Raw genomic sequence first — 288,358 nt, forward strand, 5'->3', positions numbered from 1 at the left:
ATGACTATTTAGTTAGCTCCTATCTTAAAGATATTAGTCTAACCCCTTTTCAGTATCCACCACTTGGTCTTGCCTATTGCAAGCCGTTATGGAGACACAACTAACAATAATGGAAAAAGCAAGCTCATATATAATATGACGCATGTAGTCTACACTAGGTATCTTTCCTGACTACAGTTAATTTCCATTGCTGTTAAATACAGTTCATGCCCAGTAAGACAGAAGATACTCAACACTTTTCTGAATCAAAGGAACAGAAAAGGGAAAGAAATGGATTACCTGTAGGAGTCCTACTTAATTTGATTTTCTCACATTATCTTTGCTTTGCTGTAGATATGTAAATGAATTAAGATTTGAAAAATCATTTAGAATTAAGAGCAATTGCATCTGTGCCTTGAGGGAAGAATAGGCCCCTACTATTTACAATAGATTCATTAACAATGTGCACAATACAGATCTTTAATTGCATTAGGTCCTGATGAGAGTCTGTGTCACCATTTCTCACAGTGTTTACATTTTTTTCTTCAGATGACAATTTTATGGTGTGCTTAGGTGTGCATTATGTGCTTGTGGGAGGACATTTCAGGCTCAGGAGGACATTCTCTCCTGTCATATCTGTATTCTTCAAACTAGAATATAGAGGACATTCACTTTCTACTTCTCACCTGCCCTGCCCTGTCGGAATATTCACACTTGCGAGGTGGGCCCTCAGGATCCCCATATAATGCATGGAGTGACCTAATTACAAAAAAAAAAAAAAAGAAAAAAAAAAAAGAAAAAAAAAGGAGGGGAAAAAAAAGGGATTTCTACAAGCCAGGAAGTCACAGGGACAGTGCCCTAGCACAAAATGCCAACAAGAAGGACAGTGCTTTGCCTCATTTTCTCAACCACTGAGGTACCTTCTGCCAGTTAGTACTCATGGTCATATCTTTTTACTGGAGCTAGAAATCTAAGCTATGCCTATATAAAGACAGCGATACTGCTGCTTCCTAAATGCTCAAGTAGGTCAGAATATTAGCAGACTGAGATATAAGCCTTTATGCTTACTGAGATGTGTCTCTTCCATTGAAACGCTTCCACTTTCTAAAAAATATTTAAATATTCATTGAGCCAAGGAGAATGTGGAAATGACTCTGTAGCCAATGAAGCAGCATACTTTGTTGGAAGACTGTCATTCTGCTCCCTGCATCAGTGAATATCTAAGTATAACATAATCCCTGTGCTGTTTACCAATTGTTTTTTTCACAGCTGAACTTTTATTACAATTAAACAACTTTCTTTTTCTCATTTACAACCCAAATGGACCATCCCAGGCCTTTTCCATTTATTCCTGGTAAGTATAAAACTCATCAGGATTGCTTGCACTACTCAGTGACTTTCCAGAATAAGAAACACAGAACAAGCTATTTCTAAGACAAAACCAAATTTTATCAGTTATTTTTACAGAATAATTTTCCAGATGTTATGAAGACCACAATCCTAGACTAAACACCTAAAGAAAGTACAAATAACATCAATCACTTTTTCAAAGTGATATTATTTTACTCTGCCCAAGTACCATAGTAAGTGGCAAAATATTCATTGATAGCAATGAGGTTCGGATTCCCATCCTCTCCCTTCAATTTGTGTGAGGTGAGAATTTTTTCCTTGAAAACATTCAGGAATTAATTTTGTCTTGCTTCAGATACAGAACCAAAACACATCACTAAAACTTGAGGCAGAAATACATTTTTTCTGGAAAAAAGTAAAAGTGGAATGAGCCATATGTGACCAACGCTACAGTGATTTGATGTTAAAATAGTTTGATCTCAGTGGCAGTTTTGCCTAGGTAAGGCAAGAAGTATGTAAGATTGTGTTTTGTATCTGTTAATCTCTTATCATATATTTTAATTTTGGGTTTAGATATTTTCCTTGTCTCTTCTATTATCTTCTTCTTTCTCAAAGCTTTTCATATGTCTATAAAATAAAATACTTGTGTTTGTCATTTCATATAGCCATCAACACCTGAAAGAAGAAACTTTTGTGCATCTTGTGTAGACATGTATCATAAAAGGGAAAAGGGGTACTGTCTTGGCAATTCAGCACCTTCAAAATCTACTGTTTGTCCTGTGTGAAGAAACTCATGATTGTTTGACTTCCTGCGAGAGGTTTTGGGGACTGAAGCAGCAATGATACAGCCTGCTACATTCTGGGCTCCAGACCCAAGAGGATTGTTGTTGGTTGTGTTACCGTGAAAGGCTGAAATCAAAGACTCAATAGTCTAGGGACTATTAAGTAGGTATTCTTTATTGCAGCGCTGGACACGCAGGGAATATCTCCTCCTATTGTGTGTTCGGTCAGGTTAATTGCATAGCTTATATACAAGCTCTACATACATATTCATCAGATTTCCGGGAACTCATTATACATATTCACCAGATTTCTGGGAACTCATTATCATATTCAAATGTCTCTTGCGCATGTCTGTTTATGTCTCCGGGTGGTCGTCAGGGGTCTCTGGATGAAGGATATACTCTTCCTCACTGTGTCCGCTGGCTGACCTCTGCTTTTGCGCATACTCAGTTCTGGGATCATGTATATCATGTCCTTCAAGGGTAGTCTGTTTTGGTTGAGGCGCTTGTTTTGAAATTTCTTTATCTTTATGGTTTCGCGCAACTGTTTTCTCTAAGGTCAAACTGTCCTAGTGACATTATTTAGGAGCCTCTTATCTTAGAGCCTTCCTGACTTCCCCAAAACAGTAAAAATCCAGTTTGGTTTAGTTACAACAATTCTAGTAAGTGGAAAATTTTACATTTACAGGTATCAGTTGAGATGAGGTTTGAAGATGTTCTTCTCTGCAAAATATTCCAAAGGGGATTATTGTTGGCTGAGATAAACCTGGAGATGCTCTCTACAAAAGACTTCTCCAACATGACTTGACAAATGTCTTAAAGTTTCAAAAGCTAATAGTCTAAAAACATTGAAATGAATTATTACCAAAGCACGAAATTTCAATTATTTGGGTCACTGATGGTTTTTGTGACATCTAAATCATTCAAGAGTAGTGATTTTACAGGAACAAAAATTTGATGACAGGAATATAAAATAATATTCCTGATGAGTAAATATAAAATAGCCCTGATAGGAAGAGGTATTTAATTCAACAGTGTGTTTGACTGATGTTATTACTTAACAGATGCACAGTTTCTGGAACACAAATTGCTGGTAGAAAGTCAACAAACAAAAAGAATTAAACTGCTTCTCTGTTTCTGAAGAATAAATATGATGTAAAATAGTATTAAAGCAGGCAGCTTTCAAGACCTTTAATTGCTTTGAATGTTGTAAGCAATAAATACAAAACACATAAAAAGATCATATACAATGTCTAGTCCACTTGCAGCAGTCATTCCCACAAGATATCATTAAGGCCAAAATTCAGGCTTTAAGAAAAGATTAAAGGTTTATATAGCTGGTAATAAAAATGTTAGAAGAAAGAGGGGAGGGCAAGAGGGTGAGACATAGATTTTCAAGGGAACTTATAGAAGTGTTTAATTCCCACCAAAATCCAAGCTCCAGGTTTATATTTGTTTTATACAGATAGACGTTAAAACTATGAAAACCCTTACAAAAAATGGAAATTAAACACCCTTGAAATCAAATGACATTTTGGCATGGTGTAAAATGCATGAGTAATCTACAGCATAAGGTCACTTCAAGCATGTATGAAAACAGAATGAAGCTGAATCGGAGCTGCTACCTGTGAAACACCAAGAAAACCAACTAGGGTGAAATAATTTCCATTAATTTTTTTTTATTTCTTATCAGCTCTATTCACAATTAATAATTTGAGTTGATCTAGAGGGTAGTTTCATCTGTTTCTACATTTGTAGATAAGATATACAAAGATTCATAGGAAAAAAATTCCTCTGATTAGGCAGAAAAAATGGACTTGAATTTGTTGCTAAACTGCTCACACTTGTGAACAGTAAACTGCTCACATTTGAACTTTGAAGTATAAATATGTACTCATAATTACATTCTTAGTAATTCATTTTTATCAAATCTGACATCAATCAGATCTGAAACATGGAACTCATTGATATATGACACGAAGGGAGGGAAGGAGGGAGGGCAATTAAGTCCTCAATAATGAAGCTGAAGACTAGGAAGAAATGAAAATCCTTGTGGTCATATTTGACCTAAGATTGAAAATTACTGACAGGTTTATACTTGGACCTTTATGTTGCATAGAAAAATTAGGCCTCTAGAGAAGAATCGTAAGGTAAATACTAATGTGCAGGAACACTTTTCTGGGAAATTTAGTTAACAAATCATTCCAACATCATTTTTGCAAAACAGGTACCGTTACCTGCTTTGGGTTTTTTGCAGTGAAGTTAGCAACAGTGAATTGGAATCGAACAGGCTGAAGCTCTTCACCATGATTGACAAATCCAGTATAAAAACAGGAATATTGTCCTATTCTCTTTCCCAAATTTGTTCTCTGTTTCAGAGAAACAAGCCTTGTGATTAGAATTTTTCAGATGTTTTCTAAGATCACAAAAAGAAGGCAAATTCACACTGATTTTCATGTTGCTCCATGTATGTGTGGTTTTTATGTCTGTTTATCAGGATTTGTGACCTCCATCCTGCATTTGTAGCCATTGTGAATATATGAAAATTCACCCATTGACCCAGTTAGAGGGTTAGAGCCTATATGAGGATCATCAATGACATTTTCAAGAGGTCTGAAGAAGAGGTGCTCAGACCTGGAAATGGGCATTTATCCAGTAACACAGTTAAGCGCACAATAATGTGTAAGTACATTCCACTGCAATTGATGTAACTATGTATATGACGTAAATAAAATACATACTTAAATTCTTTGCTGGATCATAAAGTTCAGCTGAAAAATGATCAATTTCAATACCTTACACTGACCTTGTGGCACCACTATTTCTGTTGCTTCATGGTAATTAAAAATGTTATGTGTTGTCATGAAAAACACATTGTCCATAGGTAAGTCTTTTAGGTCACTCTCAGTATAAGAAGTATTGTATTTGCATATACCCATTGCAATTTGAGAGAGAAAATCACATTTTTATGACCCTGAAAAAGGCAAACAAAAAGGATGTAAAAGTTTAGTCAGGATCACCTCCAGTTATAGAGATTATCCTTTTCAACACTTTCAAATTAAAAGGAACCATGTTTTAAATCATCCTGTCATCCTTGTGGTATTAATACAGATTTAGCTACCCAGGGTGCTTTTTTTATTAGTGCTTTCAAATTTCCCTTTGATTTGAGGAGCAACACAAATATTTCCTCATTCACCATTCTTTCCATTCCTTAGATGTTGGAAGGTTTATTCCTGTCTTAAGTATCTTTGAAGAGACATTCTCTTCAAAATCAGAAAAGAAGCAGCCTAGAAGAACAAGCAAGCTTTGACAAACAAAGGAAATTTTCCTTTTTACTACCTATTTGATAAGCATTTCATGCAATGCTTCTATGTGTTTCACTTTTTTTGTCCTACTGTGTGAACATTATTCCCTCAGTTAAAAATAACATCATGTTCACTTGGCTCACCACTTCTGTGTTAGGTGTGGCTTGTACTATCATTCAACCCAAAAATTAACAAGCCCTGTCGCAAGCTCAGGAAAGTGTGCTCACTGCTCTTGAGCAAAGACTGAGATCACTGTCTTGAAATTACAGAAAACGTGATCCTGAGGAAGAAAAAAGCAGAACACTGAAGCCTTGGCTTTACACATATGAGTAGTCTAAATGACTTCTGAGGTTTTGGTGGATTGGGTAACCGTTCCCAGTTTCACTGCCTCTGCGATCAGAAGGCTTAGATCTTCTGACGTATCATATACCACAAAGCCAATGAAGCTTACCCAATGACTCCTGCACGAGGCATGAAATATCAGGCCTTGAGTGAGGAATACAAGTTTACATCCTTTTACTGCAACTGTTAGAAAATATAGACCTGACTTCCAGCCTAAACTTATATCGTTTAGACTTCACCCTCTAGAGATGCCATTTCTTGGTATGTTAGAAAGCCATGAATTATTAGACAATTCTTTCTGATCACTTTGACTGTTATTTCAGATAAATACAAAAGAGCTTCTTAACACTTTCCAGAATTCAAAAGTTTCTGTAACTGTTCATCATGTGCACACCAAAATTGATGCTACATTTTAGTCACAGATACAGCAGTTCATGATGGAATCACAGAAGTGGGACTTCATACAAAGAAGGATTTTAGCACATGCCTGAAAGGTTTTTAAAGAAGTATTGAACCAATAAATGAGGGCTGTAATGTCTCAAGGTGTGTTTTTCTCTACCATGATAAATTGTAATGTGGTCTGGCAAGATTTACGAAAACTGAATCTGCAAGTCATTCATATGTAAATACAAACTCACATGCATACTTGTATAATGTTAAATTTGGCTTACAGAAATGACCATGAAATTAGAGGTTAGCAAAGTGAATTAATTTTTTAAGTGAGAATGAATGTTCCCAAATAATCCTCTGTATTTGTCCAGCACTAGTCATTACTGCCCAATTTTGATTCAGCAGTAGATTGCATCTTGATGCAGTATTATCCTGTTCAACTCAAATCTTAGTTATGCAGTTTTGCTTCTTTGCTTTGTTACAAAGAAGTATTTGATTATGTCATATAACCTGAAGAAAGAAATGCTTTTTTCTATTTTAAATATTGGAGAAGAAAGTAACTCCTCAGTTACACTGTTGCAGATGTCCCAGGTGGATTTGTGTTGTGTTTTGTTTTGCTCCCCACTTCTACCTTTTAGTCAACAATGCTTCATTCGGAAAAAGCTTGTCTCCCTTTTATATGTGTCATTGCAGTGGAATGAGGCATTAAAACAACCTATATCAGGCTCACTTTTGGGATTTATTTTTACTTATCAAAGTATCTTGTTATTTTAATATACAGTTTAGCTTTTTAAGCATTAGTCAGTTTCTGCATATATTCATAAGGAAACAGAGATTGCTCAAAAATGCTAACAGGACTAAGGACAAAATTTAATTTTCCAACAAGCTGAAAATTTTGGAGAAGTTGTGAAATTTCTTTTTGTGGTGAAGACAGAGTAAGAGGAGAGCTGGGAGGGGTGAGCAAAGCGTGACGGAACAGAGGGAGGCCATGGGAAAAGCATAGGGGAAAGGTTTTTCTCTCTTTTCTTATCTTTCTTTTCTTCCCTTGCTTGGTTATGCTTTCCTCTTGGCCAAGCAGCCCACCTCCTCTTTTTCTGGCAGCCCTTTCTCTCCTTGTACAACTCTGTGCAACACTGATGGAGGGCAGGCAGGAAAAGACTCAGTCAAACTAACTCCAACTTAGGGGAACAGAGGGGACAGGGCCGTAGAGGCAAGAAGCGGTGCCAGGCTGTCAGGTCCAGGACACTCATTCTGGAGCACAGCTGCCTACCTCTGCTGGGACAGGAAGAAGCAGGGACAGAAACTGCAGCTGATGTCAGGGACAGCTCCACCTTTCCTCCCTACTTCTGCTTCCTCTCCTGAAGCAAGAGCGGCACAGCCACAAGTCTGGAGGCAGGCAGGGGACTTAGCATCCACACTGTTATTCTACTTCCTTACCTCACCTCAGAGTTAAACCACAGTGGTAAGAAGTGACATTTCTGCCACATGCTCATGCTCTGCAAGGGATGAAGGAACTTCTGTCTCAATTTCAAATAATATGGGATTATTCTTTGCATTTGATCGGTACTTTTGGCTTTCCAGTGCATATACTATATTGACTTTTATTTATCCCTAAGTAAAATCTGTTGTTGTCACTGTTGGAGGAAGAACACTGGGCTAGATAGACCTTTAGTTTCGTCTAATAGAGCATTTATCATGTTCTTATTTTCTTCTCACTAGAAATTTTAAAAAATGACAAATTTCCTGGTTAACATGGTAATCAGGGAGAAATGCGTACCCTTCAAACACACTTGTACTACTTAGAAAAATGTCATGCTCAAAGATAGGGAACAAACTACGATAAAAAAAGAGTAAAATTAGCAATCACAAAAAATGATTTACACAAATGCCAACCTATTCCCACTACCACATTTTAACCGTATGATCTATGTTCATAGTCATCTCTGGTCTCTGATGCAGGAATATAATGACTGAGAAAACACACTAAGTAAAGTAAGAATCATAGAATCATAGAATGGTTTGGGTTGGAAGGGATCTTAAAGATCATCTAGTTCCAACCCCCCTGCCATGGGCAGGGACACCTTCCGCTAGACCAGGTTGCTCAAAGCCCCATCCAACCTGGCCTTGAACACTTCCAGGGATGGGGCACCCACAGCCTCTCTGAGCAACCTGTTCCAGTGCCTCACCACCCACCCTCACAGTGAAGAACTTCTTCCTTACATCTAATCTAAATCTACCCTCTTTCAGTTTAAAGCCATTACCCCTTGTCCTATCGCTACACACCCTTGTGAAAAGTCCCCCTCCAGCTTTCTTGTAGGCCCCCTTCAGGTACTGGCAGGCTGCTATAAGGTCTCCCCAGAGCCTTCTCTTCTCCAGGCTGAACAACCCCAACTCTCTCAGCCTGTCTTCATAGGAGAGGTGCTCCAGCCCTCTGATCAGCTTCGTGGCCCTCCTCTGGACTCGCTCCAACAGGTCCATGTGCTTCTTATGTTGGGGGCCCCAGAGCTGAACGCGGTACTCCACGTGGGGTCTCACGAGAGTGGAGTAGAGGGGCAGAGTCACCTCCCTCGACCTGCTGGTCACGCTTCTTTTGATGCAGCCCAGGACACAGTTGGCTTTCTGGGCTGCAAACGCACATTGCCGGGTCATGTTGAGCTTCTTGTCAACCAGCACCCCCGAGTCCTTCTCCGCAAGGCTGCTCTCAATCCACTCATCACCCGGCCTGTATTTGTGCTTGGGATTGCCCTGACCCATGTGCAGGACCTTGCAATTGGCTTTGTAGGACTTCATGGGGTTCGCACGGGCCCACTGCCCGTCAAGCCTGTCAAGGTCCCTCTGGATGGCATCCCTTCCCTCCAGCGTGTCGACAATCCCACTGTCCATGTCCCTGACAAAGACATTAAATGGCGCCGGTCCCAATACTGACCCCTGAGGAACGCCACTCATCACTGCTCTCCACTCAGAAATCGAGCCATTGACCGCAACTCTCTGAGTGCGACCATCCAGCCAATTCCTTGTCCACCGCGTGGTCCATCCATCAAATCCATGTCTCTCCCATTTAGAGACAAGGATGACGTGCGGGACAGTGTCAAATGCTTTGCACAAGTCCAGGTAGATGACGTCAGTTGCTCTTCCCTTATCCACCAATGCTGTAACCCTGTCGTAGAAGGCCACCAAATTTGTCAGGCACGATTTGCCCTTAGTGAAGCCATGTTGGCTGTCACCAATCACCTCCTTATTTTCCATGTGCCTTAGCATAGTTTCCAGGAGGATCTGCTCCATGATCTTGCCAGGCACAGAGGTGAGACTGACTGTCCTGTGGTTCCCCGGGTCTTTCTTTTTTCCCTTTTTAAAAATGGGGGTTATGTTTCCCCTTTTCCAGTCAGTGGGAACTTCACCGGACTGCCATGACTTCTCAACTACAATGGATAGTAGCTTCGCCATTTCATCCGCCAGTTCCCTCAGGACCCGCAGATGCATCTCATCAGGTCCCATGGACTTGTGCACCTTCAGGTTCCTTAGGTGGTCTCGAACCCGATCTTCTCCTACGGTGGGCGGTTCTTCATTCTCCCAGTCCCTGCCTTTGCCTTCTGCGACTTGGGCGGTGTGGCCGGAGCACTTGCCGGTGAAGACTGAGGCAAAAAAGTCATTGAGTACCTTGGCCTTCTCCATGTCCCAGGTAACCGAGTCTCCTGTTTCCTTCTGGAGAGGGTCCACATTTTCCCTAGTCTTCCTTTTATCACCAACGTACCTATAGAAGCTCTTCTTGTTGCCCTTGACATCCCTGGCCAGATTTAATTCTATCAGGGTTTTAGCTTTCCTAACCTGGTCCCTGGCTGCTCAGACAATTTCTCTGTATTCCTCCCAGGCTACCTGTCCTTGCTTCCACCCTCTGTAGGCTTCCTTTTTGTGTTTGAGTTTGTTCAGGAGCTCATTGTTCATCCATGCAGGCCTCCTGGCGTTTTTGCCTGACTTCTTCTTTGTTGGGATGCATTGCTCCTGAGCTTGGAGGAGGTGATCCTTGAATATTAACCAGCTTTCTTGGTCCCTTCTTCCCTCCAGGGCTTTATCCCATGGTACTCTACCAAGCAGATCCCTGAAGCGGCCAAAGTCTGCTCTCCTGAAGTCCAGGGGAGTGAGCTTGCTATGCGCCCTCCTCGCTGCCCTAAGGATCTTGAATTCCACCATTTCGTGGTCACTGCAGCCAAGGCTGCCCTTGACCTTCACATTCCCCACCAGCCTCTCCTTGTTGGTGAGAGCAAGGTCCAGCATAGCACCTCTCCTCGTTGGCTCCTCTGTCACTTGGAGAAGGAAATTATCATCAATGCATTCCAGGAACCTCCTGGATTGCTTATGCCCTGCTGTGTTGTCCCTCCAACAGATATCGGGGTGAGCACCAGGGCTTGTGAACGTGAGGCTGGTCCTATCTGTCTATAGAGGGCCTCATCCGCTCAGTCTTCCTGGTTGGGTGGCCTGTAGCAGACCGCCACTGTAATGTCACCTGTCCCTGCCCTTCCTTTAATCCTGACCCATGAGCTCTAGGTCAGCTCCTCATCCATCCCCAGGTGGAGCTCCATGCACTCCAGCTGGTCATTGACACAGAGGGCAACACCTCCTCCTTGTCTCCCCTGCCTGTCCATTCCAACACTCCAGTCATAGGAGCCATCCCACCGTGTCTCTATGATGCCAATAAGGTCATAGCCCTGCAGGTGTGAAGGACGTCAATAGCAAACCCTAAACTAGAATTAGCACACTTCAAGACATCAGTCCCCAAAAGAACATTTCCTAACCAGCAGTGACATAACATGTAGGTTTTATCTGAACCTTCCCCATTTTTCATTATTATTCTCAGCTGTGAACATGAGAACTAGATAAAGTATTCCAATAGCAGTCATGGCAGCAACACACACAAATATAAACTTCTTGTACTTACTTTATCTAGACATACTGATACCACATTAGTCCCAGGAAAACCTGGAAGTCTCAGTTCAGTGTCTCCTGCCTGGAAAGTTCTGCTCACATTCCTGTTCTTTATGAATTCCTTTCTATTTGGTAATAATAAAATATTTCATTTAGTTATGCCAGCTAACGAAGGATCCAGATGGTTTCATATCAGGGACCTGTCTTTGTTATTATTACTTCGCGAACTTCTGTATCACTTCCAACTTCATCAGCTATGATTTGGTGTGCCTCTTCCAAGCCATGGGTATTAAATAGCACGTAGGCCAAGGAGTAATTACTTTGTGTCCTCTCTAGAAATACAGCACCTCAGTTTGTGGTGGTTTTTTCAGACCTATTACCTTGCTATTTAATGTGTGCTACATTGATTTTGTGTTATTCTTCTCTCTAAATTAAAATGTTGTGAGGCAAAAGTTAATACCTTATGGAAATGTAACATTGATCCTGCTGTCTTCTTTAAGCAAACCCATAATCTTCCAAAACAGGGTATCTAGCTTCTCACTTCATAGCGGGTTAGTATGTATAGCTATCACAAATTTTTCAACCACAACTCTTTTCTGTTAATCCTTATGGATTCTATATAATACCTTCCTTTAACTTTTCAGTTACTATGTCCAGAAGCAGGCATCTAGTTTCTACTAGGGTTGGTTCTGGCATACCTTCCTCCCAAATTCAAAATAGGTATAGTTATTGAATATTTTAGCTTTATGTATGTTATTACTGACATTTTTCTATTTCCATTCAGTGCTATATTATAGTAGTATTATACTATACTAGTACTACTGTGAAAATTCTTTACTCTTAACCAGTTTCTCAAAGATCTATCTTTGAGTTTTTCTTCCTTCCTTTATCCATTTTCTATCATCTAGTTCTTTTCTATTCTATTCAATGCTATATTTTTCCTTTTTTCTCTTGGTTTGTTATGAATTTTCTTCCATTTCTACTGTTAACCAATATATAGTTTAAAAAATATGAGTGTTGTCAACTTTTTCCTTTTATATGGTAAAATGGTTTTAATGTGATTCCCAAAAGTCATTTACATTTTCCTCTTCAGTATATTTTCTCTATATTATTTAGCTCATAGTTCTTTTTTATAATGAAATCATACCTAATATAACATTTTCCTATGCCTTGGGCAGCCCCTTTTGACTGATGAACACGTAATCTATAATTTTTAGAAATTCTAGCAATATTTAACTATTGGTAAACTTTCTAGCAAGCCTCTCAGATTGAAGTCCCGTATGATAACATAGGTGTTTTTTCTAAACATAACAAGTATGTCCTTAGGGAGCCAATCATCTTCTTTCAGCCTCACTCAGAAAGAGGCCTTTTTCATAAAATGTCACCTGATTTTGTTTTCATCCACTTACATAGACCATTATCACTGATGCTAACATTCTAGTCATATGAATCACACCATCAAGCTTCATTAATGTCAGATTTGTCAAATATGTTCTCATAAATGAGTAACTTCTCAGGCTTTGGATTATAGTCAACCCAAGAATTCCACTGATGAATTATGGTTCCAGTTCATATAATCGCTCTGTATAAGAAGGCCCTGGGCAGTAATATTTCGCCACCCCTTTTTGATACGGTTTAAACAATGTTTTAAAGTCTTCCAATGTGATAATGGACTTCCCACTGGGCTTGCCCAGTACTCTGAGCCCAGGACTCCCCCTTTCTCTCTGTTGCCCTGAAGCCATATGTCATTTTGAGACTGCCAGTTATATTAGCCCCCCCTTTTTTTTTTTTGCTATACTGCCTACACAACTCAATACTAAAACAAGCATCAGAAACTGTGCTAAGGGGATGTAAGCAGACTCTTAAAACCGTATTTACTTCAGTCCATTTTGTCCAAAAGTACCTTTCCTTGCTTTCATGTTTGTTTTGAAGCCTAAAGTTTAACCTTTTCATGCTGTAGACTATACATTCATTTTCACAGGCCAAAACAGTCTATTAGCAGCTTATTTTTACCTTTCTGGATTGATCCAACCACATAGACATTTGCTTAGCAGTTGCACTCTATCCTGTAAAGTTTGTGAAATCAGAATGACAGTTTTCAACCAGAGCAGAAGAGAATTCAATGAACCAATTAAATCATCCTGAGCACAGATATTCATTTGATAAACTGTTGACTATGACAATAAGTGGGCACAATGATTATTTTTTGTGTACCTTGCCAGGCTATCTTATGAACTTAATCATAAAGCCTCAAATAATGAAATAGTATGTCCTTTTCTTTTTATCTAGCCATTTATATATGGTATAATAATTATCAATGTACTCATAACAATAATTAAACTAAATACAAATTTGCCAACCCTATTAAATTTATAAGTAGCCATTTTCCACAGGATGATGGTGGAACTTCTACTGATTGCCTACTTGCTCAACACTGAATTCTATCACCTCTTTTAGCTAAGTAATATTACAAGAGATTTGTTCATGCTTAAGGCATGGAGAATACTCCTGATGCAATATCACCATTTAAAATGTCAGCTGTAAATGTCTTTGGTGATAATATAGTTCTAACATTCGGTCTTCTGTAGCATCAGTGATCTGTAAAAGGGATGACTTGACATCATGGCCTGCTGGGAAAAGCGGGGTCTAGATTACTAAGTCACCAACTTTTACTTTTCTTTTACCAGAATTTCCCAGTCAATGTCTGCTCTAAATAAAAAATGCTGCCTCTTAAACATTCTTTACCAAATTATGGAAACAGTTTGTGGAGGAAAAAAAAGCCTCCAAAGCTGTAAAAAAAGAAAACTTACTGAATAGCTAATAAGATACAGACAACATGTACATTAGAGCCCGACGTTGCAGTAATATGGATCAGAATAGAAAATGGTTTCCAGGAGCACAGAACGCTGCTAGCCACCATTGCCAGAGAAGATATGTACGTCTCATGATACCTGCAAAAAGAAACATGGATTTGAAATAACCCATAATAAATGAATCACAAAACACACAAACAGAAATCACTGCTCTTCTTACTGCCGAGCATAGCACCAATGGTCAAATTTTAACAAGCCAGGCCTTGATCCACCAAGATCCTTTCAAATTTTGATTAAACATGACCATTGTTTAACTGGTGTCATCTTTAACTACATTTTTTTTTTTATGTCGGAGGACATGATTGTGTGAGCTTAATTGGATTTCTGTGGCTAAAAAGAAATTTTGTATAATGGTGAAAAAAAGTTTGCTTTTTCATATCATGTCTATCAACTGCTCTCATTTGGAGAGGATAAAAGGTGAAATAGAACAAGCTCTTCCCATCAGTAAATGGCAGTCAGGTTATGTGACAGGTTGTCAGAGCTGACAGGATCCCACAGTTCTTCATAATATAAAAATAGAGAATTGTCTGTCTTCATCAAATTAGTAGGGAACTTCTGCTCTCTATGATGGGATTGTACTTTTTCTGCCAAGATAGGGGAATTTTAGAGAACCCCTGGAGAAGAAGTCAGAGAAGCTTACTATAAGTACCCATCATCAATAAAGAACCACACTATCTTCATTTGCTCTCTCTTTTAAACAAAAACACACACAAATAACTACCAAATTCCCAGTCCTTCTAGACAGCTGGATTGTAATAACTGAAATTCACATCCAATCAATGCAAATGTTGTTAGGCCGTGTGTTCCTTTTTGTCTGTTCTAGCTGACTGGATTGCTGAGTTAGTGCACAGAAAAGCAATGTACTTTGGTTTGCTTTCAAGGACCATGGATTACCAAGCGACAGAGTCATTAAAACAATTCCTAAGGAGAGAAAATACAATTGACATTAACATTAGTCTTGGAAAAAAAACATCAAATTAATTTGACCAGAGGCACTGACTACATATATTTTTAAAAATCATTAAGACTAGTTCTTGGCCTATTTAAAAATCAGCCAGACAGGAAAGAAGACAAGAAAAGAAAAGGTATGTGTGGATAATGGAATGCAGAAAAAGACACACTGTGTCTGGTAGAGAGTGAATCTATGGAACGGTAGTCCTATCTATATGGGGGCCAAATATAAAGTGAAGGGAAAGAATGGCAATTTCAACTATTCTGCAGAGGGGGACTAAAATTAAAGACATTTTATAGGACGGAAGGAGAAAACAATTCTACTGTGTATGAAGGAAGGAAATACATGAGAGGTTTGTATCAGACTGTCCATGATCCTATCTTACAGGGTTATCTTTATACAAAAGTGCAGCAACATGCACAAATACAGGTTCAATAAATCATTTCAGATTTCAAATCTATTATTTGCCCACCTGTTTTGTTTGATCCCATGAAGGTCTATACAATTTCCTTATTGGCCTTGCTGATGAATTTACCATAGTCCGTTACTTAAGAGCATCGCTACTAGTAGTATGTTTAGTGTCAGAAAAATAAAGAGACTATCCTTATGTCAACCCTTATGGGATTCTGATGGTACAGCCATCATAAGGAAATAGAAACAATTGCTATCTGCAATTAAAATGAGAGACACGGACAATCACTAAAAATAATATTTTTTAAATGGTACCTTTCTCTTCCAGTAACTTAATAGCCAAGATCATACAGGGGATAATTCAAGGTTTGAAGACAATTTTCTGTTGAATAAAAAGATAAGAATGAAATATTGCATATGGCCAGATAATAAAAATGTCTGTGGAAACAAATTATCCACCAATAATCCAATTACTTCTTGCTTGCAGAACTTCAATCTGTTAATTATCTCCATTCATTCTGAGTCACTTCTCCATTACTGAGATTCATTAAAGGTCCATTCAGATCTCTGAAACTATTTAACATCTTTTGTGTCCAAAAAAGTACAGCATCATCAAGCTTTCAGACCTCAAAGGTAGGGTTATGTCCTTGGATATATTTATGTATTTTGCATTGCAGTCAAATAAATTGGAACACAATAACTGATCCACCATGTTTTTCCTGTTTTATCACTATTTAAAAGATTCTTTATGTATTCTTATGATTTCTGATATCAGCTGGAGATTAGCAGCAGTTTGATGCCTGTCTACCTAAATACCTGAAAAAAATCAAATCTAGTATCCACATGCAATCAGAGCTTTTTGCTTTTATTACATTGGCTCCTCAACATGGTTCAGTACCTACTGAGAACAGTTCAGTTTTCACACTAAATATTTTTTGAGAATGTGTATCCACACAACTATTTAAAGATTTAGATTTGAGAGGAAGCGTTCTAACAGACACTCAGTATGAAAACTGGACTTCTAAGACTACAAATCACCATTAGGACTTAAACACAATGCAAAATTTAGCCATCCTGACGTTCACAGGAACAGTAGGATCTTTATTACAACACAACAATTAGAAGCAACAATTAGGCATAAAAGAAATAAAAACTTCATTCCCCCAAAATAGCAAACTGAGCAGCTTTGTAGGAAATATTAAGGTTTGGGAGGTGCCCAGGTCTGTCGTGTCAAAGGTACTGAGAATCCTCAACTGACACTAGAAGAAGATGCTATCTCTACTTGGGATTCACAAAAGCTGAAACAAAATTAGTCCTTCTGACTTTGATTAGAGCAGCAGAAACAAATGTCCTTCCTTTGTTTAATATTTAACACGGTCATCAGGGATGAGGAAAATCAGGGTATTTATATAGCAATAGATATGTAGCATATATGTGTATATCATACATGCATTTTATTATCAAAGTATGCATTAATCCTTTTTCTGTGTTTCTGAAGCATATGCAAATCAATGTATCTTTCAAGGTGGCTCTAGTTACTAAATACTCTGAATTAAGTGTGGAAACTTGTCACCAGTGAATGCATATTAACTCAAAATTGTTCATCTTAAACAGGCAAGCACTGAAAAGAACCCCTCATCACCCAATTGTTGGCATGGTTTTCTGAGAAGTGCGATGTTATAGTCAAATTTCTCTCAGTACAGAAAGACAGATCTGAAATTCATTTGTTCATAACCCACATGACTATTCTAACCACTTGGATGTATATTGCATGAAAAGGTGGATATCGACTTTCATCTTCATCTGCGTGTTCTGAAGACACTCCTTTTGAGAAGGTAGACTCAGTAAAATCCCTTTAATATCTTAGCTCCTCACTGAAGCCAAAAAACTTCTACCACATAGACATGAAGAAACTTTATTCACAAAGTACTCTGCAATCACGAAAATGTCTCTGTACATTTTAATAGTTAACATCTTCATATACTCTATCATTTATACACCTCGAATTGTGCAGACAATATAACCTACTCTGCGTTAGATACTAAGAATAATGGTAATACTGATATTTTCTAACAAAGTAACTTAGAAAACAATGGTGTAGGCAAAACAGACTTCTTCAGTACTGAATAATTCTGTTACATCCAAGCCTTTAAAAGCCCTGACCCTGATATTCCAGAGATGCCTGGATGTTTTTTAGCTAACTTATTTCACCTACTCTAGGCTGTATTTGAAATAAAGCAAGCTGAATGGCCATACTTTGTATCTTACTAAAACATATCACAGTGTGTTACAGGTTAAATGAAGCCAAAACAACTAAGACAAGTTTTGCTTTTAGGACACTGCAGAAATGTGGAATTTCTCTTTTTTGCCAGTTTGCCTGCTTTATCTTAACTGACACCAGGTAAGTGGCTCCACAATGCCCTCTGTACTTAGGTGTGAACTTTCAGGTAAGGCCCTGTTTACAATCCTTGTTTTAAGAGATTGCTAGATTGTTTTAAGAGATTGCTAGATTGTTTGAATAGGTGAATAGATGTGGAAGCTCACTGAACTTTTTACTGCTATCAGGAGCTCAAAGAGAAACATGTCAGTGTGAATTTTGACTTTATTAACAAAAAGACATTTAGAAGAAGGTTTCCAGTTGTGCATTCAGTACTACATTGCATGACTTTTCCAAGATCACTATTGAAGGTTTTAGAATTGGTACTTTAGATTCATCAAATATTCATTCTGCTAGAGGAATATTATTTTCTCCCTATTTTCATGTCAATTTAAATATCGGGAAAAATATTTGTTTGGCTGTTTGGAGATTACAGCCTTTTTTCCAACAGACAAGAAGAACAATATAAGTAACAGCAGTTGAAACACCCCATTCTTAATACTCCTCATCAACATTACTGTAGCCTATACAGGACAATATTTGTGACTTCCTCCCACTTCCAGGAGAATAACCAGATTTACACAGACATCATGGAAACAGAATTTGGCCACCAAATCTTTAGGACCAATGAGTGTGAAAGACAAAACATTCAGTATGACTAGCAGACCACAAATTGCATTTGTAGCCTTAAGAAAAAAACTCAACTATAATTACTAAAGAACTAAACTAAAAGAACAGACCCCTTCTTCCCCAAATATTCTTCTACTTACCAATTGAAGAAGACATTTGGTCTGCAACCTTTGGAACATATTGAAAAACCCCATATGCTTCCAGTAGGTGTTTTTACATCTTCACAGAATTAATCTCCCTTAATGCACAAAGCTACTGATTACCTCTGACACTGATTTCCACTAGAACCTGAAAAAACATCCAACCAAATACAGACTCAGTCTTTCCTGCAATGATGTCACATAAAATGCTGGAGAGTTATAAAAAGAATTTAACCACCCCAGAGATACAGTCACACTGCATTGACAGCCACAAACATGCCTTTAGAGGACTCTCTTGTTCTATTAAGTTAGGAGGCACAGCTTACATTTTTCACTCACACTACGGTTCAACAGATATGATAATGGATCCTATTCCAGTGTTGATGAAAAACCTCTAACACGCCAAGGGTGTCTTACAGTTTTGGTTGCATAACAGGCAGCTACGAGCTGTTAGTGTGAGCTATACAGGATAACATCATGGAGTTAGATGACTTACTTTAAAAATTAAATTTTTTTATGTGTAAGAAATACTTCCTTAATATTGAGGAACTGCTAATACTAAGATGGAAAACTGTTTAGTGGGGCAAATACATTATATTGATATGAGAACAATCTTTTAATCTTAGCTCCTTGAAAAGGATATAATTTCCAATAGCTGATCAAATCAAATCTATTTCAAGATATATTAGTCAGTCTTCTTGGAAGCCTATAATTAGTGAGCCATTAGTTGGGTCATCATATTCATATGCAAAATCTGATGCCAAATAGTTTGTATTTCTTACATTTACTTTTTTCCTAAGTCATGCTAGGGAACATGAAACGAAATAAAGCGGTGTATGTGAAATAAAAGGCTCACTAAAGCTTCAGCTCACTATTTTCAGTGCCAAGAGACAAAAACACAGAGGGTGTCATTTCCAAATGGACATGTGTATATCTATTTAGGAAGAATGACATGAATTCACAGGTGGCAGCATCAGCCAATAAAACATAGGAAGAAAACCCTATTTATCCTCTTCCAATTCTACCACAGTCCCAAATTCTGTGAACCATCCACTTCAATGTGCACAGCTAATAGATGCAGAACAGAGATCTGATATCAAAGTCACTGCAGGTTAAAGGGTGGTAATTAGCTCTGAGGTAAGCATAAAAAGAGATGGCAATGCAAGGTGTGTAAGGAGAGTTATTGTCGATAAAGGGCCAATGTGAATTTCTTTAAGCCCTATAACCTCAAAGAATGTCAGTCTGAACTTTCTTCATTTATGCTGTTGTCTTTGATAAATCCAGTGAGGAAGCCTGACAGCCTTATACCAAGTTGCTGGGCTGAAGCTGTCCAGTAAAGACAGCACAAATGAAAAAAGAAAGCAAAGTAAAAAATCCAAATAAAGAATGATGAGTTCCTCAACTTTATGTTAAAAAATATCTCTGGGAATCAATCAAAAGTTGAATGTTCAGTGTTAAATCCCTGCCAGACCATATTATCCTTGTGAATTTATTATTAAGAGCACAGCACCAAAGGCATGCACACATCTACTAGTAAATATTACAAAAGATTAAAGGACTCTGCTATTATCATTATAACTTGTAAACTTATGGGGAATTGGCTATTTAATAAACTGCTAGGCCCATATCAGTTAAAATCATTCATATGTGCATTCTTAACCTAGGGTAGATCAGCAACCTCTGCCTGTGCTCAGTTTCAAAGGTCCATGGTCCTTCAAGTTCCACTTCTGAGCATGCAGAGAAAGGCTCCGAGCTAAGGAGCTCACACCTAAGTCTAGAAAGGTCACATCTACTTAACTTAGCAAATGCCCTCCCCTCATCATGCCAGAGAAATGTTTGACCTCACTGGCACAGGTCAAACCCCCCTCAGAGAATGTGTTAAGGCTTGTTCCTAGGTAGCACTTTGCATGCAGAAACATTATTTTGGGAACAACAAGAAAGTTTAAGAATGTATACAAGATGAGCCATGCCACTTGACTCAGGGCCAGCAAACACTTTCTGGACTAAGCTCAAGAAAAGCCTTCAAATCTAGAGCCTAGTGATTAAGATTTTCTTCTAGAAGACAGATTTTAGCCCTGTTAGGCTAAGAGAGTAACTGAATTTTGACCTCTTTTTGTCTGACAATTGTTGCAATGACTATTATAATAAGAAAGGAAAGAGAACATCACCACCACCTACAATTGGAGAGATTAACTTGTTCCTGGCTATAAATGGTTCCTGACTGTACACCAGGAGTAACATTTCCCTGCAATTGCAAATTCCTCAGCTCTGGGGTGCAAGGAAAAGGGGAGGTAGGATCCTAGACACATCCACCTTTGAATAGGTTCAAAGGGTTATGAGGCATCTTGCTCAAAGTTGAGTTTTAGTATCAGTATATACAGAGGCACTTAATTCTCTCCATGTACTGTACTGAGAGTGGAGGCATATTTCTACCCTTGGACTCCAAAAAATCCCTAGGAGAGAGTAGGCCTGAGTGCTGCTTTACTAAGAGTCTAGTCCAAAGTATCGCAAGTGCATAGAATCTTTACTAAATACTGAGTTAGCTTTGAATTTGATTGTGTAGGAATTCAAATTCATTCAAACTCATTCAAATTCACTCATTTTGCAGCCAGTATAATTCTTTTGTAAAAAAGTTGTAAAATGTATAGCTGTAACAGGGGAAAAAGAATAACATACTTTGAGGTTTTAATTAATATTAGTCTAATCTTGGAGAGTAGCAGATATGTATTCATTTTAGATTTATAAAAGGCACAGACTGGACACAGTGACATAATTTACTTAACTGAAAAACAAAATTAGCGTAAAGATCACTCCAAGCCTTGTGCTCTCACTTTGTTACCTCTGGTACAGGAAGAAGATGGAAATGATATATAAGATTTACACCATGTATTGAATGTGAGGATTAACACACTCGGGCTTCCTTGGACCAACTAGAAAAGCTAATTCCAGTGTTAGTGACTCTAAAGCAGGATACGTATCAATTTCCATGTACTTTCTCAGGATTAACTCACAGATTTATTCTGTTGCTATGTAGGAAAGAAGCAAATAAATTATGCTTCAGTGAAACTGGGCTGGCATAAGCAAAACATGAGCAAGAGCCAGAACACACCGTGTTTGCCACTTGCAATTCAAGACTACAGGCCCTCAAACTTTGCAGTCCATGGAATATCTTTCTGCATTATCTGTATCTCTGCATTAGCTGTCTCTAGAGATGCTTATAACTGTGATATATGAGCTCATAAGGTGGCTGCCTCACATCCTGTGCAGTTTAGGATCAGTGGAAATGTTGTATAAAGCAGACAGCAAGAATTTGGCAGTCAGTCACCTGCATGTGAATAATTTTTAAGATGAGGGTCAGAGGTGTAAAGTAGAACAAAGTTATTAGATCATATTCTCCAACTTAGTGAGTTCTCGTCCCTGTAACCTTCAGCCCTCAGATTGTTGAACTGCATGAAGAGCAGTGCTCCTATAAGGCAAAACAAAATCTTTTAATACAAATACAATACATGCAGGTTATTTCAGTGTAACTAAATTTAACACAACAGGGCATGTTGGCAAACACAGAGCACCAGCTGTCAGCACTCAGAGCTTACATGGTTATTCTTTGTTCAGTTAATTATCTAGGTTGGTTCATTGCTATATTGCAGTCTAATTATAGTAGAAGTTATATGATCACTTCTTTCAGTGATCATTTGGCTCTATGGATCAAATCTTACTTTCAAAAGCAAAGTTGTCTCATTTGTATAAATTTGGAGCTTTAGGTTACAGAGATGAGCACTGGGACTAATCTCATTTTCATTCATAATTTTAATGGCAGAAGTTTGGGGTTTTTTACTCTTAAGACTATCACTTAGTCTCAGGTAAACAATATTACATGTGGTAGAAGTGCAAATTACACCTTAGACTGCCTCCTAGAGCTTTGAATGCTCTGAAATACTTAGGTTCTGGGAAGAGAGAGATTTTGTAATTTCTTTTTTGAGTGTAGGATCTATGTAGCTCTACACACAGCAATCACAAAAGGGAGAGCCTCAAAAACTTGGCTAAGAGTTTGTTCACAACTGGCATCGTATGTAACAGGCTCTTGAAATTTGATAGGGATCAGAAAGTTTTGACTCAATAGGCTCAAATGTCGTTTTGTGTTATCAATAGGCAAGTCAACCCACACAGCCCATTCTTCTGTTGCTACTGAGAAGCGATAGAAATTTCATAAGAGACTCTACTAATGAAGCAAGATAATAACAAGTGTTACTTCTGAATAAAAAACAAGTTCTTACAAGTCAGTTGTATCCATATGCTTTGTATGGAGAATCCTGTCATACATGTTGATCACGTGGAACCATTAAACTGAAAGACACAGATTTGTCTTAGATTGTTTGGGCTTTAAGGAATTACTTTGCAGCTTCAGATTTCTGCCATTTTGTACGGATTTCAAAACAGTACTGATTATGTTATTTAGTCCGGGAAGTACTGGGAAGTAAAATAAACGGGAATATACTGCATCACCACTTTAAAGAAAAGTACTTACAGGGCATTTTCTAAAAGAATTATGGAAATCTGAATGTTCAACAGAGAGGTTACTGCTTGCATCTGGTTTTGCACATGCAAAGAAATGCTACTGAGGCATCATGAAAGCTTGTGTTTGTCCTTAATAATCTAAGAAAAGGCTTTACTCCATACACTTGTACTGAACTTCTCTCTAATGTGGCACTGCACCACACATCAAGTTTTTATCTCTTCGATTCATAATATAAAAGTCCATTTATAGCACAGAATAATGGGCATATTTTATTTCCAATTAAGATTACTCATCTGTTCACACCCACCAAGATTTCTACTGTGCTTTTAATTTATCATTGCTTACTTTAATACACTCAGTTTAATCACAGTAGCACCAGGAATCAGATCATTATAACCAGAGCTGTACTGAACTAATTTAATCTTCTTGGGGGGAAAAAAAAGAGAGTGTGAGTGAACATTTTAGATTCAAAGTACTTGGGCTTTTCTTTTTACAACATTACTTACCATCTCCCTTTTTATTTCAAAACTGCTTAAAACAATGAGGCTGACATACCAGTTTGACTACCCTGACTCAACAAAAATGTTAACTCTCCATCCAGAACCATAGAACATTGAGACAGATATTACAAAGAGAAAGAGTTGATTTGATGTAGCACTAATCAACAACAACAACAAAAAGAACGTAAAGGCAGTGCCCTTTTAAATCTCAGCTCAGGACTAAAGTTTGTTAAAATTCCTTAGAATGGTCATATTTTATTTCACACTTTTGCACATTTCAAAAGCACCATAGAAATTTTCCAGTGTCTGTGTACTTCTGTGCAAGAGAGACCCAGATTAGGGAATACAGAAGATCAGCACTGAGGTGTTCTGACAAAGCTGCCTCAGAAGTATAGGAAAGTTATTTTAGAAACTGCTCCAAGCCAAGATCAAAATGCTATGTTGAAATAGTAGAGAACTACAGATAAGAATTACTACTGCTTGTGATATACAGGGGAGGTGAAGGAGTGTGAGTCCTGACATTGCAAATACAGGAAAGGTTAGAACTGCAGTGAATCACACTAACAGCTGAAGGATCCTCTCTCACAATCTTCTGCTACAAAGGCATTTCCAGGACTGAAATGTCATGGTTGAAATATAACATTCTAGAAGTAAACACTATTTAGGGTTAAAACATTGCTGCTTGTTCAATTAGCTCCAAATCTTTCACTCGAGGAAACAGAGGGCACAGGCTTGTTTTCTTGGTAAGAGTTATTTTGCACCATATAGTACAGACTTATTCATACTGGCTGCAAATGCTAGAGGCTTTTTCAGCTCTACAATGCAGCAATGCAGCTCACCAATGGAAGTTTTTAAAGCTAGTAAATATATTTATGTTTGTCACTAGAGAAAAACATTGTCACTGTTGCATACAGGTAGTTGAACTTATTTTATTTTCTAAGTGTGTACTTTTAAACTCAAGTTGACATCAATATGTAGTCACTTGCCAAGCTTCCTTATGAAGCAGTTAGTCAGCAAGAACTTCAATCGGTAGAGAAGCAAGAAGTCCCAAAGGTCATTTTCCAAAGTGAATGTTTTAGGATGTGAATACCTGCTGGCCTATGAGTTGCTCTGTTTATTGTCATGAAAAACACCTTAACTGTCTAGAGTGTTTCAGGGAAGTTCCAGGCAAGGAGCACAGAGCAGGGAAATGCTACTATACTGACACTTGACTCTGTCTGTAGCCCCTTCAAACTGCAGCCAGCATAAACAAACACAACTTTCAGGATCTGAGACTAACCAGAGTAAAAATAACCACTGAAGAACAGAAAGGTCATTGTAAGCTGGGATGGGATGATATGTAGATCGCCAGCAGTAGTGAAACTGTTTGTGAAACCTTAATACCAATACCAGCTTTACATACATACATACATTTCTGTTGAAGAAGATCCTAGCAAAGAAAGAAAGAAGGTGAAGGACCAACATGCATCAGTAACATGTCTCAAAGGCACAGAAATAAAATTTCAGGAAGTGTTTCAAGCCAACAACAAAATCCAATGTTAGAAGAGGAGTAGAATACAGTAAAAGCTAAGGTATGCCACAAGATATAGAAATGTCTATCCTTAAATACTTTCAGAAGCCAGAGATAAAGCAACGTGCACAACACTGCAGCTCATGTCAGGAAATAAGATACAAGTGCACGTAAGCAATTTTCATTAGAAGGAACTGCTCTTTTTCTTACAGGCTTTGTGGCACTAGTTGCTTGCTATACATCAGTTTGTTGCTGTACTGGCAATGAGGCTTTTCCTATCAAGCCCAGTCAGCCTTCATTACTTATGGTAATGAGTGACTTAGTTCTTTCGTTTGTCTCTTCTTCATTTCAGATGCTACTGTATAGGAACTGATATGCTTCTTTCTGTAAAGCAACTGTAATTTTCAGCCCAGCTTGAAACATTTTTTCTTGTTCATCTGAAATAGATGAAATTAATCTTAATTTTTTTCTTGCAGGTACTCTACAAATAGGAATCTATTTACAGGTAAAAGGTATTGTAGGAATATTGACACACAAATCTGTCACCCCTACAAATAGTTATCACTAGCGATATACAAAATATCCATATCAGTCCTCAGATTATTTGTGTATAGATATTGGACGATTCCAGGGAACCCTACACCAGATATGCAAGTGAATGCGCTTTCAGATATTTTGTAAAAATATGCCCACCTTTTTAGCAAATGCATGTTAGGAGAGATTTTTTAACCTTCTTTCCTACAAGGAAAGTAGAGCCATCACGGTCTTTTGTATCTTCTATACACTGCAAGGGTTGAATAGTATCTTCCTGCACTCCAAGACCACCATTATTCTTACAAAGGAGCTGAGACATGAAGCCTTCAGAGATACTGTGGAAAGGGAAATCCTACCCAAGTACCACAGGAAAGACCTGTTCTAGAGAAAAAATAAATGGGATAGGGAAACAAATTATGGTTCATAAAGAGATACCCAAGATTGTAGAAATCAAAGGACTTTGGAAGGAAGAAAAAGAGCTAGAAAATAGCAAGAATGTTAGTTGCATGAATTTGAATAATTAAATTCAAGACAATTCAGCATTCTACAGTAAATTGATCCTTCTAAACTAATTCCGCTTGAAGTTGGAGCACACTGGTAAGCAGAAGGAAGTTATGGGAATCGGGGCGGGGGGTGTCAGTTCAATGCTGAATAGTGTTACGAATAAAGAGAACTTGATTCTGCAGAATTGTCAATCTGGTCTTTTCACACAACATTAAATTAATTAAATAATGAGACCAAAGCATTTCTCTGCCTGAATTACTCCATTTTTCCCTGAAAGTGATAGAATATAATTATGCTCACATATGTAAGAGGCTCCTGTAAAAAGCAAAATCTATTAATCAGTTAATCAGGCCACACTTCAATGGAACCTTTAATGCCGTGCATCCAGGGGTGCTTCACCAAAAGGCAAATTAGAAACTCAATTAATTATGAATTATTTTAATAAATCACTTGTAAACCTGGATTTAAAGGAACTATACATTTGCCAACATAGCAAATAAACATGGGTATGGGAACCCCAAAGCTAGGATGAAATGCAGCTCAAAATATCACAAATAGATAAGACTAAAGATTGATTTAATCTGAATCTAGAAAAAATTTGAAACCTACTGAATTTTGAAGATCCTAATAGAAATCTAACCCTGCAGGTCAAAGAGGAGTAAGTATAACATACTAACTATGCAAACTTCCTAGTGGTTACCAGCATGCTAGATACATTCTAAATGTCAAAACTTACAATAAGATAAACAAAAATTGGGTTTAATGAATCTGAAAAAGAAAAGCTTACTATAGGATTGAAGCTAAGTAGGTCACTTCATATGTGCTGTGATATGAACACAGATTGAAGTCAGGTACAGGAGTGAACATCAAAAAAACCCTACATTTTCCATTTCAGGTACCTAAAAACTGTGGCATATTGGCATACTCAAAACGTGAAGTTGCTGCAGTGCCACATTACTGTGCAGGACCAATGCAGAGGTTTTAATGGTGCCTACAGAATTAATAACAATTTGTTTTTATATAAACATACTGTATTGTCTTTATTGTCATTTAAAGAATCGTTTTTAGGTTTTCTATTGCTTAAATACTTACAGCTTACTAGGAGCTTTGTTCAGCTTATATGAAGGGAAAAGAGAATTTGTAAACTGCAGTCTCCCTAATTCCCTGAACTACTCAGAGATCTGCACAGTCAAAGCAATAAAATGTCGTACAATATCATTGCTTATATGAGAAAGGAAAGAATTTTTCTATGCATGGTACTTGGGTATCATTAGCTTTCTGTCTTTTGGTTATATTGGCACCCCTGGCAGCATACAGTTTCACTCCTGTCAGCCCTGCTTCTACCTCTCAATGACTTCTCACCCTTTCCAAGGAAGTGAGCACTTACTAATGACTCTGACATCTTCCCATTGCTCTACTTTGTCTGATAAGCAGGTGAAAGCCTTCCCGGGCATGTGACCAGACTTTCAGAAAACAGAAAAGGATAACTCAGGAGATATAACACCATCTTTGATGGGGAAACATGTAGAATGCAGAAGCAAGGGAGAAGAGCAGAAGCTGGGACAACTTAATATTTAGCTGGATGTCCAGGCATAGAGCCCTCTGTGAATACTTCTCATCCAAAAAGTTTTCAAGTGGAAAATTCTTACAACAGTTAATATGAAAATATCAGTCTGTCATCTTCTTTGTAAACTGTAGACTCAAGTGAAAAATCATATATTGCCCCACAATTGTTCCATTGTTTCTGGAGAATAGTTTCCCCAAATGGATTTTATTTTTCTGGCTATGCAGTTTTATAGCATGATATACTACTGTGCTCAACAGAAAGATTTCAAGTAATTACCAAAGTAGTTTTCTTATTGTAGTAAGTCTGCTACCCCTGGGTTGCATGTGAAACATATTTACCCTTTCTACTTGTATTCATCTGATATATTTTGGTTTTTATTGAGTACCTTACCAAAGATACTTAAACTCCACTTTCCTTGTTCTTTAGATTTTTATCACCAAAATTGCTCTGGGAATACAAAGTGGAAAAATTGAGTGATTTATGACCAAAAATCAGAAATGAGTAGCAGGCTTTGTTGAAACAAACAGCAATTGTAGAATTCATGGTATATTGGTGCCAACCTGTGATAGAATTGTATTGCTGGAACAATTCAAGAACTCAAGGGTAGGAAGAGAAAAGGGAAAATGCTATAGAGTGTAGAAAGAAAACAGATTTGGGGAAATCAGAAAGCAAACTATATTTGGAATTTATCTTACCCAGCTGGAAGAGGCTAAGGAAGAATCTGTCTAAGAAGTCCTGAGGATTTCCATAGCCTCATTTACAGGGCCATTAAAGGTTTAATTTACCTCAGGCAATGCTTTTTATAATTGGAAATAGGAAAAAGGCACTGATGTTTTAAATTTATCTCACTGCTTTGCACTCATCAAAGGTGGTATTACATCTCCTGAGTCCTTTGCACGATACAAATGCAACCATTTTCACAGACTCTTTTTCAGAAACATACATGTATTTCTGGTTCTTACCTGGGGATATGAAAGATATGAGGATGCATGATAAGAAATGTGAATGCAAAGCTGGGTTTCATGTAAATGTGAGTCTAGCCTCAAAATCTGTAGTAAGAGTGGTCATCCACCGTTCTATGCATTCAAACCTAGAGCTAACGCTTATAAGAAGAACCAGACTTCATAACATATATGTTATATCAAAGCACAAAGACATTCAACAGTACTGCCCAAAACCAAGAGCTAGTCAAGTTTGCTCTTTTGAAGGCCAGTTCTGCCAAAGTTTCAACACCTGATAAACAAAGCATCCCTAATGGAAGATGTAAAAACTCTCTGACCTCCCATCCATCTACTGTGAATTCTCTAATTTACTGTTCTCAGCCTGTTCTAGTTCATAAATTACATAATCAGTAGCTGCTAAACTGCAGTTCTAATAAGTCGCCAGTGCTTGTAGCAAATTTTGTGCCAGGCTTTACATAATTTTGTGACATTCAGTAGTTTTATTATTTATCATTAGTATTCATTTATTAGTAGTAGTATTTATTCCACCTTAGTCATGTAGTCACAAGATATTGTTTAAGTCAAAGACAATTATAGGAGCACAAAAGCAGTTCATAGTTTTATATACAGTTCTGTATATAAACAGATGCCTTTCCACCACAACATTGATCTTAAAGGTCTGTGTTCAGCTGTTGTCTAGAAGCACCCACAATCCTTCGGCCTTTAATTTCCCATCACTGAGGTCCCCAGACACTGAGACCTATATCCATGCTAGAACGCTCAACAGAGCCAGGACACTGGAACATGATCATCTGGCAAAACGTTTTCTGAGAACGTTTTCTCATGCACTTTTTAGCCCAGCTAACACTCTCCCAAACAAGTGGTCATCAAGCTTTTTTGGTCCCTCCTGCTGAAGCTGTTCCAGGGATGAATGGGGTAATTAAAATTTCACCGCCCAACTGAGACTCAGCAAATGAGAGCTGATGAATGTGTGGGCCTACACCTGAGGAACAGGGAACTCTCATCGGAGTGGGAAGGTCTGAACTTCTTACTTTGATCAATATTTATTATAAAATAGTTTGATAGCTTTTTGAGAAAGGGCAGGAATTTGTCTGCTGTTGGGACCAATATGCTAACTAATAGGCCAGGGAAAATAGCAATACCGAAACACAGATTCACAAGTGCCATGTCTATACTGTGGGTCTTGGAACCATACAAACACTAAGATCACTTCACTATTGTTAACAGCTAACGAATTTTTTCATATCGCCTTATGTCTCTGCTGAAGGTTGCCTACCTGCAGCTGAGTGTCTAGCACTCTGCAGTTTGTCTCTTTCAGAAAGTAATCTGCCGGTATTATCTCTATGCAGCAGTAAAGACATCTTTCTCCCACAGCAAACAGTAATAATGTTGCAACATTACTATTTTCACTAGAACTGAAAATAAAATATGACTTAGATAAAAGTAAAAATTACAGATTTTCATTTTTTCATCCATTAAATAGCTGAAATTACTTTGAAGCAGTTTATAGTATTATTATTCTCTCTTGACCCAAATCCACAGACTCATGTCACAAAAGTGGCCACAGACTGAAAAATACATAAAAAGTGAGGTGATTCTGCTTGTTTGTTTCTGCTGCATTTCACATTTTGTCTCATACTATAATAGTAAATACCATATATACATTTTCTTCACACCAATAATGATAGATTTTTTAAAAAGCCATTTTAGAATTAGGAGATGTTAAAAACGTTCAGAAATTATACACAGTGATAATAATACTTCTAGATGGAAGAACAAACAAGCAGCTCGGTCCTGCGATGTATTTCTACTAAATCCAGTAATTTGAAGAGTCCCTTTGACACCCATTGAAATCAGTATACATTGGCAAAGGTAGCACAATGAAAGAATGCTTAAGTGGTCTAAGATCATACTTAATTAGCTTTTTACTTTACTATAGGATTAAAAAGAATAATTTTGTTGCATATATGCATATTTACCTGAGCAAACTGGAAAGTACTTCTTTCTACCATTAACCTTGACAAGGTTGGCAAATGGTCACATATCCTTATCTCTGCAGAAAATGGGAAATTAAAGCTGTAGAAACATCTTAAGTCTTCAAATAAGACTGCAGAAAATATGAATATTTCAAAATTTTTAAAAAAGTTTTTCCTTATTTCAATACTACAGGATTAGGCTGTGGTACTCATTGCCAATGGGAAGCTCTGAGGTCAAGAATATAAGACAGGCTGAAGGTTTCTAAGAAAGTCAGTTATCCTGGATTATAAGAATCAACTCTTAAAAATTTGAAAGGAATATTAAACTTCAGGATAATCTCTGATTCAGCAAATCTCCAACTACTAAAAACAAAGACAAGAATGGACATGGATGTCTTACAGCTTTATCTGAAACATTAGATATTGGACATTATTGGATTTTTTTGACATTACACATGCACGCGCACACACACTCACACAAATAGAACTTGGGTCTGGTTCAGCACAGAACATCTTTTTTTTCTTTTTACCTGAAATGAAAAAAGTTTTTTACATTCACTTTAAATAGCAGTGGAAGAGAATTTGAGACTATATACAAGCAAAATAGGAATAGAATGACTAGGACTGTTCTATAAAGTATATTTTTTTATTTTCTGTAGTTCTATTTTTCCTATACTTTGTGAGACACATATGCTTGCTGCAAACATGGAAATTGAAATTAAGTATAGTTAAAATAATAGGCACTTAAAATAGCTCTTGGAAGGGAAAAAGATATAAAAAAGTAGCAATACCAGATTACTGAAGCAAGAGAGATGGATTCAGGATTGGCTCTTAACTACTTTCTTTCTAATTCAGTGCAATCTACTTGGATTCTTTTCAAAGTTGTGACTAAAGATGTATCTTGTTACAGACTTGCTTACAAATAAGCACCTATACTGTCTTCTGATGAGAAGTACACTTTGTTATTAAACTTTTGGCTTAACTGTCTATAATAAACAATGATTATGATAGGTTGATTTCTGGATGCCTAATCATTTTGAAAGCACTTGAATTTCAGAGTTCTGAAATGTCTGTTTATCTCTTCTATAACTTCTGAAACTGGAAACTGAAAAATACTATCCACTTTAGAGAAGTGCCTGCCCTGAATAGTGATTTCCACATCAGTACTCCATTGTAAAACACAAAGATTTCTAATTTCAATTCATTACATTAAAAAAGTTGTTTAACACCAGGTAGTAATAAAATAATTTCATAACTCTTAACTTACTTAAAATGCAAAAAATATGATCTATAGATACAGAAGTACATGTGCAAAATTGAAAGTAAAACTTTAGACATTTTTCTTAGATACCTACTACTTTCTGTGACCTTTTCTTTTAAGCAGAACATGAGACTAGAAGGGTGGTGCTAAAATAAATTGATTTTGGTGGTTTTTTTAAACATCTTGAAATCCTGAGAGAAGTTGATAAAGAAAACAAAGAGCCTTTTCATGCCCTATGATTTTTTTTTTTTTTTTAATGTGTAGATGTTTCCTCCTTAGTTCTAGAGTTGCTGATGTCGCTGTGAGGAACTGGAAGAAACTGCAAGAAGTAGGCAATGGACAGACTGAGCCACTCCTGGGTGGCCAGCTGAGCTCTTATCTGTGAATGAAGGATGAGGGTTCTTGATAAAATATACGATCTACTATTTTAGGAAGAGTAACCTCAAAAAAACATTTTCCTCCAAATTTCTAGCCTGTTGTCATAATTATTTTAATATTAAAACCAGATTATATTAGGCCTCTTGAATCCATTAATTTTAGTCTCCTACTTTTTTTTTTTTTTCCAAATCAAGCATAATTAATAGTTCTAAAGCAAAATAGTGTTAAAGTTTTGACTGGTATTAAGGTATTAAAGGTATCAAATATTCACTAATGCTCTGATATTCTTTATTGCTTTATTTCTGGAAAGATTAAAGTAACTTTTTTTCTTTTTCTACTAGAGATATATTTTCCTTTTCTAGTGTCAGACAAAAAGCAATGGTCTAACCTGTCATACATTAGCTTACAGATCAATTAACTCCTATCCCTGCATGTGAGAGAGTCATTGGAATTTACATTCAAACTGATATCTAACAGTGGCAAGCAGCAGCTTTCACTTCAGATTTCCCTCTATGAATAATATTAGCCATCAGCTAATGTCTCCGAACATTAAGTATGTCTGCAATAAGTTAGAAACATGCACACACATGCACATACGCACCTATGTGCTGAGACAGGGGAAAACATTGCTTAGATAGTTTTAGGAGGCTAAAGGAACAAATTGCACTTTTCTCCCTTTACAAGTTAAGTTGTAAACATCAGCTAACTTCTACTTGGCAAGAAGAGCCTCAGAAGGTGACTTCAAAATGACATATAGAATAGCACTGTGTAGAGGACACCAAAGGGGACAGAAATAATGAATAAACATCTCCAAAAGTCACTTGAAACAAATACATTTTAAGTGTAGCTAATATATGATATGTGTTAGAATCACACTACCAAATGAATAGGTAGCAATGAATAGAAAATCATGCTTGAAGCCATCTACTGTGCATTACCTCACTCAGTGTAAGGTCATTGCTCTAGAAAATAATCAGGAAAAAATTTTTTTGGTCAGTCAAAAGGCATTTTGATTTTCTTACTTCTAAGGCACTGCTTATAAGCAAAGCAAACAAAGATTAGCAAAACACAGTCAGTAGGTACTTCCTTACTCAGAAACAACAGATAGCCTAAAGTGTAATGCTGCTGCATAATTGCCATCATTTCCTTCATGTGCTTCAAGAATTTTATTTCCTCTCATTCAACTGTGGAAATTGTTCATCTTGCTTGTCACAGAAATTAAGTGAGTTCAGTGCTTGGCCTTAGAAAGTGCTTGGAAGTACAAGGATTAATACAAATGGAAATTACGAGTATACTCTAGTAGTTATACCTGAAATACAGAAACAAATTTCCTTGTCCATGGTACCTTCAAACCAGATACCTTTCCCTAAAGGCAAAAATTAATATTTACAATAAATAGTGCCTATAATTCTGTGACAAGAATATTTTTTTTTTATTCCACCTCCACTTTATGTGTGTGGAAAAAAAATTCCTTCAGAAGGGCATAACTAGTATAAAATCAATGAACTATAAAGCTGAATTCGTTTTTGTAGTTTATCACTGAATGTGAGGACACAGGTTCACAGTCTGTTCTTTATTTTGCAGGCATGAAGTCCTTGACAATAAACAAGAAATTCTTAGAGATTGCTCAACTCTTAAGAAATATATCAGTTTGTAAGACTAGTCTGACTTCAATATTCACTAAATGTCAAAGGCAATTTTGTGATTTTTTTTAATTGCTAAAAAACCACAACTTTCTAATGGGAAATAACTCAATCATTGTACAAGACTCCATTACCATTTTAGGGCAAATCATATCTAATCCTTTGGCTAACTGATATTTTTCCAACTTTTAGTTAACTGAAGTTGTCATTCTGATATGTGTTCTGCCCCACTAGAAGCAAAATAATGAAATTTTCAAAAGTCGTCCTAATAGAATGGTAAAATGAAAGGAGGAAGAAACAGGCAATGTACTTTAACTATCCATGGTAAAAAAGTGAGGTAAAAGTGAGGAAGGATCTCTCCAACCAGGGCTATTACAAAGCTTGTTTTTCAGGAATTTGATCTTATGGTGCAGATTTTCCAGAAGGAAAAAAAAAAAAAAAAGGAAATGCATAGCCAAAAAAAAGTGCTTTTGACTAACAATGATAATGAAGATTTATGAAAACCAGAACGTTTTGAAATCAGTAGTAAAAAAATCAGTTGATTACTTAATGCCATTTAATTCAATTAACTTTTACATAATTAATTTTTCACTGATTTAAGATGTATTGAAATTGAGTAAGTGACTCTGAAACACATTTTGCTCTTGACTATGCTGGTATAAATCAAGATCAACTTTAGAGAAGTCAGCATCAAATTTATGAAGTTGTTACTAAGAGCAGAATCCTTTACATTTGCTGCCATCATTCCCCATTTAATGTTTTGATGTCATTTACATGCAGACCTGAGACGCTAGGAAGATATTCATCACCCTCTTTTTATTATTACATATTTAATTACCTTTGCTGAGAGTTCCAGATGAGTATTATGGACAGTACATGGTTGAATTAAAGTTCTTTATAATGAGATGGAAATGTTTAAGCCCCTAAAAAGTTTAATGTCATCTATCATTTATTGTCAACATACATGACACATTTAAGTTCAATCATATTATTATCCAGTTTATACATAGCTTTCAGTATCTTTGTGAATTCTGAACAAATCCTTTACTGCTCTGTGAGGCTGCAAGCAATCTGGTACAAATGTTTATGGAAAAAACATATTCACAAGGAAATTTATGTAAAGTTCTGTGAAGTTCAAGACTGTCCTTATCCTCTAAGGTATGAAGATGGAAAATTGAGGGTCTGTGTGGGGTCATTTAACTTGGGCTCCTCCTTTGACAGACGACTTCCTTGTGGGTTCTCATTCATAAGTAATTTAAGCTCTACCTTTAAATCAGCTATATTGTTTTCTCTGCTTCTCCTTTCCAAACCTCATTCCAGCCTCCTTGTGGGCTAAGTTCACTTCTAGCCAGTTTATCTCCATTTATTGAGTGAAATTGTCCTTAAGCGTAAACAACTTTCTTCATCTCTGATGTTTATCTTCTGAGACATTCATAGTGAGCAATCATGTCCCCTCTCAGCCTTAGTTTTATTAGGTTAAACATCATGCTCTTCTAGTCCATAAAACAGGCTCTCTGTTCTCTTGATCATTTTATTCACTCTTGTCTTTACCTGCTCTTCTTTGAATTTAGCAGTCACAGACACATGCTCTGGATGCGCTCTTATTAGTGATTTGTACAGTGATATCAATACTTCTCTGCTGGTTCTGAAACTACTTTGCCTGCTACAGTCTGAAATCATATGTGATTTTTCGATAGCTGCTTCACCTTGACAGGTTACAGTCTTTTCTAACTACATTCCCCCATGTTGGAATACACTTTGTGGAACAACCTAATCTGACTATGATTAAAAAGTAATAGGTCTGAAGCTGTATTAGCATGTGTTTAAACAACTTGCCTAATATATGAAACTGTTAAGCAGCTTCTTTTTAGCAGAAAAATAACGTACCTAAATAATTTTGTTTAATTATCGCTGTCTGAGAAAAACAATGCATGCTCAGCAAATTTGGCACAGCATGCAGTGTCCAGCCTCAGACAAAACTTAGAGTGGATTTGCTTTATGATTTTTTAAAAAAATATTTTACAATATTGCTTTTGTCAGTATGGTTTCAGCACTTCTGTTAGCTACAATGCTTTGGATCAAAGTACTGCAACACTTTTTAATAATGACCTGTTATCTTTAAAGGAAGCTTGGGAAACTCATGTTGATTTTCATTGTCTCAAGTATTGTTCATGTCAGAAGATTTTTTATCACTCAAAAATCTATTTAAAACCTTGTGTTAATGTCCCACTGTGTGTGATCTTGTTAGGGCTCTCAGGCTATGCTGGCAAGAGGAGCAGACTGTAGAGCAAAACAGTTGGTGCAAGGACTCAGCATCCACAGTGACATTACAAATGGAGTTTACTTTGGACAGACTCTAGCCTTGTCTCAGGGACTGAGCATCCATCAGCAGCTGGAGTTACTAGTTTCTTCCTGGAGAACATCTTTTGATTGAATTTACTCTGAAATTGGGACTGACTGAGAGACTGTCTTCAAAATCACATTTATGATCCAAATTGAAATGACAGGGTAGACACATACTTAAGCTAAGTCTGTATTGGAGATCTCCACATAACAAAGACACTATCTACTTTTAGTTACAGGGTTAGATATAAAGGAATGTCCAGATTGCAGTGCCCAACAAAGTGATGAATAAGTTGTTATAGAGGAAGTGTAAAACCTTGCAGCCAGTTGCAGTGACACCTTGCAGCCATGACATTCTACCCTCTAAGAACACATTATTATCAGTTATCTTCAGTACAGAATGATAAAATATATATCAACAGCCAAAGAAGGAGCACACAGGGTTTATTCACAATACATTTGAGGCTGAAATTTCAGCTGGAATTTTGCCTACCTTCCTAAGGTAAATGAAATTGTGACAGCTAAGGAGTTGGGCCTAACATCTGAGTCAATCATACCTGCAATGGCTTAGGACATAGATAACAAAATCCAAATCCTTCCTAGGCAGGAATTGTATGTATCTTCTTCACAATGTCAGGCATGCTATTGGTTTTTAGTGATGTAAGTCCTTTGGTTTCCAACAACAATTGTTCCCACCTTACGTGTAGTTTCAAAATGCAATATATTAGGATACCTTAGAAAGACAAGCACATACTCCAAAAGAGCACAACATGCTGAAAAATACATGCTACTCTTGGGTCAGCTTTAATATTGTGCTGTCATAGGGGTTAATGGGCAAACAAGAATGACTTCAATGAGCTGCATAGGAAAACTTACTGTTTCTTTTCCACAGCACAAGCCCCAGTGAAACTTTGATGATGAATAGTGATTGGCACCAATAACTATTAGTTAAAGCATCTGCCGTATGTACTGCAGAAACACTTGTACGACCTTCTTTGAATTGATTAATGATACCACTGACTCAAACAGCTCAGGATCTATATTCTTTTGCCTTACATTTGCAGAAGAAAACAGACCTTCCTAGGGAGCCATAAAGCAGGCAAGCCACAAGACAGGCTTCCCCTTACAAAGAACTTAGTTAATTTAAATCTGGAGTGAAAGTAAGGTTAATTATCACTGTGCCAGCATTTTGTTTATGTGTAGTTACACAAACAGATTGTGGTGTTTAATTGCAGTATACCTAATTTATTAAAAGATTATATAATAGAGGAACATGGAAGTTTTCTAAGTTTTTCATAGAATGGTTCTTATCTCTGGACAGACTGTCTTAGGTATAGATTCATATATACATATTTGTGTGTGTGTATAATTATAGTGTGTGTGTATATATATATGCACACACACGTCTGTGTTCACAATGTAGAGGAACTCACCATAATCTTTTTTTTACCTTATTTCCGCTTGAATTAAGAATATGTGCTGCCTAGTCACTGACTTACTCTCCAGTTCATTTCACCTCCCAAACCTCAATTTGTCTGTCTGTAAAACTATATTGCAGATAGACATTGTCTGTCCATAACAACTTACAGAGCACTTGAGATCTATTTTAGAATCTATGTATTACTACCTATAAAACTCAGTACCTACATTTGGGGACATGCTTTTGGGGGAGGAAAGATTTACAAAATTAGACTGATGCATCTACTGTAATAAAAACATAACTGAGTAGTGAAATGGCAGATTGTTACAGCCTCCTAGTTTTAACACCTATTAAGAACAACCTCTGATGAATGCCAGAAAACACAGTGCAAAATATTAAGCAGCCTCCTGCCACATGAAGCCTGAGTACGGGGACGCTGATTATTAGTGGGCTCAAGCAGCTGAAGGAAATGATATTTTTCATAGTGTTGGCAAAACCAAAGTACTTTAAGCCACTGTGTTACTATAGAATGAGTTCACAGACTTCCAATTATACTGCAAATTATCACTGTTGTTATCCCTGTGATAACTCTCAAGACTGACTGAAAGATGCTAGCTATAAAAGGAATGTTTGGTTACTATAATGATTAACACCAGGAAGGTAGATAATTTGACATCAAGGAGCAGGCAGTAGAGTTATTTTTGTTACAGGGTGAACTCAGTACTCTGGAGAATGGTGTCTAGTGCAGAGGGACTTCAAAATTCTGACATGAGTGCTTTAAAAGCAAATAAAGAAGGAGCAAATGCATAATGCATTTTAAAAGGTACTTACATGTTAAACAGTGGCAGTATATTATTCTGAGACAGAGCTTTGAATTTATAAATTCTTTGGATTTATATATTTTTAAAGCCTTTTGATCTTTTTATAATTAAAGCAATGCAGCCTAAATGCACATAATAGAAAGTGGCAGAACATGCCAACACACCTTTGGGAACACGATTGTGTGCTACTTCTTGCAGATTTGTTTAGTCTCAGAAAATTAATGCTAACATTGATAAGCAGCACTCATCATAAATTCAGGTCAGATAGTACTTCTTTGCCTCATTTGGAGAGTAAAAATCATTTCAAAGACTTACTGTGCTGTGCTCAGAGGCTTGAGTAACACCCAGGGCCCTCAGACAGTTGCCAACAGGGTTTCATCAACGGAACATCAAATTAAGCTTTATTTTAATGCTAATTTACATGTGTACATGAAGTTGTGGTGAGAAATGAGTACAGTTTCACTTGATGCTTTGGTATCTGTAAATAACAAATGGGTTTGTTTCTTGACAGCAGGATTGGTGACTTTTTTTTTAAATTTATCTTCCTTTAGAAATCAGGTGGAAAAAAACGTATAAATCTCTTATTTGTTTTCAGCTCTATAAGAAGCAGAGCACATCTTTCAAGATGAATAAGTTTTGAATCACAAATGGATTTGACTGGGTAAACTCCAGGGACTTGTAACAAGATACAGAGCATTTCACTCCTATGACATCAGTTTGAAATTAGCCCAGGTGAACAGAGAGCAGGAGTCATTTTCATCTAATGTCTGTTCAGCAGCCTAAACAAAATGAGTTGCTGGGGTTTAGTGCATGCATCTCCTTGGGGCCACACAGCCACTTTATAGAAACCAACATTAATTAGTAGTCAGCCTGAATTATGAATATGCACTGACAAACTAGCAGTAGTATGCAAAGTAATCCACATGGGGAAGGAACTACTCTAACTAAACATACACAGTAACAGACTCCAAAGGATCTGCTGCTATTCAGGAGAAAAATCTTGATGTCAGCATTGGTAGTTCTTTGAAATCATCACCTCAAAGCATGCAGCTCAACAGCAATCAGAAAGGCAAACAGATGTTCAGAGTTACTAGGAAATACACAGAAAAAACAGGAAGCACCGTTGTTCCACTGTATGCATCCATGTTAGATCCACACCTGGAATATTACTTTCTTTTTCATTGCCTCATCTTAAGAATACTGGAGATCTAGAACAGTTCTTAGAAAAGTTCCTAGAAAAGACACAGGAACAATGATGATCTGAAGTATGGCACTGATTGAAAACGGATAAAGATTAATTAGACAATTCTTCAGTTTGGAGGAGGGTCAATGAAGAAGATATATGAAAAACTAGCGAAATTATGAATGGTATGAAGAAGGGGAATTGGCATGTTTATTCATTTTTTCCACATAAGAGAAAAACTAGGAGGCATTAAATGAAATTATTAGGCAACAGGTAGAAAATGAACAGATGTACTTTTTCACATTATACGTAATTAAATTACTGAACACATTACCACAGGATGTTACAAAATCCAAATGTGTTTAGAAAGTGGTTAGAGAGGTTCATGGAAGAAAGGCCCATGAAGGATAATTAACACAATGCAGTTGCAACCTCTGGTGCTGGGATGCCCAAACTGTGGATTACAAGTAGCTTAGAATATAAGCTTGGGGGAAGCATTTTTCTATGCTACGATTATTTTTCTGTTTTTCAACAATATTTTTCTCCCAGGCATTTACTGTTAGCTGTGCCAAGAGAGGCTACTAGGTTAAATGGTATGGCCATTTCTACAACGGTCTAAAAAGTCCTACTTGCCTATTGTTTTTGTGAATATTTTCAAAGCAAACAACCAATTGTTTATTGTGGCAAATGTATTTTAAAAGTATCCAGCATCTGATCAAACTAAGCATAGGAAGTAAATTATTCTCCAAGGGCAAAATACCTCTTAGAGGGTTTTTTTGTTGACTGGGGTGTGGGCACTAAATGCAGCTGCTTTTTTATCATTAATTCAAAAGTGCTATGATAATTGGATCTCTAAATATGCACACTGAGAAATATTTGGTGAATTTATTAGAGCAATAACGTCAAATTCAGGGGAAAAAAATCTGTTTAATACTTAAAAAAAAAGGAAAACAATGTTCAGCATCTTTGTACTTTATACAAAAAGTATGTGCTTCAAATTTAACTTTCTGAATGCTGGTATTTTATAGAATCCTAAAGAATTTAAAGGCTCATTTCAAATTATCTCCTGTAGCATCCAGTATACTGTAATTTAGAAATGGATATGAAGTTCTATTCACACTGAGATTGTCCTGTTCTTGGTATAAATGGGAATTGTGTATTATAATGTTTTTTTCTTACACTGCATTTTCAAAATGAGTGTTGTTTCCCACATTTGTTATAGAGGAAGTTGCCATTTTCTGACTCTGTGGAACCAGCTATGTACATACACATTATATATTCCTTCTGTACTTACTTTCCCTGTACTTTTTAGTTTCTCAGTATAATAAAACCCCAACAGTTAATTTTATTTCTTTGTGTGCTCTTGCACGTAAGTCTATCATATATAAGCATCTAGCATTTTTTTCTTTTAGATCAATAGGTTGTGTTTTCAAACAGTTTTCGAGCATCTGACATAAAAATGTCTGCATTTTGCTTGGAAGCAAGCAAATAGTCCACGAAAAGGACATCTTAATAAGAGTTGCATATGGGTCAAGACAATGGCTGCAGGAGCAACCAGGACCAGTTTTGTAATTCAATCGATTCTCCAGCACCCTTCGGCCTGAAAGCCATAGACATTCATATATATCACCTGCGTATTTGCTCAAAATCTTAACAAATATAAAATAACAGTTCACACTGCACTGTCATATCCAGATGAATATTTAACTTTCTATATCCAGAATTTTCAAAGGAAAAGAAGAAAAAAATACAGCAGTTTTACATGAAAGCACAAGTAAAAGCAATAGAACTTGTCATTATTGTAGTAATCAAATTTGAATGTCTGGTTCGTTATCACACATAATGGATGGAAGATTTTTTTAACTGTTATTTCTGTTTAATTTGCAGTAATGTTATGCATCATAAGAAAGATTTTTGAACCTGATCTCTGAACTCATCAGACACTGGGAGCTGTTCATCAAGGTTATTAAAATATTTTTTTTAAATACATTCCTGGTTAAATTCTAAGCTAACATAGAGCTTTTAAATCTCCTAGCTGTCAAGAAACAAAGGACCTTAACCATATTTATGAAAGCCCAGAAAAAATAGAGAATCCATACCAAACTGAAGACTCTTTCCATAACAATGGGAAGCCACTGACAACTGACAAAAAACAGTTTGAGACTGTTCCCAAAGATCTCTTCCACACTGGGTACTGAAGTCCTAGCTCAAGGGAAGGAGGTAGAAACCTTATGCTGACGCTGAATAGCTTAATGAACAAATACCAACACATTAGAGAATAGTGAAACAGTACTATTCCTTCTAAATCATGCACATAGCTTCAATTAGATTCCCAAACAGCTACTGAGATTAAATTGTTTTAGAAAATGATAAGCTATACTTGGAAATCTTGCGCAATCATCAAGGAAAAAGATCCAATTAGCTTGACTACAGTGTGAAACTTAACTTCTACAGAAATGCTCTTTTAAATTCCAGTCACCAGAGGCTGCAGATCTTAGAAAAGAGAATGCAGATATTAATGATGTGAAGATGACAGATAATCCAAACCCACAGACAGTGAGCATTGAGACTATGAAGACTGGACAAGAAAAGGGCAAAAAAAGACACAAGGCTGTGTGGAAAGTTTTTTGACTAAGGAATATTCTACAATCACTGCTTCCCCATTTGTGGACATGTTATCTCTCTCCAGCAAATATATCCATACTTGGCAACAAATCCCATTCTGTAATTACTTGCATTCAATAAAATCATATTTCACTTTTGATAGGATAAACTTTTCTGGGCCTTCTATTATGATTATATTTATCTAGCAGACTAGCTGAATAATTCACATAAATAATGCACCTTCTTTTCTCTCTTTTCTCTTCCTTTGCCTTTTGTGAGACAAAAATCTCACCTCATAGATTTTAAGAAATTATGAAGATAGCAAAATGAAATAAATAAAAATGTCAGAGTTCCCCTCAACATATCCCCCCTTGCTGGGGTGCAAGGACAGTGCAGCTCTGGTTTTGGGACCCCCTTCTGAAAATGAACAATGCAGCCCAACATCTGCACGTGTGACTATGGAACAGGAAAACAGGTTGCATCAGTATGCGAGTCTTTCTATATTTCTGTATTTTTTTGCCTTTGGTTAATTAAGTTCTCCTTTGAATGTCTGACTAAAGCAAGATAATCTCTACTTTGCAAAGATTAACCCCATTAATACCAATTAACACATAACAAAGAAGGCTTTTAATGTTTTACAGCGGCAGGCTAAGGAGGATGGTACAGAGGAGGATTAGAGGGCATCACTTGTACCTTTAGTTTATGACATCTCATTAAATAATTTATAATAACTGTCAAACATTTTATATTGAAGAAGTTGTAAATGTTTAAGCAGTAAGATCCATTAATTACAGTGGAGAAGAGAAATTTCTTTCATACTGTTTAATACGTGGGAAAAGCGGAAAAAGACAGGTAGGGCTGAGGTCCTAAGGAAAGCAAAGACTCAAAGATAGTACCTCCAGCATGTGGAGATGCTGGTCACTCTCCCGCTACCGTGAAAAACAGTAATAACAAGTCATATCTTGCACTTATAGCAAAGGAAAGCAAGTCAGGACCGTATTCAAGCAGCAGCTACATCACCTGGGACAGGCACTGCACTTGGCCATTGTTTCAAGTGTTTTGCATGCACCCTCATCTTCCACTGATAACACTGTCACACTAGTGCCATACCAGGTCCCTGCTGGGTCAAACTGTCCTATGATAAAGATGCTTATAATACAGCTACTCTTATGAATAGGAGAATAAGTCATCCTGATACAACTTTGTAGACATCAGACTAAAGAATTTCCCTAGAAAGCCACACTTGGAATCAAAGGAGTACATACTGAAATCTACCTTTGTTTCCTTGTTTCTAGAAAAAAAAAAACCCTCACAAACAAAACACACCCCACCCCTCCTTGAAAGCATTCCAAGTTCAATGGAGAAATTATCTTTTTTCTGACTATGGATAATGACTGTACTGGCTCAGTTTCTTCTTTGCATTTAACTCTCATTCTCCTGAAGAAAATCTCTGACCAATGTCAGTGAATTAATAAGTTTTGCAGAATTAGAACTTCAAGTATGTTATATTTTTCATTTAAACTAACAAGTGTATTTTTTTAATAAAATTAGGATTTTATTTTCAATTTAAAATAATTACATTCTTCCTAGCATTCAAATCAATTCTTTCAAACATTTACTTAACTGAGAATAGGGTCCTCCTGTGCCAGGGATCTCTACAACAATAATAAGGAAGAACCCCTGTCCTGAGGCTTTTACAAGGGACATCAGAAAAGCAGATGTTAAAAAGAAACATTGTTATCCTACATTTACAGAATTAATTTATGAATAGGAAATTTTTTTTTTTTTCTCCAAACAGTGCCGTAACTGTTTCCCTCTCCCCTTTCTAATCGGTGTGCTTAAACACTCATAGGAAAATAATTTTATTTGACATATTAACATCAGAATTTATTTTATAAGCAACCACTGAATTACTAGTTTGGGGTTTTTTTTCCCTTTCAGACACAGAAGTCAGAAATGTTTGAATGGATGAAGGCATACTGAAGTCCTTGGAAAATATGTTTAATATTTCTAGTGCAGACATAAACTGTAAAAGGAATTTTCTTCCTCTGTACAAGATGCTACCTTTAAAAGGCATGAAAAAAATAGATCCTTGCATATTTGATAAGAGCCAATTAATCTCCAGTCAAATGCTCTGTTCCCTTCTTCTGCTTTGCCACCCTCCCCTTCTGCTGATATTTTGTTCTTCTTCTAAAGACCTGAGAATATATTGGGCATAGAAGCTGCCACTCTGGTGAGTTCACGAAAGGAGATGCTAGTGTCAGACCACAAAACACCCACAGTTATTGCATTTCAGTAACCATATTGATCTTACAGAGCTACCTATATAAATACAGCGACCTATATAAAGCTGCTTTGCTGAACTGACACTGTTACTGCCGTGTATTGACTCGGAGCCCTCCTGCTCCCCTACATCCTTCCTGCTTGTTGCTAGGTAACCAGAAGGATTTTGTAAGCCAGCCCAAAACTGGCTTTTGGGTTTGGGCATGAACTTCTGTAATTTGTTAACTAGCAAATACAGAAATCATAATTCATTAACTGATGGCAAAATTACATCTCAAGGGTGTGTGTCTGTGTGTATGTGTGCATTGCTGTCTGCGGAAGCAGTTTTTTCATCAGAAGAAAGCCATGGTGTCTTTTCCATATTGCATTATCTCCTATCTGAACATTATGTACCTTCTCAGAATTTCAAGAAGCCATTATGAACAATGTGCTATTCAATAGCTCGTATGTCAAACATGCTTTAAAACTTCAGATGTACTGACAGAACACAGATAAGTACATATGTTTGTGTATATATGTTCATCATACTTAATACCTCAAAGTATTGTGAAAATACAGAAATAATGCATGTGTATGTAATTTTTCACTTCTAGCAGGATTCAGCAGCACCTTTGAGAAAAGAAAAAGAGAAAATATGTCCACATGTTTAAGGACATCAACCTCCCACAACAAATTTGGTCGCAGCATATTTTTGCCTTCATGATACAACCACAAAGAGTTATAATGGTAAAGTCAAAGTTTATTAATCTCTGTACCATTCTTTCTATAGTTATAGAAAGGAATATTTTATACCAATTCAATTACTCAGTTGGAGGAGGTATACATGCTTCATGATCATCATCTTCTCCTTCCTTTCCACAGAAGTACTCTCTTCAAAACTAATTTCTGACTTTCCTACTACAGCACTTGCCATTGAACTTTCTAATTCACAGCATCTGAGAGCCTGGAGACCCTTGTCTCTGTCCCAGTCTTCCATGCTCTACTTCAGGCATTTCTTTAAAAAGGTACCTTTTCCAAAAGACTTATAGCCCAAGGTTACCCCCTCTCTCTCCCAGAGAAACATTAGGAAATCATACAATGGTGCAAATCAGACAGCTGCCTGCAAATCACAGAATTTCTAAGAGGTGTGCTAACATAACACTGTTCACTTAGTCACCTGGCTTTCATTACATCCCATCACTTCATCACTAAAACATCACATCTCTTCATAAGAAATTCCCTTTGACTCCATTAGACTTTTTTTCTCTGCTCACTGAGAAGACCAGTAGTGACAGAATTCTTCCAATCCACAAACCTGGATTCAACACATGGCACAATCAGGAACCAGGCAAAAAAAAGAATATGATGCTCCTCCCGAGTTCTCCATATTATTTGTACCACACAAATAGTAATGATGCCAAACAATATGTAAGTGCTATGTAAGTCCCGTGCTTAGGATTACGTTTGCCTCCTAGCTGTTGAAGATACTATGAACAGCTAAAATAACATTCTCGTACAACTGACAACAGCAAACATTTTCAAACCCCAGAAATCTAATCGCACGTGATTTAGCAGAAGAGCCTAATATTGAACATATTGTGTTTTAAAAATGGCATGGCATGTATGATTTTGTTGACCCTACCATCTTGCAGTCTTCAACGTCTTTAAATTAAAATCAGGAACAGAATTCTCCATTTACCTAAGAAAACAAACAAACCAACCAAAAAAATCCTCTACATTTTTTGGTATCTCCTACCCTCGACTGTCATTTGAATTGTTTCTCTGTGCTTTAGATATGACCCTGAGTTGCAAATTCTGGTCTGGGAAGGATGTAAACTATGCACTGTCTGGATGACTGCAGTTGCCAAGGGGATCATGATGCAGAGTTCTCTTACGCTGGAGGTGTATAATTGCAGGTACTCAGAATAGACATGAATGTCTATCTAGCTTTTGATGATGCTCCATGATCTGCTTTATTATTTCATAGAAAAAGAGGAACAGAGCAAAATTTAAAATTAAAATGTACCATGGAGAAAGAGTAGATGGTAATTTATCTAGTGTCACATATGAGATATTTGGATTAGATTCTCAAGTAGTGTAGCTCCTGTGAAGTCAGTAGACAACTCAGACATTCTGAGAATCTGCACACAGAAATCTGCATCACCATCAAAATATCAAATAGAGACCAACAGCATAACATTTAGAAAGTTCTTGTGCCGAAACGTAAGTGCCCGCTGCTTCTTTGTGTGCAGACTAGGTCATCATACGGTATTGCCTGTGGCTTCAGCACAAACCACCAAGTACTGCACAAAACTTCAGTGATCCCCAAGGGAAGGTTTTGCCCAAGTGGCAATGTGAAGAGCAACGTAAATATGGAAAGTATGATTTATTTATGCAACACAGTGCTCTGGTGTCTGGGATTCACACCAGCACAGGTGTTTCTAGCTCCAGTACAGAAACTGCAGAAACCTGTCAAGAGGTTTTGAGAAGCACTGTGTCAACATGGTGATTTCACTTAATTGTAATTTGAGTTTCAATTGAAAGTTTTCCTTTAATTGAAGAAAAACTGATCCAAACAATACGTCACTGATTCTTGTTTCCAGAAAATCCATGAAGTAATGTGAATGAATGTAAGCACCACCCCAGGTTCTTCCAAGACATATCATGAGAAAGACACCAAATATTACACAGTTACTCATTTGGATCAGCTGAAAAAAAGCCTGCATCTCTTTGAGCACAATCTCTATGTTATTCCCCTTAACAGATTTCTGGAGTGAAAGCACTAATCATTATATTTAAACCATACATCATGTGTGATGCATGAACATTGCTATGTCCATGTACTTAGATGGATGTATCCTGGAGGTGGAATTCACCATTATATACTGTAAGATAGCTAAGTGGTAAATTTCACATAAAATACTGACGAAAGTCACTGCTCTTAAATGATAACATAATTCTTAGAGAACAGAAATCGCCTCCAAGACTAAGTTTACTAAATCAAAAGAAAGCAGCATTTTATTTGCATGGTAAAAAATTGTAAAACCTACAAAATGGTGAAAACCTACTATAGTCAACAAAAAACTTCCAGCAAGTTCCAGTAAACCATCCACAGTACCTGTCATAGTTAGGAGTCAAGACTGAAAAATACTGCATACTCAATTACATTTTCTGAAAATGTATTTATGTGAGGGACAATATTTTGCATTTCACATTAAGGGTTAAGTCTGAATAATATGTTCCTTTAAATTGAAGGCACTTACTAGTAGAATTGTGCAGAAGAAAATAATAGGATTTGATTTAATGACTTCTGATAGGAAAAGCTTGAAAATAGTTCAGTGGATTGTTCAAAGTTGGATACTTATTTGGAGCTCTGTGGAAGTGACTTTAAATAGTAGCAGAATTTGCCATCAAAATTAAATACCCTAGGAAGACAATTTCATATGCCTTTTTTCACTCTTTTCTGGTGTTGGCTCCACTGCAAAACTGTAAGAAAAATTAAATTCCATTGACAAGAAAGAAATTAAACAAAAACAAGTAAAAAATAAGCAAAACAAGCATACCACTAAAAATTCCTGATAAGCTTTAAAAGAGTCAACATGGGATGAATTTTGCATGGGGCTTAATGTCTTCCTTTATGATATGTGAAAGTGTTAGCACATCCCTCAGCATGATTCAGCTCTCTCATCAAGCCATTAAAATATATAAATATCTATTTAATTGCTTCTCTAATGATATTTGAAGGTACTTGCTATCTCCCAAGAGTATGCTTTTAAAAATAACAAATAAATAAATAAGCCCAAGCTGTTTTTTTTTTCATTTACACATAAAAGTTTGAGCTCACTTAGTGATAAAGGCCTACAGATTTGACCCAAGAGCCTTAGAAGCTTATTAAATGGAAACTGTTCTCCAGTGCACATGCTGCATATGAGAAGAATGATGTTGATAAGACTGTATTCAGTTTCATTGAAGACATTTATGAATGCAATTTCTCACACACGTCTACATACTCACACTTAGCCTCCTCCCAAAGGGGCTCAATCATCAACCTCAAATCAAATAAACATATATGACAATAAACTTCATCTGTATGGGTGCTCTTCATAGTGGTGTTCTTCATTAAAAATCTCTAATATTAATAATTTTACTCAGAAACTGACAACTGAGAACAAACATCTTACATTTTGACAAAAGTTTGTAAAGTCCAGTATTCTGAGAGGCAAATTTATATTGGCAATGAAAATCACCCCATAATTTATCTTCATTATGAAGCCAAACTTCCTAATAAGTTATCTGATGTATTATATTAAACCAAAAAGTAATATTTTTAGACCTGCTGTTCTAGTTTTAATGAGCTATATACAAGGTACCTCTCTCCTCTGGAGATCCTTGACTTTCATGATCCTTTTATGCCTCTCCATGTTTCGGTTGCTTGCTTCTTGGAAGAAGTGGGACCACTGACATGGTTTTATGCTGTTGGACCTCATCACCTTCTCTATGATTCTACCCATCCTCTCCCATATCCTAACTTCATACATCAGAGAATGGAGTTAGCAAATTGCATACTATTTAGGAATTAATTATTTGCTTGAGTACTTTTTCACCCTAGCTCCTTTTCAAAGCTAGGCTAACAATCTGCCCATATTAACCATCCGAATGCAGCAGTCCTAGCAGGGCTTTGTTCCATTTGGTTGTTGTTTCCTGTTCCATTTGGTTGTTACTTCCCGATGTTATGTTGTTCTCCTATTTAACATCATATCCTTATTTGTTCTCATGTACATATCAGAAACTGTGCTCTGCAGTGAACTTTCTAATTTGGGCAACTCTAATCATAAACACTTCAAGCTATATTAGCTTCAGGAAACTAAAGATGCACAGGGGCAAAAGCAGGAAAAAAAAAAATGTATGAACAGCCTAACAGACATTTGAGAGTGGGATGCGGGGGGAGGGGGCAGAAAAGTTGATAATTGTAAGGAAACCAAAAGCTTTGTTGCAGATCAAAGGTGTGTGCTATGTGGAACCACTCTCTTTCTCTTCGGTAATTCCTTATTAGTAGGGAATATTTTTAAATGAAAAAATTGAAGTATGGGAGACCAAGCTGTAACCTATTTTCTGCAAAGGGTGGGAATTTTAATTTTTAGCTTTAAAAAATCCATCCCCACACCCCCCAATAAAATTTATTATATACCTTTAAGATCAATTATTTTGATTCATTGGAGGTAGCATCCCCATGACAAGTTGAACATTTGTAACCCTCCTGTAGACTAAGCAACACCTGTGGAATTGCACAACAGCCCTCTTCACAGACCTGGTCTGGCACTACTCCCCTTCAAACTCCAACTGCAAACTCATTGCAGCACTGGGAGGAAAAGTAAATTGAATGCTTTTACAAAGATTAGGGAGAACCGTTTCCGATATACAAGGCATGCATAACTAATATAGTTCTTATATCTTGCTATCTGGACTACAAAGTCACCCTGGCTTTATTACTGGAAGTCATCGTACATCCGTTACAAAAGAAAAGGTATAACACGCTTACGTATTCAAATAAATGTACAGATTTAATTTACTGGATTTCATTCAGAGGTGAATGTGGCTCTTCACAGCACAATTCAGTTACGGAATAATTTAGCTCTTTTTGATTACAAAGATTCTCTGATGGGTGAGCTATGCTCTTTCTTCTACATTGCAACTAGATTGATTCATTGGCAAATAGGTGCAATTTAATCACTTCTAGACTATATGGTCTACAGCACAGAAGAGGGTTCATAATCTTAGAAGTCTGAATGTATTTTAAGTGCTAACTATTCAGAAGTGAGATTTCAAGTCTCTTGGGTACTGCCTCACAATTCCTGTTTGTATCCTCAAATAATTATCATCCCAAATGTACTTAAAACAAGCTCAATCTCTTTCTTTATCTACTCTTTGTGACAGCCATTGCATTGAGGAATGCAACATAATTGTGTTATTTCAGGCAATAAAACGGTCATCCCCCCAGAAAAATAATCAAGCAATTTAAAATGTGGTCATGGTTGCCTGAGCAGCCAGACTCTGATTTCAAAAGACCTAACTACATAACCCTGAGTAAGTATTGCTTTTTAAAGGAAAATCATCCTGCAAAACAAATATTACTTGGGGGTGAGGGGAGAAGGTATGCAGCATTGATTTTTTTTGCAAGCATCTTGTCTACTCTCTGGATGTAATAACATGAGAAATTCCTAAAGCAAATTCTAGGAATTGTAGGAAACTTCAGAGTTTTGCTTCCCATGCACACATATACAATTTTCTGTCTCCTTTTCACATACACACACAACTTTTTTTTTTTTTTTTTTTTTAAATCTAAGACCTCAAGCTGTGGACTTTTTTGTTAATTTACTATGATACTGTGAGAAGTACACGAAGCAGTTAATAAATCCTACAGACAAGAAAGCAGTTGGAGAAGGCTGGAAGACAGATGATAGTTATATCAAGAAGAGCATGTTCTTCATAGCATAAAACTTATTTATATAGACTTCACAGCCAGGCCTGAGGCACTGAATCCAAACGAAATTGATTGATGTCACATATATCAGCCATCAAGTTAGAATATGCAACTTCATCTACTAAGTAATTAAGGTTCTTTGGTTCAGACTTGACTTAGTCTTCTTAAAAGTGTTTAAGCCAGAGCCAGCTGTAGCAGTAACAGGTGATAACATTTGAATCTGGACTCTTTTAAATGAAGTATCACTATCCTATCAGGTAGCACAATTCTATTGAGTTTTTTAGAACATACAACCCATAAGAGAAAGGAGGAAGGTGTAGATCTCTTCCTTCTCCTTCACTAATTTCCTTTTGACCATCAAATCTAATTTCCTGCAGGCCTTCACTCTGTGGAGAACCATATTTTCCAGCTTCCTAAGACGTGCACCCCACTCCACTCCAGGACCTGCTCTTCCTCTCCTTCCTCCCTTAGCCAAAGGATCTGCTCTCTCAGTATTCCCCACCTGGCACCATTTCTGCCTCAGGACACGCAGAGCTTCATTTGACCTCATGAACAGCACCTGTGGCTCTAAGTGGAAAGAAAAGGAAAATCAGAACACCATCCGTGTGTCTGTTTATCTGCCTGCCCATCTTCACATCCACTTAGTCATCATTGCCAGAGCTAGGAGCCTTGGTCAGGGGACCCCAATTCTGATGAGAGAAATGGGGCAGAAGGCAAAAACAACCTGACCCAGCATTGCAGGATTGGGCAACAACCAATGAAACAAAACCCCCCAGGATCTCAAACAGGCACTGAACAGCTTTGGTATTGTTAGATATCATGTACCTCAAAACTGTGATTCTATTAAAGTACAAATGCATTGTCCAGCACCAAACAATAAACCAGCATGAACAGCACGATTACATCAGATTTGTGGTTAATGAGATCATCTATCCCAGTATGCCCACTGCCTGCAGCACAGTGACAGCTCTCTCCTTTGCATCATACCAACCGCATGACTTGCTCTCAAACCCTTTTATAATCTGTTCTCTGTAGCTGGCTCCAAGCTAAGGCTTTCTCCTCATATTTTACAGTTGTAATGAAGGCCCCTTTTCTCACAGTTCAGTAACCACAGACCTCTGACAACTGCTCAGTCTCCTTCATGGACTGGGATGTTTTTTCATTAAAAGGCTTTGTTCATTAAAAAAATAATTATATCAGAATACTCTAAGTCAACAACCCCCCCAAAATCCCCAGAATGCATAACTACAATGAAAATAAGGTTCCCTCAGATATTTCATAAAACCACATGAAATTTTTCATTTCTCCTTAAAAAGAAATACTGTGAAAGTAAGTCCTATTCTTCCCCACAGAACTTTGTCATTGTCATTTCTGTCTTAACTCACATGGACAATGACAACAACAAAACCATACTTGCGTATATGTTATTTTTCTAGACTATTACTGGTGAAAAAAAAGTATTTTTTAATCATACAACCCATTTCTCCCAACTTAAGAGTCAGAACACTGGTGCAAATACTTTGTTAGTGACTTTTAATCTGTTCCAAAATTATTTTTCTGTGATGACATTGTGCTGAAACTTTTATACTTTGCCTTAGGAAAATAATTTTGAGAGCTAGACAAACTTGTGGCACCTCAGAGAGCATCACTATCCCCCAGATTTTTCCCTGGGTTTGTGTTTTTTTTTTTTCTTTTTTCAGTGAAACAAGGAGATACAGAATATACCTTCTCCCCCCGCCCCAGGAAATGAACAACAGTGCCCATACTAGAACACAAAAAGTCAAATTTTCCACTGGTATCCACATTAGATTTTTGTCATAAATTGGTAGAGACAATAAAGGATCTTAGTGTTTTCATACATAAGTTTGCCTCATTATACTTCCTTGACATTAGAATTATTTGCTAGTAGTAGCAATGTGACAAGGTTAAACATCAGGCAAAGAAATACTTGAACACTTAAGCTATGCTGGTTATGTGAGATTTACTCAGTGACTCTACCTTCTAATAATTATTTATTATTAAATTAAGTATTTTTTAAGATTTTAAATTTGTATACTCTTCATAATCACACATACTCTTCAGTGTTTATACTGTTCTTTTATCCTTAGCCTTTCTATTTTGGAAAAAAAGGAAGCATACAGTTTCTTGTTAGCTCTGCTCTTCAGTTCTCATAAACTTGAAGAATGCGGCAACGTTTGGGTTGCTAACATTGGTAAAAGAGTACATCTTTGCATTTGAATGCTAAAGTTAGGAAATATTTGTTTTGCTTCTGTGTTCTTTATTAATTGACAGCACTGAATTTTAAAAATACTGATTCTACAGAATACTGCTGTTATGTGCTATCTTACAGCACACTGATGAGGAAGCAAGTTGCTTGAATAAATTTATTACAGAAATGTATTCAACCTTGATTAAAGGAGTTGGACACTAGGCATTCAAAGAATTGTGTTCAGCCTTGAAGAGTAAACCAGAATAATAAACAATAAAAACACCTTTTTGATCACATGATTTATCAGTGATGAGATCTTGGAGATTTAGTGCCAAGAATAAAGACGCAGGCTTGGATATTAAGCCTTCCAACTATTTCTTAGAAAAAAACATTAATGTTAATGCAATAATAATCATACATTGTAGGACACATATCATATATACTAGGGCCCAGAAGGAAGTACGCAAAGCATTCACACAGTGAAAGAGAAGAAAGATTACGTTCTACCTGTGACACAATGTAATTTAACTGATCTTTGTCCCAGATGATTGCTCCATTATAAGATAGATATCATGCTTCACTAATGGGAACCAAAGGCAGCCTGAAGTTTGAGATGAATATAACAAGACCACTCCCCACACTGGGATCAAAGATGATGAATTTTTTAAACACAAAAGCCAGAGACTTTTAAATATAGATACTAAAATAGTTCATTTTCTAAATAGATGAAAGCAAACAGAATTGAAACCAGAATTATTTATAAATCAATCTCCCTTCCCTTGTTCACTGTGCCCTTCACTCAACTCACTGCTAGCTGCGAACTCTGCGGCACCTCTGAGTTCCTAGCAAATTGCTTTTTCCATCACAGAAGGGCAAAGCTCAGTGGTACATCCCTGCAGGGTCTCAACCAGCTCGTTTCTATTCCCATCCACGGGCTGCCAGAGCCTCCCCTCCCCGAACGTGCCCAGCTGCGTGCTGGGGAAAAGCCCTTGCCCTGGCCGCGGAAGCTCCCCCTACCCCAGGCGCTCACCGCACTCACACATTGGGAAGAAACAACCCAGACGACACCTCTTATCGCAACTTCCCTCCTCTAACAGATAATAAGGAGGGGCATTGTGAATAAGTGTTTGTAAACTGCCTGAAAGACCCTCATGGAAAGATATAGTGAAGCAGTAAATGACAGCAATTCCCCTTTACCCCCATCAGCATGAATATCCACTCTGTTTACAGAGAGTTAACTCCTAGTTCTTTAATGTGTTGTTTCCTTTCCATAAGGGCTTTTTGCCCTTTAGTTGAATCAATCTTCCTGAAGATGGAACACTTTACAGTCCATATTTAAGATAAGGTTGAAATAGATAAAGCTGAATGTGCTCCTAAAAGGAAAAAACCCACAACAATCTGCAAAATCTTACTTACTCAAGAGAAGCCCTTCTCTGGGAGGAAGATGGGAAGCCTTTTCCTACAGCTTTCCCCAGGTGAAATGTATCCCCCCAGCTCTGTGTCTCTTCTGATTGTTTCATGCATCTGTGCCTGTACCTTTCCTGCATCCCTTCACTTTCTTCCTAGAGGATGGAAAATGCTGTTTGTTTTGCCCTTTCTCCCAAAGCTAATGTTTGAGAAAGCTACAAGAGAAACAAGGAGTGTGTTGCATTATTTGGTCACATCTCACACCATCTGAATGTGCTGTCACTGGCCTTGGCAGTGCTGTCATAGATGTGCAACAGGCACAAAACATGACATACCCATCAAGTAACACCATAAAATCATGTATTTGTTTTACTTGGAGATCATGACTTGTTGACCCTTCCATTTGAAATTCTCAAAGAGAAGCAGTGAATGCTTGAGAAACACAAATGAAAAAAAAAGTCCAACCTCAGCAAGAAAAGCAACAGCAGTAATGACCAGCATTCACACTGCTTTTTGTGTTTGTGTTTCCCAACACATTCTGCAAATGGAGAAACTGCTTCAAAAAGTCATATAAAGAGTCTTTTACATGGTGATTACATAGACCAGTGGCAAAACCAGAATTACTAGAGAGACATTCACTTTCTCCCACTTTCAGACATGTAAACTAGAGTATTCTGAATTGCCTGGTGGAGAGTTTTACTTTTTTCCCATTTATACCTAAGGAAACATAGTTTCCTGTCATATAGCAGATCCTCCAGACTCACTGCATTGTATGCATGTGGTCGACTCTTACCTCAGGGATAGCAGGCCCCTGTCCACACCAGAACTTCTACCTTTGGTGAAAGCTTTTTGTGTCTTACTTTCCTCCTCTGCCACGCGTGCCAGTGGGCAGCTAGCCACCCAACAAGAAATGCACTGCATCTCCACTGTATCTGCACTGCTTTCCAGAGCAGACCTGCTGAAAAGCATCAGAGCCACAAGACAGTGTATGTATATATCTCTCTATATCTCTCTGTGTGTGTGTGTGTGTGTATACAATAGAGGAAAGAATGGAATTTATATTTGTTTTTAATCTTTTGTATCTTGGCTGATCTATTTCTTCTAATAGTTTTTTTCTCGGGGTCTTTACACAAATATCATCTGGATTCATGTAAGTCCTGGAAGCAAAATCACCAACTTCTTTCTTCTTGCCATTACTTGTGCCATTCCTTGGAAACACCCTGAGAAATGAAATGGAATAAAGAGAATTAATCTTATCAATTAGGATTGCAGAGAAACATGACTGTTGGAAGTTTCTGTAAGGGATGGACAGATAACAGTTTATATCTGAACAACAGACACATAGTGGTGACTCATTTAGTTTTGCATAACTCACCCTCCAAAGACAGGCTCTTAGCTATCAAACACTTTGCAGCTGCACTAGGATAGAGCACTTGATGGAAACTCGAATGAAGATACAGACAGCTAACCACAAGGCCAAACTCAGGAAGAAGAGATATTATAATTATTACCCTATGATGAATATACTGTGGTCTATTTGCAATGTGTCTGATAGAGTTTGTATCTTAGAGTAAATGTTCTTATAGAGAACTGTTTTTGTCACAGAAGACTGGTCGCAAGAGAGCAGATATGGAAACCGAACACTTAGACACTTCCGGTGCACCCTTAAAGTCAAAGCTGAAACACTGTTGCAGCGAAGCAATGTGAAGGACTTGGTTCTCTGCCCAACAGTTCTCTTAGAACTTAAATAACATTTTAAAAGGACAAAATAATTTCCCCTACTGAACCACTATAGCGGCACATGTCAGATCACAACTTTAAAATTAAACTAGAGCAACAGACCACTACCAGTGTATTAGATGCCACAAATTTGCACAACTGTAAAACTTTGGCATCGTTCCTAGTAATGTGCTTCCATAACTGTGCTATCAGTACTTAACAGTCATTTTAAAAAGGACTTATAATTAACTCTGGTCAGCAGAAGAAAAATCCATTTATAAACAGGCTGATCCAATCCTTCAGTGATGTTGACTGAATGCCAGTCTTGCGGCACCTTCATCAACCATGCATGAAATATGATTGCAGAAATCTAAACCACCAATAGGTTTCAGAAATTTTAAATAAAAAAACCAGCTTACTAAAAATATCAGCCTCCTTTTTTACTAAGATTGTCAAACTTTAGAGGAGAGAGTATTCTTCTATTCAGAGATACCATGTTCCCATGTTAAGATATACACAAGAGATGAATTACGTCACACTAGTCAGGCTGTTTTGCCGATTTTCTGCAACCAAACCCCAATTGCCACAGAAGCCTGAAAAGTTTGAGTTTACAGTGTTTTGCTGTTAAGCCTTGAAACAAGTGCTGGACAGTCATACTCTTCCACACTTCCATTTAATAGCAACACTTTGTGTTTGTGTGGAGGAAAGATGCCTAATGACTTTGCAAACTGACTCTCAACTAGACACAAAGAGTGATACAACCAAATAATGCTAGGAGGGTAGTGAATGAGAGCAAATACTGCCATGAAGTTAGGGAGGATACATAGCAGGGCAATGCAGACTTAGATCCTACAACCGTGTATCATGGAGAAAATATATAATTAAAAAAGACTCAGCTTTTGTGAAAATTTGTTGAGTGAAAACGGAAGGTACAGAAAAAAGCTGAAATTGTAAATAGAGACAAGGAAAAAGGCTTCTAATCTGAAACATAATAAAATCCATAGAAAATTTATTTTACCAGTGGAGGAAAAAAAGCCTATCCAAAACCTAAAGAATCATGAAAAAATTATAAGAAGGACTTATTTGGGCTTCTTACCCTTTTGTGACAGCAAATTAGAATGAAATTAAGAAAATAGTAAGGACATATAAATCTTGCTCTCTCACAAACTTTATTGTAGAGTCAAGTTTTCTATCTTACTGTTTCATCTCCTTAACTTATATTTGTTTATAAAGGCTAGAAAAAGCAACTTAAAAAAAAAAGCAAAAGCATACTACCAAATTACAGGTGTTTCACAAGGTATCTTTCTTTTTTTCCAAAATTCTAATACCAGTTGTATTAGCCAGCCAAAAATGTTATCCCCACTTGAGGGGAGAAAGGGGGAGAAAATGTACAAATAAACATCTTCTTAGTTCCTAATTAAAAATACTGTATTACTGAAAATCCCAGAGAATAGAAATGGAAAGTTCTACTAAATTAAACATTTCACTGCTACCATCCTTGTCCACTCTATGCATTTTAGTGCTTCTTCCAGATTCATTTTAAGGGCCCAATTTTAAAAGCAGCAGAGGTTAATGTTAAAATGATATTTACATGCAGAAATTGCCAATTGGGTGCTCCCAGAATGCAAATTTCTACTTTTTCTCTTGGGAAAATATTTTCTACTCATAAAGTATGAATGGTTTTTTTTCAGAATTCCAACTTAAATCTTTTGCTACAGTAATCTCTTAGTGTCTTAGCACAGTATCATAACATTATAAATAGTGCTCTGAGACTGTTTTGACCCATACAAGTCTAAAGACTGTTGGTTTTATAACTTTTAAAATAATCCCTCAGACAGTTTCCAATGTGATTTATTTAGAATGCATTCATCAATGTTTTTAACTATTATCCAGCTATACCAGGAAACAAAATGCATGAAGTGAGAAGAAAAGGAGGGGATGAAAGGAGAGAATAGCTTCTCACTCCTTTTCAACTTTGTTCTTCGTTGTAATATTTTTTTTTTCTCTCCCTGTAACACTTTGTTATCTTCTCAGGACTCTTCTCTCCCCATTACCACTGCATTTTATTTTGTTCTTCCTTGCCTGGTTCAGCTCTTTATTACTTCATTGTTGTGTCAGGTGGGCAAAGCTTCCCTTTCAGTACAGAACTGATTACTTCCCCACAGGAGTGTCAGAAATCAGCAGGGAGTTGAAAAGATAAACAAACACCCAGAGCCAATGTTTCTCCAGGTAGAAACAAGAGGTGACAATATTTCCAACAATAATTACTCATATCCATTCTGATGGAAACACTGCTGACACAGGCAATAGAATTCATAAAAAAAAAATTAGCAGAACAAAATAATCTCTGTCATGGAAGTCTTAGCAAAAGCCACGGAACTTGTCAGTGCCTCTGCTTTGTTTAGTCTGATAAGGCCTTGATGACTTTGCTGAGTCAAATAGAGTAACTGTTCTTAAAAAAAAAAAAAGGGGGGGACGGACAGAAATGCTGTTTGTTTAGGCATTTGCTTTCTAGGAATCTGAGAGCATTGTTATTTATTGTCTTGTTTTTTAAGTGTAGTTCTATACATTTGGAATCCTTTTATAGTCTGAATATCCAAAGACATTGATATTTTTTCTCCAACTCTTTAGAATTTGATCAAATACTTCTTCACAAAGAAAGGTATGTTCCAACAGGAAAAAAAAAAAAAGGCTATTTCAGCCTGAAAGATAGTTAATTAATACACGGCAGGTGATCAACAACCCTAATCTCATATACAATATTAAAAAACATATAAATGATTTATGAAACTGCCTTGCAGTATGAAATAGGAAGTAGTTGTTTAGGAGTTAGTGGACTTAAACACCTAGTACCCAGATCTGCAGAGGCTCTGCTTAGTAACACAACACTGACCTGTCTTCTGTCCCATTGACCACTGGAATTCAGTCCCAAGACAGGCTGGAGAGATGGGTGCTTCAAGAAGACAGTTTCAGAAAATGATAATTGAGCAGCTAGACAGAAATGGCAAGCCAAGAAAGACATGAAAAAGGAAGACCTGCTTGATATCATGTGGGTACTGTCAAAAACAGAACTCAGATTTCCACCTCCTTGCTCAGACAGCTAACTGTCCTTTTGAGGAATTAAATGAGCAAATTAAATCAAATTGAATAACGTGTTACAGAATTAAATTAGTCGTAGGGGTTGGATTAATTCTGCAGTCCACTAACTCCAGTTCTGCTTTACTAGATTCTCTCTCAGCTTATTTATTCCATCTTTCTCTTTTTTATACATTTCTTCTTTTATTTCTTTAATCTCACCTGTAGAATCACTTTTTAAATAACACACATATACAGACACATGTGTGCATGCATAGCATTCCAAGATGTAGTTTCTCTTTTTAAATTGGGGGGGGAGGGAGGGGGAGCGTAATTTAGTTGCGTTTAACTGAGCTATTGTGAAAGGAACAGAAGTACTTTTCAAGTCAACAGAACTCAAAATTTTTTACTAAAATAAAATACAACTGCAATTTATATTTTAAATTTGATGAAAATATAATCCATGCAAAACCATCTTCTCCAAACTAGGATATGAATCATATATTGCTATTGTAGTAGAGGATCAAAGAAATTAAGGAATCTTTCACTGCACAAGCCATTTCAAGTAGACTGAAAAAAGCACCAGAGAGTTTTAAATATGAACCTCCAATGGGTGGAGTTTGGATGACTTAGCAGAGAATTCCCTTGCATGTTCTGTCTGGGAAACTGTTCCAGAGCTGAAAGCCCAGATTACATCATACATGTACTGCAAAATTTAAGAAGAAAACAGAAAACTATGGATAGGGCAGCCAGAATCCTTGCACAAGCCGGATGATACATAGAAAAGCAATTCAAATTTTTGAGTTTGCAAATTGTTTTGTTAGAAAAGATGTAAAGATTATCTGGGGTGTATGACTCCCACTTCTTGCTTTCTTGCATTCATTACATCTTACTGTTACTTTCAAGTCCAATAATGTTCTAATTTCTTCTGTTTTTTTTACTAAGGTTTCCTATTTTTACATAAGATTTGGTTTTCAAAGTTCTCAAAAATGACAGACTTTATTTTCCTCTTTCTTATGTTACAAAAGACAGCCATAAAATCATCTGATGATGTAATCATTTCAGTGTCTCCTCCTCATTCCAAAATTCCATACCTCACTGGAGTTTTTCTCTTATGAAAGTCAGTCAGGGTTCACTGATTCAGCCCTTTAGAGAGCACTCCGATTAAGAGTCTAGGTGTAAGTTATAAACGTATGAAAGCAAGTAATAAAAACAAGACAAATTAAACACAATACTTTGTTTAACAGATCTTGCCTAAGAAAACCATGACTCACTCTTATTGAAGTAAATAGCATGTAACTATTGAAGTACAGATCTCATCTGTCTTAATAGAGTTAATACTGAAAAAACTTTCCCAGACTCCTTCAAACCAGCATTAGCATTTTGTCAAAATATGACTGCCATTTGTGTAAAACACTGTATATCTGTGACTTTCTTTATTCTTCAAGTTTTCAATTGTTTAGTGTGCACTGTCTTAAAACCTACTTGTGATTAAATGTGATAAACAAAAAAAATAATTCCCTCATTTCTAGTCATACACTGCATATCTGAAGCTGAGCTATTACACCCTGATTACTTCTGCATCTATGCTCTTAAGTGGGGAGCAGCCAATGAAGTTGTTCCCAATCCAAAGCTCTTCTTCCCTGCTGTGCTCTTCCAGCTGCAAATCACACACAGCCACAGTGTTTCCATGGGGCACCACTACAAAGTGAGGCTGGAGGGCCAACAGAAATTGCCGATTTACTGGGTAGGTTTCCTAGAATCTTCCCAAGCCCATCCGCTGCTCATGAACCCTTGCTATTTCAGTAGTGATGGCTCTAGGTTAGTCTGCTACAATGCTAATATATAATACCATCTCCATAATAAAATGTCCCACACTACCTTCAGACTAACTGTAGATTGAATTTTAGATGCAAGTTTGAAATGAGATTTTTTTTGGCAACACCTGCACAAATGAGAAAAAGATACATTAAACAGTTCTACTAAGAAAAACAGAAACCCACAGACTGAAGTCTAATTCTTGTTGTATCTTGAAGATAAGGATAAATTATTTCTTCATTTATTTCTTTTGGTATGAAATTGCAAGGTAGCTCCTAACATTTCCTAGACCTTCACCGCCTGGACTTAGCAAAAAAGTGAAAATTTCAAAAATGCTGTACTTAACTCACATAAAAAATGTAATATAAACTTCGGAGAAGGGCGAATAGGTTGAAAAGATTTTCCATTCTCCTCATTGAAAAGACTACAGTAATGGTCATATCTGACATATAAAAGCTTATAACAGCTGTTATGAAATATTTTCACAAGACTATGAAGCTAGTACAACTAAGTACAATATTAATTTAGTTATCTTTTCTCTAATGCTGTGATCAACCTATAATGCCATCAGTGGGGACAGGGAATCTTGAAACCATTACATATAATTTTTAATGCATTAGAACGTTTTAGCAAAAAATACAATTACTGTAATAATTTTCATACATTTTGCCCTTTTCAAAGTAAAATAAAATGTCCATCTTGTATGGTGAATTGAATGAAACTCACTTGCTTTGCTTTTCACATGTTATTTCTGCATATGGCAAGATTTATAAGACTTGATGACAATTCCAGAAGGAAAATGGCTTGCACTTCATATTTGTACAGGACAGCAGGCAAACATCTTCAAACTCCATCAAATGAACTGAAGAATAATTCATCCTTTCTCATGAGCCCACTAGAAAGTGATAGCTCATAATCAAGATCACAAATTTTTTTTGCACAATTATTTTACATCATATACCATCTACAAAGTGGTCACCTGCAAGAGAAATTTCATTACAGCTTTCTATCAGTTGTGCTCTGCCATATAGGAGACCCAGGCTTCATTCTTAACATTGTAGTCTCTGGAGTAGTAATAGGCTGCATTGGCATGTGATTTGAACAGCAAAACAAGAGAGCACAGCACTCCTCTCACTTTATTGCAGAGCTCAGTTTATAATTTAAACTGTGATGTTCTCTAAGTCTGGTATTTAATTAATCTGCAAAAGTACTGGGTGTTTTATAGAAGTAGGAAGGAGTCAGAAATAATCTCTGTGCTTCCAAGAAGGATAGGAAAGATGCTGGGAAAATCATAACTAATATGGGTTCCATGTAACACAAATACTCACCCAACCAAACACACCAAAATGCTTTTTTTTTTATTATGAGCAAGCAGGAATATCTAATTTTTTTGATTAGCCAATAAAACCAGATTAACACTCAGTAAGAATGTATATATTGTTTAAAACAATCACTGATATTATTTTGTATTACTCCAAAGAGGAATAAAGATTGTCACTGACCCAGTGTCCCACCTGGCAAGAGCTATACCTTTTTTCTTTTAAGGCCTCCTATGCATAACCTTTAGGAGTTAGTAAAAACTACCTGTTTATAAAACCCTGGTGACCATAAGTGCTTTCACAAATACTGGTTAGAGAGTAGCAATAATTTTTTAACATAAACCCGTTGATTACAGATGGCCCAGATTTAGGTTTCCTGGAAAGAATTTTTTCAATTTTCAGATAAGCATTGGTCATGGACACAATGTTACTAGCCAGAAGGGCAAAGTACAAATAGCAATGTGTAATTGCAGTGTTTCTGTACAGACTCTATCACAATGCTTAAAAGAAATCACCAATTAAATGCTCTAATGCACTTTGAAGAAATAGGCAAAGCTAGGAATCACAACTGCAACATTTTACATTCAGGTCCATCTTTGTCCTCTATTAAAATTCCCTTTGAGTAGATATTATTTTTCATGTAGTACATCAAAGGATAATGTCTTGCCAAATGTTTCTTTGAGATTATTATAGAACTTTGGATTTCATTCTGTATTATGCTTATCAGACTCCTTGCAGGGTGTGATTCATCGTCACCTATCTCCACTGTGTCCTCTTTAAATCAGGCCTTCTTACTATAATAATCACTTGCAACCTTGAGAACTGTGCATCCAACAAGAGATATTTACCCCCTCAACCTAGCAGAAATTCCTTCTTAAATTTACAGAATAGAAGTATACTGCTCAGGAGGGTCTTCATCCCCCATGCTATTGCATACTAGAAAGCTCCAAAGAGATTTTGATAAGAACTAAGAAAATTATTTACCTGGCACAGGATCCTGAAAACTCACAGTATGGGTGGTTAAGGAAGAAAATAGGTGAAAAGACATTCAGAGATGATATATATGATTCTTTTTCCTAATCTAAATCATCTTAAAATGCTTCTATTCAGTTGCCAATGCATAAAGTAGTTTAATTTGGCAGAACTTTTACTTGGAAGAACACAGTGTCCTGAAGCTGGTTTCTTATGCAAGGCCTTCCTTTTAGTTTTCAGCTTGCAAGGTATACATCATTCCTATACCAATAAGCTAAATCCAGAGAATGTATATAAATACAAAGGAAAAGGGTGTACGTGTCCTATTGGTAAATGAGTCTGAGTTTAAATTAATGTAAACTGGTTACTCTACAGGGAGTCTAATTGTCATGCAAATTACAATAACCTATGCTCTCCTCTGATTTGGTTGACTTTGCTCTTTCCATTTTTTTAAACCATAATCCTCGGATTTATTCCTGTGAGTTACTCCGTTAACAGCATTTTGATTTCATTTTGCATATAGGGATACAGCTCTGATTATAGGTATTATAGATAGCTAAACATATTTCATATTTATGTCTAGGAGTCCCAGAACAACTGAACTGGAAACCACTAGCTTTGATATAAAGATGAATTTTCTTATTGACAGTTATAAATAACAAAAAACAGAACAAACTTTTCAGCTTTGTCTAATAAATTCAGTGATAACTGAAACTCCTTGCAGAACTTTTCCTGGCATTGTGAAATACATCTTGCAATATAATAGAGATAATTGAAAACACCATTAGAAGGAATGATCTTAATCTTGCGTTGAAAGTCAAACACCCTTTTTTGCCAGTATGCTGCTTACATAAACTAAAATGAAAACTATGCTATTCTTCAGTAATGATCCAAAATGGTTTAATTATTCTCTTTAAAATGATTTTGTTTTGGACCATCACAGCAGAATATCGTAAGAATTTTAACAAACTTTTGATGTTTAAAGCCACACTAAAAATGAGCTATATCCAAGTACAGAAAAAAACAATATTTTATTTATAATCTTAGTTTAGTGTTTGAACTACAAATTCTGGTTCTAGAAAAGATCATGGGTTTTATAGGTTTTCACAAGTAAATTAATTTCTTGGGGTTTGTTTTTGTTTTTTACTTTTTCTTCCATTTTTTCACAGAACGGTGCTTTCGGTAAACACAGAGCAATTCATTACAAGGAAAAAAAAGTTTTGCTTGTTTGTTTTCTCACTTGTAAAGTTGCTGTTATTATTCCACTCTCTATTAAATAATTTCAAAAAGGGCATGAGAAAACAAAAGAAAAAAAGAGAAAAATTGACAAAATAGACCGAATGTCACCACTAGAATTCACCATAAAAATTCCCAAAATGTAACAGAATTCTTATAAAATTTCCTAGACCAGTTCTTTTAGGGAATCAAGATCTCCTATGAAAAATATGGCAAATGGGAATCAGGGTAGGCTGGGGAGGAAAAAGGGAATGAGGAGGGTAAATAAGTGCAGCAAAAACAGGTTCTGAGGAATAAACATAATTTTGTCTGCTTTAGATCACAATAGAATTTTTAATAAATAAATTTCTTTTTCTTTGTAAAGACACTTTTTTGAAACAGTAGATTTAGCCCAGTCATTTGTGTCATTTGTTTTATAAATCTTTTGTTGTCCCCACCCCCACCCCATAATGTCATGAATGTTTTAGATTTGAGTCTCTTGTACATTGTCTTTTGAGTTCATTCGGATCAATAACGGTTCATGCACTGAACTGTGTATTGAATTTATTGTGTTAACTGTTGTTGTGTGGTTGAAAGGAGACTTATAAGAGTTATAGTGATTTAGGTGCTCATGCTCTATTGCTGGCATGGGCAAATGACTCTCTATGGGTGTGTCACCTGTAAGCTCATCATCCACATTAATGATCTCTACAGTCCGTGTTGGAGCATGATGGTTCTGCCGGTGATGCTGTTTCCTCATTTTGTAGAAAATTACCAGCATCACAGCAGCCATGAGAGTGATAGCCACAAAACAACCAATTATGATTTTAGTAGTCTTCATAACCTCATCTATTCCCGGGATCCCGTTGTTTGCGTCCGTCACAGGAATGGTGAACGTTTTTTCTGTTGATCTTGTGCTCTGTGGAGTGAGTGAGGTTGTCATGTTAGTGGTCTCCCAGTTGGTAACTGGTGTGGGCCCAACCTGCTCTGTGGTCTGTGCCTCATCCTGAGAAGGTTCCACAGTCTCTACTGTGACGGTAGAAAAGTACGTGTAACCAGGGTTATCCAGGGCAGTCACATTCAGTGTGGCAGAAGCTGTGGTATTCCCAACAGAGTTACTCACCATGCATGTATACAAACCCGTGTCTTGCACAGTTACCTTTGTAAAATTTAATGTGCCATCACTGAGCACAGCAATCCGAACTCTGTATGCCCCATGCGTCATAACAGATCCATTTGGAGTAATCCAAGATACAGAGGTCAGGGAGGTTGATGCCCGGCATTTCATCTCTGCAGCCATGCCTTCTGTGACATTGAGGTCTGCTGGTGGCTCCACTATGACTGGAGCATAACACGTGAAGTAATTCAGGTCCAGCTCACCAATGTACCTTCCTTTTAAACTGGGAGGTGTGTGGCAACGGGCACAGCATGCAGTATTGGAGGGTGCCTTGTCTTTAATCCACCAGCTGAGCCAAAGGATATCACAGTTGCAGTTCCAAGGATTGTGATGCAAGTGGATCCTTTCTAGGCGGAGTGGTGTGAACAGGTCATGAGGCAGTAGTGTTAGATTGTTGTGTGCCAGATTGATCTCTACAAGTGACTGAAGGTTATCAAAAGCATTCCTTTCTATCACTTGAATCTGGGACTGTATCATCCACAATTTCTGAAGATGCATTAACCCTTGGAAAGAACCTGGCCGGATGGCAGTCAGGTGATTCCCAGAAAGATCTAACTCATCCAGTTTTACAAGTGGAGTGAGGTTAGGAATCTCTCGAAGATTGCACATGGCAAGGTTCAAATACCTCAAGTTGGACAGACCTTCAAAGGCACCTTCTGAGATGTATGAAAGCCTTTTCAGTTCCCCCAAATCCAACCTCCGGAGAGAAGGGATTCTGTTAAAAGCATAAGAAGGGATGCTCTCAATGGGGTTGTTTCTCAGCCACAGTTCCTTCAGTTTTGACAGGTATACAAAAGCCCCATTTGGGATAGTGGTCAGACGATTGTCGAAGAGTTCCAAAGTGTTGAGATTGGCCAGACCATTGAAAGCCCCTATTTCAATTGTTCTGATGTGATTCCTGCTGAGCTGCAGGATTTCTAGGTGCCTCAGATGCTTGAAGCTATTAACTTTAATGATTTGGATCTGGTTCTCATGGAGATTGAGTAAACGGGTGTTGGTGGAGATGCCGTCTGGCACGTCTCTCAGATTTTTCCGTACACAAATCACTTTACTGAACTGGTTGCTGCAGGAGCAGACAGAAGGGCAAGTTTGAGCCCTCACTAGGCCAGCCACCACAAGAAGCTGAAGAGCCAACAGCACCACAAGCAGGGGGTCAAATAGGGCCCTGTTAAACCTAGGACCTATCATTATCTGCTGTGGATGTAAGGTCATCTTGTTCAACATTCATAATTTATTTGGTGTTGGTCCTTCTGGAGTTTGAATAGCCTGAAAGAAAGAAAGAAGGGAGAAGGAGAACATTAAATTAATCTCAAATATTTAAGTGTGCTCTCTAAACAAAGACTTCTCAAGTCCTTTCAGTCAACTCTGCCAATTTCATGAAACTCTGTAGCAAGAATAACTATAGAAATTATAATATTTTGTTTCCTGTACAGCTATGTATGTCAGCTGTAATTGGCAATGAGATAAGAAAAAGCCAGACACTAGCTTTTCCTGCTTATTCCAATGTATAATGCATGTAGCTGGATGGCAGATAACAAGTTCAACCACAGTGGATACCTAAAAGAAATGTTCTAACTCAGGGGGAGAGTTGAAAGAAGTGACAAGGGCCTCAAAAGGCAAAAATGAGTAAGATAGGAATCATCAGAATATTCAAGGTGCTAACCTTCTTGGCACGTTATAAGACAAGACAACAGATAATATGAAGAGCAAGTGGAGACTCCTGTTTTGTATGGGTGAAAATCTTTGTCTATACAACTGTGATTCCTGCATCAGAGTTTAACTAGAAGTAAAGCCTTTAATACTGAATGTAACAGGTCATGCAAATGTCAGGGCAAGATCTTGCCTATTTCAAATAATAATAAAAAAAAGAATACCAAAGAAACATGCTGAGCATCAATTCTTCCCTACCGTTAAACAGCATCATCCAATTTCATGATATTTCCTCCTCAATTCTTTTGTTTGGCACCAGAAGCAGAGAAACATTCATTAGTAAATGTGTGCTGAACACAGAAATAAGAATAGCCATTTAAATGCTGAAAAATATCTCTGTAGCTTCAGGTTGGCAGTTTCATTGACACCTCTAAAAAAATCCTACAGATCTTACAGTAAGGGGAAAAAAGACCTTTACACTACAAATGATCATTACCATTTTAAGAATTTCAGTACTGATTCGTTTGTGGTAGTTCTTAAAGCCCCCAGCACTCAGTTCATTTGCAATCTGCTGCTCAGTACAAGGTCCCTCTGTTGTAGAGATTAATGAAATTTCCTATAAATCAGCCAAAAGTGAAGTCTTATAAATTACAGCAAGCTTAAAGCATATTTATAACCTAGAGAACCCAGATGCATAATACATGTATTCAGTAAAACAAAATACTATAAGGCAACAGTTTTCCACTCCAGGCTCCAAATTATTTAATTTTGTGTAAAAAAAGCTATATTTCTTAAAAAAAAAAATACAGAAAAAAAATATAGTAACTTGTGTCTCACAGCAGTTCATTTAATGAAAGACTTTTTTTCTAATTATATATTCAATGTGTTTTTGAGAATTCATTTCTGCATTTTTTAAAAACTTGTTATAATGGTTCAGAGCTAGCAAGTGTTCTCATCTCACGTTTAATAATTTACTGCAGAGAAAGCCAATATAATGGTTAAAAACCTGTGAATGGGAATTGGAAAGTCTGGCCTGTATCTGTTTGTTTGATCTGCTCTGTAAGTGCTATTTATAAAACATCATTCTTGTTATGAAAGATTCATGAAACTAATGTGTTTTGCAACCTTGAGCAAGTCACTCAACTTCTCTCTCTGTGGCTTACACTTCTGTCTGACTCTGGAGAACCCTGTGGCTGTACTGTTAGATGTTACCGCTCCCACCTCTCCATTCCTTCCTTCTGCCAACAACTGTACTTCTGAACATCGGCTTCACGGGCTTAGGATAATGTACTAGACTAGATGAGGGGTGGCTGCTGTACACACCTTCCTTTTTACTGCAGGCTTACAAGGTCACTTATCTCTTCAGAGGTGCTGAACACAATATACAGCGAAACAGTCTCAAACTAATCACTAAAATTCAAGTTCCCTTACATCAAAAATCCAACTGTAGTAAAACTATCTGCAAAAAGGGGGTGAAAAGGACCTGGTTCCCATCTTTCTTACACTGTCATGAAGAAGAATCTGCCCATTGTGGTAAAAAGAATTATATTAATGAGTTTAATATCAATTTCAGACTCCTTAGTTAAGATCTGTGATCCATGAATTTTGCTGTTGAATAGTAATTAACCATCTTCTGTGATAGCTAATGCGATTGTATTAGCATTTTTGTTTGTCACTAGTTGTTTTTTTTATTCAGTAGATTTGTCTTTTCTTTCCTTTCTCATTTTTTAATTTCTTCTAAAACTTATCCCCTAAGGACTTGGCCTGAATAATGAATTCCATTAACAAGTAATAAAACAGATACAGAAACACACCAAACCAATTATCTTACCCTTGCACTGGTGCAATGTTATTGTCTTCACTGGAACCGAGATGAGAACTTAGCCCACTACGTCCAGCTTCAGAGCTACCAGTTATCCTTGTATGGCTGGCGTGGCACTGGGAGCACCTGTGGCTTGAGATACAGGAATCTTCTGTGTTCTATCTGAGCCTCACTCACTATTAAAGGACAGCTTTGCAAGATGCCATATGGTTTCTCTACCTTTCTTTTTGCTACTTTCCACTCTCATTCCCATATCCTAGATACCCTGAAGGACCAGGAAAACTACTGGATTTGTAGAACAAGAAAGTATAGAAAAAATAAGAAAAGTCATGAGAGAGCAAATGCCCTCCACATCCAGTCAGTGTATGCATAAACTCCCTTCAGTTGCTTCTTTGTCAGCCTCCATAAAGCTGATGATGCCAAACCATGCTGCAAGCACTCCAAGGCACTTCCCTCCTTTTCCGACTTCTTGCACCTGATGGTATCTCCCACCGTTCCCTTCACCTATATTCAGCAAATCTTCCCTTTCCATCACTACACATATGCTCCATGGGTAAAAAAAAATTTTACTTGAATAAAAAAAAAAAATTTACTTGAATACAGTACTTCATTATAACAAATAAATTATCCAGTTATGAGACTGATTAGCAAAACTTGTTCAACCCAAATCAAAATGTTTCCATGTCTCAGTTGCAAAAAGATTTTTAGAAGAAATGCTTTTGTTTTATCTTTTTAAAATAAATTCCCTATATTTCTTCCATTTTTGGTTATTGACTCAAACAATGAATCAGTCACATAGAACAGCTCTTTCCTTGTGCTGAAGGCCAAAATTGCCCATGGCTTTTATGTTTACCTTTTTCCCCAGTCCTGCGCTAGGGATTTCTCAATCAAACATATGCCTCAGAACTATGACCTGTCAAAGACCCTCAGGGAATTCTGCAATGCTCAGGTTTCTGCAAAATTCAAATCTGTGTATACTTCAAATACAAGCTTAGTCACTGACTACTTATTAGCTGCTCTGAGTCTATAATTTTGAAGACAGGATCACCAGTTTGTGAGATGTGGATGGAAAGTTCTTTCATATGTGTTGGTGTGTTCGATTTTTCTGTGTCTAAGCTGTATCTTGTTTAATATATAAGTACAGAAGATCTATATTGCCATTTCTCTGGAATGTTTTCTGGGAGGCAGTGAGGCAATCTTAGCTTTTGTAGCCACCATTTGATTTAACTTTGGATTTATTTACATTACTAAACTTTTTTCCCTCTTCTTTGGTAATACAGGAAGCAAAATGTGGTATTTAGTATAAGATGACACTAACTGGACTTGGTGCTGCTGAAGTACAGGGGAGCTGATGATTCAAAAAAGCCGCCATGACCTGCAGAAAATATGCTAGGCAATGCCTTGCAAGTCCTCACTTCCAACCGGTGAGCTTTGCGTAAGGCTAACATACTGCAGTGAGATTCCTAGTGGCAGTAGGAATGTATTAAAAAGGTCCTTTCTTTTATACTGGTGGTTTTCCACAGCTCAGAGCTTAAGTATTCAGGAAGTCTTGGTGCAGTCATTTCACATCAGGGTAATTTTAAATCATAAATACCCTGGAAATACCCTGGAAAAAAATTAGCCAGCACAAAAACACAGTGGAAAATTCATTTAAAGCCTTGAAGAACATTATGGAAATATTTTAATGGAGCTTTACGTAAAGACTCATCTGGAACTCTGTACTAGAGTAATTTGCTATTCAATATCTGTCTATTATGCTAGAGACACATGAAGGTTTAGCTTTATAAATCCACACATGGAACACAGACCATCAACCAGCTTCTGTAGTCTTTGTTGACAACTCTTTGTCTTCTAAACGATTTTTTTTCCTTCATTTTTCTAGTACCAAAATATGAACTCTATGGTCAATTCAATAACACTAGTGCCCTCTGCTGTATAGATTTAAAGTCTAGTTTAAAATGCTAAGAATTTCCTTACTGTACAGTCAGTTCCCCAGACACCGTACAATTATTAAATGTGTTTCCAAACATGACCTTAAGTCTGTCTGTGGCATTGCTCTAATTAACAAAGTGTATATAATCTGTCATTTTAATACAGTAATGTATATTCTCTTTATGGCCATGGAGACATACATATACATATATGGAGAGTTATTTGTTTTGTTTTCTATTTCCACAGAACTAAAAAAATCTTTTTTCAAATTGACATTTGATATGCATGTTCTCCTCTCTATAGCTTATCTGATACTTAGTCTCTCTATGTACTACACATTTTCCTTTGAGCGAAAAGCATTGCCCTCTTAAGATCCAATGCAGAAGATGAAGCAAGGAATGACAAAGCTAATCTACCCCTGCAGATATGCACAGTGCAGCTTTCCTTAGGGACAGCTCGAAGGATGCAGTAGTTATGCTATTGAAAGGTAACTTTGCCAAACGTGTATGCAGAGATGTCTTCCTTATGGGCATTGTAATGAAACCTGCAATTCTTTTTTCTATTTTTTTTGTAATTAGGTCTTAGGTCTGATGTGCTTTGATCTCTCTTTGTTATTTTAGCAGGAGAAAGTGACTATACTCACTCTGATCTCTGAAGGATTTTCCTGTAATGGTGGGCTTTGATTGCAAAAGAGAACTTCTACACCATTCCCAAAAATCTGCCTAATGAGGTATAGCAGGTGGCAAAGATATTTTCCCAAGCTCCAGTGACCCTTAGCTGGATCACTGGCAGTTTAGTTGCTGTTGGCAACTCATACTTAGCTTTCTATCTAGTCTGTGGGTCTATGAATAACTGTCTCAGCAGTGGAGCAGTGCAAAGGCCATGGCTTTATCCCAATATATGGTTTATGATAGAGTATTATCTAACACACTTCGGTTGGTGCTGTACATCCGCCATTAAAAAATGAGATGTGATGCTACATGTCACTGCATTGAAAATATAGACAGAATTGATCAGATATCAGGAGATTAAACTATCACAGTAAAATTAAATCATCACAAGTACATCACAGTTAAATCTCGACTAAAGCACAGTTAAATCATCACAACTCTCCCTCGGCCATGTGCCAGAAAATTTCAGGATGAGGAGCATTCAGATGACTTTTTACAACTTTTTTCAAGTTGATGAATATGTGGATGCATTCAGAAAATGCACCTTTGCTTCGCTTTATATAGCACAGTTACGTATGCTGTACATCACACCCTTTTAAAGAGGGTTTTGAGAGAAAAAACCTTTGCAAAGATATCTGCATTTTTTAGTAAACAAGCCACTCCACAGTTGCAAATTAAATGGCAGATTTCCAAACATATGAAGAGGAGCTAGGTATGTCAAGCAGCTAGTTATGCTGGGAAGTTTCTTCCGGTAATATCAGCACCAGAGAATTGAAAATAGTTTCTGTATGGAACAGAGCATGGAGTACAACAATAAAAATAGGTCTAAATCCCAGGATAACCTTATGCAGAAGTGACTCTTTTGACTCTCTTTTCAGGAACTCTGAATGCTTTCAGGGCCTGAGACTGATCCCCTTTTGGCAGCAATGCCAGCAGAGGAAGCCAAGCGAATTTTAGTGTAGATACCAAGAGACAAGCACACAATATGTTTTAGCTCCACAAAATACTGACAACACATGAGGGTAAATCCTCGTCCCAGAACAGAGACTGAACTGTGGGCAGGGAGCTCCACTGGGGTCAGAAATCCTCTACCAACATCTGCTCTGCAAATGCTCCTTCAGCCTCAGATGCGTGTCCCCATATGGCTGTGAAGGGTTGGGATGATGGAACCACATTGCTAGGGATTCACTCACCATACCTTCCCACTCCCCTCCCTGCCTTTTTTGTCCTGAAATTCCTTTCCACCCGGCTGAACCCCCGAGGACTAGAGCTTTCAGTTCAAGAGAAGTACAAACACTTTGCATGCTGTTCCCTGCCTATATACAGCACAATGACACCATTCTTTTTCTCCACTGAATGTCTTTGCCACCAACAAAGGAACACATGCTATGTTCTTAATAGAGCATTACAATAATCATCATGCAAAATCATTAAACTGGGTTACAGTAGATCTCATATCTTTCTCTTCCTAATCTTATTTTTCTCATGGATCAGCTCCTGTCTGAGGTGTTTGGGTTTTTTTAAACAGACTGTTGTAGAGTGAAAACCCATCACTACAACTACGTAGCTGTGTATCTTTTCCTCCATTCTTAAAAATCACTTTTCCCTTTTCACTGCTATAGGACTTTAAAAATCTCAACAACAGTTTAGGGAGCCATTGCAATAATGCCTAAAAACCTGGGAGGTTTCAAAGCCCAGCAGCTTTTATCTATTTGGTTTTTATTTTATTTTTAGTTAAATACAGTGGAGGCCAAAGAGGGCTAGATAGGCAGCCCTGCAATGCAAACTGATTACTCATGAGGCCAGATAAATCAAAACACTTACAATGCAAATTATTCTCCTCTTTGCATGTTTCACTGCTTCACTCCGGGACATAGTCAGGATTTTCTATGGCCCCTTGAAGCACATAAGTGCAGGAGGCAGAGTGGATATTGCTGTACCACAGATACTTCCTGGTTCTCTTCTGCAAGCCTTTTAAGACTCAGCTGAATCACTAAGACACTGACCTGAAAGACCTAAATGTGATTGGACACATTCAATCCTCCTGAATCACCATTGATTTCAGGGGAGTTCAATCAAGGATGAGTTTGACCCAGTCTGCCTTTTTCTTCTTTTCTTTCATTTTGTTATACAGAAAACAGCTTTATTTCACACCCCTCATTTTCCAGCATGATTTCACGTTTCCTCTCTCATGTCTTCCTATGGTTTAAAATTTTCTCCTTAACTTCAGGTAACAGAAATGAACATGAAATAGACATTTTAAAAATAAGAATTTTAGTGTGCCGTGGTCCAGGCAAAAATATTTGTATTTTAACTGGAAATTAAGAGATTTCACAGTGTTTTAAACTAAATCAGTCTGGTATGTCCCTTTATTTATAAATATTCTTTTACTCTCAAGTGTTGTTTGCACTTTGTATCCTCAGTACAACTCATAACATTTGATAATTTTGTAGGAAAATAATAGGAAACATCAGACAATATGTAATGTATATTTCTTTAGGACATACTTATTTTTATTGAGAGGAATTATTTGACTTCTTTATTGACCTTTCCCTGGATGTCACCCAAAGGGAAAAGAGGACAAAACAGTCCTAATCTCTCTGTTCAGACTGCTCACATTTGTATGAATAGGAGCAATCTATGAACTATTCATGATGAACTAACTTAAGTTCTTTCATAAAAGCCACCACAATACAGCTTGGTACTAGTCCACCCAGAAACATTCCAGAAATTTAATTGGAATTAACTTTTAAAGTGGGTTAATTATATTGCATTAAGTCTTTGTGTAGACACTCTTATTTAGAATTTAATTTAAGCTAAATTGAATCAAGGCCACTGTAATTTCAATTAGGAGTGTCCATAAAAGAATGTAATGTAGTTTAGCTAGTCCCTTTTCAAAGTTAATTTGGATTCATTTTCTTGAGACCCCATGTAGACATTAGCAACTTTTGTTCTATATTGTCTTGGGCTCGACTCAAACCAATTACATAAAGGTAAAAAGGTTTTCTACCTCATCACTGATCCCTTGGGTTATTCAAGTCTCATTTTGCTCTTCTCGCTTCACTAATTCAGTTGATAAAACATAGTTTCTCTGAACCTATTTTGTTTGTTTCATCTTCCATATTTTTTTGGACAGATATTTATGTAGAGGGAAACAGACAACTGTAGAGAAGAAATTTTGCAATAGCCCTGATAACAAAATTCTCTTAATTACAGCAGCATGTCACTACATCTCATGTGCCTACCACGATATAAGGGGAAGTCATACAAGCACCTTCAGGATTTCACTATCTTATGCCAGAAATACCTCAGTGAGCAACAATTAAACTGTAGTATATCTGTAACTATTGAAAGGATGCTTTCTTAATCCCTTTTTGCTTTATTATCAAAGCAAAATCACAGATCCACATTCAGAAGGCATCTGTGAACCACAACAAAATTAGTATACAAACAACCCTTAAAAAAATTATATGATGTTCTAAAGCACTGCTCCAAAACAATGCAATGTTCACTCCTGTCACACTGTGGTCATTATTTTGAAACACTAATATTTCTTTGTTTTTAGCAGACTAGTAGTGATTTAAGACAACATCTATTTAAAGGTATTACAGTGATACTTCATTTCAAACAAACTAGTTCTGGGCTTGTAGAATATTAACAATTTTTTTACATGGAAGCATGAAATTGTGTAAATTAACATTCTTTTCAGCAACATACTACAGGATTTCAAACTAGCAAGCAAAAATCTGCATGTGAAGTATATGAAATATTAAAATGTTGTGTCTTTTAAAAGATGCAAAGGCAAAAAACTGCAAGGCTGACGGAATCCAAGATGTTAGCCCCAATTCCTTCCAAAATTTTCTCCCTACTCACAAACTATAAAAACAGATGTAGGAAATGTCAGATCAGAACACCACATTGTTTAAGAATGCATATACAAACGTAGCCGGTACAATGAAGAGCAACAAAAAAAAATTGGCAATCAGAGTATATACTTGCCCTTAAGAAAGTTTCATGCTAATCTTAGAAAATTGGAGCCTAGTTTTTAAAGCCCAAAACATCCTTTCCTAAATTACAATATGTGCATTTGTCTACTGAATGTGCTAATGCTGAATATTCTTGTTACCCATACACATCATCCTTTGAGCCTTGCTCAAAGGTCCTCTTGACCTCAGTAGGTAATATAAACTAGAAGACGGAAATATTTTAGTTTGATGAACATATAATGCAGTTGTGGATCAGTAGTAGTTTCTATGCTTTGGCAACAGAGATGCTCTGGTAAAATCTGAAGTAATTTACAAAGATTTTAAGATTATTTTGAGATTAGCAATTCAGAGGATTGTCCATTTCAGTGGCATAAAAAATCAAGTTTGTGCCTTAACAAGTGCAGTTTTTCCAAATGCATTTTCTAATATGTAAAACAGAGGAGACTGAGGGATGAAAGGGAATTATATTAAAGCAGCCATGCAAAATCTGCACCAGTGCTTTTTGGGATATGAATTAAAATAGGTATCTGCCTAAATATTTCTATGCCATAATGCTGTGTCAAGAAAGGTGTCTTCCTTTTTTAAGATCTGAATTATTTGATGTTGAGTGGAAGAAGTGCTTGATAGGTATTTCATAACCTTGGTAACTATAGGCTGTACTGCTAGTATGCATTATTCTAAAATACCTTCTGGGAGAAACATATCCAGCTAATAACACATTAAAGTAGTAGAGTCCATTTTGCATCATTGCATTTGTAGTGGCTAACTGAGTCCAAATTACTCCCTCATTCTGTTAATAAACAAAGAAAGAGAAAAAAAGACATGAGATAAAAAGTTAAGGCGGCAAATAGCCTCGAGTCTGGCAAACGATGGTTAAACTTCTTGTCCTTGGTAACTATGGAAACCTCTTAAGGTAAGAGTGGAACACAGGCATTTTGTGGTCTGCAATTTACAAGCTGTTTATTTAATTATGAAGGAATTTGAAACTGTTAGGGGCAATGCAATTATCATACTGTGATAGTGTTTTGAGAGAAAAAATAGGTACAGAGAAATATAAGAAGTTAATTTTTTTGAAAACTACTTGTTTTAGGACTTCTATGAAACTGCAGCACATTGTTTTTTACTGAGATTTGTGATTTTTTTTTTTTTTCCCAAAAGGATGTGTGGAGCCAAAATTAGTAATATGACATTTTGCCATAATACGCCTCAGTAGATTCATAGTAATTATGTCCATTCTAAGCCTCATGAACAAAACCAAGGTCAGGATGTATTTCAATTAAACCCTAGGTGTTACCAAAGTGCAGCACAGCCAGAATAGCAAGCACATTATTACCAGATCTATCACTGCTGGGCAATGAATAGGTCACAGGTGTTCTTGCATACAGTATTCGTACACCTTTAAATATTACAAGTGGGAAAATGTTTCGATTCAATTTAGGAGGCAGCTAGTGAAATAAAATTAAGAGTGAAACTATGTGATGACTCAGGGGGACTATAACAACTACTTACAAGTATTTTCCTGGATCTGAACAACAAACTTTGACCTGATACTTCTGTTGTTGGGAGTTGCATGAATGTAGGGGCCCCAGGGCCCTTTGCATACAATGGGAGTTTTGGCAACAATCCATCCTTGACTGAATCGCCTTAACAAGACATCAAATATAAACACATCCTCACAAGGCCTCTGGAAAGGAGATAGGTAATATTATTCTAGTTTATGGCTCAAGAAACAGGTAATAATGGATTAAATCAGTTGTCAAAATTTAGCACGTGTCTACACGATACTTTGCAAACATGAGCTTCACACTCCATGCTGACTAGATGCAATGCTTGTTGCTCCAAACGATAGCCATGTAGCAACCGTTAGTTTGTTGCTGACCCCAAGCTAATGTGCATCACAGCACTGCTCCAGCCTGGTCCTAAGAGCACAAAGACAGAGTCTGCATCTGAGCGAAGCATGGATCAATCTTGCTCACAGTAGTCCACAAGAGTCCAAGTGGATATGCTATAATGAAAGGTGTCAGCAGTAGAGGCAAGACAGGGACCCAGAACTCCTGAATCACATTTCCACCAGAATGTGGACTTTATGTACATACTAAAGGGTGTGATCATCAAGTTTTAAAAGATGAACATGCCATGACATTTAAAACTAAATTTGATTAAATGTTAGAAAATGTTCTGTCCTATTCTACAGATTCTTGTATTACTCTTCTTATCATAGTATTTGTACACCTTCCAGAAATGCATTAAATATCCTAAATTTGTCATTTCATCTGCGTATTCTTTCTCTCATTCCTTCTCCTACAGGACTGTATTCAGATGCTTTTCTGGTTTGGTAGGTATTATCAAGTATCTGCCACAAGATGTTGATATTATAGATGTCAAGTTTGAAGAAATACATTGTGAGTTTGAAATTAGAATTTATGATGTTTGCTATGCTATTCCTTCTTGAAACTCATGGGACATCTCATGAGAAGTGTTCCTCTCTTCTACCCAGATAACAGGCCACAGACACCGGTATGTGTCACCTGGGACCCAGTTCAATCCTTCCTACAATGGGAATGGGCAGGGACTCCCGGGGACCTACTGTCACCTTTTCCCTGTGAACTGTTCTCAAAGCTTCCTCTTGGGAAGGCTCTCCAATATATGTGCTATGATCTTCTGATCCTTGGCCACAGGAAAGCTTTCATATAAGCCTCATGTCAGACAGGGTCTTTGCAAGCCCTGAACTTATTTTTAAATATAAATGTTTAAAGCAACCTGAAAGAAAATTCCTGCCATAGAACTGTACAAGTGGCAAAATGTGACATTTCAAATTCATTATCATTTGGGGCTATCCAACTAGGAAGATGCAAATCACTTGAAAAAGAACAAAAATTCACATTCAGGGAACTATCCTCACTAGCTGAAGAAGGAAAGGAAGACGGTAATAGTTAAGAGGTTCATAACTGTTTCACATGCAACTAGGCAAAGTATCTTCTGGCACCACTGTACCAGTCCAGGATAACATGAACTCCACCTTTCCCATTTGCAATAATCGTATCCTCTCAAGTGTCAGTCCTTCTGCCACAAACATCTGTTTCTGACCTAGTAAAGGACTGATGATGTTTCATGGGCCACAGTACTTTTGAAAGATAGTATGCTCCAAAATCAGTTTCACTCTAAAGTGACTAATTAATTACTAATGTTTTAGTTACTAAATTTCAATGGTAAGTGCATTAACCCCCGAATATGTTTGTATAAAGCATAGTCATAGGGTCACACATGTATATATAAGACTACATTTGAGTTTTACTTTAACAGGTAAAAACTATCCTTTCCCTTGACAGCTTAGTCAAGCATTAGAAGCAAAACCAGAGACATAACTAAGTCAAATTTTATAACTGAGTCATCCACTTTGAACATTGCAAACAAAAATAATTATGTATTTTTACTTTAACCTGCTTTAATTTTTTTCAAATGTTAAAATAATTCTGAAGTAATTTGTTAATACTGGAGCATTCTGTTTCTATATGTGCTGAAAGGAGGCACTAGCACAATCCCGTATCATCCATCCCAATGTGTTTTCCTGAGGTATCCAAAACATAGTGCATATCTTCACAGACTATATGGACTGATTCAAGAACTGATAATGTAGATCTGCCTGAAAAAGTTATCATTGACAAATGTCGTGGTTTAACCCCAGCCAGCAACTAAGCACCATGCAGGCGCTTGCTCACTCCCCCCCAGTGGGGTGGGGGAGAGAATCAGAAGAGTAAAAGTGAAAAAACTCATGGGTTGAGATAAAGACAGTTTAATAGGTAAAGCAAAAGCCGCGTACACTAGCAAAGCCAAACAAGGAATTTATTCGCTACTCCCCATTGGCAGGCAGGTGTTCAGCCATCTCCAGGAAAGCAGGGCTTCATCACGCATAACAGTTACTTGGGAAGACAAATGCCATAACTCTGAACGTCCCCCCTTCCTTGTTCTTCCCCCAGCTTTATACGCTGAGCATGATGTCATATGGTATGGAATATCCCTTTGGTCAGTTGGGGTCAGCTGTCCCAGCTGTGTCCCCTCCCAACTTCCTGTGCACCCCCAGCCTACTCACTGGTGGGGTGGTGTGAGAAGCAGCAAAGGCCTTGACTCTGTGTAAGCACTGCTCAGCAGTAACTGAAACATGCCTGTATTAGCACCACCGTTTCCAGCACAAATCCAAAACATAATCCCATACTAGCTACTGTGAAGAGAATTAAGTCTATCCCAGCCAAAACCAGCACAACAAAGAAACCTTGAATGCAGCTTGGTGAAAATCAAAGGCTCAAAAGGAGTTTGCGAGAAATAGTGGTAAATTATATGAGTTATTCCCTTTCTGTCCAGACCGTCTATAAATCATAGAATCACGGAATCATAGAATGGTTTGGGTTGGAAGGGATCTTAAAGATCACCTAGTTCCAACCCCCCTGCCATGGGCAGGGACACCTTCCGCTAGACCAGGTTGCTCAAAGCCCCATCCAACCTGGCCTTGAACTCTTCCAGGGATGGGGCACCCACAGCCTCTCTGGGCAACCTGTTCCAGTGCCTCACCACCCACCCTCACAGTGAAGAACTTCTTCCTTACATCTAATCTAAATCTACCCTCTTTCACTTTAAAGCCATTACCCCTTGTCCTATCGCTACACACCCTTGTGAAAAGTCCCCCTCCAGCTTTCTTGTAGGCCCCCTTCAGGTAATGGCAGGCTGCTATAAGGTCTCCCCAGAGCCTTCTCTTCTCCAGGCTGAACAACCCCAACTCTCTCAGCCTGTCTTCATAGGAGAGGTGCTCCAGCCCTCTGATCAACTTCGTGGCCCTCCTCTGGGCTCACTCCAACAGGTCCATGTGCTTCTTATGTTGGGGGCCCCAGAGCTGAACGCGGTACTCCACGTGGGGTCTCACGAGAGCGGAGTAGAGGGGCAGAGTCACCTCCCTCGACCTGCTGGTCACGCTTCTTTTGATGCAGCCCAGGACACAGTTGGCTTTCTGGGCTGCAAACGCACATTGCCGGGTCATGTTGAGCTTCTCGTCAACCAGCACCCCCGAGTCCTTCTCCGCAGGGCTGCTCTCAATCCACTCATCACCCGGCCTGTATTTGTGCTTGGGATTGCCCTGACCTATGTGCAGGACCTTGCAATTGGCTTTGTAGGACTTCATGGGGTTCGCACGGGCCCACTGCCCGTCAAGCCTGTCAAGGTCCCTCTGGATGGCATCCCTTCCCTCCAGCATGTCGACAATCCCACTGTCCATGTCCCTGACAAAGACATTAAATGGCGCCGGTCCCAATACTGACCCCTGAGGAACGCCACTCATCACTGCTCTCCACTCAGAAATCGAGCCATTGACCGCAACTCCCTGAGTGCGACCATCCAGCCAATTCCTTGTCCACCGAGTGGTCCATCCGTCAAATCCATGTCTCTCCCATTTAGAGACAAGGATGACGTGCGGGACAGTGTCAAATGCTTTGCACAAGTCCAGGTAGATGACGTCAGTTGCTCTTCCCTTATCCACCAATGCTGTAACCCTGTCGTAGAAGGCCACCAAATTTGTCAGGCACGATTTGCCCTTAGTGAAGCCATGTTGGCTGTCACCAATCACCTCCTTATTTTCCATGTGCCTTAGCATAGTTTCCAGGAGGATCTGCTCCATGATCTTGCCAGGCACAGAGGTGAGACTGACTGTCCTGTGGTTCCCCGGGTCTTTCTTTTTTCCCTTTTTAAAAATGGGGGTTATGTTTCCCCTTTTCCAGTCAGTGGGAACTTCACCGGACTGCCATGACTTCTCAAATACAATGGATAGTAGCTTCGCCATTTCATCCGCCAGTTCCCTCAGGACCCGCAGATGCATCTCATCAGGTCCCATGGACTTGTGCACCTTCAGGTTCCTTAGGTGGTCTCGAACCCGATCTTCTCCTACGGTGGGCGGTTCTTCATTCTCCCAGTCCCTGCCTTTGCCTTCTGCGACTTGGGCGGTGTGGCCGGAGCACTTGCCGGTGAAGACTGAGGCAAAAAAGTCATTGAGTACCTTGGCCTTCTCCATGTCCCAGGTAACCGAGTCTCCTGTTTCCTTCTGGAGAGGGTCCACATTTTCCCTAGTCTTCCTTTTATCACCAACGTACCTATAGAAGCTCTTCTTGTTGCCCTTGACATCCCTGGCCAGATTTAATTCTATCAGGGTTTTAGCTTTCCTAACCTGGTCCCTGGCTGCTCAGACAATTTCTCTGTATTCCTCCCAGGCTACCTGTCCTTGCTTCCACCCTCTGTAGGCTTCCTTTTTGTGTTTGAGTTTGTTCAGGAGCTCATTGTTCATCCATGCAGGCCTCCTGACGTTTTTGCCTGACTTCTTCTTTGTTGGGATGCATTGCTCCTGAGCTTGGAGGAGGTGATCCTTGAATATTAACCAGCTTTCTTGGTCCCTTCTTCCCTCCAGGGCTTTATCCCATGGTACTCTACCAAGCAGATCCCTGAAGCGGCCAAAGTCTGCTCTCCTGAAGTCCAGGGGAGTGAGCTTGCTATGCGCCCTCCTCGCTGCCCTAAGGATCTTGAATTCCACCATTTCGTGGTCACTGCAGCCAAGGCTGCCCTTGACCTTCACATTCCCCACCAGCCTCTCCTTGTTGGTGAGAGCAAGGTCCAGCCTAGCACCTCTCCTCGTTGGCTCCTCTGTCACTTGGAGAAGGAAATTATCATCAATGCATTCCAGGAACCTCCTGGATTGCTTATGCCCTGCTGTGTTGTCCCTCCAACAGATATTGGGGTGGTTGAAGCATGAGCACCAGGGCTTGTGAACGTGAGGCTGGTCCTATCTGTCTATAGAGGGCCTCATCCACTCAGTCTTCCTGGTTGGGTGGCCTGTAGCAGACTGCCACTATAATGTCACCTGTCCCTGCCCTTCCTTTAATCCTGACCCATGAGCTCTAGGTCAGCTCCTCATCCATCCCCAGGTGGAGCTCCATGCACTCCAGCTGGTCATTGACACAGAGGGCAACACCTCCTCCTTGTCTCTCCCGCCTGTCCTTCCTAAAGAGCCTATATACTTCCTTTCCAACAGTCCAGTCATAGGAACCATCCCACCACACCTCCATGATGCCAATAAGGTCATAGCCCTACAGGGGTGTGTACAACTCTAACTCCTCCTGTTTATTCCCCATGCTATGTGTGTTTGCATAGAGACATTTAAGTTGGGCCCCCAGTGAAGGTGATCTACTGGCTGGAGTAGATGGAATTCCTCTGTGCTGCTCTTCAGGTGCTCTCCTGCTGACCTGTGATCCCTCTCCAGGCTCTGGGCATCTATGGCTCGCGTTGGCATCAAACTGGTAGGAGTGGGATGGATTGAAGTTCCCCTCCCCCAGCAACTTTAGTTTAAAGCCCTCTTCACCAGCTTGGCAAGCCTATGACCGAAGATGCAAGAATCATAAATGATAAAGACAGAGAAGACGTTATCTCTCTGAAACTTTTCACTGCAATAAGCCTTACAGAGAAAAATAAGTTACTTCATATTTTCACATAGACCTGGTTTTTAAATTGATGAATATACTTTTATGTGATGGAATACCTTCTCTATGTAGGCTGTTTATAGCCTGCTTATTGAAATCACTGGCCAAATTCAAAGTATTATTACATTAGTATGAAATTCATATCAAATCCAGGAAAGCTGGCATATACTTCTTTAGTAAATGATCATTTTCACTGAAGTGCTCTTTATCTGCTTCAACAGGATACCATGTCCAGTATCAGCAGTGCCGCCTGCTTGTTCAGCTCTTCAGACGCTGAAGTTCTATGTTCATGTTCCCACCACAGACTTCCATTTTTAACTAGATCCATGAGAGAAAATCATGGGTAAAAATTGACTCCTACAGAAACCAATGGGAGTTTTGTCTTTGATTTCAGTGGAGTCAGGACTCCATCTCATATGTCAATAAGAATTTGCTATACAGAGCCAACTGCAGATTATTGCTGATGTAAGCACTAGGGCTTTGATGCCATTCTTTTAGGATACTTTTCAGGGAGAGGGAAATTTATTTTTCATTTAATTAAAACTGTCACATAACATAAAAGGAAAAGTAGTAACGGAGACAGCCCAAAAGACAGAATTCATGTATGTGAAAGCATGCTATGAAACAAAAGTAATGTAGTATTTTAAAATGTCAAGATACTAACATATTGGATTCTTAAAAGATTCCAAGAAATTACTCTGCTACTTTAAAAATCTATAGCAAGAGAGTGAATCCAAGGTTCAAAACAAATTTGAAAATTACCTGTCGAAAGTAGAATAAATTTGATAGCTGTTGTTATTCAAGGATATAAATATGCCCGTTTGCAGTAAAGCTTTCCATTACTATGCCGACTTGTATAGCAATACAAATATATTTATCGCAGACAGCAGTGATACCACCTATTATTAAGGATGTACATCTGCCATTGCGAAAGGCTGTTTTCAGTTTCTTACAACTTTGTGAAATTTTAACCATTTACAGATGAAATGTTCCATGCTAGGGATATACCTATAGTATAGTCACTGAAAGTTGTACAGACACACTCAGCACAGGTTTAAAGCAGCTGTCACACCTTATGGCAACAAACAGTTACAAAAAAAAGGAGAACATTACTGATAAAAGCCCAAGTACTGAATTCAGGTTGGTTTTTTTTTCATTCTGTACATTGAAAGACACAGAGTTACTATGGGAAAAATATGATCTAGTCATATAGTTAAAGATAGTATCAAAACACAAAGCAACCAATGAAGCTTGCATTCAAATACATGTATCTATACATGTATAGGTATACTTAATACACTTTGTAAAATATAGTTCAACACTATTTCTAAAAAACTTATTTGTTTCCTATCAGGAAAATACTTTCTGAATTTTTAAATTCTAACTATTGCTCCAGCCTAAGCACATTAAAAATATAGTTGAATGACAAAAGTGTTAAAGTGTCCAGATCTCTCTGGCTGAGAACTATTTCCTGGATTCTTATCTACACTCTCTAATCCAGAATGATGCATGAGGAAAAGTACATTAAATATTTTCAGGCAGTTGTTAACAGGGGGACCATGCAAGCACTTCAAGTGGACAAATACATTGATAACGCAGACCTCCCATGAAGTATGCATCTGAAGACTTTTGGCATCATCAGGCACTCTCTTACCAGAGTATTTCACACCAGTTCCATGTGGTCGTGGGCTGCTAAGAACAACGATAAGTTTAAGTGCTAATGTTGCAGTTAAATACAGACGCTGTATAGCATATGTATCACCAGCACTGCTCTGCCTTACAGACCTACATCACATAGTGGACTGTTTAGTCTGGAAGATTACATAATTAATTGTAGAGTAGATTTTGCTATTTGCCTGATATTTCTAGCTATATCCACTTGTGCAAGCATGCCTAATGACAGCTATTACTAAGTAATTGGCTGTGAATGTCTGCCCTTGATCTGCAAGAATGATTTTAAAACCTGCGTTCAAGTATCTTGGGAAAAACACCTTCATTTCTTTACTCATATTGCTGTCCATATGCTCAATACTGAAGAAAGCTCAGGAAGTGACAAGATGTAATAACAGCAGCTAGAACCAGTGAAGACTACAGGAAATTATGTCTCACATTCTTCACACAGAAGCACAGAGATCTCCCTTACTAGACCTGATTTCTGGACTGGGATCTAAATCTCAGAAGGCTTTCATGGAAGACAGGAGAGCTGCTGGGTATCAGAGATAAGGAGCATGCACAGATTTAAGGACTTCCTCTATTAGAGGAAGCCATAGATCTAACCCTAAACTATCACTATCAGAGAGGGGATGACGGAAAAAACAAATTTTTTTATATGTGAACTCCTCTATGGCTCGGGGGGGGAGGGGGGGGGGAAATTATATACATAGCACATTCCTGTGGCTTCTTTTCTTTATAATTCTTTCCATTCCAGAAGTCTGAAGGCAATCTTTTTCTCTGTAACTCTACAGAAATTGGCTGAATTTAGTCTAGTTCTCAGATGGGATAAACTGGCATTGTTCCATTCAAGTCAATGAAACCAGAATGATTTTTATTCCAGCTGAAGTTTGTGATCCTTGTTGCCCTCTAAACTAGACTGATTCATTCTTGAGGAATATCAGGAGGTTCAGATAGCCAATTGCTATGAAAATGCAGCTTTTATAAAATAGACTTCAAATGGTAAAGATAAGACAAATGCTTTTGTTTTAACTGTGTAATAAAGATCTCTCTTCTGATTGCTGAAATGCTGAAAGAATGGTAATAGTACATTAAGAATGGATTTAGTTTTAGTTCTTAAAAAATAAACTTTCCCTTTTCTAAATAAGTTATCTCCTTTCTTTTTCTCTTTTTTCTTCCTTAGTACCATGAAATATAGGGTTGCAATGGTAGCTATGAAATAAAGACAGCAGACATACTCCACAATGAATGAAGAGAGATCCTTATCTCCAACCTTTCTAATGCGTTATGTCTGGTGTAAATGGGATTTAGGAGGTTTTACATTGACTAATAGATGGTAATAGCTTACAGTTATATACTGACTTTTATCTAGAAGATTCCGTGTGAGCTTTAAATCCTACATTAACAAATGACATATATATATATCAGAATTATCTTATTCTCCACTGAAATTAGTTATTTCTGGAGAGAAACATAGTAGGTTTTTTATAGTTTACCATGTTATATCAAGAAATACTGAAGACTGCTATCTTCAAATGAAATTGAAGGCAAACTTTAGAAATGTGGGGTATATATCTATGCTTAAATTTGACATACAACAACAATTAGGATAAACTTCCCTACTGTTTTGGAAAGTGCATTTTCGAAAGAAGGCTTGACTCCAAGTGGAGTGGATTTCTCATTCACTTGTATCATGTTAGAGAACAGTATTTCTGTCAGAACAGCACTGCTGTAGGATTAGCTTGGAAGAACAATCTGCTTTTACAGAACTGCTAAAATAGCTTCTTGCAACTTCCTGTCTTGTTCAGCAGATACAACAGATCTTTTTCAGGGCAGACAGAAAGCTAGGTATCCAATGTGAGCAGACTAGTACTCCACATCCTTTAGTCAACAGTAACATATGCATACTGATAATCTGTCTATTGGTATTTGCAGAAGCATGTGCTAGACAGTCTCTCTTATCCCTGACATTTGTCTTGAGTGATCCAGGGCATCAGACACTACTTGGGAAAGAGTTAGCCATGAATTATCTTACCTCTTCTTAAAAGTGAAGACAAATACTGCAGGAGAGTAGCCATCATTTGGTGGGATCTATAAACATTCAGTATCTGCTCTTTAGACTGCCTTCAGCAACTGCTGCTTCGTTTCTTACTTAAAACAGGTAACAAATTAATGCTTAGTGGCAAATACTGGGATTTAAAGTTCTCTCTATAGGTAACCACAAGAATAAGAGAGCAAAGCTGTATTAAAATCTTAGCATAATTCTTTACAGCTGTTTAAGGGGGGAGAGTTTTCTGCTGCTCCACAAAGCAGCCCAGCAATGTAACCTGCAGGACTGCAGTATACTGCAGTCAGCAAAACAGGCTTAATAGTTTCTCCTTAATGTATAAAAGTAGCATAGCAAGACACCTTTCAATTTAATTAAGGGTCTGCCAGGAACTTACAAACTTCATTTTTCCTTCTTAAAGAGTACTAAATCCTCCTTTTAAAATTTCTTTTACCTGCAGTCTGGTGTCCAAGTTGTCAGCAATTTTTTTTTTCCTTAAGTATAGTACAAATTGCTAAGTCATTTCAAAATTATATAGCAGCAAAAAGAACAGATTTTTTCTTTTAATGGTTTGGGGTGCTTTTCTTCTCACTAGGATCCCTCACATTTATACTAAATACAGCTTCATTTTTCAAAATGAAATTTAACAAGCAGTACTTAAGAGTGAGAAAGGCACTTACTAGACCATACTCAATTGCTCTTCACTGTTATTCTTTATCTCCTAATTTTTACTGAAAGGCAAAGTAAGAACATACTAGGGAGTGAGAGGAATAATTTCATTAGTGATTGCTGAACAGACAATGCAGACACAGCAGACAGTACACCTGGAAGTTGGTACAGGGCTACTACTGTCCTCTTCTTGAAATTGTGATTCTCAGACTATTGATTCAAGGATTTTGAACACGGGTTTGCTGCACCTTCCTTGCAGACTGCAAGGAATAATGTCTGATTCCATTTGCAACAAAAACACTTCCACTTAATTTCTCTCTATATATTGTGGATGCAAGGTCTATAGCTGAACACATACTCCAAAGGGATCGCTACTGATTAGTATGAACTAGCAAATGTATCCCACGGAGCAGCCTTGTGAAGACCTTGTGCCTTATGAAGGTCATTGGCCATGCCACTCTGCCCATTACATGGTGGCGCAATCATCAATAACACGAATAAAATTCAAAAATCCAGACTTCATACTTCAACTAAAGTGACCTGACTCTTCGTCCTCCTGAGAAAAAAGTTCTCTTTTCTGAACGCATGCTGAATTTGGTATCTTGGAATGTTCTTTTAATGGGAAGTTTCCATTTTAATTCAGTGCATAAAGATCAGGTCAGTCAACACAAAATTACAGTTATGGATGCTGAGCCAGTGTTCTATAGCATGAAGAATGCCTGTAGAAAGTCCTGACTGTGCTGTAATAGTGTTTACTGTCTAAAATTCACAGGCCAGATCCACAGCTTGTATAAATCAGCGTAGCTTCACTGGCACAGAATCTGGCTCACGGCATCCATTTAGATAGTTTCTCAAACTCCTGACCCTGCATTTTTATCCAAGTGCTGGTAACAGACAACTGAGAGTGAATGGACTTACACTGAAGAAAAACAACAGCAACAAAAAAGGATACCACCTCTCTTTGTTCATTGTTAATGAACAAGAATGAAGATTAGTTTTTTAATATGTCTGGTAATTAGTTAATTATATTCTTATGAAAACCATATTTAATGCAGTATTTTTCAAAAATGTTTCAACTTAATCAACAGCAGGGTCAAAAAAATACCCTACAACTTTTTGTGTCTCTTTCCTTTACAATTTGTGTCTCTTTCCTTTACAATGACTATTGGATTTCTGTGAAAAGAAATAAACAAAAGGATGTTTCTAGGAGGTGTGGATGATGGTTATAAGGAATTCAGTGTTTGATAAGCATAAGAGTCTTCTCTCCAGAATGAAGACATTAAAGGGTGCAGAGTATAAGTATTTAAATTCCATTTTTTACTCCTCTCCTGATGAATTATGACTTGCCAAAGTCATACCGTAATTAACAAATTCAGGATCAGTACTCAAAGGTCCCAAGTTCAAGCTTTCTTTTTTTTTTTTTTGTCTAAACAATGTTGTCTTCTTGATAGTATTAAGTCCACCTTAGGTTTACTTTCATGATCAGGTACTAAATAATCGGTTGTTTTGAACTGTAGAAATCAAATGAATCACTTTATCTCCCCTATTTGCCCAGTCAGCTCACTCAAGGATAACTCATGTGCCTTTGACCAATGAAGTGATTAAGAGGATTTGAAAAAGGAAATTGTGATGATTGCTTCTACATGTTTCTATTATATTGCTGTTTGCCACTTGTCCCTTCAGGCAAATGCCATACCCCTTACCAGTATCACATTCTCTCATGCAATATGCAGAAATCTCGCCTTTCTGTTTAAAGTTACAGATCTATCTTAAACACGAGTTAACAACATATATTGGAGAAGATCACAGCCTTCCATTATTTTAAATGTTTGATCTTAATGAGGCCTTACAGCACTGCAACTGAGTTAGAACAAAGTTTTTAAAACTATCAGGACTGTATTAGAAAACAGTACCCGTAATCTTTGATGTTTGATTCCTTTCTTACTCATACAAAGACAAGTATGAGCTAATAGAATTTTTCTTGTTACTCAAAGCAGCTGGTTGCAAAATCTGGACACTGCAAAAAGGCTTTGCCAAGAGATTGCACTTCAAAAATTTTTCTATAGCTGATTGAAGACCTGAAGTTTATTGTCCAAAATACATTTAAAAGTGCAATTTTGATATAGTTTACAGTATAACTCAAAATGTCGGAGTAGGAAGAAAACTATTCACGCTCGCTTAATACTGTAGAATCCTAGGTTTTCTGGACATGAAAATGGTGATTGTCCAAATGTCCCGGTTTTGGCTGGGATAGAGTTAATTATCTTCTTAGTAGCTGATACAGTGCTGTGTTTTGGATTTAGTGTGAGAATGATGTTGATACCACTCTGATGTTTTACTTGTTGCTAAGTAGCGCTTATCTTAAGTTAGTTAAGGATTGTTCAGTTTCCCATGCTCTGCCAGCAAGCAGGTGTGCAAGAAGCTGGGAGGGAGCATAGCCGGGGCAGCTGACCCGAACTAGCCAAAGGGATATTCCATACCATGGAGCGTCACGCCCAGTATATAAACAGGGGGAAGTTGGCTGGGAGGGGCGGATCGCTGCTCTGGCATCAGTCATCGGGTGGTGAGCAATTGCATTGTGCATCACTGGGGTTTTTTGTTTTGTTTTGTTTTTTCTTTTTTCTTTTCCTTTTTTTTTCCCCTCTTCTTTTTTTTGTTATATTCCTTTTCATTACTATTATTACTGTTACTATATTTCATTATTATTATTGTTAGCATTAAATTTTACTTTAGTTATTAAACCATTCTTATCTCAACCCATGAGTTTTACCTTCTTTCCCGATTCTGCTCCCCATCCCACTGGGAGCAGGGCAGGGGGGGGAGTGAGAAAGCGGCTGCATGGTGGTTAGCTGCTAACTGCCATTAAACCACCACACCAAACAAGCCAGTCTTTTGGGGATTTTTTTTTCCCCTATACTTGCCTACATGTAGTATCAGATACCTGTTGTACCTGAGCAATGCTAAAGATCAATCTTCACAAGTTAAACTTAAACATGTTATGGAAAAGCAGAATTAAAACTTGGCTTTTGTAAGCAGTTTAGGGATTATTTACCCTATCACTTGTTCACTCACAGCAAAGCTGAGTGGCATGTGCAACATTTGCTGTTAGTTGCAACTCTTAGGTGAAGACAATAGTCCTGTGACACAGCTAATGGAGTTATTCCTGTAATACACGTAGCAGAACTTTTGTGCTGCAATACTGAAGATTATAAATTTACACCCTCCTGCTGAAAGATGCTGGGGAGGTCATTACTCAGTCTGAGCTGAAGCTGATTTGATCTTGAAACTCAGCAGAGTAGCTTCCTGACTTAAGATCATAGAGTTATATAGTCTTTCTCAATAAAGGGTCAGATTAAAAAAAAAAAAAAAAAAAAAAAGCAGCTCATCTCAGTTAATTACTACAGCCATATCTGGCTCATTAGTGCTATTGACTCATGTGGTGTGAAAAAACAACTGAAAACGTTGCACCCCAGAAAACTAAAGATGAAAAATGCTCTTTTGTAATTATGAATGAAAGAGAATCATTGATTTATGGTTAATTATTCCTTTGACCATCTGATATATCTATAACTTAAGGGGTAAAAAGTTACACAACGCAAAAAACATAGAGCTTGCCAGAAAAAAATAATTTTCATTTAATTAGAAGCCGTATTTTCTTTTTAAGTTGCCTTCTTTTTATTATTTTTTTTATTTTTTCTTCATCTCCTCCTCCCTTCCAAAACCACTGCCAATAGCATTTACTGAACAATAGCCTGTTATGCAATACACTGAAATGTACGCAGTGGTTTTGATGATAATAAACTATTCAGAAGCCTGGAAATACTTTTTGCAGAGCTTGGGGATAAAAATCTAAAGAATTTAATTTCTGCAGACTTTACAAGAGAGTTTTATCCATCCTACAAGGTAACCCCAAACCATTATCTAAAAGAAATCATTTTTAATTAGGTTCTGAGGAGGAAATGCTGGCCTTAGTAAAATCATTAGAAAAACACTTTCTTTCCACAAAAGGTTTATTATACCCTGTATATTTTTAGAAGAAAAGTAATGCAGTCCTGTTCAATTTTCACAAGATCTCTATTCTTTTCATCCCTGTTAAAAGCTGTATCCTGATCCTCTCTCACTTGTGTATTTTCTTGTGGGTCAGTTACAGATAAGCATAGATACTTGGAGACTTAAAGGACTGAAGCCAGCATACTTCACGATAATCAAATCTTTAATTCCTGAAGTAGGAGTAAGGTATTCACCTAGTTTTGAGGATTTGAGCCAGAGCTCTCTTTGTGGCTTGTTATTGCATTGTTGTAATTTTCCTGGAGTTTTAAAAGCCTTTTTATATTGGGTTCAGTTGAGTAATATATAGATCACCTATTTCTAAGTTAGAAAGAGAACCATGTTGTGATGTCCTCTATCCCTAATTTAGTCTCATCCCTTTTTAAGTTCTTACTAGTGCTGCACTCCAGACAGAAATAACAAAAATTATGGAGCTGAGAAAGTGCAGAATTATAGTGTGCAATGGAAGTTTACACAGAGGGTCTGAAACCATTACCAATCCTTTGAGACAGTCCTGAGAGACTAGGATTCAACAACTTGAATATTGTGCCATGCAACTGAAAGGTAATTTCTTCTGGGGAGAGATAATGAAATGGGAAGATGAGTGTCTTTGTTACCATTTTCTATTTCATAGAATAATCATGCCTTAAAGCTACTAAGACCAGTTCCTCAGATATTTGTTTGCAGTGTGGGGTTCCAGACAAACAACACTTAACAAATGTTATTTCAACCTGCCAAGGATGTTAGCCCAACTGACTATCTATTCTGTTGTTAGTTGAGAGATAAATACATATATGTATAAACATACAAAGCATACATATTTCACAGACACACATGCTTAAAAAAGAGATAGGGACTGGAATTAAGGTCTCAAAAGAGGAAATCAACTCACTTAACTACTGACTTAGCCTAGCCTAGCCTTGTTTGAGGGTAGCCACATGATCCATTAATTTGAACTCTAATTATGCTCTACTACTAAGCACAAACGCAGGGAACTGCATGTACCCAAGGAGACATTTCAAAGAGCTTTCCTCTGTGGAACATCTGCAATACCTATTTTTAAATCAGGACCCAAGACTTTGCCTTCATTGAAATGAATCTAATCTCTGCACAGTGAACCAAAAGAGCATACTCTTAATTAGTGGTGTCTGTATTGAGCCAGACACAAACATGAGACAATTCCATTCCAGTCCCCAGAATCAATCAAAATCTCCTTCAAATATGTCTTGTGGAACTGGCAAATATATTTTCCTATGTGATTAAGAAATTCACATTTTAAAAAAAGAAGTTGCTAGCTCAATGTTTTAATTACAGTAGCTGAAGAAATTTTTGAGTTCTAATTCATCCTTTGGACTGAACAGCATTGGGAAACAAGTCTACCAAAAAAGGAACAAAGATCTGTATAGTCTATCTAAAATTGACCCTGACTTTTCTAAGATTGAATCACTTGGAAAATCTTTCTTTGTTGAAGACCTGTTTCTTTTAAAAAACAGTTCTTCTGACATAATTGATATCCCTATATCCACAAAATACTATAGGTTCTGGATTTAGTGTTTCATCTGAAAAGATATCCAGCAGTGTAACAAAGATGTACAGCTTACTGCAGCTGGGATTCTGCATGTACTAAGACAACCTCCTGAAACACTGCATCATAAAAGATTTCATCTAAAAATCTGTCACCCATGGTTTTGGTCCTTCTGAAACCTTGAAAATCAAGTTACATTAAACACAGAACATTTTAGTCTTATTATCACCACCAGCATATACAATTCAATCAAAATTATCACAGCCAATAAAAATCAGCAAAGATCACTGGTTTTAAAATTACATGATCACTAGAACATGGAAATCACTATCAGTTTCTAAGAACAGCTGTAGATGGACAGTGCTTTTATAACTCATTAAAGGTATCTTAATTTCTACATCCTTATCAGGGTTCCACCATTTTAACAAATTGCTGCTTCAGAGGAGCTTTATCTGAACACACAGTGTTCCATACCAGTGGACCTGCAATCAGCAATAAAATATAATGAAACAATGTTAACAGCATAGTGTGCTAGCTTGAGCAGCATGTAATTCAATGAGCTTTGTTAGTTTGGCCAGGACAATTCCAACCTGTCTGTAAATTCAGATAGAAAGATAGAAAAGACGTTTTTCACCAAGTCTAAGTTGCACATGACCTCTCTGGCTCTCACCATGGTTTTTTCCCAGACCAATGAAAGACAGTCTGTCATTATTACTGAAGTGTTCCTAAGTCTAAGTCCAGACACAGAAGGGACTCATGGCTCTATGGTCTATAGTAGAAGTAGCTGTGCTTTCATTTCATAGGCACACAGAGCCAGTAAAATAAACCCTTTTCTTCTGCCACACACAATTCTGCAGTTACTTCGTTAGATGCTTTCAGCTTCATTTGAAACATCAGGTATTGCTCATTGCTTAAAGGAAGATACTGGACTTCATGGTTGTGTGACCAGATCCAATATGGTAAAACCTCTCCTTTTAGGCAGCAGACTGCTAGAGCTCTCTATCTAACCGCAGCTGCTGCCTTAGTGATCACACTGCACGCAATGGCGTGTCTGCTGGGGGCAATTTATGGATATGCACTGCAGGCAAAGGAGGCTGGGCAGCTGGGGGCAGAGCAGCCAGGGTGTGGAAACACTGTGGATGGCTGGCAGTCCCTGCCGGGCTGCACCGCAGAAAAAAATGAGAGAGAGAGCTGCTGACAGCCCACAGACTGGATGATCAGTTTCTTTCTGAAATGAGGAAAGTAAAACAACACTCAGCAGTGATGAAAAGAAGTAAAAGAGCAGCCCTGAACTATCACTTCTCTCAGTGTTGCAGGGACTGGCTCCACGCCCAAGGCAAAATTACATCTAAACTCTCACAGGCAGCTGAGCAGCTGAGAGAGAAATGCTGGAGTGTGCAGGGACTATCTGAGTGAAGTTCCCATTTCTACTTGATCCTAAAAACAGCTGAAGATTCCAACCCCAGGACTCAGCCTAAATGTTATAAATGTATATTTTTTGCAGTCTTGTGCAGCCAAATGTAGTGTTGTTAAGTGATGCAGGAGTGCCCCTATAGGAGACTTAAAACTCCTTATTCAGGAAAGTTGCAGCTCATAGAAACAGTTCCCCAGTGCTATGCTCTCACATCTGTGCTCCACTAAAACCAAGGAACCTCTATAAGCACTGACTCTCTCTCCAAAAAAGCAGCTGGTCTCTGCTATTCACCACTAAGAGGTACCACCAGGGGTAGAGACTTACCTAGATTTAAATGTGGGGGTCAGGAGGTGTTTGTTGGTATTGTGAACATCTGAAGTGGCTTAAACACACAACTTTACTGAACTGAATTAGAAGGCTACAAAACTCTGCGTCTCCAAGCAGGCATTGATATATGTAATTAGATTAATTTAAAAGAAAACTCCCTTACGCACAGGTTATTTTATAACTGCCATCTGTGCAGGAATCCTATACTTTCCACTGAAGCACTCTGTACTGCCCATTCTCAGGGATGGGAAAATGGATGAGAATAATCCCTAGGCTGAGCTAGTAAGGCAGTTCTTCAACTGTCTTCCCGTATATGAGGGAACATATGAGTGAAGCTACAGATCAGCTAGCGCCAGGACAGACAGATATTTCATTTTTTAAGATGATGAACAACAGATAACATTGCCAGCTGTCTAAAGCCATGTTGTTAGCTGTTCTTTATGCTGAGTTAGGGTCACTGTCTGTAAGATTAGCTTGTCTGAGTATAATCAACATACTGTACTCAACTCTTGCCAGGGAAAAGAGAGCTGGTTTTGTTTCCTCTCATTTCAACTTTAATTTTCTCTTCTTAATCTGAGTTTTAAAGGGTCTCACAGAAGCGTCAACTCTGTATTTCTTGATGATGGAATTTCATTAGTCTAAGGTGACATTTTAGGTTTCGTTTTAATCATTTCTAGTGTTATTGCTTCCTGCAGGGAAGGATTCTTTTAAATCGACGACATATTGCTGTGCACAGTGGAGACCTCCCTTGGCAGGATAAGAGAGAAAAATCACATCCTGATAGCTATTCATACCCCAAAAGTGGGCAGAGTAACAAGGAATAAAGCAGTCAGAGAAACTCTGAGCGTGGTCATCTTTTGCAAAAAGAGTAATTAGATGACAAGACATGTTCTAAAGTTGTTGAGGAAAACCTTCTGGCGTACAGAAGCAATTCCAGCTCCTGTGACTGTAGTCAAAAAATAAATCTACAGCATTTCCTTTTGCACCAAGCTTAAAAATAAGTATGTATATGCATATAGATAAAGCATGTGTGAATACATTGCAACTTTATTTGCATGGGCAATATCCTTCAAATAGAGCCAGAAATATTCAGCAAAATATGATACATAAGAATTGTAGAAAACTATAACAAAATTCTCTAGACCACAGCTGTCAAAGTCTGGCTCTATATTTTCTAAGTTACCTAGCATTTCTACAAATTTACACCCTAGCTAGCTGATTTCATTAAAATCAATGCCCAGCCCCCAAATGCTATTCTATTAATTGTTCTAAAGAAATTTAACCCTTAGAATGCAAGCTCAACTGCCTGAACACAGCATGCTCAAAATTTAAAGTTATGTTTTATTGATGGTGCATATAAATAGGATTTAAGCATTCAAAAATTTAGTAAGATATAGAAATGAATGACAAAACTATTTTTGTATCTGCTAATTCCCTTTATTTTGAGCTCAGATAAAGGTAAACCATTTTTTTAATCACTTGCTTTCATAAATCTCTCTAGAGCTTAAGATCTCAGTTTAAAAATATGGCTTTTCCTATGTACAAACAAAAATTATTTTTTGTTTATTAGACAGATCATGAAGAACGATGTCAATCTTAATAATGAGATTATCAAAGCCATTGGACATATATTTAAATTTTACATTGTTTAGCTATTTATATTTTCCATTAAAGAAAGGAATATTACAAGAATGTACTGTCAACAGAAAATTTAATTTAAATCCAAGAGATTATTTGTCTGTTTTCCACCTTTTCTTCTTTATATTTTAACATTTTCCTGCAGTGCTATGATCACAAATAACAGCATTGTGTTGGCACAGGAACTGCAGAAACAAAACCTGATTGGTGTTTATTCATTGTCCAAGCTGAAGAAAGTGCAGAGTGCAAAGAGCACATGCATTAGCTATAAAAATTCTGTCAGCTTTAATAATTTACGTTATTATTAGTAACACTGTGTGAGCAGGCATGTTTCCCAGGATTCTCTATATACAAGGCAGAATCCAAAATTCATGCCTTTCCTGTGGTTAGGCTTTATTATTGCACGAAAAATAACAAAATAGCTTAACATTTAAAAATATGAATGTTTCTATCTAGACCTCCTCAAACTTAGCTGCTGGTAGTTTTCCTGCCTCAGGATGCCTTAATCTTTCCTCTTCAACAGAGCCATTCCTACTTCCTTTATATTTAGGTCATGATAATAAGTTACCTGCCTTGGTGAGTAATTGTGCTGCTATTGACAATTCTTATGATTTTATAATGAGATATTATTTTTAAGTGTCAAATTGTATTACTGTCCTGCAGTCAGTCACGATGCTTTCTGTACTTTGAAATGACTACTGGCCACATTTCTATACTGGGATTTGCTGCAGAAGCAGCTACAGTCTATGTGTAAATATCCACTGCTTTTTGCTGTTTTTAATAAAATAAAGCCAGGCTTCCCTGAGAGTTAATGGCCACCTCCTAGATTTGATTTTATGCTTAGTGGGCTGAATAATAAGACTGGTCAGGAATTTTACAAGACTTTTTTTTCACAAAATCCTTGGCAATAAAACAAATTTGTCAGGGCTTCCAGTGGAGTAAGAAGCCCAGAAAGCATGTCAGCCTTATTTGGAGACAATATCTAAGACCATCCTTCTGCCTGCTGCAGACTGAGGGACCTGGTGGCCCTGGAGCACATTCCTTTGAAACTCTGTAAGTCTGGCTTAAGCTGATTCTCCAAGACGTTCTTTGCACCAAGGCTTATATAAGAAGGAATGCTGGTTTCCTCAGCAGCTCAAGAATCTTAATTTTTTTTTTTTCCCTCACTTCAGCTTGCTTGAAACAATAACTCAGACTTCCTAGGTCACATGGAATTTGTAAAGTTCATTCTGCAATTAATATTTTTTTGCTCTTATTTTTTATTTGTGCAGTAATGAGTCTCAGCATCCAGCCAGTTTTACTGCATAAAGGGATAGGCACATGTAGGAAGAATGGGATAGTCTGCAGGAGGTTGAGGATAATGCAGATAAATGCATTCCGTAATGCAGAGGAAAAGCTGTGCAGAGAAGGACTGTGAAGTTATAATGGATAACTCTATGAAAACAATTTTATAGCAGTCAAAAGAGCACACTAACATCATGAATTATTAGGGAAAGAACAGAAAACAAAAACATCGCCATTCCCTCTTTAAATGCTTGATATTCCTACTTACTGAACACTGTGCCACATTTTAGAAAGGATATAGTGCAACTGAAGAAAGTTTACAGAACAGTAGCTGACGTGATGAAAGACATGGAACAGATTCTATATGGGACATGACAAAATGGACTAGAATTCTGTAAAAGAAACAAAGGAGGACAAAATAAGAGAAGTCTATAAAACAACATATGAAACAACACATGATATAGAAACAATGAATAGGAATTGACCAGTTTTTGCTGCTTCTCTCTATACAAGCATTACAAAGTATAAAGTGAATGTATCAGGACACAAAAGGAAAGACTTCTTCAGAAAGCATGTAGTTAAACAAATGGATGCTGGACAAGTATTTGGAAGAGCAATCCAATAAGAGTTACTAAATATAAATTCACTTCAGGCTCAGAAATTCATCTGAGCTGAAAACAGTCAGAGACTGAAGAGTACCTAGCTAGGGAAGAAGGATAAACAGTTGACTAGCTCTAGCTCTTTGGTGTGTTCATATAATTCCTTCTGGAAACAGAATACCGGCACAGAGAATCTTGTGGTGATACTGAACCTGTATCACCATCCTTATGTTAAGAGGTATTCATCATGATAAAAGCAGTTACCTGGCTGACCTTGCAACAAAAACTGAAGAGACAAGTTAGTAGAATGAAAAAATATTAAGAGTACCAAAAAAATAACATCCCAAAGAAGTCTCAAGTTGAAAATACTGGAGAATAAATCAATAAATTATTATTATGCTTTTGTTCCTTTCCTATATTCCTTCCTACATATCTACTCTGTGCTACTACAGGAAAAAGATACTGAGCTACATGGATCTATGGTGTGACTTAGAAAGATCATTCTTATGTTCCTGTTGTTAAGAAATGACGTCAGAGACCAGAAATATTAGCAAAATCATACATTATAGGGAACATGTTGATAAGATCTTCCAAAGGACTAATCTTCCTAAGTGAGAGACCTCCTACTGAAATGAAAAAGGAGCTAGCACAGCGATATGAGAAGAAAATGGAAAGAGCAAATACAAAACTGACTTTGTTCAATATGAGGAGATTTACCTTTTTGATTTTGCATTTTTGCATGAATTTGGGACTTAAATCTGAAAACAACTGCGTGACTAAAGCACAAAAAGAAAATGGAGAACACATCCCACGAAGTGTGAATAAAGTTCAAGGCAGAACTATTAAAGATTTAACGTTGATGGTGGTGGAGTTAAGAGAACATAATTAGCCCTGTTCTAACTGGATTGGTATCTGCATACTGAGTGGGATGTTTTAAAGTTGCTGGTACCAGCTAGTTACGTGAATAATTTCCTTTTAACAAATCTAGTATCTTTTTTTTTTTAATAAACCCACATCTCAAGAAATCTCTCTTAATTCAAGCAGTGTAGAAGGATTTGTTGAGTCAGTGGAGATGTTTTCCAATAACAGAGCAAAATAATAAACAATCCTACAGGTGGTCTAGGAGCCTGAAAGAAAAACTCTATCGAGTATCTCCAGTGGAACTCTACCAGGCAATATACCATTCACTACTGTAGTACAAACAAAATATCTAAGTAATAATAGGATTCCGCATTATTCACCATTAGGGCGGACAGAAATAATTTATTTTCCTGTTGTTGAACAGCTTACATCCTATCAATGCTACACAGTAAAATAAGAAGACAAATAGAAAACAGTGGATTTCTTTCTCCACAAAACATGTTTCAAAGTTAACCTTCATGACAAGAAAACACAATGAACAGAAATATTTGACATGAGAGTGTTATAGAGACATATATTCAAACACATGTATACATATGCATCTGTGCATGGTTTGCACACATACAAATCCTTGTTTCTCATTCCCACTCTTTCTGGACTAAGTTTCCACCTGTTAAATCACTTTAAACAGCTGAAAAAATGTTTCCTTTCATCCTTGTTTATGTATTCAGCCAAAGTTTAGATGCCAGAAGGGCAAGTATCTCAGTGTTTGAATCTTTGATTTAGTGACTGTAGCTATTAAAAATTGGACATGTTAATTGCCACTGCAACTTATTTTGCATTAAATAATAATTCTTTACTTATACCCCAAGATTCAATATAGGGGAACACCCTCTAGATTGCCTAACAGCTGAAATTGCAGAGCACATATACAGAAGCAGAGCAAAACCTAAAGGTAGAGAGATAAGCCAGCCCCTCAAAATAGCTTACATTTTCTTTTTTTCTAGTATTAATTTTTATTGCATGGCGTAATGTGGCCTTCTCATAATCTCACAAGCCAAGATGAACCTTGACCCATCCTTGTTCCCAATTCCACTAATTCAACAAGGTTGGGGCAATTTCTGATTGTCTGAAGGGGAACTTCCACTTATTTCCATCCCAACGTTTCAGAATTTTTCTAGTAAATGTTTTCTAGTAAGTGGTCATGGTTTTTTCTCTTGATTTTGTTTTTTACCTACTGCTATTCATTAGAGACTTAGGAGCATTTTACAACAGTACCACATAGGCACTAAACAACGTTAAATTTCCACTCAGCATTAGCCTAACTCTGGTGCTACAGAAATCAATGAAGTGGGAGCAAAGACAATTCAACATCAAATGCTTTCAAATATCTCTTTCCTATTCATCATAGACCTAGATATAAAGAAATGATAACTCAATTGAAAACCTTAGAGTTTACATCCACTGAACTCTATGTCTTCTATGTTTTAGAGTTCAAAGTGTTTTTAGATTTATGCTGCAGTCACATAGGCATTTTTGTGCACTCACACCTTAATTACATTGGTTTCTCCCCTTTTCTTTCTAGAGGAGCTGTCACTAAGATTAAAATTGTTGTTCAAAGCATATCTAAGCAAGAAGGTGACTTTAGGGTTCATTACCTAATTGATCAAACAACCTGCTAATTAAATGTATCTGGGCCTAATCAAAGTAGAGACATAATGCAGAAACACAGTGAAACTGTCAGCTAAGTGCATGAGACTCAAACCATCAAGGCGACTGGAGCTCATTATGTTGCTTAATTACATTAAAGCTAAGATTTTTAAAGGAACCTAGCAGAGAGAATTGGCTGTGTATCTTACATTGCCCTGGATATGTAAGACCATTGTTTGGGAGTGCCTGCATCTTAGCAATAAGCTCTGTTTCACATGACTGCTCTTGCCAAGCTTCCTCAGCTCCTGCAGTCTTGACTCAGCACATATGAGGCTAGTGTAAAGTCTGGGCTGAATTATCTAAGTGAATGGTCTTCTTCATGGTTCCGTAGTCAAAGTCAGACATATAGATCTGGTATATCTCTAGTGTTCAATAAAAACCCCTGTTTCTATTGTTTAAAAGCAATGAGCTGCAACAAGGTATATGCAAAACTGCCTTATGCTCTCTCTTAACTCTACAGCCAGTAGCATTATCTTTTTCATTAAAGCCTATCCCCATTCTGGAAACACAGGCAAGCAGCTGACTAATCTCTATGCATCTGCTAATGTCTATGACTCATCTAAAAAGAAAAGAAGATAGGGGTGAAGCTACTGTATTCCTCACATGAACAGAACTTTTTCCATACTCACATGATAAGACAAAGACAGTGACTGTATCATTTGAAAACAGATTTAACAGTCTATGATTGATACCATGGGTTGGAGCCAGAGGTAATATATGCTTAGGTCTATCTGAGCAATAACAAGTTGGTCTTACCAATTCAAGACTAATCTATTCAGTCAAGGATAATATATACTTTGCACTCAAATGTTTCTTATGCAAAGGTGAACTACGTTATTTTTCATTACAGTTATTACATATATTGCAGTAACATCTGGAAATCCAAAGTCTTATTCATATGGTAATGCTGAAAGAATCCTATCCCAAAATTGACCTTAAAAGTGAGGACAGATGCAAGACAATTTGTTTAATGCCATGCAATAAATCAGGAGCACAACTATGACCCAAAGTCACTGGCACCAGTCTTCTGCTCTAACTTGTGGGCAAAACTCCAGTTGTTTAATGACGTGGACAAAAACTCTAAGGCATGGCTCTGTCTGGTGTCATTCCTGGTTAGTGACCAACTGTACATTGCCACAGTGTAGATTGCCCTGGAGCTCAGCATGGTTTCCCCCTTATTTTATACAGTGGCATCTCCAAAATGGAAGAAATTAGCCGCTAATGCTGTCACACACAGTTTGCCACATATCCGCTAGCTGGTTGAGTGTTTTCAAACTTCTGATTACTATGAAAGATATGTAGCAACAACCTCCAACAGAAGCAAATATCTTCTGTCAGAGAGGTGATTTGCAGCCATTTGTCTGGGTACAGTAGAGATCTCCAGTAATAATTCATATGGAAGTATTTCCATAAGTGAAAGTAGGATGGATCTCACACTGTGCCTCTTAAACAGAAAACTGAAATAGATAATATGGTTTTATAAATTTGAACTAAATAAAAGTATGTTCCAAAGTAAAGATCTAATGAAATTCACTTCAATGCGAATAGAATAGGAGGTAAGAATAGGAAGACAGAAAAAGTAAAAGCCTATGTTTTCACACAGACTTTGCAGTCAAGCCAGACCTCAGAGACTCTACCTTTATGTTCTCAAACATGGTAATTGTTCCTTATGGGAAACATGAGCTGGTTTTAAAACAACTTCCTTCTGAGATTGGTTCAACATATTTACTACCAGCTCCCCAAACATGACCGACATACTCTGATTTGAATCTCAACCATTGTGGGAATATCTAGCCACTGGATCTGAGTCTCCTGTCAAATTCAGTGTCATTTCATATGCTCCAAAGGCTGTTACAGCAACAGAAATTATAATGTAACTCCTTTAATGGAAAACATTTCAGCATTCAACAAAAATTTCCACAGAAAGTTCATGTGTACACCAGGAAGAAAGCGAGCATGTATAGTAATATACGGTTCTGTAAGTATATGAACTAAAATATGAAATTCCAGTTATGTTATCAAAGAAATTTCGTATCTGACTTGCAGTTTTCAGAGGCAACAGACCATTAATCATCAGTGCTACCCAATTCACAGCAGTCCTTTCAGTTCTTTAGTTTTACTTTTGAGTTATTTTTACAAGGAAATGAACTGAATGACTTTATCTAAAGTTAAAAAATGAAAACAAAACATATCTTAACAAGTATGTGTAAAAAAACTTAAAAAAAAATCTTGCAGCCTTTCTCTAGGTAATATAAGCCTAGCAAAAAGAAGCATTAGTTCAGAGACAGAAGTTGCCTATTGCTCCAAAAGTTTAGCTAGCAATTTCAGAATCTACTGGATGGAGTCAAGGACACAGATTTCAAGACGGAGCTTCATCTGGTAAATCTGTAAAGCTCTAAAGTATTAAGACTGGCAGAAGCTGAGGCGCCTTACCCAGATTTAGCCAAAAGACCCTATGAGAATTTTTCTTTACTGCACAACTAGGGCAGTTAAGGAAAATTCAAGGAATTGGAAGGGCAAGTAAAATAGGCAACAGCAGTAACATTAAGAGTCATGCAGTCGTCTTCATCCCATAGAGCCTGAACTACTTCTTTAGCAAGAACAATGGCTTCACTTTCTAAAGTTTTGCTATATATAAATGAGACAGAGGAAGCATCGCTGTTTTTCTGTCTTCACCAGTGTTGCCCTTTAGGCAACTGCCAATTTTGCTCGTTCCAGAAGCCCTTTTTGCAGTGTTGAAAATCTCAAGAGCTCATTAGAAAGAAGCCTGAGAGAAAAATATTTTTCCTCATTTTGATGACAAGGGATTGCCATTTTGGGGTTTCCATCTCCCTAGAGGTTTTTCGAATTGCATTTTATATCTTTCTCTCCAGAGGTTTTGCAAGAGAAAGACATTTATATCCTTGAGTACTCCGTAAATATACTATTTACATGTTATCTAATGTAGAGTGAGACAGTTTAAACAAAAAAGAGTTAGTATAGACACAAGGGTGGCAACTAGCAATGATGAAGCCTGAGCAGCTTTACTGAAGCCAACGGTTTACCAAAAAAAATCATTGCTCACAAAAGTTAAAAAGGATTTTTGATTTGACTTTGTCTAGACTTTCAAAAACATGCAGGAAATCAAGGAGGCAGGAACAGAAGACTTGTCCCTTGCTCCCACTCTGTGCTTTTGCCAGAACGTAACCTTCCTTCCTGTCACAAAAACAGACATCCAGCCCCCAAATTCCTACTTTATTAGATTTTACAGCAATCAAGTGAGCGCAGGTATTTATTGCATTAACATGGCAAGTGTCTAGCAGCCTGTTGCTCTTTGTAAATACACAGAAAGAGTACAAATACAGGAGCAAAGCAGTCTCCCTTATGCTCTTCTACTGAAATGTTGGCACTGCAGCAAAACATTAACAGTCATATTTAAAAACATATCGGGGACATTACGAAGGAAAAAAACAACAGGAGTTCCTGTAGGTTGGAAATATAACTTATAGGGTGGAAATAACACATTGTGTCTTGAAAATTAAGTACTTGGATGTTCTTTGGAAAAGGTTCATTGCCTCTCCTGTTTCTAGCCAAAGGGGAACTGAAGCAGGGAAAGGTGGGATGCCTTGGCACAGGCACATCAGTGGCAGAGCAGAGAGAAGAATTCAGATCTCTGACTTCCAGCTCACTATTTCCTCCACACCAGATGCATTATCTACTAAAGAGGGAGTGGCTTCACCCAGATCAGTCAGTAATTGGTCTTGTCTTAATCCAGCAATCTGCATTTTACATTTTTTCACAGTTCTAACAAACACAGTGCAAGGTGCCCAGCCAAATGAGAACACTGTTTTCTCTCCTTTCGAAAAGCAAATGATCCTTGCATGATTTGCAGTTACTGTATTAATTATGAAAACATCTATTTACTTACGATTTTTCTAAACCACTCTAAAAGTAAAACCATTTAAACGTTGATTCAGTTTCAGTGCCCAAGAGAACTGCCCCCAAGGAATCCCAGACACTGAATTGCTTGAAAATGCCCTTGTAAATTAGCAAACATTGCACAAACACTGCTGGCAAATTCAATCATTTCTGTGTCATGCTGCATTGTTATCTCCTCCTCACTTAGAGCTGAAGTTCATTCTTCCTCAATTCCATGTAGGCTAGTGAGATGATACGAATGACTTTGCTTAAGTGGCACTGACTCTATTAATATTTAACTACAGAGAATAATAAAAACAGAGCAAAAAGGCCTAGGAATTAAAATACCACTTGCATGGCATTTCCTCATGCTCGCTATTTTTTCAATATCTGTTACCTCTTCAACAGTATTTTTCCATTAAAAAAAAAATCCTTTGTACAGTAATTGTGTTTAATGTAGAGCTATTAGAAGAAAGAAAAGATCAGGGTTCAGGCTACAGTAAATCTAATCTCTTGAACCCTATGGGCTTTCACAGAATTAACCAGGGCCAGGATTTTCAAAACAGATCCCTATGCCTAGGCCCAGTCATCGGCACCCATTACAGATGTTGCTATATCAGCCCTTTCAGAAATAAGAGCCTTGACAGATCTTAAATAAAATTAAATGAATCTCTTATCTATTCTTTCATTGTTTGCTTCCCAAAATTACAGGAAACTGAGAAAAATATTCAAAACTGTAATATCACATATTTTCTTTCAACAACAAAGGTAACAACAGGATGTGAAACTATTGTGTGAACCTCATGTCAAAAATAGATAATTATATTCCTACTATAAACCTGCATTACACCTGGAAGCAGCCATTTGTGAGTTTAAACTATATAGCAAAAGGATAAAAAATTAGATTTGAAAATTTATTCTCATCTTTTATAAAATGTTTCTTAAATTTTAGACTTCGTGACTTCATAATTATTTTGATCACGATATAAACTTATCTCAGTGATTAATATGATTATGTAAGTAAATATTTAAATGCCTGAGGTACTACTATAAGTTAAATATAAATATAGAAAAAAGGCTGTGTTTGTATTTTTTTTTCCGTTTTCAAGATTAGGAGACAGTTTCTAATTTTATAAAGATATACTACTACACAGCTTTTCATTAGAGCAGGGTTAAAAATGTTAACTCTCAGTGGAGCAGTGAGGATTTAATTAAAGTTTGCAAATGCTATGTTTCCAATATTTGTAAAGGAGTGTGAAAGATATGCAGAGTAATTCTTACTATAGTATTACAAGTGTTATTCTCTGACAGTCTATTAATATTTTCCCCATTTTATTCCCTAAACTCAAATAATTCTAATATTGTTCTCAGACATATTACAAACTTTCTGCCTCTTCTGTTCTTTTAGTTTCATAAACTCACAGCAATTGGTGATGTCTATATTTGTACAGATAAGTAAATGTTCTATAATTTTGGAGCAATCCTTTCTCGACTGATAAGTAGAAATGATTAAGCAACAGTTGGGTAGAGAACTATAGCTTCAGTTGGCTGCCCCTCCTACAGCTAATATTTCAGCCTTAATGAAGTTAATCTTACATTAGATATAATGGTGCCAGGCAAAATGTGAATGATGCCAATAACTTGTGCAATTTTCTGAAAAGCCACTTCAGCTCTTAAATTGTCCTACTTCTTCATTCTTGTGATCAGGATAATGGAATAATTTGAAATTAAGGCAAGCTAAAAGTATAAATAAGATATAAATAAAATGGAGTATTTTGCTGTAACACAGGAGGAGGATGCCATTCCTGGGTCCTGATCGTACAAGTACTTAATACAGCCATGTTTTTACTTATATACGAGATTTATTTACATTGTGAGGCTAGATTCTTGTCACATACAAAACTGGAGTAGATTTTAGTATAGGAAGGAAATTGAAATCAATAATTTGCTCGAGAAATGGGCCCACGTGAACCTCATGAAGTCCAACAAGGCCAAGTGCAAGGTCCTACACCTGGGTCAGGGCAACCCCTGGTATCAATACAGGCTGGGGGATGAAGGGATTGAGAGCAGCCTTGCGGAGAAGGACTTGGGAGTACTGGTGGATGAAAAGCTAGACATGAGCCAACAATGTGCTCTCACAGCCCAGAAGGCCAACTGTGTCCTGGGCTGCATCAAAAGAAGCGTGACCAGCGGGTCAAAGGAGGTGATTCTGCCCCTCTATTCCGCTCTCATGAGACCCCACGTGGAGTACCGTGTTCAGCTCTGGAGTCCTCAGCACAGGAAAGACATGGACCTGTTGGAGCAGGTCCAGAGGAGGGCCACAAAGATGATCAGAGGGCTGGAGCACCTCTCCTATGAAGACAGGCTGAGAGAGTTGGGGTTGTTCAGCCTCGAGAAGAGAAGGCTCTGGGGAGACCTTATTGAGGCCTTTCAATACTTAAAGTGGGTTTATAAGAAAGGTGGGGACAAACTTTTTAGCAAGGCCTGTTGCGATAGGACAAGGGGTAATGGTTTTAAACTAAAAGAGAGTAGATTCAGACTAGATATAAGGAAGAAATTTTTTATGATGAGGGTGGTGAAACACTGGAACATGTTGCCCAGAGGGGTGGTAGATGCCTCATCCCTGGAAACATTCAAGGTCAGGTTGGACGGGGCTCTGAGCAACCTGATTTAGTTGAAGATGTCCCTGCTCATTGCAGGGGGGTTGGACTAGATGACCTTTACAGGTGCCTTCCAACCCAACCTATTCGATGATACTACAAATTCTTCACTTATGACAATTAAGTAACCTGTAACCTTCAGCAGAACAGGAATGATGCTTTCAAATTCAGTAACCTGTTGAAAACCAGATTACATCAGTCTAAAACTACAATTACAATTGGATTTAAATGTTCTTCAGTAGTTCCTGTCACAATTTTGTATTCTGCACTGTTATACAGTTTCCCTAGATTTAGTTGTGTTTTGGAAACAATGGCACACATACAGCACTTGTATGGTACAGGGTTTTTTCTCCCCACCAAAAAGCATGAAGCTAAGGTCAAAAAGTAAGTTGCGATTTTGGTACCTGCTTTGAAATATTCCATGGTACCGAAAAATATTAATAATACTTCACATGTTTTGGCCCATTTAAGACTCTCACTCCAGGAAGTATGCCTCACCTATAAACAGTATATTTTCACTGCATGCTTCTAAACTGCAGACAAGGTTGAAAGGAAAATAATCTACATTTTTCAAGAGGCTTGTTTTATAATTAAGGACTCCGGTGGTTCATATGGAACATGAATAATGAATCTTTAAATTTCTCTTTGATACATGTATGCACAAGAAACAATTGTTACTTAGGGGTAGAACTGAGATGTGAAATAACTTAGTTATGACCCACAAAATGAAGCACTATGTGTGGGGAGAATAAAACAAAACGGAAGTCCCAAATTCATATGATATTGGGCCGAAACCCAGGAAATTAAATTAATTTATTGCTATGACTACTACATATTTATAAAACACCTTACAAACGAGAACTTCAAAGGATTTTTCAAAGGATTCATTAATTAGATCACAATAATCCACTGAATTAAGTATTATGGTATTCATTTTAAAGACCATTAAACTTAGCCATGGACAGCTTAAGTGACATATCCAAGAGTGTATAATATAAAACAGTGGTAAAAGAAAAACTTGGGCATTTTAGTTCTCTTGAAAACTAAGAGCTGAGACTTCAACTTTCTTTTATGAAGAATATAGTAAGGAAAAATCTATGTTCTATGCACGGAGGAGGGATTTTGACCATCACAGATTTAAATGAAAGTGCAGCAAAGAAGCAAAACTCAGTGAGGAGCAATGAGCAGACGGAGCCTGGAAAACATGGAGAGTAAATAACAAGTTTTATCTGTGAAGTGTGATTTAGTTATTAACTGAGACAAGAGCCTAATGTGAACTGGAGGTGGCATAGAATCATTACAGGAAATTACATGCAATATTGGGATTATTTTGATAGTAGACATTTGCTAGATACCTACCTGATCAGAAGAGGCAAAATGAGGTGGAGATGATAATTGAAATGCAAAACAGGCAGATGAAAAGATGACATAGGTTGGAATCAATGGGAGGTTTCAACAGCTGCCCAGGCAAGTGCTGGAATCTATTAAATTGGATTAGAAAATGTCACCAGTGCAGCAGCCAGTCATATTCAGTTTATAGTAGTTTGGCACAGTGGAGAGGTCATGTTTCATTAGGATTAGTCCTGTTTCCTTTTAACATAGTTCCTGGAACATCATGCAAGAAGCGATATAGTTCCAATTTTCACAACTTGTCAGGCTTCTTGTATGCACCACTGTCATTTTAAACACTTGTCTACAGCATATATTTTTGCTGTAGCTATGCTTGCAGCAATGTAATTGCATCTCCCACACTGCATATATCACATAAGCAAGCAGTTAAAATTTTAAAATTCCAAATGTCTGAACCTAGATTATCACAGAGCTGTTTAAGAAACAGCATAGATGCTTATCTTGTTTTCTTATACTTGCAGTCTTTCCCATTCTATTCAATTCTGAATATTCACCATTGATCACTTGCTGCTTACTGTCCATATAAGTCTGGTCACCATCTTCATAGTTCCTTTTCAGAACCCTACACTTTCTGAAGACATACATTAAAGCAGGCTACCATTAAGCCACCAATACCAAATCAAGCAGTCTGCATATTAGTTTTTCTTCTTTCATGCAAAAGAAAAAAGTAAAATACAGTATTTTTAATATTACCTCTTATTTTCTCATCATTTGTCTTATTGGTTTTAGCTCCCTCATGGCCAGCTCTTTGCATGTGAGAGTCATGAATAAAGCAGCTGTACTGATTAACTTGTCAATTAAGCACACGTCCAGGTGCTTTATGAGCTCAGCGTGTAATAGGCACTATGACAAGAGAGAATGAAATGCATATGGTAAGATTATTTCAAAACAAATTTCTACAATCTTGGTTTCAAAATGCAGCCAATATTTCCTCTTACATACACATTATGCCAAATATCTGAGCCTTCAGATGCAAAAAATTATGGAATGCAGCACTAATCTAGAGGCCTGAATTTTGGAAAGCACTGATCAACCAAAAGCCTCATAACTTGAAACTGAACATAAGAATACTTAGACCCTCACAGTATCAGATGTTCTTATTACTTGAAGTGGTACAATGAGACTCCTGTGAATGCTCTGGGGCTCATAAAAATTAACTAGTTAATGGAATGGCACATGAACTGTTGTCCAAAGATGAGGTATGTGTTGGAGTGGTACAATGCCCTGCAGGAGTTGACTTTGGTCTAAGGTTTAATCTTTCTGTCTGATTTGCTTAGGGTTTTCTCCTGTTCCCTCAAAGTTGTATCTGAACACCTTCCACATCATATGGATTGTAATAGCAGAAATTAATTGTCAAATTAATTTGCTATTTGAACATATTATGTGACTGAACACACTGACAAAAAAGAAATCAGGAAGTAAAACATAAGAGAAGAAAAATCCCTCCTGTTCTCCAGAAAGGTGAAGGCAAATACTGCATGACTGAGCCAGCCATTTAACAGCTTATATGAAATAATAGTCGTATCATGTAAGTATCAAATTTTACCTTGCTACAAACTTGAAAAAAAATCAGTGAATATACCTCATTTTATTTCATCATACCAAGCCCACACTCTGATATTCAAGGATGTCTTGCAGCACTGGAAACAGCTTAGAATTTCTGATGGGAATCATTTACTGTGATAAGCAGTAACAGCAAGAACATTTGAGATGGAGCTAGTTTGGGATCAGCTTGAGAGAGATGCTGAGAAAGAATTTAAACATGCATTTCAGGTCTATATCCCTCAGTGGGTTTGACCCACTGTTCCCCAAATATGTGACATCTCAGGAAACAAGATGATTTTAATGAGATGGAACAGCTGTTCCCCAGGACAATAGTACTCTACAGAATAACCTGTGTGTGAAGTAAATTTTCAGTGGTTGTTTACCAATTAATAACTTACAGCACTATATTTAAGTACACTGATGTAAAAATGTATGGACAGCACAAGGCCATGCAGATCTCAAATACTCAGAGTAATAGCCAAATGTAATAATTAATTATTCATTTAAAACTCTGAGATTAGCAAAATTAATCACACAGTGCAGAAAGACTTCCTAAGCAGATAAGAAAAATTATATAGGGAAAGGGGATGAGGCTGCACTGCCATTAGCTGCTCTCTGTGATAGCTCATTAGGTTAGCTTTTATCAAAGGAGTCAAACCTAAGTATGTGTGTGTAGTAGCTGAAACATAAAAAGCAAGCAGGAAGCTCCTGCTGGGAACATAGGGAGAAGAGCTCTCAGATTTCTCTGGATGAGGTTAGAGAAATGTTTGGGGATATGTTCCCCTGTGGAGTTCAATAGCAAAGTAACCATTAAACAGCCAAAAGCATGGCACCAGCAAGGGAGAAAGGCAAAAGGCAAAAAGCCTGTACAGCAGCAGATGTACTGTGCTAGCAACAAAAACTACAGCACTGGATCTAATGGTCATTACTGGTGTGTTGCCATCTCACTGAGGTAGATTAGCAAAGCATTAAAAGTGAACACAGGCCCAAAGTGAGGACCAGGGACATTCTGTTGATGATATCCACAATTCTTAAAATAAAGCTAGAAAATTTGTCTGTCTCTGTATGACTGCAAGGGAAGAGAATGGAAGAAAACTTTTCTGTTGCTGGCCAGTGTAAGTAATAAAAGTTAAAAAAAAAAAAAAAAAAAGAGGAGAAACTGCAGTCTTGTTTGTCCACCTATGGGGAAGAATACCCATGCCTTGTAACTAACAGGATCACAAACTCTACATTGGAAAGCCAGCCCAACATCTTCCTTTCTGCACCTTACATCATCCCCACCAAAAATAGAATCCCTGACAAGTCACAATGCTTACAGTGGAACAGGAACCAGCTCCTCCTATAGCAACACTGGTTTGGCATAATTTTATAAAACACCTATCTCTGTCAGTAAAACAGACTGCAAATATCAACTAAGAGCAAATACTAGGTAAGAAGGTGCCATCTTTATGTCATCCTTTGTCATCCCTCAGCCCTGAGGTTCTGTCCAATCGGATCTTACATCCTGGGCTTCCATCTACTGTTTTCTTGTGCCTAGTTAACTTGAACTGCTTAACAAGCTTTATGCATGGCTTCACATTCCTGCCATAAATCTCCTAGTAATATCAATACTGCATGTTGCATTTCTCCTAAGAATGATGGTGTTCCAAAAGAGACGAGAAGAGTCATAAGAGATGAGCATATGACACATTTTATTTACAGAAAGGTGGCATCTGTGACCAGGAAGGGCACTAGATTAGTACTGTTTTCTCTAACTGTGTGTCATAAATCCCTTGGAGGTCATGCAAAGGTTAAAAAAAGAGAGCTATCAGTGAGCAACAGCTCAGTTCCTGCAGGGCTGGGAAATAAGAGGGATTACTATTACTTACTCCAATTTTTACACTTCCCAGAAAACTTCAAGTTACCTTTAATTGCTGGAAACAGTTCAGCTCCTTCAAAATGAGGAAGTCAATAAGCACAGTTGTTTTTCACTCTCTTATCCTGGAGGGACTGGTTAATACTGACTGGCAGAGATCACTCAAAACCAGATGAGCTGAAAGGGCCTTTAACTTTCAGAAAGTGGGCTAAATCTAATCATTAAAATAAAAGATCTTGGGAGAGATGACAAGGAAAATAGACCATTGTTCCACAGCCATTTCTCCTGGCAACTATGTCTTTCTCGGGAAGCTCCTGCTTCCTGTATCCTCAGCCACGTGTTTCCATCCCCTGAACTCGTGATCAGTTGTGCTGATGCAATGCCACTCACTGCACAGATCTCCGGGGAACCAGGTTATAACTCCCAGGTTAATAACAAGCCTCCCTGTAAAGGCAGAATATTTTTAAAATAGATCAGTAATCTATCTGTTTCATCATGCAACCCCATAAACAGTCGTAGGGGCAAACAACAGGGACAGAATCAAGCAGAATGAGCTGCTGAATCACTGCCTCAGGACAGAGTGGGAATAGAGCTAGGGGACACAAGGACAAGGACCAATTACTAACTAGAACACCAATCTGGAAGACAGAATGACAGAGGGTGTCAGGAAACCACTGTATATATCTGGGGTAGAGAAAGACAGGGTGAGTCAGCAACAAGAGAAACAAAAAAACCCATGATTTGATGCAAATGAAATCAATGACACGTTGGCAGAATTGTTTCCAAGAAGGATGTTTTTCAGTGTTTTCCATGAGGTCTTTAGCAGAACCAAATATGATGAGGCTATTGAAGCTTGCAAGGACAGAACTACAAGACCGAGCGAATACAGAAGTATTGATTAAACGCAGAGGGAGGAGAGTAAGAGTACATCAAAGGAGACCAGAAAAATCTCTTCAGAGTTGAGGGAGGAAAAAATTGGAAAGTTAATCAATTCTCCTTTTAACTTATATAAACAATACCAAGTTAAAACAAACAAACGAAAAAGTCATATTATAAATGCATACCTATTTCTTTTGGAGAGAAACTAAAAGAGTGTAAAATATGAAAATGGCAGCACAAGTCAGGGCTTCTGGAGTACTTAGTCCTTAACATCCCTCCTCTTTATACTACCTACTGCCAGAGAAAAAAAAAAGGTCTAGGGAAGCACCCTGCTTTCTCAGATGCACTGCTGAGCTCAACTCGACAGTCTGCTTCCCCTCTATGTACAGATCTCCAGCTGTTTTTACTGGGAGTTCTGAGTACTCACTGACAGAGTTTAAACTTCCTAATAACAGCAGGAAAAAAAATGTATATGTATTACATCTAAAACACATTGCCCTCAAAAAAATGTAACTCCTTTCAGTTGCAGAGACAAGCATTCAAAAAATATCCCAGATTTTCTTTGTCTGCAGTTCCTTTTTTAAGTCATCCAGTGCAATAAATGAGGCAAGGTCTAAATGGATGGTGAATATAAGGGAAAAAATGACTAAAACATGATTGTGCACTTGAAGATAGCATCATAATGTTTATGTAGATGTATACAGTATAACCATTCCATCCCTCCCACACTTTACTGGAAATAAAAAAGATTTTCTACAATAGCAATCCTTACATATGAACTACATTCATTTTGAAGAGGGGAAAAGAAGGAGGTGAAGAAGTATGGTAAATTTCTATTTCAGTGAGGCTTGTCTAAGAAAATGAAGAAAGTAAAAAGTAGAAGTATCAATGGATTGTGTGTGCACACTTTTATCACAATTGTCATAGGAGTAACACAGTAAAAATCATAAAAAATATGATTAAAATATGAATAAACTCATAAAGCTAAGAAGTTCCAAATTAATTTGCCATTGATAAGTTTTACAGCCCTCACAAATTTAGTTTCATTTTAATACTCATTATAATCAATATAGGTATGTATAGAGAAGTATAAGGGTCGACACAGTTGTCTACATATCCTGATCAATATAATTTCTTACATGCACTAATTTCATAGGCATGACTAGGGAATACACAGCCTCTTCGAGTGGAGAACATAATGTATAATAATGAGACGGAATTTGTCCTTTTCATCTGCAGGGCACTAGAGATAACTGGCATTCTTGGTATGACAGTGTGGCAGGCATGATTCTGAGCGCCATATGTCAACGGCTCTGTAACCTCCCTCTGAATTGAAGTAATTTAACTCTTTTTTTCCAAATAAACCTTAACTATTATATCCAACAAATAGCTCTTCTGCATTCTAAGTCAGTCCTTCCTCTCTTTCATATCAATTGTTTCCAACACTTCGGAAGTTTATGTTTTATCTGTAATAATGTGTAAATCATCAAAATACATACATACAATTTAATCAACACTAAAGAAGTTTCTGTCCAAGCTAGTATGAAAACGAAACAAAAATTCAAGCATATATATCGTCATGTAGCTGAATGGACAGACAACCTATTGCCAAGGCAAAGCTCCAACACTCCTCTTGAAAGTCAGAGTGCGCCTTTCCATCAGAATTAAGAGGTTTCAGATCAGGCTATATTTACAAAAGTGCTTTGTTTTCAGAAAATGTTCATTTTTTCCTATTCTCCTTGTTTGCTCTATGATGTCTCCAGAGCAGGAGTAACAAATGACTGAAAAACACACCGAAATCTGCTTCTGAGACTAAAAATGGAGGCTATATCCTTCATTATGAAGATGTTAATAAAATTTTCTCATCTGGATGATCCCTAATTTAGTTCTTACATGTTCCTTGATTATAGCTTCTTGTGTCAACAATTTTTTGTGTGCCTAACTTGAAAATAGAGGAATGAATAATGTGGTACCCTATGAGAACCTAGAATACTGTATCTTTTTTTCAGGAATTCATTTCTAAGCATGATGGAATAAAGACTCCCTGTTATTTCACTCTGCAGACAGCATAGCTTATAGTTTCAATTTCAAAATTCACCGAATTCCACATTAGACTCTCCTACAGGAAATTCTTTGTTCACACTTGGCTCAGGAAAATCTGAAACTTTGGCAAGTAAGATAAGTAATGTCTAATATTCCTCCTTCACCACATCCATAAATGAAGAAAGCTGAAGAAAACATTCAGTAAACTGGAACTGAAAATGCATGCCAGTAAGTTCAAGAAAAGCACTCCTAAATAGATTAGGTTTACATTTCCCACACATCAGATTAAATCCCGTGAAAATCAGATTTCAATTTTCACCTTCTAAAACTTTATTCATATTGTGCTTTTAATCAAACAGAAATAGGAAATAAAATGATAAATTACAACTATTGTAAATGGCTGTATGTCTGTTTTATTCAGATTTTCTTAGCAATCTTCAGCTGTTATTTGAATCTCATCAGCCTGTTAACTGGGCCAGTGCAAAGGTCATTAGAAAAACATTTCTGGTGGCATTCTATCTGAAACAGAACCATTAGAAGAAAAAAAGCCTGGGAATATCACAGAACAAAATAGCGAGGAAGACAGATTTCCCAAACATGGACTTAAGGAAAGGTGCAAGCTATTATTTGATCTTGGATTAATATTCAAGAGGTTCTTCAGCTAGCACCGCCTGATCACCTGACTCTGATATAGTAGAGTATGACAGGTACAGCAATGGTACCATTTCTTTGACACAAATTCCTAAACCCAGCATACACTTTCTACTTTTTTGCTGTTATTCATGTTAATTAGAATTTTGATTTAAGCAAGTGAATAATCATTGATTTCACTCTGCAACCATGCAGGATGCATAAAGTTTATATGCAGCTTTAATTTGTTATTGCTAACACAGATCAATCCAATTTGGTGTGCAAGCTTCATTTTTCACTTTTTTTCTTCTTGGACCATGATACTTTTTTCTTTTTGAAACTTCATTTTTAAGCAACTACCAACTCAGTATTAAATTACAATTTCTACTAAAAGAACACTTCTTTTTCATGCTGGTAATTTTAAATTCAACTTTTAGCTGCAGTAAAGGAATGGATTACAGTGGCTCTCAGGTCTGTCACTAGTGGATGTTTGCCAACATTACCCATTATTGTGGAACTCAGCAACTAGTTGCAATGCTTAATATATACTTAGAAGAGCCCAGGACAGGGGAAATAGGAAGATCTGTTGCTTACAGCTGAAAACATACAGGCTGTGCAGTGCCAAAACTTTAGTATTCCTAGCAAAACTAAATAGGGATACTTGTGCAACTGGACAATATTGTCTACTTTAGCTATTAACCCTTTGCTATAAAAAGTGCTACTTTATCTTTAAGGAGGTGTACAGGACTGAAGAGAGGACCATCACTACCTCTCTATATTTAACTCCCATGATTAAAGCAGCTTTTCTCTGTTTAGACACGTTGGGGTGATTTTCAATTGTAGTATCTTGAATCCTCAGAGAGTTATAAAGATATGTGATAATGAATTTAAATAGACTAAGTGGTGCTTTCTGTGGGGGAAAAGGCTCAGATTTCCAGATCAAAGACAGTAGGAAAGAGGTTCTAACCCCTAACTTAATGCTTCATCTCTGTGCCTCAGCTTCTTTGTAAAAATGGACTAATGATCAAACAACAGGAGTTGCAAAGATAGGCAAATGACCTACTCACTTTCAGAATCTAGTGCTTCTAAATATGAAGTCTTGCTAAAGAAACCCATTTCTGAGTGCAATACTCAGAGAAGTTGAGCACTTTTGTGCTGCTTGGTTATTTAATACATTAGCCAGTGTGCTGCCATTTTCATTATGAAGTACTGTATTTTTAAGTACTGGTCAGAGGCTCACTGTGTTCAGAGAGGCATCTCTTGTTACTTTATGCATCTAAAGGAGTTAATGACTGTGAAGTGGTCAAATACTCTTGTAATCAGCCCAGTTAAAAAAAAATATAAAATCATAGTTATAAATCAAGAGGATTAAATAAAGATATTGCTTCCCTCATTGCAGCACCTGAATGATGCTGAGCTCTCTTTTATTCTGTGCTCATATAGCTCTTTTCATAAACTATCACAGGCACTGCCATAATATAACAATGTTAGAAAACTATTGGAAATAATATTATGACAATATATAATAGCCTACTTGGCCAATATAAAATAATGCTTTAATATATTAGAAATGTATTCATAGTTTAGCTTTAGTTCACCTATGTTAGCTACTACGTTTTATGTTGTATAAAATCAGCCTTGTTTGTATTGCTCACTTGCTTTATAGAAAAAATGCAGGGATTATCCCCAAAATAATTTTATTTTACTTTAAGTCAGTTTAAATATCTGTATGACTGAAATGAACAACGACTTACTGGATTAAAGTAATCTTCAGCCTAAAGAGGCACAGCATATCCAGGTCTGCCTGGTGATGTGGGCTGTCTCTCTGCCATCTGCTTCTAAGCAGGAGGAACGGAGGACTGTTCTGCCAGAGGGAATTCCTTCCCAAAGGCTGATATTTGGCAGCCACTGTCCCCATACTGATGCTTAAGAGCAGTAGGAAGCATTCTCAGCACCTGTGTTTCAAGGTGCAGCTCCTTTTCCACTCCCTGCATACATATTCTTCTGACTTTTTACCTCTAGCCATGTAGACAGCCCTACTGTTTCACTGTGATGCATCTTGCTCCCCAACACAAGACAAGCTTAAAAATAAAAGAGAAAGATATACCTAGCAAAACTTGAGATTAAGGTTTTACATAGTGCAAGCAAACAGAGCATTGCAAGCAAAAAATAAAAAAACCATAAAATATTGTTCTAATCTATGCTTACAACTATGTTTCATTCACATCCCTCATGCAAATTTCTTTCAGTGTGCTCTTGCTCAAAGGCCACATAGTCATGAATTCCGCCCCTTCCCTCCACTTCATGAAACTCCACAAGAATATCTTCCATCTCCAGCTACTCTGATACGGGTTTAAATGCCCTGGGGAGTTCTAGTTGCAGTCAGACACCTTGTGTATGTAACTTGTTTTCACTTTGCTTTTTTAATAATCATATTGCCTAATCCAGGCTGTTAATTTGGTAATCTTCAGTTCTTGTTACAGATTTCAATATCTTCGTGATAAATATTATATCAGACATTGGATATAAACAAAAGCTGCTATGCATCTGATCTCTGGTATAACAACTTCTCACAGAGACCTCACCTTCTACAACAGGTACAAATGTCACATCAATAAAAAGTGATCTGCTTGATGCATCTGAGAGTAAATTCTTTCCCTCCCCTTTACCCTCCTTTAACATGGTTTCTTTTGTCAGAAGACATTTCAAGTAGTTTGGAGCTGAATTTCTGTTATCTATCAATTATATGTTGCCAAATCAACAGCTAATCCTTTGCAATTCCCCAAGATGTCAAGGGAATTAAGGAATAAAAACTTACTATTTGGTATTCAGATCAACTTTTCTCCCACCAGTTTTATTCTACTGTAGTCAAAGCAAAATTTCCACTAAAATAAGTGTTAAAAATTGCAGGACAGGATCCTGGAACAGTACAGGAACTAGAACATTCAGAGGAAGGTGCCTGAACATTCAGTCTTACAAGGAGTAAATATCCCTAACTGTTCTCCTTCAATATCAGATGACCAGTTTTCTGCCACCTATCATAACAGAACTTGAGGAATTAAATGGGAAATCGGGAAGAGGAGCATAATTGGTAAGAAATTAAATAATAATGGAGAAATAACAATAGAAAACAAAAGTGGCAGATGAACAAAAATCAACCCTAGAGAGAGGAAGAAAAGAAACAAGTAAATTGAGACACTGAATCACTGGCATCCTGACACACTAAAGGGGCCAGCTTTTCTACCAGTTTTTAACGAAGGAGGAATTTCACACAGTAAGTTTAAACAAAGAGAATACAGCACTTTTCCCCACAAAACATACCAAATTTATTATATACATCGTTATCAGCTGTGGAGAGAGCAATGTATATGGCATTGAGTAATGCATGTGAAGGCTACCTGATATCTCTTTCATATTTGATTTCTCAGATCATTTCAGAGATCCAATGGTCTATTCTTGTCACAGTCTTTAGTCTTTTGAGAAATATTGAAGGAATTGCTGCTAAGTTCTCCTGTCTCCATTTGTCTCTTGAGGGTTATTGACTTTGGTTGTGTCTAAGGGTTCTTTCTTCTAAGATAAAACCCTAGAGGTCTCTTGGTGAAAAGGAAAAAAAAAAAAAGAAAAAGACTGAACAGAAGCTTCCTAGTTTTCATTTATAGATATAAAGAATACGAAAAATGACTTAGTTGAGCATTCCCTTTGCCTGCTAGCAATGGGCACTGCCTACACAGTTTTGCATTACCTCATCAAGTAACGGACCAATGTTATCTCTGATCCTCTTTTTGCTGTTAACGTATTTTTGGTGTCCTTCACAGTGCTGGCCAGCTTGAACTCTAATCAAGCTTTGGCTGCACAAATTTTCTCCCTGCAGTGGCAAACAGCATCTCTGTAGTCCTCCCATGTCACTTGTCCTTGCTTCCAATGTCCATACACTTTCCTTTTCTGCCTAAGTTCTAGAAGAAGAACCCTGCTCAGCCAAGCTGGCCTTCTGCCCCGCTTGCTTGACTTCCAACACTTTGGAATTGCCTGCTCCTGCACTCTTAAGAGATGGCTCTTAAAAAGTGACCAGCATTCATGGACCCCAATACCTTCAAAAGCAGATTCCCAGGGGACCTTACTAACTAGTTCTTTCAGCAGCCTGAAGTCTGCTCTCCCCATATACAGGATTGAAGTTTTTCTCCTATCACCAATGATTTGAAACTCAGCTACTGCATGGTTACCGTGACCAAGACAGCCACCAATCACCACTTCGCCCACGAGTCCCTCTCTGTTTACAAACAACAAATCTAGGAGGGCACCTTTCCTAGTTGGCTCCCTTAGTACTTGCACCAAGAAATTATCTTCAATGTGCTTCAGAAATTTCCTGGACCTGTTTGTGTAAACTATGATATTCCCAGTTGATGTCTGGGAAGTTAAAATCACCCATAAAGACAAGGGCAGTTGATCTAGAGATCAACTTGATCAATTCCTTGTAGAATAATTCACTGAAGTCATCGTCTTCCCTGAGTGGTCAATAGCAGACTCCCACAACATCCACTTTATTTGCTTTCCCCTTCATCCTTACCCAGAGGCTCTCAACCATGTCATCGCCAACTGTAAGCACCATACAATCCACCCCCTCCCTTACGTACAGTACTACCACCCACCTCATCTGCCCCGCCTGTCCCTCCTGAAGAGCCTATAACCATCCTTCACGGCACATCAGTCACAGGACTCATCCCACCAGGTTTCGCTTATGCCAATGATGTCGTAGCTCTGGGACTGGGCCAAAGCTTCTAGCTCCTCTTGTTTATTCCTCATGCCGCACGTATTAGTATAAAGACATTTCAAACATGCTCCAGTGTACTCAGCACATCATGGAGCAGACTGAAGGACCTTGCTAACACACTGTCCCTCAAACGTTGGTGTGCCACCCCCAGGCTTATCTCTAGCAAGCCTGGTTTTATCCCTTTCCCCCTTCAAATCCAGTTTAAAGCTCTGTCAATGAGCCCTGCTAACTCTTGTGTAAAGATCCTTTTCCCCCTTTGAGAAAGGATTATCACAAAAGCATCAACAAAGGAACATTACAGAACTTCCATGAGAGTCTACCCATTTTATAGGTAGAAAAATGCACCTAAGAAGACACCTGAAACACAGCTAGGGACTGATGCCAGATCTTCTGGATCTTGGATCAGTTCCAACCCTAAGCAAGCTATTCTTGTCTTTTGTTTACAGTAAATCACCTAAAACCAATTGGTGCAATTTTTTGTAAAGACTACTGGACCCTCATTAACAAAAAGCCATGTTAATTCATTTCTTCTACATAACAGAAAACCAAATTAGGTCTGGAGAACCTAGGTTGATTTCTAGAACCTAGAATTGATCAGCAACAACTTTGAGTGGAAGTTTTGAAAAGCAGATTATAAACTGAAAACTATCACCATTTATGTAAATGCAGGAGGCAAGACCTATGCTTACTCTCACTTTCCTGTATCAAACCTTTCTTCTATCACAACTGCATTTATAACTTCTCCCAGGTAATAAAGTAGTTTCTGTTCTTTCCAGAGGGGAAGGCTTTAGAGTCTCTACCGCTGCTACAGGTTATACAAAGACGTAACTCTCAGTAATGTTATGAATGCGATGAGTGCAGATTGGCCTGTTTTCTGGCAGCTGCCAAGCCTGGTGAAGCATGGAAGCAATTTGTGAATTGCAGCAGTGGAATCTCTGAATGGTTTTAATTAATGAATGCCAGGGAGCTGGAGGGAGCTCACCAGCAACAAAAAGGAAGGTATTTCCCAGAGACATTTGAAAGCCTAACCTAGTACTCAACCAACCAAAACATCTATACTCCTGAGCAAAGAAAAAAGCTTTCCTAATTAAATGATGTTTTGTGCTTTTTTGGTGTCTCATGAGATGTGCGAATAGATCCCTATGAAAACTTTTTCATCAAAAATCCCATTTTATTTTCCACCAGTGTGATTTTCCATTGTTAATATTCTTACAGTCTGCATATATTGAGGCACATTAATAAATGAAAGCAGCAAGTCAGCCTGTCAGATATTTCATAAAGTACCATGGGAAATGATTGGTTTAGGATGAGTGGACAAAATCTGTTTGTTCAGCAAACTTAATTTTAGCTCGGGTCCAATGAATGTGTGCGTAATATGGACATACTGAAAGTTAACTGGGCTCAGAAATACACCATATAGCTGAGCTTTTGGGAGAGCAGAGAAACTTAATGTTCTGGTACTTCATGGCTCAACTCTGCATCTTAACATGAAGAAGCATTACAGTTATGCTGAGGGATGACAGATCTTTAGTTTGCACATTCTCTTGGTCTTCTGAAATGCTAGCAATAAAAATATCCCTAGTTAAGGCTTCAGGGGAGAAAGAGAGTCTCCACAAACACAATAGTTAAGCCAGGAAGGTGAGATTGAAATAAGCCAACCAAATAAGACTATGTACAGTTAAAAATAAAGCCATTAACTCTCCCTGTGAAACAACATTTTATTATGCTAAATTGTTATATGGCTGATAAGATGGCATTTTCATGAGTTTTAAGTCTTATAAGGAATTTTTTGGAAAGTTACTGTAAACTTGTGATTTGTATTCTCTAACAGGACCTGTAAGATATGAAGAAGACAAGAAAACTCCTGTAAGATATAGCCTCCAAATTCTCTCTCACACAGGGAAGGGAGTTGAAACTCAGTGCGGTTTAAGAAACTCTTGAAAGATCTTCAGGAGACTGTGTATGAACACTCAGACAGCATCAAAGGTATGTGCTCCCATTCCCTACCAGTTTTCTGCCTTGCATTCCAGCCATGATGTCCCTGGAGCCTGAAAAGCTGACTGCATAACAATATCCTAGCATGAATTACCTTTTCAGTAGGTTTACCATCTTGGGAGGTGATGCTTCTCCTCATTTCCCAAACTACCCCTGGACCTTCTCATCCTACTAGCCCATTGGAGACTGTTCCATAGAGCTGCCTGGACCCCCCCACAGCATCCACCCTGTGGAAGAAACAAATATTGAAAAACTGTGATGCAGCAATTAAATCTTCTAGAGACATAATTTGAAGACATTGGGAGAGCATAACTAAAGTAGCCTAAACATGATACAGAGGTGTCATTACACTATCTGAGAAGATAGGGGAGTTGTAGGATTATAGTATCCCCTCAATGTACTTGTATGTATAATACAGCTGCTGTTAATTTCAAGAAGACTTTAAGACACAAATATAAGCAGAGGTTTCAAAGGCAGCAATTAGTCAATAATGTGATCACCTAATCTTGCATATGAAAACCTTGCCTATTGGAGATGCCTGTATTTTCGCATGCTTAGCAGTAATAGGAAGGTGTTTGTTACTACTATATTTCTGTAATGAGTAGCTTCATCATATGTCATACAGGCTATGGTGGTAGAAATTAGGTCTTTCCCTGTCATTAGCAACAGTGAAACACAGACACCTCTTGAGAGCAAGGTATACCTTCCAGCATTGGAAACTTCCTTCATTTAGTCTTACATGCACATTGTGGTAAAAATGAAAATTGGACAAAAGTTTAAAAATTAATTACTCTGCTAAATCATTTTCAAGTTACAGCCTGGATATACTGCACCAAATTCCTGTTTCAGTCAATGAATAAATAAACATTAGAAATAATAATCATATATATAATTTCATAGCTTGAAAACACTGATAGGAATGAGATATAAAACAGGCCTTTTATTTAAAATCTTTTAAAAACATTGCTCATTTACTAAATAAAAATAAATTCTACTGTCTCTTGTTTATGACAAAGGACAATTGAGTAAATGGTGACTCCAGATAACCCATAAGTCACTGATTCTGTTTTTCAAAGATCTGCCTGCTTTCTATTCCTTTGGCCTTGGCTGCCTAGCAACCTCCACAGAGCTTTCTTAGTCTATACTAATTCTGGAGAGTTTTCATTTATATATTTATTTATGAGAATGTCTATAAGGAGGATACAGAAACAAAGAGCTGTTTGTTCCTTCAAACACTGGACTCCAAACATGTCACCTCAGTGTCTCATTGAAGGACACAGTCCTTGGTTTTGCAAAGAGGGGTACGTACCTCCTTGAAATTGCTTGGGAACTAAGCACATCCCACTTTCCATGAGACAAAAGCTGAGTCTCTGTAGGAAACTCCTGCTGTAATAGGCACTGATATTTCTTGCCCTCCCTGTTGGTTTGATTCTTTGACAAGCTTTTTCCCCCTGAAATGCTAGGTGTTTATCTAAGGTTCCTGTTTCCATGCAGCTTGGAGCTTTTACTTAACATGAAGATAGAGTTTGTGCTGCCGTACTGGGTCACCAGCAATTCCTGCATCATCCAAGCACTGGAGGGAAATGGAGATTAAAACTGATCTCCTGCTGTGTCTATGACTCAAAGCAGGACAGCTTGGAAGTTATGGATGGGACTACCTATTATAATAAGTAGTTTGAAACTGGATATGGACTGTCATTCCCTGAAGCAGTCATCAGCTTTTCGTGGAAGAGCCTATTTCCTCAGGGTTTTTTTCCTTTATTATTAGTGCAAAATTGAGGATGCCACAAAAAATATCCCTACACTACATAAAAAAATATTTATTTTCTTGCCAATTCTATTCAAACAGCACTTTGCAAATACTTTATGCCCTGATCAACACAGCCCTGTCCTCCAATCAGAAAAAAAAAAAAGAGAACGAGATGGTTAAAGATGTGTCCTCCAATCTTCCAAATGATGTGGTAAAGGCATGTCAAGTGTTCATAGCTTGCAGTCACATAGCAGTGATGTGGGTTTTGTGTCTCACTACTTCTGACCCCTGAACTCATACGGCATTTCCATTTATTTCTGGATCAAACCGAAGCCTGAAACATAACAAACTGATGTGTCTTGAGACATAGCAATATGCCTTGGTCCATTACATTTCTTTCTGATTAAGATGATCTGTAGCTGTGTTTTGTCATTAAGGAACATACAGAGAATCTGTGACAGAACATGAACCTGAAACCAGATCTCTTAACGTCCACTTTCTGTTTCTTACCAACAGAGCTATATACATAGAGATAAGGTTGTTTTAAACATGACAATAATTGTAGGATTATGGAAGCATTTGTAAATCTTGGTGTTTACATATACTTAGGCATCAAGATTCATTTACCCCAAACTTAATAGTATATATAATGAAATAAGTATATTTAAAAAAAAAAATCTCCTTAATATTGTAACAGGAAACAAAAAATATATTGGATGGTATATCAGTGTCCAATGAAATAAAATATAAGCAACAACATGAATGATAGAAAATTATTCAAAAATATGCTGCTGGTTAAAAGAGTTTCATTTTTCAGAGGTACTTATGAACAGTGAAAACATGCATGGAAACTGAAATGTGCAAAATGATTCATTAAACAAGAGGAAGAAAGTTCCTGGGAGTAAACAGAGATCTGGGATCTCTTTTTCTATTCATGGACTCACTATAAACAGTTTTCTAAGTTGCTTTACCTCTGTCATTCTATGCAATGGCAGGTTTGTAGTTCCCAGCAAATCTCTGAATTTGTACTCCTGAGAGTTATCGTTATACAAATAAATTCCAAGTATAATCCAAAATTAAGTAGTTGCTTATTGAGAAGCAGTTTCCCCATATATATGTTCATTTTTCACAGAGTATCATTATTAAAGCAAAAATTGAGTATGTGGTGTTTCCCTCCCTTGCAAAGTATGATCATGATTTCATATGCTCTTCAATGTTAAGCCAAACTTTCTGAAAATAAACCTAAGGAAAAGTACCAGAAGCAGGCTTACATGTCTGTTTTCTCATTTACTTTTGTGAGAAGACTGGTTTTAGTAAGTTCAAGAACATGTAAATCGACAACAGAAGAGAAAGAATTCTTTTCATGCATTTTTATAAAAAATTGTTATAATAGGTTTTCCTACAGAATGAATAAAATGGGAATTGTGCCAAAGCAGCTATCAAAGGAAATCCTTTGGAAACGAGCAAAAACTAGAGAAAATGAAGTCTCTTGAGATATATGGAAAAATAAGTGGCAAGCAGTCTCATCCTAAATTTCAAAGACTATAATTAGGTACTAAATCTACTACATTTACACTGGAAAATCTCACCTGCCATGCACTTATGCTTACAAAAGAAGAGGTATACCAAAAAGACTGATTTTGGCCATCTTCCTCCCTTCCTCTGTTCCTCAAAAGAAAAGAGAGATATGCAAAATGGCCTAGTTTTCTGGATAGGGACTACAACAAAATGAAATGTTAAGGAAGGTTTGGACAAAGGATGTTATGAGGAAAATGAAGTTTTAGTAGGAAAAAGATGAAAGGAACATTGTTGTTAATATAAAAGTATAAACTTTGCTTGAATAACTCACCAAGGAGAATTGCAAGAAATCTTTTGAAAACAATCAATAATATTAATCCTATGCTCAGCTCCTCATTTCAAGTGCACTGATTTTACTTCAGACTTATGCCAGTAACTGATCAAAATTTGGTCTAAAAACTTTAAATATTTTCTAAAAATTTATTATGGTAATAAGTAACACAAACTCATTGAAGTTATAATCAGGCTTTAGCAATTGTTCTCAAATCAGTTTTTTTTTATAAATTGCAAAGGGGTGAAAAAAGTTGCAGTAAAAGGAAGACTTATTAAAAAAAAAAAATAAACACAGTAGCATGTGCCACCATGATGACATAGTACATAAAACAAATAAGCAGAAGAGAACAAACAGCTACACAGTTCCTGCTATTTTTAATAAATATCACTAACAGGGTAGTATTCAACTGCCAAAAGAAAAGAGGTTATTTTAGATACTGTATGTCACTATGCCTGGCCCTGAGTTGCCATTCCAGAAGAGCACGGGTTTCTTGTAGATCCTATGTCTTATCTGCCTGCTCCTGTGGAAGTCTTGGATACCCTAGGACATGTGAAATAGCATTAGATGTTTTTATTTATGAATCCAAATCACTTGCAAACTGTTAGTAAAAATGTGTGTGAGCTCTGGGTATTTACATGTTAGGTAACAAGTAAGGGTAAAGTTAATAAAACAGGAAAATCGCAGTGTGCTATGTCCACATAAGACTTTCAACAGTCCCAGAGGGTACAGAGAAAAAATGCTACTCCAGACAGTTTCTTAAACAAAGAAAGATATCTTTGTACATATTCTGCACTGCCAGTAAATATGAACAGGTTAAGTTAAATCTCTGAATAACTGCTGACTCACTGTGCAGTAAAACTAGCTACCGGTGTTTTCTTGGTGATTTGAAAAGGCATTCTTGCCAGTTTTCATTCCCTTCAGTTGTTGACATATTCTGCTATTTCGGAGCCCTATTTTCTTTTATATGTTTATCAGAATAGAACTTTTTTACACTAAGGAATTGGCCAAACCTCCATAAACCTTGATTATTTATTGCAAGATCATAACTACGTTTTTTCCTGATCTTTAGCTTAGTAAAATCCTGAGTAAGGATGATTCTCCTGCATGAGACCTATAATTTGTGTGTATACTGCACTTCTCATTTTTCTCCTTTCAAGAATGCCAGGTGGAAACAAAACAAAGAATAGTTGCATTTCTGGTATGCTAATATTTTTATACTTCTGCATTTGAGTTAAGCAGATAGAGATTAGGTAATTCTGCATGGCTATATCTCCAAAACAGGGTGAGTTAAGGTATAAATACCTATTTCTAAAATTATATTCTCAGCTTTTCTATGTGATCCACTACAGCAAAGAAATTCACTCATATATTATTGATTGGAAATGTTTTTGTACATCTAATCAATAAACTAGTTAATCCATGTTGTATCAATCTTCTAGACTATTTGTCTTGTTCAGCCTAACTAATACAAAGCTGTGAGTGATTAATTTCAGAGCAACAGTACAGTGTGAAAAACAGGTCTAGTGTCTTTTTAATGTGAGTGTCTGTGTGTGTGTTTATAAACACAAAATGTCATTAAAAATAGTTCCCCCTGCCAATATTCCCCCCATTTTATGATCAGTTCTATTCACTACTAATAAGAGTCTCCAGATACTCGTCTGAAAAATGGCTGTTTAATTTATTTTTTACTGTGAAAGATTTGACCTGGTTTGTTCATCTATAAATACACATTTTTGTGCTGTAGACACAAATATGCATTTGTGTTAGCTTTCATCCCTGCTGTGTTTGCACAACACAGTGTGACATTCACAAACAGAAAGAAAAGAGATTGAAGTGAAGAACATTTGATAGTGTTGCCTAGCATTTTAAATACAGCAAAATAAAGAAATTAGTGCCAACTTCATCAACTGCTAAATTCAGTGTGGCTGAAATGAAACAGAGAGTGGGCCAGAGAGAAAAAAGTGAGTCTGAGGTGAAAAACTAACTCATGTTATCTACAAAGCAATAGGATGAGTGCTACTGAATTCTACTGAACTCTTAGTTTTAGACTTAGATTTTCCCTCCATACTAGGGAGGGAATCTGATATACTTTCAGATAGCAATATCTGAACTATATCTGATATAGTTTCAGCTTAGCAATAATTATAAGGAATTTTGTCATACCATAATGTAGGATTATCAAAGGAGTAAGCAAGGATCATTATCTCTACAAAAAAGAAGATGATAGTCTTAAAAGACTGAGAGCTACAGAAAAATTCAGAAAGCAATTTTGAGTTCCAGAGCCCTATTTTAATCACAGAAAGACACAAGTCATTTTTTTGAAAAATATCTAAAAAAAGTTGGGTTTTCTTTTCAAAACTAAACTAAAATTCTATTAATTCTATTAATAATTATTATTAATTATTATCATAAAGTGAATTATTCCTACTTTCTATGAAATACTATTCCTCTGCTGGTTTATATGTTACTTATCTCATCATTTTAGGAATCTTTTACCTACTTAATGCCCAGTCCCTAGAGTTTTCAATTATTAATTTGAAGTGAATTTATGAAAATCAGCTTCAAAAACAAAGCACAGAAGCCAACAGCTTGAAGGGAGCTACAGGATGTCCCTGATCACTAGTTCATGTGGACATTTCCTAGTCACAATGCATTTCCCAAGTCAGAGAGTTTCCAAATACAGAGAGTTTCAAATATATTAATAATGGAAAGGACCTGCCCCATTATTTAATCTATTTTCTGCCCTTTGTATCCTCAAAGTATTGCAAAAGAAGGTAACATCACTTGCTGGTGTTACACATGGGAAAAAAATTCTTCCCTGAGGTATCAAAAAGAAAGATTGTCAAAGATGCCTGCTTTTTAGCTGACAGATTTCCTTCAGAAGGATATGAAGGATATGATTTGTCTTATACTAATGAAGAAAATGATTTGTCTTATACTATATGTGCATAGCTACACATCATTGTTATACCTGGGAGAATGATTCCAGGAAAGGGAAGTCTTCTCAGAAATTCACATGATCGCATAGTCTTAAAGCAAGGGGATAGTGACAAACTGCATTCAATAGGTACTGCAGAGAAATAACTAAATATTCATGCATTTGCCAACTCAAAATAAACAGTGGAGCCCTCTTTATCAAGAATAATACAACTTCAGTTGATAGCTTACTGTTTAACTTAATGAATCATTTGGCCATCCAGGAATTACATGATAATCATTTTTCTGGACAAAAGATTCATTGTGAAATTAACAGGAGAGGTAAACTAGAACTCAGATAGTTATATTCTGGAAGTAAATATGGCTTCACTTATCTGGTGGAACTACTGTGTGGGACACCTCTTGAGTAATTCCAGTTCCACCTAACAGAGGAGTGATACTCATACCACAACTGTACATCTCATTATAAAACACACATCTACACAGTCATTATGATATGAATTCTTGCTAAACTGATCAAATGATTGCCATAGAGCAACACACAAAATAGTTTACTTTTAAGACATTACACATATTGTCCAGCAGTCATGCATGAAGCATATTGTTTTCTGAATTTGTAAATTTGTGGCAAAATACACATTTTAAGAAGAATATTAATGAAGTGTTAAGCTATACTTAGTAATATCAATCTCAGATAGCAAAATCCTCAGATATTCGTTTTGAATAAGATCTGTATTGGGTCTAATAGAACTAAAATATCATTTTCAACCTATAGCAATTTACCATACTATCAACACATCATCATATGTGATACAAAAAATGCTCTCCTTATGAAATGTGCACAATGTTGAATTCATAGATCATATAAAGGTATATATGACTTGGATTTCAAAGGAGGTTTTATATACTATTTGCTAAACCAGAGCTTGTTGCCTTTTTCTAATAAACAAGCAAGTAAGAAAATACAAGAGTGTGCTAAGTAAAAGCACTGATAAGAATGTCAACAGTGTCTCACCAGCTATTTGCATGTATTACATCTAAACTAATTTCTAAGTTTATGTGAAAAGAGGTGAATATAAGGTGGAGACTGACAAGCAGGGACTGATGCACAACTGATATTCCCTACAACATATTGAGTAGAAATCTCTGAAGCTTGCAATACTGGGAGGTGCAATGCACTGTTACCTGCAAAAGAACAGGGAACAATCCTGAAATTGTTATTGAAAACTGAAAAAAAACCCCACACAACAATCAGTGTGGAGCCATTAGAGATTAAAGATCAAAAGATTTTCACTGAGTGCTATTGCAACAGTGTAGTCTACTAGTATACAGCAAAGCAGTTAAAAATATCAGTTGCTTTCCTATCTGTAAATTGTTCATAAAATAATGACTTATTTGCCTACTAAAAATGATGTTTTCTATAACTTTCCAAAAATAAATATAACTAAAAATAATGAAAACCTATACATTGATAAATTGATTATGTGTGATTGGTCATATAGGTCATATAGTACAATGCTGGTGGTTCAGAATGGATGATCCAGCTTTAACAGACGGAAACAGGCCAGAAAAGTCTCTGAACGTCTTTGGGAAAAGAAACTGGGGCTTTAGACCTGGGAAGGACATCAAAATCCTTTTCTTTCCTCTAAAAATGACATGATTTGGAAATGACCTACAATTTAAAATTAGTTCTATTCCCTCAGAAGGGTGAAAAGGGAATGGTTACCACATCTCTACCAGGGATGCTTGCTTTCTTCCTGTTATACTGATTATCATGATGTGAAAAATGCTGTCAGTTCCGGCTCAACATCTCAGTTTTCCAAAATTGCCAAAATCAGATTCATGCAAAAGAAGTATGCATACAAGCATAATGAAACAAACTGATAGAAAATGGCACAAACATAACCAAAGGCAGAGCTGACATTTTCGAAAATACTATCTTCACTATCTGACCAGCTTCATGAGTCCTCTTTAAGATATATGGATGCAACTTGTAAATTTTTCCCTCCAGAAAATGCAGTGCCCTAAAATATAGGCATTTTCAGATTGTGAATTTGGAATCAAGTAAAGTTAGCATCTAGCAGGCCTTATAAAGTCTCATAGCAGAATTAGACTTTGCAAGCAGTTTATCTGGTTCAGCCTTTTAGAAACTTTTGCAAGCAGAATTTTAAGATTCGGAATGTTAATTTATATTGTCTGTGAATGACAGCTGTACCTGAATTATCTATACAACGCCCTCTTTTTTGTTTGCAAATGAAGAACTGCAATACTTGCAGGAATGTCCTCATTTTTTTTCCCTATTTTTATTGTACACTTACATTTAGTCTACTTTTTCAGTTCCAGTGCAATGCATGTGTAATAATCCATGAAAATTCTGCTTAAGATAATGAAAAGTCTGAGGTACCCACACATCCTAGGGAACAAAGCTGGTTATTTAAAGGACCAGGAGTGCAAGCATTCTTCTTTTGCATATAATCTAGCAGTTAGAGTATTTGCAAGGAAATAGGGAAATTCAGTTCAATTTTTGCTTCAGTTTGATGGGCTGAACTTCAGCTCTTCCAGAAAAGAAGTCTATTTGCTAGATTTCATGGGCCTGAAGCAGAGCCACGTTTGCTAGCTATGTAAAACTTCTGGGGCTAGAAGGAAAAGAGGGAGCACAGAAATCGGTGATCCGGCTTTGAAAAGGTAGTACTGGGTTCTGATTTCTTTATTTGGGATTAATAATTTCATAACAGACCATATAAAAGGTACAAGCCCTTCAAGATCAGTAACCCAACGCTGGCCTGGAAATCAGTTCTAGTCTTTACAGTCTATGTTAGACATTGTTCACAAGACTATTTCAAAGACCTGAAAGCATCTATGGATACTAGATACAATATATTGATTAGTATCCTGGAATACACCCCAGAAAACACCACTTATGTTCTACTTAACAGCATACTCAGAGCATGAATATCTTTTGAACAGAGTTCAAGAAGAGATTCAAGCTCAATTAAACCTACAGTAGACCAAACCCATGCTTTTTATTCTTGGTTGCCTAGTCATACTTCAAGAAGGATAAAGAGAAGACTTCACTGAGCTCTACCATATCTTCAGTGTTTTTAACGTCCTGAAAAGACTGTTATAAATATTACCTAAATGATTATAGGCTATAAGCTTCATCACTTTTTCAATTTCTGTCTGAACTTTCGTAACATTTCCTATGAAAGGTTATTTTTATCCAAGATTAGGTAAAGTAAAAAAGAAAGAAAAAGTAATCACACCTTGTGTGACTGCAGTTGTACAGGACTGTACTGTACAGGAACTCATGGGGCAATCTCTCCATGGAACAGGTAATTGTGCTGTAGACCTGCTTAACTTGTCTGGCAGCAATGAACACAGGACCAGGGGACAGAGTTCAGAACACATGGTATAAAATAAAATATTTTACTCTTGTACTCAGTAACATAAGGAAATCCACAATAGCTGTACTGAAGTCCTGAGTGCAAAGAAGAAGAATAAAAGAATTCATCTAGGAACAAAAAGTTATGGAACTTTCCAAACCATTCAAACCACTAATTCAAATGACAATCTACATGCAGCAAAATTTCAGCAAGGTTTTGAAGTATTAAAGAAGGAACCTGATTTTTGCTATAAAAATATCTCTATAAATGTGAAACTTAAAACCAAAAAAACCTCATGTTTTTCCCCCTTTCTTCAAATGCTCTCCAGAAATACAATGTATTCCTTGGCTGAGATCCAGTATACTGAGACCAAGTTTCAACTTGGCAAGAAGATTTTTGTACCCAAGCAATTAAAAATCCCTAAAAACCACAAACTCAACAAATTACGCTGCTATCAGACTTCAGAAATGGAAGTTCAGAGAAAATCATGTTTGTGACACATCTTTGTCTAAGATTGGTTTTAGTGGTTAAGAGAATTGCTAAATCCTCTCAGGAAGAATTTCAGACCTCTTCTTTTCAGATCATTCTCCACATTTTCGCTGATATATTTCCCCCAACCTGTGGCCCAGAACTCACAACTGGTGAGTTAGAGCAACTGAGCTCCTGACAATCACGTGGAGAGAGTGATTCCAACATATCCAGCTCTCCATCTCTTCTCTTGGCAGATGTTACATGTTATTATCTCCAAAGTTTGCATTTTCCTGAATCTAGATCATGCAATCCAGTCATGAGATGAAAACTCATATTCTGCTGACTTGCTAGTTGAGAGAGTAGCTGGAATACTTGAAACACATATCCCTAAACTACAACACAATCCTAATTTTAAATGACATTCAGGATTATTATTTTTTTGTTGCTGCCGAGAAGTTTAACACAATTTGTGAAAGCTTGGAAAAGGCAATGCTGTTGCCTTTTTATTCACGTTTATTCGTTAGAAAATCAACATTAAGCAAAGTAAAGAAAATGGACATATAGTTCTGGAAACCGGTTCTAGAATGAGATAGAAACTTACAATCCCCTTAATTTCTATGCTAAAAGAATAACCAGTGCAGAGAAAGAATACCTCATTTACAAACGTTCATTCAATTCTTCGCTTATCAGCTAAGGTAGTCAAGAGAAATGCCGTTATACAAAACTGATGTTTGCTCCAGCAGCAAAGGGAATGAGAACAGAACATTTTATAAACACCTTCAAGGAACTGATAAGGGATAAATGTAGTTATCTGCATCAGAGGCATAGACAAGAAGCTTCTCACTCTTTGCTAATGCCATAAGCTACCCAATCACTCCATCTATAATGACACCCATAGGAAAATATTTTGGGGCTAAACCTTTTTTTTTTTTGGACATATGCCATACTCCACATACTTCCAAAACACACAGCATTGAAAGTTTCTTCCTCCTAAATATATGCTGTAAAATAGTTTCTAAGGAACTACTAAATGAATTTCTATATTCATAATCCAATTGATTCCTGACTGCTTACTTCTTTCAAAGGCTTAGAGTTGCTAGTATCTAGAAAATTTATTTTACTTTAGGTGAAAGAGTTCTCTGTTTTTGTAAAAGGAGGGTGCAAGTTCTACATTGTATCTTCCTTAAGTTCCAGATGATCACAGGCAGCGGCATAGCGACAAATGTGACTTTCCTGAGTAGTCCCAAATATGCTAAAAAATACAGCATACCTGGAGTGTTACCTTGATTGACTTTTTCTATGTGTGAATGACATTTTCAGAAATGAAATAATTATTGAGCTAGTCCACAGGCTTATTGCTTTTTTGTATCACATGTACAGGTAATGGTTCCTATTCCCATCCTAAGAAATATGCATAGCACAGAAAGATTTTGCTGTACTGCAGCCATGACAGAGTTATTTAAGCAAATGCAAATGTCTCCTTAAAAGCTGGTTTCTTTCTGTGCTCATTCACATCAGAGAGAAATAGAGCTAATGCTACAGTCTTATGAGTGCTTTATGCATTCTGACAAACCAAACGAAGTTTGTCAGGAGAGGCTCTAGGCAGCATGGAACTGCTGCAATTTCACATCTCCTTGATTACCACAATGGGAATTGAAAACAGTTCTCTGCTTTCCACATGATATCAAAAATACTGTTGCAGACCTCAGAAAAATATGCAGGTCCTCCAGTAGAGAGAAAATGAGGAAAACCAACTTTGTAGAGCATTGTTTCCTCATGAATTTGAGTCAGGCCCATCTGACCTTTTTGAAGGCTAATAATAAAGCTATAAGGTGACATGCAGTAAAGCATGTCATTCTGTGAGTAGTTCTGCAATAGGTTGCATGGAACAAAAGGGCAGTTCAGAGCCCTGAGGCTTTGGGGATATGCTTATTTTGTGGTAAGTGCATCCTGTATACTGCTGGCATTACACAGAGTATGTGGGAATGCACATGTCACAACAAACAATATTAAAAGAACAAGGACCTAACAGACCTGATAAGAAAATTAAGATTTATTATTACTGTCACACTGCCTCAGTCATTGACTGGTTTGGTATTCTGGAGAGATTTTCTATGAAATGTTCAGGGAACTAATTATTTTTATTGCTGTTACACAAAAATCTCAAGTCTTTCCTCTTGCCACATCTTCAGTGACTTGTTTTTGCTGCATCCAGCAATCCTCATTCACAGAATGTTACCATTTTATAAGGGATGGACTCACATTCGAAGCACAGGAAAGCAACCCCAGAAGCGCACAGAATAATCTATAGTGACAGCAGCAGAAGTCTGTTCTACTCAGAGATTGCAAGTGACATATGTGCTAAGCAAGCTGTGATAGTCACTAACCCTTTGAGGTGCCTAGCAACCTTCAGTAGCATTCAGTGGGAAGAGAAGATTTTCATCACTCTACAGAATTAAACTCCTAATAAAAATGTTTATTCAAGATCAATCCTAGCAGCCCTCAATGCTCCCTAAAATCAGGTAGACAAAAGCATACTTAGCACAAAAGAAGAGCAAGTCCTTAGCTACTTACTGCAATCACAGTGTCAAAACCAATTTAATTTAAAAAGGAAATCTCTGTATTAAAAGTAATGTCAGTTTTATAGAAGTTTCAGTGGACTGGTCACCAAACTGGGAATCAGAAGATCAAAGTTCCAAATTTCATCATACCTTTCTGATATTTTATTTTAACTATATTATATCCATATACAAATACCTATACCAATTCTATACATGTACATCCAATTCAGATACATTTTCAACACATATACCATATAAGCAACTATTAGTATAACAGGCAAATATAATCAGTGGAGTTTGAAACCATATAAAAATTGAAAACCAAGTTTCAGCAAGTTAATGACATCTGTGTTACTCCCACCAGGAATATCCAGTCACAGGAAGCTGGATACAAAAAAAAAAAAAAAAAAAAGTTGGATACACAAGCACTCATAGTGACTCCCATTAGAACATATAGAACATATTGGGATCTATGTATCAGGTAAAACTAGGTCTGCATGACAAAGAAACATGCCAATCAAAAAAAGAAACAAAACTCAAATGACACTCAAATACTATCAAGCAGCCAATAAGAACTAAGCTATTGGATATGTGAGGGTAACAGGTAGCTTGATCAGTAGCAGAATAGAGAAATCTAGGAAGAGAAGATTCCTCTCCCACCCCAAAGGCAGCTTTTGAGAATCTACAAGTATCTGTTCCCTGCCTGAGAATGGTATGACAAAAGCAACAGTCCACTTAGAAATGCAGTAAGTAATCTCATCCATCATCTTCAGGACACAAAAATGCAAGAATAAATTTGGGTAAAAAATATCCTCTTGGATTTCTTGATCATGTGATATAAAGCAAGATAAAGACAAAGCAGGTAAAGCCCAGAGAAATACAGGGATAGGCCAAGCCGCCTGATTCCAGCTGAAAAAACAATTTGTTAAAGTTAAGAACTATAGTAATCTGCTAGCCAAAACCAGCAAGCATTTACTTTTTCTGTAATAACAAGAATCTTGTTCACAATCAACAGTGTGGTGTGCACAATGGCATCTGTGACAACCATTCTCACCTACTGGTTATTAGTCTGCTGGAGAGGCATTAATCCCAACTGTAACACTAATGGAATAATTATCATCCTTGGGTTATATATATATATTATGTTAGTAACCTATCACCTCCTACTACATGCGGTAATGCTGCTTTATAGAACATAGCCCGTTATAAACTTATTACAACACTGAACACATAAAACATGCTTTTCTATGATTTTCTTTACTTTTGTACATGGCATATATGTGTATAAACTAAACCTTATAATACCAACACCAAGTTAAAGCTGTGAGACGGAATATTTAAAAGGAAAAAAAAAAAGAGTACTTTTTAAATTTCAATTAATTATGACACTTTCTAACACCAATAATGAGTTCTAGATTGGCTATTCTTCACTGTAACTGGCCAAATATACTTACGGCTTCAGCTGTTCCAGATTGTCATCAGCTGCCATGAAATGCCTGACCTGATGATAGTAGCCACTGGGAATTCCATAACGAAAACGGTGAAATTTTGGGCCATAGGAATTTCATGAATATAGTGCTTACATAGAGCAGTGTATTGGAATATCACAGAATCACAGAATGGCTGAGGTTGGAAGGGACCTCTGGAAGTCATCTGGTTCAAACCCCCTGCTCAAGCCCCCAGCTTGAGTGGCCTCCAGCCCTGCACTGGTGCATGGGATTGTTCCTCCCCAGGTGCAGGACTTCGCACTTCTCCATGTTGAATTTCACGAGGTTCCTGTCAGCCCACTTCTCCAGCCTTTCAGGGTCCCTCTGGATGGCAGAACAACACTCTGAATATGCATACATAACATATTCTTGGGTCACTTGTTTAATACACTGCTAATTTTTTTCTTCTTTTATTTTTCTGTGAAATACGAAAAATATTAACACTTTGTCCTTCTTCTTCTGCAATTTACTGAATAGATAATATATACATTATATTATTTTAGCAGAGAATTTTTAGCAGGGAAAAAATGTTGTTTCTTTCTGGAAAGTGTCTATCACATTACAGATGCTGCTACAAGAAAAAACACTGCAGCTTAGGCCCATTAGTCTCACGATGAATACTCTTCATCTGAACACATAAAATCATGATTATATAAAAAAAAGTGATATGATAAATGAAATATCTGTGATCTTAACTTGGTGCTATACTGCAAGTCTAGGGGTCTAAAGGTCTGAATTATAGCCAAAGGGTTTTGTTTGTTTTGGTTGATTGGTTGCGATTTAAAAAAAAAAAAAAAAATTAACGAAGGCACTTTTTTTAACTTCTGATTTTGGGTACCCAGTGGTGGAAACTGGGTTATGGCCTGAACTTCAGGGTTACTGAACTCCCAGTGAGTTCAAAGTTATGTATCATCAGAATTTTGTAAATTCAGACTTTGCAGGAATTTAAACTTGGTTACTCGTATACCTACACATCCAACACAGACCATTAAAAAATGTTGGGCAATCCACTCCTTTAAAAAAAGGATTATATATTTTTAACCAACTTCTAAGAAGTTGCATGATCATAATTAGTGAACATCTATAAAATATTTCATAAAAGGAATTCTACAGAACTGCTAAGTTTTATTATGCTGTTACCCACATTATTTTGTATTTAAATTAATCAAAATTAAATAAAGCAGGTATGAAACTTTAAATAAGTTTAAAACTTTTAACTTTAAAATAGATATGCATTCCCCATACAGATATACTGAATCTCATTTATGCTGCATTAATGGCAGTCTCACTGAGAATAAACTGTAGAAGAATGTTTTAAAAATAATTGACAAAACTACAAATTTCTCTCAAATTCAGCAACTTTTTGCCTTCAGGGCAGAGGGAGACCAAATAACTGTCCCTTGCCCCTACCTTTTTCGTCTGACAAGAAATTATTGTCTCTGAGGAGGAGGCACTGTTAGTCACCGTAGCCTTGATCATGTATATTTCTTGCACCTGAAGGGATATTGGATTCAAAGCAATATTGGATGACCAAGAAATTTTACCACTGTACTTCACGCTAACCTAGTCCATCATCTTCACTATGTACCCTACATGAGTCTGATGCAATCATGGGTGAAAAAACCTAAGTCTAGCAATCTTGTAACCAAAATGATAATCATAAACAGGATAATCAGAGATGCAATAGTGATAAGAAAAAATTATTGTAGGAGGACAGATTAGTCCAACATGGCTAAATAAAAAGATGGGATTTTATGAATATCTGAAGATTACAGAACTTGAGAAAGAAAATACTTATTTAGCATTGTACAGGGAGAATGAAACTCCAAGAAAATAATAACAGTATAAAATGAAGGTAATAAGCTGAAGAGTAGCAAAATATTTCATGAGACTGAAATCTATCCAACAGAGACATAATTCTGTAAGGCGAGAACATTTGGAAATAGAGTAGACAAAGCATGACACAGCAAGAAACAATTGTATACTGATCACACGGAAGGCTAAATCATCTATATTTGCCTTTTTTGTCTTTGAGATTACTTCTTCTAGTCAATCATTCTGGAGCACCACTACATTTTAACACCTCCTTTCTTTTGCCTCCCTTCCTTTTCCTTTTAAAATTGCTATCAAAATAGATGTGACCTCATTTCCCTTCCTTTTCCTTCTGCTTTAAAGGAAGAATTTGTATAATCACTATGTTTACCTTAATGTTTTCATATTTGATTCTTTACATCTGAAAACCTATTTTAAGCATCATCTGGACACAGTGTTCAACATTCCTCCTTTATAAGGTAGCTTTCTGTAGCCACATGATTTTTATAAGGTCACCTATCACAATAGTATCTCAGTGACCTTATAAAAAATCAGATGAATGGATGAAGAAAGATTTGGGCTGGAGAAAATGCTAAGTATCGTGACTGTTTACCACATCCCTACATCCACATACATAGTTTATTCACAAAGAGTAGACTAAGGCTCTTCAAAAGTGAGTGAAAATCCTACAAGCCTGAAACATTTTATAGAAAAGATTTAATGCTAACACAAGTCTAGAAAGTAGGATTCAAAAGCTTTTGATGCCAGAAGAAGATAAATACTTATCTCTCCTTATTTAAAAAAAAATCAAAACAGTTTTGCCTTTACTGGGAAACTATATTTTAAATATCAGAAATATCTGTTATATGTAAATCTTCTTGAAACTCTCTATGTCTGCTAAGGGGGAAGCATGGTGAATTTCTAGGATTTTTTTAGTCATGTTCACATTTTTTTCAACACTTTTTTTTTTTTCAAACACTTTCAAATGTCAAAGGCAAAGGGAGGAAAAATACAAAGATAGTCACTAGTATCCTAATACTGTGTTTTCTGTCAATGGCTGCTAATATTTCAATTCTCCACTAACGGTATCCCTCTTGAAACTCTTATGAAATGTTAATATTATCATTTTTTCAACACAAAAATCATTATCTACTTTTAGAGTCTCTTGCAACAAGTGTCTGAAATACAAGATTTTTGTATCTCAATCCCCTCAACACTCTTACTATTACTCTCAATCTTATAAAGTGGGAATTTCTTGTCATTCAGCAAAATGTCAAAGCTTTTGGCCCCAATGAAAGAAATGAAAAATCAAACAATATTAAAAATTATTTTCACATTTTATTGAGTTTGCCTAAATTGCATTTTACTTGTGGTCTGTAATAAAATAGTTAATTGGGGGTTTATCTAAGAGCCTCTACTGCCTTTTGGTGGGATACATGCAACATAAATGTCTCTATATACATAGTCAGTTGTTTAACTGACTTGATGGTGTTTGATGTGTCAGAGCAGGATCTTTTAAAGGACGTAAATCTGTTCACATTTGTTTCTGCACACACAATAAAATGAGGCATAATTTAAGCATTTTTTTTTTTTAAATTCTCAGGAGCTCTTATCATCCCTCCTATTTCAACTCCAGGAAAATAATATTTTTCGATTGATAGTCTGAAAATATGATTTAAACTGATCTATTTCACTCTCTCACACACACACTTTACTAAATTCATCTTAATTGCTGCATAATCTGGTGAAAATCAACAACTGGCAGACTGCACTCAAGACACACTTGAAAATGGAATAGCAGGGGTTTTGCATATCTGGGACTGAGCTGCAGAGTGTACACGTGGGAAAGACGTGATGGAAAGGTATGGTAATAAGAAAGTAAAAACTAAGTAACATGTAGTGCTACAAACTCATGGCCAACTGACACTTTGTGTCATAGGAACCTTCATGGAGCAGGAACTCTGGAGGGAAGAACTTAAAAAAAGTACTCGGAATTGAATCTATCTGCGTATCACTGAAAAGCTATATGTACTGAACGAAGTTTGGAAAAAAACATCACACAGAATACTACCAAAGTATTGCTAGTCCCCACTAAACACTAATCTTGTTTGAATTCTAAGGAGATTTTAGAGTTTGGGTTTGCTTATTTGTAATACAATGAAAGGAAACTTTGAAATTAAAAGTCATTTCAAGTAGAAAAAAAACAGACACAATATTTATATTTCTGATAAATGTGAAGAAATGTTTCTTAAAAATTTAAACTAGTCCCAGAATTTGACATGAAATTAGTAAATGTTTTTTTCAGCTCTGATCTGTATATTTTTTCTGTTTGGGGAGGAAGGGAGAGGAAGAAACAGTCAAATAATATTGTCCAGCTGTAGCACGCACCTGCTAATGACGTTGCAACCAAAGCAGAAGCATTCACTTACTATTTCAAAAATACATTCTGACATACTAGGCCAGATGAGCTATTCTGTCATGTGATAGAATTTGCTGCTGTTTCTTCCAGTGCAGTCTAGCACACTTCTGAAAAACTGCAAGTCAAAAGCTTGAAGAAAATACAGTAATCTTTAGAGATGCCAGTTATCTTTCCTGGTACTTTCCATGCCTAATACAACAACAAAACCTGATGCATCTACAAACAGAATTTTGTGGAAAGTGCACCAAGACAGAACCAATGTAAGAGTTCATATTAAGAGACAGAAACCATACTTTACCTGAAGATGCAAAGAATGAATAAGATAAGGCAGTCTACTGTAGTCAAGTCGAATTTGGTGGTTTTCTTGTCCTGGTAATTCACATAACCCTTACCACCTCTTGGGATAGGTATTGTGAGATAAGTGAATTATTCCCGCAGAAAAACAAATTATTTAGCCTAACTTGTCTCAAAGGCTTGGTCATTTGTCAGAGACAGTTAAATAAGAAATTATTCCCTCCACCCAGGCTCGTGTTGGGGTAATTATAGGAAGCATAATGTACAGTGATATGTTATGTCTATTATGTATGGATCAAGGAGGAATTTTTCTGAAAATGCCATATTTTATTCTAAGAAAAAGGTTTTTTGATCTCTTTACAGAACATGGAGAACACTTCAAAAAGCTGTTTTACAATACGTCCCAACTTGGTAGTCTTTTTTTTTTTTCTGATCAGGTGATTTTCAGCATGTTCAGGCAGCCAAGATCCAGTCCTCAGAGCAAAATATGTGAGTGGCAAAACTGGAGTCATGATTCAAACCTAGCCTTGCTCTAATAGACATAAGGAGCCAAACAAGAACCACAGCAGCAGAGCACCCTGCACTTGGATCCTTCTGCTGCCATGTCCTGGGCCTAGGCACTCAAGTTCTGTCAAGAGTTGAAGGGTATCAACAATAATTGCCATTGATGGTATGCTTACTGTTAGAATGGTCAGTCATATCAAAATACTGAATATATTTATCTTTATCAGACACCCGCAAAACAGAAATTATGTGATTCTACTAAGGAACATAGAGAAAATAATATATTAAAAAATCACAGATTTTTTTCTTTAGTGAAAAAGGGAAGTGAACTCTAATTTATTGAATCTAGAAAGAAGCAATCTAAAGTCAGAACCATATCTTCAAATGCCACTACTTATTTCATCTCCTGGAAGAAGAGGATTCTGAGAAACTTAGGGACTGAGTCAACAGAAATATCTTGAAATTCAACAAGTGCAAATGTCAAAAAAACCACCATGGCTCAATACAGGCTGAGATCTGACAGGTTGAGTAGCAGCCCTGAGGGAAAGAACCTGGAGGTCATACTGAATGACAGGTTGAACACAAGCACTTTCACTGAGCACTGCCCACTGTTACTGCAAGTTTGCCAAACCCCATACTAGATTGTTAGGAGCACAATGGCTAGCACATCAAGGGAAGTTATTAATTGTCCTTCTCTATCTGGCACTAGTGAGGCTGCACCTAAAATACTGGATCAAGTTTTGGGCCCCAGAGTTCAAGAAGGATGTGGAGAAACTGAAGAGGGCTCAGAGGAAGGTTACCAAGAGTGTCAGGGTCTAGAGTACGTTTCTAGGAGGAGAAGTTGAGAGAGTAGGGCTGGTTTTGTCTGGCAGAGAGGAGGTTAAGGGGTGCTCTTCTGTTGGCAGTCTGCAGTCATTTAAGGGGATTTACATTGATGACCACAGCAAACTCTTTTCAGGAGTGACCGATCAAAAAAGGGCAACAGCCAAAAATTGCAGGATAGTATTTGAGACTGGACATCAGGAAAAAACTTCTCCATTAGAAGGGTGATACAACACAGGAGCAAAAAAGGCTGTGGAACATCTGTTCTTGAAAGATTTTACAACTAAACTAGACAAAGCAAGGCCTAATTTGATGCACTGCTGGTGATAGCCCCACTTCGGGTGGACAAATGGTCTTGATGATTTCTAATGGTTCTTTCCAACCGATATTTTCCTGATTCTATGAAGTTTTAACAATAGAAACACTTGCACAGACATATTCATAAATATTTTCTCTTAAATATACAATAAAATCACTTAATAACTTAAAATATGCAAAAAATAAATAAGTAGAAGTGTAACAATTTTAGGTCATTTGAAGGGTCTTTTTAGACACTGGTTTGGAACAAAGGTCCAGAACTCTTAGAAAAAAAGAAGAAAAAATAAGCTTTTTGTTATCTAAACTTCTAACTTACAGAAACAGACACGGGGAGGGGGAGGAAATCATGGTTTAATGCTTTTACAGAGGCATTGATCTACTTTTATAGGTTTCATAAACTAAATTTTATATGTGATATAATCTAATATGTGCAATAATTAGAAGTTAAAAAATAATAACCACTATTTGCAAAGAACAGAATATTTAGTTCTAAAACCATTTTAATTTGTTTAATAGTCTTTCCCAAGGGCCTAAAAGGTGCTGAACAACTACAGCCTCTAATGACTTTGTAATCCAATTTTGCACTTGGTTTGCTATAGCAACTTGCATTTCTCTTCTATGGCTCAGTCCTGCATGGTAGAGAGATCTAGTCCTGATCCAGTAAAGCATCCTGACTCCTGCAGGTCTTATCCAGATCAGAGTCTCTAGATATTTCCTTTTCAGTAAGGATGCTAAAAGAAGTGAGTAGAAGAAAGAGTCTTAACACTGCTTCCTAACACAAAAGTAAGCTAAAAGAGTCTTATGTAATGAAGGTAGTAAGATGAACAGATTGCAATAAAATGTTTTCCTTATGGATCAAGACATTGTCTGAGTTGGAACTGTAACTAAATCACAATTCCCTTCCTGGAATTCTTCTTGGATATTCCTTCCCCTACTGAAGGAGTTGAACAACTGTTCAGTCTAGCTTTTAATTTACTCCCATCTGTATTGTCAAGTCATGCACAGTAAAATAATTTGAATTTTCAAGCTAGGTTATTCATATGGGTATGAGTTTTATCGTCATGAACCAATTATACTTTTTAATACACTTTTTTGCTTTTATAAATATATTTAAGTTACCATTATTTTAAGTGTAGGTTTTGTTTGTTACTCCATTTGTTATTAATTAACAATAGGTTTCTAGCCAAATAATTATATATAATATTGACAATACATTCAAAAGCAGTACTAAATTTTGCTGCACTTATACTGCCTTACATAGAAGCAAGTATGAAATGTTTGCCTTTTAGGAAAAGGGCACCATTTAATATTAGTATCTCTGGGTTACTGCATCTTGATGACTCTGGAAATCCTTCAGTCCATTTTACCTGTACAACCACTCAGAACCGTAGTAGAAGCTATGGGGGAAAAAATTACAGAAAATGACAACTTTTTCTAAGAATTAACACTATATTAAATGCCTTTGGAGGAGGAGGGAGGAAAGGGGGAAATGGGTCTTTTAATGTATCAGGCCTCTCTATTTGGACTTAGATAGGATCTAATGCATCCATATGAACAATGAGAACAATTACTCGATGACTTTTGATTTAACTTTCTTGGTCAGCTCTGGGACACTGCAAAAAAACCCCAGCTGTTTCTTGATTGCACATTTGACATTAAATGTTGTTATATTTTGCTCAATGCAAAGCAGGGAGTTACTAACAGAGCAAGTCAGTTACTCTATGTTCTCTGTAATATTCTGATCTTCACAAAATTAAAGTAGATTTTATAAAAGAATCAGGTAAGGAATAAAGATAAAGCATACCATGGAAATGCTGTGCATGTCACTCTAGTACATTCTTACACAGCAGGACTGGACTTACTTAGGGTACATGTGTATATATAGATTGGACCTAGCACTACTGCAATTGCACAGTTAAGCTAAACTACATTTATCAGTTCTATTTAATAAGTGTTTGCATAGCCTGTACCATAGGACTGCAAAGTGATCATTCATCTTCTAGTTTATTCAAGCACACTGACATATACTCTAACAACATAATCTTTGAAAAAGCAAACATAAAACCAAACTACACTATTTCTTTTTTATTTGAAAGACAGGACTGATGAAATACATGATTTACGTTATGTTAGGAGTCGACATTTTTTAATGGTGTTCCAGGAGCCGAAGTCTGTGAGAACTGCAGCTATTGCGATTCTTTGACAAAGGTAGACTATGTATGTAAATGTGTTCAGATATAGGTTTAGTTGTCTTACCCAAAAAACTGAAGTTTGAGGGCTTCAGTTTATACCCTCTGCTACCACAGATAATGGTGGTAGCTAATTCCTATGCTTTCTGGAATACTGGTGATAAAGAAACTAGAAATACAAAGTCTGTAAAATTTAAATTGAGGATTCTTTGTCCCAAGGCATTAATACTGTGTATCCTTGTTCTTTGAAGAGATTTGAACTTGGACCGTCACTTTTTGCTTTTAGTCATGGTGCATAACAACTGTCTCTCGTTTACTCACATCTCATTCAGATTTATTCAAGAAGAATGAAACTAACTAGGAATAGCAACTTACACTGTTTGGGTAAGTTTATTGGTAGCATGAGGTAAAATACAATGACGTTTAAAAGGAAATTTACATTTTTAAAAATAGTCATTTTTTAATTTCAGCTCTTTCAAAACATTGCAGATTAGGATTTTTAAAATATGCATATATTTCTACTTTGCCACCAACTTTTTGAAGGATGAGAAATGTTCCATTTAATTTATTTTCCATCTGGTAACAGGAGCTTACTTCCTTCTAAAGAAGACTGATGTGCTGATCACATTTCAATGCAAGAATGTATCACTAATTAGGGCCAGCATTTTCCATGCACTTCTGTTGTATTTAGGCAATACTTGTTTTGAAGAATGTTCTAGTTTTTCACCCATATTTAGAAAATGTATTGTGTATCATGGTGAGATAGTCTGATTCCTGCCAGATATGAACAAAAAGGCAACACAACGTTAGATAATTTTAGTTATAATGATACCATTCAGTGGAATCACAGTTATGCAATGCTATGTTTTCACAGCATTCTGGAGTTGTGGTAGGATGCTAATTTCTTGGCATTGCAGCACAATTATTTTCATTTATGGACTTCAAGGGTGAAGGGAAACCTGCCATGCTAAAATTCAAAGCAGTCCTTTAGCTTTCTACTTTCAGTCCACTGTTGCACATACACTATTACCATAATAGTGGAACAACTCTTTTATTACAGAAGAGGGAAATCAGACTAATTTGAGAAATCGATGAACACTGTCAGGGATTTTTGGATGATGAGTAAAGGATGTGAGTATAGGGTGTAGGAGAGTCATCTCTGAAGCAAATCTGCTTTGTGGAATTCAAACCAAAGCAAAATGCAAAAAAGAGTACCATCTTGTTCTCTTCATCAACTGGAGTTCATGCAGACATCTCTTAACCTAACACCCACCACAAAAATAAAGAAAAATACAGTATGTTTGGGAGATAAAGTGTCAATTATTTTCTTTAAATTCCTAGACAGTCATGGCTCTGACTCATCCAATTTCCTCAGTTTAATAAAATATGACCCCGTGGGAGTAGCCTGTTGCAAAATTCACCATAACTATCTTCTGCCTCCAATGTGAGAAATTATTTCTGAACATGTGGACAATTTCTCCTTTATTTGGTTAATTAACTGTTGAGGTACCTCTATATAACTTCTATCCTTATCACTCTGGCAACATGGAATTTCAGCAATGCACAAAACTTTGATAAGGAACTCTGAATTAATGTAAACTTTTCCCAGGACTTTTAAAAGGGGATGAAGTAATGCTAAGGGGAAAAAAAAGGAATAACAAACTGAATAATTATGAGATCAATAAACAACAATTAAGCAATCCGCCAAAGCTATTCAAAGCACCTTTCAAAATAAAAAGACAAAGACTCTACGTTAAACACAATTCTTAAGAGATACTTAATGTGCCAAGCACAGGCAAGCATGCTGGTGATATCGATTTGGGTGTCTTAATTGTGTTGTTACCTCCACAGACAGCTCTAAGGAAAAAAAAAAAAAAAAAAAAAAGAAGAAAAAAAAGGAAGGAACCTAGCGCTACGTTTTTCCCCTACCAGACATCCAACTGAATTTGTGATTTATAAGCAGTGATTCATGTATAGGAACAGTAACACTGGAAACTGTGATAGAAACCTTAAATTCAGCCAAAGATCTGCTCTTGAAAAGCCTTTCTCAAATAAACAGTTTTTACTCATCAGAGTATTTCTAATTCCGTAGGAGACATGCCTTCCTATGCAAACTCATGGCAACTGACAATGTGAGAAATCGAGACATCACCAAGTCCTTTGGTTGTGCTCCGAGGTTCCTAGGGGCAGGTTGGTCACAGTGAATTGTCCTTGGCTGTGAATTTCACTTTCCTCCTGAGACTCTGAATCTCTTGACCTCTGAGTCACATTTCAAAGTCCACAAACTCTCCCAGGCTCTCTATCTGCTCATTTGCAGAGGAAGGAGGGGATAAGTGTCTGCTTAAGTAGAGGATAGGTTGAAAGGAGATGATTGGATATCAGAGAATTCATTACCATTTCAAAAACAATACAAAACACCAGTTGCTGACTTTATACCTTTCCATACATGTTTGTATGACTAGATAAGCAAACTCAACATAAGAGAAGCAAAGCAAATATTGTCATGACTAAATACCTCCCACCAAAGTTAAGGTTAGCTGCATCAGGTCCTAGCCCTTAATACAGCCAAAATTCTTACAGCCACTTGCAGAGATATATTGTACTTGGCAATTAGGTGTCTAGATCTTTGACACTGAATTGATCCTGACCTTTCACTAAGACAAAGTAAAGAAATCAGTTCCCTGGGGTCAAGGAAAAAAGGAAATCTATATATTCATGGGGCACTGTAGAAACCTTTCATCCAGCAGTGTGAAGTGGTTCATCTACTAAATGCACAACAAATTGACACATCAAGAAGTCAAATGGAAGCAACCAAAGTTGTGAATTATGACAAAAGGAACTTTACAGCTTTAAAGCTTGTGAACTACTGCAACAATGACAGAGTAAGTAAAATTTCACAGTGTCCAGGGAAAAGAGAGTTTGGGCACTGTGCTTTTCAATCATTCCAGTGTATAAATTGAAAATAAATGAATAAAAATTTCAGTGTAAAATAAGTAGAAAGCCTGAATAGATTTTACTTGAATACTCCTTATTCACTTGGTTAGAGCTAGAATATCTAAGTGGTATTTGAATAAGCTCAAGTTTGCAAGTATTTACTCAAGAGTAAGAATTGGCAGGCTTGTGATCTTGCTTAACTTTAAGGAAGGAATTTTTTGTTTGGTTGTTTTTTTGTTCAATTCAGTTTATGCCTGAGGTAAAATAAGTCAGGAGGAAAAAAAAATCACTAAGAGTCTGAATATAAAATAGTTAGCAGTATCATGAAATTGCTGGCAGATCAGGAAAAACCTTTCTTAAGAATTGAAGGATAAGAAAGTTTTTGACCTATGTCTCCAGAATTGTTTCACTAATGGAATATTTAAGGATAAAAGATGTACATGTTCTTTTGTTTTCCTCTCTTACTCTGCACTGAAACACGGTGTTTTATGTATGGTGGTACTGATTGCAGTAAAAATTGTGCTTACAAAATGCTTTTTATTCAAGGACTTTTCATGCAACTGAAAGGTTAAGTTCACAAGACCTCTTCTTAAATCCCACTTCCACATCTTAAATTACATTAAACTAGTTTTGATGTCTGAACTCATACAAATAGAGAGTTCCGGCTTCATAAATTCTGGAAGGATCTGTCCTGCAATATGCAAAAGTAATTTCTCTTAAATTACACAGAGGTAAAACGGAGCACATAGAGTCTGTGTGATTTGTTTCAGACAATGAGTCAGAGGCCACACAAAGATCAGAGTCAAGGAATCTCTAGTGGTGACCACTACAGTACACAATACTGTCCATTATACTATATTTAAATGTCTCTCCTAATTGCATTTTCCCTTTAAAAGGTGTCATTTGAAATGGTAGAGGGGGAAAGATGTGATAAAAGATCTGATATTTTTTCTTGCTTTTGGGAGGTGGGGGATATTTTCATTACTTGTTTTGAAAAAAAAACTTACTCATTCTTAAACCTTTCTCAAGGTAGTTACTTTTTTACCTAGCTGCCATATAGTCAATGTTATAATTCTTCTGAGATCTACATGACTAATGTGTGGAGATTTCTATCCCCCTCCTACGCAGAGAGATATATGGAAACAGGTGTTTTGCTAAATATATTAAAAAAAAAATATTTCCTGCTATTTTTCTATAATGCAACCACCTGTGCAAAGAATCATCACTTTAATATGTCATAAGGCCAAACACACTCCAAACCTTTCAAGGGCAATCTACCCTCTTAAACACATACATACACTTATATGAATACATAGCTTTAGTAGTGGAAGTAGTTCAACTCATACCAGTGAAATTAATCTGACAGCTCCTCTAGCACATTTTTTTCTCAATATAGAATTTGCTTTAGTTTCAGTGAGGCTTCATTCTGGTCCGTAGCTCCATCTGCACAGAAAAACTGGCAAGAATAGCATCATTCCTTGCAAGTTTTTAACTTTTCATTAAAAAGAGCTAGAGAAATGCTCAGAAACAGGCAACTGTTAGCTTTCCTCCAGTCTTCCGACACCTCTCGCTATTGCCATGATCATTCAATGGTAGTCCCAGTCTTCAAGAGACCTCTGGCACTGAAGGCCTCTTTGGAAGCTCTGCATGAGAAAAAGAGCTTCTGAACTCTGCTGCCACTGGGAGAGGATGAGCTATTGACAGACAACATCCATAAAGAACTCTAGTCAAGGAGTGAGGAGCAGTCCAGCCAAAGTTAGTTTTCCTAGTAAGCAAACTGAATCTATGTTGACCTCTGTAGTCATTTGGCTGGTCCCACAGTAGGTCAATGGTTTGAAAAGTGGTTACGTGAACTTCTGACAAGGGAATTTGGAGAAGGGACTGGGAGAGAGAAAAGAGAAAGGGACCATCCCAGACAGTGTCTGCTAGACTTAGGCCTTGTTTTTCCAACTCCCAAATGGTCACCTATTGTAACAAGGTAATGGAATGATGATGCAAAATTTTAGCTACACTTAATTCATTTCTTATTGATTTAAAATGTAAGGAATGCAACATTGCATAAAGCGTGTGCAAGAAAATGAAGGATATGTAAAAGAAGGGTGCCTCATGAAATTGCAAAACGCTGGAGAAGCTGAGACTAAAAATAAAAACATTATAAAAAAATTATCCTAGATGATCAGTTTGGTAGGATTTCAATAGTAGGGGAAGTTACTGGCTTCTATGGGAGCCATAAGGGAGCAGTAAGGGACATGTAACCTCCTTCCTTGAAAATCCATTACCGCACTATATGGAACATACATGTGGAATAATGAGTGAGGATTAAGGTAGGGTATGAATTTTCAAAATGCTGATTACTACACTGACTACCCAGACAGACATTCTTAGTCAGTATTAACGGTGCTTTTGTATAACGTAACCTAACATCCAGTAGCTATGCCAGCACTCTTAGTGCAAGATCAGTGCACGTTAGCATGTTATACTTGTGCCATCCACATTGTTTTCTCCCATAAGCAAGCATGTGAGATCACTTAATTCATTTTTATAATCCCTGCAACACTAAGATTATCTATCCAAAGCCAGGGTACAGTAAAGGGTGCAAAAAGGAGCACAATATAGAATAGAATAGAAAGATCAGAAGTATAACCTTGTCTCTAACCTCATACTGAGCTTCCTAAAACTAGGAATATTTGAAAGGTCAGTAGGCTTTCTGTGGTCCCTGCAGTATTGAAAAGGGGTGACTTCTTCTGCAAAGGATTCAAGTTCCCACTGTCTTATATACAGTCATTTCCACCTATGTTAGGAGAGCATAAAATACTACACTTTCAATTTTGTACTGTCTGAATTCCAACACCACTCAGTGATAAATGACAATACAAGCCACAAGGAGAATCAGGCCTAATAAGTCTTAGTTTTCCTTTGGATACACTGACACAGTAACTCTGAACAGCATCTCATGAAGCCACATTACTAGAACAATATGTTCTATTATCTTATTCAGTGATAGCCTAAACAGTAATGAGTAGACAATTAAATTGAGTATCAAAGAATATACCATAGTTTTACATTTTCATTAGCTGCAGTTGATATATACAGCATGGGTGGAGAGCAGTAAGTAACAGAAGGAAGGTTAAAGATGAAAAAGAAAGTATGATTTTTACAATCCGTCACTTCAAAATATGCCTCTTGCACACCGGTACTGCTGAAGCATCACAGAGGGAGCATGCACTCTGGAAGCACTAATTAAGTCAAGATTTCCTAAGACTTGCAATTTTGGTGAGTTTTTCAGCAAAGGTGAAAGAAATAAGGACTAGGTATCTCAGGACATAGAATCTGTTAACAATTTATAGTTGATATCAACTGAATATAGTTACCTCTGAAGGAATGCCCTTTGCTACCTCAGAGAATACATTCTCGCAGTCCATGACCTCTCAGGCTAACTACATTCAGCTGTAACAATGAAATTGCCCACTACTCCAGGAAGGCTCTTGAATGCAGGAAACACAGTTTACACAAAAAATTGACTTGGACTATGAAACACGCTATGAAACTCAAAACTAAACAGAGAAAGTGACCAATCTCACCTGTAAGTATGAAATATGTACCTTTGTTTTAGATTTCCATCAGTAATTTTTTCAGAAGAGTTTAGAACAAACTGTGTCCAAGAAATCTGGTGAAGAGTAACTAGAAATACGAGAAGACAGCCCACTGAGACTGCATATAATTGCAACCTACACTACCAAAAGCTATTATGCGGAGATGCAGGGGCAAGCTTACGTCATTCTTTCCTCTTCTCTGTCTTCCCAAAGCAAGTACATGCATTAGCAAAAGAAGTAAACAAGTAAAACAACGTCCACAAATGGAGTTATTTTATGAAGACGGAAAAATAAATTTCTAGTCTAAAATGCTTAACCATTCACAGCAAGAAAAAATGTGGACAGAGCAATGTTTAGTGGCCTGTAAGCAGAGAGAAACAGAGAAAAGGATATACCAACTTTGACGCCTCTGTATTTAGTCCATCTCAGACTTGGAAAGAAGCCTGGCACCAAGACCAACTATCACAGAAGTTCATATCTGGATTCATATCCAGAAGCCTAAGCTAGAAAAAAGCTCTGAAACAATGCATTTTGGTTGGTTTTGATTTAGGCGTTGAACTCCTGTGCCAGCTTAAACAAATGGACTTTTTCAGGCTGGAGGCCTAGGTTGCTGATAAGCCAGTGTTTCAGAGGTACATCACCCAAAGCTTGCAAATCTCTCCACTATGAAAAGAACTATGAAGGAGGTAGAAGCTTGATCACACAAATAAGTTAGTGGATGGGCTACTGAGTGGACGAGTAAATATGCATGGTGAGTATTTGTTCACCATCAGCACAGCCTTCAAAATTAATCTCTATAAAACATTTCAGATTTGACAAATGAACAGATTTCAAAAGACATTTTTCCAACTAACCAGATAGAAGTCTGAGGTACTGAGACTGAGTCACAGTACTGCCACAAAGAAGCAGATCACCCAAAAACTTCTTGGGCCTTCTGCTAGCAATCTCAGCAGAGAGGGATTGATGGACTGGGTAGTGAAATCCTTTGGGGTGTTCTGTGCGTTGCAAGCTAGACATGTTTGTTGGTGATGGGATTGGAAGCTTGGTTATGAATGCCCAGGTTACATTCCTTTTACTTGCAGAATCACAGGCTGAGGGTACAGGGACCTCAGAAACATCTACTCTGCCCTTCTGAATATCACAATATACAAAACACAATAATGCGTATTTCACTACAACAGTCTTCCAGAAAGACATCCAATCTGCATACATGGACTCCAAGAGAGAGAGAAAATACAACCTCTCCAAGCAATTTTTAAAATGGTGAATTATTGTCACCATTAAAAATCTACCCTTAATTTCTAATCTGAATTTATGAGACTTCAGCTTCCAGCTATTGCTTCTTCTTAGAATTTTATTTGCTATATTAGAAAACATTTAAACATCTGTTTTTTCCCTCATACACTAATCACATCAGTTCTCAAGTTTCTTAATCAATAGACTAAAGTTTGAGCACTGAACTTTTCCTTTTTTTTCAGCACTGAGTATTTTTGTGTCTCCTTTCTTTTCAACATAATTTTCAAAACGTGGATGAATGGAAATATAAACAGCATTCCAGTTTTCCATTGACATTGTTAAAATCACTATTCTATTTCTCTGCTTATTTATCCAATGGTACAACATAGTCTTTTTTAACACTATCACTGTGGGAGCTCATGTGGAATTTCTTACCTGTTATGATCTCTAATCTTTTTCAGATTTAGTTTTACAGATGAATGTCCCTCATTCTGAAGGTATATCCTGTATCTGTCCTTCTTATGTGTAACATTTTGCATCCAATATCACTCTGCATGCCTGTCTTATTTATCATGCTGCCGATACTTACTGTTGCAAGGAAAAACTTATCAATTCCTGTGATTTAAATCACATCACTATAACCGACAACATTTAATTAATCAGCACTCACTGCCAACTCAGGATCAGCAATACAACAGATAAACCACAATACTAGATACTTACAAAATGACAATAAACACCTAAAAACTTCTAAACACTCCTATAGAATTAATCCCCCAAAGTAATATCACTCAGATATCCTCACAGGCCACGTGGGTTACAAGCACATACCCACTCCTGGGAGTGCAGGCTCCCCTACTTGCTCACTCCTCCTCTCAAGACATGGGTGGTCCAGCTCTGTGTGGTCCAATGCTATCTGCTAATGCACAGGCTGGGAAGAAAGCACTCACAGTTTACGCATGCTCTCACAAAGTGTTGGTCCCTCTTTGTTGCACCCGGTGCAGTCACACTAGCTGGATGCTGGCTCCTCACAGTATCCAGTGCAGCGGCAGCTCAGTCAGACCAAGCCAAAGTTTGCACTGACATGGGGCAACATCTGGCAGCGTCAAGTTTTTTTTGCTCTGTTTCTCTCATCTGCCCAGCCACTCATGCTTAAAAAGTTCCATGCTTCTTTTATACTTTGTTCCAAGCTTTGTTTCAGAAGTTTTTGGGGTTTTGTTTGTTTGTTTGTTTGTTTAAGTTCTCCTCTTTAGCATTATCAGTTTGAGGAAATGCCCTCTTGGTTAGCTCAGTTATCTTATTCACACAGTTTACCCTCACATTCCCATCTTAACAGCAGTTCTTATGTAGGTCATTTTGCCAACTGTGAGCCCTACACTTATGTTAAGTGTAGTTTTCAGTCAACGATCTGTCTAGATCATTGATACAAATATTGTAAAAAGAATTATAATATCTGTATAATCCATTCAAACATATTTCCCCACAACACTTAGTTTTGAATATCTGACCAGTCCTTCTAAGCTGCTTAAGTATCCTATGTAGTTCAAAGATTAAGTGCACTATATTTTCATGGTAACTTCTATCTACCTACCTTGCAGTATCATCAAAGAGTCAAATTGTTTGCTTGATAGAAAATACTTCCCATAATACCATACTATTGCCATTAAACATTTCCCCTGCCTTAATTCTCTATCCGCTGAATCCTGTGTTGGATTTTCTGTTATTTTGCCTAAAATTTATGTCAGGCTAAATGGTCAATGATTACCAAGTTCATTGCACTTGTATCGTTGGAATGTTTTCTAGATATATACTCTGGAGTACTCTTCAGAAAAGTATAACAGGACTATTGATTTAAAAATATTTATCCCTAATAGATGTTTTCCAATGTCCTTTCACTTGCTTTTTCTTTTCATGATAGGAATTTTTAATCATGATTTTTCCAGATACAGAATAGAAATATTAATTGAATAATTCCATCAGTTCTGCATCACTACTGCTGACAACTTTTCATAGGATGTCTCCAATAAAAGCAGCAATAAGAACAGCAATAGTCCCTCATTTCTGCTTCATTCTAAGCCCATCACCCCATCGCAACATTTCTCTCCTATCGGATCAACTGTATCCATTTTATACCTTATTTTTTATAGGGGTTGTTATCTGTTTTCCTCTTTTTTTTACCTACTATATACTAGTTTGTTTTGATTTTGGTTTAATTGTTAAATTTTGGCTTCATTTTCCCTTGTATCAAAGACAGACTCATAGTCAAATGTGAACTCTTTTATGATACGGGTTTTTCTCTGGCAAAATAATATAATCCTAGAAACTGTCCAGTTTATGTTCACACCCTTCTGTTTGTATGTTCTCTCCAATCAATTTTTCTCATAATTTTCCTCAGGTTTAGAAGATAGGTCTTTCTGAAGCAGCATCATTGGCTCCGTTTTATCTTTCATTTGCTATAGGCAATCATCAACTTCATCTTTCTTCGCCACAAAAAATCTTATCTAGATGATACTTTAAATCAGATGCAATATCATTTGTGATAGGAAATTATTATCTATATTTCTCTGCAACTCTTAATGACATTCTACTACTGCTGCATGAGATTTTCATACATATCCCCAAACTGAAATTTCCCATTAAAAAATACAATTATTTTTCCACATGTTATGGAAAGTTACTTAAGGACTAAGCCATCCTTTGCTATGGTTTGATTCAATAGTCTTTAACAGATACCTCCAGACCTTTACTTAACGTATATAACTCTATCTTCAAGGCCAGACTACTCAGTAAAATGTACATTACACAAAGAGGGATATCAACATGAACATTCACTGAAGGTGAGGTTTTTCGACCTCTTTCCAGTTCAGAAGAGAAATCCATTATGGTTTTACTTCCCCGCACCATATACAGTCAAAACTCACACGGCGTTAAATATAATAAAACTCTTATTGAAGTAGTAGACTGTGCACTGCATCTGAGCAACCTGAAAGGCTAATGGGGTCACCATCCTTCCCCTTTAGTAGTTGTGTCATCAACAACCCTAACAAAAATGAACCTTAGTTCTTTAAATGATGTAACTAATATAAAAGTTTGCCTCTGGAAAAATAATATATAACCACTGTAGAAGAACCTGCCTATCCAATAAGGGCTCACAAATAGAGTACTGGCAGAGAAAATTCTTGTAACACCAAACAGCTAGTAAAAAAACCTTAACACAACATATATACCCTTTAGCAAAGAAGCTCATGGAATTTAATATTTTTTTGCACACTTCATTTGAAACTTGAGTGCATTGAGGGAGGAAAAAGTATGGTTCCTTAACTCTTTTCTGTCCTTGTAGATCCTCTTCTGTAGCCTTTAAAAGGTAAACTATAACATTTTTTGTTAAACTAATTATAACATGTCACAATATTCAGTTATTTATGTGAATAGTCAATGCACAGAGATTACACCATCACCAAATTCTCCTAGCCGTGGCTGAGAATTCAGCCGTAAAATATGACTTTTTACAAAATATCTGGTTTTGTTAATATAAAGTGAGGTTTTGCTGTGGCAGTAACAAGAGCCAGATCGCTTAATTAATCCATCAGTTATTACATTATATACTGATGAAAAAGAAACATTAATACCTGGAATGTCACCAGGGACTGCAAAGGGAATATGGAACATTTAGAAATATAGAAGTTCATGGCATATTAATTCAAAATGGTATTTGGATCACCTTTTTATGTCTGTAATTATAAATACTTATCCTATTGTTTATTTCTGGAACCAAAACCGGTTTTGTACTTCATTTAGGAGAAGGAAAAAAATAAAACAAAAAAACCACAGAGCAGGCTCGATCCTGCTGAAGTAATTACTAAAGCTCCAACTGAGATTAGCTGGAGCAGAACTGGGTTTATCTTTGCACAATGACAGAAGAGAAAAGAAGAGAAAGAAATGTAAAAGGAATGAAACTGGTTGCATGGAAGAGTTACTACAGAACCAGCTAGCTCATACATGTTGCAGTGCTGCATTAGAATGCAAAAATGGGCATCAGTGAATAAAAATCAAAACAATCCTTTTAATTAATTCTCTGCAAGACAGAATTCTCACTTATACCAGTTTACAGAGAGACTGTCATCCCAGCCTCTTCCACCTGTCCGCTAATAGTTGGTTTTAGAGATTAAAAAGAAAGTAAACTCTTGGTCTATAGCTGATGAAGACTCAATAATGATGAAACTCTCATCCCTAGCTCCCTACTTCAAATTCCAGTCAAGACAATGGAGTCTGATGGGCTTCAATAATTTGATGAGTGGGCAGTAGCACAGTGCATGAGAAGTGAGGGGAGTACCTCCTATCCTCATCACAGCTGGCCACTTTTTCTGCCATCTCAAAGATGCTGGGGAAAGTTCAAGGTACATGAACAGAATTAGTGCCTGCTTAAAGTCTTAAGGCAGTCTTTTGCTTCAGATCATGACTGAGGTACGATGATAAGCAGTGTGAGGAAACCTGCACTGTTATTACTCATGCTGCATTCCTCTCATCGATAAACAGGCTCTTTATGTGCTTGGCTTTATTTCCCATGTAACATGGCACATGAATGAAGAGATTATTGACATGAAAGTGAAGAAAGGTTTGCAAGCAAAAATAAAATGTGCTGAAGATCTGAACTACACTAATACTTTGTGAAAATTACTAGCATTGGCTTTCAAGATTAGGTCTGACCCTTAGAGCAATCATTCTTATATGTACAGTGAAGGACAAGCACCAACTCTTGGGCCTTCTAGAAGTCAGTTCATACTATACTGTCCATACAAACATGAAAGGAAATCACATCCATATTTCTGAGGATTATTTTAATGCACAGGACTGTATGGATCCCGTAGCTGCCAAATAACTGAACAGAGATCCCTCAAACACAAAGACCATTACTAAATGCTCTGAATTGCTGCTGGTTTGCAGAGAAAAACTCATTCATTTAACTTATCTTGCTGTGATACTTCCGAGTAAGCTTTATCTAGTTGCATGTGAAACGATTGTTTCTGGAGTTTTTTGCTTTGTTTTGGGGTTGGTTGGTTTCCTTTTTAATTCTCCTGGTTTCCTGGTTATATTGCTCCCCCACAGTCCTGACATAACAAGTACAAGCTCTGCAGCAAATACTATGGGAGATTTTATTCAGTGGTCTGATGCTGCCTCACTCCCTTTCACAAGCAGCAAGGGTAAATCTTGTCTCAGCACTGTGAAAACAGAATTTCAAGAGTTCTTACAGTGGTGTTAGTATTTAAATTTACAGTAGCTCTGGTATATATCTGTAATGCATTTTAATCTGCCCAAGGAATAGATTCAGTCCTGGGAAGTTCATTGTTGTTTCTAATTGTCAGCGACTGCTACACTTTGCTTGCCTGCAGCTATCCAATTAACATATCACCACTACACAAAATATTGTAATATGCTCGATGTCCTAACAACAAGAACCTCACACTCCACTTCTATCCAACAATTTCCTCCTAATTGGGTTTCCAACACATTAGCAAATGACAGGGAGGACCATACAAACAGACATACACGAACAGATAATGCAGCCTTCAAACACCTTTTCCTATTGCTGTGCAAAGTTCTGTGGAGATACTCCTGGTTGTTATGTATATCAAGACAGAGAAAAAAAGAGAGGGAGAGGGAAGAAAAACTCAACTCCAGAAGTGGAAAACATGTAACTTGTGCCCTGAGATATTGCTATGGCAACATTTAAACAATGAACAGAAAGCCCTGCAGGATTCTGCTCTTGCTTCCTTGGATACCAAATGTAAATCCTGATTCTCTTTTATTGTGTGCATGCACAGGCGTCTGATTTTTGCCTTTTCCTCTAACAGACAGCAAAGTATCCAGGCCCCCTACCAGGAACTACATGTTAATTCACCTCCATGTATTGCAGCTTGTGAATATGCAATTAAAACACACCACTAGCACCCTCATCTCCCCTCTCGTGTCCCCATTACTATTCCCCCAAGAGAAAAAATGACTGTGATAGTACAGCTAAATAACAGGTACCCTTCTTTTCTGAATAACATCATTAAATATACCACTCCAAAATGTCACAAGCCAAGCCCCAATGTCTTCTGCCATTACAGGAAACGGGGGCAGGATCCTTTCTAAGGGCAGCTCCTTGCCCATGCTGCTAGACTCGAGCATGCTGCAAGGCTGCCTTCCAGACCACCATGGCTCCTGCTATTAGTAAACCCTTCTCATCTGGGTTGTCCTGCAGGGGTAGCACTTTATAACTGAAGGAGGCTTGGTTTTCATTATGATTTTCATAGAGCAGCTGGCAAGGGGATGGATGGGGATGCAGAAGGATGGCCCCTGCTAATAGTAGCCCAAAGTCTAGTCAGCTTGACTACTCTAGAAATGACTTGGTGGGCGCTAATTTAATTTCTTCAGAGTAATTTTCCTCCTAGACCACAAGCAGCACTAATTCCAGCAGCGCTCGCTCTCTCCTCGTTCCCTCACTAGCAATCAGAAATGAAGGGATATTTCCAAACCAAAGTGAAGGCACACTGGCAAGACTGAGATGGAGGCTCTCGCACACTGTGCTGTGCACAGTGCACTCCTTCAGTGAATATATTGCAACTTCACTCTTGGATAGCTTGGCTTGTGAGGTTTCACCAGCATCAAGCTCTCTCAAAATGTGCTAAAATCCTGTCCTGAGCCCCATTCAAAATCTTCCTGTCTCATATTGCTACAGCAAGAATGTTCACATCAAATGGAAGACAGCTTTTTAGATCACGGGCAAATAATTTTAAAGCCTATATGTAGGAAGCCATGGAGGGACCTTGGGAATCCCTTTGTTTTCCTCCAGTCCCACACGATTGCTTGTATTGGCTCACATCTAGAGCATTCTTTCTTGGGTCTCACCCAATCTGAAAGTCCATTTTTCACTTGTCAGTGCTATCAAGCTGGGAGATATTGTGACACAAAATTTGCTGCTCCAGCAAACTGAACCTGCTCCTATTCTAGATCGGTGCAAATCATTCCTGACATGTGAAAAGGCATGGACTAGCTACCCCCTTGTATTATTAACCTACAGTTTACCAAGAATACCTGAAGTTTGAGATGTGTGATCTCTGACCTTCTGGAGAACAATTAGAACAAATGGAGCAGGACCCTCCAATATAGCTTTCTCTTTCCTTCTGTACAAACATTTGGTGCCTAAATATACACATAATGGTTCCCTGTACAGTGCCAAAATCCCAGCTGCCTGGGGTCATTACCAAAAATATTGTCCATGGTTTGAAGAGGAGACAGCCTGCAGGACCAGCATATGCTGCTGGATGATACACACCTGTGCTCAGGCACATGCGAGGGAATTAGCAGAGACAGCCAGCTCTTGCCTCTGCTTGAGGAGATTTGTTGCTCCTCATTTAGCTAGATGTTTGGATTGACGTTTTTGGCCATTTATTTTATGATCAGCCCTTTGGGCTCTGGATAAGCCCCAGCACAATTGCTGAGAAATGCTATACTCGTTTCCACTTTAAGATTGAATGAGTTAAACTCTGGGTTGTTCTATGTGTCTTTTGGCTACTGTATTAAGTGAATGATTCACTGAAGTGTGAAACTGTTGCCTCTTTAGAAGCAGATATGCATCCCTTGCTTTTTAATGTTGACAAGGTTTGCCTATTTCAGCCCAAACTGGTGGCTAAATTTTCCCAGTGCTTCCTTATCACATCAAGAAAATCCTCCTGCTAGTTATTGTACAAAATGAATGAGGCACCTATGGCAGCTTTCTCTTGTCAAAAAATGGAGTTGCTCTGTCAAATTTTCTGTTTATGTGTTCTCTTGACAGCAATCCAGGGAAAAGCTTGGAGATGCCTTTTCCTTAGCCAGCTTCTTTTTCCTTAAGTAATTACTGAGCAGCAGCTTAATATAAATTTAGCTGCTCTATTACTGCAACTGCTGATGTAAGTATAGCCCACAATAGGGCACAGACTTATAATGATACATGAAGGAATGGAGAACAGAGTTTTGCGCTTATTTTCTGATGCTGACAAACTTATTACCCATTTAGTGTCCCACCAGGAAACATGTGCCCAGAGAAATAAATGAGGCTAAAGCACTTCATACTAAACCGATTTAGCTACACTGAGAAAGACGAGAGTAATTGGAACTGGAAGGAACAATTTTTGCTTTGCCTGCTTCCTTCTTTTTCTAAACACAACAACACAAAGGGTCTGATTTGTTCGCATGGCCAAACAAAAACTCCCAGATTTCCTCAGGAGCAGAATTGCACCCTAAATCTTAATCCTTTACAAGTAGCCAATGTTTAAGAGGCATGACCTTCAAACAGAAGTGCATGGGACACATTTGAGGCAGAAGGTCTCATTTCCATTATGCCAAAAGATTCAGGATGTTTACATGAAGTAACAGTGGTGATGTGAGTGAAAGGAGAAAGGGGGGGGGGGGGGAAGGAAGATGCTAATATTTATTTATGTATTTATCCAGGGAAGTTAAAGCTCTGGTTTGTGTGGTTTCACACAGGAAGCTTGTGAAGAGGGAAATCCTGCCAGAAAAAAACATTAAAATCTGGCTCTACCAACACCTCTCCCATCCCTGCCTTCTCTCCCCTCCTCCAGAATATTGCAGCTAGAGAAAAGTAAAATGAGTGGCAAAGCTAGTTCTGCACCTTGCCTGCCAAAAAATATCCATATCTGTTCAATGGCTCATTTAATTAGCTGTTTCTCTGTCTCCTTCTCCACCAGTTTTGGCCTAATACTTTCAGCTGGAGCCTCTACATGTGAAGGCCAAGGTTGAGGAGGGCAGAGATGAGGGAGGAGAGAAGAGGAAGAAAGAGAAAGAAAACTCCCTATCTACAAGCTAAGCAGTCATGCCAGGAGAGGGGACGGAAGTGGCACTCTTCCCCACAGGAAAACAAGGACCTCAATTTTAAACACCATGTTATCCTTCCTTTATTCCACCCCCCCCCACCACATTTCTCCAGGAAGGGAGAGACATTTACTGGTCTGTTGCACCTCATTGCTAATCTGTGAACCCCACCATCTACAAGCCACTTTCTAATTATTTTCATTATCAACATAACAAAAACTTCCTAACACCACAGTATCCTCTCACTGCTTGTCAATCAAAGTAAATCTCCTTCTACTGCCATGAAAGTCCTAGGGGCGTCTGAAGGATTCACCACAAAATCACAAAGAATTTCCTAGGAGATCTGGAGGGCACGGGTGGCTAGTACAGCAGTTTCCCAAACTCCCCTTCAATAGAAGAATGTCCTCTTTCTGCCTGTTACTGCTTTTTCTTAGCAATGGAGTGTAAAATGTGCCATTTCTCTCTGAGCTGCCTCCTCAAAATCCATTAAAACCCCTTGTCCTACACCCCCCACTCCCGTCAAAAGCCATCCTTCACCTCCCTGCTTGATTATAAAATTTTCCTGTTAATACACCATATTGATCTGCAATGTCAGACTGGGTGCCAGCATTCAAATCAGAGTCTTTCTTTATTTTAAACAGTTACTAAATAAATAAACCTCCTTCGTGCATCCAATTCTATGCAACTTGCATCCGTTTGTACAGACTGGGCAATCAGGTAGCACCCCCCACTCACTGCAGGGGCTTTCTCAAAAGATTTCTTTGCTAGTGAACGTTTACAAATGCTATAGAGCCATGCAGGCAGGAGTCTGCAACATCCTACCAAGGTTGGAGTTTTACTAACAGAAACATTTGAGCTACTGTGAGAATTCAGTTCTGTCCTAGTTCCTTCCCTTCTCCCTTCCCAACTGCCCCCCTCCAGCCATTATCAAAATCCAGTCAGATTCTTTATTCAGGTGGGAGAAAAGACCAAGAAAAGAGGGATGAGGAAGAAAGAAGAGAGGCAATGGGGTATATTTCCTTTTTCAAAAAATAATAAAATGGAAAGTGTACTTACTGTATCCTCAAAGACTACCCAGCTGGAAATCCAAGTGGTTATGAAAAACCAGTGTGGGGGAGGGGTTAGAAAACTATTTCATTTCAGCAACCAAAGCAAAATTAAAAACAAGAAAGGAAATAAAAATAAAGGATATCCAATTGCAATTTCCCAGCAATTTCAGTCCATACAGGTGCCAATCCAACCCAACACTGCTGAACTCTCCCCCTCCGGCAATTTTGCTTTCTTCTTCTCTGTCCTTTATTTTCTCTGTGGCTTTCAACTTTTCTGCTTAAAATTGCTGTAGTGGTAACGTTGATGTTTGCCTTCACTGGAGAAAAGTGGTTTAAAATAACAGGAAAAAAACAAAAATCCTTGCAGAGGATGAATGGTCCTTCTCCTTTCTGAAACTTTTCATTCCACTGTGGATCCTTTGCCTAGTTTCCTTTTTCTGAGGTTTTCTGCCTTTCTGGCTCCACAGCTCTCCATTGCTCACTATTTGTTTTTTCTCTGGAGAGCAGAAAGGGCTGTATTTCTTTTTAAGCAACACTCCATCTGTATTCTTTTAATGTAATTTTGTTGTGACTGTTAAGATCCAGGTCTTGCCAGGCAATTTTCTTCTTCCCCCTTCTTTGCTGCACTATCAATTATCCAATCCGTGTGTCTCCACATTAGAACAGGGATTCCCATTCTTCTTTTTCTCTATCCCCCACACTCCTTTAGAAAAGAATCTCCTTTTGCATTCAAATTTTTATTTGTGTCTGTCAAAACAATAAACTTTTAGTTTCTCTCCCCCCTCTCCAAAGATCTGATTAGATTTCCAATCACAATCCAGTGCGCAATTGGATTTTTGATTTCAGCAAGAAGCCAGCAATACACAGCATCAGCACCCTCTCCTCGCTTCAAACTCCACGTTATATCCTTTTGCCTTCCCTCCAACTCCTCTGCATTTTCATAATCTCACATTAAATGGAATGAAGGAGGGAGGGAGTAGAGAAAAATTCAAGGTTCCCACCAGTTGTCAAGAATAAATCCATCCCCTTGTTATTTTTTAAACACTTGGGATGGGTGTTTTTAACACCCACTCTCCCCTTTGCCCTCCACACTTCTCAAAATCTTTCTGATGTTAAAACTCCCCCGATGGGGCACAAAAGAAGCCCGGGGAGGTGTGATTCGTCCTTTTAGCTGTAAATTTCACAAGCACCCTTTGCTTTTCATTTCAGCTTCCTCTCCATCTTTTGTCCAGCAGCTATGCAGATCCAGCAGCACTGAGACGGATAAACTTCTATTTCTTCTTTGAGCAGAGAGAGGGAAAGAGAGAGAGGAAGAAGGATAAAAGCTGTCCAGTCTCTGCCTCCCTTTCCTCCCTTTCTCTATTTCAATGCAGGTCTGATCTCATTTCCAAGCTCAGCCTAGCGTATTTCAGATCTACAAGTTGGATTTCCCTTCTGCACAGCAGTGAGTTAGTCTCCCATCTTCTTCCACATGCCAGTTATCTTCCCCCTTTTCTTCCTTCCTTCCTTCCTGCCTCCCTCCCTTCCAAGATGACACATTTCCCAGGAGCGCAGCCGCTTCTTTCAGTTTTTAGTTTCATCCCTGAAATGCATAGCCCTTTGCACAGCCGAAATCCTTCCTCCCTCCCATTAGCTTCAGCTTGAATTCTCCCTGTGTGTGCATGTACGTACGCATGTATGTATATATCCAGTTCCTGACAGCTGCTGTTGTTGCTGCTGGGAGCAGCTCCGCTTTTCTGTCGCTCTGGCTTTCTCTTACTCCCCACCTTTCAGTGGCACCCTAGGATTTGCAAATGTCCCAGGGCCAGTTTTTCTGGCTACACTTCTCCTTCTCCCCTTCCGTTCTCTCCCTTCTTTCTCTTTTTTTTTTTTTTTTTTTTTACTCCCTCTCCCTCTCCCTCTCCCCCCCCCCCCCCCCCCTTCTTTTCTCCGCTTGTGATCAGTAAAATACAATTACCCAATTACCTCCCATCATCTTAGCACTGATTGGTCAATTGCATTAACACTTGATGTCAGGGAAAGGGTATGGGAGCTGCTCCGATGTGGCACTGCTGCCACCTAGTCGACAGTCTGGGAACAAACTCAGGGTTACCTTAAGACATCTCCAAGTCAGAAAGCAGTAATTGAAAAACAAGGGATCATCTTAAGGAAAGGAATGTCAAAACTCATTTTCTTAAAAGCCTGCCTGATTCTGACAGTTCAACCAGTATTCACAGGTACCAGCCTAGCCGCTGAAGCAGAGGGAATGACAGTAAAATGAAATGAGGTATAAAGTTGTCTTCGCAAAAGAAGTACAGAACCAGTATTCACAGGTACCAACTCTAGCCACTGATGCAGAGGAATCACAATAAAATGAAACGAGGTATAAAGTTATTTTTGCAAAAAATGTAACAGTGGAAATAATTTGCATGGAAAGACAATCTATTTCCTAATTACAGAAATAAATATTTGTTTAAAACTTGTATACACTTAAAAGTTACCTAACACTCCATTTTGGCAGATGTTCCAGGCCAAAAGCCCTATGAAGTGCTTCAAGGTTTCAATGGGTTTAAGTGATGGCTCCAGTGAGCTGTTAAGTGACAGCAACACAACAGTACAATGTCTAGGCTCACCTATCAAATCTGCTGCAGTTTGACTAGAATGACTTCTGACCAGGATGTTTGAGGTTTCTAAACTGACTCCCTAATTTGGGCTAGTAAAGTACTGACATGTTTGTTATGTACTTACCTACTTACCAAGGTATATTAGGTATACTTATGTATGTTACTTAAAATGCTCAGAATTGGGCTTGTGTCTTGTTTTTTCAGGGACCTAAATTCAATAGAAATTTTACAGAAAACTTTGGATGTATAAAGTTAGATATGCTACCCTCTCCAGGATCAAGGGAAACAGAATACGGATGATGTATGTGCCGGCATCTGTCTCTCTCAAAATCAGCAAGAAATTATTTATAGATCTAACTCCTCCACACAACCCCAAAAAAAGAATTAGTCAGGTGCTTTCATGATAATTATAGCAAACTTCATATATTAAGCAGTAACTCTGAGTTATTCCATGCATGCAATAATATAGCTACCTCTTTGCTCACTCCTCTCATAAATAGCCAAGTTATGTTTGGTATCCTTACTTAGCCTTCAATTTTGGTGTGAAACTGGCATACTTGAAAATGAAAGAAAATATTTTTTTAAGTTATATATCATATTGTAAGTTTTTCTAGAATTATAAAATCCATAAGCTAGCTGAGTTCAGTCAAATAACACTTACTGAATCATTAACATTGACTTTCAGATTTATTCTACTGACTCAGCGGGCTTTCTGGTGAGAAAGTTCTACCGGATATAAACTAAGCAACTGGAACCAGGTCCTTAATCACTGTTAGATCGTTTAGCATCTGATCTTACTATCACTGAAATCAATGGCAAACACAAATTACCTACAATGAGTGAAAGACTGAGTGTGTAGTAGTAATGAATAACCCAAACACAATGGTCTTTCAAGAAGGCTAAAAAAGACTTTGGGAATTTTTGGAGAAAGCTGCAAGTGTGATAGGAGATGAAGCTGCTGACAAGTAACAATCTTTTTCTCAGTTGGTGAGCTTATTTTGTTCCTGTCTGATTCATTGATGCCGCTGGTGTATTTTGGGCCTACAAACATCTTACGAGTCTTTTTCTTTTTACTACTTAAAATCCGAAAAAACACAATGTTGTTCCTTTTCCCAGAAGGATAAAAACATTACAGACTAATATATGTTTGCTCCACTGTTTCTTTTAAAGGTGCCTGAACAATTTCCTGCTAATATTAACGAGCCTGTGAGCAAAACTGAAGGTTTCTATAACGAAATTAAACAACATGGAGTCATAAAATGGGAGTCAAAAACAGAAGACACACAGCTTTTGGGGATCTAATCAGAATCTAAGACACAAGCATCTGCAATAGCTACAGTGTCTCTGTGGATACAAAATAATATTTCACTTTTGACAGAAATTTGCACATTTTGTATTTTTTATGTCATTTAAATTACATCAAAATACACATTTCTAACAGATGACAGTTCTTAAATAAATGTATATATATACACAAAAAGATAATATATTTGCTGGCATAGATGTGACTAAACACAAAATTAGTATCAAGATTGTAATACACTGTAGGCTATGAAATATTAGATATAAGAGAGGATACTTATATGTATAAGTATAGATAAGTATAGATGTAAGTTTAAGATCTTCTTATATGACCTTCAGAGGTTCCTTCCACCCTCAGCCATTCTATGATTCAGTAATTTAATAGTTCGTAAAAGTATTTACATAGAAGGAAAATAAGAAGCCTTATACTTACTTTGTAAAAATATTTTTTCTAATCTGCTCTCAGATTCTCTTATTCACCTGTGTGCCTAGGAGAATTATGTGCCTACCATTCAACTCAGAACTAGCAGAGGACTTTTTTTTTCTAAAATGAATGCTGCTTTGAGGAAAAAAAAAATATTAAAAAGACAAACCACTAACAAAAAAAGTTAAACTTTTCCTAACTTTGCTCTTGGGATTGTTGTGTTACAATTCTGACTGGGGCCTATATATGTACGCACACACATATATCTCTCTCTCATGTTAGAACATTTATGAAATTATGTCCCTATCAAGGGCTTACACTTTAGGATGGTAATCACTTTTAAGTTTATTGTAGCATGACTTTAGGGTACCTAACATTTAATAGAGTCTTAAACCTTAAGAGTATATACATATTCATAACAGTAACTACATATTAAAAAAAGCAAAAGCTTCCTTTGTACCCAGCAGAAGAATTCTGGTTCCATTGAGGTCAATGACAAAATTTCTGCTGACATAAATAAGACCACAATTTTGCAGCACATCTTTTTTCACGTGATTTTAAATTTTAACTTCCATTCCAAACTCTGTCTGTGAGCTCAGCATCTTGAAGATCAACATTAATCTTCACTCTAATTTTTTTGCTACAGTTATTCCCAAAACAATGAAGGACAAGTTTTTTCTGTTTCTGAGTCACAAACAGCTCCTCACAACATATACATACCCAAATGCATTTGTTCAAAAACACTGTTAACTCACCTTCATTTGGTTAGAAATAGACTAGATATGTTCCCCGAAACACAGGGCACACTTAATCTCTACTGTAACAGTAGCCATGTAGCCCTTCAGTACTATATTTTTCACATCCTATTCCAATTTTTACTTAAACTAATTAGTCCAGATTAGGAAGAAGTGCCTGTCAAAACCGCTATCCTATGACAAAATCAAATTACAAAGCGTGATTTTCATGGGTGGTAACCCTAGCAAAGAACAAAAGCTATGCAATACTACTATTATTATTAATAATAATAATTATAAAGAAGATTTTGTATTTTTCTGTTCCAATTTCCAGTTCTTGGCAATGGCCATGTTTTTCAACTGCTATAAAATGTGAACGTTTTTGACTGAAATTAACTACTGTATCCAACATCAAGAAATCTGACTCACAAAATGGCTTAGAACAAAATTTCAAGTGTTTTCACTCTAAAACAGTCCCGACAAAAATGGCCCGAATCCTGCCATTTTCCTATGGCATTAACTTCAAGCTTAGAATTCGAATCTAAACAAATTCTCTCCTTTCTAGGACTGAGTGCCACTGACATTAAACCGTTGTAAATTCACTCTTTAGGGAGGAATAACTCCTTTGATTTCAATGGAGTGTCTCCAGATTAATGCAGGTGCAGATGAGAATAGAGTATGATCCTTCATTTTATATTCACGTCCCATCTAATATGTATTTGGTTTTGTAAATCACAGAATCATAGGATCATTGAGGTTGGAAAACGTCAGTAGAGTGAAAAAGAAGGACTGTTTCTTTTAAATTGAATTTTTAAGAACGTAAAATTTAAGAATATAGACAACTAGACTTGGACATGAATGATGCATCACTTTGGAAATAATATCTTTACAGTGTGACAGCATTTTTTTCTCTTCAGTGAATTTTAAATAGCAAGAGTATGATACTCTGACATAGAGATGAATGTATCAGACATCTTAATTTCTTCTCCTGTGGAGTTATTGTGACTGGAAAATACAATTTTCATTTATTGAGAATAAAATCTTAACTACATATGCTTCATAACATTAATGAGAAACAACCTAGCAGCCATATTGTTCTACCTTGTCCTCATGTTTAGCATACATTCAAAGTGAAATTCTGGTATGGGGAAAAGGCGTTCAGGTTAACATCTGAGCCAAGGAAAAAGTAACATAGCAGATTTCTAAATTTTCATCGCAAAAAGGATAATGGCTTGCTTTAACCACGCAAGATCTCAAAGAAAGTTATAGCTTTCAATAAATTGGGAAGGAAAATAAATGTTGTATGCAAAGAAATCATTGATAGAGATCATTGCCAAATGGGGGGGGGAAGTTCATGGCACAAATAACATTAATCAAGGAGATAACTTTCATTTTCAAGATCTATTTTCAGGTACTTATAACTTTCTAAATCAGCATCCTCTATACCCAAAATCTGGACGTCATTTTTACATATCAGACAAATTTCCACTTAGCCCTTATTGGTCAATATGAAAAAAAACATGTACCTTTTATAGTGAATTTTTTCAACTCCTTTTTTTTTTTTTTTTTTCCTTCTTAAATCACTGATTGCTTATCCTTGGCCATTGGAAAACAACAGAAACATTTTTTTAGATTTATCCAAATTCAAATGGATTTAAATACTATAATGCATATAATATACATAAGAACCTATTTTCTTACCGTCAATGCTTGCAGGACTGTGGCCAGTGATGAGGACATCAAAAGCGTTATAGCCAGGACTCACTGGGATTGTATTTCCAGAGTCTTTGCATGATCTCAAGATAGATTATTTCATTTCTCTGCACGCCTGTCACTCTACCTGTAAAATGGAAATAATACTTACTGAATGTGTTAAACAGGAAGGACTCATCATTAATTGGACTAGAGAGAGTAAAGTTTCACAGTTGTGTCAGTGCATGATGTGACACCATAACAACCATATGATGTGCACTACACCAGGCAAGGCAAATAGGAAAAATATAAGGTATCAGAGAGGGTAAAAACCCACCCATCTAAATAATTATCATTCTTTTCTATACCCTAGCAGTCAATACCTGATATTAAATAATTTAAGATCTCTGAATGCATTGTGATATAAATGTACTTTGACTGATGTTGACTCAAACTAGATGGATGAAAAAATCAGGGAACAATTTAGAACCTAGCAATGAATGAAGGCAGGAAGCACCGTATTTACACTCATAAGTGCTCTGAAATATGGTACAAGTTAGGTAAAAGACCAATCTTCACCTTGAGTTCTCTGGATTTTCTCACCCAGTGTTCAGCTCTCCCTTCTATCTCCACATTCCCATTAAAATTGTAAATTTTAAATTGTAATCTTTTAAAGAGCATATGAAACGTGAAATATCTATATGTTCAGTACTGAATATTTCAGTATCATCTTAAAGTGGTGGATGAAAAACTTTAAGACAATAATGAGCCTCTTGAAATTCTTTTGGAATTTACTTGGCTACTGCCACTCTAGAACAGACCAATAGTCTGTCTAGTCCACTGTGGTGTCACTTCTAAAGAGAATACAGGATTATTCCATAACAGGTAGTTCCACAACTTTCATTTCATAAAGCATTTTAAGTGGAAGAATAGCCCAGACCCATTTACATTGGATTTGCACTTAAGCCCTGGAAAGGTTACAAGGGGAAAATGTAACTCTATATTTTGGAGACAATAAGAGGAAAAAGGTTTAATACAAATAAACACCTTTGTCCCCATTAGGATAGGATCCTTTGAGAAGTTCTAAAAGGAACTTGTGGTTGAGAACATTTCTCATTCTTTATTGACTGCGTGTTAGAAATCCTGCTAAGAAGTTAAGAAATCCTGCCAGTCACAACTAGTGAAAATGATGGAAAGAATTATGACTATTTAAAGTGTGTATATATATATATTTTTTTTTAATCAATGATACATGAGACTCAGTTTTCCTACCATCTCTCTAAACTTCATTCCCAGTGGCTATGGTACAGTTTTAAATTGAAACTCACCTTACTGAATCACATCTGATCTTCAAGATCTAGGGAAGAGTTTCTTGTTAAGAGGACTATTTCTGGTGATGAAGAGGATAAAAAAACCTGCAAGGAATGAAACATTGTTTTAAGAAGCTGTACATCATGATTATAGGATTGTTTGGGAGCAGGAAAAAAAGAAACAAGAGGTGATACACAGGAGTCTGGATTTGGTCAACACTTGTATCAATTGCTTTTTTGGGTTTTTCAGACCTTTTATTCCTCTCTCCTTACACTTTTCCACTAGCTTAGATTGAAACTGCATTTCCTTACAATTGTATTTTCTTTACACTCCTTTATGCATGTTGGTGGAAATTATCTTCAACATGCTAATAAAAATACCTGTCATTTAGGAGATAAGAAGTAGTATTAGCATCAAAGTTTGCAGTACTGATAGTTTTTGAACAATAAGTAGGGTTAATATTAAGAAAACTAGAATACTAGGCTGAAGTTTTCAAATTTTCAAAAAATTGTTCACAAATACCCTTGGTGAAATCAGGAGGTCAAGGGATATGGGCTTTCATTTAAAATGTTTCAAGTGGGCCTTATTTTCAAAAGCAGGCACAGCAATATTTGTTAAATCCAGCCCCATTTAAAATGCGTTCTCCAAAGATGAGCCAACTAAAATGAATCATCACTTTTAGAAAACACATTTAATAACTCCATATATGAAGGCATAGATCCGGAAGCAGGAATTAACCATCTGTGCTCCTACAGCACATACAGAACATTTTACTAGAATTCCTTTTCTGGAAAAGAAATTTAGAAGAGAAGAGATATTTAGGTTCAAAGTACAAATTTAATACAATCTCTCCCACAAGTAAGGTTATAAAGCTGTTTCAACTTCATATTAAAAACTTTCCCCAGAAATACAATAATTAAATACAAATTAGTCTTAAAACAAAAATACTGATAATATCAAACTACTCTCATTTTGATAATTTGTTGGGTTTTGGTTTTTTAAATCACTGCCCCTCCCCCTAGTTTTCATAGGAAAATAAAAACAAAGAAAATGTCAATATACCAATTGATATTTATTGATATAAAAGAAGAATAAATAATTGGTTCCAAAGTGATTTTTTTCTACACAAATATTTTCCCTCAACATTCTCTTAAGAATTCAAATAGTTATTAAAATCACAGAATTACATTGAAATAGCTGCTTCATTTCCTGCATGACTACCACAGATACAAGAATCAAGAACTGTTTTGTTTCTGCCTTTTATACAGATACATATATGTATCTGTGTACGTACATATTTATCTTGACATATGGTAATGCTTAAATGTTGTCACTGGCACTTTTTTATGGTCAAAAACACTGTAGGAATGGATATTTTTGTAAAAGAACTTTTCAAACTTCTGTGACAAAACATACAGAAAATTTCTCATATATTTATTCTAAAATAATGTAGCTTGTAGCTATCACAAAGTATATGCTTGTTAAATCTGCAAAAGAATACATTGGAATGAGAGGTAGATGCAGATTGGTCCTTGAACTTGATAGTCTAGGATTTTCTGCTTGTTTGTAGGCAGAGTGGCATTGGCATTGTTCCCATTAATTTAGTGTGTTTAAGATAAGAAGTTCTTATTGTTCACGTAAGAACTTGAGCTTGCTGAAATTCTTCAATTTAAACTTTTCTGAACAACATCAAAATATCACTAAACCTGACTTCATTCTACAAACAAAGCCTCTAGGATAGATTTTAAAAGGTATTCAGGTGCTTAAACATGTGGATTTGGAACATTTCGTGATTTACAAATTTTGTCTAAGTGCATTAATCACCTAACTCCCATATGTCTCCATCTTTAAAAGCCTTTCAAACAAGAACACTGTTTATTTGTTTGCTAATACAACAGAAAATAACACATGCTAAATGTTTAAGGTCTATGTGTAACCTTGCAGGGGTAAGGAGTATTTCTTACAGGTAGTCCACACCATTCATGTCAGCTTAATCATACCAAGATATTGGTGGCTATCCCATTTTTCCAAAGACTTAATTTCTATTTCTTACTTCCTTTGAACAGAAGAAAACCAGCAGCTTGTCACTATGGTATTAGGTGGGAGGCAGTGTATAGCAGGATTATGAGTCAGTCATTAAGTCTGCTGGTCAATAAAAAAAAAACAAACCCCAAAACAAACAAAAACTTGTCATAACGACTGGGGCAATTCTATGCAGAGAGAAAATGCATGAGACAATATACTCACAGATTCAAATTTATTTCCAGAGTATTAAGACAGAGAAAACATCTGAGATACCACTTCCCTACCTTGCTGCAGAAAACTTCAAACATCTGCATCTTAAACATTCCTTCTTTAGCAAATTGATTGATGTTTACTCTGGGCTAGTTCTGTATTATACCCATGCCCACCTTCAGGATTTGATTCTGTAAGGTATTTAGTTGGGATATTTATAGGGCAACCATGCTGATGACGACCTTGTATGCTAAGCTCTAGAATGGCAAGGATTTCTGCTTTGGTTAAATGAGAGCAAGCATATAAATATATCCCACCCCTTTGTCACAAAACTGTGTGGGAGTAGAGGAGTTTGTTAGGCAAGGTGCTAGAAGTGAGAGAGGGAAGCTCTAACTACTTGCAGCTATGACACATTATTATTCATTACATGGTGTGTCACTCAGACTGTCATAACGCACAGCAGAGAGCACGCACGTTATCAGTGCTGAACAGCACTGAGAGGGATTGCAGAGGCACAGGTCATTTTGGGGAACTACCTCTGTCACAATCCAGGCACAGGTTTGCTGCTCTTTGTGGAATGGATCTGGCAGCACAAGGTAGGGGATCATCAACTGGTTACTAACAAACAACAAAATTCATTCATTACAAATCAAGACATATTTGTAAAGGCTTCCTGAGAAGGAGTCAGAATTCTGTATGTAAAGTACTCACTAAATATTATTCAATCACATCTAGCAGTCTTGGAGAAAGTGATCTGAACAAAGAACAGGTCAAATGCGCAAACAGTTGTATGGGTATGGGTGTCAGCACAACACTTTGCACCAAGGAAGGTGGTTAATAAGAAAAGGTAGAATCTGCAGGGCAGAGAAGGCATAAATATAAAAATTTAAAATCACCCAGGAAGACCATAAAGAAATAAGGCAGCAAAGTAAGGAGATCAGATAGAGGCATCAAGTTTAAATACACACACACAAAACAAAAGAGGAGTCAGTTAGACAAAGAATGCAGTCTGAATTTCTTGAATAAGAAAATCTCAAGTTATGGCTATAAATAATTAAAACCAGGTTTTATATCTTTGAAAATTAGCTTATATGAACAAAACTTTATATGTGTTATTTCCACTAAAAATTTACTTGCTCAAGTATTTGCAGAAAATGAAATCACAATGAGCAAATTCATTTTCTACCCCCCTGTCTTTAAAATGATTGCAATGTTGAGATAACTTCTTCAATTTTTCTACTTCTCTCTGTCTTCTTTCCCCATATACAGCAGCACTCTCTGTTTAGGGTTTTTGGTTTCATTATTTATTTATTTATTTATTTATTTTTTAAACAAACTTCTGACTAGGAGTCAAGAATAAAAAAACTTGAAGTCAGGCTTTAGCAGCAATTCAGAGAAATAATTCCTAAATATAATTATCAGGTCAGGAAGCATTATTGTAGTGCCATTGCAACCAGCCCTGCGTGAGACCTTCTAGCAGCTGGTATCAGCACTTCCAAACCTTATCTAGACTTCACTCATGCTAATAGGCTTCTTTTAGAATACAGTGGATAACAGGATACAAATCACACTGTAATATTCCTTGTTAGAGCAATAGTTTGAGCAACAATGATTGAGGTGCAGAGCATTTCCTGGGAAACTACTAATAGAGGAGCTAATGATCATGCCCCCCTATCAATAATATCAATTTGTTAGTAATATTATAATATTAAAAAAACCTGTAAGCTTATTACCTTTAAATTAACAAAAAAACCCCATTAAGTTGTATTCATGCAGGTCTTTTCATCACAATGTGTCTAAAATCATCACACAGGAAACATTTTACTGACCACCAAAAAGTACTCACCTCATAACTTCTGGTAAATGATTCACAGTAGTACCACACAGAATTTTCACACCAAGAACAAGAACTGGCATTCCTGTTCAATTTCTTTTAAAATTTTAGTAGGCAAAATACAATCATGTAAGTAGAATTCAACCACTGCACTGTCATTTTTTTATCATTATACAAAAGACAGTGATATTAAAGGACCTGAACTAAACTTTCTAATTTGATCAGGAATTTAATGGTCTAAGCAGCACAAACCATGTTCCTCATAGTGCGACCATTTCCTACCTCACTGAATACTTTGAGAACAACAGTAAGCCAGCAATTTAGGACAATGTGGCTGCTGGCAAAGGTGGTATGGGAAGGTCAGGATGAATATCAAACTGAAAACTAGAAAGCATTTCTATATTCATATCTTCATTAACAAATCCATTTCTTTCAATAAGCTCTGTACCACCTATGATTAATTTTTCGTGACATTCAGAATTGTTATCCAATGACTTCTAGCAAAACTTGGCATTAAAAAACCCCATCTTTACGCTTTTTATGGAACAAACAAGCAAGTCAAAGACAAATAAAGGAGAGAGAAAATATACTATTTCAGTATGTGATACTCTGTCTACAGCATTTTGGGTTTGGGTTTTTTTTTCATTAATCTTTACAAGGGACAAATAAAATCATAGAGTCATAATTTTGGTTGGAAGGGAACTCCAGGAGTCATCCAGTCCTGTCTCCTGCTCAAAACAGGTCTAATTAGAGCAGGTAGCTCAGGGCATGTCCAGTGGAGACTTGAACACCTACAAAAGCCCACAATCACTCTGGTCAATCTGTTCTGGTATTTAACCACCCCCACGGTATTTTGTATTTTTTTCCCCTATTATTAATGCGAAGGCTGGGAGCTAACCGCGAGAGAGGAACGGCTTAGGAACGCCGCCTTTGCTGTCCTTGGTGCTGCATTCGTCAGCGCAAAGATGGTAAAAAAATGTCTGTTGAATGGGAACGTACTACATGATGTCAGAGGAATAAACAGCATCAGCTGTGCTAATCTATGCACTACAAATGTTTCAGGAGGAACGAAATATTATACTTTTAAATGTAGAATGAAAATACTGAAGAGGTAACTTTAAAAACAGAAAACGAGTGATCAAGGAATTACGAATGAACAGAGAACATCTGTATCTCCAGTATCCCAGCAACATTAGCTAAGAGAAGTGATGACCATTATGCAAAATTATCAACTGGGCATTGTGGGACATCTGGTTACTTTCTGTGAGTTTTATTGATATCCTGCTGTTCCTTGTGATTCTCTGGTGTCCTGGACATATTCAATATTGAAAATCAAGTTAGAAGGAATGAAATTATCCAACATAGAAAAGTTCATCTCAAATTCCAGTCTTTAAAATACTCATGAAGTATAACTGGTACAGTGTAACTATTATCTAAATGTGTCAGAAGCAGCTACATTTTGTATTTCAAATTACATTGGATCATTCTAGATGAAACTGGCCTAATCTGGCCTACATAAATTTATGCTGTTATTAGATATGATATATGTTTCTGAATTATTAGAAGTCAGGCTAAAAAGAAGTTTCATGAGAAATAAAATGCAGCAACTTTTTTTTTTTTAAATCTTGATTAAAAATATGTAAAGATTTCTCTAATGTACTGATATGTAAGCTAGAATATGTTTCTTTTTCTTAGAGAAAGTAAAAGATTTAATCCAAATAAAATGATAGAAACTACAAGATTTAGTCATAGGTAATTTTAGAATATGAATATACTAAGAAATAGATTTACTGAGGTTATCAAAATATTCTGCTTTCAAATGATACTTGAAAAAATGGAAAAAGTGTAAGAGAGTCTGCAGCCAAGCATGGTGCATGTCTATTGAAATGAGAGGCCAAATGTGTCCTAAAGGTTAATTCTCAGATATTTCTAACTATTACTGGCCAGTTCCTACTTGACTTGCTCAAACAAATATACACAATGACTTTGTCAGAATTACCTTCATTAGAAAAGCTGAATTATTTGTTCACCTGTATAAAATGACTGTCAGGTATACTTCCATCTACTTGTTTTATACATACATACATATGTGTGTATACACACACATTTACTTTGTCTGCTCCATACAAGCAGAATAAGAATAATTTTCTGTGTAAATATGGCTCTAAACATTAACCTAGAGAAAATAACTTGGAGATACTGACAAAATTTAACAGGTTTCATATGAGGAAAGAGAAAATGAAATTATCAGAAGACGTGAAAATTCTATTAGGGATCAGCATATGAATTGAGGTATTTCCTGACAACTGTCATTCTTGTGCCAAAGTTCAGACAAGCAATAGTGATGTCTCACTCTGCCAAAGTCTTTCCATGCTGCCTGCCAGCACTATTATAGCATTAAGAAAACTGACACAGAACCAACTGATTAGAAAACTAGAACAAAAGGAGACCCAATTGTTTCATTTCTTGTTACTTGTTTACAAGAACAACTGTGTACTGTAAAGATGTCCAAAACGATCTTTTATTTAATGTTGTTTCATCAAGGAACTTTCTCTGTACAGGTTTCAATAAAGATGACACTGATGGAAAATGCAACAGAATACACTTCTGGCTATGTATGTCTTTTTTTCCATATGTGTAAGACATGACCACAGACCTGTGGAATACTAGCTGTGAGATTGCAGAACAGTGTTTTGACTTATGCCTACTGGATTGTACATGATCTATACTAAATGGCTTATTTAAAGTGTTAGGATGTGTTGTTTTCAGCTCTCAAAATAACGGTTAATAAAAACCCTTAATAGAATCACAATTTTCACATGAGGTCTTAAAAAAAGCAAGACTGATAACTAATTATTCCCAACAGGAAAAAAAAAATCATAACTCTAAAACACAGTCCTGTACCTTCTCCAGAACGCAGCTGGTAGGAGAAAATAAGCAAGACTAACTTGCATGCATATCATCATAAACTGACCTCTGTTAATTGTTTTTGGTACCTGCATGAATTAAAGCAAAAAATCAGCTTAATTCACAGCAACAGAAGAAAATGGGGGGGAGGGGGGAAACAACTTTCTAGCTTTAAGAATATGTAACCACAAGCTTCTACAAATGGCACAGTAACCTTCATTGTAATTCAAGTTCCAAAATGTTCAAATCACAAACAGAAATACATGAACTTGCATGTCCCCCATTCCAGGTAAACTCAGCAAATACATGAGTCCACTCTTGATTTTCTCCTTGCCCTCAATAACCACTCTAATGACACTCAAATCTGTTGCTAGGTAATGGCACTTTGCAGGAGAAAAAAGGTTGCACCCAGACTTTTCCAAACATTTGTATTTGTATGACCTTAAATTACAAAGTACACGTTTTATCCATGCATTTCCTACATTTTCCAGCCTTATCTTAAATTCTGATACATGCAAATCAATTCATCCTTGAATAATTCTCAAGTTACCAGAAAATGAAGAAATACTAATGCCACATGAATTTGCCACAAATTCAGAGACTGAAAACAAAACCATTTTATCAATGACACTGTTAAGAGCTGTACAATTACTCTGCAACAAGGTCTTAGAGCCACATTGTATTAGAGTAAAACAAACTTCAGTTATTCTCTTTGTTAGTATGGAACGAAACCTTTTGAAGACTACAGGTCCATGCTTAGTAACCTTCCACATAGACTGGCTTGTCTACCAGATACGAGAATCTGCACTCTTTACCACGATAATACAAATGAAAGCTGCCCTGTAAAACTTTATGAGCTGAACTGTTGCCATCCCTGGGATGTATATACTTCCCCTGAAATATTTAGGTAAAGTCCTACCTGCTTCTTTACAGCCGTAAAGCCAGCACAATTTTACTTGTGGAATCAAACCCAGGAAATTTGTGCTCTGCATGGTACCAAAAAACTCTAGTCTATGTCAGATTCTGTTGCAGTTTACTATAAGGGAAAGTCTGAAATGTACATCAAAATAGGAAGCATGACCTATAACAGTTATAAAGCTGTGGTAGCTATCTTAGTAACAAGATGGTTAGGCAAGGAAGAATATTTCCTTCCTTCCTAGGTTCCCCAGAACTTCCCAATGGGAAATGCAAACGTTCCACACACGTGAAAGTTACATTAATTTGCATAACATGAGCTCAAGGGGGTGTAAAAAGGAGCAGAGATAAACCTTCTGTCATCACACTTGCCTCTCCTGCTCTGACTCACGTACAAAAAAAAAGGGTCAACATCCAGCTGTACTACATCACGCTTGGTGCCTTCATTGTCTTGGAAAGAACAGTTAATTGCTTCATTTAGCCCTTCACTTAATTCAGTATGTTATTCTGCACTTCAGCTGCCACTCAAATTAAAAAGATGTGGTGCTGGGGGAAAACACATTGAAGGATATCTCATAAACACGCAATTGTTTCCCTCTGTGCAAAACAATAACCTGCCTTTGAATTTAGAAATAGCCACCTTGCCACTAGAATTGGAGAAAAACCTCTGATTTGCACACATCTACTTGTTGGACTGGCCATGTTCTAATGATCTGCATGAAGTAAGTCCCAGGGGAAAAATCAATTAATTTCCCTTGGCAAAAATTTCAGAATATTTGGCTCAGAGTGGTTTTGTGATATTCTTGCACTTCATTCTCATGGACTGGTTCCCACATAACCATAAACAGTTTATTTGCCTCTTGAAAGTGATCATCACTAGTTTAAGCCACCAGTTCAATTAATTTATCTTATTATATTTGCTGTTTAAGGAAAAAAAGTCATTCTTGCAATCTATGGGAAAATCACTGGTGTTTTATATTGTGAGAGTCTGAAGAGAAGCTGTAAAAAGCAGAAATATGTTATCATTATTTTAAAGTGAGAGAGGTAGTACAAACCAGTCTGTTCACAATTTCAAAACTAAGAACAGGTTTGTACTTTGAATACCAATACAAAAAGAAACAGTAAAATTTAGAAATAAAGTAAGTTTATGAGGTTTGAGTGTAAAAATAGACTTTACCTTGGCTCTAGAACCCATCTATCCTATTTAGAAAATCAGGCCCTTTAGCAGGTAATTTTTTTCACTACTCTACCTCTCTCACAAGGTAAACTGTCATCCTTTTTCATAGGCACTCTAACTTGTTCAGAAAGAATTCAGTAAGAGATATTCCATTATCTTACGGTCCAATATTTCACTGTCTTTATTAGAAAGTAATTCCCAATACTAAACATGAAAAAATTTGCTACACTGTAAACCCACTACATATCCTGTCCACAGTCAGCATGGATTACTCTTGTTTCCAACAACATTTCATGTGCTGGAAACTTTTATTGTTCTGCCATTTCCATCCCTCATTCTTCTCTTCTTTTCAATGTCAGTTGTTTCAGTTCTTTCTGAAATGCCAGTTTTCTAGACCTTATTTCTCCACATTGCCATCATATGTAATAGCTCTTTTTTGAAGCTGAATTTAAATTTTGTTTTAAAAAATTAGAAATCCTGAACAAAATACAACATTGTATTTCAAATCAAAACGTGCCTTTTGGTCTGAAATGTTTTTTTCAAGTTTGGTTTTAGTGAGAAGAGAAGATAGAAAAATTTATTTTAATTTGACCACAGTATACTTTTCCTTCTTGATTTTGTAGTCAAAGGGATGAGTTGGAAGATCAATTATTTTTGTCTCTGCATAAAAAATGCGTGCGTTCATGTTTTGTGTCTTCCAAAATGAGGAAGCTTTGCACAAACTCAAAGGTGAAAATGTAAACCCTTTCAATAACCTCAGTATCCTAATTATTAACAGATATACAATCTGCATTTGTAAATTATTCATAAAAAATTAGTTTGTCAAGATTGCCATGTACACATTTAAAAACTACTTTTGAAAATGTCAATCAGTTTATAAGTGTTCTGTCCACATCCTCAAGTACTTCAGGGTTATTTCCTATATCATATTCTGCAATGCTTTGTCAGATTCAGTGTTAGGTAACTGTCAAGTCATTCCAGCAACACAGCTATTATTTTATTATTCAGATGGTTCTGTCTGTACTTAACCTTATGATTTTACATCTAACTTTTCTTTGTTTGGTTTCCATTCCTTTTTCTCATTTGAAGCAACTGTATCAAACACATACTGGGTCTTACAAGGATGAAAGACCACATATCACCCCTTTAATCATACTTGCTTAAATTCATATCCTTGCTTGTATCAGTCTTCTGACCAATGCATTCCAGATACCCAGATCTCTTAATATTTGTAATTTGGATCAGCAATTTAGGAAAGAGAGAAATAAACATAATATATATTATAGAAAAAGTGAAGATGGGAGAGAAAAATGTCACTGTGTATGACTCAGACTGATGATTTTCAACTCTTCATGCTACGTTTGAAAAGCGATAATGTTGATGCATGACAAGGTACAAATAACCATTACTTGCAACAAAGTCTTTGTCATTCCCATGAAAATGCCTGTGTGGGTTTTATTAGGAGAAAAAAAAAAAAAACCTGTTTGAAAACCTCTTTAAGTATATCGCTGGGTTTAATAAAAGCATTACTGCTGAGTATAATCCTACAATGCAAGCTTTTTCAACACTTACAATATATGAATCTTTTAATCTTAAATAGAAAGAGGAGCACATACTCTCTAAAACTAAATTTTAATAACTAAAATGTCTGTGGAGAGAAAGTGGAAAATACAAATGGCTTTAACCTACTGTGTATTGGATTTGCGTGGCAAGATTTTGGTAGAGGAGGAGCTACAGGGGTAGCTTCTGTGAGAAGCTGCTAGAAGCTTCCCCTATGTCTGATAAAGCCAATGCCAGCCGGCTCCAAGATGGACCCGTCGCTGGCCAAGGCCGAGCCCATCAGTGATGGTGGTAGCGCCTCTGTGATAACACATTTAAGAAAGGGGAAAAAGTTACTATGCAGCAGAAATTGCAGCTGGAGAGAGGAGTGAGAATATGTGAGAGAAACAACTCTGCAGACACCAAGGTCAGTGAAGAAGGAGGCGGAGGAGGTGCTCCAGGCGCCCCGGCAGAGATTCTCCTGCAGCCTGTGATGAAGACCATGGTGAGGCACGCTGTCCCCCTGCAGCCCATGGAGGTTAACAGTGGAGCAGATATCCACCCACAGCTCATGGAGAACCCCACACCAGAGCAGGTGGATGCCCGAAGGAGGCTGCGACCCCGTGGGAAGCCCATGCTGGAGCAGGCTCCTGGCAGGACCTGTGGACCCATGGAGAGAGGAGCACATGCTGGAGCAGGTTTGCTGGCAGGACTTGTGACCCCATGGCAGACCCATGCTGGAGCAGTCTGTTCCTGAAGGACTGCACCCTGTGGAAGGGACCCACACTGGAGCAGTTTGTGAAGAACTGTAGCCCATGGGAAGGTCTCATGTTGGAGAATTTCATGGAGGACTGTCTCCCATGGGAGGGACCCCACGCTGGAGCAGGGGAAGAGTGTGAGGAGTCCTCCCCCTGAGGAGGAAGGAGCAGCAGAAACAACATGTGACGAACTGACCACAACCCCCATTCTCTGTCCCCCCGTGCCACTGGGGGGCAGGAGGTAGAGAATTCAGGAGTAAATTTAAGCCTAGGAAGAAGGGAGGGGTGGGGGGGAATGTGTTTTAAGATTTGGTTTTATTTCTCATTATCCTACTCTGATTTGACTGGTAATAAATCAAATTAATTTTTTTTTTCTCCAAGTCAAGTCTGGTTTGCCCATGACAGTAATTGTTGAGTGATCTCCCTGTCCTTATCTCGACTCATGAGCCTGTCATTATATTTTCTCTCCCCTGTCCAGCTTAGGGGGGGAGCGATAGAACAGCTTTGGTGGTCACCTGGCATCCAGCCAGGGTCAACGCACCACATACTGTTACCCAACTCATTACATCATCATTGATCATAAAATAACTAGAAAACATGAGCATATCGTTTAGGTCATACTATCCGAATGGGCATATATATGAAAATGATATATCACATTCAATTGGCATCACATTACGTTATGATGGTATCAGTTGTGTAAGCTGCATCTCTACCTGTACAGACTGAAGTCTAAACTCTTTTCCATTTTGTTGATTTCTTTTAAAAATTAACTAATGAAAACAAATACATCCTTGTAAACTCAATCATTCTAGGCTGCTCTGCACAGTTATGAAAAGCATCTGATATTGGCACTTGCTGAGTGCTTGACATAAAAAGGAAGGAAGGACTATTTCCCAAGCACAGAGGAAAAGAATTCTGAATATACGTTCTATGCAATTCTCAAAAGCACTAGTATTTAAATCATTACTTTCAGTACCTATAATCCTAAACAATAAATTCACTGCAAAATCATCAAGTTCTTCCCAACGACTCTTTTTGAATAATATTTTCAAACTAGAAGTTAAAACTTTGTAAAAGCCAGCTCACAAATCAAAGGTCAATCAGGGTATTGAGAACTGTGGTATTCAAAAAACATAACTTGGCATCGTAGGCTTGCATTCAGAAATCCTTCAGTTTCCTACTAAATTCCAGATTTCTTGAACTACTTGAATGAATCACTTAGCCTTGTTAGGGTTCAGTCCCATCTCCTGTCGATAGGAGACTTTCAAATTCAAGTGCAGTTTTGTAAATAAATGCTTTAAGGATTTCTGTTTGTTCGGTTAATGTGGTAATGTTAACATGACAGAGGCTTTTTAACTAAGAAAGAGGAAAGATTTTCTTCTGCTATTACAAAAAAGTTTTAAATTTTCTCAGGTTTTATATACAATTAAACTAATTCACTGCAGAGTTTTAATGCTCTGTGAGTCATAGCTAATTGCAAACGTACATTCACTTTTGGAAGATCTAGTCCAAATACAACCCTCACACAATGAGACACTTACTTATGTTCATAGCAGCTCTGTTTCATATTCAAAAAGATTTCTGTGGAAAATATTCACATTAGATGCACTTCCTCACTAAAAAAAAAAAAAAAAAAAATCTAAGCAGGAGAATTAATAATCTCAGTGAAAAGCACTGAGATTCTGAAGTACTAAAAACATTTGTATGAGAATTTGCTACTTCTCTAATTTTAGGATCCTCTGGGTTTTTTTTAATTTGAACACCAAAGCAATGAAGACAACTGTGTGCTGAATACAGTATGTATTTCAGTAACTCTATAATAAATTCAATCTGAACACGGACACCTACTATCAAAGTTCCTAATTTATCCCTTCAGTACAATACACAGTGGTGTAGAGACCCAACAGAAGGCCTAGCAAAGATTTACAAACCACTGAAGTTCTACCTGAGAATATAAATAGTCTATAGTTCTTGTATGAATCTTTCGTATGGAGGACTATTTCATCTGCTGAGATAAATAAGACTTCCTATTGATAAGTTAGTAGCAGGCTACATGTTGAATAACTCCTATACCTGAATGATGTGCATGTAAACTAATTATATTCTAGTAATTAGTGACCACACCTAGAACATCTGATTAGGCAAGGAGTATTTACGTCTTTCACAATCAGCTTTCTGAAGCTCCACATCAGTTTTGTATTTTCAGCTTTCTGCACAACTGAAGCCACAAAAAGTGTTATTCTCAAATTTTTTACAATCCATGAATGCATGTTTAGCAAGACCAGGTAAATCCCTAAGCACCTAACTTTCAGGACATTTTTCTGATCTTGCATGCACATTGCTCCTTGTCAGAAGTATTGTATTTCAATTTCACTGAAGTGTAAGTGTAGCAAGAATAACCAGCAGTAAACTGCAACTAAATCTTACTATGGAACCATAATTTCCACATAGCATGCAACATTTCAACAACTAAATCAGAAAGCCAAATTTACCATCTTAACACGCAGTAATTTCACTCTTCAACCCCTTGAAAACCACTCCTAAGTATATAAAATAAGACCAGATAAGTTGGGGGGCAGAAAGATAAAGTAAGGAGTTACCCATAAAACTTTATTATTGTTAACTTAACCTATTAACTGTGTAACTGAAGGCATTTTTATCTTCTTCTCTAGTCATAATTAAGAAATATTATGTACCATATCATGCAGACATTAATATTTAAAGCAGTATTGCTTATGAAAATAATAGCAGAATTGAAGCTGATAATACTGCATTATTTTAAGAAGAGTTTGAGGAAATTTCAGTATGAAACTGCTGAGATATTCCAGAGGATCTAAATACTGAATTGACAAATCCAGTTGCCTTCATGGACAGCTATCTGAAACATCTTACGTCCACTCCAGCTTTCTTTAGTGAAATATGTTGACATGCTTTCTATTTTACTAACTAGCTAATAGATGGTAAGAAAAAGAGCAAATACCAACGAACAAGATTCAAGAAATTTCTACATTTACAAAGGAACAAAAGGCATCAAACTCTGGCAAAAGCTGTAATCAAATGTAGCATCAAGACACAAATGGAAAGATTTTCTTCTATTCAATACTCAACGAAAAAATGAGTCAGCATTAAAATTCAATTCTTTTTTCTGCATCTGCATGCATAAGAATGGATATTAGTCACTCGTCATTAAAAGTATAGATGGACAGACCATCTTAAAGTAGTTTTGTTAAACTTTGTGAAATATATCTCAGCAATCATTAATAATAACTAGAAGAAATATTTACTTGAGATCATTGGGTCACAAAGGGCTGGATAAATATGGTGACACATTCTTGGCATGACTGAGAAATGAGTTTTGGCCTGGTTAAGGTCTCCCATATGTGTCCTGCAAGTCCAGCTAATGAGGCAGGACAATCATTAAACTTGGCTGAATTAATGTGACATGAATAGGAGAATCTGCAGATGCAGTGACAAAGATGAAAGTAGGTCACATTCTCACAATTTAAATAGAAACAGTCTGGACAGCATTAGCATGAGCTTCGTAAGTTTTGTACTAAAACCCACAACACAAACCTGTAACATCTATTATGACTGATAATAAATATAAGAATATAAAAAACAACCTAAAAAGATCATAGATATACATAAAATGAGAAAAAAGAAAAATTGCTTTAGGGTTAGCTGGCATTCAGTGAATTAACAATGTTTACAGTATACCTAGTAAATAATATAATTTCTAATATGATCAAAAATAACTGATTTAACAATCATTTTGAGGTCATATCTTTCACTACAAATGCTGGTGATTGTAACAAAAAGCATATCTCTTTCTGTTAGTATTTACAAAATAGTAAAAAGTATTGCATCACAGTGAGAACAGAGTAACAACATTTTACAAGAGTATTCAAAAGACTTATTTTCTCTAAAGCTCTTGGTAGAACACACAACTTAAAACAAAAGCAACAAACAACCCACCAAAAAGCTGTTGGTGTAAAGGAGTAAGAGGTCCTTGTCCATTCTTTCCCCTCACCTTCACTCTTTTCTTTGCTCTTTTTCAAAAGGTACTAACATAATGTTGAGTGGACATGGGAAGCAGCAATGACATGATGAAGACAAACAACTGAAATATGAAATGCCTAATATGAAATTCTGAAATATGAAAAATATTTTTGGTTTTTTTTTAAATTCTAATACAGAAATATTCTCAATTTAAATAAATGGAAGAATAATATTTACACAAAATAAACAACTGTATGTTGTGATTATCATTCAATACCTATATAATATGTGGTCTGACCAGTTCGCAGGTGAAGTTTCTCTTCAAAAATTTTTGGTACCACAGAAACTGTCTTTTTCTGCCTGTCATTGTCCACACACCCCCACCCCGAAATGGAATGATGTGACAACGAAATAATTTTCAAAGTCATGAATATTATGTAGTGTGTTGCAATGAGAAGACATTATTGCAGTAATTACCAGGTTGCCTTTTCAGTGCTTGTTTGATCTGTGTCCCAATATTAGGGGTGCTTTCTACTAAAAGGTAGTTTCTGAAATTGCAGTTCCTTTTACAAGAAAAGGTGTTAAGGTTCATTGTATGGTCACATTGCCATTTTGGGTAGTTATACGCCACCAAAAACTTGTACTAGTTAAAGGCTACCCCACCTTTCTTAGCTTTCTTTTTTTTTTTTTTTTTTTTTTACTCCAATCTCCTTTATAAAACAAATCAGATAGAATGTAATGGTGAATATTTGCATTCATTAGAATTCAGCTTTGTTTATTACATCTTCAAGAGACATAAGTCAGAGCTATCTGTGCATCTTATGTGTAATAGGTGAGTAGAGAATTACCATAGGACTCAAATCTTTAGCATATAAGCAACAGAATGGGCTGGGATCATAGAGTGTTGTCTAATTTAATCTAAAGCCACACATATTTCGAATGTCCCACTGTTTTGTTTTGCTTTATTGTTGCACCCATTGGTAGTTACTTGCTACTGACTGTGTATACAGGAGCACTGTCAAGCAGTGGTCAAAAATACAGTAAGGACAGACATGGTAGTCTTGAGATAGAGGTTCAGAGCTGTTACAGAGAACTTACTGTGGGATTCTGCATATAGTTGATTATGTTTCTGAACTTCTCTTTCCTTGTTTGGATCATATAACTACTAATGTCTAGATTATTTGTTTTGTTCAATGGATGTTTGTTCTTTTTTGCAGGGAAGAGGTTTCCTCTATAAGGGGAAAAACAGAGTTTCAAGTTTTTAAAAATTTCTGATTTTTTTTCAAAAAATGAAAATCAATTTTGCAGAAGAAATTCTTTACCAAAACTTTTTCTTTACTTTGGGGAAAGGAAAAACAAGGCAGAGAACAACTAAGAGGTAAAAATTTAAAAGCTATGTAGTTTTAGTAATGGAGATCAACATATTAAATAAAAATTCACTTACTGACTTCAAAAAATAAATTTGAAATTGAAAATTTTAAATTAAATAAATTAAATAATTAAAATGCAAACATTTTAAAATAAAAACCCTTTTTTTACATAAAAAGTATTCATTTCCCCCCCAGTTAAGTTCTATAGTTATTTTAAGTGTAGAATATATTAATTTTCCTGGCATCCCCCCAAAAATAGTTATGCTATTTTCAATGAGGTAGAAGCCTCTTTGCAACACAGTTAGGAAAAAAATAAAGATTATTCTAAAACGGTAAAGTGAAATTTTAGAATCTATAAACAAGGTAAAAAATCATTAAAGCTGAAACATTTAAGAACTACCATTAGAACGGTAACAATAATACTAGATATTGACTAATTTTTTTCCTATGTTCATATAATTTCTCAGCAACTTAAAGTGTTACTGATTTATCCACTGGATTTAGCCAAATACATGTATATATACTAGCTTTTTATAGTTGTTTTTAACTATCCTTTCAAGACATATGTATAATTTTGGTCTCCACAACCACAAGTGTTGAAGCAGCAAGACTCTCAAATGTGAAAGAACTGATGCCATAAATCTTGTGTCTTGAAGATCTCAAGATGAAACTACAGAAATAAGTAATATCTTCAAACTCTTCTTGAGGTCAAAAAACCAGCTAAATCGTTTACCTATTTAAACTACAAGCTTGTTGCCAGATAAGTTTCAGGGGAAAAAAAAAAAATTTAAAAAATTTACTTGGAGAGTTCTGAGAAGTAGACTGACTACGTTTTACACCCCAATATCAAAAGCTACACAAGTTGAAAGGCATCTGTCTTGGGCATATTTTTATATGATTGTTAGCCATGGATTTAAACCAAGATTCTCCCAGGGAGATTAAACAGCTTAACAGCCAGATGTTGCAGAGCAGTATCTGGCATACGTAGAGTTGATAAAGTTACCAACTTTGAAGTGAACAGGAGAGACTGCAAATGTTCCCAATCATTACAATCAAAACAGCAGAATGTATAGGTAAAAAATTTTAGTTGAGTAGTGTGTGGCTTAAAGAAAAAGTAAATACAAACTGGTACATGGACATTTAGACTATATAGGTTATTCTGATATCCAGTGATTCTACTTCCAATTATTCAAAATTATACCAGTGTAGTCAGGAAAATAGACTTCTGCAGTCCACTTAGGAAGATTTGTTATTTCTTCTTGTTCTGAAAATCTTCAGAGCTTTCTAGATGGGCCAATAACAAAGCTTTTCAATTTTAGTGAGAAGTATTATAAGTATAGGAAGTTGATTCTTCTATTCTCATAGACTGGCTTGATACAAACAGTACCAAAAAGATGGCCCAAATTGTTACTGGTGTTAATAAATTTGTCAAAATTATGACATTTAATGGAAAACATTCAATTTTTATGAATTCTAATGAGATCTGCCTGATATAATGCCTCAGAGGGAAGGATCCACCCAGATTTCCAGGGTCAGTGGCTGCAGTACATGAACAGGCAAATTACTTCTCAGACACTGTTACATTAATTTTGCAGATAACATAAAAATATTTTCGTTTTCCTTGCAAAGTAGCTTTCTGGATGAATCTTTGTTATGGATAAGTGACATGAATAATGTCCTGATCTCCTTCATCAAAATACCTCATTTTGTACTCAGTAGTGCAGCTTGTAAAAATACATCCTTCCTCATTTTCAGGTGCAGAAAATTTCAGCAAAGCTATGCCAGCTATATTTTCAAAATTTCCAAAGTCTGCTTTTGAAAAATCTCACCTGTAGCATCTGGTAAATACTGCTGACTATTTTGTTCAGACATGCAGAATTTAATTATAAACAAATCCACAAAAAATATTCCTGTGAGAACATTGCCAATCCCTTTAACAAAATTTCAGGCAACTGAAAACTACCTGCAGGCAAAGACCTATACATTATTCTGTTATTTTCTTACAAGTCACCTGCAGCAATTAGGACGGCACTCATTCTTCCCCTTACAATTGCAACAACGTTAGTGCTTTTCTCCCAGGCAATTTACAATATGGACTGGCAGGCCAATAATTATGTTTTGATAGATGGGGGTACATTATATGCATTGCTGCAGTGGTAACAGTATAGAAAACCCTTTACTAGCAAGCCAGTGAGAGGAAATGCTCCATCTATCCCAGCAAGAAGACAGCATTCTTTATCACCTATATGAAATAGATTAGCATATTTATCTTACCTCTCAAGGGAAAGATGCCAGTCTCATAGGCAACATCAAGTTTAGAGCACTGGCTAGCATTTTTGCAGTGAGACAAAGACTGTGACGCCCACAGACAAAAAGGTTATGGTTCAACTCCTAGAAGCAGTCCCTCTGGAGATCTCTTACGGGGTTTACTGAATGTCAGAAGACTTTGCTGTCGCTGTCTGCTAGACTTGTGCTGCAGATAGACAGCAGGATTTCAGCATACAGTTTGCCTCTTTCTATCAGCTCCTAAATTCAACTAAAAGTGCCTATGGCACTTCTCTGCTAGGAAACATTTAGCACTGCCACAGACACTCATTCCGAGAAGAAGTCATTTCAAGGCCCCAGAGCGCTTTTTAAAACCTTTGCTGTGTATGCATGAACGCCAGAGTCCACAAGTACCTGCACACAGTCGCTATCAGAAAAAAGTTACTAATGGCCTCCATACACTGACCTAGAGGTGACAACAGAAACGAAACAATGCCCACGTCTGCTTTTGACTACAATTCTGTTATTTTGACAGAGCACTTCTGGCCATGTTCACATTTTACACAAGACACATTTTTCCTTCTAAGTTTTGTTTTTTCCCTGTATATACTATAGTAGCTCAAAAGAGAACAGTGTAGCCATATGTTCCACTCTGGCCAGTGAGATCTCCCATGAACATACAACTAAAACCTATCTGATATGCCGTTTCAGTTTCAAAGACCCACCTTGTCACTTCATCTACTAACATATAAGCAAATCCATGGTCACACCAACCTATATTTTTTGTGATATAGTAAAGATCTCCAATCACTGGAGTATAATAGGGCAATTCTCCTTGCCCACATATCCGCTATGGCTCATTTACCCAGAAGAAAAACAGCATTTTAGGTCATCTACAGATTCCCCATACAAGTTAATTACAACAGCTTTCTGAGTCAGAGCAAGGCAATGAGAACAGAGGTCTGAAATTCAGTTGAAGCTCAAATCTTTACCCTGAGCGAATAATTAGTATATTTTTCAAACACAAATAATAAGACTCCAAGGAAGTGCAAATTCTCTTTTGCTGAAAATTGTCGTCATTGCCCCATATTATTCTTATGTGAAAACAGTGACTTGAATTCCTCTCCTAAGTCGAGCACAAACAATATCTTTCCAGTAGGTTCAGTTTTTGTCAGAGCTCCATGTTGAGATGACAGTAGTAAAATTGCAATTCTGATATATAAATACAATAAATCTGTACAAGATTTATCCAAATTCTACCTTCATTTGCCCTCAGAGAACTTCATAGGAAGTAAATCATTTTCATATTTTTCATCCTGAAATTATTATTTTAATTGTCAACAGAAGCTATAATTCAGTCTTTACTTAAAGACAAAAATAACAAAAACTACCATAAACACTTCATCCCTCAAAACCTAATCAAGAAGTAAAGCCAGAGTGGGACTAGACAGTAGATGTGGAAAATATAAACATTCATTTAGTTAACCCATTTGACGGTGCTTTCCCAATTACATTCATAACCATCAGTCAGTAAATTACGGAAGATAAAATACTATCTGCTGGTGGCTGTTTAGTAGCTTACATGAAAACAGGTGGTGTTCTCAACTTCATGATTTCCAAATATTTTTGAGAGGTATCTGCTATTTAGCTGATTCAGAAAAGAAGCCAGTGACAGGTTGGGTCACAACTCACCCACTGAAAGTGATTCCTTCTGACTCAGTTATTTCAGTAGAGAAGGAAGCTTTCTTCAGCTTCTAGTTTGCCAGTCCAATAGGTTTTAAAATATCTCCTATGATTCATATAAAGAAAGAGGACACAGAGAAGAACAACAATGAAAGATGCAGAATTGCTTAGAAACACTGAGATTATTGAAAGGGAAAATAGTAGTACATAAATCCCTTTTTTTGTTTCATCTTTCTTTCAAGAAAAATGTGTTTATGGTCAGAGTGGAATTTAATAAGGTTCTAATAGAAAATTCTGACCAACTACCATATTCAAATAGCACACTGAAAAAATCTTACAGAATTTCTCTGACAATCAGACAAACATCTTCCAACTATTCTTCTGTAATGGCTAACTGCACAATTCATATTTAAAAGCATGATTAAGAGGATTAAGAAGAGAAATGCAATTTCAGACTATGAGAGCATCCTAGTCAATAGGTTAATTTTACTTAGAAGACAAAATTGTCCCCAGGTGAAGTGTGTTTACCTTTTGAAGTAGTTTTAAGTCAATTCCATTATATCTCTTGGCAAAAAACACACTGGTAGCCAAGTAAGGTTATTAAGTAGAGACAAGTCTTAAAAGATAACTGACTTTTGGCAGTCTTTCTAACTAGTCTATCCTTCTTTAGTTATACAATCTTAGAAGTAGGATGTTCAAGTAAATGAAAGCTACTGTATTTACAAGTTTAAGAGGAATCCCAGTAGTTGTCCATCATTTAGTGTGTAATCATTACTTGTGGAAGCAACTATTGAAGACTGTGGCTATGCTGAAGGCAGCTGGCTATGTTCCTAACTGCACTCAGATGAAACAAGGCAGAGATGAGAATTACTGAAAGTGAAACCACTGCTATGTTCTTCCCTGGTGTTATTCTGGTTTCTGTCATAAATCAAAGCTAAAAAGCTTCTCTGATTTTTCAGTAGTTGCCAATAGAAACAATTAGCCACTCCTATCAGGGTGGGTGGCTGAGATGTGATAGGATGCTACCAAGAATACTCTTTTTCCTAGAATATGCTGTCATCAAGAGGAGAAGAAAGAAAGAATTACTTTCTGCTCTGAACACTCATTCTAATGTAAATGCACGACTTTGTTTAAAAGAAGGGTGGGGGCAAACTTTTAGACCTGGTGCCTGAGACCTCCACGTCTTCCTGTCCCACTGCAACTATGCAGGAGGCTCACATTAGAGCTCCAGTTGTTTGTAGTGAGAGCACAGACACCTGCTTACACGTCTCGGGAATATGGGCCTAAAGAAAAGAGGAATCAGTTAATTCGTTTATATCAATCCCTTTCTGCTACCCACTCAGCTTCTGAACACCGCCAGCCACAGAGCTGAGAGGCAGTCTGCTGTTCAGGCTTCCACAACTGCCTGACCTTTCCTCTAAGCATATTAGCCTACAGCAGATCCAGCCTCAGCAGCCTTTTGGGGCCATGGACTTTCTTGAGTTTTATCCGACCATCAGTGTTCGGAGCCCCAAGCAAATCCTTCAGTGCTGCTCTTCTTATCACGAAGTAATTACCTGGCCTTTCTTCAGGCCAGTTTGAATTCATGGGTGGAACTCACAGAAAAGGTTAAGGAGTCAAAAAATCAAATTAGAACTTGTTTTCAGTCAATTTTCCTGACTTCATACCAGATGGAGTCAGCAACTTGAGACATCTGACAGGCAACTGGACTGAGTCTGTCAGATGGTCAACTGATCACTTTCATGTTTGCCAAAAAGTTTAGGGATAAAAAACAGAAGCATATTCTATTGACATTATAATACATAGACTAGAGACAGATTTCTGAAACGACACAGTAAAACACTCTGGAGTGGGAGGATTTTTTGCATAAGAACTAGGGACTTTTCTCTCTAAGCAGAGTGACTGGTGACTATGAACATTTGTCATGGTTTGACCCCAACCAGCAACTAAGCACCATGCAGCCGCTTGCTCACTCCTCCCCCCACCCCCGGTGGGATGGGGAGGAAAATCGGAAAAAAAAGTAAAACATGTCGGTTGAGATAAGAACAGTTTAATAATTAAAATAAAATATAATAATAATAATAGTAATGACAAGGAAGATAACAAAAAGAGAGAGAAATAAAACCCAAGAAACACAAGTGATGCACAATGCAATTGCTCACCACCCACCCACCGATGCCCAGCCAGTCCCTGAGCAGCTATCAGCCCCACCCAGCCAACTCCGCCCAGTTTATAAACTGAGCATGACGTCCTATGGTATGCAACATCCCTTTGGCTAGTTCAGGTCAGCTGTCTTGGCTCTGCTCCCTCCCAGCTTCTTGTGCACCTGCTTGCTGGCAGAGCATGGGAAACTGAAAAATCCTTAACTGAAGAAAAATGCTACTTAGCAACAATTAAAACCTCAGTGTGTTATCAACATTATTCTCATACTAAATCCAAAACACAGCACTGTACCAGGTACAAGGAAGAAAATTAACTCTGTCCCAGCCAAAACCAGGACAATGTTAAACAGTTTCATGTGGAGTTTTAGTCAGGGGAAGCACTTTGTAAACCAGAAAAGAAGACATTTCTCTGAAGAGCTGATTTATACTCTCTCCAAAAGACAGTATTTGATTAATTAGCTAGAGAAGCATGGACTAAGAAGTCCTGTAATATCTGTATACTATGCTCTGTCTTGTTCCAAGCACACTTTTGTTCAGATCAAGTTGGATAAACACTGAAATCTGTGACATTTGCAGGTCACAACTCAATTAATTTCAAATAGGTTCAGATTGCTGATCTACCTGAATTTATTCACTTGAGATGCTGTCATACTCAATGCAGATCCAATAGGATCCTTCAGCAGTCTTTCACTGAGGGCTGCCCTGCCCCCACCTTTCTCCTTACCAGACAAGAGGCTTAGAAAGAAGATAAACTAAGCCAAATATTGCCAATAATCTTTTTGTTAAATATACTGCAACTCTCTAACCTTTCCAAATAACACAATAAGAAGCCACATAGTAAAGAATAAGGATGATAAATACTACATTGGATGCTTTGATATTTATCCCATTTCACATGAAATTGATTTAAACTTAAAAATCAATGGCAATCCCCCCTGCCCATCTGTTGATATCTCAAATTCTGAGATGTAGAAAAAGATCAAAATCTCATATTTATGTTCTTAGGGGGAAAAAAAAAAAATCAGATTGTTTGTGTAAAACCTTCTCTGAGAATATTATTTTGATTAAAATTATAGTAATTCCTGTTATTGGATGAAGACAATGTGCAAATAATTAAAGAAATACATAGCTATTTATTTCATCTCTACCCGTATCTTTTTTGTATCAAGAATTAGTCAAGACTATTACTTATAAGGTATTTTCATTTCTATTTTTGATAATGGGCTCTCTGTCAGCTTGATACTCCAATTAAGATTTAAACTTGTATAGAAATACTTAAGCTATATTCGTGACTGAGGGAAGCAGATTCACTTCTGAAAGCAAAAGCCCTCCAGAATAAAACATTCAAACATATACAGTTGCTTTTTTAAATTCCTCCATCATTACCTATAACCCATATGTTGTAATTCACACACAGACTCTGTGTATGTGTGTATATATATTCACTATATATTGTGATGGATATAGTTACCAGCATAATACATTAGTCTTCCATTTATGCAAAAAGTAACAGATATGACTACTGATGTTAGTACACTGATATTAAAGAGTTTACTATTCTCAGATTTTCTCTCTTAAGCAGATTTTTTTAAAAAATAAGCTATTTCAATGTCATGTTTTTATAAATTAAACCATAATTCTCTTCCCCCTCCTCTGTGGTATGTACTTTATTGGACTAATTCATGTGGATTTAATAGTGTGTCTGTGCTATATAAGTAAATAATTTTAATTTGGCCATCTGCCCTAGAAAGTACTTCAGTATAATACATCTCCAAGGCCATACTCAGGCTTACACTCAGAGACATCAGGGAAGATATCTAATGGAAGTTTACGAGGGCAGCAGATGGTCATTCCTGCTGTTTGATGTTGGTGACATCAGAAAATTTACCACTAAGAAATCCAAGAATAGAAGAAGTCACAAGAGCAGCATGCAAACTTCCTGCAAACATCCTACTAATCAGATCATTATTAAAAGAAACTGGTAGGAATTTATGTGCAGGCAATTCTAGGAGCTTCTTTAGTAGTTTACTCCTCTTTGGTACATTCCCTTCCCTTCTAAACAGAACTCAGAATTGACCTATGGGTCAGGGTCATTTTAGGAAAGCTAAACACCTGATGCTGTGTAAGGCTTTTGAGGCTGGGAGGTCTCTACATAATCAGGGAGTTCTTGTGATGAAGTATCTTCAACTAGAGCACAGGTATTTACTCACCTATTTACTCCTGTTGAACTTAAAATTTACTGAGTAGAATGGTTGTTGTTTTTATTCATGTAGAGTTTATTTTTTTGAGATATTTACATATATATCTTTATCTCAGATTCAATAGCTGATACCAGAAAATTTTATGCCTGTTTTGTAGCAAAAATGTAGCATAAAAATATTCAAGTACTTAAATGATTTATAAGCCTAAGTTCTGTTTTCCAAAGTGACAGTGGCACTTACAGACCTAAAACTAATTGATTGTCAATAGGGCTCTGGTTTCTACTTACGTAATTAATTTACGATTATGAGACTTAGGTTCCTAAGTCACATAAGAACTGTTAGCAAGTTTCTATTAAAGATTAATGAATAATTAAATTCACAAATATTAAATGAACAATTACATGACAGATACACCAAGGGATGAAAAGTTATTAGCAAGAATTGCTTGTAGTTGTCTGCTGATGCACCTCCATGATGGCCAGAGACCAGAACTTCCATACAAAACATTCCCAAGTATTAACCTTTCTAGGAATAAATATGATTTTAACATATCAATGGAATTTAAGACTATCTACTATTGATCTTATTGATAGGGCTTTTTTGGAGGGGAGAAAGAGGATACAGGGATGGCAGTTATCATGATTTTTTCAATGAAGTGAAAGGAAGTTCCAGGTTTTGATGAAGGAAACTAGAGATTTAACATCTGCTAAGATCCATACAGATCAAAATATACAGCGAGAACAGCTATCACTAGGTGAAATCTTCTAGTCACTGGATTTATACCACATACATAAAAAAATCTCACTAGCTTCCATTACTCAAGTGACTGTATAAGTAACCTGGGAGGGAAGATGAAAGGGAAAAAAGACTCCTGCAGCTTTCCAGCTTTCTTTTTTTTCTTTCGACAGCCATTACTAAACTAAACTTGGCTGTAGTAGATCCTTTCAACTGACTTCACTGGGTTTTAGATTAAATTTTTAGTGACCAATGAGTAGGAGAAAGAATATGATGTATTATGTTAAGAGTTCAAGCTCCTGCAACAATTACTCAGCGTGAAAATATATTCACATGGTATTTGCAAAAATTCCTTCTTTATAGTTCACTTCACAGTACATGTACATATGTACATTTTAAAGGGTTACTTTAACTGGAAAACAGAGACAAGACAGAAAGAAAAATTTCTTGACTACATTGTTCTAAGCAAACACTGAACTCCCTCCACAGTCCACAGCATTCAATTGGAATATTGTTCTGTGCAAAGAGCAAATGAAAGGCACAGCAGAAGCAAATTATTCATGACTTTACTAGAAGTGGCAATAATAATTACAGAAGTCAAAATTCTTCTCCTTCTATGTATTCCCCCCTTCTATGCACTTATGTCTCATTTTCAAGATAATTTGTTTTCTAGCCAAATACTTTTGTTTTGGTATTTGCAAGTTTTCATTTTTGTTGTTGTTATGACTTATTGTGGGCAATGCAGCAGTAAAACAAAGTGAACAACCAGCCTCCAGACAAATATGTGCAAAATCAACCTCATTTCCATGGAGTAATTTCTTTTTGCCTTAGACATTTTCCACCTTATTTGAGCACTTATGCTTAGTGTTTTGTACAGCATGATTGAATGGGCAAATCACTGCAGCCCAGAAATGTTCTTTCACATACCCAGTTCCTAACTAGCCCCTTTAACCTGTATTTATTTATTTTTTCAATATCAAAGAAAAGAAAAAGATCTTTATAGGAGTAAAAACAGAATCTCTCCCAAACATCGTTCTATCTGTTGTAGTTGTTGTCTATCAGCTTCCTTAACCTTTATTCAGTAATGCATTTTTTGAAAACTGTTTTGCTGTGTTCTGTAAAATAATGGGGCCACAGACACTGTTAACCAGTCATGCCTCCTCATTTTTTTTGAGGAATTATATTCTGATTCCCTGCCCTGACTTTATTAGATTCCAAATGCACACAAATAGCCTTAATGGCATAATAAAGTATTATTGGCTAAATAAATGCAATACTGATAGCGAACAACTAACTAGACCCAAGAAACTCACTCTTTTAATTCACACATTTCAGCCCTAGTCTTTTAATCTTCTAGATAAATCCTCACAGCTGGTTGGTACAATCTCCAAATCAACCCTTTTGAAATTTCATCTGAAAAATGCCATAATGCAACACAACTGCCTTTTGGCTAAACTGCTACTAAACTTCTCCTAAACTACAGCATAAGGAGGAACTTACCTCAAAATACCATCTTCCAGGACAAACTATGTGTCTGTGTTGTGGCAGTTAGTGACTAAGAATATAAGTCAAATGAATAGATGGATTAGATAAAACTATATTAAGGATAAATTAAGTATTGATAAACTTGATAAATCATGATATTACTCTGGTGTGCCACAACACAGAATGACATATGGCAGAACCAAATGTCGTTTAGAATGTTGTAATGTGCTACAGACTTGAATCAGTCTAGTGACATGACAGGAATCCTAAATAACAAAATAAAAATCTGGAAGAGTAGTCTCTAGTAGTGAAAACTTTCAGCTTTTAGTTCTCGTTTAGCCAAATATAAGACTACAGAAAAAAAACCCAACAAAACAAAACAATAAACACACCACAACACAGTAAATGCTATTACTACCTTTCTTCTTTACCCTTATATCAATAAAAAATACCTCTCAATTTAAATAATTTAAACCTTGCTAGGAATGGGGCTCAGGACAAATTTCAAAGGAAGACTAGTAACTGATATTCAAATTGTTAATTTCTGCAATTAAGATCAATGTCATTGATTCAGGCAGGAAGACCAGTCATCATGCAATCTCACATATGAATATACATATAAACGATAAGAGAAGTTTTCTGCTTTGTATACTATATAGTAATAAGAACATATTACTGAAATTTTAAAATCCTGTACCCATAAGTATTGTCTCAGTCCATTTACAAATCCTGTTTTCTAAAACACTGGATGTTCATATATGAACAATTACAAGAATATTCCTCCAGTCTTTTAAAGAGATTTTTTTCTATAAACAAGTCATAAAACTTTCTTAAATATTTTTCATGTCAAAAGAGATATTTAGTCAAAACTGACTTCATACTTTTGAGTTACGTGTATAATTTCTCTACTTCTAGGAGAAAAATAAGTATCATCAGAAACATGGTAGAAGCAGACATGATGTAATGGTTAACTTAATAGAGTAACACAACCATATAATAAATCATATGCTGTAGTTGTCATAAACATTTTCACTTTCATGAGATCAGGGCTATACCTTCTGTCCCAAAATCTACAATCTTCACAAGTTGTCAGGATTTGACAAGGGGCTCATCTAGGAAAGCATCAGAAAACAAAAATTAATTATTTGCTCCATGTAAGCACATGACATCTGGATCTCAACTGAAACATGACCCTGAGAAATGAAGGAATCTGCGTTACAGAGATAGTATCAGTTTCCATTTCATACAGAGCAAAGAGCAAGTAAGTGAAAATGCATGTTTAAAAAGAAATAAAAATAAAAATAAAATATTTCATAAGCTTGACTTCTAAAGCAAAACAGTGGTGGTTAGTGTATTCAATGCTATCTGAACTGGCAGCCCTGGAGACTGATACAATTTTCTTTAGCCAGAATGCAAGCAGAGTGTCTAACAAGATTTCCAATGAACTAAAGCATGTAACAACCATTTACAGAGATGACAGGACATTAATTTAATTCAAAAGGCCCTGAAAAGACTGTTAGGAAGAACACTGTATTAACAGAATTTTTATTGTACAAGCTATAACGGATCTTTTACATTAGTTCTCCTATTTACACAGTTCTCCCAACAATTGCTTGCAATCACTTGCAAGCATTTTACTACATGACCCCAGAGTGGTCTAGGCTCTATATTACAGAATGTGACACAGAACCAACCAACCAACCAATCAACAAGGTCCTTACCACTTCAATAGCAGGTAAAAATTCCTTTCTAACCTCAGTCACTAAGTAGTGATTGCTGCAGCCCTGACACAACTGATGTCAGATTTCTAACTGTCACAAGCAATACTTTTTCCATACATTTTATTCCAGACTGAGCCATTTTTTTAAAGCTCAAAGGAAGGAAAACACACTAGCCCCTGTGTTCCTCCACCCAAGACATCAGGTTAAAGAGCATGTCTGTAGGGATATAATGTATATAATTAATGCTTAGAACCAAATAAATATCATGAAAACACTGTGAACAGACAATGATCAAGCCTTCTCAAGGATATCAGCAGATCAAGCTTTCATCAACTTAGAATGTCATTAGAAGACAGGAATAAATGAAAAGGTTACAATTGGAAAAAGGCCCAAACATGTTAAAAAAAGAGGTTATAAGAATCAGGCTCTGAGGTTTCATATGACCTACCTGTTGGCCAAGGGATCCTGTGAAGTCTAGGAGGGGTTTTTAAGAATGAGTTAGATAAATACATGTCTGGAATTAGTCATACTTCATCTTCCTTTTGAAGAAAGAGATAGCCTAGTTGACCTCTTTAGGTCTCTCTCAATAGAGTGCCACTCATCCTGGATGATTGTTATACTACTTGTAGTGGGTTTCCTTGCTGTATAACACAGCAAAAACCTATTTAGCGAGTGTCATTGTCTTTTAAAATATTAATTTAAGAAAAATGATTAAGTATCTAAGGGAAGATGTTATTCTAAATCAATGGAAATAAAAATCTTGGATAATCACCACTGAGTTCCATATTTTAGACAAGATTCACGTAATAGTCAGTCTTTGGCTACTACATATGAACTGTAACACAAGATTGGCCATTTCCTAGTATACCACTCGTAGCGATGCATAGTGATGCCACAGCAGAAAATAAAAAGTTTCACAGTGTATTTAGCTGACAAAGTAATATGCAGCCCTGCTCCATAGCCTTGATATCAATTTACGCTATTGATTTTAGGGTAAATTGAGTAAGATTCTGGGCAAAAGAAGTATAATTTCTTCTTCATCTTTTCTGTGGGAGTCAACTGAAGCTTGAGATCCAATTGCCAGTTAATGTGAATACTAAATTAACATTGTTATAGTCACAAAATATCTAATCCTCTTGAAAATATTTCCACAGTCTTTGATATTATATTAAAAATAATTGACCTAGACAAGAAGCAGCATGAGAGACATTAGTATTTCTAGCTGATCAACAAGACAAAGCTAGTGGCAAGCAAATGTAGACGACCTACCAGGTATGTATCTCTTTTCTTTTAAATGGCAGTGCAAAAGAATGGATTGGTTCAAAATAGATACCGGGAAACTAAAATACAGAAAAACATGGAGACCCGCTACCAGCCAGCTGAAATCAGTTTCTTCTTACTTGCCTGAGTAACATGTTTTTAAGGACTCAAGCTGTAAACATGTTGAAGTAACTTGAAGATCATTTAACAATTTGACATACACAGAGAGAAAGAGCTGAGGCAAGAGCGATGTATGTGGCTCCCAGGAGGATAATCCACCTGAGTTATAACATTCAAATGTGCTGCATAATGTAAGTATTAATAGGACACAGGTGCCTTTGCTGTTGCATAGAAACAGGTGCACTGAGGCAAACCAAGTTATTTTTAATGAAGTAATTTCCATTTTAGACAACATAAGGTGGAGATTCTAGAAACAGCTTCCAAATTCTGAAGTGCCTGATGCTGCCCACTAACACACACAAGTCTCCGTGCTTTGTAAAAATACACTACCATGTTGGATTAAACATCAGAACTGGAGATAGGATAAAACCTTGGTGCCAAAAATTAATCCAGGAAACACTATTATTCAAGCATATCTACCAGGCTAAATGTCTAGGAAACAAAGAGTTATGCCACTGGAAATATAACTGGCATCCAGATTAACCAAATTAAATCAATGTTATAAACAGGAAGAGGAAAAAAAAGATAATTAGATATGCTGTAATAGTATCTTTAGCTTGCACTATGACTTAAAATCTAAGTAATTTTGTAAAAACAATTTGCTACCTTTACTGCAGACTTGTGTCATCACATTGTGATACAGTCTCAGGCTCTGATTGTAAAACAATACTAGAGGAGGCCTAGCTGTACTTGGATAGAAACTTCACAAAAACCACTGGGTATTTCTGAATGCAGTGTCAGCAACATACTAGCCAGGTTGGAGTCTTTTTTTCAAAGAAACAGTCTAAGACAGCGTCTAAGCTTGGCACTTAAGACCTCTGATGTACACAACCCTTTCATCTGAGGTTCATCACTAGCCACATGTAGTTATTGAAATGGCATACCTTTTGAGAAAATATGGCTCTTATTAGCTCTAGAGTCTTCAGAACATTATAGTCTGAGGAAACTAGCTACGTTTTCAGCAGGTTCTTCTCTATTTCCTCACTTAAACTATTTTGAAATACTGTTCAGTGCTAAGAAACAGCTGTAGTATTCCAACACAGAAATAGTTCATTTAACTGCTAAGCAAACGATAAATAGCTACAATTAGTTGCAGCGTGAGGGGGCAATGTTTTATGCTGATTACAAATTTGGTACCTTAAATTCAAAAGTATTGGCCCTAATAGCATTTTGGCTGCAGAATATAACTACCTTCTTGTACTAGTTTTGATCCATAAAATCCAGTTCTTGGGATATGCTTCCATATTTCTCTATGATCCAGAGGGATCCCCATTTCAGCTCCAGTATACCTCCAGTCCATATGTGTGCAAAGCTTTGTGGGAGCCTCTGAAGGTAAAAGGTTCCATAAAAAAATCATATCCACAGTCTAATACACAGTGTGACCTAAAGGTAAAGGAGAAATGGAGATGACAATGAGGATACAGATGGGTTATTAAAATTGTAATTTTCCATCTGTTATTACAAATCAAGATCTGCATTAACCCTGACCATAGGGGGAAAATATAAAAATGCTGAAAAGCACAAGAACCTTCCAGTAATAGTAAAACATCAGATGTAACCTACGTCATGGATCTAAATATCTAGTATGGCTAGCAGAACCAATGTTAAGAGATAGAGGATTTAGGGGATGGCCAATTTTAGGGTCATTTCTCAACATGATTGAAAAAAAATCTGTATTTGTGAATAAAGAAATCAGCTAACAAAGTTTTTCTTAGTTAAGAGAGTACTTATTAAAAGAATTTGAAGAGGTAGCTTGAGGTATCTTCAAGACAACTACAATGACGAAATCCTCAAGCCAGGAACCCTGATAATTATATGAGACTCTACTTCATTTTTCCATGTATCAACAGCTTGTTATGATTTCTGAAAAGGTTATGCGGAAGGTCCTTACTTCAGGTAGTGCATCTTTCTTACAATGAATGGACAATTTTATATTAAACAAACTGGGAGATTCATTTAACTTTCTAAGTCTGCTATAGACTTCCTGTGTAATTTTGAATTTAATTCCACTGTACTTCATCTCCCCATCTGTTTTGAGAATGCTAAGATACTACAATAATGAAGACCACATAAGAAACTAGGCATATGTATTGCAGCCTTCCTTAGCAACAGAAAACTCAGGGCTTTTTTCTCCTCAGGAAGATTGATAATAATGGATGTGCAATCTTAACATCCTGAAAAGAAATGTTTTTATCAGGGACTTACTGTGCATCTTGATTAACTGCATATCTACAGTATAAAAAATAAATGTCAGGGCCATCAGGTGAGAACTTGTAGCTTTTTTTAGTTCAAAACTCATACTCCCAAATTGTTAGAGTATTATATATAAAAAAATTAATCAAATATGTGCGTGTATATAGAGAGTCTACACAACTAATTCTTATACATGGAAAAGACTTTTGTAGGAAGTACACTCTCAAGTTACACCCATCACACTCTTGTGTACCATCTGCAACAAGTAACCTGTTTTGAAGATGTATGTCCTGATGGGATGAAGTTGTTGAGACCACAGAGATTAATTTGTTGATATTCTTAAAAAAGACTGTTTAATATTAAGACATTTTAACCAAGATCAATTTATGCAACTTCTTAATTTAGTCAGTTTTTATATTCTTTGTCCATCACCAGCCTTTTTCTTAATTTTATTCTACACTCATCAGCAAGACAAGGCACTAAAAGCACTTGCAACTGCCCAGAAAAGAAGATGGAACAAGGGTGGAGGAGAATGAAGTGAAGGGACCAAGCCATAAAAAGAAATACGATTGCTTCTATCTCTAGTGTAAGTGTGTAAGCTCTGATGCAATGGGTTCATTAGCATGTATTGTTTCTGAAGTGTGCAGATGAATGTAATTTATGCCTACAATAATTTATAAGGTATTCCAACATGTTATACTTATTCCACACACAGTAATAGATATGTGGAATATGGTCCGTAACACTGGCTGCTTATTTTGCAAGAGATTATTGCTCCCCTTTTGAGAACCTTTGATAACTGGTAACATTTAGAGAAGCAGCCAACATTTTACATTAGAAGTTCCAGTGGGTGCATTATGTGCTGATTGCTTTCTCTGTCAATGCATTTTGTTTGCACAGTAATAGTATAGAAATGAAACTATCACAAATATTCAGTTCACAAAATCAGAAGGAAAATGGACAGCCCATTCCAACCACTGACCTGACAGTATTCATCCGCGCTGGATCCAGTTTAAAGCCTCCCAGTGCGACAAAATAATGAGTGGCCCTTTCATCACCATCCTGCTTTTCAGAAATATAATTATTAACAACACCAAAAATCCCAGGATGTGTTAATTGTTGACGGGTATGGTTGCATTTTTGCAACAACTAGTGGTGCAAAATTAGCAGTAGACAGACAGTTATTCATCCTCCCCATGCAGAACAAATTCCCCTAAGTAATATTGAGTTCCTATAACAAAGCATTCCTTTTATGAAGACGAATGATGTTTTAAGGTTCTAGTTCAGGGATGGAAAGAAATAATATGCTACCTTAAACTGAAATTCACTTGGAAAACACAGAGACACCAGAATAATGGCACTGATCACACTAGAATACTTCTGGACAGAAGGTGAAAAAAAAAAAAATCAGTCTACTGAAACTGCAAAGCAAATGTAAATGGGCAGAATATAATTACCAAAGTTGGAATTTGGACAGCACACTGAGGTTCGGATTTACACTTGATGTGAAAGATGGCACAAGAAGCATGGCATCTTCTCTAGTACAAAGGCCTTAGTTTCATAATGACTTGGAGAGATGAGTGTTGTCTACTGAAATACAAATGCCAGTTGCTACACCTTTCTAATTATTTTTATCTCTGGGAGAAAACCGTGGCCTTGCTTTTTGATTTTAGGTATTGAAGGCAATAGGAACAATTGTAGATTTTGACATTTCCTTTGTGAACCACTACATAGCCACAGGTCTTGCAGTAATTACTAGCTGAGGGATACAAGCCAAAGACGCAGAGCTCGGGGGGGGGGGGGGGGGGGGGGGAGGGGGGGGGAATTACTTGCAATCCTGAAAACTCCAGTTGGAACCCCCTACCTCTAAAACTATTTCCCCAAAATTCCTTAAAACAATTATTTTATTTCCTGTAAACACATTCTATATGAAGAAAGATATTTATACACTCTCTTGGGAAGAAATACAAAATGAAATTAACAGTATCATAAGACATAATTGACCGCACATTGGAAAGTGTGAACTGAGCCAAAAGACAACTTAAGTATTCCCAGAGTTACCTACTTATCCTTCCACTTCAAGAATTTACAATGGTCAGCTGCTTTACTTCCCTCTATCATAAATTGAATAATAGGCTCTCTAAAAGCAGGACAATCAATTAATCCAATTATTTATATAAAATACTGTCCTTCCAACAAAAAGACCAAGATGAACGTGCCTTCTCAGTGTTTTGTATATTTTTTCCATTTGCTTAATTCAGTCTGAACTTAATGAAATCTTTTAGCATGTTGCTTCAATGGATGTTACTTAAAGCACTGAGTGCCTACATCCTCAGAGATCTTGGTCTTAGAAAAAGCAGTTTTAAAGCAGGGCAAAGGCCATTTGTCTTGGTCATTATCATTCTCAGATGCAAGCCTGTTGCTCAGTAGGATATCATTCATGGAAACTATGCTCAGCAAAGCCAGTTCTTTGACAGATGTCTCCCTCCTTTCAAGAAGGGCAGGCTTTTTGAGAAACACTTTTCTCCTTATTTCTTCTGCATAAGACAGGAACAGATGAAGGTAGCTCTCCATGATCTAAACACAAGGGAGGACTTGAAACTTGGTCTTTGAATTAGTTTTATCCACTGTATAGGAGACCGTGAACATTTTTTTAGCACAGTGAGCAAGATAAGATAAATTCTGTAGATTTATACTGTGCTTTAGTACAGATGAAGGTGTTTCAGGGGAAAAAATTATATCCTTGTATTTACTTGGCACATAATACAACATAATACCATTACTAATGTTAGGCAAATATTAGTACCTTAGGAATTATCAGTGTTCACCCTCAAATTTTTTTTTTTTTTTTACCTCTAGGCTCATTCCTGTTTTTCTCTCTGGAAATAGTTTAGCAAATTGGCTTACTAGGAGAGATCTTTCTCAAAAATGACTGGTAGATTGTAAATATTTGCACTGGGGAATTTTCAATTCATCCTATGTATTTATTCAGAGCAGAAGCTGAAATCAGAGACTTATAAGGCAGGAGTAGATCATCTCTCCACTGTATCAGAAACGACTAATCTCTTTTCATATTTTACTCACAGTAAGTTGCTGCTTATTGAACTACAGAAGAATTACTACTGTAATTTAAACATCAAATAATTGCAAACAACCAATACCTTGAAGATACCAACCTGATTTCAGACCACAAGTGAAAACCTGTTGAAAATAAACTGTTATTTATCCACTCAGTGTAATCACATTCTATCTGTCTAAGTGTGCAGAGAAAATCACTGAGGCAAAACGTAAATAAGTCCTTTATGAAGAGGTTTACTATTGGGGCTTGCGAAAAAAATATCAATGTTTATTTCAGCAGATTAGTCTGGGTCTTCCAATAATGAATTAATTTGGAGGAAAACCTGAGTTATGCAGTGATACATAACCTGACTAATTCTTAACCTCCATAAATGTAAAATCCAACCCTTTTCTTCCAAAACTTTGGTAAATATTTAAGATGAAACTCAGTCTAGTTTTATACAGTACTAGAAGATATAATATTTTTTGAACTAGATGAATCCTTCTAATTTTTTTTTTACCTTTTATTTTGCTGTGTGGGTCTAGTACCCTGTCACTAACTACATTTCAAAAAGAACAAAAATACATAGACAGAAGGAAGATTTTTTTCAAGTCTTATGAGTCAAATGTATGATTTTTAAAGATTACGAGGAAAATTTAAGTGAAGTCTGTGTTTATTCCTTGGGATTAACAGTAATGGCATCTAAAACAATTTTCATTCTACTCTACTGTAATACTGGTCCCAATCGGGCAAAGCATTTAAGCAGATGTGCAGTATCGTTACATGCAAAAAGACTGCTCATGTTCTTAAAGTTAAGCAAGGGCCCAAATGATTTGTTGAATCAAAGCCAATATCATAAGTATTCTGTTTAATAGTTGAGACTAGAGCTGCAGAAGGGCAGAAACACAAGGCTTTTTATCAGTCATATGTATAAGCTATCACCTGGAATTCACAACCAGTTTATACAATCCCAGTTAAACTATTCAATAACTATAAAAATATTAGTTCAGCCTATTCATTCAAACAACTATCATGGACAAATTAAGCGGACTAATCAACATTTTTTTGAAATCTTGAGTAACGAAGAATAGGGGAAAGGAACCTTTTTGCTATAGAAGTTATGCAGTCTATAAACAACTACTTTGTAAATAAACAGGAGTTACTTATGTTCTTGGAGTACATGCTCTTGTGGGAAATGCATACACAAGGTGAATGTAGAATGATGCAAGTTTTCTGTCATCCGCATCCCTAGATCTCAGACATTTGGGAAGAATGTCTCCACTTTTCCAGTGATAACAGGAAAGGAGATTATGAGACAACATGAGACACAGTCTTCAAACCGATGCCTTAAAGCAGCTTCCTATAACACCTATTATACTGAAAAATAGTTTAAATGCATACAAGACTACAACAGGATTACAACATGCAGGCTCGTGTGCTTTATCAGATATTAGGGAACTTCTGTGTGTAAGACTTTTCAAACCCAAGATATTTCACAAAGCACATGGAAAATAAAAACTGATAGAAAAAAATAAATCTCTTTGTCCAGACAGTAGTTTAAAGGGCTTAATAAATTCCATTTTTCCTCCTATTTGGATGGCATCCATCACTATTACCTAGAAGACAACTATGTTGTATTAGTTAATACAGATGTTGTCTTTATGCTGGCAACATTGAGACATGAAATACTGCAAATGACAAATTTTAGACTCCTGTCCCTAGATAGATGAAGGAATCAATATTAGTTGTTTCTTCCTTACTCCTGGCAAAGTGTACATGTAGAATACGAGACACATCGAAGATGATGGATGTTGGATAGATATATCCTTTTGCCACTTGTTTGCAAAGGGTTATTTATCCCACCAACCATTTGCGTTAGTATATGACTTAATGATTTGTGTACGTCTTTGATACAGCTACTTTCAAAACATAAACATCTACTATAGATACAAAGACAGACATCGTCACAGATTTATCTGATGCTATGAAGATGCCGAGACCAACCATGTACTTCAAACAAGAGTAAACAACAACAAAAGCAAACCACAATCACCTCATAATCCGCACAATTAGATAATTAGAGTGATTGCTAAAGACACTGCAACCCAAAATAAACTTTGGGATTTTAGTGGAGGCAAACCCCAAGCCTGTCATATTGATTTTCCTGTTTGTCAGCATTTGGAAACAGCCTATCTATTTTCATTTCAACTTGCCCTTGAGGTATTTAAATTCCTTTGATTGATTGAGGTGTGCAGTGTTCATTTCTGGATTTCTTACAGCTAAATTCATTCTTCAGGAATGAAGAATTTCAGTGTGCTGGATCAAAGGAAGCCTCTACAACTCATCAATTTAATGAAAACTGGTCATTCATTTTTATTAGATTTCTTTGCTTTCTCTCAAAATAAATATCAGTACTAGAGATTCATTGCAAAAAGTATTTCTGCACACTTGCACTAGTCTGGAGGGAGAAAGGAGAAGAAAATGGGTGTAAGGCTAGAGGAGTGGGAGAAATTAATTCAATCTCTTGTTATCAGCTAAAAGTACATGCATTATTTACTTTAAGAATAAAATTAAAGCAGAACTATTAGTGAGCACTACTTTTATAATTTTACTTTGACATAAGAAAACAATTCCAATATGCAAACTCAATTAATATAGAGAATCCAGTAATAAAACAGACCAGTTAATTAGCCAGACAAAATAAGAATGATGGTTGTGTTATGGTTCAACAGGGTATTAAAAGATAGGACTGTTCAATTAATGTTTAAAGCAGATATGCTGAAGTTTAACCAGTCCTTAGAATTAAAAAAAAATAATAATAATTTTAAGCAAAAGTTGCAATGGATTTATTGCCAACAGTGTTCTTCAGAGAAAAGAATTTATGTTGCAAAAATTGACATAAGTTTCTAATCATTATTCAGTTAGGGGAGCCAAAGTCCAAACAATCACAAAATACTTGAAGATGGAAGGGACCTCTGGAGATCATCTCATCTAACCTCCCTCTTCCCTGCTCAAAGCAGGATCAACCAGAGCAGGTTGCCCAGGATAGACACTCCACAACCTCTCTGGGCAACCTGTTGCACTGTTTGATGACCCTGACAGTACCTTTTTTTTTCTTAAGTTTAAATGGTATTTTGCAGAGCTAGAAAGATGCTGTAGGGCAGAAACAGGAAGAAAAGTGGCCTTGATGGCTTCAAAATTCTTCAGAAAATGTAAAGAAGGAAGCTTAATAGTTGAGCTCAAATAGTAATCAAATTGACATTTTGGGGGGGACATTTAGAGGAATGGTGTTCAAATTGTCTTACAGCAGGTATGGAAAAGGTTTTGAACCTGAAAGTTGACATAAAGCTTCTGCACAAAAAATCTGGAGTATTGAATCCAGATTTGGGCCTTGACTCAGTTATGTCCAGTTCCAAAGGATCCAATAAGTCAGTTCATCACAATCATGTTCCACTGTCAGGCTATTTGGCAGTGCTACTTACCTATGAGTTTCACTGTTGTTCACAACAAAACAGTTGTTTTGTATTTGGGCCTGATTGTGCCTGCCTCATAATACAGAATAGCAGAATAGTTGTCTGTATTCAAGATAGCTAGTGTGAAAGGTCTGACATAAAACAAAAAACTATTTGCTGTTTTTCATATCATCTTTTGATGCCAAGGTGAACAGACCGTATATGTCTTCTATTTCCTAAAAGACAGCATAACTTTTTTCTTTCTGTGCCCTGAGCTCTGAAAACAATTCTCTGCACTATCCACATCAAGTCTGTCACTAACTAGCACATTTCAGGCGTTGCAGTTCATATCCTTTAGAGATATTAAGATGGTTATATGCCTCTCCCTTTGATCCTTTTTCCCCAACTCAATTCATTCTGCTAAGCTATACACTATATATTTAGCTCATTTAATCTTTACTTGTAAATTAATCCTCTGGCCTCTAATCATTCTTGTTGCTTTTATCCACATCTTAAAAATTTCTACTATCTGCTCTTACCACCTCTGACATTTTAAGGTCAAATACTGATCAAGTTCAACATATGGGGAAGTATGTCACCTATATGAAGAAGGACACTAAAAACATTTGCATAAATGTAGGGGGAGGTTCCCCCTCACCACTGCTGCCATCTGCTTTGAAAATGACACCTAATAATAAGGACACAGAAAACCTAACAGAACAATAAGAAGGTAGAATAAAAAATGAACAAATTAGCCATTACCCTTTATGAAGTCTTTAATTTGCTGTAGAAAATACGGATTGTCATTTGATTTTTATGGTTGCTATGAAAAAGCCACCTGACACATATCAATAAAATCTGCATGAGATTCCTTTCCTCTGTGATGCAGCTTATACTTGTATTCCATTTGCAACCTAGCTTGTATTTGTATCTCCTACTGAGTAGAAGTTGAAGAATATCATGAGGAGGGACTGAGTTAATCACAATACATGGTCTTGTGAGATGCTTTAAAAACCTTAGCAAATTAATATCTATTAGATCATGAACTTCTCACAAGAGGTGATATATTTAAATACCTATCTAGTACAATTATTGTTAGTAATTGAAATAATGTTCACAGTAGAAGCAAAATATAATGATCAGCATGCCTTGCCATCATCTGCTTTTTAAAAATAGATAAGCTGAGTCACAAAGTGCCAAGAGTATTTTTACACGACCAAAATGAAACAGATTTGTTCCAATGTACCATGCTGGTACTTTACACCCAAATACTACACAAATGAGACTTACCACATAGATGAAGATGCATGAAGATATGACTGTCCCTACAAAAACTGTCCTCAGTGTCAGCTGGCTGTGTGCAGGCTGTGACTTCTTGTAGAGTACAGTAACATTGTAGAGACAAAATAACTATTTTTTTTTAAATATGTGAGCTATTAAGAAGCAATACAAGCTTGCCTAATGACACCTTTGAAGTAGGCCAAATTCCAGTAAACAGGCCATACAGTGTAGTTATTAAAGACAAACATGGTTAATTTAGCATAATACAGACAGAAAGTGACCATTTCAAGGAAATTTCGCAAGACATCATTTACTGGAATAGCTCCTCCCTTCAAAATATGCTGAAAGTGATTTTAAAGACTTTGTTAGCTCTTTTAAGAAAGGTTAATTGTTATAAAAGACCTTGCAGGAATTTGAAGTACTACCTGCTCTAGAAACTGAGAGCCTCTATCCACAAGCAAGAATAAAGAAAGAATAGATAAATTTGTTCACTTTGACTTGACATTCCCTGAACAATTTCTGAACAAAGTAAACTCAGCTTGAAGGAGAGAGATTGAAAAAACTGCTCAGCTGTCAGCCATAACACTAGCTCAAAATCTTTTTCTCTGCCCATGAAAAATATTCAGTATGAAGATGTTGGGTTACAAGGAACAGTCACACAAAGGAACAGAACAATTCTAAAAACAGACAAACTGTTAAGGACACAAAGAAGCTCTTAAGAAATCAAGGATGAGAATAACATGGACTCAATTGTCTGTCACTCTGATTTGTACAAAACTTAACATAAGTGAGCATGATTTTATCTGATAGTAATTATTTTTCTGTAATAAGTATGATGAACATGGTAATTTTGGTATGGCTTCCAGAAAATAAGAAGTGTGAATTCTTATTGTATTTGAACAAACAAATTCAAAGGAAGAGGATGTTTCATGATACAGCATTTTTTTGATAGGATTTGAGTAATTTTACTTTTGAATCTTTTCCAACTTTCTTGCCGAAATCTTAAATTAATTTTTAAGGTACAGACTTTTACAAAATAAATGTATACATTTCCATAAAATCTTAAGAAAGAAGCTACAGAATATTTCAGGGTTAATTTCAAACAGGAAAAAACCCAGCTTTTATAATAAAAATTCCTGTTAAATATCTTTTAATCCATTTGCTGCTCTAACTTCAGGATAATGTTCTTTTAAATGCATAAAATACTCATCCATTGTCCATATTTTCTCCCTCAAACATGGTTCTTCCTCACAAAAGAACGCAAGATTAGAAGCTGTCTGTATTCCAATTAGTTACTTTGTTTGTTTGTTCAATCTTATACATATCTACCTCTAGTAATGAAAGGGCTGAAACGCAGCACAGGCAGCAAATCCATTTTCATAGTGTACAGAGATAATAATAAATCATCTTAAAGTCCAGGTTTATTAGAAATGACTGAAATACATTACAGGGCAGTAATAACTTCAATGGTTGATTTGCCAACCAGTGGGGTGGAATTAAAAATGCATTAAAATTTATAGAAAGGAAAGTAAATAGCAGAGAGTTTAGATTGGTTTTGACATAGTTAAATGAAGCATTATTTCTCTTTGTGTGGCTAATAAAATAAAACTCTACAGAATGGGAGAAACATTCTCTTTGGAAGCTGAAAGGTGAAAAAAATTCTGTTATTAATTAAATTTACTGCTTATTGCCTCCACTGCATGTCAGTGATGCATTTCAGAAAAAAAGTGCAATGGAAGGTTCTTCTCTCTGCTTCCCCAGAGCATTAGCTACTCCTTTAGATTTTAACAAATGGGTTCTGTTCAACCTTTGTAGATACAAGTGTAAAACAAACACACACATTTGCACAGGAAGACCAGCTGACCTACTGTAATAATAATGACATCTCGCAATTATATAGTTACCTGACTCCCAGAAGTTTCCCAAAGCTTGTCAGACCATTGGCCAAATTCTTCTTCACAGAGGTGCATGAAACAGTAAGAATGGAGATGTAGAAACTATCTGCTTGAGACACACTTCCTGCATAAGAAGAATGTTTAGGGAACTCTGGGGATGGTATTTAATTTTCTAAGGGCTCCGTTGTCCCAGTGAGGTAGGGGCTGGCAGGGAAATTGCACAGCCATGCAGCTGTGGAGCTGAGCACAGGATTATTAGAGCTCATAGAACCACACATATTTCAGTTTCTACAGAAAAAGGTAAAAATGCAACTGGAAGGGTGTTTTGTCCCGTCAATGCTTTAGAAAGATACAAAAGTCTCTTTCTACACAGTAAGGTGTGGCCTACATCCTAGAGGTGGCATAAGACAACACACCATGTGCCTCAATTGTGGTAATAGGCATTGATGAGAACAAGCTATCAAAAAGTACCCTTTTTCCAGCTAAGGCTCTAGGCATGGCAGAGGCACATAAATCCCTTTAATTTTCAGGACTGCTCCAGCTATTTCTGGCTACAGCAGTTCTTCATTAGCTTCTAGGTTACACAGACATTTCTACCAGAGCAAAATGAGGGAAAAACTCTATTGCTCTGATCTGGGAGTCTTTTATACTTTGCATTGACCAAGCAGACTGCATAAGGAAGAAAGAGGCCACTCATTGTAACCAATGAAAAGAGCAGAATAAAATTACAGAGGCAAAATATAATTAACCAAGTTGTATTTGACCATGACTTAAAGGTTACCAACCTGACATCTACAGTGTTACAGTCTCATTTTAGAGCTTTAACATTGAGCATGGTCAAGATCTTCTCTCTGTATCTCTAGAAGCACAAAATAACACTTCCTGGAAATATTCCTAGAAATATCCTTACCACTTCCAGAAGTCTGGGTTTCCCCCTCCCTGTACCTCTTTCAACTATTGTCCAGGTTTTGACTGCTCAGCTTCACATTCTTATTAGGCCCTTCTTCTTGGTAGAGAAATTATTGTAGCTGACTCAGCAAAAGTCATATCAACTAAGAAGATCAGTTTTTACTATTTTATAGACTGGCCTCTATCCCAAGTTACATAGGCCTATGTCATCTTTTGTTTGCCCAACGTATAACTGAAATTTTAGGCAATATCTCTGATTTCAAGCAATATCTCTGATTTCAAGCAGGAGAACTCCTGAGCTCCCAATGAGAACATTTGTCAAGATCATACCAAATGGTAACTCATTAACTTCCTTACCCAGTTCCAGTGCTTTCTTTTGGCAAATAAGTAATTCAGAAAACTCCCGCATGGAACAAGTTCCTAACTCTACTCTCACTGAAATAAAGGAGATAATATTTGCAGGTACAATCAGTATTTGAATACTGGACTGAAAGACAAGTGCTTTCAACCAAATAAAATAAAATGAAAGCTTGTCCTCAATTAAACATTCATGCATCTATGAACAGACATCAGATGCATCAGCATTACTATATAATGAGAACTGGCTCTATGTATCATTAAAATAAATCCATATCTAGTCTATGAAAATATAAACAAAGTATGAAGCTATCATCATAGCAGCACCAGAGTCTTAAAGATCTATTTAAGACTTGAAAATGTAAGTTTGGTTTTATTAATTTTACTGCATACACTGGAGTACAAATACTATAAGAAAGAAGAAAATACTTAAATATGCAATATGTAGTCAATCTATAGAACCTAATTACTGAAGCTGATTTTCAAAACAGGGATGCTGTAGCCACGCAAGTTACAGTAGTGCTCTCTCATGCTTCAGGAATACAAACTGCTAATCTCTGCTGGTCACAAAGAAGCCTCTTCTTTAGAGCAGCAGTGGGGATTAGAAGTACACAGCTCACAGTGAATTATTTAGATGCTGGAATGTTTGAATCTTACCTTCATCTGAAAAAAAAAACCTAAAAACAAAACCCCAAAACCAAGAAAATGCCAAAATGCTCTGAGAATCTGAAACTTTAGTTGTTAAGATGTGATGTTGGTCAGAAATCTAACGATGCAATATTGCAGGTTTAATAGTTACACCACCAATTTCCATTCAGGAAAATGTCACGATCTTCTCTTATTTTGTCTTCATTTTTGTTACAGTATTTTATAGGGTTAAAAGAATTATGGATAGGCATCCATAACACAACATTATGGATAATCACCACAAACAAAACAGGACATATCCATCCTTAGTTTTTTAAAAGGCAAGGTAAAATGTGAGACATGCATATTTCCTGTAACAATATTATGGTATCTCTAAGAAAGATCACATTCCTCCCTACCTTTGCATTCTCTCAGTTTCTTCAAGGTAGATGTTACCTTGATCTACCCTTTGATATTAAATACAAGGTCAGACAGAATAAGTGATTGCAAATGGCCATTATTTTCCTGTCATCAGCCCAATTAAGGTTTCCAGCTGTCAGTATCTAACGTTGCTGCACCATTAAAAATAAAGGGACATTCAGATGCATTGATCTGTATCAAAAGTACTTTATTGGGGGGAAAAAAGGGCAGAAATGATAACTGTCTTAAAGTGTCAAACTATTAGATGAAAATGTTAGAAGGAAGAAAGGGAGAGAGAACTCTCCCAGAGTTGCCCAGACGTCAGTTGATGGAAATGAGCTAATTGTTGCTGCACCCACCATTACTCTTCACCTTTGACCAGGCACCGTGTCTTTGATTAGAAACGTAAGACTTTCCAGAATATCCAAAGAGCTTGTATGCTCCACCAAACCTGTTGACTATAGGGAGATTTAGAAGGTATCTAGCAGGGGTATACATATTTTTCCAGACAAATATGTTTTCATTTTTATTTGACACTTTAAAAAAAAAACTGACAAGTGTAAATTGAGGAATAAAAATGTGTAAACATACTGGAAGCATGGAGCATATCACAGAATCAAGCATCATGATGGTAAAATATCTGCATATAATGACATTTGATTAACTTTTTGTTTTCTTCTATTTTGGAAGTTTTCCAATAAATCATAACACAAATACCTTTTTTTTTAAATCACATCTGGAAAAATCTATTATTTAGCAAGCACTAATATAATCAGTCTTAAATAAAAATGTATTCACCACTTTACTAACAACATATTCTTGTCCTTTCTCCTTTATCAGTTTTGCTGGGCTTTATTGTTCTGTTTCCTTATTTTTTAGTCCTTTAGTTTCTTTTTACTATTTAACAGAGGGATGAAATTAACTTCAAATAGTGTTTCAAATGTAGTAACCACCATAAAAATTTAAACAATACCTTCTTGCACCTGAAAAATAAGTATAAAAAGGGAGAATAATGAACAATGTTCCAGGATCATATATTAGACAGTATTGTAACAGCTAAAACAATATACATTATATGTTCCATACATTTTCTGTGTTCAATATATTCTTTGTAATCTGAATGTAACAATAATAAAAGGTGCTTTTTTCCTTAAAGCTAGTTGTTTCCTTAAGCTCATTCTAGTTCAACTTCATGGTAGGGGATCAGTAAAAATTTCAGATCATCAGTACATAAGGATCATACTATCAAAAGTATTTAGTCAGCTAAAACCAGACAGCATGCCACTGGGGCTTACAAAAGATCCAAAACAACTAACACCTCTAAGACCTTGATGAAATCAATAGGATTAGTTTTTTACTAGTACTGTTTTCCTGGAAGCCTAAATACCTTTGTATATCTGCCCTGTTGCTTCTGAAAATTGGAAACCCTTGAAAATTGAAATGTTAGTTAATTTGTCACTTCCAAAGAAGCAACTACACAAGAGGGAGAGTCTGCTTGCATTATGTAATGAAGGTGTGTACAACCTTCATTTCAAGTTCACAGTAGAGGGATAATGCCTGCCCTAAGTCATGCAAACCTAGAGAACAGCCATCCTTTTCTCCTTCTCTGGGTTTCTCAACTACTAGATTAGATATTCGGCCTGATGACAAACAGTAAATATTTGACTTCTTAAATGACAGATACCAAGGAAAGAGGTATTTGCTTTTATACCATCACTGAAAGTTTATGTTGGTCTACTTTCAAGGTCGGATGAGGGCAGCTAGGATAAAATCACTTCTACATAACAGTCTAGAGTTTTTTAAATCATGTTGATAGTGTGTATATATATATTTATAAAATATTCTTTTATCGAAATACTTCAAGCAACATTGAATTCAGTGTGATAAACCCTATCTCCTGCATTAGCAGATTTTCTTTCATCATGGCTGGTTTTTGAAGTGAATATAGTGCTTTCAAAAATACAAGTCAGACAATTTTGACTACAAAAATCTTGTGAGTAGGACATACTTTCTATATATTTCATTTAGCCATCTAGTCTAATGCTGAACAATTCATGTCTTCTTGCCAGATCATTAAAATCTTGGAAACCATTCTGATGCAACCGTAACACATTATTAGCGATAGTTCAGAAAAAGTATAAAGATAGTAAAATACTACCAATCAAACTGAGAGTTGTAAAATGTTAAAGAAACCTGCAGAGTTAACATCAAATTAGGTTTCCATTAGTTTCAACTTTATTTTAGATGCATGTCATCTAAAGAATGAAAAATTTCTTAGATACCTGAACTCCACTTTCTGGTTTGGTTGTGTGGTGGGTTTGTTTTTGTGGCATAATCTGATAATACCCCTTTTGGTATGGGAGGCAGCCCTGATAGAAGGAACATGAAAATAAGACTGATATTTGTTGATGTCCTGCATCGGATACTTGAATCCAGTCATTGTCTATTATACAGAATGATAGTTTAAATCAGTTTTTTACAAATGAGACACACAAAAAGAGTCGATATTTCACTTTGCAGAAGGTTTCTGAAATACAACTATGAAATGGAAGTATCAAACATCCACAATCAGATTACTTCTATAAATCTTAAGGTGTTTTGCACCTTAAACTGCTACAATCTCACACGACAGGTGATCTTATAGCACAAGCTGTAAAATTAGGTCCTGGCAACCATTCCTTTTTAAGAATTTCATGATGCCATTCATGAGCAGACAGACTTTGTTCTTGATGTTCCGCCAAACTTCTGAGATCTCTAGTCAGGGTTCAGATAACCTAGCTTTCTGTTCTATTTTCAACTGGAGAATGTATTCATTTTTTACATCCCAGTCCTTGTGCACAGTAAAATATGATGGCTGTTTAACTGTGCAGTAAGAATGAACACAGCTTGGCAAAACCAGATTACACTTAAACCAAATTATGTGGCTATCAAGTGACTACATCTCATTAGGCATAGCCAGGGCTCTTCTGTAGCTAGAAAGTCCCCAACACCACAGGCAGGAGGCATTTTAGAGGCTGCAGTACTTGGATGGCATCCCTATGATACCCATAGCTCAGAAAAATCAGCTTGCATTACGCCCATCTATTGTGGTGGGTGTCCATCTCTTTTCCCAAGTAACAAATGATAGGACGAGAGGAAATGGCCTCAAGTTGTGCCAGGGGAGGTTTAGATTGAATCACCAAAAGGGTTGTCAAGCATTGGAACAGGCTGCCCAGGGAAGTGGTTGAGTCACCATCCTTGGAGGTATTTAAAAGACAGGTAGATGTGGTACTTAGGGACATGGTTTAGTGGTGGACTTGGCAGTGTTAGGTTTACGGTTGGACTCAATGATCTTAAATGTCTTTTCCAACCTAAAGGATTCTATGATTCTATGATTATGCTATTATGACAATATATTGTAGCCCCTGGATGTATTTTGATTATCCATTTGGAGTAGACAATACAGCTGCTTCCCCCCCCCCCAAAAAGGGCCAAACAGGCCTGTCTCAAACTACAAAGTGAACTTGTTGCAGAGACAGGAACTGAACTCGAGCCATCCAAGCCTCACAAAGCTGCTGGTTCTTACTTCCACATTGTCGTATGGTTCCCGACCTCAGCCAGCATCCTTGGCCACAGGATGGACATTCATACTGATCACCTTAGATCAATGGTGCTGCGTGAATGTCAATTACCGTGCATGTACAGCAATGGTAAGCACTCTGCTGTGTAATGAGTAAACCTGGTATTGTTGCTATTTGTCTTCTGTGCTATATCCACTCAGAAACAAAGTTGGCTCATTGTTCTCAGGCCTCACCTATTGCCCAACGTACTCAACATGCCATTTCAGTTCTCTTGTTTTCCAAGGTGCTATGGAAACAACAGGCAACTTACTACTGTATTGTAATACATTGTATTCATTTTTTCCCTTCTGTTAAAGATAAATTGATATTTAAAACAGCTGAAATGACACTGGCTGTCTCAGTAGTAGTCTCTCCCCACAATTTCACTCTGAAATAAATGCAAAGAATCAATTGCATAAGGCAGACATTTCCCTCTTAATCAACGTACTAACGAAAGCTTTCTCATTACCAAATGGAGGTGTATTGTCCTGTTCGTAGTAGAAGGAGTAGTGATACCTTTTCATTGGAGAGAATAAGTACTCTCATTTTAACCGTGAACAAGTTTTCCCTCATTTAAACACTGCTTTAAAGGAGGCTAAGGTTATCTTTATAGATCATTTCAAAATAGTAATTTGGTGGCATAACAAAGTTTCAATTTGACTTATCTCGCACCAAGTACAAAATACATGCTGCTTTTACTATCTGCAGAGAAATCTGTGGATACTCAGCAATTCTGAAAATAAAGCCAGAATTAGTTCAGTATAGACACATACAGCCAGTAAATACTTCTGAAACTTTAAACTTTGGTCTCCCTGGGTAGAAATTCACCCCTATTTGAGAGTGGGCACAGAACTACTACCCACTTAAATCCTGACTGATTTCTTAGTTGGTGCACTGACTCTGTACTAATGCTCTGTTAAAGAATGACTGTCCATTTTTGTACCTCATTTTATCAACAAAGTAGGTATAACAATTGCTCTCAGGACTACTGTGAGATGTACTTTATTAAGTCTGAATGACCTTGAGATTCATATACAGCAGTATCTGTCTAAATGCCAAGTATAATCCTTTAAAATGAAGGCTTAGCTATGGGTGTCCCACAAGCCTTGAGTTTGGGTACACTGTCCCACTGGGAAAGAGACTGTGATCTGGAGTCACAAAAAAATCTCTTCCCTTTCCTCCTGGACTGGGAGCAAACCTCACTCCATCTGAGCAGCAGAGCCTACATTTCCAAAGCTCTGTACTAAAACATACAGCTGTGTGGTGAGGTAGCAAGGGGTGTTCGTAGTGACTGATGATGATCATGCTCTCCTTTATACAGTTACTGACGGTGTAAGTGGGCAAAGCAGAGGAACAGAGTAAGTGTATATAGGTGGATGGCTGGGTAGATAGAGAATGGAGTAAGCAGAGTTGAGCCACAAACTGTTGCTGATTTCTTCATTGTTTTATTGTTTTCAATGAACATTTCTCCTTCTATCACTGTGCAGTAATTGCATGTTTTCTGTTTTGCAAAAGAAAACCCTACAAGCTGAAAATAACCACTTTGAACCTCTTAAGCTTTGAAGCTAGCAGGAGAGGCCATTCTTTTTATGATAGGCTGGCACTGGGATATTAGTTTACATTATCATTGCTCAAATAAGGGTCACTAAATTTTAACATCACTGTGGCCTTTTATGGCCTTTAAAAAATTTACAGTGAGATGAGCCTAAGAGCTCAGTGCAGCATTATTGGAGCCTGATTCTCTTTCTGTTTCTCTTATAAAAGGCAAAGGTAGATAATTGAAGCAGGAAGCCCTGTTTGTTGTCATGATGAGAGAAGCTGATTAATGTAGTTGCTTATTTATCATGGCTAAGATTTTCTACCAGCCTTTTCTTCTTCCCCTGCCCCCAGCATAGGCACGAGTACTAAACCATAGAGCTCTGCAGTATTTTGGAACAAATTCAGATTTTAGAAGCAGAATAAAGGGCTGCTCTGACATAGTCCCCACAACGAGTAAGAGAGAATGCAGACAGATCACACAGGCAATTAAAAGAGCTAAAGTAATGGAATCTGGCTTCTAGCTATGCCTTATGGATACCAGTTTGAAACTGTAGCATCCATAAAAATAATCCATATTCTATTAAAAGGGCTAAGCATTGCTGGGCAGGCTAGTTTTGTCCCTATCAGAGACTCAACCACTGGTCCTCTAGATGATCATTAATTTAAAAGAAATGACCATTAAGAGTTTCTAATCAGCATAAACTCCAGGTAGTAGGACCAGCTTTAGTTATAGCCAAGATATGATTTTCCACCCATTCAGATAACATTTTACAATTTAACTAAATGGTTTTTGTCACAGCTGACTGCATACATGACCCTTATGTTCCTCCTGTCCCACATTTTTCCTTCTTATTGTGTACTGGCCCCCCATGATTTGTACAGTTCTGTAGGCTGGTGAAGAAGAAGAGCTGAAAACCCATTTGCACTGCCACAGCCAGAACCTGTCAGCGTGCATATAGTGTCCTTCCTTCTCTGGGATCCCCACAATTTGAGTCTGCAGTCAGAGTCAGCTCAAAAACTGAGTACTTCAAAATGAGACAGTGCCATCATTCAACAATTATTCATGACAAAATAAAAGTTAAATGAATCAAAGTAGATATAAAATACTATAAAATTGTATTACTATAGATCACTTCGAGATTTTTTTTTTAAATATTTTCATTTCAACTCGCTGTGGAGGACTTCACAAAGTGCAGAGCAAGACATCAAAAATTGTATTGATCCTGAAATAAAGGCAAAAGTTTAGTAAAGTACTCATAGCAATATTGCAGAACAAGTACAAGTCAAAAATGAAGAAGAATCTCTCTCATTTGGAAAAATATAGGGAGAAGTACTTAGGAAATAAGAATACAGTTATTAGCCAAATTGAATTTGGACAGAATTCATACCATAATTTATAACAACCAAAACAGTACAAAAATTGTGTGGAAACATTAATGAACACAAGCGACTCCTAGTCCTTACAAAGCCTTGGCTTTAAATCTCATTTAGAATTCATATAATATTTCCCATTGTTTTTAAAAGCAATTTCAGAAAAACACCAGATAGATATTTTCTCAGTCACATGGTACCTCAAGTATCGATACAGTTTAACCCTACAAAAGGTTATGCATCTTTCACAGCTTCTCCTATGGTAACAGGATGAATTAAATCAGAACTAGATTAATTTTCTCAACTGTCCAAAAAAACCAAATCATCAAAATACCTGGAAATCTATAGCCATATGTTGTAAGGAAATGTCCAGCCCCATCAAACACCTTGGAGCTTTATTTACGCACAGCTTTAATGGGCAAATTCACTGTAACCATGCAGCAGACTAGCAGCATATGCTACCCAACTGCTACCACCTTCATGCCATTATAGAAAGCAGCATGTGTACACACATGTAAGCTGTGTCTGATCTAATGATCAACATGGGCATCAAGTGATCCTCTGATTAAAGCCACATGATATCCTAAAGAACAAGTTCATCAGTTTTCCAGAAACTGAACATAAACAGTTGTTGCTACCTTTCTCCACCTTTTATGAGGAAGAAGAGGAGAAAGAGATGAAAATCCTCTTAATTTACTCTTTAACTCTCAGTATATAAAGGAGTGTATAAGATGCATTGCCTTCATGAAAAGTTCTTTTTCTTAAACAGATTCAGTCTTGTGATAAGACAAAACATAGTACTTAGAAACCTGGCTTTACAGTCAACTTACATCATTATTAACTAACCTCAAATTTTCTGGCCACTGTTATTTCTACAGAAATGTATTTTCCTGGCCAAATAATCCAGTTTCTGCTTCTTTGGCACTGTGCAAACATCTGATTCAAGGATGACACAGAATCAATAACAAGTTCAGCAGTAGCTTTGTCTTACATGTCACCAGATTAAAATGGAAAGATATTATGGGAAGTCTTCATTTTCAGATTTTGAAGTATAGATTTTCAGTGGAAATGTAAGTAAGTGAACAGAAACCTCCTGGCTAATCACCCATACAAAAAGAACAAAACAGCAAGAGTGCCATACTTCTTGCTGAACAGCTCCTTCATGGTATCTCTCCACCCCACATCCGTTACAGTGGATTAATCCAATTCTTAATTGACAGAAAGTCTCCAGGTATGGAATAAGGATATCCAGTTGGGGATTTGATGCCAAATAGGCAGTTCAATTTTGCACTCACATGCTAGTTGTATCAGATGCATTTTCCTATACTCCTCCAGCAAGAAATGCCTTCAAAGGTCATCACTATTTTCTTGAAAATGGCAGTACTGGCAGAATGGGATGTTGACATACTGTGTCCCTCAAGCAGGGGGACAGCTAAGTTAAAACTGAAGCATTGACTACAAAAACAATATCCCAAAAACCAAATACCAATCGTAGAAACAATCAATTTAATTTAATTCTTAATATAATCCATTCTCAGATGCAGGAATGGAAGGGGAAGGGGAAGAGTGGAGTACCTTCTTAAAAAGCCACAGAATCTGGAGGCTCTGGTTTTGGGCTCACTAGATTTCAGAAAAGACAAAGTTGATAAGTGTCTTCTGGTGAGGATCTCCCTTCTTAGAGGGTGCTCACGGTCTGATGATGACTCCAAAGATTTACCAAGTAGCTGGGTAGCTTTGGGAGCAGCTGATAAGCAGGATATAACAATGGTCCTCCTGCTCTCTTACAAGACATCGTTGGGCTGGACATGTATTGGGATAACAAGGTGACAAGGTAATGTCAGCATCCTGTAGCTGTTTAGTTGGGGTTTTACCCTGTAGCTGAAATTGCTTAAAAGTTGCTTCTTACTCATGAACCCATAAGTTGATTATCCCCATGTAATAAGTGTCTTTGGTCTTCAAAAGATTCACAGGAAACCTTTTGGTCCTAGTCTGATGTCACCAGTAAATGGGAGATTAAACTGTTGGCTAATCACTATTTCTCCACCATTCACTCCTCAGACAGTAAATGCCATGTTTAAAACTTAATCAAAAATTTCCATTAGCTACATGTAGAACTTGCTTTCAAAAGCTCTTCTCTATGCAATGCCAGTGCCTTCTTCAGATCTGTAATTGAAATAAGAAGTGCACAACTGTACGTGGGGGGTGTTTTTGGTCTCTGCTGGCCAATTCATTTTATATGCAAATTTAAAGCAACGTAGTGATGAATATTAATAGCACTGTTACTATGTAAAGGCAATACTGATATTGATGGATGGCTAAAAGCACAGAATAAAAAGGAGGGATATTCCCTCTCTTCAGTTAATGTCATTTTCCCACTCCCTGATCCCCTTCCCCCACACTGCCTTTCATAATGTGTGACTATTTTTATAAATTTCTCAAGAGGTAGGTACTTATTAAGTCTTTATAAAATTTTCCAGTAGTAGATCAGATATTTATGCCCATATTCTGTCTTCTTTCACACTGCATGTAGAACTTAAGGAGGAAGATGAGCAATTAGGATCGTGTGTTGTTTTCTGTAGTAGATTTCATGCATTACATAAGAGTCTGTTATGAAGTAATGATTACAGATACATTACACTGTATTATTTAATGAACTTCCTAACAGGACAGGTTAGATGCATTTTGGTAAGAAGCACTCTAACTTTTACTTTAAAAGAAGCCATGACCTATATCTATCCTGATGATCTTGATTTTATATAATCATCAAAACTCCTGTGAGTAATAAATTTAAATAAAACTGCATGATCACCTGCTATCCCCCGTCTATTTGGGAAACTATACCATGTTTTGTTCTGTAGTACTCTGCATTACAAGTTTTTCCTTCAGAAGCAGAAAAAAAAGATAAACATGTCGAGTTCTTATGGTTCCAGACATTCCAGGGTCTTCTTTAATCCATATAACCGCTGAGGATGTGCTCTGGAATAATTTCAAGCAGATGCAGACAACAGTTTCATATTTCAATGTCTCCAAAGAATCACTAACTGAATCTGGTTTGTTATTAGTCATAGGGTAAATGATCAAAACGAATGTGAGAAATGAATAGCAAGCACAGATAGACATCATCCTAAACTGTCATAGGTATTACAACTCTTTAAGCTGCCATGTAACCTCTCTCCTGGGAAACGTGCAAATAGACCTAAAATCCAACAGGCACAGACCCTGGTGTCCCTTATCTGAATTGAGTATCTGAGCTATCCATCTGTATTTTAAAATGTAAAGGCTGGATTACCTTCTTCCATGGCCACATTTTGAAATGAAGGCAGCTGTAGCTGATCCACTGTGCATCCCCATCCTATAGATTCATATATTCAGAAAGTTTTATTAACCTGGCTTTAGCTTGACCATACTAGTTACAAAGCTTCTTTTTACTGAGGCACAGGCAAAGCAAGCATGACTCATCTGCAATATATGAAATATATAAAAAGACCCAAAGACAACAGTGAACTTTTATGGTCATCGATGTTGTCCTGGTTTCGGCTGGGACAGAGTTAACTCTCTTCTTAGTAGCTGGTACAGTGCTGTGTTTTGGATTTAGTGAGAGAATACTGTTGATAACACTCTGAGGTTTTAGTTGTTGCTAAGTAGCACTTATCTTAAGTTAAGGATTTTTTCCAGTTTCCCATGCTCTGCCAGCAAGCAGGTGTGCAAGAAGCTGGGAGGGAGCAGAGCCGGGGCAGCTGACCTGAACTAGCCAAAGGGGTATTCCATACCATGGAACGTCATGCCCAGTATATAAACAGGGGGGAGCTGGCCGGGAGGCGCGGATCGCAGCTCTGGCATTGGTCAGCAGGTGGTGAGCAATTGCATTGTGCATCACTGTTTTTTTTCCTTTCCCTCCTCCCTCCTTTTTTTTGTTATATTCCTTTTCATTACTATTATTATATTTCATTATTACTATTGTTAGTATTATATTTTACTTTAGTTATTAAACTGTTCTTATCTCAACCCACAAGTTTTACTTTTTTTTCCTTTCCTTCTCCTCACCCCACTGGGAGGGGGAGGGGGAGTGGCTGCGTGGTGCTTAGTTGCTGACTGAGGTTAAACCACGACAGATGTCCACACTTTACAGTTGGAGATCAAATCCATACCAATCTTGAAAGATGCCTATAATTTCTAATCACAGAATCATAGAATGGTTTGGGTTGGAAGGGACCTTAAAGATCATCTAGTTCCAACCCCTCTGCCATGGGCATGGACACCTTCTACTAGATCAGGTTGCTCAAAGCCCCATCCAACCTGGCCTTGAACACTTCCAGGGAGGGGGCATCCACAACTTCTCTAGGCAACCTGTTCTAGTGTCTCACCACCCTCATAGTAAAGAATTTCTTCCTAATATCTAATCTAAATCTAGCCTCTTTCAATTTAAAACCATTACCCATCGTCCTATCACTACGTTCCAATGCACACATAATAGAGAATGCAAAATTTCAGTTATGATGCACTCAGTAAGTTCAAAGTGATATCCAGGATCTGAATATTAGAAACACTTAGCATGTGAAGCCAGAAATGGCTACTCTATATTTATCATTAAAAGAAAAAAAAAACAGTAATTTGGCTAAATTCTTTAGCCTGCAACTTAACATATATTTTTATTGCAAGCTAATCTTCCATCCAAAAATGAGATCTTTTTCAGCTTAAAGAACTAGTTATGTCTCTTGGAAATTGATTTTAAATATATCTTGTTTTCATTGACACAAGTTTGCCGCATAATCATCTTTGTTTACACTAATCCCCATTGTCATTTCTCAGGCACCTGCCAGTCTTGTTCAATTTCCCATACTCTGTCACCATGTGTCAAAAAGAAAGCATTATGTCTTATTAAATGACATTACAAATAGAACCTTCATCCCAAACTGAAATGGAAAATAATTTTAAAATAACACTGGCTAATAATCTCCTGTGGCTTTTCAAAATCCTTTCTATTTTACAGAATCTAAAGTTAATTATTTTTACAGCCACTCAGGGAGAGAGTAACTATATTTCTTAATTCTCAGGCACAGAAGTATGGTATAAAAGGCTGTTGGTGTAAAAGTGACTCAATATAGGATGACATCTCTGCTTATGTGTATCCTGATCAAATTAGTCAGATTCCTGCCAGATACAACGGTGGACTTGAGTGTTTGTTTTGTAGTTGGGCCTTAAGTGAGCAAATATTTCAAGCAGTTGATAGCATACCAAGACAGAAATTTATAAAAGGGAGCAGAAACTCACAAAAATATCTCAGAAACCATATCTAGATTCCCATTACAAAACACACTATAATAATTGTCTCCCCAACAGCAATGACTTGCTAGAAAATTCTGACACGTTAATATGACAACTAAAGGAAAATATCCAAGTTTTGATACCCAATTTTCTTGCCGGCTCCATAGGACAATTGGCTGCAGGTACAGTTAATCACTCCACTCATGCATCGACTCTTCATAAATCTGCCCTTCCCCACACGTACAATATTTATGAAAGGGATTATATGATTTGACTGCTTACAACTGCCAGGTGCTGGATTTTATGACCCATGCACTCCAATGGGGATTTGCGCTTTTAAGTGCGTAATCTAAGTGCAAAAACTTTTGAGCAAGCTTTAAACAGCTGATAAAATAGGATTTACTAGTAAATCTTATGGACCCTCCCTGCCTTAGGTCTCAAAAGTATATAGACACTACTGTCACGCCAATCAAGTGAGTAAAATCTCAGCTAGGAAGGTAAATTTAGATGTAGAACCATGCCCACGCAGCTACACATACTTAGGTTCTTGAACTAAACCAGCATTAACTCAGGTGTTTCTGGGGCACTTTCATGCTCATTGAAGCTATGTCCTAAGGTACCAATAAGTTTTAGCAAAAGGAACTTCCTTTCCATTTTGTATATATTGTCCTATACATTAAAAAGCAAACAAAAAAATCACATTAGTCTCCTCTGAGAAGTATAGGGACATCACAAGTTGAAAGCAATAAATACAGCATTTCTTTTCTCTACCAGATGGCAATCTGACACTTGTCTTTGCAAGCATAAATCCAGAAACTTACCTTTTTGAGTTGGTTGGGTTTTTTGTTTGTTTGTTAAGCAAAGTAAAATTTTAAACTGATTTCAGGAAGCAAATCTTACAGAGAAGACTAGACTGGCAATAATTGGAGCAGCTGGCAAAACTCTTTAGTATAAACATATATGATTATTTTAAAAGAAGGGAAGAAGTTGATTTGCCCTCTCTCCAAGCTTTTTAATTTTTCCTCTTAGGCAAGGGTTGTGGGTTGGGTTTTTTTAATTACATCCCAGAGACAAATCCCTCCAGAGATTTTGAAATTGTTATTGCATTCACATTTTTGCTAAAAGCGTACTTCCCTGGTGTCTTGGTTTCAGCTGGAATAAAGTTACTTTTCTTCCTAGTAGCTGGTATAGTGCTGTGTTTTGGATTTAGGATGAGAATAACATTGACAACACACTGACGTTTTAGTTGTTGCTAAGCAGTGTTTATACTAAGTGAAGGACTTTTCAGCTTCTCATACTGCTCTGCCAGTGGAGGCTGGGAGCGCACAAGAAGCTGGGAGGGGACACAGCAAGGACAGCTGACCCAAACAAGCCAAAGGGATATTCCATACCACATGACATCATGTCCAGTATATAAACTGGGGAAGTTGGCCGGGGGACACTGTGGCTTGGGGATTGGCTGGGCATGGCTCAGCAGGTGGTGAGCAACTGTATTGTGCATCACTTGTTTTGTATATTCTATTATCATTATTATTATTATTTTCCCTTCCTTTTCTGTCCCATTAAACTGCCTTTATCTCAACCCACAAGTTTTACTTTTCCGATTCTTTCCCCCTTCCCACTGCTGGGGGGGGGGGGGAGTGAGCGAGCGGCTGTGTGGTGCTTAGTTACCGGCTAGGGTTAAGCCACAACACCTGGTAACAGGCACTTTTTCCGTAACTGTTTAAAAAACAAACTGTAGATCTGAAACCATAATGAAAGTTTTTCTAAACAAAAGTTTGGAGAAGTCTTCATGCTTACTCTCCAGTTATGTGGAGCATGATTTTAAAACCATTTTTATGTCTGAAGAGGCAGACAGGCTTCTAATGGAATTTTGGAAGTCACCTACCTTCTACACCATGTGACAGAGTTACTTTACTTCTGAGCAGACCATTTGTTGCTCTTCTCCCACTAACTTTCTTTCTATCTATCTCATTTGCATTATAGCACTTTCAAGTCACAGCCCTGAAGGTGTCATGTTTAATTTACTTAATGAATATATGATAATTTGTCTGTCCTGTTGCTTGATGGTGCATAAATGTTCAGCTAGATTCATCATCTTCAATTTGCTTTCAAGGAAAAGATACCCTGAACTTGCAAATGTTGAGGTAAATGATAGCACTTTGAAGAACAAAGTATGTCCAAAGGATGGAGACACATGACTTCTGCTTTGTGACCTAATTCTCTAGTTTATTTGAATAAATAGCTTCATAATAACAAAATAGTCTCTCTTGTAACTACTAAATCATTTGTAGCATTTTAGTATTTTTGAAGGGGGGTTTTGTTTGTAGTATTTCACAGGACAATGATAAAAATATAACTCATATTTAACACAAGACTGATTTTTCTTAATTTTTTTGTGCACTGCATCTTTCAATTTCTAAGAAATGCTGCAAATAGTAATAATTTTAAATTTCTGTACTTGGTGACAGAGAAGGCATACCCAGTGTGATCTGTATTATGGACATTTTATTTCTTTATGTGTATATATTATAGTCATTAATGTAATCATTTTGCAGACAGTTATTCCTGATAAGGTCAAAAAAGTGCAGATGTCTAGCTCAAGAGCTTGAGTCAAGTAATATAGACCTGAAGTTGCACAAAAAGTCTTGCCCACAGACACATTAAGGTACTTCTTATGAACATTCCAAAAATCCCACAAAAACATCCTATCCTGATGATTTGTTGCTTCTAGTCTCTTGCTCCAGTAACCAAAAACCACAGAACAATATAATAAAAAATACTGAAGGGAAACACGTGAGAACTTTCAGAGCATTTTTTTTTTAAAGTTAGTATTGTAGAAACAGGCAAAATTTTTAGCGAAGACCTGAATCTTCACAATAAGTGCATGTGACTCCATTTAGGACTATCCTTATTTTCTCCTGTTCCTCTGCCTACTCCTTAAGCTGTTTGCTTTTGCTGTTGTTTTCTCTTCACTCCTTTGCCTTACTCCCAACTATTATATGCATTATTATAACTTCTGTCAGTATATGGTTCATGTTGTCTCTGCACAATTCTCCGAGGAAGCAAATCAACTGGAGCTCACTCTGGAGCTCAAAGTGTGAAAATAAATGATTTCTGATTCTAAAGTGTTTGGGGTTATTTGGGGTTTTTTTTGTAGTGGTTTGTGTTTGGGTTTTTTGTTTGTTTTTTTTTTTTTTAAAAGGGAAGTCCTACCTTCAGTTACACTGATAAGAACCTTAGTACTTGGAACAAGCCTTTCTGTCTCCTCGGTGCCAAATATCCTACAACATCTCCCTCACTCTCTAACTAAAGAGTAAAAGCAAGATTTTCAGAATCTCTCATAAAAGGTGTATTCCAGCAACAGTCAAAGCCAGTAGACTTTTTCTGAAGTATCCTTCCTAAAGCAGAAAGCCACTGAAAGATTAGACACATAGAGGACCACAAAACTCATCTCACTAGCAAAAATTATTTTCACAGAGGTGGTGTGCCATGCCTTATTTTATTTAGCTGCATTTCACCATATGCAGCTTCTTTGCTTCTCACCTGTTACATTCATCTTGGTCACTTAAATGGCACTAGTGGACCAGTGGCAAAAACGAATACATAACTAACACTGTGGCTTGGTCTGGGAAGAAGTCAGGATCAAGAGTGTACAGCTGAAGGGTTTTTTGGCGTCTCATTTGCAGAAAGCTCCAGCTCTCTGAGCAGCTGGAAGAAATATCACAGCTGTTACAGCCCTGAATCAGCATGCTCTGCTCAGGATGGCTGCTGTGCAAATGGTCCTTTGTGGCATACACAAGATACTTCATTGGCCTAAGTGGCAAACAAACTGCAGTTTGGGAATTCCTGCTGCAAAGAGTTGTCCTGCTAATACTGGAGAAAGCTGGTTCTAATCCCAGTTTTACAAGCCACACTTCATAATTAAAAATCAACCTAAAGTGCTGTGGGGAAGATTTTAATTTTTTACCTCGACTTGTTTACTTGTCTCCAAATCTATTGTAAATGACAAAGAACTGCATGAGGTATAATTTTCTTTGCCAAGTTCTTCAATATCACTACTCAGAGGAAAGTAAATCAGTAGTATTACGCCATCAGCATATTGAAAAGCTGATACCTTTCCAAACACATATCTCCAAATAAGTCAGGAAGCAAAAAGCAAAGTGTGTTCCCAATCACAGTGGCAGATCCCATGATAAACAGGCATGCTAGACACACGACAATCAGGAACATGATGCACGAATGATTCTTGTGGGTCAAGACAACTTCTCTTTCCGAAGTGATGACAGATGGACCATAATGAACAGATTCCTCAAGTGGGAAAAACAGAAGCCAAAGGTCAACAAATGAAGTACAGAATAAAAGATTTGGATGTTTTTGGAAGGTTAAGGTGGTGAAGGCCTAAAACTATATTTATACATTTGTTTTCACCTTGAAGAATCACAAAGAGCTTTATCATAAATGTCTCTCAGTTATGTGTGTAGAAAACTCTTTTTATGGAAAGCCAAAGTATAACTCTCTCAAAGATGGCACAATGCAGGGTTTGATGTTTTCCGGGGTTGTTTGGTTGGGTTTGGTTTTTTTGGGGGGGGGGGGGGGGGGCGGAGCGGGGAGCAGAGAAGGGAATTAGGTGTTTTGTTGTATTTTTTACCATTTCAGTACAACAACAGAAAGGTGCCAGACAAATTTAAGGATGTAGAATACAATCATCAGGATTCAGAAGTAGGCTGAAATCTGAGCTTGATACCAGATTTCTTGAAAAATCTGCTGGTCAAATTCAATCTATAATGACCATAAACAGTCATCATTTTGCCAGCTGGTAAATCCTCAGAAAGACAAGCAACAGCTATTGAGTCTCAGCTTCTTGCAGCATCTGAAATTAAAGCTCCTCTTGAAATATCTTCAATAATAAAAACAGAACTGTCCCTCTCATATGACAGGACACATTGTAACACCGTTCTTACAACAGGGATTTTTTTGGAGGGGCCTTTTTAAAATTTTATTTAATTTTTTTTAAAAAGTACTAAGACCTGAACATCAAAATTATTTTACTCAAGTTAGCTCTTTTCTGCTTCTGGTTCATAGTATCACATTTCTAAGATGAAAATTAAAATGTTATGTTTCTTAAATGTTAGATTATAATGAAAGCAATTTATCTTCAGTTGCTCCTTATTATTTCTCATTAAAACAGCATCTAAGTTCAATATTAGGTACAATGTATACTGTGGGAGCACAGTGGGCATTGTTCAAATCTCCTATTCTGAAAGTGCATTCAAGTAATGAGCTTTTGTAGAATGTCAGTAATCTAAGAACATCCACATAAATTCCCCAAGATTGTGTGTTATTGTATAGAATGTAAGCAGAATTATCACACCTACTTAAACATCACAAAGTACTTTGTTTATACCTCATGACACCCTTTGAGTTTTGAAGCTCATCTTCAAACTAGCTATTTATATCAATGAATAAATAAGGTCTGATTCTTCACCATCATAGCAATTTTATGCCTTTTTTTTTTTTAACCTGTTATAATCACCAGAGTCAGAATGAATGAAATGTGTGTGCAAGCCTAGTTACAAACACAAGGTAGTAAAGAATTTTATTTTGGCAGCATTATATACTCAATTCACATTCATTTTGCTTGGTATGCATTTCAACACAAGATTCAGTGGAAAGCAAAGCTGGATTAAGTGTGAGCTAAAACTTACTGCTGAGTGAGAAATCCAAAGTCCAGCTCCCAAAGATACCAGAACTTCTGGATTGCAAGATCAGAAAGTTTTCTTATAGGCAAGAATGAAATGAGTAATAACATCTACTTTGCTTGAATATTACAAGGTTTCAGTAATCATTTTGAAATAGATTAAAAATACTGAGTGTGTATAAATTACTGCTGTTCTGTTCTCATCGTATCATGTAACTGGCACCCTAGACTTCTTTGTATGACTTGTGATTTGCCGCTTGCTAGTTTCATGCTTGCGTTAGAGCTCAATACTACACTGATACAATTCTTTTTTAATTCAAAACAATTGGCACAGACTTGAACACATAAAGCGGAGAAGTTTGATGTTTTAGCCACGTATGTGTAACTGTTACAGATGACACAGGTCATTCACAGAGGAGGTGTTGTCATTCACTGCCTACCTTGGTTTACTCCTGTGACTGGTTTTTCATGAGGTGACCAATAGTCACAGTACCTGTAGATACCCTACTGCATAGAAACTTTTTGTTACCTATTAATTTCAAGGAGCTATATCTACTCTGGAAATCATTTCTGCAAGACTCTTCCTGCTAGATCTTCATTTCTTGAGAACTTTCTACTAATAAGTAACACAGGTATTTTCTAAACATGTATTTCTAGGACAGCTATACACTGACATTTATATAATCTTACTAGATACACCAGATGGTTTAATTATAAAAACAAAATTTGCCAGATAAACATTACTGCTTGTTTTATACATGCATTTTCCTGTCAATAACTTGTCTTTCCAAGCTAAACGCTTTTGTGTAATAGCTAATTATATTCTGTTAAAAACAAGTAATCCTTTAACCCTGCAGCATTTGAGCCATCATTATCTATCAACCACATATGCTAAAGCTGACACTACCAAACATCCTTTTGGACAGACAAAAGAGAAAAACATACTTTTTTACTACAGAATACTGCACATAGCATGCACATTATTTGTTATTTATGAAGACCTTCCGTTTGTAAGTCACACACTGAAGCAACTGGAAACAGTAAATGGTACGCACTAAACAATGCAGGCTATCAACTAACCCTACCACCATGCATTCAGGCAAAAGAAGCAGTTAATTTCTTATTAATCTATTTACCTCCCACAGTCTGTGGCTGCAGAATTTATCAATTTTGGTTTTGAATAGCCTTTTACTTCTTGATATCTTTTTCGAAGTATAACTTTAAAAGTAACCTGCAGTGGATATACAGCACAAGGTAAATGGGAACAATACTACTCAGAAGTATTCGAGTAAGGCTCTTCACTTTAAAAAAGGACCCTACCCTGGAATGTTTACTGTACACAAAGCACAGACATATTGCTCACACACAAAACATAAAATCTCATGTGTTTTACCTAAAGGATTAAAAGCTGGCCCTGACCTGGCTGGTATTTCAGCCTATGGATATATTTGTGTTGAGTAGTCACTGATACTCATGTCTCTTTATACACATCTGACCTCTAACATTCATACATTAAGTGGAAATTAGATACCGGTTCTACAGGAATGAAAGGGAACAATTACCGCTTGGTGTTTTTTTTTTTTAAATTCCCCACGATCTCTGATACATGGAACTTAAGTAAAATACAAATGCAGTACTGCAGAAGATACAGGTGCTTTGCGAACCACAAAGCTAGTCCAGAACTGGAGAAGGAGTTTTCCAAAACTTACCTTAATACCTTTATTCCCTACAACCTTTAAGTCCTACTCCCACAGCATCACAGGCTTTCACCTGTGATTTTACGTATCTGCACAGCTATGCTTTTTTCCTTTTTTTAAAAAAAACCCAACGAACACAGTGGAAGACTAGATGCCACAAGTGAATAATTTAAAGTTAAAAAACAGAGAAAAACAATCACTAATTAAAAAATACTTAATATATTTTTTCTGAATTTATTGCCATCAAAATTGAAGCTCAGAAGATTCAGATAGTGAGATATCATGCAGCTGGGTTCCAACATCACGTTGCTTATAGGACTTTTAATAGGCAAGAAACAACAGCGCATTGCTATAGGACTTTTAATAGGCAAGAAACAAATATATGGAGAAGCAGTCAGCCCAGAAGAGATGTGCACTCTCAAAGTATTTGGGGGAACATTGCTTTCTCAGACACTCTCCCCATGCCATACTTCTCATTGCATTCCCTAGAGCAGGGAAGCTACCCAGAAGGCGTTTTTGTCTAGTACAGCTGCTTCCAAATCACCCTCACATTCCTTTCAGTTTTCATCTGGCTATTACAGGAACACAAGCCTTTTTGCATCACCTGCCATAAACATTTATTTCATCCTAGGCACAAAGCAATCTTTAGCATTCCCCTACTGAGGCTTAGCTTGTACCAAATACCACAACCAAAGGCATGCAGTCTTCATCAGAATGATGTCGTCTTTGTGTCTGAAGGCAACAAGTGGTGTGAGTTAATTATAGCTAGCTGAATTAACTGGGTACCAAATACAGAAAGATTACCTAGCAGTTTTGTTCTGCTTGTGGAAAAAAAACAAACAAACACAAAACAACAAACCCTGTTTACTTTTTACTCCTCCCCACCTCCCTCTTAAGTACTCTTAAAAGTCTGTTCCTCTCCCTGCCTCATACACACACTTTAGATGGAATCAGGAGCGTGAATGAGAAAGGAACAGAAGACAACCATAAAAGGCACAAAACAAATACAAGATGTAAATTTTAAAAAGGCAATTAAAATTCCTGAACTCCAAAAGTAACATTTTTGCAATGTTACAACACATGTCTGAATATGGTCTAATCATGATTTGGACAGTTGGTAACAGTTTTGCTCATGCTTACATCCCAGCAGGGCACACAGGTGTATTGCTGCAAGTTGTTCGGCACAATTAAGGTTTCACCTGGTAAACAGGGGTAATATCCTGGTTACTGTGCTCACCACACCTCTCTTCCTCTCAGCATGCTCTGCAGCAGAGCACTGGCACTGTGCTGCAGCTCTGATCCAACATCATGCTTAAACATGTACTTCATTTTAAATATCAGAGACATCACAGAATGCATGAATGCATTCTGTAGGGAGGCCCAGAGTGCAGCCTGAAGGGCAAAGCAGCCACCTGCCAGCATTGCTCTCTCAAGGAAAATCCACAGGGCTGATCTGGCATATACATGTTCATAGTTAAAAGAAGAAACAATGGGTATTCCTGATGCTCACCTCAGAGTTCACAAACCCAGTGCTGTGCATCCTCTAGCAAAGCTCTCTACCTCTGCAGCACTAAGTTCAGGCTGAAAAAAATGACTGGTTCTTCTCATCAAAGGCCTTCCTTATACTATTTCTGAAGGAAGATCTATGTCCCCAAATACAAGTAATGATCAGGTTTGCAGTAATCTAATTTCAGTCTTAAGTGCAGGCTGCCTGAAAGGACAGATTTTGGTGCTAGGAACTGTCTGGAGTTCAGATTATGCAGCCATGTTGATTTTAGTTGTGTTATTCCTGTATACGTTATTTATGTTCACAAATTGTATTGTATAACATGTGTGTTCCAGTCATGCTGCTGAGGTACTGTAGGAAATATGCTTTTTTTTTTTCCCCCTCCAGAACACATTGAACCGAGTAGAATCAGCATAGTTGTTCTTAGTCATGTAAGTGTTTCTTGTGTGGACTGGGAGCAAACATATTGTGTGAATGACATCAGTGCTGCAGAAAGGTTGACAAAATACTACCAAAGACAGACATTTCCTCAAACCTCTCAAAGTTTCAGACAGACTTCGAATTAACTATTCGTATCTTTGACAAATTTGCACATTGGTAAAACATTCAGCCTACCCTAAATAATTCCTGCCATTTCAGCTGGAGATAGGATTCTTCTGCCTTTTTTCTGTAAGCTTTGTAGTAACTTTCCACTAAACAACCTCAACTTCTGTCCTAGCTTCATCTGCTCTTCAACATTTTTGCACAGCTTTGCTTAAAACAGCAAGACTATTTCACCTGCATGTTTCTTAGCCAGTCCATTTTCTTCTAAATGACCTCCTCCCAAACACATAAATTTTGCAGAACACGGTAGTGTTGAAACCAGAGCAAAGAAACAAAGAAAAAACCTTCTAGAGCATGAATTAAAAATCCCTCTCAATCTACACTGTCCTGGTTTTGGCTGGAATAGAGTCAATTTTCTTCTTAGCAGCTGGTACAGTGCTGTGTTTTGGATTTAGTGTGAGAATACTGTTGATAACACTCTGAGGTTTTAGTTGTTGCTAAGTAGCACTTATCTTAAGTTAAGGATTTTTTCCAGTTTCCCATGCTCTGCCAGCAAGCAGGTGTGCAAGAAGCTGGGAGGGAGCACAGCCAGGACAGCTGACCCGAACTAGCCAAAGGGGTATTCCATACCATGGAACGTCATGCCCAGTATATAAACAGGGGGGAGTTGGCCGGGAGGTGCGGATCGCTGCTTGGGCACCGGTCAGCAGGTGGTGAGCAACTGCATTGTGCATCACTTGTCTTTTCTTAGGTGTTATATCTTTTTTTTGTTATATTCCTTTTCATTAAAATCATTATTATATTATTATTATTCTTAGTTAGTAGTGTATTTTATTTTACTTTAGTTATTAAACTGTTCTTATCTCAACCCACGAGCTTTACTTCCCCCCCACCCACCCCCCACCCCACTGGGAGGGGGGAGGGGGAAGCGGCTGCGTGGTGCTTAGCTGCTGGCTGGGGTTAAATCACGACACACACAATTTGTTCATTAATCAATTTAGCCATCAACAAGGGGAAAAAAAATAAAAATTAAAGCCTTACTTGAGATCTTGTGAGCCCTTCACTGACAAGATATACTGACAAAGATTAAACATGCAGATGTGAAAGTTATGGCCACATGAGCAAGGACTTTATGAGCAGGTGTTACTGCTATCATTATGTACCATGGCATCTGAGATGAAATATCTTGACATATCTCACCCAATGTTTTTGCACTACAGTTCTATTTCAGCTGTAGTTTATATTTTAATAAAATATCTTCATTTAAAGAAGTGATTGAGAATCACCACATCTGTAGGTACCTCCCAATGTTGTTTACCAATGCAGATAAAAAAATTGTCCTACTTCTAGCTGGAATTCAGACTTTAACTAAACTTTCTAGTACTTGCATGCATGTAGTCTGATTTCCAGAGCTGTTAAGCCTCGTTAGTTATTGAAATGATGACAGTTCAGTATGGAGAACTGTCGTGGTTTAGGCCCAGCCGGCAACAAAGCACCATGCAGCCGCTCGCTCACTGCTCCCCCCCGATGGGATGGGGAGGAGAAAATACAGCAAAAGGGCTCGTGAGTCAAGACAAGGACAGGGAGGGATCACTCACCACTCATGGTCACAGGCAAAACAGGCTTGATTTGGGGAAAAAGAAATAAATTTAATTTGTTACCAATCAAATCAGAGCAGAATGATGAGAAAGAGAACCATATCTTAAAAACACACGTTCCCCCCACACCTCCCTTCTTCCCGGGCTCAGCTTTGCTCCCAATTCCTCTACCTCCTCGCCCCTCAACAGTGCAGGGGGGCGGGAATGGGGGTTGCGGTCAGTTCATCACACATTGTTTCTGCCACTCCTTCCTCCTCGGTGGGAGGACTCCTCACACTCTTCCCCTGCTCCAGCGTGCGGTCCCTCTCATGGGAGACAGTCCTCCACAAACTTCTCCAACACGAGTCCTTTCCACACACTGCAGGCCTCAGTGAACTGCTCCAGTGTGGGCTTTCCCACAGAGTCACGGCCTTCTCCGGGCCCAGCCACCTGCTCCAGCATGGGGTCCTCCATGGGCTGCAGGGGAATCTCTGCTCCACCGTTAACCTCCATGGGCTGCAGGGGGACAGCCTGCCATCTCACCATGGGCTGCAGGGGAATCTCTGCTCCGGCACACTTTCTCCCTCTCCTTCACTGACCTCGGTGTGTGCGTGGTTGTTTCTCTCACATCCTACTCCTCTCCTCACTGCAGCTCTTCTTTTTCAGCACTCTTTTCCCCTTCCTAAATATGCTATCACAGAGGCACTACTGCTGTTGCTGATTTGCTCGGCCTTCGCCAGACACAGGTCCAAGTTGGAGCTGGGGGAGCTTCTAGCAGCTTCTCACAGCAGCCAGTCCAGTAGCCACCCCCCTGCTACACAAACCCAACACAAGAACTTAAAATCTAAATCAAGACATCTGGGGATTCTTGGTCTCACTCTAAAACGTGGTGCAAATGTGAGTGGAAGCTTGCAAAGAAGTCATGGAATCTTAGATCATTCTGTTTAGTGACTCAGCTGGAGGCCGATATGGTGGTAGGTAAGCATCTCAGACTATATAAAACATGCTAGAAGAGTCAGGCGGATTCTCATTTTCCAGGATGTTACAGTCAAAAAACATTGCAAAGTCTTACAATCACCATTTTAGGAAGAACTGCAACTAAAGACAAAGGTTATACCATCAGATACAAATGATTCACAGACATAGCTGTGGGTTCAAGAGGTTTTTTTTTTCCTTGTGTATCCAGAACTTGAATTGGATCAGTGGGCAGCAATTGATCATAACTCCTCCATCTTAAAAAAAAAAAACCAAACCAAAAAAGAAACAAAAATTGCTGTTCTGAGTATGATCATGTGAACTCACTGAATGGCAAGACATTCCTTCTTTGTTCCTGAGGGAACTCTGGAGTAGGTTTGATCAGGTGCTGCTGTCTGACCTGGGGTATCTTGCCTTTATACAGAGACAATATCATCTATAAGACATCAGACCCAAGAGCATAACACTGTGTTCACACTTCTGTCTTTCACTTCAGCCCCCTTCCTCCCACTTACAGCCCTGTTCTAGGCATTGTTTTTCACACATGAATGTCAGCAGCATTATAAAACTCTTTCTAGAAACACGAACAATTATAAAAAAGTGTCTCATTCTTCCCACACAGGAGCTATGAAAATGCAATTAATGTGATACTGATTCTAATAGTAAGCCCTCCTGAGAGTCAAGGTACATTGTGTCAGTGTGGGCTCAACATCATACTAAGTTCATGTGATTTCCAATTAATACAAAAGCAATAAGCTTACTTTTGTCTGCCCACAATATGCCACATACACATATTTGATTTTAAGTGTTGCAATGGATTCAGAAATCGGAAGTTTGTTGCCACTACTTTCTGTCAACATTTCCAAAGTATTTTAGATTATTTTAGCTTAGGTTCAAAGCAGCAATGACAGTAATATTTTCATTCTCAGTACTAATTCATGTCAGAGATTCCAATTCTGATGACATTAACACCGATGTTCCCCTGCTGCAGATGCATCAATTATAATTTCCAAGTATGGATGAGATGAAATGGAGAAACACAACCAAAATAAAACACTACTTAGGAGGAAACCCTGGATTTCATTAATGTATTTATTATTCAAATAATTATGGCTTTATTTCTGTTACATTAGCTCACTGCAAACTATTTTCACAGTCCTTGATTAGCATACCATTGATTATGCAATTTTGAAATGTTTCCTTGGAAGGAACTGGTTTCCTTTGTTTGTTTATTTCTATTCTTGAGATACTTAGTTTCATTTAAGACATCACAAGAGGGTTTTGTTTTCTGTCACCTACTGGGAAATATGAAGTGTCAAAAAATGACTGTTGGCTAGAATACCTTTTTTTTTTTTTAATGCCAAATCTTAAAAAAATGCAGGTTTTTATAATTTTTATCATGTTTTCACTTGTCCACTTATTCTCTTTTCTAATATGGATTTTGAAACCATTGACATAGAATACAAAAATACTGTTATGAATCAAAGAATATTATAAAAAAAGCTTTTATTTTTTATCTGTCTCCAGTTTAAACACAGTCAGAAGTGCAAAAGAGTTTCATGTGGAAAATATTTTTGTTTAGGCTCCTTCAGGCCTTTACATTTCCATAAAACATTGATGGTTATTAAATGTTTCGCAAAAGGTGTTGGAGACTACCTAAATTCTTTTTCTTCTCAATAACATAAATCTCAAATCAAGATAAAAATGTTCTATTTTTTTAAAATGTAGTTGTATTTACTAGATGGTTCTCTGTCGAATTCTTAATAAGTTATTTTAATCAAAGTGCAGTGTTTTTTCTTTTTAAAAAACTTGCTAATGCATCACACATTATGAAACTCTTACCATAGATGGAAAATAGGAAAGTAAAATCAAGATCATGTACTGGTTTCAAAATACAAAAAGCTAATTAAATGTAAATAATTTACATTGCTGTGGAAACTGCTAGTTTATTGGTTCCTCAAAGAACAGAATCACTTCTTCATAATACAATGTGTTTGGTTACTTTTAATTTAAAGATTGGCTTAAGAAATTAAGTAAAAAAACTACCTAGTTTTAAAGTGTGAGTACCTTTACATAAAATTACTTTGTCTTATGCAAGTCAGATAAGGTATTTTGCTTTCTGACATAAATGCTCTAAATCAACTTCTGGATGCACTTAATTGCTTCCACAGACTACATTAGGACTTAAATTTTGATGCTTTGAGTCACATTACAGTCTATCAGTGAGATGCCTGGGTAACCAAAAATTGATGGCAAGGATATCCCCCTGAATTTCAGTTTCTCTCAATACTGATGAAAATAACTTTTTTTTTTTTGCTTTTTTCTTTAAATTTACTGAATAAAAGAAAAAAAAAATTAGAACTTGAGAGTCCAAAAAATTTCTGTCCCACACATAAAGGCAATTAGTTGTGTATTACATAGGCATGAAGCAAAAATGCATAATCATGAAATGAGGACATTACACTACCAAAAGAAAGCAATAATGTATTTAGCCAAGCTTAAAACTAACTCTCTAGACTAAAAATTTTAGTAATTCTGTAGGTAAAGGTATTAAGCATTTAGTGACACAAAACTTGCTTACCTAGCTCACATTTTTCACCACTGAAGTCAATAGTACTTCTTCTTTATCTCAGTGAGACCAAAAAAAAAAAAAAAAAAAAAAAAATCACTCAAACTCCATTTCAGCAAAGCATTTTGATATTCAATAGAATTCAATATCAGACAAAACCTATGAGTAAATATAAATCTTAATGAAATTCACAGATAATTCATCTGCTATTGGTGGAATAACACTAGGATGTGATTAGTGTAAATAAGATGAGAATAGGTGTTGGGTAGTTTGAATTAGAATGCTGACTAGTCCATCAAGTTTATTATATGAATCCATGAGAATTATACAAGGAAAAGCATGGTAAGATAATACGGAGAAAGTCTGCCCTAAGCGAGATGGATTTAGTCCTCAAACAAGAGGTTTTGTCAATTTTTTCCTGGGATTACTTTTTTTTATAGACAATGTTCTTTAGACACGAGGGAAAATTAAACATGTAGTTTCTCTCTGGCTGCATGCATGCGTCTCCCTGGCTAAATTACTTGGGGTAGGTGGGAGGAGAGGGAAGTGACATTTTGAATGCTGTCCTTTTCATTTACTCCAACTACTTCTGTAAATCTTTCTCTTTTTCTTCAGAAAGAGGGAAAGTGCTGAGAGATTTTGTTAGACGGACAGAAAGGAGTCACAAATGGATTGAGGGGAAGGACACCGAAGATCCTGACTCTTCAGCTACTCTACAGCCGCCTGTCCAATAGTGGGGGTGAGCATGAACACTGAAAATGTGGCCTAGGCAGTCAGGTCCATTCAGAGTAAAAGTGACAAAGCTTCCGAACAAGAGGCTGTTAGATCACAAGCACAAAGTAATACGGAATATAATTTATCTGGAAATCTCATAGAAATTTTTGCATGTTGTGTTTTTTTCTTTCTTGATTGCATGACTTTAAAATAAAGGACAAGTCATATCTGGGAATGGATTTTTGTTTTGTATACAAGTTCCTCATTCGAGATCTTCCTTCTATGCTAAGAATTTCGTAAAATGAAGTCAGCTGTCATTAATGACTTAATCACAAAGAATTTACAAAAACATATAGTAATATTGGGCCTCAGCAGGTTAAAATTATTAAACATTAAACTTAATTTCTGCTGAGCTAAAGACACATTCTGCATGGAAGTCCCAGCAAGGAGAGATGAAATTTAACAGCTAAGGATGTGAAGAGAAAATACATTTCTTAATCATTTTAGAAATTCATCATTTTTTGTTGTTGTTTCTGCCATTTTCCATCTTAACCAGGTGCATTTATTCTTGTCCTTAAATCTGATTTGTCCTTAAATCTTTTTTTTACATTTACAAGTTAATAATTTAAAACTGAAAACCTTATTATTTAAGAATAGATACCAGGCAGGGAAAGTACAGAAATTTTTAATATTTACAAATAAGAATCAAAGAACTTGCTGATGTAGGACTATAGCCTGGGCCTCACAACTTATGGCTTTCTGAGTAGGACTCAGGATTCTGTTTGTTTAATGACATCAAACATGCTACTTTATATTACAAGTATGGTCATAAGCATCTTTGATTTAAACAGATTCATTCTTGGCTCAAAGCTATGTCACAAAATCGGATCTTCTTTAATCAGGCCTTAGAAGTGAAATTACAGATATTCTATTTACTGTAATTTGAGTTTACTGTTATTTATTTTCCTTCCAACAGTTGTACCCAACCTCTACAACAGGGCCAGGAACTATATTTTTTGCAGGAGACTAGTGTTCTTCTCGTGACAAGGTAAGCAACAAATCCCAGAGCTACAGTTTGGCAAGGGAACAAAGATTTTTAACGGATTGGTTTTGACAAACTGAAGAACCACAGCACCTGTTTCAAGCCTCCCCCACCTAGCTTAAATCACTACTGAGTCTGAGCTACTCTTTTGAAGCCTTTGTTAAACCCTGATTAGAACTAGATGGTAAAATGTTAATGTTTTCCATTCCGGATGAGAATAATGGTTTGAACAAAAAGCTCTATTTCCTGGGAAAACCTGTACAAAACCAGAACAACATCACAAAATAAGTTTTGTTCCCGGTAGACACCATCACGTACAGCACAAGCTCACTGTTCTATACCATATCGTGCTATTCTGCAAATTATTTCAAGGTCATCTTCACTTTGAAGATTCTTCATTGTTAAAGTGAACTCTACTAAACTGTTGTTGTAGATGTGACAACCATACTCTTCATTCCTGTATCACAGAGTGAAAAGCTGTGTAACTAATAACATCCCGTAAGTGCCTGCAAGGGCTCATTTCTGAGAGACCTTCCAGAAATTCCATTGATGGAGATCACTTGCAGACATTTCATGACCACATGTATGTATGTATGCATCTCCATACTTCTGTTTTATGCATGTCTGTACAGGACTTATTAGAAGAAGAGGAAGACAGGGTCTTAGTGGATGTTAGTTTTTCCATCCACTCTACCTCAGTTTCCAGTTACCATGGGGAAATCACTCTTACCTCTAGTGCAACATGGCGCAATGTCTTCTGTCCAGCCCTTAGAAAGTCTGAGAAACTTGGAGAAAAGTGATGGTGCAGCATTGGAAAGGCAAATGGTAACCAGGCTCCGGTAGGTTAAGTAGGGAGCTATAATCTTTCCCTAGATGAAGTCACATTTTTAATTCCATGCACATTATGCAACTCTTTAGTTAATGATGTATTTTCTACAGTGATCCAGTTCAAATCTAGTTTAATCAAATATATATTAATGAACTGTTGTTAGTCAGGACTAAAACTGAACCACAACAGCTTCAGTCACAGCTGAACTTGAACTGGATCTGAAGAATTTGCTTGGTTTGATTCCCTAAAAATTAGTTAATTCATTGCCTACCTCTAATTTAGATCAGGAAGCTCACATGGAGAATTTTGGGAGCAATCAGATGTGAATAAAGGATATAGGAAATTATCCATCATCTAGACTCACAATCTGGATGTTCTCTCTAACTCAGCTTTCATAGCAGCAAACTGTAGAATGCTCTAATGCATTTCTGAGGAATGCAAGAGCTTTTAAAACATTTCCGCAGAAATGAAGAAGGTAGGTTATCAAGATTCTGTGGCCTCCTGATGAGAACACAGGCATGACATGTCAGAAAACTATGGTCAAGTCCTGCTCCACCTGAATTGGGGCATAAATTTTCACCCCAGGTCACTTCAAATCAGGCAGGACAGCATCTCTCTCTCATCCCTACTTGAAATCCTTAGTTTTGTACTATATATTCGTGCTTTCTTGATGGAAGTTTCATTGAAACCAATTGTGTTCCACTGTAGAGTTCAGCTGCAGTGAAAGAGTATTTAGACACAAATTCTATTGGACAAAAATGTGCTGGCCTGCCAAAGCACTCAATCAGGAGTCAGTCTACTTCTTCCTTTGCCGTTTACTGAAGATGCGGTTGTTTGTTCCCATATAGAGTGGTAAAGCTCTTATTGAAGCTTTTTCATTTTGTCTCTTGATCACTGAATTCTTCCATCCTGATCCCTTGATCTTATGGCAGATAAATATGGACATTCTTTGAAATCTCACTTTCTTAGCTTTTTGTCATCCTCACCATTCCATTTTACCTCTATTCCCATCATTTACACAGCATCAAACAAATTTCTCTTTCTCACATTAGAGCACCTAAAGATCTTTACACATATGAAGTTCTCTTGCTATACTTCCCTGATTTCTCTCCCCCAGTGATGCTTTGTACATTCACGTTTCCTATAAATAACTTCCAGAGCATTTTATATTTATATATTAAATATATATATTTATATATACACACACAAACACTTATATAGAGTGCTATCTTATCCATTTAAAAACCATTTATAACCTGCCTTATCCATAGTCCTGACAGACCACTAACATCTGGCATCAGTTAGGTTAGTAGCACCTGTTGCCATCGAGACCACTGCTATCAGTAATTATGGATTCCCCACATTTTACTACTGTAAGCTCAACCCTTTGCCTCTTTCCTGTTTGCTTGTTTAGTCTCTTCTCATGTTTTATCTAAAGCTCTGACTGGGAGTTCTTTTGGGGAGGGAACATCTTTATTCTCTGCCTATCGAGTACCTAGTATAATGAAGCCTTTTTTTGAATTTGACTCTTCAGTCAATACTTCAGCAGAAATAGTAATAACAATGCTCCTAGTTCCATGCTGGTGATGGATGATTGCCTAATTCCAAATGATACTCAGGTACTCATGAAGGTACCCGCACAGCAATTATGATCATGATCACACAAGTCAGTAACATGGTCTCAGGTGGGATGACATAACATGCAACAATTCTGCCTGACCACCAGCACCACAAACTTGAAAATGACTGCCCAAGGCTGATCTTTGAAGAAGTTTTAGAATCCATTCACACCCTACACTGCCACTTACTCACTATTTCAGTGGGATCTGGAGAGAAACAATGAGTTATCTTGCCTTAGCTTGTCATGAAAGTAGCTGAGCCCTGGCAGAGTGATCAGTAACGTCAAACCTGGGACCATATTGCAGATCTTCCTTTAGGGTTATTCTATATCCCTTGTTTACAGAAATATTTTTCTATTTCCATCACAAAATTTCTCCAAGTATAATTCAAGGATTTTTTTGTGTTTGCCCAGGATTTCTACATGTCCAATTTTGTAGCAGAGGCTTCTACCAGACTTCTGGACATCCTGGAGACATCTGCTGTACATGTAGCTATCTAATCCACAATTCATTCATAAGGAATCCAACGTTAATTGGAAATATAGAGTATTATACTTATTTCTGTCTTGGACCTATTGAAGAAAAGAATTTTTTTTTAACAATCTGGAGTGGCTAAAAGCCATAAGCCAATGAACAAAGTACTAGGTGTCAAATTACATGTTAGTGCAGTGGTTTTGCAGCGTCCAGTGACGCAGACCACATATAAATTCTGCTGAAACAGATACAGAAAGAGTCTTTTGACTGGAAACGACAAATCAGAAGTTCCTTCCATACAAACATCAGAGACAGAAATGAATGATTATGCCATTCAATCCATTCTGCCCCCCTGCCAAACACAGTTCCTTACAGACTATATTCAAAAGTGTTTTGTTCAGTGGTAAACTTACATATTTCTGTTATAATAAGATACAGGCAAAGAGAGAGAAACTAAATTAAAGACTCACATAGAAAAGCACAGCTTAATAACACAAAGTTGTAGATATATTTTTCTCTATTCCTTTCAGCAGTGTTTGGCCAAACTCCCATTGATCTCCCAGTTATTATTAGATAAAACATTCATCTACCTTTTCACCACTCTTACAGCCACAGACATCACCTTAAATAAGCTGCAATTGAACATGACATTTAATGTCAAGCTCAGCACTGCTAATGCAATTGCAATTGTCTCTAGAACAACCTGTAGCATGACCCGCTTTCTGATGTGAGCGAGCTGTATATCCCTCTTTCCATCCTATTCAATATTCCTGGCCCAGACATTCTACATGGCTAACACTGAATATCTTTGTTTCCTCCATCTCATCTCCAAAGCAAGCTGAGTGCCATTTCCTCAACACTACTTTCTCTTCCTCTAGTGCTTGACAGAAATAGACCCAAATCTGCAGTCTCACATGAGAATGCAAGAGTCAGTCAATTTTTCCTGTGGTCAATGAGTGTTTGGGTTTGGGGTTTTTTTTTGGTTTTTTTGTTTTTGTTTTTTTTAATTTATGAGGACTACTAAAGAAAATGTACACCCTTCCCCATGAATGTTTTAAAAATTATGAACACAGTTTTGTCTGGCAATAGCAGAGAGGGTCCAGACAGCAGATGAGTTACATCAATGCAGGGAAAAGTAAATAGAAGACTTCACTGAATTGCAACAGCTCTACGATTTCTGTTTCACAAGGACACATAAATAAACCTTTCTGAAAATGCATTTTGTGACAGAGTAAGATATATTTGTATCAAACTATAATCTTATAATCTACTGCACTGCAGATGGTAACAAGGGGAAAGTGCAAAGCACACTGCGGAAAGCCTGTCACAGAAAAGCTGTTTTTTGGGTTACCTGGTTTACTCATATTTCACCATCCTTGAATATCAGTGTCCTGAAACAATTTGTTACTATTTATAGATCTGCAGTAATGATGGAGTTCAAAGAAACCCATTAGAGTTCATTAAAAATGAGACTGACTCTGAGGAGAAAGAGTAGGATCCTATTATTCCCATTTCCAAGAAAGAATTTCCAAGGAAAGATAGCTTGAAAGTTTTTACAAACTGTACACAGAATGATGAGGTAGAGTCCAGGCAGGTAAGATACCTGTCAGTAATGCTGCTGTTTCCTAGTTCGATAAAAGGTGAAAATCTCTCTAGGTATACCAGGTTGGCTTGTTGTGACAAGGACAGTGCTCATCTTAATTGTACCTGTAATGGGGACATGATAATAGATGGGGTGTCTGGTTGCCATTTCTTCATGTAAGGAACACTTCAGATAGTTCTGCTGAAACAAGTATAAAAACCTCAAGAAATTTGGGTAGTCATTGTAAATAGTCCTTTGTATAATTTTCTGTTATTCTAGGGATGAATATCTTGGTAAACATAGTACACAGACATGAGATACAGAAAATGAATCGCTAAAAATATCCACGTGCTTTGACCAATAGCAACATATGCTCAGAAACCTAATGAAACAATTCTCACTTACAGATGGCAGGAAACAAGTAGCCAGCACTTTCTATAATAACTTAGACCTTTACAGGGGGATGATTTTAACACTGTTTAAATACCATTTGGGGACTAATCTCTGGTTTAGCACTGTGTTTGCCTTTGGAATTAAACAGATTTCATCCTATTCTCTCTGTTTCTAATGTCTCGTGAAACAACATGAAATTTGGTCAATCAGTATAATACATTAACTTCACCAAGGACAAAACCTTACTCTTCTGCAACTATTTTGGTATGTTATATTGTCACCATTCACCACCAAGGGCTTTGATCAGAAAAATCAATAGCTACAGCAAAATCCCAGCATGGCTATGGTGTTGTTTATCCTGTTGTAGGTTAAAACTCAGCTTGAAAGGATAATGCAATGAGGTTGAGACAAAAACAGTGGGGTTTTTTTTTTTCCCCTTGTCATTGTCAGCAATGCTGGATGGATAACTTAGAATAGAAAGGAAGAGAAACAGCTTTTCCTAATTATAATTTTATACTGAATTCACCTGACTCCACTGGAAGCCAAATCTCTGACTGAAAATGCCTCTTTCATAGTGGTTCACAGGGGCACCACAGAGTAACCTATAGGGCCAAATTTGGTCTTTGATGTAATGAAGATTAATTACTTTTAGAAATAATGGATATGATGGATATGGCTTACTGGAGTCTGGATCTTACCCTGGAGGAAACGTCAAAACTTCTTAAAAGTCTGAAATAAAGCATAAAATTTATCATAATTGATGGTGCACCAAAGCTTACATCAAAGCTTACCAAGGAATCAAGTGGGAAGCTTGAACTTCAATACCTTTGATGAATGGGGACTCTGACTTTTGTGAAAGCTAGGGACAACTTGTCCTCTTATTTGTGTTTTCTGTTTTTACCAGCATCTTCCTTGTTTTCTCAATTTAAGCCAACTGTTACTCTTCAAGAAGCTCACTTCTGTAAACATTCTGTTTTGCCCTTAGTCACGACAAGTTATTGAATATATTCATTGGATTATTTGGTCCAGTTCAGTGAACTAGAGCATATTCCTGAAGGCCACTGGTTCAAAGTAATTCTTTTCCCACTTTTCACAATTCTTTGTTTATTCTGTGTCTCACAAGATTTTTCTCAAGTCAGTCTGTTTTTGAAAGAACTTCCCCTTTTCTTAAATCCCTTATCTACAATCCTTTTAACATCATTGCTAAATATAAAACCAGTAATTGCATGAATTCTAAAGCTGAGGTTTTTTACAATGGCCTCAAAGTGCTTTATAATATTATTTTCTTTACAAGTTCAATAAAAATTTGTGTGTGTGTGTGTACATACACACACAAAACAATGAAAGCTTTCTGTATTAAAACGTGATAGAAATCCTTAAGCAGACAATTACTACATAATTACAGTAATGTATGTAGTAATCATTGAATAATATGTTGCATACAACTTAAAAGTCATAGCACGTTTTTTGTAAGCTAATTAGAAACTATGCTGAGCAACCTAAACAAATGATCTGATGAAGAAAAGGATGTTAAAATCCAGGTATCCATTTAATTGTGACAAGGGGAGATTATTTTGAACAGGCAGAGCTCTTTTATAGTACAATACACATCTTTCATTTTCTTAAAAATAGAGCTAAAATAGCGAAACAAACTATTAAAAAATTCTCCCTGAGTTAAGATACTGTACATCAGATTCTTGAAAATATAAACCTTGAAAATGGCAAGGTGGCGGAGTTTATAATGACAATAGGGAGGGACTATCAACAATGGTAACTCTAGCAGGAGACTCTACAGTTAGACTAGATTTTTTTCCCCTCAGTCAATTATAGTCAGTACTGCATTCAGTCAAAAAGTCAAAGCAAATGTACAAGCAATGTCACCATACCATTGATTTCTGCATATTTCTTGGTAAAGGCCAGGATTCACCACATTCTTTTTATCTCAAGATAAATCTTGAGGAGAACGTAAGTGCTAAGACACTACAAAATTATATATACAAAAAAGAAAATGTCTGTTCTTAGCTTTTCACAAAAAAACCCCACACCCCACCCAAAAAAACCCCCAAAACCACACCGGAAAAATATTTAAAACTTATGTTGCTGGTGTAAAAAAACCTTTCTAGTATAGGAGGTAATGGATTGCCTACTTTTTAGGATTATGAGGTTAGTTACGGTTCCTTCAAGCAAATACTTTCAGGTATCTGAGAAGTGAGGATCATTTGCATTAAATAGTGAAAGTGAAATATTACTAGGTTGGTTTAGGCAGTGAATAAGTAAAGCAGCAGTGCATAACTGTAGTAGCATATGAAGCATCCAGTATTAGAATAAGTTGTGGCATTGGAACTTAGCAACAGGAAACCATGACACCTGCCAGAAAAGTTAGGCTGCAAAATGATCATTTCGGAAGCTATTTTTAAGCAGTCTCAACAGTCAAGACAACACCACTTCCCCTTCCCCCCCCGAGAGATGGAGAAAATGAGATGTCAGCAATCAACAGAGCCAATACAGATTTGATGCAGCATCTGACAGCATTTATGTTAATAGCACTTTCTCATCCTACTGTCCAAAGAAATACGCTGTCAAAGCTCCTCATGCAACTGGGACATCTCACTATGGTTGTCTCATCTTCAGATAAGAATCTCCTGACAAAAATTTGTACCACAGAAAATGTAGAGTTAAGCTTTCTTGTTTACCAGTACATTCAATTCTTGGAGGAATCTATGATCCAAACTTAACTCAGAGCAAAGATTAGTTTGCTGCAACTTCTTTGAGCCAGTTGGACAGATGATATTCTATTAAAATTTCAGAACAGCTGATCATAAGGCGTTTAAGGAGGTTTGATCCCATTCTGTTTCACTGAGCATTAAACATATTTCTAGCCTCCTAAAAAAAATTCTACCCAGATAAGTTTGTATTTCATGAAAGATATTTTAAGCCAACATCAAAAGATGAACAGACAAGGAAAATATTTCCACTTACTTCAAAGCCTTTCACTTAAATTCCATAATTAGATGTCCAACTTATTGGAGACTTATTTCTGCTTACCTCAAACACCCATACCAATGTTTTTAGCCAGGAAGCATAAGTATATTGCTATGGGGTCAATCAACACACAAATGTCTCCATTACATTAAATACAGGAAGTGAGCACTGACTTTCTCAGAAAATTAAGATTCTCCTATTAGATAGCAAGAACCTTAATAAGTATGTTACCAGCTTAATGAATAAACGACTTTTTTTTTTTTTTTTTTGCATGGTGAGTTATGTTAAATAATTCCTCTGTGACAGGTGACTTAAAATACTGCAGTACATTCATGTTAAGAGAAGGAAAGAGGATGCACATGAGAAGATCTGGGTAGTCTTTTTTTAGTTGGACACTACATTAATTTGGGAGGAGAGAAGAGATGAAATCATATGGAAGTCAGCTGTTAATTTTTATTTGAAAAAAATAAATAAGTTTGAAAACCATAGGTATTTTTCACATTCAGATTATAAATGGTTCTTATTTTGAAATTATTTTCTGTAGAAATTTGTCTAGATTTAATTTCTGAAAAGATAAGAAACTTGCAGAAAGCAAAGTGGAAAAGGTCAGTCAAGGCTGTTTATATTTTGATTTTCAGTCTGTCAAGAGGACCAAAAGCAGGAGTACTGAGTAGCCCTGATCTGCAATTTTACTTATTTTCAAATTTTTTAAAAAATTTTACAAACCAATTCTTCTTACCACTTTAATGAGGGATCTTGCTTTTTCTTTCTCCACTGGGCAGAAATAGAATATGTTGTGTAGAGGAATTGGGTTCTCATGTTAGCCTTTTTTGACATTGTGAATATTGAGAATATTTCCTTGCTTTTTGTCTATTGACAATATACTAGAAAAATAATCCTGGTAATATAGTATGCTTGTATGTTTCCTAAAGTGCCATATGGCTAGAAAGTGCAGACCCTTTTAGTGTCAGAATCTCCCACAAGAACATTGTGTGGTGCACTTGGAATACCAAATGAGAGTATTTTACACTTAACACTTGAAAGTTGTCTTAAATGTGTATTTCAGGATATCACTAAGCCTAAATTTTTTCATGCAATTTTAATATAATCAATAGCTAAATGAAAGCATTAATGTTTGCCGACCCTGTAACAGGTAACTGCTTCACTTATCAGATCCAAGGAGCCATTTCCTTCCCATGGATTTCAGTCCACCTCCTTCAACAGTACTGAAACATCTTGTTACAGAGGAACTGCAAGAACCGGATAAGAATTTTTTGCTTGCACTACTAATATATTACTTTTTTTGTTTCAAAAATATTTTAACCACACAGTCAAGAACTTCTCAACAGGCTTAGCTAGGGATAGCTAACATATTTCATTTTGCAATCTTGATCTTATTTTTTGTTTTTCTTAAGCTAAATTTGCCAGTATTTCAAACTGAAAACTACTATTTAAAAAAAATACTTTGAAACAGGACATTTCAACACTTTTAGAAATCCTCTCCTTTCCATTATATATACTATTTCAAGCTGATTGATTCATCAAAACTATTTCCGGTGCGAGCAATTTAGTTTCAGCAAATAAACAGCTTCAGCAAAGATGCAAAATGAGAGTCATCTTCTGTTTTTAAGAATAAAATTTTCACCTCTGAGAAATGAAATTGTAAAACCTACTTGCCCATATGAAAACAGCAAGATCAGGAGTTGTTTCTTAGGACCTTAATACTACTTTAGAAATCTCCGTGCACTGTATGAAGTACCAAAATTAACCTCTCACACTAGCCCATATTGCAGATAGTCACAACCAAGAACTGTTCTAAAGTTTTAAGTGAATTTGAAACTTGGAATGCATAGACACAAGACTTTGAAGGAGTTTTTAGCATTTGAGAGTACGGACACCATGCTTAGCCATAGAAGTAGTGCTGCATCTGCAAAATCGCTCCATATCACCACCTACATTTTGAGAAGAACAGAACCTGGTTTTAGAAATTAAAGCATAGCTTAGTCTTTATGAAACATTAAATTGTTTCTTTTACCCTTTTGTAACTTCCAGATGATGTGGCCACCTAGTGCAACTGATGACTGACTGCGTCCATGATGTCTATGTCTACCGAGTAAATGGACTGAGACAACCTGCTAGGATACATTCTGTTAGTTATTCAACTAGAATGGATTTGTGCTAGTGACTTAAAAAAAAATAAAATTAGCATCTCCATATCCCTTTTGCAATTCCCTGAGACATCAATCCCTATTATTATGCTATTCTGAATGCTATCTCACAGTAGGATTCTACCTAAATAGAGTAGGATCCCTTACCAGTTTCATCTTTTCATGAAGTATCAAAGTGATGGAAGCATGAAGGTTTTGTGTATCAGTCTGCTTTTCATCTGAGTTTTGCCTTAAAACGTAAGAGGGGAGGAAGTAGGGTAAAGAATTTTCTTTAAGGTTTATGTAACTGAATTAGCCCATTTCACTCCATGTAAATTCCCAGTGGTTGTTGAAACACTTGCTAATGAATACAACTATAAGTAATTAAAGCAACAAGTTGCTTGAGTCTAGATTGTCTGCTTCAGCAGTCAGTGGCAACATGGCCAATGGGAACATTAACTACTGTTTTACTCCTTCATCCTAAGAGCAAAGGTCTTTCAAAAATGCCGTGTCCTTTCATACTGTCCTGGTTTCGGCTGGGACAGAGTTAACTTTCTTTTTAGTAGCTGGTACAGTGCTGTGTTTTGGATTTAGTGTGAGAATACTGTTGATAACACTCTGAGGTTTTAGTTGTTACTAAGTAGCGCTTGTCTTAAGCCAAGGACTTTTCAGTTTCCCATGCTCTGCCAGCAAGCAGGTGTGCAAGAAGCTGGGAGGGAGCATAGCCGGGGCAGCTGACCTGAACTAGCCAAAGGGGTATTCCATACCATGGAACGTCATGCCCAGTATATAAACAGCGGGGAGTTGGCCGGGAGGAGGGGATTGCTGCTCTGGCATTGGTCAGTGGGTGGTGAGCAATTGCATTGTGCATCACTAGTTTTTTTCTTTCCCCCTCCCTTCCTTTTTTTTTGTTATATTCCTTTTCATTACTATTATTATTATATTTAATTATTACTATTGTTAGTATTATATTTTACTTTAGTTATTAAACTGTTCTTATCTCAACCCACGAGTTTTACTTTTTTTTTTTTCCTTTCCTCCTCCTCACCCCACTGGGAGGGGGAGGGGGAAACGGCTGCCTGGTGCTTAGCTGCTGACTGGGGTTAAACCACGACACATACAATAATGACTTCCTACTATATACAGTTACAAACTATGATAGGTTGTTGTATAGCAATAGAGCAGTAGAGATACTATGTGTTAGTAGTGTGGAATCTATTTCTTAAGTGGATAGTATATATGTAATACTAAATACAATGATACGATAAATTTATAAACACCTTATATGGTTGGACCAGGGAGTAGAAGATATTGTAAAATTATGTACATTTGTTTCTTTTATGCCTTTGCACCTTAGTTTTACTAGGGTTTGGAGGAAAAAAGAGGCACAGAATGTCCTCCTACACAAGAACATCCAACCTTGGAAGTTGTTTAAAAAATGAGAAAGCTATTAAGTTTTAAAATCATTAATCCACAGAATGGAAAAGCTGTCTTTTACCAGAGCAGAGTAAAGCACAAAAATACTTAAAAAGTTACTTCATTCCCAGTAAGATTTGCCAAGGTCTGCGAGGTATGATATCAGTGAGCTCTGACAGGAAGACAAACAGAGAGAGGGAAGCCTGGAAGTGTCTCTATGGAAGGTTAGTCTAAGGTCCCCACATGAATGGTCAGATACCTATAGGCAAATAAGGACTTGGAAAAGAGGTAATTGTTTAAGATATGCTCTTTTCAAAATACTTTAGCATTAAACAAATATAGCTTTATCTTGATGAAACTATTTGATTAGAGACTATCATGGTCACAATTCAAGGGGAAGGGGAATTGTAGAGCTTGGACCTAAATCAGACCTGCTGAATGGTCTAAACTGAAGAACACAACTGCATTCTGTGAACTGTTTCCACCACACACAGTGAACATCATCAGGGTGCTAAACTTGAGACTAAGTGAACTTGAGGACACGCAGCTGTAATTAATCCAGTAATGACAACACTTACATACAGTCCCAATATCTCACTGATTAGGTTGGACACCTAGTTGAGTCTCTCCATGCCTTTAGAAAATAAACAATGCTTACCTTCCCCCTGCCATATCAGCATGATAAAATATCAGTGTTTACTAAGTATTTTTATTCTCTAGGACGGCAGAAAAAAACATAACCGTTACAAGTAATGTCTATAATCAACTTTCATAGTTCTACAAGCTAGTTAACAAATGTGACTATGACATTAATACAATATCTCTTCTCACTTTAAAGAGATCCAGCACACTTTTCACACTTGATGTATATTGGAATAATTTTTCTACCACTGAATGAAAACATAGTGACTATGTAACAACATCATACAATAGAAAGTTGATAAATATATCACCAACCAAGTAAAGCTGAGGGGGGGAAAAAGTGTTATGACAAGTGGTCTGAACTTGAGTTTCAAACCCTCTCTGAAAGGCAGAATCCATTATACCTGACGATGCCAAAATAGGGCAATGATAGAAAAGAGTTCATTATTCACATCTTGCAAGCCTAATACATCTTAACCATAGCAGTACAGTAGTTCATACAAACAAGAAAAGGATCTTGCTAGGCAAGAAGAAGCTCTAAACCAGGTATTTCTGTGTAAAACTTTCCACTGTGTAAAAGCCGATTCTCTCACATAGTTTTCACCCAATAATATCAAGGTCCTTATTGAAGTAGTAAGTTCCTTTCACATATACCTTCAGAGACTATGACCTGTGTTCCACTTCACAAATATAGAAAACTAGAACAAAGTCATATCTGGACCATGACTATCAGCTTTACGTAAACTTCCTCCCTGAAACAGACAAAAAAGCCAGTCGTGGATTTGAAACGTGATATGTATGTTAGCAGAGCAGTGAGCCCAAGAGGATTTCAGCACATAGCTCACAGAGGTACACAGATTCCTGACTTCAGCTTCACAGACTTAAGAGACCTGTGGCTGTGTGTTGTTCTTCATGTTCTTCACCTATTCAATTCAAAGCCTACCTGCATGTATTTAGGAGCAATTTTATTAGCTTAACTTGGAAATGTCACTAAAATAGATATGGCTAGACTGAATGACATACGAGTGACAGTGAAGAACAGTGACAAGAGAAAAGTGTACTTTCTGAATAAAGGAATATGAGGCTTGTATGGCGGGTGTATCTTATTTTCAAAGTCAGGGATTCAAAAATCTAAACAGATTATCTATAGAAATTAATTTTAAGCCATTTTACCTCTAAACTATTTAACCTAACAGTACCTAGTATAATGACAATATCTATTCCAAGGCTGTATGCAGTTTATGAATTTAGCAACCCCAAGAACAACTAAGTGAAATAATTCTGCATGATGAATCAATTCACTACATGGCTGCTGAACCCATGAATGAAATGAAGGGGAAAAAACCCAAAGGCCTCAGAACTATAAATCACTCCTTTACACACTTTTCTCAATTTTCTCTGTCATATCAATTGTCGTATTGTTTTGGTTTTAGCTTATTCTGTTGGCTTTGAGCAGCCAATAAGGATAGCTCATTTAAGACAATTAAAGAAGGAACAAAACACATCTATATTTATTTTTCTGAACTAGATTGAAGTAGTTTAATTTCTGTTGGGTTTTTTCCCCCTCAACTCAGTATATTTATAAACCAATACTAATCCTGCACAGAAATGGTCTCTGACACTTTACCGTGCTTTATTTGGGGAAGGATCAGATACAAAAGGCCATTGTCTCAGTAGAGCACTCAGATTTCATTAGTGAAAAGGACAGGCACATACAAATAACTGTCCTTACATAAACTCAGTAAACTGTTTGAAATTATGGCTTATGTTGGGAGCAGTAACTTTCCAAATCCAGAGACTGGGTTACAAAAATACCAGAGATCTTCTGGGTCCCTTTGGAGAGTGTTTACTGTTTACACTTCATTCTCTCTGTGCCAGAGGCACAAGACAGATGCAGGGAAAAACAGCAGCTTTGCCATCCCCATGTCTTTGCAATCAGCCTTATCACTGATTTAGTCATAATTTCCTTGTAAACTTCTTCAGAAATCATTTATCCATTTTGGCAAGTATGCCTTCAAGTGTAACATATACAACCTGAATACATAAGAATATTTTAATTCTAAAACCATGGCAAGAATTTTCTACTTACGCTACTATTCATATAGATCAGAAACACACAGACAAGCTGCTGCTGAACTGAGCCAACTTGCACAAAGCTTTCATGACAGCATGAACCATAAAAGTATTGTTTAGATAAGTTTAATGACACATCAGAAGTGCATGACGACAGGTATTTTATACTTTCTTTAGGTGATACATGCTTTCTTTGTAAACTACTGTAATCTGAATGCCACACTGATCTTTGTGTTAAACTTAAGTGAATATTTGTGGAATAAAGCTGGTCAATAAAGATCTTTTTGACAGCAATTCTGAAAAACTCCAAGTGCATCAGACCACAATATTTTTTCCTCAGTACTGCTGAAATCAATAACAGGTGCACAAGATAAATAATTTTGATATAAGAGAAGATTCTGGGTGCACAAACCTTGTATTGAAAGGTAGGGTCACACAGAACTAGCTATATTAATTTCAACTAAGTCAGAAACATGAGGAAGAGGAAAACATAAGAAAAGTGCTTCAGAAAAACAATGAACAAGAAATATAAACACTAGTTTTCCTTTGGATAAGAAAAAAATTAACAGTTACAAAATAAATTTATTGCTAGGATAGTAATGATATCCTGCAAAACCTGGTTTTCTTCTTGTAAACAAATAATATTGAAGCTAAAACAAAAACACTGACCACTGCATGCAAATAAGTCTCCCAGGGTAGCCAGTATTTCAAATGAATCTGTTGATAATTTTTATGGAGTCCATCACACTTTTGAATATACTTCTAAGTTAGTATATTATTATTTTATATTTTGAAAACAAAGCTATCATTAATTTCCACGTGGTACTTCAATTTTTATGAGTTCTGCAGTGCACAGGCCTGTCTTCTAAGACTGAATTAATATGACATGACAAAGTTTTAGTTTGCTTGTTTTCACCTCACTTAAAAAAAAATTAAAATATTTCCTTTTATGTGTTATTTGTTCTTATCAATAAAAGGTGACATTTAAAAAAACCCCACACATCCATAAAACTAATTGGGTACCAATTCCCTGTGATATCCCTATGATAAAATTTTCCACTGGCTACTACAAAATTAGAGAACACAAGAAAACTAAATAGAGCATGGTGTAAGAACAAAAATATGCAGATCTTTTAGGAATTTATTTGCAGATAAAACTGTATTGACATCACTTTCAGGGATGCTCAATCACTGTAAACTCTGTACTCAGTGCCTCAAAGTAACTCAGTTTTCTAGAAACAGCACATCTCAGTGAGGTCCTATAGTCAGTGTACAATAGAGGACCTCAAAGCATTTTAATGGAGCTACTTTGACTTCTTTCATGTGAGAGCAGAATGAGGTCCCAACGCTTAAGGAGAAGTACAGTAACACTTTGTGTGGAGATGCAGTCTTTTTTCTATAGAGAGACTGTTGGATTCCAAGTAATTAACTGAGCTTACAAAAAAAGCCAACAATTCCAGAATTACCTAAACATTACACCATCTTTTGAAGCACTACAATGTGTTATCTGCCTTCAGTAAATGTTCTCTCATCTTCAAATTGTATCTGTCAAAGAATTGTTGAGAGTGGAAGGGACTCTGGAGACGTCCCGTCAAACACCCCCGTGTTTGACTATATATATATACACACACACATATATTTATACACACATATAAAAGCACACATACGCACACACACGAAGGTTTGTATACAGAGATATATATATAAAGGTTTCCACAGTTCCTACCTGGGTACCTCAGAGAAAATGTCACTCATTAGCTGGTTGTAGAGAAAAAGTTCCAAACCTCCTTTTCTCTTAAGACGATGTGGGGAAGGTGGGGACACAATCACAACACCTTTTTTCAGGAAGTCTCAGTAAATCTGTGCAATTGCCCATAAACTGCTGAGCATATACCTCTGAAATAATTTCTCAGCTTCTCATCCTTTTTTACAAGGCATTGCACTAGAAATCCATATCACTCTGCCCTAACTGGTTCATAACAGACTAATTCTTGTGCAGCCAAGAAAATTATTTTAGTTTCTATACCTCTAAAGTGGAAATATGAATACCTACTCTGTAAGGGATTCTTCAGCTTCGTTATTTGTGGAATATTTGAAATGGTGAGGTGACAAACCATTAACCTTCACAAATAGTTCAATTATTTCTTTAATTGTAATTGCTTACGTAGCATCCTGATTTCTTAATAGGAGGTATTCTGTTGTGGTTTTTTTGTTTTTTGAAGAAAGTACGGAAACAGCTCTAGGATAAGCAGGCATGGATACCTACAGATCTTTATTCTTATGATCTTTCCTTCTTTTACCTCTTAGTTTAGGTTTCTCAGTAATCTTGACAGATATTTTTTGTTATACATGCAGGTTTTCCCCAGGATTTTTAGAAAACACTATGCAAGAGAGGAAGTGTAGGCATTAAAATGACCTGAGACCCATGTCTTACCCATGTATATATATAATCTCTTTATCATGACTAAAGTTAGACCCATACTGTTTCAGCTCCACCTTACGAAAGCATTAAAATGCTCCCCAGGCAATATGAATTTTAGTGCAAGTGTACTCACAAACACATACAGCTTCTTTTGCAGTCTTGGAGGTGCCTGAACATCTCACACCCACAGTTTTGTCAGTAACCTGTATCACATCATCCATCATAGATACATAAAGCTACTAGGACGACTAAAGAAAAAGGCATCAGAAGCATTGCTTGAGGCTGTGCATTTACTAGCTCAAGCTTTTTGCTTGTTCACTGAACTGGTACACCTTTCATGGTTGATTTGTTTGGGCAACTACCTATGGAAATTAAAATGTAGGGGAAAAATATTTGTGCTTTGTAGGAGATGAATAGACAAAACACCTACTGTGTTGCCTATCAACAGAAAAGTAAACACAGCCATATTTGCAAGCAGTCAGCCTGCATCCACCCCGAGGTCACAGTCTACACATACAGCTTGCACTCTTGCTTCAATGAAGAGCTGAGCTACGACCCTGGAGGACAGTAATTGTCTGCTCTCTAGCTGAGTGAAGGAGCCTGTCCCCACTCACTAGAAGAAATGTAAAACTGAAAATTACGGGGGATTCTTGTTTTGTTTTGGTGGGGGTTTTTTTGGTTTTGACTTGGGTTTCGGTTTTTTGGTATTTGGTTTTGGTTTGGTTTTCTTTTCAGACGCTATTCTCTCAATAGCTGCTTTGTAGCTATTCCAAAAGCTGTCTAGAAGAAATAAACTCTGTCTTTACTTCCAGTACTCTTCCTTCTCTTTTTTTCATACTGATAGTTGTTTTTTCATCTCTTATTTCTATTCTTTAGACAGTAGTATCACCATTCCATCTTTGTTCTCCTGCCCTAATCTCACATATTTTACAGGCTCTACCCACCTATTCCACCACAACAGCTTTAAAGTTTATCCTTTTCTTTCCTTCCCTGCATTTCAATTTACACAATTCCATTCTCAATAATACATCATTATATATTAAGCAAACTCCCCTGATACTCATACACATTTACATTACTTATCTTTTCAGAAAGTCTGTACATCATCTAAGGTGGTATTTCTCATTATTTTCAGAGCTGAATCTAATCTATGGCTATATTATTCTATTTTCTATTTCTGCAATACTTGTTTGAATATGGTATGATACAGTCTCTAAATGACCGATTATTGCTTCTGCTAGGTAAGGGTATCAATATTTTACCTTAATTGTAATGATTCTGATGGAGTGCTGAGTATTCTTGGTTGAGGAGAAGCCAGACTGATGAGGCCTCATTAAAAAAAGTGATACCTGAAAAAAGGCTTCAGTAGTGTCAGTAACTTCATTATTACCTTCTATTTGCTCTAGCCGAGTTAGATTTGGATCCCCAAAAAATTACAAGGTGTTAAAACTGTGTATAAACTTAAAATGCAACACAAGTCCTGATATGGAAAGACTTGACACCTTCACAGATGACAGATTAAAGTTAAAACAAAACAATTTTTTACCTGAACATGGAGAATGGGAAGCACAAATTAGATGATTTCTTCATGATGAAAACCATGCATTTGTGGCAGTGATATACATCATTACCTGGGTACTTGACAAGGGCACTAATCACTCTGTACACATCTGCTGTCAGTAGAGGATGTAACCCATTCTTCCTGCTTATTGCACTTCATCTATTAATCAAAAATCCACAGACTGTAACATCCACTCCTTTGCTAATTAGATTCAGACCCTGCTGATGGGAGCTGGCATTACCTTTTCCACAACTAATTTCTGTGCTAGTGAATGATGAAGTCCAAAGAAAGATATTTCTGAAATTTCTGCCCCTCAGCCCTAGATTCCATCTGGAAAAAGTGCCATCTGAGCTATATGGATTACGGTTCCAGTCAATTCAAGTGCTGATGATCTTAACTTTTATATCTAACTGGAAAAGGAAAATTTAGGATATGCTACAGAAACCACACACATAGGTGCTTGTGGGAAAACCACTATTCTAACCTAATCATGCTCACTGTGATAAAATGCTAAGGGGCAACTCAGGGAGGAGAATGACAAAATGCATTTGCATAGTTTGCACTGCAGATTTTATTTAATTTAGGAAGAAAGGCCTGTGAGGCTTACAGCATTGTCAAAACCTGTAAATATAAAGGTCCCTTTGGTATTTCTTAAAGTGCTATGTAAAAGGTCCTTTGGATTCAGAGTTAAAGCCAGACTAATGAAGTCAGTCTTCATAGCCTTTTGAGTTAATCTTTGAAGGGAAAGTGTGGTATGAGTAAACTATACTACCTTGAAAAGAGTTTCAGTCACTTCATTAGAAGAAACATCTCATTCAGCTCTGGACTTCCCAGACCGCATTCAGCTGCAACCACACAAGACACTTGTTGCAAATTCTAAAATGAATATACATACAAAATAATAATAATTTTTGTCATTTGGTGGAAAGTCACGAGTGCTTATAAAAAGCACTAGATTACCTCCAATGACTTCTTCCAGATTTATACACCTAATGTGTAAAAGTATTACATCCATATAACATACATATGAAACAGTTCATTCAGTGTTTTCTCCTATCTTGGTTGATGCAAGTATCTCACTTTATTATATATTCAAAGAGTTTTCTAGAATATGCTTGTGATTTAATAATCAAATTATCTAAATGCTTTCTAGAACAAACAGAATAACATGGATACTATCTGGATCAGACATAGGATTCCTAGACCCACTAAAAATAACTGTTCATCAAAGAAGAAACAGAGTAAAACAGCTCCAGAAAGAATCACTGAGAAAAACCTTTGCCAAAAAAATATTAAGGGTGTTTACCTCAGATGTGGAAGGCTGTGTTACAGTGCCTGGGGTGCCATGAGATGCAGCCCGGCCGCTCCCTGCCAGCCCAGTCCCCGGAACCACGGGGTGCCATGGCCCCCAAGTGCTCCACAGAGAGTAGGGCAGGCCAGGACAGGGGGTCAGTAGGTTCAGATGAGAGCCCAGATTGGCAGACAAGCGCATGGTGATGAGGCAGGTCCAGTGAGAGCAGCCAGGGTCAGCCACAGGCCAGGAATGGCCAGGCCAGGCTGCGTCAGGCCAGGCAGTGGCCCAGCTGTGAGGCAATGGGAGCTCCAGTGGGGCCCAGCACTAGACCCTTGGCCTAGAGCAGCTCCTGCAGGATGGGGTCAGCCCTGGCCCAGGCCTCCCCACAGCACTGCTGGGAGCCTCGCCCCAAGGCCACCAGTGGGAGAGGGGCAGCTCTCAGCTGCACTGGCCCAGGCCCTGCTGCCAGGCCCCCAGGAGGAGGGACGTGCTGAGGGCCCTGACACTACTTCATCTGGACATCCTACACTTATACAAGTACTGCACCTATTAGACTACTCAGGGATAGAGATTTCCTTTCTCCACAGGCCCAACTCGCTCCCTGCCTACATATTTTGAAAAACCCTGAAGAGAAAGAAAATTCAAACTTTCAAAAACTGCTTTGGGATAGTAAGCTAATTACCTACTCAGAGCTGGGTAAACACACAGATCAGGCAACAATGCTGCCATCTACCCTGATCACAGGGAGGAACTAACTATCAGAGATAATGGAAAATCTACCACTGAAGACCAGGATACCTCTAGCCATCAATAAAAGATCTTCAAACATACACATTATCTTTGCACCTGGTAATAACAGCATACATGAATTAATATACAGGTGGGGATGCATAAGGCAACCTTAGGAGTTAACCTGCAATTCTTGGGTCCAACTCACAAATAATTTTTTATTCTTTTAAGAATATTTTAAATCCTTCAGATAGGAAAATTACTCCTACTGGGGAATCAGCCCCTGAAACTGAGTTTTACCTTCAGTTCACATAATGAATTAAAAAAAAAAAAAGAGTACCAATCCCCTATCAGTTCCATTTGATCAGAGAAAGCACATCACTTATCCTTCTATGCATTCAGACACAGAGTTTAGATATTCTCTCCTTTCCCTCTTTTGTTCCCACCCCCTCTTTTCTTCTCCACCCCAAACTCACAGAGATAAATTTTTCGGATTTATGCCTTGGTCTCAGAAACATGACAGCTTTGATTTGTCACATAGTCTTTTATATGTGAAATTATCTTAGGAACATGTTATTTACCCTAGCCAGACATTATAGCTGAAAGGAAAGTTTTCCTCTTCAGTAGGTGTTCAATAACGATGTGAGTGTATGTCCTCATATGCTGCAATTTTTGCATTGTAATCTAATAACTTATGAAAATAAATTACCAAACATATGCAAAATTAAAAGGACAATAACTAAAAAAATTTTTAATTATTATTTCTCCCAGCATCAGACTTATTAGATTTCAGCATACTGCTATAGCCCTGACAGTTCTTACTTTCAAAAGAATAACTGAAGAACCCCTGTAGGAAATTAAGCAACCTAAACTTGGAGGATTCTCATGCCCCTGAATTTTTACCCTCACACAGCCTGTTGGATTCACCTTCTTCCTTTTCAGTTTGACACTATCAACATGGATACCAACTAGACAGTCATGGATTTTGTCAGCATTACAAAATGATTGCAATTACTGTCTAAATATAATTCTCTTTGCTTGCATATATAAAAACATGAACAGTTGTACTGCACACTGTTAAGTAGCTTACCTGACCCTGTCACAGCGGGAAAAGGAGCACCAAGCAAAAAGACACTACATTCAATGAATTAAGTGGACTAAGCAAGGCATATAGCCAGGGTTAGGTCAGGCTGGCAGTATGAGCCATCCACAATGATGTTGTGCTGTATCTTTCCAGCAGTTTCAGGCATTGTTCTCTCAGGTTTTGGTCCATAGCTCAGATCACAGCTCACTACCCTCGGGTCTTGTTTGCATTGCCCTATTTGCAATGGCTTACCACACTCAGACCATTTGCCTTGGTCTCAGCTCTTGGCCAAGGCACGGCTGCCATACATGTCACTTGGCATATTAGATTTACAGTAATTAAATTTATAGTAATAAAGAATGCAGTTTTCAAACAGTGATTGCCATTTGATATTTTAATGCAAGCTGTTTTCTTTCACTTTGTCATATAAGCTATTGGTAGTTGTTTCCACTAACATGAAAGGTTAGTTTTCATAAATTTTTTGCAAGCTAGGATTCATGTTAGCTGTAGTGTTTGTTCCAGTGAATGAGCCCATTAGCACTTGTGGACTTGATCTATAACTCCTTGAAGGCTGCTTCCAGGGCAGGAATCAGAGCAACACAGTAACTATGACTCAGAGCTACCTGCACACTCAAGACAATTTCCAGACCACCAGAGGATAGTTCCTTATAGGCCTATTACTTTAAATAGTGGAATTTCAAGTTATTATGGCCAAGTGAGTTTAAACACTGACTGGACTTTCTGCTGTCAGACATATGGAAGAAATTCTTCCAAATCCTCAGTGACAGGTAAGCCAAAATGCTAAGCTATATAGAATATAACCTGAACATAAAGAGAAGAGTGATGATTTTCACGTTAACAGGTTGTTCTGGAACTATACTGGGCAGCAGATCACAAAACAACAGGAAAACCACAAAATTAATTTTTTTCAGGTTTGGCCTCAGATGCTGAGCTAGAGGCTCAACTTGACTGAATGTTACTCTGTGTACTCAATGTATGCAGAGTACTTCATACAATATAGCATGCCAGCTTTCCTGAATGATGCCCCAACTTCTAACTTAGGCATTAACGTTTTGCACTAAGTAAGGGCACTAATGCTTAGCACATTTTGACATTGGTTTTGTTTGGTAAATGCTAGATTGCATTAATATTCCAACTGTCTCCTTTTCTTGTACATACCCCTAAAGTATTATTACACAAACGCAAAGACCAAAAATGAAGTGAAACAAGAAGTGGCTGCTAGCTCTCTACTAGCAACACAATTCTTTGCTCCATAGATAAAGAAGTTAACTGCCCTTTTGTGCAGCTGTCAGGTGGGTCTAAATCCGGTGTTAAAATATCTAATCTGTCTTTGGAGATAAGTACTTCAGGAGTAAGGATGCTTGTTTACAAGTGGAAGCTTCTTTTAGAGGCATTTCTGTATACAGTATGCTTTTCGGCTAAGCAATGAATAAACTCTACTTCACAAAACTTTCTTCTGTTTCAAATAAATTTCAAAAGCCTAGTCTAGGTCTGTGCTTCATTCTGGCAACTCACTTAAAATGTTTTGGTAACAGTAAAATTTCTTTTAAAGGGCCCTTTTCCTTCAATGCTCATTTGAAGTAGCTTTTTGTGCTAAGTGAAGATCCATTACTGTTTTTTCACTCGAGACTTGTAGAGGTTTCGGTTTGGATGTAAGAGACAATGAAAAGCTGATGCTGGTTTTTTTTTTTTTTTTTTTTAAATCTGTGAAAAACAGACTTAAATGCATTCTCTAATCTCCTTTATTTGGCAAAGGAGGGGAAAAAAAAAATTATTCACAACATCCAACATCATGGACTATAAGCCATGAAGGTAAGTGGCTCTGTAGATCAGAAACTAGAGCTGCAAGTCCCAAAATGTGCTGCATCGTTTTACAACTCATGTTCTAATCTTAACATTCTAATTTGTCTTCGGATGATATTGCCTAAGGGAACATTCCAGCTACTAAAAATAAATGTAATAAACAGAAGTGTAATAAACTGAGAAAATTGCACCCTTGAGCTTTGGAATTTTATACCCTAGAACCATGCAGTCAACAATTTCAGCTAATATGTTGTGCAATATGCTTTGATCAGCTTACAGTACCTGTTCTCTCAAACATAGCATAGGCATGATACCATCTTGATGAGGAAACCAATACTTGAGTGATGAACAAACAAATAACCCATTTTGTTTTGCATGCCCAAGCTGCTTTCAGATGTGTAGTTTATTTTAATTATTTAAATATCTATCTATCTAATGAAGATCCGTATCTGCACTACTTAGCCTTTAATTTCCAACAAAATATTTTGCTGATTGTGTCATTGAGCATTTTAAGATTGTCTCACTTAGGTATTGGCTGTATCAGAGGAGCTTCAGAAGCATTTTAGGACAAGTTATTTGAAAGAGTAAAAGGAGGGACAAGAATCATTGTTCTCCTCCCTCTAAAAACATTTTAAAAGCCAAAACATACTGAATTGACACATCATGCAGTCTGAAGAACACTGTTACTGCCTCCTCTATAATGCTTTCAACTTCAGGAGACATCATACCCTAGCATTTCGTGATTGAAAACCTCCAAGCCATCCTTCCAAACTTAGTAATGAACATAACAGACAGTACAACTATCTTCATTGTACCAAATTAGAAAGGATCCTTGATGATAACCTCACCAGTAAGAGTCTCATCTCTTTCATAAAGATAAGACTCTTCAAAAAACTCAGAATACGAAAGCATTATAAACAGTTTTGAGATTTACTTGTCTGACCAAGTGGAGACAGCAGCTGTGTGCCAGCCAGAACAGCTACTGGACAACTGAGGAATTTTATGCTTTTCTGTCATTTTTGGAAGGTATATCTCTATAACATATAACTTACCACAGATACTATACCATAAATATATACCACAGATACATTTTTAATCAAAGTCTGCTTTTCTAGCACCAGAGAATTTGTGGTTGACAGTCATTGTGATGGTCAACAACTACAACAGCCATTAGCAAGAGCAGCGCCCTTTATTCTTTAAGACTATACTATACTGTCTATTAGAAACTCTGTACTGGGAGCAAAGAGGTCTCAACTAAGTTGATAGTCATATACTGCACTTCCAATAGAAAGGAAGAACAAGATAAGTCCTGTCTGCAGAATACCCAAGGGCCTTACCAGGAGAACCACTCTGACAAGAGCAGGAAAATCATATCAAGTCCTTCCACCAACCAGTGACTACCCTTTCAAGAACTCTTCCCCCAAAATTTGTAACGCTTCTACCAGGAGGACAAGTAAGCAAAATGTTAGTATTTCTATTACCCACAAGATTTCCATTTCCCTTGTCCACCTTCCAGATCAGGATTTGGCACTAACACCGGCCTTATACATAGTAGTGATGATGATGGGACTCTTTCCAATAACTAGATCCAGGAACTACTTCCTGATGACATTCTCCAATCCTGAATAAGGATTGGCTAGCTGGCTTGAATACGCTTGTGCAAGACCAGCAACTTGTGAAAATGGTATTTGGTCCTGGCTGTTCTCATGTGTGGTATGGTAAGCCAAATCCTATCTCCATAATAAAGCATTCCTTAAGGTAGTCAGACTCAACACACAGAGAACAGATTCAACACAGAAAGCAGGCAAAAACATGACAGTAAGCAATGGTCTGCCTTTAGTCTGTACTTGTCCCTTTCTCTAGCACCTGCAATTTGTCTCCTGCTGGTGACCCAGTGGTCACAAAAAACTACATGAAAATTCTGTTTCACAAGACAGGTTACTATTTTTAACAAAATGGATATTTTAAAAGACTACTTACAAGTCAGCTATCAGTTTTGATTTGCAGCCCAGTTTCTAAAGGTAGAATGTCTTCCGAGCCCTTTTTAGTTTTCAGTCAAATTCTAAGCTTACTAATAGAGCCCCACTTAATTTCTGTGGCTACTTTAAGAACTGAAACTTGAGAAGCTTCTCCCACTCTTTCTTTTCTGCTTATGTATCATGCAAGAGAGGACATCATTTAAATGCGAAGAATGGTTTCATAATATTCTAAGGAGGCCCCAGAAAGATGCCTGTGTTTTAAACTCTTTGTTTCCTCACTCTCCATTTGACCATCAGGTCACAAAACATGACGAGCTAGCTTTCAGAGACAGTAGTTCTCCTATCATTCCTCATCACATGTCTGCATCCAGAATGCTCATCGGGCACAGCAAGGGTTAGCTGCTCCCTACGTGACAAGGACACAGGAGCCAAGTGCCATAAAAAGGTCAGCGGGGCAGAGGCCCCTCAGAGAGGGAGCAGATCCAGAGATCGTGACCAGGTTGAACCAAGAGTGCAGATCAGCAGGAAAGTTCATAGCAATAAGGCAGGTCCAAGATGAAGTCAGGAAAACAATCTGCAGGTCAGGAGCATTCAAGGGTAATCAGAGTGAGATATTGTCCAGAGATCACTGAGCAGGTTCAGAAGGACAAGACAGGTCAAGCCAGGAAGTCAGTCCATGCATTAGGGCCCAGATCAACAGGGTCCATGTCCAGGCACAGACATGGCTGAGCTAGCTAGCAACCAACACTCCTACAGCATAGCTCAGACAAAGATTGAAGATTCAGGGCTCAGCTTAAATGGAGCCCTTGGGCCTATGGGTAGGGATGTGGATGGAGGCCCCAGGTGAGGCTCGTCAGGGCCATTAGAGTTATTAGTACACTCAAGGCCCTGACATGGATGTTCTTGGCCACCTCCTCATGATTTGGAGATAACCTAATGATCTGCAGTAATTACACAGATATTCTGCTAATGTAGAAGAGATACTCCAATCTAGGTTAACCCTCACTGGGAGAGCTTCCCTGGAGTTTCTTGAAACAGCAGTGAAGATATAGATACACTTTTACTTATCTTTGCCACTTAAAGAACACAATCAGGGCAATATTCAATTAAATCCAAAAGTGGATTTTTTTAGAAAATCTTTTTTTTTTAAATTTAAAACGTAAAGCACCTTTAATCTGTAGTTCTAGCTGTGCTAAGATAGCACAGAAAACAGGAGCTTAGTAGAATTCAGATAAGCATTAGACTTAATAGGCTTAATGAGAACATGTGAAACAGAATAATTTGAGAGATACAAATCCTCAAACTCCAAGGCATACATCAACCAGGAAATGAGAGAAACTACAAATTTCATTTCATTATGATCTACTTTTCAGAATAGGTATGAACAGAAATGAGCACTTGATCACAGGTTTGATCCAGTGTGAAATCTTGCCTTTATTTATTTACTTTTATTATGGCTTTACTTACATATAAGCTATCAGGACAAATTCTGACCTAAAAATGTATGTATAGCTCTTTTGGTTTTTCAACCTTAACCAGAACTTAGTTCATCTTATGCACCTACATACTTCCCTGTATTTGTGTATATTAAAAGGAAATATTTTATAGAAAATAGAAGAGTGAAGAAAAGTTTCTGCCTAAGTTTAGAAATCAAAAAGTATAACAGGGCACAGACAATTCTGTGCATACAAAAAACATGAATGCTATTAAAGACGAAGCCTGAGCCTTGGAAATAGAAATAAGAATTCTTGTTTTCTTGTTGGAAGAGACACTTGTAGTTCATAGCTTGTAGAGGAAGATTCATTACAGAACCAGGATAGATCTTCTTTATTGGTCCTTATTGCTTATCCCAGGATTGTTCAAAACATTTTGTGAACCTAATGAAGCCTCACAGCACTTCCTCTGAAATAAAAAAGACTTTCTTATCTTCACTTGATGGGTAAACTGAATGTTGTGGTTTAGGCCCAGCTGGCAACTAAGCACCACGCGGCCACTCACTCACTCCTCCCCGCTGGCGGGATGGGGAGGAGAATCGGAATAAAAAGGTAAAAAATCGTGGGTTGAGATAAGGACAGTTTAATAGGACAACACAAGGAGAGAAGAAATACAATAATAATAATAATAATAATAATAATAATAATAGACTATACAAAGCGAATGATGCACAATGCAATTGCTCACCACCTGGAACCCGATGCCCAGCCCATTCCTGAGCTGCAATCCCTCCTCCTCACTCCCTGGCCAGCTCTCCCAGGTTATGTACTGAGCATGCCATCATATGGTATCGGATAGCCCCTTGACTAGTTTGGGTCAGCTATCCTGGCTGTGTCCCCTCCCAGCTTCCTGTGAAAATTAACTCTATCCCAGCCGAATCCAGGACACTGAAGTACTGTGAAGTGAAGGCACTTACTTGTGAAAGACAATTGGCTGGAAAAGTTGTGCAGTGATAAGATTTAGCCTTGGATTTAGCATACCTGGATCCAAATTTGTCCTCAATATAGTTACCTAAGTTAAAGAGTAAAAGGTTAGTCAAAGTTCCCACCACATGTGTGCCAGGCACTGGACTTCTAACCAATAAAGCCCTGTGGGCACTGCTGCTGTTTCTGAAAATACTAAGTATTGTTTCTATTATGTCAGAACTGAGGCCATTCACATTTCCTTCATGCCTAAACCTGAAATGCACAGATGAGGTATTTTCTTCAGTGTACCACTATGAGGCCCAAAATAGTAAGCAAATGCTTACCTAAGAAATACCTACAGAATTAAAGTCAAAAGAAAATACGATTGTATTCATCTGTTTCATGCCAAAGTTTGTCCAGAAGAGGAGCTTTGTCTCTTTAGTAATCTTTACTTGGCATGTAGGAGGTTTGGGTTGGTGCCTCTTCTTCCTCTTGTCTTTTCAGAGAAACCAAAGAGCCCTCTTCAGTTTGTAAAAGGAACAACTTATTTCCAATATAAGCTGTTCTCATACTGGAGGGTTTTTATAGTTCCCCTCTCATATTTGCTGTCATCATAACTATGGATACTCTCCAGATAGTGCATCTATATAAACCCTACAGTTCAGATGCCTAACTTTGTTGCTAGTCCAAGAGTCAGGAATTTCCCTTTGCGGATCTAGTGTTCAGCCTATATCTTATTTCCTCATTTGTACAATAGCATTAATAACACCTTTCTAGTTCACAGTATAATTGTCCTGGTTTCGGCTAGGACAGAGTTAATTTTCTTCCTAGTAGCTGGTATAGTGCTGTGTTTTGGATTTAGTAGGAAAAGAATGTTGATAACACACTGATGTTTTCAGTTGTTGCTAAGTAGTGTTTATACTAAGTCAAGGATTTTTCAGCTTCTCATGCCCAGCCAGCAAGAAGGCTGGAGGGGCACAAGAAGCTGGGAGGGGACACAGCCAGGACAGCTGACCCAAACTGGCCAAAGAGCTATTCCATACCATATGACATCATGCCCAGTATATAAACTGGGGGGAGTTAACTGGGAGGGCGGATCGTGGCTCGGGAACTAACTGGGCATCGGTCAGCGGGTGGTGAGCAATTGCATTGTGCATTGTGCATCACTGGTGGGTTTTTTTTGTTGTTGTTGTTTGTTTGGTTTTTTTCCTTCCTCCCCCTCCTTTTTGTTATATTCCTTTTCATTACTATTATTATTATTGTATTTCATTATTACTATTGTTAGTATTATATTTTACTTTAGTTATTAAACTGTTCTTATCTCAACCCACGAGTTTTACTTTTTTTTTCCCCTCTTTCCTCCTCCTCACCCCACTGGGAGGGGGAAGGGGGAAGCGGCTGCGTGGTGCTTAGTTGCTGGCTGGGGTTAAACCACGACAATAATGAACATGTTAAAGATTGTGAGGGATGCAGTATTAGAGAAATTAGGACAGACGATAAATCAGGGTTGGATTAGGATTCAGCAAAGCACATGTAGACTCCCAATGATCAACTTTCAACCATTATCTTACTCTGCCCTTTCCACCTACAAAACAGAAAAGCTTATAATTTTCAACAAGGGAGTTAAGATCAGGGAATCATGAAATGCTCAACCTTAGGAAGCTACCAGGTGCCTGGATTGGGCTACAAAATGCCATAACAAAGTGGTCTTGAGCCGGTGTTGACTTCAGCAACAGCCTATATGGTCAGACTTTTAATCAGCTCCTTGACTCATTTCACGATTCAGACCCTTGCAGAAATACACCTCATACTTTCCTGGCACACGTCCCATAAACTTTTGAAACATATTTCTGAAGAACTGGCATTAGATTTTATTTATGTTTCCATACTTGGAGTTAAGCTTTCTCAGAGCCAGCCTCTTAACTGTAAGAAACAAGAAGTCTATGTTTTTGCAATGCATTTGCACAAAGCGCCCCTTAATGGACTGCCAGCCTCCACACTAAACTGACAGTCTTATTTGCATAAGTAGAGAAGCAGGAAGTGCAAGGAGACAGATGGGTGAATATTAATTAATGTTTATAAGGCTGGGGAAAAAAAGTAATTTGAAATTTCTAAACCCCACTTCCCAAACAACCTTGTCTTATTTAGTTTATCACGTAATGCTAGCAGACAGAATGTACTAAATGGATAAGGAGCTACAAGCTTTACGTTAAGTATTTCTTGAAAGATAAGCACAGAGAGATGCACAGCTAAGAATATTTCAATTCAGCTCCTTCAGACACTGGCAGAGGGCAAAAGTAATTTCTTACATGGTAGAAACCTGTTGTATGTTATTCAATCTTGCTATTAGGTGGAGATCTCAACCAAAACTCACCGAAAAATAGAACTGTAATGCTATTACTGAAAATCAGATTTGATTCCTGATTAGATACTACAAATGTAGCTACGAATAGTAAAGGCTAGGGTGTCAATGTAAAGTCTTATTGTCCATGGTTTCTGAAATGCAAACCACATATCATATACTATCTTTATGGCAAACAGTTACTATTACTGTGAAGCTCTTTCTCACTGCCAGATTAAGCACAGCACAGCAGCTGTGATGCTGAATGTACTCCATACATTATCTCAGAACACAGCTGCTTCAAGATCAGGTACAACCAAACATTACATCTACTTTAGTTCTGAAAACTGGAGTATGTCCACCCTGAACATGGCTAGCATGTTATTGAATATATAGTGCTAGGAATGTGGCTGCATTTTCTCTATGAACTCAGTACATGTGCTGAATGACTACATTAATTATGTCCTTATACAGCATCTACTGTGCTAAAATATGCACTAGATATTGGCCCACCAATGTTTTGCTGATATTACTGCATTCTGGTACAATTTTTTTTGTAAGCCTTCATTAAATACCTATTTATCATACTTTAGTATGAAAAGGGCAGCTTTTGCATGATTTGAAGATGATGGCAGTATAATAAGTCAGATGAAAGAACAGCCTTGAAATGAGAATACATTTTCACTATTTTCAGGCTTTGTGTCCTTTTTAGGTAGGAAGAATAGGACCTAAAACTGTATAACTGGATAAAAAAAGTTATGTCACTGATATGCAATAGGATGCTATTGTATTCACACCCAGTAGCAACTCAATGGACCTGTTCACATGTAGATGAGTAAAGTCTAAAGTTCTATTAATTTTGCTGTGAATTCATTCACAGTGTGCCTGGTAATGACTCTGAAAAGTTGAGAAAAATATATTAACAGCTGTAGAAACATTTGCAGATCATTTTTCAATTATAGTTTTTCAAATATGAACAAAAATGCTTTCTGTTAATTAGCATACACTTATGTAGCATCTTGTAGAGAGATCCCAAAGTATTATATATGAATCAGTTCATAAACAGAAGAAAGGCAGCCACAACTGAGACAAAACACACAAGATCATTAAGGGGCCACACCATTTCCACTGAGCAGAGCTGCCATTGCTTTTAATAAAGGTAGGATCAAGCCTTAAAAAAAAAACGAAAAAAAAGGGAAAAAAAAAAGAAAAAAAGAAAAGAGAAAAAAGGAAAAAGGAGAAGGCGGAGAAGGAGGAGAAGGAGGGGGAGGAGGAAAAGAAGAAAAGCTTACACAGCATTTTAGTTAGGTAGATCCTTAACCTCAGGGAAATTGATAGAATTTTTCTGAAGGCGCAGTACCCATTTAAAAAATTGCAATTCTATCTGTATGTCATGATTACTGCTCTTGACAAAAAATTGCTGGGCAAAAGTTTTTAGAAATACCTTCTTAATCAACTTTTCATTATAACCACCACTTTTTCATTACACTAAAATTGTATCCTCCCTTAAAAAGAACAGGGAATTGTTTTATCTTGCAAGAATGTATAGAGAAATAAAAACTACATTTGTGTGTGTGTGTGCATGTATTCATGCGTGGTATATGCACATAACCTTTAGGCTTATACTCAGATTCAACTAGTAAAAAAACAAAACAGGAAAAAATAATTTAGACATTAATTCTACTGTTGAAGCACAACAGATTTCCTGAAATCTCAGGAAAGTAATGAAGTGGAAAACTTTATCAACCTTCATCCACCATTTTATTCAAGGAGCAGATGGGGCAGAGCTCCTAGAAAACTGCACGGCTTCCCATTCTAGTGCAACAACGTTTCTCCCCCGCACACCTGGGAGAACATGGAGAACTGGCTACACAGAACTGTGCACCCAGGAAACATGGTCCCTGAGAAAACTCACAAAAAGTTTTGGCTGTGATTTCTTGAAAGTTCATTGAACTGAAGGTGATTTCATGAAACAGTTTCAATTTCAGTCTACAGAGGTTCTCAACCACAAAATGATGACAGAAATCTAAGTGATGAACCAACAAATGCCACTAGTTTAAACATCCAGCTTTTCCTGAGTTCTAGGCCCATGGATGCTAGTTTACAGTATAAAATTTCAGATAGAAATGATAGTTTAAGGAAAGAGGAATAGATTCTAACACTAAGCATCTTTAACCTTTAAAACACATAGGACTTTACTCATCCAGATAAAATACTAACTTCTTACATAAGAGTTTCTTGCCTTAGATTCCCTACTGCCCTTTAGCTATCTACAGTATTGTGGTAACCATCATTACTTCATTCACACATTCTCAGACCAAGAAATCTTCTCTAACCTTTGTAGTCTTCATTTTCAGCTGTATTTAGTCCTACTCTCAACACACATCCTTCCCTCCCTTTTGTTTCTTCAATTTTTTCTCTTGGCTAGCTCAGCAAACTTTCTGTGTTGGACTTTTAGATTCTTACATCAATAACTCCATCCCTCCATTTTTTGGAAGACTCTCTTACCCCTTAAAACAGTAATTCTCTGCACTTAGGCTGGATAAAAATAGTTGGCGTACAGCCATGCCATTGTTCCATTCAGGCAACAGCTCTTTGGGTTTTGACAGTCTTCAATGGTCCTCCAATCTCCAGACTATGTAGCCTGTTTTCTGTCTTCTGAATACAAGACATAAGGGGCAAGAACATGGCAAAACAATAATAGTGGATTGAACATATAGTCTCAGAGAGAATTCACAGACTGTTCACAGACTGATTCCCAAGTCTATATCTCAATATAGAAAAAGGAAAATGCAGACAAAAACATTACTATATTTTTTGTACTTTTGCTTTACATACAGAAAAAAAGCCAAGATAATTAATTTCAGACTTTTGAAAGCTGTTGTACTTACTATAAAGGTTACATGGCAGGGCTCATTTATACTTTATTAAATTTCAAGCCCCTCAGAAGATAATAGCTGAGTTATATACCCTCCCCAGATGAGCTAGTTGATGTTATAATGGAATCAAATATCACTCATTCATGGAGCACTAGCAGAGTCAGGTTTTCATGTGAACTGTTTCTTCTAATAATATAGAGAAGACAGAGATTTTACATAGTGGGCAGCAAAACTAGAGAGAAGAGTGGAGGTGGTAAAGTAAAAGCGTTAGAGATAGGAATAAATTCCAAATTGGCGTTCATTCACTGGAGTACAAATGCAGCTGACCTAGTATCAGGAAGATTATCAGGTGTTTATCTGTCTCAAATATTATAAATCACACATAAAGGAAGGGTTTGCATATGCCTCAGAAGACACTGAAGCCAAATTGATCCCCTAGAAGCTGTAGCACCTGTGAGTATAAATCACAGGATGCCCAGTGAAGCTGGGATTTGAAATTGAGCTGGAACAGTTCAGAAAAGAACAGTCTAGTCTGCTCTGAGCTGTATTAATCTGCATGAGTAGCATGAGGGAAGAGGAGGGAAGTGGAATAAGAAAGAATTAAGAATGAAAATAAAATCAAGACAGAGTGTTACAGAGTTTAACCCCAAAATGCTGGAACTGGGGGTTAATCCAAACCGCTCAGAGAGGAGCTGCTTTTCCCTCTATATTCCCTGACAATAAACTTACAAGAGGACTTTGTTTAACAGTAGTGTTATACCCTTTATAACAATTGAATCTGGGTGCTTATTTTAAGCCTTCATTCAGATTGCTCACTCTATGATTAACAGAGAAGCTGGAGAATGTGAGCTCATCATTTGACAAGATAGCTGGGAATGAGAACTCCTGGATCATGTTTCACCATTTATCACAAGTGCTGGACAATCACATATGTAAATTTATAAAAGAGGACATACCGCATAATTTGAGAGTATCCAGAATTATCCTATAGCCATGTATAGTTTAAGGATTATGTCTGATATCTCTCGGATACATTTGTTAGACAAACGCAGGTAAAGTCAAAAAATAAGAGCATACATTGCTAACAGGCTTTTGAAGCCAACTTTATTAACAGCTAGAAAATATTAGAAAGTCCTCAGCTGAAAGCTGCAACAAGAAAACAAATAGTTATTTTCTATCAAATTCCCCAAGGGATGCTGAGCCTGCAGATTCTAGTATTGGCATAACTTGGGGGTGGCTTTTAGAACAGATTGCACCATTTGCTTTCTCATTACAGAGGCAATCTAAAGAACCAGTGTCATCTAGAAAGAGTAGGAAATTTTGAGCCTTTAAGCATTCCACTTTGTTCCAGCCCAGAGGTGAATGCATATTTGAAGGTAAAATAATAAATGTTGTACACACAGCCCTTAGGTACCCTCAAGGAATAAAAGGTTCTATATGAAAGTAAGGGATTATTTTGCTTGTCTGAAATGAGCTAAGAAAGATAATGACTGGTCCCATTTAGAAAATGAGATGCGAACAATTGAAAGAGGCTTTGGATCATGTGAGTTCTAATGCTTCTGCTATTACATCCTTTTATGATTGAAGCACTACTGTTTGATGAAGCATTTTGTTCTAAATGACACTGTTGAACACATTAATGAAGCAGGAAACCTAGTGAGTTAAATTAACATTTTTAACTTTCAAAAGTTATCCTGATTAATATTAATTAGGACACAGAAAGTATAATAGCTAACACTAAAGAATCTAGAATAACACAATATTTAGTGGTTGTTTATTTGATTGACTATAAGGCAAAGAAACATTGGGAAAATATCTCTTTGTTTATGCCCAATTAATTTGCATTATGGCAAATTTTAGTTACTCCTCCATTCCAAACATCAGCTGTCTCAGCCTGCTGAGCCTGATTGGGAGGGTTGGTCCTGAGCAAGCTCTTATTTATCTAAAATTATTATAATGAAAGGTTTTTAAAGCCTCTGTTCACAAAAAAAAAAAAAAAAATTGCTATTAAGTTTAATTATAAAAATAAACACAGGATTATTTTTAAATTCAAAATTGAAATAAATAGTTAAAACTTGTTTCAGAAAACCTATTCTGAATTTTGTTTGGATTTACAGGTTAGAAAAAATTTAGGAAATTTTATTTTTTGTCCCAATTTAAAATAAGAAACTATGTTAAAATTTTGAAAATTGTTATAAAATGGAAGAAAAGCGTTCTTTAAATGCATCTTGTTTGCCTGGCATTCTTATGAGCACCTGATTAAATTCCTACACAGATTCTTAATTATAATTAACTTTCATTCTCTTAATGTCCACTTGTTTATTTAATGCATTAAATAGAATTTTATCTCCCTTTTACCAACACTTATTTTATATGTATCCTCTGTTGCACCTCATCTGAAATACCTCTAAAGACTGAAAACACATATGAATTTGTTAGAGTTGACTGAAGTATAATGTCCTCACATCCTAAACCCAACCCAAACAATTGTCACTTCAAAACCATGAAGGAAAATATTCACCAATAATAAATAACTGAAATCAGTATTTATTTTTCCAACTATTGTAACACCTAATCACCTTTAATAGTATGATAAAAAAATACAAACACCTAGGAAATCATAATGTCTGCTGCATAGCATTAGCAATTTAAGACCACAGTAAAACAGAATGGGAGGACACATTCATACATACACATTTGCATATATAATTTTTACAGTTCTGTGCATACACAGCTACATGCTATGTTTTAAATACATTGGCTAGATCTGTTGCCATCACTATAAAACTTTTGTATCCCAGGAAAATTTAAATAATCTGATATTCAAATTTAGAGATTATAGTGAGCCAACCAATCACTATTTTAATACACAGATATCCACCTTATCTTTGTTATATTTCAAAATGTTCTCCCATTATACTCTGAAGATAAAAACTAAAGAGGGAATATATTATTTGATTGCTTCTAAATTTTGAGGAGGATCCAATGGAGAGTTCAAACACTTAGTCCTTCACTCAACTACTCATCCCTTCCTCATGACAAGATTACCATTTTTGGTTTCAAGACTAACTTCTCATTTGAAGCTTGTCTGAGTGTACTACTGAAATGTTAAGTCCATTGTCCACTTAAGGCTACTGCAACTCTAGCAAAACTAGGACATCTTCCAGTTGGGGTACAGTGCAAGGATCTGATACACAGCTTTTACCCCAGGCCATTCCCACTACTTACATGACCCTACCAGAGCTTCTTGGAGACACTTCTAAGTCAAACCAACTGCTGCCTCCTAGATTACAGAACCCTGAGAAATCACAGCCTAAGGTGGATCCAGACAGTGTACATTGTACTTCTTTTGTAAAATAACAATAATCTGCTGTTATGTTATTACCAGCACTTCTGAGTTGCCAGGCATGGGCTTTATAAAGAACTTTAAAATTTCCTACCTGCCTATTATATGGGTCTTTTCCCTTTGAGCAGGAAGAATTCTCAGGGGAAAGGGAAACTCAGTTCTGATACACAAATAAGATCAAAAACTATGAACATCTAAACTATGCAATTATAGAAGCACAAGACTTTGCACGTACAAGCAGCTGTTACTGTCTGCATATGCAAATTCTAAATAAGAGCCCCATAAGCACAATTATTATCTACTTTGTCTACTAGGATGAGTGTGTCCTGGGAACACAGGTGAAGAGACACAGATGTTCTGAAAGTGCAATAGCTTCTCTGAAGATTTAGTTTTTCACCTGTCTTTGTTTATGGTGTTTGAAAGTAAATTTCTCACATATCAAAGTTCTTCCTTTCAAGTTGGTCCTTTATACTGGACTCACACAATTACCATTTTAATTTGTACCAAAAAAATGGAGAGAATGTATTGTGTCTTTATGCAATTACCTTTCTCCCAGTGAAGAATAGTGTAGAAACTTCCTTCAGCACCTTGTAAGTCCGCATATACTGAGAAACCAATCCTACACTGGAAAAAGAAGGGCTTTTTTGACAAAACTATTTCTCAGTGACTTCTGTGAATCTTTGCTAAGGTGGTTTGGCCATCCCTGTGACACACAGCAAGAGACAAAATTCCACAACTATAATGTGCCACAGAAGGAGAACAGAAGAGATCAAAGGTGATTGTAATATCATACATCTCCTATATAAGAATGAAAGCAAGGAATTCCTTAAATACAATTTCCAGATCACCTTAGAAAATGGAACTATACCCCGCCAGTACAGGGAACAAAGAGAAGCAAAAAAACCTCACTGCAATTTAAAAAAGGACAGAACAAAAAGAGAGCCATACTAACTTGAACAAAGGAGATTAAATTTCCTTCTGATCTTGAATACGGAGAGAAATTTAAACCTAAAAATATGAGTAGGATACACCAATGAACCAGTTAGGAGAATTTAATTCCAGTGCAACTTACTACCATATTGTCTCCCCTTGGGTTTTACTTCTAGCCATTTAAAAACTGAATTCTGCAAGTGCGGAAGAGAAAGAAGAGGAGAAAAAAAAAAAACCTCCCTGGCCTCAGCAAATGACCAGGAAAGCTTTGAAGTTTAAGATTAACACAAATAAAAGTGCAAATTAGAGGCTGCCAAGACTTCTTTCAACACCGTTTAGATATACTGGAACATCAGATATCAGTATGTTCATAATTCTTATGTCAGGAATTCTTGGACATATTTATATAGCCTTTCATAGGCTTATTTCAAGCTTCACCTTAAAACCGTTTAGATTCTTTGACTCCACTCTACTGAGCAATCATTTTAGAACCTCACTTCACATCTTATTGCAGACCTTCTTCAAATCTACTCTCAATTTATTTATGACTAGTTAATAATTATTTATATGGTTTTAATCTTATCCTTTAACAGAAGTATTTTTCCCCTCCAATATGTTTATAGAAAATCACTTAATCTCGTCTCAATTTTGGCTGGACTACACTACATAGGCCATGTCTTCTCATGTTCTCTGAACTGCACTATAGCTCTCCCTGCTCTGAGCATGTTCCAAATCACATTATTTCTTCTTAGAATAGTATCCGATACGTCACACTACATATTAAACAATGGCACTAATATTCCCCTAAGGCTGCTAATAATACTCAATGCCTTCTAGAACCTCCTTTGTCATTTCCCTGCTACCTAACACTGTCAGCAGATCATCATTCTCTAACTGAACAATACGTTCAGATTCCCTCTTTCTCCCACCACTTCCTACTGGTAAGTCTCCAGGTTATACCTAAGTTCCTAGTCGAGGTCCCTTCATGCCACACTTTACTACTGGATTTCAATCTAGAGCAATTATTCAGGACAAGATTACCCCCTGGTTTTCACTGTTGAATGATACAATCAATCTGTGCCTAATGACAGCTCTCACACTTTTGAATACAGCCTTGTCGAAGAAATCATTTATCTTATTTAAAAAGATATTAAGTTGTATTTTTGCCTCCAGGTCTGAACCAGAAAAAAAAAAGTGCAAGTTTTATGTTATTACCACTATTTATCTGTCCTTTAATAAGAAGTCATGACCTCATTCTTACTAGGACTACTTGTGCACCCGTTTATATTTACATATAGTTATATATATTTAAAAAGGCCCAGCACATCAACAAATACAATCTTTACAACTTGGAGGTGGAACACAGTATCTGTTTAACAACTTCCTATGAAACTTAAACAGAGTGCCTCCAAATGCTATTTTAAAATTGAAATTACTGGTGAGGAAAACATGCTTTCTAGCATTAAAATGCATTAGAAATTTAAACAATCAAAATGCATAAAACTTTTCCTAAACATTATAAAATATTGTTTTCATGTTATTGTGTTTGCAAACTATGTCTTTTTTGTCCTTTTAAGTATTTGGGGGATTTTTAGGAAGTCATCAAAATATTCTGTATCATTTACCGAATATTAGATCAGCCACAAATTAGAAATGCCAATAAATGTTTTCATAACATTTCCAATAAAAATGAATGCAAACAGTATATCTATGGAAAATGCTGAAACAAAAATAAAATGCCAAAAGCAACAGTTCCTTTCAAAAATGTTATTGGGATTAATGACCTTTTGCAGTGAAAAAAAATCCTTTCAAAAGCAATCAGCTCTACAAACTATTTAACAGAAATACATTTAGAATGACTGTGAACTAATCAATCAGTCTGAGTGCACAGAAAAATGACATGCTACATGATTTTGACACAGATGACGTCGCTTCATGAACAAAGTAACTCAATGTGCTTAATCCAGCAGATGAGAATGGGGGACTGGCTGCTCTTCAGTCTGGCAAATGTCCAAACAAGGACTATGTTCCTATGACATTTATTGAAGAGTCACTGTTAGGAAGTTCTTCATTCAGAAGTACACATGCATAAGAACTAAATTTCCACAACTGTTATATGCATGATCTGAAAAACCTATGGTTATTTTGTACCAGACTTCCAGTGCGCCTCACATCCTCTCCTTACAAATCAGGTTCATAATACATAATTTTTTATTACTCTCAAGAGTCTTACCAAAAGGGGTATGATGTTTGAATCAAAGTGGGGTGCTGAACGTGTGCCAAGGAAGTCAGCAAAAGAACTACTTTATCATTTCAGCACTTCAGCCTTCTATTATGATTGCATTGGCACCTTTCCTAATGTATAAGTGAGTTTAATTTGCAGCAGTGCTATACAGAAGGTGTGCTGTACGAACCTTGAATGTTAATGTAAAACATTCTGGATAATTTTCCACACAGTATATGGAAATTAGTGAAGTTCATGCACTTGGCTGCCTCTAAATCTGAAAATGCTACAGATCTGCACGAAGAGTTGAGCAATTCTGAAAATGGATGATCATCACATGTGGACATAAGACATTCCTAATGAGTTAGTGACTTCAGGTATATGAGATGTTTGAATCTGCAGCAAACCTGCAGCTTTTCTTTTAAGTCACCTACCACGCAATGCTCAAGAGAAGAAACACAGCATAAATACAAATGCAAGATTCTTCCACCTTTCCTTAATTCACTGTATTCAACATACTAATCACTGGAATATCAAGTCTTGTGGCCAATGGCTTGTCTCTCACTTGCCTCTATGAGTTTCTGTATGACCTGTTTTAGCTTTGCCCTCTCTTCTTATGGAGACTAGGAGGGCCTGCAGGGGTAAGGGAAAATTAGCACTTCAAAAGTTGTAATACAATTACATGGTTGTAATCACCCTCATTTTACAATCTCCATACTTTTCTTTCTATCCCTCTGCCCCATCACATTCTTCTTTATTTTGCCTCTAGACTGTCTCGCTCCTCTCTGTCATAGTTATATTATCACCTATGTTACAAGATATATGATAGCCCTATGAGGCAGAAAATACCATAACACTTAAAATGCATACAGGACCAAACTTTCTATCCTAGCACCCTAGCTCAAATTACCCTAAAATTAGTAAGAGTTATTAACAGGGCAGTTGATGTAATAACAGATAGTTTGCAAAACACCAGAAAGTTATGTAAAACTAAATCTTGTAGGCTGTTGTAATTAAATGATTGCACTGCATCCCAGATCAACAACTTTCCTATTGTTTCAGCCTCCAGTTGCCCTGTCAACACAACCACTCTGCCTACACCAGATAGTTCTGCTATGCACATTCCTTTCAAGCTGCCACACCAGCAGTTTTGCAAAACAGTTTAGCTCCACAGTTTTCAATGGGCTGCAGCATTTAGGAAATCCATCTTGATGGTAGGCTACTTGAAAGTATCACTGGTATCTCAGACTACAGTTATATCTCCAGAAATAGAAGATCAGTGGAGTAGCTTGTTTCATCACTCTTAGTTCCAAAGGCAAGGCTTTTCACTAGCAACCTCCAAAAACACAACTACATGCATAGCAGAGGTACATCCCTCCTGTAATTTTTTTCATCCTAAACAAAACTCACTCCTGAAAGATGAAAAGATGAATCAATTTGCACAGCAGATAACAGGTGTGATGATTGAGCTGCCTTATGGCCTGTTAAGATCCAGCCTGATGGAACAGTCTTATCATTTCACAAGCACTTCTTTAAATATTTCATCAGCGAAGGAAAAAAAATAAATTGAGGTTGTTTTTTTTTTTTTTCTTCTACATGGAAGAACCAGCATTTTAACAAAAGAAGCCAGCAGGAAAAGGATGGTACTGAAATATGTGTATATGTCTGTATTTAAAAGAAAGAAAATGATGGGTTATCAGCTTGCATATGCCATGCTTCATCTGATCATTTCTAGATGTGAGCAATGAAAACAGAGTTAATGTTCCATAGTGAAAGCAGAAGTGACAGTAATGCCCAGGAATGGACTTTTACACAAAGAATTCACTGGAAAAGCTCAAATGTCAAGTGTAACAGAAGTTTACATTACTTCAGGTTTTTGACTTTTGCCCCGTGCTTCCTTTTTTTCTGTCCATACAAACATACACAGTAACACAATTTACAATCTGGTTTTAGCACAGCACTTCACTTTTAGTGATAATATGTACAGTGAATCAGCAGGATCCCCAATATGTGTGAAAACTCCTTGAAGTTGGAGAAAATAATTGTTATTCTGTCACCTTCATGGGCAGCATGTGCCTCGAGGATGGACAGATCATAGCACAGGCAAAATTCAATTGGACCTGACATTTGTTAATGCTACTTGCCTGAACTAGAAAGGGAGTAAGTTCCAAAATAGTTTTTTAGCCTTTGCCTACTCCCTACTGGAAGAGAATTGGTGTTCAAAGCTTCAGTGGATCCCTGCAGCAAAGATCTTACTCAGTTTCCCCAAATGTTTCATATGGATTACCCAGCCCCTCCCATCTGCCCTAATGCATTGTGTTTCTTTACCAGATGCATCGACATGTTTTTAAAAAGTGGAAATTATAAACAATATGGTGGATCATAACACAGAAAATATAGCTGGAAGCAAACATGTTTTCAGAATGAAACCAGAAAGAAAAAAAACAAAACCGGGATTCTCCATAAGCTGAATAATACCTGTGTACCACACACAACTGTGTAACTGTGGCTAGGTCGGTGGGCTTGCAGACTGTGAGATATAGCAGAATTTAATCCTTTGTTTATAAATTCCTATGACCTATTAGAAATCATGGGCCTGATTTTCAGAGATACTGAGCCTGTCTCTTCCATTTACTTTACCTGGAGATGTGTGTGCTCTGTCAACTCTCCTGGAAATCAAAACCCAGTAACTTTACATGATATTAATGGCCAGATTCTCAGCCTTCAAAGGAGCTACACTGATTTATATCAGCTGAGACTATGTCTCTCATGCTATGTTTCTGGGTACTACAGCCTCTCTGCTTACACTAAAACAGTTAGAAGTAAGATAAATAAGAAAGATAGAGATAAGATAGATAAATGAGATAAAATTGGACAATAAGAAAAAAAATGATGTTATGTCCAAGCTCTGTCTTGATGCAAGACTTTATAAAGTTGGTGAAAAATAGAGTAAAGCAAATGCAGGGTATTACTATAGTATAAAGTATCTTGTTCTGGCAAGGGCTTCTTTGCAAAGCTCAAACTGTAAATGTGCAGCATGTGTAAAGCATTATTTCATTTTATAGACGAGAACTAAAGTAAAAGGGCTGTCTTCTGACAGATTTCAGGACCTATGACTACGACATAACCATTAAGTCATTTGTTTATAATGGAACATAACATATAAAATCACTTTTCCTGAAAGATAACTATACTTATTATCGGGGAAAAAAGAAAAAAAAAAAGAAATCACAATGTTTGATAAATAAATTATTTATCTCTAAATTCTTTTACCTGTCAGAGCATCCCTGTGATACATGGCATTAGTGGCATATTACTGACTTCAGTTTGGTATGCACATCTATCTAAATGCCATCCAAGCACTTGAACCCTTGTTCCTGTAAGTATGAACAGCCCTGAAGAGATCAGAGGTAGCTCCTTTCCCTTCTCCCAGATGTAAGGAGTGGATGGGACTGGAAGCACCTCCCTTTCCAGGGAAAGGGAAAAGAAAAAGCATTACTTTTGTTTACAGCTTCCCTGTTAACTCAGGTATAATTAACTGGCTGATGCCACTGTCTGCACCACACAACCAGAGACTTTGGAAGGGACTGTTTGGTAGACACCTAGGAGTGCTTCTAGGCAAAATTATTTGCTATTACATATATGTTTGTGAAGAGAGGGGAGGTGCTGTTGACACTGACACTTTGAGGTCATGTGGGACTCTGGCTGCCCGTCTGCAGGGGAATGAGATTGGGAGCCTCTGCCTTGTTCCACTCCAATCCTTGCCACTCAGTACTCTGATGTGCATGGCAGATGTCCTGTCAAGATCATGAGGGCTGGCGACCATTGTAAAATGAACTGCTGGAAAGTTCGGTGCTGGTATTTGCTGCTCTCTATCACAGGACTGCTCCCATAGACTCCTTTCCATCCTCTCCTGAAGCTAGTGCTGCTGCCTTCTTCATTCGCTTTTGGCAGGCTGCCACTGCCAACTCCTTTTTACTTCCTGGTTTCCAAATGCAGCCAACCTGACCGGACACAAGCTGACCGCATGACATTCAAACTCTTTGCACTGAACTCCTCGGTTCCTTGATCTAGACGCACAGACATGCAGATTGGCAGTGAACGGAATCAGCTGTATCAGCTACACTGTATCGCATAATTTATTACTCAAGTTCTTGATACTGAAAGGTCACTGTTCATGTAAATCTTTGTAACATTCAGCCAACTTACCTGAGAAGAATGTTTTCCTGTCTCACAAGGCTTGATTATACATAGCAATTTTTGCCTTTTGAGTTACATATGTTATTGTAGCTTAGTAGCTTTACTTTTTGGCCTATGAACATTTGTCTCCGAACAATAAGTGTGATGTGGAAACAATGAAGATTGTCCTTTGGATATCTATAGAGGTTTTCCAGCATCCAATAACAAGGTGACATGATTGAATGATTGCAAGAGACAGTAAGGACATGCAATTTTGATGCAATGTACTTTGATCTCAAACGGATGGTTTGGGAAATTCCCCACAGTATCACAGGGACACTATTCTGTACACATGACCATCTACAAAAGTCATTCCTCCATTTGTAAGAATTTTATAACCCCCCAAAAATAAGGCATTGAATTCTGGAAATATGAAGTTTCAGTTGTGTAGGCTGGAATTCTTAATCCCAGTTCAGATTTATTGTTCTTGTCTCTGGAAATGAGACAGACGCAGACAAAAACTCCTGTCAAAGCTATGCCAGGAAAAGCTGTTTCTCCTGCACTTCAGAATACGAGTGTGCTTGTGTATTGGTGTAAGATTTGTTTTCATTGGTCAGACATTCGCTTATTCCACTAGATTGGTTCTGCACGAGCACAGAGGAGCTGTGTGTGGCAATGACACATGGAGCTCCTCCGTACAAAGCTTGCTTTTAGGCTGGGTATCTGTGTTTCACTGAATGAGAAGGAGAGGATGTAGAGTTTTATGTTTTCCCTCACTTTCTATTCCTTATCAGCAGAATAAATCTCACTTTGTCAAGTCTGTAGAACTCTTTCCCCTTAACTGTAAAGAGGATACAGAATTAGAAGAATTCCATGTCCAACTAACC

The 288,358-nt window shown here is 37.0% G+C and overlaps 1 protein-coding gene across 3 annotated transcripts; it reads right to left on the reverse strand.

The window, feature by feature from the left end:
* Positions 1-65,130: 65,130 nt before the first annotated feature.
* Positions 65,131-163,397, reverse strand: LRRC4C (leucine rich repeat containing 4C). 3 transcript variants are annotated; one of them, XM_050897845.1, is made up of 2 exons: positions 163,345-163,397; positions 65,131-67,093 (listed from the first exon to the last, which is right to left on the reverse strand). In XM_050897845.1, the coding sequence occupies exon 2, from the start codon at positions 67,049-67,051 to the stop codon at positions 65,135-65,137; it is 1,917 nt and encodes a 638-aa protein (XP_050753802.1). In that variant the 5' UTR covers positions 67,052-67,093; positions 163,345-163,397; the 3' UTR covers positions 65,131-65,134. The 3 variants fall into 3 exon arrangements, with proteins under 3 accessions (XP_050753802.1, XP_050753800.1, XP_050753801.1); XM_050897843.1 differs by lacking the exon at positions 163,345-163,397 and adding an exon at positions 109,105-109,156; XM_050897844.1 differs by lacking the exon at positions 163,345-163,397 and adding an exon at positions 73,727-73,784.
* Positions 163,398-288,358: the final 124,961 nt, after the last annotated feature.

Source organism: Gymnogyps californianus, chromosome 5 (assembly GCF_018139145.2).
Source record: "Gymnogyps californianus isolate 813 chromosome 5, ASM1813914v2, whole genome shotgun sequence".
NCBI classification, from domain to species: Eukaryota; Metazoa; Chordata; class Aves; order Accipitriformes; family Cathartidae; genus Gymnogyps; species Gymnogyps californianus.

Excerpts from the sequence above, each read along its gene's own strand:
- LRRC4C (XM_050897845.1), bottom strand. The coding sequence starts at position 67,051 with ATGTTGAACAAGATGACCTTACATCCACAGCAGATAATGATAGGTCCT.